General features: G+C 45.9%; 1 protein-coding gene across 1 annotated transcript; it reads right to left on the reverse strand.

The window, feature by feature from the left end:
* Positions 1 to 76,295: 76,295 nt before the first annotated feature.
* Positions 76,296 to 227,765, reverse strand: LOC119381697 (Down syndrome cell adhesion molecule homolog). The gene is made up of 29 exons (XM_049412870.1): positions 227,735 to 227,765; positions 217,509 to 217,919; positions 143,550 to 143,711; positions 131,153 to 131,299; positions 125,566 to 125,683; positions 123,647 to 123,822; positions 120,911 to 121,207; positions 115,509 to 115,940; positions 112,158 to 112,319; positions 108,695 to 108,994; positions 107,672 to 107,791; positions 106,690 to 106,869; positions 106,108 to 106,255; positions 104,603 to 104,751; positions 101,610 to 101,741; positions 96,695 to 96,853; positions 94,166 to 94,236; positions 92,821 to 93,142; positions 89,473 to 89,571; positions 87,436 to 87,624; positions 85,872 to 86,189; positions 84,616 to 84,786; positions 83,694 to 83,932; positions 82,560 to 82,623; positions 81,998 to 82,082; positions 80,072 to 80,211; positions 78,333 to 78,468; positions 77,175 to 77,409; positions 76,296 to 76,612 (listed from the first exon to the last, which is right to left on the reverse strand). The coding sequence occupies exons 1-27, from the start codon at positions 227,763 to 227,765 to the stop codon at positions 78,434 to 78,436; spliced, it is 4,857 nt and encodes a 1,618-aa protein (XP_049268827.1). The 3' UTR covers positions 76,296 to 76,612; positions 77,175 to 77,409; positions 78,333 to 78,433.
* Between the last annotated feature and the right edge of the window lie 39,735 nt (positions 227,766 to 267,500).

Raw genomic sequence — 267,500 nt, forward strand, 5'->3', positions numbered from 1 at the left:
CAATGGCGGCTATGGGGAATGAGAGACGAAGAATTCGGCTTTTAGTTAACGCGCACGCTGCGAATTCTTTATGTTCAACAACGCACAGGAAAAATCTCCCACCGGCACCACCTTGGAGGTCAAGATCTGGTACTAGCGTTACGACTGGTTACGCACTACGACTACGACAACTACGAGGGACGAACGGGCGCCGCTTTAAGGAGCTTCGCCCCTAAAACACACACACTGTTTTTTGTAGCGTTAGCTACACTTGCCTAGCCAGAGCAGGTTTCGCGGGGGTCATCATGAGCCGTGCTGCGATGCGCGCGCGACTCGCCGCTGCTGCTCTGCGCATTCGAGAGGGGTGACGTCGTAGCCATGGCGGCGCGCAGCTATTGATGCGAAGCATCTTAAGGCGGAGCTCAATCCGGTGGTGGTGTGGGCATCACCCTTACTGCGCATGCGCATACCCTCTCCACACACCTCCTCTCCACTCCCCTCACCATTTCCCCTGTCATCTACCTTCTCCCATTTCCCCACTCCACTCACCCTCTCCCCTTCCCCTCTCCACTTTCCCTCTCCCCTCCACCTTGCCACTCTTCCTGTGAAACGCGGGCTATACATGCCGAAATTCTCTCCTGCGCAACGCCGCGATGAGCTCGAGCGCATGCGCATGCCCTCCCCTTCTATCTCCTCTCTACGCTGCCCCCTCTCGTCCGCCTGTCGACCGCGTTCCCCGCTCGCCCTGCAAGAATTAACGGCGAGGCTAGATGGAAGATACGACGCGCGTAGCGTCGCTCTTCGCGTTCTACGACGCGAGCTCGGTAGCATGCCCAACGAACGCCAACGGAACGCGATCGTGCAAGTGCTCCGGCTTCGCATCTACTCATGGTCCCCTTTAGCGGGAGATGGTGTATTCGCCTTCGCTGTGCAGTCGCCATCTGACAGTGCGCTGGTGCCGCTTGTTAGCGCCTCTGACTGGCGTTTGCAGGTGGGTAACGCCATGGAGAAGGAGAGCGCAAATGCTGCTCAACGACGCAGAAGAGCCGAGAAGCTTATGTCATCGGATCCCGAAGTAGTTGCCTGGCAATTAGCCCTTCAGCGTAAGAAGAACAGAGGAACGCTAAACGTGCTGCGGAAAGCTGAACGTGCTGCGGAAATCTGGAAAGCTCAGAATAATCAGCTGAACCTTTGCTAACGCTACGTATATCCTGGCATAGCCGAGCTAAGCCACTGCAATTTTTTTATGTAGCGGCCGTGTAACTACAATCAGTGCGTGCTCCTAATTTGAAACCAACTAGAAGTCCTTCGCTATGATTATTTTGAGGATCTCCTCTTTAGATATTCATTTGTTTTTTTAATTTTTGCCAACGCCATCGATTAAATAGTTCCTTGCACATTGACAGATTATGTTGAAAGTATGCCAGAAATCTATTCACTGAATGAGCACTGATTTAATAGCGTTCTTGAAAAAGCAATGAGACCTTTATTGCATGCGGGCAAACAAACGCAGGTCAAGAACGCAATGCGGAGGCTCCAAAAAGGGGTGCCGTCCTTGGCCAACATGGCTTCCTCCAGTGTAGTAGCGTGTAATTCATGCCGTTCTTCGAAAGTTCAATTTTATTGCGATAGCAATTATATGAACAGTCTCGGCTGGTTTTTGCCGTCCCCGTCGCTGCCGTCTTGTACCGTATATGTATAAGTATATATATATAAAGAAGTACCAAGAAATAATTCAGATAAATGCTTCCGAGGCGCGGAATCGAACCCCTCCGCTCCGCAACGCGTGTCTAGTCATTACGCCACAAAGAGCAGATCTTCCAGCTAGCTAACAGCGAGCGTTATATACACACCTTTACCGCTGGCAGGACTCGGAGACGGCAGGCGTTTATAAGCGTTTTTTTAGTGCCAACGAGATGGCGCGAGGAGCACAACGGCCGTAGGGAGCCTTCATGTGCGCGCCTCCGTGCCTCCGACGGAGGCACGGAGGCGCGCCATGAAGGCTCCCTAAACGGGCGCAATTAAAAGTCGTCAGCCAGCTCTCTCGTTTCTTCTAATATTTGCGCAGGGAGAACCTTGCCCTTCCGCTGTCTGCTCGCGCGGTGTACTCGCGGACAACTTTTCTGGGCAATGAAGGGAAAGCTACAGGACGGAGCGTCTGCACATGTGCTGCTACGCGAAGTAGTTCGGTTTGGCGCGCGTCTCGAAACGCCGTAGAAAGTGACGGCTAGCGTTGCATTTCGACGCAAACGCTGCTTAGCGTCTAAGGTACGGGTAAAAGGCGCGACTTTTTTCATTCACGCAAAAACGCAAGGTGACAACACTGACCTCCATTAAAAAGGCTGGACGGCGCATCCTCGCTCTGCGAGGCGGGCGCTTGTGAAGCCACCGGAAGGTGCCCTGTTTGTCCCGGAAGCCGGCGTCTCTGTGCTTCCCAGTCACGCAATTCAAATATTCTCGGGTAGCAGCTGTTGTTATGATCGTTTTTATTTTTTATTTTTTCAAACTCTGTGATTACGCCTCACTTTAGACGCCGACGAACGCTACACGAAAGATGACAGACGCCGTGCCGACACCGTCCGAATACGGGGGAGTGCTGCAACGTATAAAATGCGTAAAAAGTAATGCAACTTTGAGGTACTTACGCGTGAAATGTCTTCCCTGACGACTTTTCCGGTCGATTCGTACAGTTTACTGCGCTACAGGCAGGTATTTTTTTTTTAAGAAGAGAAAAGCTCTCTTCCGGGACAAAAACGGCGGCTTCCGGTGGCTTCACGCCCGCGTGCTCGATGCGCCATCCAGCTCCTCCTAGTGGAGATCAGTGGGTGACAACGTATGAAGTAAAAGAAATACATATATCTCGCTTGTGAGTGCTGCGTTCCGTCTCAAAAAGCTACATGCAGAAAATGGAGTATTTTATATATATCACACAGAAAATACGGACGCAATTGTGGGACTACATTCATTAGCGGCAGGATACGTGCATTGTGGCTCTGTAGCCTTCGTTTCATTGCCAAGAATAGTTGTGCGCGAGTATTCGCCTTTTCGGTCGGTTTCAAGATTGCGGTAGCAGCAGCACGTGTTGCACCCCGAGAAACTTCCAGTCACTCCAATTATCACTCTCTAACTCCGAAGCAGAAAGCTTGTTTTTAGATGCGAAGTATCTCAAGGCGGAGCTCAATCCGGTGGTGGTGGTGGTAGTGTGCGGCGTGACCACCCTTACTGCGCATGCGCATACCCTCTCCACACACCTCCTCTCCACTCACCCCTCCTTTCCCCTCTCCACTATCCCTCTCCCCCCCTTTCCACTCTTCCTCTGAAACGCCGGCTAGACATGCCGAAATTCTCTCCTGCGCAACGCCGCGATGAGCTCGAGCGCATGCGCGTTCCCTCCCCTTCTATCTCCTCTCCTACGCTGCCCCTCTCTCGCACGCCTGTCGACCGCGTTCCCCGCTCACCCTGTGAGAATTAACGGCCAGGCTAGATGGAAGATGCGACGCGCGTAGCGTCCCTCTTCGCGTTCCACGACGCGAGGTCGGTAGCATGCCCAACGAACGCCAACGGAACGCGATCGTGCAAGTGCTCCGGCTTCGCATCGTCTCATGGTCCCCTTTAGCGGGAGATGGTGTAATTTTTAAGTTGTACCAGAATAAGGAAACAATCTTTTTCCGTTTTCAGGTAGAAGGAAGGCGCTTAGCGTAGCGGCGCGTCCATCACGGGCCGCTTTTCTTGCTATCGCATTCATTGCTTCGCCCTTGCGGCGAAACTGTGATTTTTTATCCGAAAGTGGCGAAGACGCTAGCGTTAAACGTCCTAGAAACGCTTCGGAATGAGTGCGGAGAAGGAGCCAGCATGAATTTTCTCGTTAAGAGGACTGCACAACTAACAAAGGTGAGCGAGCGGACGCTGTACGAGTGGGTGTTTGAGAAAGAAAAGGCGGGCAGATCGAGTGTTGGCACCGAAGAAGCGTTGTGGTAAGAAAGGACGCCAGCGCAAAAAGAAGCTGGACAACCTTGACCTGGTAGTGCTGCAAAGGACTGTGCACAGTTTCTTTCACAGAAACGAGATCCCCAGTGTCACCAAGCTTACGCGCCACTTCGAAGAGGACAGCGAGCTGCCATCCGTGTCGACGGCAACTATGCACAGGATGTTAAAGAAGCTTGGCTTCCGATATAAGAAGCGGTCTCGGAATACACTCCACATAGAAGCGACACACATTGTGCAGTCTCGCCGCCGCTACTTGCGCCAGATTGCGGAGTTGAGGCGCCAAGGTAGGCCGATCTTTTACACCGACGAAACATGGTTCAACGCTGGCCACACGAGTAGACAAGTGCGAGCTGATGAAACCATAGATACCGTCCATAAAGCGCGTCGATCCGGGCTGTCTACAGGCCTTCACACCCTAGTGGAAAAGGCGGCCGGCTTATTGTGACTCATTGCGGGAACAAAAATGGCTTTGTGGAAGGCGCAGGTGAAGTGTTTCGCGCAAAGAAAAGTTCAGGCGGTCATCACAGTGAGATGAATGGTGACCGCTACGAAAAATGGTTTACTAAGAAATTGCTGCCACTTCTGCCACCTCGAAGTGTCATAGTCATGGATAATGCACCTTATCACTCCGTGAAGCAGGATAAGGTGCCGCGAAAGAGCAGTCTCAAAATTGAAATGCAGGACTGGTTTTCCTCAAAGGGAGTGCCATATGGTCAGGACATGGTAAAGGCTGAACTTATGAAGCTTATTGACAACACTAAAACTGGTGGAGACCGATACCGAGTGGATTTTATTGCTTCAGCATCAGGCCACTGCGTTGTGTGCTTGCTTCCCTACCATTGCTAACTGAATCCTGTAGAGCTTGCATGGAATGATGTGAAGGGTTTTCTCGCAAGGGAAAACAAGACATTCAGCATGCAAGATTTAGAGCCGTTGTTATGGAAGGGGATCGAGTACGGTCAGCGCTGAGAAATGGAAGAACTACGTTCAGCACGTTCTCGACGAAGAAAATTCCACGAAGAAACTCGATAACCTCATTGATGACGTTGTTGACGGTCTACAGCCAGTGGTGGTGAACCTCGGAGAGGACACAAACCAGTAGTGATTGCACAATGTCCGCTGACGAAGACGACCTTGAGTGCGACCTGTGATAAGACCTCAGTGGCGCATTTTGCGCGTGTGGTTCTCAGGCGGGCATAACGTTTATAAAAGCGGTGGAAACTTCTTCTAAGGATTCTGTGACACGTATGTGTCCTCTTTCAGATGCGCACAAATGCAACGTTTGCTATGAAATGTGCCATGTTTGTGCGAATGTTAGGCAACTGTCGTATTCTCTTGTGTGTCTTTCTGTTGGTTGTGTAGCCACATGACGATGCGGGAAAAACAAACCTGCTGGTACAATAAAGACGCATGCCGACAATTTGGCTCTGTCCATTCATGCCGACCTTGTGTATATCGTGGGAAAAAATCAGTGGGGCATCACGTTATTTGTATAAACTGTAAATGATAATTATTCACAATAACGTCTGCGATAAACATCCCCACAGTGGTTTGGGTGTCTGAGCAGGTCGAGCGTCACATAATTTGGGTAAGGTCAAAGTTTTAGACCTCTGCTTCAAGGGTGCTGGTAGGTACAGACATTCAGAAATTGTCACCACGCGCGCTTTTTTGGATTGCGCATTCTCGCACACGTCATCATGAAGAAATCCCGAGGTGTTAACCAGAAACAGCATTGCTTTAAAACGACAAAATACTCCGTAGAAACAGGCGACCTTCAGATGTTTTTATCGAATTCCGCGAGGAGCAATCGCAGTAGCGGACACCTTCTAATACACAAACGAACAAACCCACTTTTTGAACACTGCGGTGTGGTGCATTTTGCATGATGCGTTTAAAAAAGAAAAGCTTAAACAATTTTCTCTTCACCCGACCGGATTCGAACTTCGGTCCGCTGAGATGTGAACGATCTCGCGGTGCGGGCACTCAACTGATTAGGCCACAGCTACAAATGTGAGCAGATTAATACAACGCGGAGCAAACTCGCCTTCGTGATTGGTGGAAATCGACCTAGCCTTCGTAGTGCTGCAACTAGCTTGTGAAATGGAGTATAGGTGCCATGGAGAGAAAAAACCATACAAAAACTAGGAGGAGCGTCGCGTCGAAGTTTGAAGCCCAGCCATGAAAAACGAAGCGGGAGCATGCTGGAAATTGTGACCAGCGTATGGAGAACGAGGGGGGAGGCGTCCGAGGAGGTTGGCTTGTGGACGCTAGGCGCGCGCGCACTCGTCCATTTTGGTTTTCTTACGGTGCAACATATATACTCTTATATATCTCACACCATGGTTTTTGTTCATGAGGCCACCAAAAAAATGGCTGATCCCTCTGTAAAAGGAATCGGTATAACACGAAAATGAAATGTGTCGTCATAGGAGTAGTTGATTGCTTATAGTGCATTGGTACACGAGAGCTATGTCTACTGTTGTTGCAAGATATAGCACCGCTTGATGTGGAGGCACTGACGTTGACGCCTAGTGGCACATCTCCGCACCGACGAGTAACTCCCATGACCATGATTTAACCTTTGCGGTAGCTGAAGTTCTTAACATATACGTGGACACCGCATATGGGTGAATCTCGTGCAAACATGGCATCAACAACCACGTAATAAACACTGATACTCTATATGCACTCCTTCAAAGCGTCGTGAAACACGAGGAGAAAAGCTACGCGCGTCGTGTCTTCCCTCTAGCCTGGCCGTTAATTCTCACAGGGCGAGCGAGGAACGCGATGCGACAGACAGGCGAGAGTCGGAGAGCTTTCTTTCTATATGGATGGATGCTATGAGCGAGGCTTGATCTAAAGCCACCACCTCGCGGTATGTTAAAGCGATGACAAATTACCCTTTTATTGGAAACGCGCCGAATGGGACGGTCGTAGCAAAGGCGCGTTTTAAAGACGATAGTCTTTCTTGGGGAACTTAAACGCAGAAATTTTGGTCTGTCTCTGTCTATCTGTTTGTAACACGATTCAGCCACCCGGCCAAAGTTTAAGCACTCGCTGAACGCCCAGCCATCTTGAACTGGTAGCTGCGTTCATACTTGTGGACATTGTGGATCAAAAAGCAAATATTACGCGTATCTGAGGTGCAACATCAATACGTAAATATTAGGTGGTGTGTTCCTTTACTAAAAAATACAGATATGTAATTCTAAAAACCATGGTGTTTCTTATGCTGTGCTGAAAATGCTAGTGTTTCTTAGGCTGTGCTGAAAAGGAGCGAGAATGGCCGGCAGAAAAAAATTACACCATCTCCCACTAAAGGGAACCATGTGGGGATGCGAAGCAGCGCTGGGTGTTCACTTGTGTTTCTATTATTGTTCGATTTGTATCCTTCCGTGTATGTTTCATTTCTGTGTGGAGTTGTGTATATGTTGTGTACCGCTTATGTTACCCCCCAGCTCGCGTCCGTTGCGCTTCGGCTTCGCGTTGCCTCGCAGCCTCGAGATTCGCTTGCTGGCGTTACCCTTTACGGTCAACTTCGCGAGCGTCCGTAGCTCCGTTCCGAAGGAGAGTGCAACGCTTGCCGGCGTTGCCGTTTACGCTCAGCTTCGCGAGTGTCCATAGCGCCGTTGCGAAGGAGAGTGCAACGGGAGCGAGCGCGCGCCGCATTATATTGGCCTCGAGGAGTTACGGAGTCGCCCTCTATCGGACGCGCCTCGATTGCGTGCTAGGCAGGATACCGCCGGCGCGCTCCCCATAGGTTTTGCTGTCGGCGCTCTACAAGAACACCTCGCGGAAGCCTTCCAGGGCATTTCTGTAAGTACTTTCGAAATTAACTGTCTTCTTTAATGTCCAAATAATCATTTTCGACGAACTGAAAGCACAAGATAGTCTACAGTCGCTGTCTCTTTGCAGAAAACCGAGCACCCGCTTCACGCTGTCACCGCGTTGGAGACTCCTGAACCGACTTCTTGCGTGAAAGGTAGTCACTCGCTGAGTGCAAACTACGTGAAATATCTCGTTAGAGTAGACTGTCTGTATAACCAAACGGAGCATAACAGAAAGAAGCCTCAAGCCAGCGATCGCACGGGTTCGCGACGACTGACGGTGCCTCTGCATGTATGAGCGTCTGCATGTATGTTCGTACTGATGGTTTCGCTTTTGCTACGAGCGCGTTTCGGCACCGCGCTGTGAACTTTAGGCCGCAAAATATGAGAATTTGTGAGTAAACAAACAACTACTGTTGCGCGGACGCTATCAGAGCAGTTCAAAAACAATTTCCTTACAACTGCGGCTTCGGTGAGCATGGCAACTTTGTGATCTGCCGTCCCGACGATTTAGTGTTTTTTTTTTCTTTTTCGGTCTAAATTCGGGTACGTTTCAATGTCATTTGACAAGCTGTCTCGCACTGCGTATTGATCGGTCTTCTCAGCGGGCAAATGCCGCTGCTTCTATTTCTTCATTCAGCGCATTCGTTTCGTTTGGTGCTCACACAAAACGTGAGCAAATGCGACGCCCTTTTTTAATGCTCCTTAATTATCGTTCCGTTTGCATTCCAGTGAACTTGCCGCTCTCTGTCATCAACAAATTCATGGACCAAGCTTCACCACTTCGAGATTGCTGGGTGGAAGAAGAACCAGTCTACGAGACCGAGCATGTAGTAGCATGCGACGCCTAGGAAAAGAAAGAAAATACAGTAACGTTTGTCGGACTTGTTCTGCAAACGTCGGCTGTGAACTAGGACCCACATGAGCTTGAAATAGCGGTGAATAAAATAGAAGTTATTGCAGCAACCAGCAGCCGCAAAACAGGACAGTAATTATTTGGCGAGTACCCCAGCAATTTTGGCAGCAGTGTCGTGTCTAACGCGAACAGGGTGGCATCTTTCCCACGTAAATAAATGAGGCTCCAAGAAAATACATGGGGTTGGCCGGTGGGCCGATCACGGAGGCAATGCAAAATTTCTGTAGCTTATTAAGCAATGCATGCCTCATCAAATGGGAAGGTTGCCCGTCGGCGTCCCGCGTCGGCGGCGTCAACACGAGTGATGCAAAAAATAATCGTCACGTGATGGTGTCACCATATGACGTCATCATGACGTCACAGATCGTCAAAATATGTAGCGTCATTATGACGTCACATAATGTGACGTCAAATTATGACGTATTCACACGTCATGGTCGCTTTGCATTGCCTCCGTGATCGGTCACGGAGGCCGTGCAAAACCGCGTTAGGCGCAGAACGCTTTTGGAGGGGGCGCGGGAGAATCAGTACATCGACTGACAAGAAGAAGATGGCTTTCGCCTTCTAGTCATCTTTAACGAATGCATAAGGGACCCTGTGCGCTTTTTAATTTAACGTATCTAAACAATGACTTGCGCATCTGCAGCCGATTTTGTGGACGCTGAGCACGGGGCCGACGATAAAGAGGTCGCATTGGATGGTTCTGAGATGGCATCGCACGTGGTAAAAGGTAGCGCTTTTACCATCCTGTGGCAGATAAGCATCATTTGCCGGCGGGAAACGCGCGCGAGCCATCGTCTCAGTGCGCGCTGTCTCCTACTCACCGAACATCGCAGGCCCGACGCAGTAACAAGTCTTCGTCGCGGAAGTGCTTGTTGCACACCAGCCTCGTAGCGGATGGCTACTTGCCGGTTCTTAGCTTTACAACCCATGCTTCACGCTGTTTCTTGTCCCGCGGTTACCGGTGCAGGCCGACACTGGGCTCCTTTGCGTAAGCGCGGCACTGCGGCACCGAGCGGTAGAGCCCCATGTTCGTCGCCTTCGGAGGCAGCCACTCTATTACAATGGTTTCAATTGAGTAGAAAATGAGAGAAAACTTCCGAATTTGAACAGACCGCAGCGCATGTGGGACTTGAAACTCGTTTTCAAAGCACGCGGCAGTGCGCCACAAGCAGCCGACGCGGCCGCTGAGACCACGTGATCCTGCCAAGCACGTCACGCCGACGGTGGCGCCGGCGCTTCCAGTGGTGGGCCTCGAGGCCAATACGAGCGCATAGCTGTGGTGGAGAGAGAGAAACGGGAGGGAAGAAACGGAGTGGAGGCAGCGCTCACGCCACCTTGACCACCCCACCTCCTCGCGTTCACGGGAGGAAAGGGGGGAGAGTTGGCGCATGCGTGTGGGGGAGCGGACGCGTGAGGGACGGACGGACACAGCCCCGAGCAAAAGCTGCTTTGCATCTAAAAAACCGCAGGCAGAACACTATCGTCTTTCGACGAAATTGCAGCACAGCACGCAGATACGCGGCCAATTTTTAGATGCGAAGCATCTTCAGGTGGGGGCTTTGTCCATCCCGGGGCGTCCACACCCCCACTGCGCATGCGCGTCTTCCCCTCTCTATCCTTTCCTACGCTCCCCTCGTCTCACGCGTCTCATTCTCTTCTGCGACGAGTTGGCAGCAGCCAGGGTTGCCACTGACTTTCGAGGAAATGTCGCCAAACGACGAGCAAAAAGTCGCCAAAAGTCGCCATTTTTTTACAAATTTCGCCAAAAAAGTCGCCATTCTAGATAAGTGCGGCATACCTAGTAATAACAATTTCCGCTCACGTATAGCCCCGTTGAATACAGTAACCATCAAAAACCATTAAATTATACTGACGTTTCTCAATGACAGTCGTATCGCCCGCTTCATCATGGGAGTGCATGATGCTGCTGCTCCGACTAGCCGCAAGATGTACGTGGTGGCGCAAGGATGAATGAATGAAGCGCTCATGATATCCTTCCATCCCTGTCCGTTCGTTTCAAAGGTAAAAGTGTGGTAAACCTTGGGCGGAAACCGTTGTTTGTAGACAGCTTTACGTATGCCCTTATATGAATTAAAAGGATTAAAGGTTTATTGAAGGTAACACGACAGACTTCTTACAGGAACCGATCATTAGTTAGTCTTGCACCTTTTCAGTGGGAACTAATATGATACCGGACGCCAGTGACCCTTTCTTATAGTCACTTATATCTACACGCGTCAATTCGATGCGTTATTAATGAACAATTAGACAATGTAAAATGTTATATAGCAATTGTTTTCATTGCACACGCTCACCGAGAACAGTGCAAAATGCCTCAATAAGTATTTTTTTATTGCACAAATAGCCGCGTATCCGCCTCTCTTCGCTATTCCAAAACTGTCTTTACGAGCTGAATTGGGGGTACTGCAACAGTGAATAAGTCGCCAAGCTATTCAGAGCAGTTGGAGCTTTGGCGGAACAAATGGTCGGAACACGCGACAAACCCGTCGTCTAGCCCCTTCAGAAGCGAAACTTCAGAGAAGCTTGAAGCACCTAAAGCCATAAACTTATAGTCAAACACTGCCCCCTCGCAGTTTGCAATGCAGTCCTCTGACTTACATTTTGCTAGAATGTCGCTGGGGGATGTTCCAATACCTCCTGCATCTAGATGGGATCCTGGACTAAGGATTCCACTCACCGATCTTCTCACAGAACATCAAATAAACGTTTTATTTTCTCTGTAGGTGAATTGAGAAGATACGAGTTACAGGACGGAGATACCGAATGACGCGTAATGTGCACATTCTACTCGTGGGTCAAAAACTAAGAAAATACAGAGAATGTTGCCGCTCATTCGTTGGGAAGACACTGAGCTTGGGATGCATAACTCAGTGGAGACATAAGCCGAAAATCGCCAGAAATTCGCCATGTCGCCATTGATAATTTTAGGTCGCCGCGGGCCTCTCAAATTCGCCAATTTGGCGAAAAGTAGCCACCACTGGCAACCCTGGCAGCAGCGACGCCTCCGGTGTCTTGACTTGGCACGAGCGGCCGATGGCTGCCTCTGCTTCAGTGGCTCTAGCCGCGGGGCGCTCGTGCTGTCCTTCCCTCGCTGAAGAATCCCACGACGACACCACGACGACACCAGACGCACATGATATTGCGACTTTGCGGGAGTCGAATACCTCGGGCGCCGGCAGTTCCACGCAGCGGGAGCTGGATGGAGACGGGAAGACAGTGCTGATTCTACACCAGAGGAAGGCACAGGCTCGAGAACGCAAGAAAATATTACACCATCTCCCGCTAAAGGGGACCATGAGGCGATGCGAGGCAGCGTTTCGGCATCTCGAGCCCGCGTTTCATCCGTAGCAGCTTCCCTCCGACGTTGCCGTTTGCACTGGCTTCCCTAGCACAGAGCTCAGGGTCCGCTTGCCGACGTTTACGTTGCGCTTACGTTGCGACGTTTACCCGCTGCTCCGCGATCTCGGCAGACGTTAAGGTATTACTGCAACTGGCGCCGACGTGGACGTTGGAACTCATGACACCGGCGCAGCCGGCGCAGTGACTGAGCGTGTGTACGACCAAACGCGAGCCTTTTATCTAAACGAGGAGAGGTGGAGTGGAGAGGGGGAGTCGAGAGGAGATGTGTGGAGAGGGTTTGTGCATGCGCAGTAAGGGTGGTCACGCCGCGCACCACCACCGGATTGAACTCTGCCATAAGATGCTTCGCATCTAAAAAAATTACACCATCTCCCGCTCAAGCAAACCATCTGCCCGCTGCTTCGCATCCACACATGGTTCCCTTTAAGGGATATGGTGTAATTTTTTTTTCGAGCCTGGTGGCACACATTTCACCAGCCCGTTATAAAGGGGACGCTCATAGCATCCATCCATCCATCCATCCATCCATCCATCCATCCATACATCCTTCTAGGCAAGAGCACTGTGAGAGGAAAGTGTGACAGATAAAAGGCGCATTCATGTAGCCTCCATTAAGGCGCGTTTACACTAGAGCGACACGACACCGACACAGACACGAGGCAGACGCAGACGGTCGGCCGGACGAGTCACCCGCCGACGATGTCGCCGGACCGTTTGGTCACACTAGGCCGACGACGACGCCGACGCCTTCAAAACAGCATGTCGTAGTAGTGTAACATGATGGCAGACCAAAAACAAAACGCATCGGCAGAACTGTCGTCGGCAGGTCGTCGGAGATCTGTGGCCGAGCGAAAATTTGCTCATGTCGTTGCTTCGAACGTCGAAGGGGGAGATCTTGGGGGAGATAACGGAGGCCTCCCTCAAGATTCTCAGGGATTTGACAATGGCCATCTTGCGCACCCCTTCGATGTATTTTCTTTGCTTCCCTTTGCCTGTCCGCACCCCCGTCCCCCCGACGCCGGAAGGGTGGCGGGGCGGCGTCGCTACCCCGAAAGGGACAATGGATAGAGAAGGGAGGACGGCTTAAATGAAGAGCAGGTGGTCCCCTGTTTTGAATTTTTGCGCGCAAGTTTAGTTGGTGTCGCTGCGCGCGCCTTCTGTGTGACAAGAGAATCGGCCGACGAGAGGCTGGGAGCACGACAAGACGCAGACGGCGTCTTTTACAGACGATCGGCTGACTTTTGGCGTCGTTCCAGTGTATATAGGACGACGACACGCTAAAAGACGCTCCCGGCGACAGTCGGCAGACCGAAATCGGTGTCGTGTTGCTCTAGACGTATTTCATGACGTATTTCCGTGACGGAAATACGTCATGAAAGTCTTGGTGGACCCCAGCATAAAAACACTTCCGTGTTAAAAAGAAAATGAAACAGGAGCAGCATGGGAAATGTGACACGAACGAGAGGAGCAAGCGGCTTCAAATGAGGTTGGCTTGTGGAAGCTAGGCGTGCTCCTTCCAATATATTTGTTTCCTCCATGGTGGACGCGCATGGTAGGAGATCCACAGACATCATATCAACAGCCGCACAGTTTAACCAGTCACTAACGTCGACAGCAAGAGTCATCAAGACGCAGGCGTGTGCTTATGCGTTCTACATAACACATTGCGCTCCTTCCTCGCCCTGTGATAGGACGCCTCGCCTCCATTGTGGGAGCCTTCCACTGGGGAGGGAAACCAGTCAAGGTTCAAAGAAAATTTTTACAGCTTCCTGCAATCCATAGAGGCCTTGGTCTCCCAGATTAGATTACTCCATTATTATTAGGAGCCTATAAGGATATGCGACGAGATTTGTTAACATTATTTTATTAGCTGATAACTGGTTATAATGGTCTGAGTACACGGAAATGGGCGTCACTAGTTCATCCTCGTTTTCTCCTAGATGCTCCATTATTGATGTGCGCTTACGGTATACACATGCCTGAAGTTAAGATTATCTACAGATGAGTAGGTGCGATTGATGTGATATATATGCATTTGGGCTTAACGTCGCATTAATATGCGCTTTAAGAAGTACGAAGATGTACTGTATCGTTAATACTTGAAGCGGGTATGGTAAAAGCAATTACGATTACATTCGTTCTTAAATATTACCTCTTTGTATTGAATCATTTCTAATGGCATAATCGTTACGACACTACCCCAGTACGCACCCCCCCCCTCCGTTCTCTCCTTTCTCTGCCCTTTGCGATTTGCTGTAGAAAAAGAACTATTTCTGTGAAAATGCGATATAAGCGTTCAGCTACTCTTTTTTTCTCTTTCTCGCTAATACAAAGAGAGCGTTGTGAGCGTCGTTGTCATAACAGCGGGACGAAAATACTGCAACGTTTCTCGCGGCAGCATTTCCTGAAACGACGCTATTTCGTTCTTCCCAGTCTCAACACCTCGCGTCTTCGATAGAAATTGAACTACCTCGTTTCCTAAACTCGCCGGACGTCGGCAACACAGTGCAACCGGCGATAGAAATGATGCTCTGTGTTTGTTTTGTTGTTTCAGCGATAACTGATTTTCGTTGTTCGAGGAGATCGGATAATAGAATTCATGGCGAAACACTTAAACAATAACAAACGGAAGAAACTTTGGGAATTGGTTTTCGTTCGAGTGTGATCGCCCGGAGGCTCAAAAAAAAAATTAAAAACTGAAAGCACTGTGGTGCTTTCCTCCTGAGGGCGTATTTCCCGCTTAGTCTGCAAGAAAACTGTGGGCCCCTGGTATTGCCGATGACCGCTGCTCTCATGGTCCCATTCTGCTCGGTGCTACGCCATCGTGCTCCTTCCTCGGTTTGTTCCTCTGACTGTCTTTGTTGACATAAGGCATATATCTTGATCAGTGAGAAGTGACAATGGTGGTCTCTCTTGTACGCGGGAACATAAACGTGAAATACAGAGCAGGATTCAATGTGATAGAAAGATGGCGCTTGAGAAGAGGAAAAGTGTTCCTTCTATTTGGACTGAAGGACGTCTAAGAACCTATTTCGGACAAAAGCGAACGTTCGGTTTAGAGCATTTCCGCGTGCTGTTCATTTTGCCTGACAAGATTCTGTATCCTGCCTGATATTGTCCGGATCATCCACTGTAAAGGCATACTATTCTGTTCCCGATGTGACCCGCATTTCAATTTTCAAGTAGCAGGACAAATAATGCTATACAAGTTTCTCAACGTTTGCATACACCAAACTAATCAACGTTATTTTGGAGCTGTGACCTAGTAATTCAAGCCTCGAGGTTTGTATTATCAGGCTGTTGCAGTGGTACAGTTGTTACGATGCTCGGCTGCTGACCCCAAAGTCGTGGGTTTGATCCCGGCCGTGGCAGTCGCATTTCGATGGAGGCGAAACGCTAGAAGTCCGTGTACTTAGATTCAGGTGCACGTTAAAGAACCCTAGGCGATCAACGTTTCCGGAGCCTTTTTATACGACGTGACTCACAATCATATCGGGCTTTTGGGACGAAAAAAATCACAGCATATACACGGAGTGAATGATGATGAGTGGGCGAAGCTGCGGAGGTTCATCGGTAAACCGTGAATCTTCCGTGAATTCTGCCCAGTACATCATCACCGACGTGAGATGGGGCGCGTTTATACTAAAGGTTCGATGAGTTATGACGACTTGCAGCTCACTTTAATTTTACATGTACGCTGTGAATTTTCATTGTTTAGAAAACCATTCCTTTAGAAAATATCTGGCGTTTTTCGTTAAGCCGCTGGCGTCTTTTCGTTTTGCTACATCTGGAGTTCTTTCGTTTTGCTTTTAGAAAACATCTGGCGTCTTTCGTTGGTTTATTTCATCAATCAACGGCGTTTTGAACAAATTTTTTATTGTTTAATCACGCACAGGAGAAATCTCACCAGGCACTACCTTGAAGGTAAACAGTGGCTGCTAATGGGAATGAGAGACAGAAGAAGTCGGCTTTTAGCTAACACTTACACTTCTACTTCTACTAACGTTTCCTACTGGAACATGCCAATGGCTGCTAATGGGGAATGAGAGACAGAAGAGTTCGGCTTTTAGTTAACGCGCACGCAGCGAATTTTTTATTCTTCAACAACGCACAGGAAAAATCTCCCACCGGCACCACCTTGGAGGTCAAGATCTGGTACTAGCGTTACGACTGGTTACGCACTACTACGACTACGAGGGACGAACGGGTGCTGCCTTAAGGAGCTTCGCCCCTAAAACCCCAGAAATTATTTGGCTTGTACTAGCAGGTTTCAACTCTGAAACAACGTCGATTAGTTCGGAGTGTACAAACACTTAAACACCAATATATACTATTTATCTAACTACTTCGAAATGGAAATTCGGGCCACATTTTCGAGACGAACTATGCGCTACGCTACCAATAAACCAGGAAATTAGATTGTGACGCACCATACCAGAATAATCTTATAGCGCACAATATACACTGCGAATAAAGACCGGTAACATTGTTTAATTTTGTTTAATGTATAATTATACGTCACGGGCTCACGATCACACATGGGCTTGTTCTAGCACATCTCTTAGACTGTTCGTTTTATTGGGAGATTCGTCGCTCAATCAATTCATGTACTAGCGTTCTGGTTGACTGAGCTCTGGAGCGTCTCAATATGACCAACTCGAAAGAACTACAGGCCGCAATTTTCAGCGCTCGTAGGTGACAGGCATCTTTGGCTGTGGAATGCGGGAACAGGTGCAATGACAGTCACGATAGCCTTGGGCTAGTCTTCATCATAGGTCGGCGAAAAATGTGAAGCTCACTCAGACTCACTCATCAAATATATTTGCCCTTCGGTCTCACTCGCACTCATACTCACCGAAGTTTTCCTCAACCGGACACGCTCGGACTCATACTCACTAAATGTGTTCTCGACCGGACTCACTCGGACTCAAACTCGCCAATATATTACTCACTCCGACTGACTCAGACTCACGGCTCGATATGAGTCTGAGTGAATCTGAGTGAGTCGACTCATGAGTCCGTAATCGTGTGATTACCGTATTTACTCGCATCTAAGCCGATGTTTTTTTTTTTTTTTTGAAAAAACGACGTGCGACAGTATGTGTGTGTGTGGGGGGGGGGGGGGTATGTCGGCTTAGATTCGAGTACAATGATTAAGTTTTTTTTTCTGGCCTTGCGCATTTCAAGGCTCGGCCTCAATCGAGGGCGGCCTAGATTCGAGTAAATACGATAGCTTTTTTTTTTACCATGGTGCCACTGCTCTTTAACGCCAATATCTCGCATATTCGCTGCTCTACTTGGCATCTTTTCATATCGTACTGTCAAATGCGATTTATTAGTGGTTGCTATCCACTAAGGACTTTTTATTGTAAGAGATGAGTCACACGATATATTTTTATCAAGTACTTCCCTTAGTTTTTGGCGTCCTTAACTCACGCCTTTGATCAATAAATAGTTAGCTCGTATATGAACGCTAGTGTCTTGAATTATGTGTGATTAGGCGTGAGTATAAACGTGAGTCGAGGTTAAGCTGATATTAATGCCGAAGTTAAGTAGGTAGGAGTTCCATAGGTCGGAAAAAAAATGCGGCGCTCAATAAGACTCACTCACGAAATATATTTTGCCCTTAGGCCTCACGCGGACTCACACTCACCAAACTTTTCCTTAACCAGACTCATTTGGACTCAGTCACTAAAATTTTTCACAACAGGACTCACTCGGACTCAGACTCACCAAAATATTACTCACCCGGACTCACTCAGACTCAGACTCGCGGCTTGATCTGAGTTTGAGAGAGTCTGAGTTAGTCGACACATGAGTGAGTTTGCCGACCTATGGTCTTCATAGCATGATAGCCGCCAGTACTGCCGCCGTCATCTGTGACGTAACAAAACCTGCAATCTCTGCGCTTGTCGTGGCAAGTGGAGGGCCCTTAGTCAGTAAGAGGTAATCGGCCTTCAGTCTTTTCGAACTAGGCAGTCTATGACCGAATAAACTTAATTCAATTCAATTTTATTCAGCTGGCGTCCACATTATACGTATATCTCGTCTAGATATGCCTATTGTAATTTTTTTCACCCATTGTAGCACCCGTTTGTATGGTGTCAGTGGACAGTTCTAGATGTGTGGACAAATCAGTTGGGTTCCAGGTGGGTCTGCAGACGCCCAACTAAGATTGTCTAATAACTTCAGATTTTTAATGAAATTATTTTTTTCCTGTTTACAACGCATCCGTTCCCTAACGAATTTGGCGCGTAATATAATTTCCTACAATATAGTTGCTTAGTTTGCGTATTATCCACAGCTTCGAACGTGGGGGTATCATTTTCCAATTTTTTTTTTCTGTCGTTCGTCGTGCTGACTTTAGCCGTCTTCCGCCGTTTCATGTGTTGCGGTATAGTAAGGTGGCTAGCAAGCGATAATTACGTGCTTGCTAGGCTAGCTGCTCTGCATAATCTTTCTTTCAGGGTGTCCATGCATGAAATGCTTGAAGGTGCAGAAAGGTAACGTTCTCTCGTATGAACAAAATATTTGGACGTATATCGATGAGCGTAACAATGCGGTAAGAAAACCGTCGACCGCCAACTTGCCTTCTTTGTTTCTTCCTTTACCTGACGTCGTGCATTATCAGGGGCCTAGTGGTTTCGAGATAGCCAAGAGAAATACAAAATTTAATGCCTTGAGCCATCACGCAAGCGCCGGTTAATCGATGTTCTTAATTAGCCGCTTTCCTCGTCGAGTCTATAGTAGTATTACAAATCAGGAAAGAAATAACGCCCCAATGGTAGCTGGTCGCTTAGGTTAAGCATTGTTCAATGAAGTAAATGAAGGTCATCTAAGTTTTACTGCTTTGTTTTAAGGAATACAGAAAGTGAACCATTAGCGATCGCGTCTCTTATGACGGCATGTTCGCATAAGTGGTTTATATGAATGAGAAAAAAAAATCATTTTGCGAGTCTTCTTCGCCGCTATCTGCGGGAGGTTAAGAAAGGATCTCGCTGCATGATTTTTGAGAAGGTATTTAGAAAGTGTGTACCAATCTTTGCACCCTCTTGAAGCGTCATAAATAGCGTCAGCCTGTCAAATTTAATCCAGCACTCTCCGCTGTGGCGTTTTTTGTAGGCGTTGTGTTGCCGCGCACTTTAAAGACTGCCTGTCGACAGGAACACAATTACTACTCAGGTTTCAATTAGTATACGTATACTGTGACGTGTGGGCTGTATCGCCACCATTTATATTTCTATTACAATGCTCATGGTTTCAGCGCATCTCGAGGCACCTTTTATTGTAGCTAGTATTTCAATAGACTTCTGGCACTTGAAGTAGATTTATTTATAAATATGCGTACTCAAGCTAACATAGAACTCCAGTTTTTTAAGGGTAACCTTACACATGCGAGATGTGTGGAGCTTGAGCTGAGAGAGGTCGCGTTACAGGAGCGGCGAAGAATGTGAAGGTTTGCTCCGTTTCGTGTGTTTCTCTTACAGCTCTGATTTCAATAAGTTATTCTGAAACTGTAGCCTGTGTGGTTTAAAAAAATGTAAAAATAAGCATGAGGCCTACGTGCAAGTAAAGTGAAGCTTTTTAACGCGATAGCGTTAAAGAGCGCGTTTCGCAGAAATTATGGTATCCGCGTCGGTGTCTGCGTCAGTGTCTGTGTCAGTCTCTGCGTCGATGTCGGCGTCGGTGTCGGTGTCGGCGTGGGTGTCGGCGTCGGTGTCTGTCAGCGTCGGTGGGGGTGTTGGCGTCGGTGTAGATGTCGGTGTGGTTGGTTGTGTGCGAAAAATCAGCGTTGTCCATGACCAAAAAATCGAGAAAGATGCAAATAAAATAAAAAAAAATCTTGGGTTAGACTGTGAGCGGGTGTCCATATCAGATGGACACTTTTTTCTTCAATATTACCGAGATTTGGAATTCGCAATGCCTCTGGGGAGATTCGGCCGTTTGCGAAGTTTGAGATCGTCGTCTACGAATCACTGATGATCACGTCCGCTTGTGTTTGTGCTATGGCTACTGTGATGGCTATTTCCTCTGCGGTTTCTACGTGTGGCGTACTGACGATAATACTATCAGACGGTAGCAATGAGGCGGCGCACCGCATGGCTCGAGGGCTTACAGACCGAGCATCGATTAGTGCCGCCTCAGGGAATACCGACGAGTGGGAGTGGGAAGATAGAATGACCACATTTCACGAAGCTACAGCACACCGTAGATTGCAGAGGCGTACATTCCCACCCCCTCACCCGAAATTAAGCAAGAAACAGTCTGTAGAATGGCGGCAGTTACGATCCCGATCCTACCCGAGTCCAGGGGGGGGGATCGGAGATCTCTGTTCGTTCCGCGTTCGTTCTGGCGGTGTTACGTCACAAAAGTGGGCGGTCCACAGCTCTCTTCCGCCGAGAGGAAGAGGACAGCCAATCGTCAAGCGGTGAACGGCGAGCTTTCCGGAAGTAGACGCGCATTGTTTGTCCTCGGCAAAGGGACCGAATATTTCAAAACGAGGTGTTTCTCGCCTTCTAATAAATACAGTTGTTATACGAAAAGATATTATTTTTCTTTTCAAGCTCAAGCAGTTTCTCAAACAGCAATAGCTTTGAGTGCTGGTATTTATTGGTGTTAGTTTTTCTAACGTGCTTGCTATGTTAAGTCGCGCACGCGAAAAAAAAATTACACCATCTCCCGCTAAAGGGGACCATGAGGCGATGCGAAGCCGGAGCACTTGCACGATCGCGCTCCGTTGGCGTTTGTTGGCCATGCTACCGACCTCGCTTCGTGGAACGCGAAGAGGGACGCTACGCGCGTCGTATCTTCCATCTAGCCTGGCCGTAATTCTCACAGGGCGAGCGGGGAACGCGGTCGACAGGCGGGCGAGAGGGGGGCAGCGTAGGAAAGGAGAGAGAAGGGGAGGGGACGCGCATGCGCTCGAGCTCATCGCGGCGTTGCGCAGGAGAGAATTTCGGCATGTCTAGCCCGCGTTTCAGAGGAAGAGTGGAAAGGGGGAGGGGAGAGCGGTATGGGAGAGGGGAAGGAGAGAGGGAAGGTGGAGAGGGGAAGGAGAGAGGGATGGTGGAGAGGGGGGAGAGGGTGAGTGGAGAGAAAATGTGTGGGGAGGGTATGCGCATGCGCAGTAAGGGTGGTCACGCCGCACACCACCACCACCACGACCACCGGATTGTACTCCGCCTTAAGATACTTCGCATCTAAAAAAGAAATGTAGCAGTTGGCGCAGTTTTTCAAAATGTCCTCTCACCGGAATGTCTGGCTTGGCTCCCGGGTGTCGGATCGTCAAAGGGAGATTCTGCTGGCTTTTATAAAAGAGCACCCACAGATAGTTACGCCGTCGCGCCCGCTGGGGCCGTCGTTCACGAGTTAGGACCGGGGCGACACGTGGCAAGAGCTGGTAGCGCTTTTGAACCAAGAAGTCCCCGCGCGTAAGACCACAGCCCAGTGGCAGGCCCGTTCATTTCGTTCGCACTGTTCGTTTCGAGAACTGAAAGTGACGCCGCACTCGCTCATGGCTACAAACGCATCTCGCACCTCCAACCACAAGAGAAGCACACGTCGCAAGCGCCATTTTCTGAAAATCAGCTGTTGCGGCAGCCGCAACCGCCGCATCATGCCGTGCGAAGCCGTTTCTTCGCTCGAGAGAACGTGTGTGAACGGCCTCGCGATCCGTTCGTTTGTAGCAGACGACATGCTCGTTATGACGCGGTCTGACGTCACAAAAAAATAAAAGATCAAGCAAAAAGAAATATGGTTACGCCTCTCAGAGACGTGGTTTTTTCCGGCTTCGGCTAATCGCGTGCGCCGCCAGAATGGGTGCAGAACGAACGGCGAAGAACAGAAATCTCCGATCACCCTACTTGTTATGACGCGATATGCCGTCACCAAAAAAGAAAAGATCAAGCAAAAAAAAAAGAAATGGCGACACCCCCCGGCCTTGAGTGGCATCTCCCGCTTCAGCCAATCAGCGCGCTTGTTCTTCCCCAGAAGAACGAACAAGCGGAACGAACAGATCTCCGATCGCCCCCAGCTATCATGCATATAATACACCCAGATTTATACACGACACACAAGTGCAGACATTGCGACTCTAGAGCCGCTATAGAGCGTATACTATGGGGATGTTCAGATATAGTAAACAATAGCCGTGATGCAGCCTTAAACAGCGACAGCCTCCGCGCGCGCTGGGAGTCTGCGCAGGGAGTCGGATCAGGAGCACCAACTCTGGGCCGTCCAGCGAGCCGAGCAAGCCGCCAAGGGACAGCAACCCTTGACCGAAGCCTAGGCGGGATCCATGCCCATGCCACCAATTCGCAGGGCAATCAATAAAGTTAATTGATCCGGTCTGGGTTCCAGTGAGATACGAACCCTGGCCTTCTGCGTGGCAAGCAGGTGTTCTACCTCAGAGCGACGCCACTTCTTGAAACTGCTTCGGAAAAAAAAGCACTATACGAATGTCATGTAGTGGGAGGAGTCCTTAACGCAAGTAACAATGCGTGGGAGAAGCTTAGAATCGCGCCAGTCGTCAAAACATGAGAATTGCGCAGCGATCGGGTGAAAGGGCCACCCATTGCAAAGCGCTCAGACATGTTTAACGATCATCATCAGCAAAAGCATCAACAAAGTGAGCAGCTGCGTAGGTTTGCGTATTGTCTTACTGACGCATAGGGGGCCCTTAGCTGATTCGCAAGAGGAAGAATTATGGCGTAGTGGGGACTGCGCAACAGCACTTGTAGGGCGCATTCTAGAATAGTTTGAAACAGCCAATGTTATGCGCAGAGTCATTCATTTCCTTACGGCACGGTTGAGGCATGCACCGAGAACCGATGCTGGGGTTAGCAATTGGGAACGCGATGCGCACGGGACCCGATAACGCTATCGCGTTCCACTCTTGAAGGCGAAGCTCAAGCGTCTTACAAGTATTTTACGTCATCCTAGGACGAGAAGCGAATGCATGGCGAAACAACGAAGAAATATAGCTTGATATTTACGTCAGAAAATATGATACGAATACCACCAGAAAATATTATTCAAGCAATGAGAGGTCGGTTCGCCTTTAGAATATAGGAGATTATGCAACACAGGGAGACAATATCACCGTGTTGTTCACATCTGCATTAGGACTATAAACCTTACACGAAAAAACAACATAGAGACAGGCTAAGCAGTGTTGAGGAATGATGGACAGCTCTAATTCCGAACCCCGATTGAACGAAGCTGCCTTCTAGCGATGGCCACTACAATGCGCAAACTAAAACATATATGATCACTTTGACGTGAATGCAAAGTAACCTCTCATGCTTGTTCTTTACAAATTTGGTCATAACTGCAAAAAATTGGGGGACCCTTAAGCTTCGCCTTCAATAGTTGAAGGTGATAGCGAAATCCGGCCCCTAGTGCGCACTTCAACCACTAAGTGCATACTTATTAATGTGTATTGTTACACACACACACACACGCACAGACACACACACGCGCGCGCGCGAATGGTACAGGTTTTTGATCTAAAGCACTTCCCTGTGCAAGAGTCGCATGGCCTCCGAGATGCACGCCACGCGCCCGCCATCTCGAAGGCCATAAAGAGTCGAGACATATTTCTCACAATGCCTCACAGATGGCAGCACATTATCTAGCGTTTGCTGTTTGCTTGATCAACGCCTCCTCTAGAAAGCCGGCGTTGGCTTGATATGTTTTCCGCTAGATGGACATAGTTGTCCATTTTTAGAGCTGTTTGAAAGTTCGTGTGTGTTTTTAGCGGCGATAGCTGCATTATCCCGGCCTTTTTCGACGTAGTGTGATGGCCTCGCCAATGCGCCTACAAGTCGCCGAGTGGGCTCGTTTTCGTCTTGACACCAGCCGAACAAAATGTGCTAAGAAGACTCCTTCCACACATGGCATTTATGTAGTGTTTTTCTCCGAAGCAGCTGCAAGTAACATCGTGTCTTTGTGGTAGGACATCTGCTTGCCATGCGAGCGGCTCGGGTTCGATCCTCAATGGGACCGAAGTATTTTTTTATTGTTTACTGTATTAACGCGATAGCGTTAGAGAGCTCGTGTCGCAGAAATTCCGCCGCCGGTGTCGGGACCGTTGGTTGTGAGCGAAAAATCATCCGCGAGCGAAAAATCGAGAAGGGAAATGGACAACTATGTCCATCTAGCGGACAACATATCAAGCCAATGCCGCCTTTCCAAAGAAGGCGTTGATCAAGCAAACAGCAAACGCTAGATAATGTGCTGCCATCTGTGAGGCATTGTGAGACTCTTCATCGCCTCTGAGATGGCAAGCGCGCGGCGTGTATCTTGGAGGTCATGCGACTCTTGCTTTAGATCAAAAACCTGTATGTACCATTCTCGCGCGCGCGCATGTGTGTGTCTGTGTGCGTGTGTGTGTGTGTGTGTAACAATACACATTAATAAGTATGCACTTAGTGGTTGAAGTGCGCACCAGGGGCCGGATTTCGCTATTGCGTTCAACTCTTAAAGGCGAAGCTTAAGGGTCCCCCAATTTTTTGCTTCTTTCTCGATTTTTCGGTCACGGACGATTTTTCGCTCACAACCAACGACGCCGTCACCGTCGCCCGTCGCCGACGTCGACGCCAACACAGGAATTTCTGCGACACGAGCCTCTCTAATGCTATCGCGTTAAAACTACACGTAGCCCAAGTTTCACCGCTTCCTATCTATAGTGCTCGTACCGACAACATTAAGTGTCTTCATAAGTGCAAGACAAGCTTATTTCGCATGAAATATTCGTAGAAGCAGTATTCGTACTTTATTTTGGTTTCTCTAAAACACAAATGTTCATATATTACAGTTAAGATATATTTCGGTAGACTACATCTTTGTTAAACTAGTAAAGTTTGTTATAAGAAGATGCTAGCGTTGGCGGTGGGCCTGTCATGTTGGCTCGCGGTGAGCGACCAGACAACGTCGCAGTTTTGATATGTCATTCAAGAACTTGTCGTTTCTTTCATTTGTTACTGAGACATCCGTGACATTCTCCGTCGAAAAATGCACTCAATACGCACCTTTGGAAACTTCGAAGTTCGAAGGAATTCCACCTAATTTCGAAAAGGCATGATGCAAAAAAGAAGACGTAGACTATAGGCTTAAGATCCTTAGCGAGAATAAAAAACTACATATTTTTAGTTCTCCATCAGCGTTCTTTTTTATTTATCTCGCGCTCTTTCTAAACACAAACTACCAGAGACGCCACTCGTTTATCCGCAATAACTCTATTGTAGTATCCTTTGTGCAGCCCTTTGACGGTATCCCCTGCCGTTGCTATTCTTTCCCGTAATTTTGGGGTAAGCGAGAGCCTTGAGAGAAAACTTTTTTCAGGAGGTTGAAACTTCCCCTTTCCACAATGTGCTTCACTTGTTCAGCTACATCGATGTGATTGCCATTACACGTTCGTTCGAGTCCGCACAGCGGAAGCGGGCGTCGGATATCAAAGGATCAGCGAGTTATCCGTCTTTCCTGGCTGCCGGAACGCAGAAGGTTGCCGGACGTGACAAGCCTACCAGACTGCGCGTCTATTGTGCGGCGGGTCGATCCAAGTAACAGCTACAAAAATGGGTGTCTGGAATGCCTGCGGCTGTTTCGTTTTCGCGACCAGTTACGCCACCAGGTCCTCGTTACGCGTACTAGATTTTCTGGGCTAGGCGCTCGCCTTCAGTATGCTAGAAAGCAGCGCTCCCTTATGGAGCTCCCCTTTTGTTTCCGGAAGAACACACTAAGTTGTCGGTCGGGAGAGAACCAGTGATGAACGTCTGCTTTTGGAAAACAGAGCAGCGTTATCGTTGGCAAACATATTGACGTGGGAGGAATATTTTACGCAAATAAAAGACAATGTCGCGGGGGCGCTGCATCAACACACGGCTCAACAGCGACAGTATTATATCAGCCCAAGAAATGCAGCTAAACTCAACGACACCTGGCGCGACACAGCCACAGGGAGTTGTATTCGAGACCCAAATATCGTTATTCCTATAGGTATACTTGCATTACCCACATTAGATAGCCATAGCATAAATAATCATCTGTTTCTAATCTCTGGAGTATCTACCTATACTTGGCGTTTGTAACTACAAATCAGCAAGAACATTACGTTTACTTTCTATTAAGCAATTTAGTTAGCTTTAAACGGATGTTCGATATCAAAGGACTACTGCACCTTTTCCTTATTTAGCGCCTTCCTTATGTTCTGAACATTTCGCGTAAATACTATATGAAACGACTAAACCATAATGTAATAGATATTCACCGCATTGCAAGTGCTTGCAAAACACGCACAGAAGTAGAACAATTACACCAAGAACTCCTAAGATGGCTCAAAGGCTAAAGCCATCTTCGTCATTATCTTCTCGGTCGATGTACTGATCCTCCCCCGCCTCTCACCGAAAGCTTTCTGCGCCTAAAGTGGTTTTGCACTGCCTCCGTCATCAAAGGTGGACCACCTTTGATCCAGTGACGGTGTCATGTGATGATGTCATCATGTGACGTCACGTTACGTGACGTCACAGTAGCGTAATGATGATGAAACAAATTCTGGCGATATGTCGCTTCATGGTGACGTCATTACGTGATGGTGATATTTGGCATCACTCGTGTTGACGCTGACGCCGCCGATGGTCAATTTTCGCGTTTGATGAGGCATCTAAGGCTTTCGCCTTAAAACGCACCTATGTTGATTTTGCGTTACTCTGCGGGTATATAAACGCACCATTCCTTAGCAAGGGACGTCTACGTTTTGTGGCCGCCATTCGCATACCTGCCTGCGTAATCCCCGAGAAACTCTGGACCTGCACTTGCACAAAAAGGTTGCACGCCCTTGTTTTGGTCAAACAAAATGTATTTCATGGCACACATTCGACGACAGAGTGCGCCTCTTTTAATGACAAAATGTATGGGTTTGTTGTATACATTGCTACAGGACACGTCTCGAATTTTCAGTAGACTGTTTCACATCACAGCGGGCACACGCTATATAGTATAGGTCTTGCTTGCATTGTTCGATATAACGGAGAGAAGTTACCAGGTTTCAGCACTCTGTTTTCAGTGGTCTGTTGTAAGTTGTCAAATACAAAACCTAAGCTTGGAGCAAGCACTGGACCTGTAATACGCTTTGTAGGTCCACTCCAGAATGACGGGCGTTTGCTAGAATATATTTAATAATCCGCTGACCTGGTTCAACGTCTCTGAAGACTTTTGAACTCAAACTCGCGCATCAAAAAAAAAAAAAACAGCAGAAATAGAAGGGTGTAACCGAAGAAAAAAATATGCTCCCGCAACGAAATGCTGCGGCATCTTTGCATTTCAAAATAAGCCGTCATATAGAAGCTTACCGTCAGTGCCCATGCTGAAGCAGCATTTTGCCTTGTGCCACTATGTCCTCCGCGCTTGACGTATGCAGTGCGACAATATTGCTTTTTCTTCGGCTTTGAGGTACGGAATACAAAAGCGAGTTACTCCTTGCGTGATCTTCTAAGAATACGCAATAATGAAGCAAACTGACCGCTTTCACGCGAACGTATTGTTAGAAAAATACATGGAAGGAGCAGGACGACTAAAACAGTTTGTGACCGCATAAGACAAGCACTCCTTCTGTGTTCTTCGGCCTTCGTTGCCCTTTCGTAATTTAGAAAATGTAACATTACAAAATGGGGCTAGGCTTACGTCAGCGACCATTCTGTTGTGCTTTACGAAGTCGAGTTTGCTTTCGTTGCTTCTTAACAGTCCAGTATTGCCAGTTCTTGTTTGTTTGTTTGTTTTTTGTTTACAGTTGCGCCTTGTTATATTTCGTGGTTTTCACTGTTTATTAAGATTCACACATAGTTATAACTCTCGCTTACTGTAATAACTATACTATTATAAATTACCGATACTGAAGCATACTATACTATATATAAATTACCGATACTGAAGCCGTCTGTAATGCATGCATGGTTGCCTGTTTAAAAATGACGCTTGGTCCACTACATTGCGGCTGTTCCCAAGCATTGTGGGAATCGACGTAATGCGAATCAGTCACCGAGCAGCTGCCTACGCAGTATTTTCTACCAAAGTTCTTTGGTACGCAAAAAAACGTTTCGCACTTAAAAACACTCTTCAGCTGTAAGAAAGCGCTTTGTTGAATTATTTGTGGCCCGTTTTGTGTGGCGCTTAATAAGTATTGAAGACGAAGACGAAACAAATATCCTTAATTTTTATATAAGTTATCATTCATACAAGATTCAAAGAGATCTGACTGCAGTAAAATCGGGAGATGTGATCACGCAATAAGTTTCATCATATATTGCCGAAGGCAGCGTCATTCCCCACACTACGTAGAAGAAGGGTCTTCGAAGTTTCAGTTACAAAACATCACAGATTTGTACAACCTATCAAATTAGAACTTAAGGTACCGTATAAGCGCAGCAACATACCTTCTAATGACGCTGAACGTCCTTCGTTTAAGCAATGACAAAAAAGTGTCCATCAGCACGGGAAGTCAGCCGCGTCAAATTTGTCGGTGTACCGTGATCGGGCAAGCGCTGTTCCTCTGAGCTCTCGGCTGCCGAACGTTTCTACATTCAGGAGCCCGTTCACCTGAGAGGTCGATGTGTACGAACGTGAACGCTTACCCAGGCTGCATGACATTTTGTGATTTTTATTTTTTCGTGACGCTGCGGCTAATTTTCGATCGCCGCGCGCGACTGCCAGTAGTCTGTTGCGACCGACGAACCGCGTTTAATTAAAGACAGGCTTTCCAACCTTGCCCAGGTTTACCTCCACCCATCCGTATTGACGTGACAGCAAATATTCGCGTCACTGCTGTAACCCTCATCAAAGTGTTCTGTTTACGTTGTTTTATGTCTTCAGCAAGTGCCGCTTTTTGTTTTCTTTATGTCAGGCACAATGACCTTTTTCAGGGTGAGTTGGTACGAGGTGAATGACACTATTCGTAGCGCAAAACTCGAAACGAGAGACTAGGAGGCAGACAGGACTAGACTGAAATACGGCGCCACACTCACAGCTGTTTTATGCGACACGAAGCTTATTGCATATATATCCCGCGCAAACACTCGCTACACCAGGAGACAGCCCAGAGCAGAACACAAGTCACCGCAGGCATAACCGAAGCATATGCTATGCTGTCGCTGGACACGTTCGCTTTGCTTCTTCATAATACACGACCCTCGTTATTGCACAAGCTTATCGTATTGGCCACGTTTTGACGACATCTTGTTGTACTAGCCATACAAGGGCGCTCTTACGCACAGCATTTATGAGAATATTTACTGCATCGAATTTGCTGTTCGTGTCTTCAGATCGGGGCGGAGCTTCTCGGCATAGACAGGTGCGAAGCCATGTGTGCGTAAACGAAGGGGCTCTAATCGCTTATATTGCGCAAAGCACGAACAAGTTGTGCCTCGTTCTAGGAAGACCAGGTAGCTACACATGTGCACAAACCAACTAAAGTTTTATTTTATTTCGCCATGCTATTCCTAGACATACTCTTGGGCTGTCCTGAGCTTCTCCTTTAACATTTGATTTTTATTTATTGCCGACACACCGCGTTAATGTGGTTCAGGTACTGCAAGCATAGGTGTGTATCTCAGGTTAATAGAGAAAAAAAAATACACCCTTAATCTCCTTTGAGATTCGTCTAGCGTAGAGCAGGGTTGCCAGATCGCAAACGTGAAGAGTCGCCAAAAGCTTTGAAAGGGTAACCGTAAAAAAATCGCCGCGTTACGGCGAAGCGTTGATATGCTTTGTTGTGTTCCTGTGAAAACATTATCACAGCCAAAGCTACTTTCAGTGAAATAAAATCACTTCTTTTCTATGTTACTGTACTACAAACTTTTCTCTTCGTCTTTCGCAAGTGTGCCGCTTACAGCCATTTCTCTAATCTCTTGCGAGGAAATTTCTATAGACTTCATTGGGTTCTTGCTTCCACTGGTCGAGTCAGGCCATTTGCTGCTCTGTAAAACATTAGGGGTGTGTTCACCTGAAGTTCGTCACACACACTCACGTGATTGATAGGACAGTCAATACCGCCCTCTGGTCCCAGGTGCTGAGACGCTGTGAAAGTTCCTTTCGGGGCGGTGCCCCAGTGCATCAACAGCCCTTTAGCGAGGGTGTTTAGAAAAAAAAAAAAGATTGACGAACAAGAGTACTGCGTACTATTCCATGCAAGAGCTATAAGAGAGAGATAGAGATAATTTAATTAGAAGGCAGAGAGGTCGGCCTGAGCTGGTGCGCTCTAGCCTCCTACTCTACACAGGGGAGAAGGGAAAGGGGAAAAAGGGAGTGATGAGGAGTGGTGATGGGCAGACGAAAAAGTTACGCGTATATACGATAAGCACGTAACGTATTGGTTTCGCCAGAGCCTGGTGTCCAGTCCTGTACTTTTAACAAAACCCCCAAGTAACCATAAGCGATATTATTACCCTCAAGAACATGTAGATGCAATAAAGCGTTTGATTTTCGTTACGTAAAACAATCAAGCATGCTAAGAAGGTTTACTCTAACTTGCAAATAAACACTTGTGTCAATGATTTAAAGTGGAAACGTTTAACGTCTCGACAAGCATATGACGTCAGTACTCAGGAGGAGGAGGAAATAACTTTATTACGAGTCCTGCGAGTTGGTGGGGCGGGCCGATGGCCCCGCCTAGGAGACGGCCAGGAGTCCTTGAACCCTGGCGGCTTCCTCGGCCCGCTGGACGGCCCAGAGCTGATCCTCGAGGGCGGAGCTGAGCAGCGCGGCTTCCCAGCGTGCGCGAAGGCTGTCACTAGAGGCCGCTTTCTCGGTATTGTGACTAATCCCTCGGCATTCCCATAACATATGCTCCAGAGTGGCTCTGGATTCACATTGTTTACATTGGTCCGTTTCGTATATATCTGGATATATGATGTGCGAGAGCGCGGGATTCGGATACGTCCTAGTTTGTAACCGCCGCCATTCGACAGACTGCTTTTTTGTTAATTTTGGGTGAGGTGGCGGAAATATGCCCCTCTGTAACCTATAATGTTTTGTGATGTCGTTGTATCTGGTCATTCGGTCTTCCCACTTCCATTCGTCTACCGCGCCGTCACGTCCGGAGGGTGCTGCGGCGGCACTTGAGATCGCAGCTCGGTCCGTAAGCCCTCGAGCCGCGTCGTGTACCGCGCCGTTGTTGCTGTCCTCCGCGAGAGCGTGAGCGGGTGTCCATGTAATGAATATATCTCTTTTGCGCGCTTGACCTCCTACAAGCAGAATGCGTAGTGCCTCCGGGGAGATGCGGCCGTCAGCTAAAAATATTTTTCTGAGAAGCAACAAACTTTTATTTTATAGTAAGCCCAGTATTCACATGAGCAAATATAATGTGCCTACGCTTCGAAAAAAAAACAAAAAGAAAACAAGCTCAGTTCCCTTGCACAGGAGAATGACAAGCGCAGCACGCTTATGTGAATGAAGGTTATTTTCTGATGTAACCAAGGAGGTTTAACAAATAAAACTGCTCGAGTCGAAATGAAATGTAGAAACTGAACGTAGACGTCCGCCCTCTTACTCCTGGCACGCTAAAACGCCAGCATACAACGAACAGAATGCAGTGGGCGCCTCACACGCCGTACGAATTCCCTATGGGTAGTTTTGCTGGAGAGATAATGGTCAGAGCGTGTCTTGGTGTTACTGGTTCCCTTAAGAAGCCTTAAAGTCATGGCGAATTTTAGGAAAGATCAAATTACCGATACTCATCCAGATATATTACTTCTTTAGGGAAAAGGCGATCTCTTACAGTTAGTTAGGCTAGCGCTTACGTTAGCGGAACAAAATATTCACCGACGAATATGATACTGCCTAATGCGAATTCTGAACGCAGCTGTTTAGGAGTTTTAATTTGCGATAAGGTGAGACAAGCAATTTTAGAAAGACACTCTTTAATCGCATTCAGCATGTATGTATCAATGTATCGATGTATCAATGAAAGCTTCCGTGAGCATGCCAGCAATGTCACGAAAGAACACGGAGGCCTTCTCGCTCTGCACTGTAATGACTGCACGTGCAAACCAGTCTTTTGGGAGGCTGACGTGGTTGTAAACATAGAAATAAATATGTCCGAGAAATAATTGAAGCAGAGATGATTCAAAGGTTGGGTAACAAATGTGTTAGTTCGGCGTCGATATTTTTATTTTTGTCAGATAAAGAATTGCAATTTCTCTGTTCGGCTTTTCCAAGTTGATTAGAAAGTTATCTGCTATGACATGCGCAGTGGTTGGCTGATCCCCTGTATATATGTGAAGTGTTGCTTCAATAAATTTTGTTGTAAGTCAGCGCTGTGTGTGTTCCCTTCCTGTGTCCCCGTTGTCTACTCGCGCTGTGTGGTTCATCAGCATTCAGCATCTTCACACTCAGATGTCTCAGTGCCTGCGTGTAATCCATGTCGCCCTTCAGTTTGACAATTTCTTGCACTGCACAATTCAGATTGGACACACCTCGGTTGACCTTATATACATATTCCACCACGTAAGCGGCCCATTCGTACGTGTCAAACACTATCTGAAGATCCATGTTTGAATCTAAGATGGGCGCCATTCATATGTTAAAGTCATTCACCCACCTTTGCTGCACGGTGCGGGGTAGCATGAAAGTGGGACGAGGAGTGTTCGTTCGCGGAGAACCGAAATGTACTCTACCTTGTCCATGACGCCGTGACGTTCCCAGAACTCCGCCATTGAATCATAGTTGATCGTTTCTAGGGCCTGGTGCAAGGCTCGGTACTGGTTTCGGAGGCTCTCGACGTGTTTCTTCTACATGGCGACGGCGTCGGCGACGCTGCTCAACGCAGGAACGAGCGTATAAGAGCGTCTTCGACCAACGCACGTCTTCTTCGTTGCTTGCCCAGTTCCTGTGCCACATACTTCGTTTTCGTTGAACACGGTAGTGGGACTTTCCCAATTCCTGTGGCACGTACTCGTTCTCGCGCTCACACCACCGACGGCGACGCCGCTCAACGCAGGAACGGGCACCCTAGATCTGCGCTCTAAAACGATTTATCTCTGATCGGGTATCACACGAGAAGCCCATGTTTTTTTGTTTTTTTTTTAAGTGAACTCTGGGAAAATGATGGCTTCACATCTGCTGCTATAACCTTGTGAAAGCTTTCACCCCAGATTTTTTTTTAAAACCTCCTTGGTTCTAGAAGAGAGAGAGAGATAATAAAACAAGAGAAAGGCAGGGAGGTCAGCCAGAATTGTAGCATCCGGTTTGCTACCCTACACATGTCGTCTGGCGGCGGGATAGCCTAATCTTCACGGTGGTTGCTCTTGCAGGAAATATCACTGACCCTGCAGACACACACACAGTGGTTGTAGCCGACTATCAACATCTACCTCCCAAAATGACAGAGCTGACCAGCGAAGCTGCTTGACCCACTACACAGAAGTGATACAGAATTTCGAACCTTAGCCGATCCCACACCTTCCAACTAAATCCGAAATCTCCGTTCAGAAGACTGTCGTCTTGTCCAGCTTGCCGCATGCGCTTGGCGTTTCGTGCACGATCTTAATTGGGGTTTGCCGCCCATGTGCCCCCTCCTTCATGTTTTGTGGACCACAGTGCTGTAGCCAAGAGGGGGGGGGGGGAGGCACACCGTGTCCGTGCCCCCCCCCCCCCCGAAATTTCTTTGCCATGGCTTATAGAGCACAAAATGACTCTCGTCCCCATCTGCCTGCCCGGCCCCCATTTCACATCAAGGAGGAGCCGCCCCCCTCGGCCCGAAAAAAATGTCTGCCTACGCCCCTGGTAGACCAGTAGGGAGAAGTGGGGTTTGCCCTATTTGTGTGGTGATTACGGCCCGTGTTCTCCCTGCTTTGTTTTAACGCACCAGCACCTATAGTGACATTATTTTCAAAGGAGCACACCGCAATTCGCCCCCAGCCAATTGAAAGTTGAGCGCCGACTATATTGTTATGAAACCCGAAGAAAAAATAAAAACGCATGTGAAAATGAGGTAATCGTTCAAGGTAAAAGTGTGATGAAATACATATGGTATCGGAGCGTAAGTTTAGTTAGGATACGGGCCAATTACCAGTCGGGATAGTTAATGAAAATAATTGAATTAGCTCATTGAAAGAGAACGCTGTTTTCATGTAAACAGTTGGGATCATTGCGGTACCTGGAGGACGAGATCTCAACCACGCGCTTATTTCAACGTGGCCTGTGCGGTCCGCTTCGGCAGTGCGACGCCGGCCTGCCTGTGTTGCTTGAGGAGGCCACGCAGGGGGAAGCGCAGCTCAACTCGTCCAGTGCGCTAAATTAGTTGGATGAGTTCAGCGAAATACCAGACTGCTTTTTTGTGGCTGTGTGTCACCAAGATGACACATACCCAAAGTCAGAGGACAGACGCATAGAGTTCGCACATGATATGTCTTATCTTTTCTGGCGTCATTAAACTTGAAGAGAAACATCAATTCATTATTGTCTGAGGTTTTCCCCAGACAAAAACAGGGGCAGTGGATTTATCTAGTTTACGTTATGAAAAAAAGAAATAAACTGGGCCGGTCACGTAATGCGTTGGACAGACAACTGGCGCTCAGTTAGGGTAACAAATTGGTCACCAAGTAATGAAAAGCGCAGCGCAATATAGGGTAAATTAAGATCTCTGGTAGTGGTATTTGTCCTGCAGTGGACAAAAAACATAAAACAGGCTGGTGATAATAGTTTCCGTAGAAACTACATTTAGCAGGAAGGCTAGCATACTCTCTTCAAGGAAGCATTATTGACAAATCCTTTTGGAAAATCTCGAAAGCTTTCCTGCGTTAGAAAAAGGTTAGTTTATTTTACCACGCAGCCTCCTCGTGTTAACCTCTTGTGCCTGTATTTCAGGGCGCAGTTCTGCTTAAGTCATCACTATGGCATCTTAACCAGCTTTATTTCGAAGGGAAAACGTAAGCATATGTTTAGACAGTAATTATAGCTGAGAAGGTCAGGCGTTGCGAAGTAGTGGTTTCACTTTATCAATGTACGCCGAAAGACTGAGCCCTATATCATCTTCGTCTTCTCTACTGTTTGTTCCGTAGCCTACCCCCAAAACAGGGAGCGACATTATTCTATATAAACACTCCTATATAAGCTTCAGCCACATTTCCTGTCAGCGGCACCATTCAATTCAATCCCGGCTACTTCATCATATTCTGCCAAATCGCACCACTGCCGACTCTATTCAGTACGCGCTGCCGCCGTTGGCGAATGCCGTCAACGTAAACCACCATTAAGCGGACCCACAAAGCAGGCCCCACGGCTCTGCCCACGCAGACTCACCGTAGGATATTGAACGGCCGCTCGCGCACTCCGTCTCTGTCCGCCGATTCATATCTGTCTATATACGTCTTCTGCGATAGGCATCCTTGTCATATGGCAGTGCCGGGAGTTCATATGCTCATCCTTCGCTGTCGTGCTTTGTCATCTTCCTTTATATTATTGTCGACGCTTCGCCTCTGCGTTCCACTCCACCACTATCTGGGCATCACCACATTTTATGGCCTGAACTAAAGCTTCTTCAAGACAGCCCATTCTCTTATCTATTCGATCAAGTCATTGCCTTTGACGTTTGAGCTTTCCTTAAGAGTTGCTAATGTCTAAATTCCTGCAATACATAGCTTCGTAGCGTCTTGTAAGGCCGTAGAAAGAGCATACGATGAAGCATTGCAATTTAATTGGCCTTTGGACGGAGCGCGACTCAATGCGAAACTTGTGTCGTCCCGGCGTGCTTCTATGTTTGTGTTGGTACAAAGAAATTTAGCGGGAAAAATTAACACACCCACAGGAAGAAAACACGTATTGCTCGTCCTCGTCTGACGTGTTTTCCTGTGTGTGTTAATGTCTCTTGCTAAATTTATTTGTAAAAATAGCCCACTAACTTACTTAACAGTCTGTCCTCATGATGTGTACGTTGGTGCTCTCTTTTCTGCTTCTATGTGTGGCATACCACAAGATATAAAAGCTTCACAATGATATTAAAGCAAGACTTACACGCCGCGGTAGCTTTATCAGGTGGGGTGTAGCGCTGAAAAGCTCGAGGGCGCGGGTTCGCATCCAGGCCACGGTGGCCGCAATTATTTTAGGACGAAATGCAGGAATAGTTGCATTTAGGTGCACGTTAAGGTATCTCAGGTGGTCAAAATTAATCATTGATGACCTACTACAGCAATCGTTGTAGTCATATCGTGCTTCTGGCGTGTGAAACCTGACAAGTTATTTAAATTAAGATAATACTGCTAGGACAAATGCTGGAACTTAGGTTTCCCTAGGAGTTTGTATAATGAATTCAAATGAGCGATACGTTCGCCGTGGTTAAAATGAACCTGAGACAAAAATCATGTATTGGTGCAGCCGGAAAACAATGCTAGATTTTAATTTCAACCCCTTACGAGAAAGCGAACTGTTTAATAAATATAATAAATATTCTTTGCCCCATATTTTAGCTATATATTTTCACAAAAAAAAAAAATGTAAAGCCATTTTCCTAAACAAGGCATTCCACCGTAGCCTCATAAGGATATGCCAGATCCTATTAATTAATTTATTTATTTGAAAATATTGCCGACCAACTTGTTCCAAGCAGGAGGGGCAATCCGCATAAAGACAAGGATAGCTTGGTACATGCAATGGTGCAATCAAGAACTATTCCATACGAATACGTTATTGTACGGTACAGCAAGGATTGAACAAAAAAGAAATCACTGTGTAATAACTAATAACACACTCTTACATACAAAATCAAACATAACATCCGCAGAACAGAAACCTCAAAGCTAACAGACAATATGCTCTTCCAGAAGCTGAACTGATAGTTGTTTTAACTGATGTGTAACTCTTACTCTGAACAGATTATTTTTTACTCCTACCTTATTCATGAATCGTTGACATAATCATCAATTTATAACATGTGAATCGTGATTTTATATTATGTGGTTCATGTTAACTTTAGCAGTACTAAGACGCGAAGTGCACATAATTAAAGTGTCTGTATCACTTCATCGTTACAACGTGGAAATATGGGTGCTTTATATTCTTGAGATTCTCCAATTCATCAATCTTTTCCTGTATGGCTTAGAGTGCAATTCCAAACGCAGCAAAGTTTCTTGAAAACACGAGAGGAAGAGTGACTAATATCACTTCCACTGCTGCCAAATAATACTTTCTTGCCCAGATTCTATCAGAACGGGTCGGAGAAAGAGGTTCTTCAGTAAATTTGTTTCTTCTTTTCTGGTGCCCGGATGTTGTATTACTTAAAAAGTATCATAACGTAACATTCGGGCGAAGTCTTCCGTCAGAAACTCACAGAAGCGTTCACATTGTAATCTGGCTGCTGCGACAAGGGGCGCCCTTGCTTTAGACCCTATGTGTGCACAGTACTACTAGAATAAATCGGAGTTCGGTAAAATTTATTAGCCTCCGTTCCTGTCATAACGCTTAGTCTGAGAGAGCGCGACGTGAAGCATGAAATTTTAAATCTGGCTGAAGAGTTCATCGGAGCGCACGGGGGTCTTATATCGATTGGCATAAAAAATGAAATATGCCATAAGCCCACATGTAAAGCATTGTCTATAAAACGTGCGTACGTGCGCACCAGAGTGCACACGTCGAGCGTTTCTTCTCGTGTATCGAAAAGCCGGCAAATCTAATTTAGCATGCAACCGTCATACGAAAGAATACTGACAGCGACCACAATATCGGCGGCTGCCTTTCACATTCCCCACATGCGCCGCTGGTTTCCGAAACGGGAAAGGGTACGGTTCTATTGAATTACAGGGCGCCTATGCTTGAGCGACTGCGCGCAGCGAATCCCGAAAACTGCATTGCCAGATTGCGTAACTACGTACGACCAGGTCGACTGTAATGCAACTCACATCATGCACGTATATAGGTATGACAGGCGACAATAATGACAATGGTGGCGAGTATTCTGTTATTGGATATTCGGAATGCTTCTGAACGAACGTCGCACAAAGCATCGGTGCTTTCTTGGCCTGTTTCAAGCGCTTTGTTACTGGTGCGAAATTCACAGTACATTTTTATGAATGATAGGCGTTTTCTGCAGGGACTTCAAGTCGAGCTCTGTTGTACATGTAGAGAAAATAGCTTGGATTGCTGGAAGTGACGTTGGCAGAACGCTGGTACAGAAGTGCATAAACATTTGTGATTTTTCTAGAACTATTAGCTTTCTTTATATATATAGCTCAAGCATTTCTTGTTCGTTGCGTATGTCAGCTTCATCTGCACCATGGATACATTTTCTTGCAAACATGTACTTCCTATGTTACTTGAGTATCGCACGCGCCCTAGCGGCAATTACATAGGCGAGAAAGGAATTAAGGCACATAGTTTGATAATACCGCAGTTGAAAAGATATAGTGCACAGTATCGTTAAACGTCAAAGCACTTGAGAGTCCATTAAAACTTCGGCTGGGTAATTCATTCTGGTTAGCGCTGAAGTCTTCACCTTTACGCATATTACACATTTAAGTGTTGCATAAACGTAGGCTGTTTACAAGATAAGGGCATTGTTGGTACCATTATGCCGCGTCTAGAATGGCATTTCCTTTTATTGCGATAGCAATTATGTGGACAGTCTCGGCTGGTTTTTGCCGTCGCCGTCACCGCCGTCATGCAACTTATATATATATATATATATATATATATATATATATATATATATATATATATATATATATATATATATAAGCTAAGAAAAGTATTTCAGAAATACTTTCGGACGCGCGGATTCGAACAGCCGCCCTCTCCCTCCGCAGCGCGCGGCATATTAGATGGCTAAGCCTGGAAGAGTACCGTCTTTCAGCATGCTAACGGCATAGTCCCTCAATACTTTTTACTGGTCACGAAACTTCTCCGTCACTCTATGGGAGAGCTTTGTGTGCCGCCAACTTTGACCGCGGGGCGGCGCCACCAGTGTTAGGGGGGCACCCGCGGCACTCGTCGAAGCAGTCGGCGAGGCGACGGTGTGATGTGTTTGCTTTTGTGTGTCCTGCTGTATCGCGCGTGTGCGGTGCTTTCTGTGCGTCTTATGGCGTTCAAACGTGACGAATACTTAGCGGCAACGTGACAAACGATGCAGAAGACGTCCTGCGTGCCGCACGGTCGCTCCGGCGAACAAGGCGCTCGTCAAGGCCAGCGCGGCGACGCGCGCTGTGTTCCCTTTGTTTGCGTCGTTTTATCGCGTGTGTGCGGTGCTGTGTTTGCCTGTGACCATTTTCGTATGCGTCAAATAGTTAGTGGCAGCTTCACGAACGATGACGAAGACATGCTGTGTGCCACACTGTCGCTCCGGCTATAGGAACCGCTGAAAAAGTATCGTTTGTGTTCCCCAGCGACGCCGAAAGCCCCGAGCAGTGGACGCGGGCGATACCACGTAAAGAAACGGGCGCATTCTCGTTCAGTTCACCAAACGTTCGAGCATGCGAAAAACATTTCTATAACGAGGATATTATTCGCGAAGACGAATGCGTTATAGAAGAGGTTGCCGCGCGAAAGAGTGAAGCTGAGGGCCGGCGCTTTACCTCGATTATTTGAATGTCTCCCGGCTTACTTGACCAAAAACAAGCCGGCACCTCGGCAGTTGCCTCACAGGCGGCCGGTCAAGCGTCGTTGGGAGTCTTCGGAGGATTCCAGTGGGGAAAATGCTGTGCAGAGGATCCGCGTGGAAGTCTCCGACGAATTGGATGCAGTAAATCATGGTAAATATCGCAGTTTTACGCGGCTTGCTCTTCTGTGCTCTTCGGCACGCTGATTATAACGCAAGTTGAGCAAACGTGATGGATTTCGTAAACCTCTGTCTTTTTCCCCTTGTTCTGCAGAAAGTATGCCGACGGTAAACAAAGCTGAGGACAAAGCTTGCAAAACAGAGGAGGCTGTGTGCAGCTCTTCGGAACAGTTGTTTGTGCTGCTAAGTTCTTCACTGTTTGCCTTCAGTTTCTGCTTTCAAAATAAAATGATTATAGCCAGCAATGTACTGTTTGTTATGAATATATAGAATAGATGAAGCCCACTGGCTTTCACCTTTTAATAAGGTGCTAAAAGGATTGAATATTTCCTCTAGATCCAACAGCTGCACAAGACCCTTGTTCAACTTTCGTCCAAGTGAAAGAAGCTGCTGTAGAGCATGGCTGGGAAAATACATTATACAATCGCTTGGCACTTCGCAGAGTGCGAGGGTCCTTAGCCACTTTGCAAGAAAGAAAAAAAAACTACGCCATGTGGCTCTGCAATGTGCCTGTAAATCTAAGTACACATGTTTTTGCGCCTCATCTCCCTGGAATGCGAGCGCTTCAACAAGCATGTTTAGCAGCACACCTTAGCTGCTTAGCCACCGAGGTTGGTAAAAGAGCGTTATCAGAGTTTTAGCTCGTATTATTACAATATTGTTGTGATATTCACTTCAGAGTTTCGTACGTGCAGTCTGCCCGAGAGAGAACTTAGCGACGCATGGGCCGTCTACAATTTTTTTCTCTAACGTGGTATTTCCTACGCCGAGCGTCGGTGGCGCACGGAAATGTACCAGTAACGTTTAACTCGGTCATGTATATTCAGAGGAATTTAAGCTAGGTATTTTTTCAAAGCACGGATAAATCGCCGGGACAAAGTATCATCGCGTAAGTTGCGCGCGTCAGTACGTTTTTTGGTGAAAAGACGGGATTCACGCCCGTCGTACGTACGGCTGTGTTGGTCGCGGTTCTTCCGCTGACGTCGGCTACAGCCTCGTGGAAAATAAAAAGAGTCAAAAAGGCGTGACCGAGCAGTCTTTGCTAAATCAGCGTGCAAGGCGTGGCTGCACGCCGATTTCGCCGCGATCGAAAGGAATAGAACACTGCCGCCACCGAACAGACATTTATGGCCGCTACGCGCAGATACGAGCACGCTGCCTATACGCGATGGGTGATCAGTATATAAAAAAGCCACGCAAATATCTCCGTGAAGCCACCAGAGCGAGTCGCCGCCACGGAAACCTCTTGACGCACCAAAAAGCCGTTTAAGCGGCCGCGATGAAAGCCCCCTTGTCTGCACTAACGCCCCTGGCGGGAGACTATGTCCCTATACCAAACTTGGCCCGAAGTTTCGTGACCATAAAAAAGTATTGAGGGACTATGCTAACGGCGAGCTATTTATATACACCATTTACTGCGGCGTGATTTCTTCCTCACCAGCGAGATGACGCGCTTTAAAGGTCGTCGTCCCGCACGTAGCGTTGCGCGCGAGCGCCTCGGTGCACTTCGGCCTACGGGGTGTGGTCGCCTGCGTGCGCCTCGTGGAGGGAGCAGGGGAGTTGTATGTCTTATGCTTTCCCCGCTATGTCCGCGCTGAAGTTACGGAGCATACAAAGGTCACTGCGCTCGCTGCAGCGGCCGCTTTTGCGAAACGAGCACGCTGTTCAAATAGAAATAAGTAACAACTGTGACACTTGATAGTTCGCGCTCGCCCTGTGTGTGTTCTTTTCGTGCGTCCTTTGGGCTCGAGCGACGCGCTGGCAATTTCGAGCTTCTATCCGTTCTTCGCGTTACATTCCAATTTGTTGCTATCGCATTCATTGCTTCGCCGTTGAGGCGTAACTGTAACTTTTTTAATTCTTGTTTTGATTTTGAAGACCAACTTGACTTTTTTAATTCTGCTGCCAGCTTATTACAAATATATTACGTTAATTATCTTTCTTCTCAGTAAAAATGTCACATCTTACTTAAATTGCATGAAAGCAGGCTTGTGTACTTTTCTACTAAACGCAAACATTTCTTCTTGAACTGTTGTGTCGCACTTGTGTTGCATAATGCTTCAGTTTCAGAGTGCGCCTTCATTTTTAAAGTAGTTTGTCATTGTGACTAAAACCATTTTATATTTGTATGTCATTCCGGCCTTCTTTTTTGAGTACTTGCATGCAACTGTCAACTGTAAAAGTGAAGACTTAAGCGCAAACCAGGACGGTCACTAGACCCAGCCGAAGTTTTATTGAACTCTCAACTGCTTTGGTTTTTAACAACTGTGCAATATATATTTTCTGCTGATCTATTATCCTACTGTGTCCCTTCATTTCTTTCTCGCCTATGTAATGACCGCTAGGGCGCGTAGGATACTCAAGTAAATACATGATTCAATAAAGCAAGCAGCTCAATAAAGCGAGCATCCACTCTGCACTTAAAGCGGGTTCTTATATAGCCACTGGGTTCGATCGTCTTTGAAATCTTTAAGTGACAGCAACGGCGTACCAATTCCGAGTTCTGAGTGTTGTTCTGTGCTCAATCATGTATTTTCTAAATCCTTTTTATCATCAGCTGTGTCTTTTCCCTGTATTACTGAACATAACTTCCCCGTTATGGATCCTGCTGTTATTGATTTTGATGGTGTACAGAAGCTAATTCGTGGCCTGAACCTGTCTTCGTCTTGCGGAGTGGACGGCATCACTCCAAAGGTTTTGAAAAGTACGGATGTTTATTCTTCAATGTTTTTGTCAAAACTGTTTTCCCAGTCCTTAGAATCCTGTTCTTTACCACGTGACTGGAAGGTGGGCAAGGTCGTACCATTATTTAAATCTGGTGATGCACAGTCCACTTTGAATTACCGACCAATATCCCTCACCAGTGTACCTTGTAAGCTTTTAGAACACATAATTTATTCTCATCTCGTAACCTTTCTAGATACAAATTCATTCTTCTCTCCCATTCAACATGGCTTCCGTAAACATTTTTCATGTGAAGCACAACTGGTTTCGTTTACACATGACCTTTTTGCGGCATTAGACAGCGGACTAATCATTGATTGTATATTCTTGGACTTCTCTAAAGCTTTTGATCTTGTTTCTCACCAGTTACTCTGTTTTAAGCTAAGTAAATTAAACATTGACCGCAATATATTAAGATGGATCGAATACTTTCTCGCTAACCGAACTCAGTTTGTCACCACCAACAATAACAATTCACAAGAGTCTCCTGTCACTTCTGGTGTGCCACAGGGGTCAGTTTTGGGCCCTCTTCTCTTTCTTGTTTACATCAATGACCTGCCTAACAATATTCTATCATCAATTAAATTATTTACTGATGACTGTGTTATTTATAGAAATGCTTGCACTAATACTGACGCTAATTTCCTGCAACAAGATCTTAATGAAGTTTCTTCCTGGTGCACTAGATGGGGGAACATGCGACTTAACGCTAATCAATGCAAGGTAATGCGAGTTTCTCGCACCTCTAGTTCTATTGATGTTCCCGAATACCTAATTAACGATAGTGTTTTAGAAAGTGTTTCATGCTACAAGTATCTTGGAGTAAAATTTACCTCTAATCTCTCATGGCACACTCATGTCACCCACGTAACTAACAATGCCAATCGCACTCTTGGCTACCTACGAAGACACTTTTCAAGGGTACCTTCAGCCCTTAAACTCATACTATATAAAACCCTTGTTCGTCCTAAGCTCGAGTATGCAAGCGCTGTATGGGATCCCGGCACTAACACACTAGTTGAAACCTTAGAATCCGTCCAAAATCGGAGTGCACGTTTCATCCTTTCAGACTATGCACGCACATCCAGTGTATCATCTATGAAAACAGTTTTGGGCCTTCCACTTCTTTGTTCACGCAGGAAAGTGTCTCGTCTTGTTCTTTTTTATAAAATTTACCACTATCCACAACTAAAACAAGACCTTCTTTCCAAACCACACTACATGTCATATAGATGTGACCATCCCCACAAAGTACACATTCCTTTTTCACATACCAAATTCTTTCACGATTCCTTTATTCCCACTACCTCGAACGAATGGAACCACCTACCCTCCTCTGTTGCCCAATTGACCGATGTCACTGCTTTAAAGGCTGCTGTTGAATGCGATGTTTACTCTTAGCAGCATTTTTCTTTGTTCACTCCTATTTTTGTTATTACTATGTATACTTTTACCCACTCCCTTCTGTAACGCCTTCGGGCCCTGAAGGTACTGAAATAAATAAATAAAAAAAATAAAAATCTGTCTTTTTATATTACGCCCAATAGTGAACGACGCTTCTTTGCTACCAGTGAGAGACTAGCGTCTCAGTGATCGCCATTGCATGCAACAATATGTTAGTAGCATTTTGCCCTCATTTAGCACGGTTCCATTCAGTACTTGCTGCGTAGTAGAGCCATGTGTCTGAAAGTGATGGATCAGCGGGCAATCCGTCTTTCGTTGCTTTCGACAAACGTGAGCCTGTCGGCCGTGACCTGCCTTCTTTAGTACGTTTCGAATCCACGTCCTTTCACGCCCAGTGTTATCGAGAACGCCACTGGTCAAGACTTCTCTGACCGTTCTTCTTTGTCGACCATTCTAGCCTGGAACTCCGTAAGCCTTTATACGCTCTAGTGCCTCAGGCTGTCCTCTGATACAATGGCAGGAGAAAATATGGCATTGTCCTTTTTTTATATAATCGATAGTGTGCTAGAATCAGTAAACTGTACAGAAAGAGGGAGTAAAATTAAGGAAAGGCAGGAAGGTCAACCATAACTGAAACATACTTTTTGCTACCCTACACTGGGAGGGAAAAGGGAAAGAAATATGGAAAAGGAGCGGATCGAGAGCAGGTGCGCAAGAACAAAGAAAAAACATGAAAAGCTAAGGAGCGGTAGTACCATAGCCTGTCGAGTAGGCCGCTGCCACCCACAAAGTTCGATAAGGTAGAGCATCGGACGCGTTATCCGAAGGTTCCAGGTTCGGTCCCTACCAGCGGCAACTTGTCTTTTCGTCCACTTTTATATATTTACATATATATCAGAATTAACACATTATATTTAAAGACTACAAATAACACCCCTGTATTTTCTTCGGCTGTATTTTTCATTGTCTGTTGGTTCCATTAGGTTGTACGTAACAAAATAAGACGAGCCCTTGATCAATTCCCTTTTCTTCGCTCGTGAGGGCTTAACCGATTTCTGATGCAACGGGAGTTCTGGTCGACATTCTAATGCTGTCTCGTATAAGTCAATAACTCAATAATAATGCTGTATAACAAAGTACAGTGCTGCACTGATCTTGTACTAAGTCTCTTTGTTGCATGTTGACATACTTCATCATTGCATACATCATGGCCACCTATACCATCCATGAATTATGTCTCTTCTTATTAGTTTCGGCATTTTCCCTTCGCAAAGCAAGGCTATAGTCTTCACCACGTGGAGCTCATTAAAACTACTGCCTGACGGTGCAAGCGCAACAAAGACAGAACAGCCTCTTATGCAAACTTTTGGTCGTGCAAGTTCACAGAAACAAAATAAGTTAGAAGCGTTGCACAACCTAAACTCAGTTTCTTTAAACGTTCATATGCTTAGAAGAATTCCAAAAGAGGGTTATCTCAGTATGTTTGGTATATCTTGCTGCTGCTGATCAAAACACAAGTGTTTCGAAACGAAAAAAGAAACAAGGTTCCGTAGATGTTGCAAGGGTAGTCAAAATTTAAACCGTAAAAGCGAGACTATGTTCTTCTTAGCTGTCGTTTTCTAGGGCAGTAATCTGGGCTGCTGGTTGTTCATGATCGTGAAAACAGTGCAGGAACAACGGACGGAGAAGCGCTGGTTTGTCATATTGTTTTCGTTCTTTATTTATGCGTGTTTTTTACAATCGTTTGCCAATGCTTGACGGCAATTTTATATTGCTCCAAAAGTAGCTAGGACTCAAAAGCTGTACACTTCAGTTACTTTGTACAGTTCAGTTACTACCATTTCGATCACACAATACGCTACTTGCTGTATCGCTAGAAACGTTCTATAGCCTTCAATTGCCGCCTTAAGGTCCATAATAAGATTGAATGATCAGCAGTAAAAGAACATGCAGGACGAAAATATGATCTTTATAAATAATATTTCGGTGTTTTTCCATGCGCCACAGGATTATTCCTGTTGCTTTGCGTACGAATATCTTGGTATGTGTTTGCACTAGCTAAATGGCGCGTGACCCGCCGTGGTATGGTAGCTTAACACGTAACGTGTCGCGTTGCTATGGTCGAGGGCGCAGGTTCGATTCCAAGACATGGTGGCTGCATTTTTATGGGGTGAAATGGAAAGAGCTTAGATTGCAGCACTGTAAAAAAAAGCAGGTAGTCAAAATTAATCTGGACTCCCCAATTCTGACGTGCTTCATACTCATATCGTGGTTTTGGTACGTAAAACCGCGGGTCTTATCATTAAAAATGTTTCGTTGAATCTTTCAATTGGTAAAACGCGTTTGGCTATGCGAAAACACAACTCTCGGTCACGCGCCTGGATGCATCTGCACACACCACGCGGATACCGAAACAAACTATCGTCCTAGCAATGTTCTGTGTGTTCTTAGTTCTCGTGGCCATAAAACACAGGGAGCGCGTACATCGGTAATCCGAAACTAATTCTTTTCATTATTTAGAAGAGTTGAAGCCTTATAGTTCTCTCCCCGTAGATATATTGGGTTTTCACTAAATGGCTCAGCGTAGGAAACAGATGTTAATGCCCACACACTGACAGAGATACTAAGACTGAGTTTGAATCTGTTCAGTTCATTACTACTTCTTGGTATCGGTGTCAGGCAATCTTCCAGCTGTTTAAGAATGCATTTACAAGGTAGGATAGTTTGAAAAGAAGTAGAAAATAAAGGCGAACAGCACACCAAACGTTGTAGTACTGCTCTATGCGCTATTCGCCGCGAGATCGATCTACAGGTGGCAGCACCGTCGCCGCGCCAGTGAGGATAGGCGGTCGTCGGCGCGTACGCAAACGCACACAACAGCGCTTCGTTGTGAGCGATTTGACCCGATTTCCGGCAAACAAGATGCGTTGACTGCAGCTTTCTAAATATGTGCGCTCTTCATTCCCATATTAAAGCACGAAGCGCGCCGAACGTTACTATTACTTGTGAGAGAAGCGCATTCTGCCAACGAACGGCGTCTCTCTCCTTCGACAACAGTCAGCGTTTTCGCAATGGATGACGTTTTCTTGTTTTATTTGTACATGTTCAGCTTGTGTTCCACCTACTACGCACTGCTGTAGCGCGGCTGAATTAAGTATTTACTTGTTCATCTGGATACCCCCAACAAAAAGAAAGCCCTTATTCCTGCACGATGAGTTCAAATAGCACTTTGTGCACTGCGTGCTCAAATATTCATCCGCATTTCTTATTCAGTTCTCCAATGTAGAACATTTGATAGGTTTACTACGGAAAGTTACGTGATAGGTTTACTAAGGAAAGCTAGCTGACAGCGCTTTAGCGCTACAGAAGCGTTTAACACGCACACGCTTGTTTTTATTCTAGTGACAGTACACAAAGGTAACTGTACAGCACGGAACTTTCGTCGATTAATTACTTGCACGACAGTAATGGAACAGAGGCCCGGTTATTTCACGGGACCAAAGTACGTTTTCTCACGCGAATAACGTCCACTGCCTTCCGTCAATCTATTACAACGCAACACAAACGTTCAAGATAATGTAAAGCAAAAAAGATGTATCTTCGCGTGAAATTACTACGGCAGAAATGTAAAGTACGCCGTTTGGATTAATTTTGACAATCGGGGCTCTTTAACGCGCACCTTAATCTAAGTACGCGGGTGTTCTTGTATAAATTTCGCCACATGTTAAAATTGCGCGAGGCAACTCAGTTTTGCGATTTCCGTACATTCCATTTTTCTCTTCTTTTGAGCGGACAATTTAAGTACCGAAGTGTCAGACGTGACTTGACAGAAATATTTCTGTGTATTGGGACCAGGACCATAGACAACTAAAGCTCGTCGCGTAACCTATAAACGACAGTCCCGAAGTTATGCACCTAACCACAAACCGCAAGTGCATGAGGGCCCTTTTTTTTACCACTGGGCCGATAAAAGGCTATAATCACATGAGATTCAATACTTCTCATCTTTAGGGCAACGCCAAGTGCACTTTGCAATGCGCTTGAACCACAGAGCGGCACCTACACTGATATAACTCTCGTGAACGGAGGGTACAACGACCACACACAGCACTCTTGTCAAGTGCACTCATTGATCTTATTGCAGTACATATACAGCCGATCAAGGCCAAATGCTTCTTTACGTCGTGTTAGGCATACGTACGAGCGGTTAATGTTGCACTAACGCAACGGAACAAACCGCCTTTTGAGGACCTGCATGACGTACGCGCACATGCAAACACAACGTGGCTAGCAGACGACGCATGGAGCAATCCACACTAGGCGCGGTTCAGTCAGAAGCCGCCAGGCGGCGACTCCGCTCGATCTCGCGGCCAATAGGTGCATCGGTTTGAGTCCACATGCATACAACGTGTCGTAGACGGGAAGTACAGGTAAATTCAATCTCTTTAGGAACCAAGCATAAATATCATACATATTGCTGGGAGTCATCTTTTCTCTGTATACACTGCATCGTTTCATCCGTTTTCTGAACAAGTTGGCAATTCTCTTAAGGAAGGTGTTATCTTAGGCTCGGGGTTTGCGATGTTTCTTTATACAGGTCAATGTATAACCCGATTCCAATGGCACGTAAACCAAACTCTTTCGCAATTGGAGAGTTGAGTGTTATACCTATTGTACTGCTTTTAATTACCGTTGTTTCTTTCGCTCTCTCTCTCACTCTTTCTTCGTTATTTTAGGCCTTCACTAAAAGTGCGTGTTTTATCTTTTTAATGAGATTCTTCCAGTGGTCACACAACGCCTTCACCTTGAATTCCTTCGCGCGTTAGCACAAATATTACTGCGGCTATTTCGTTAGTACTTTAAAAGGAGGACCAAACGAACTCGCAGAAGTCTAGAACACACTACGGCTGTGCCATGAGCTTGTGTATGACGCGTAAATATTTATCTTTGATATATTGGTCTTTGTCCACGGTTTTTGCATAGCTCGCTGCCCAACAGTCATATTCGCATCTTATCAAAATGATCAAGACGCCGGAATCAAACTTGCACTGAAGAGCGCCTCATAACAATTAAATTCATTCTTAAGTTCGTTTGCTAAGGTGGAGAAATATTGTTACAGTAACTTCCGTAACGTGTTAACGCCCGCCAGTCTCCTGCATGTGAATACCTCGTATCACTTTTGTTGCGTCAGCTTTATGCGGACTACACGAAAAATTGGGCTTCTTCAAAACAAAATATTGAGCAGAAACTATCGACCGACACTTTACTTTTGCTTCGAGAAGGTTGCAAAATGCACCTTGACAAACTGGTGAAGGGGAAACATGGCAAAAAAGAGAAGCGAGACTTAAGTTATGGTAGATGGCTTCTGTTTTTGTGTTTCGCGTTAAAAAAAAATGTGATTGGTCTTTTTGTATGGCGCCAAACTCTCGGCTGCGTAATTAAATTTTGATTTACGTCAAGAAACACGCTTCGTATACATATACCTCGTGTTTACGTTGCCCTCGTGCGATGACTGTTTACTTAGGGCAGCTAGAAAGCCTTTCACGAGACAACTGTTTGCTGTTGTGGTTGTTTTCTGTCCCTTAATATATGACCTCTGTCACGGGAGCCCCGTCCTCATTATACACGTTCAAAAGGTGTTGAATGCATCTCGGCGTTCTTAATCTAAGCGAGGCTTTTTCCAGCATGCGCCATATTTCTCATAAGACGACAGCGTGACAAGAAAAGGCATTGTGTACCTGTTTCTGTGTTTTTACCACATTGCCTATGTATTTGTCAAGGCGCGTCATAACATCCAGTTGCTTGTATGCAAATTACCAAACACTGAGTGACATTGCACACGTTCGCGAACGAGCAGAGGAAAAGATATTGACCGGAGTTTACTACCATGATTTTCTTGGCACCAGCACCGCTTATGATGGAAGAGACAAGTCCTATCCCACAATGTCTAATAAGGGGGCGTCTTGAAATCGTCTCGGTTGTCTTTTAAACTAAAAGCGCAGCAGCCGTCTCCAACCTAATGAAAGGTAGCTATGACTTTCAAATGGTGTGAAACTCTATTGGACTCTTCATGATATAGCTCAAGGCCGGGATGGAAAACATCTTTGTTTTTTTTTAAAGCTTGTCACCATCCACATTTGCAATTCTTCTAGAGTGCAGTAAGAAAAAGAATAGGCGTGCGTAATTTCGTTCGCGAACAGATAAGCAAGGCCACTTTAAATACTCTACCGGAACAATACAGCTGCTGAAGAATCCCACGCCTTAACATAAAGTACGAAATGCTAACATCAATCTGCATGTTTACGACAGGTTTTAAACAGCAGACATCATTCCTTAAACAATGATCCTGTCTAATGCCACCTGGGGCGTACGTGGCTTCAGCACACCAGGCCGCCTGACTTGCAGCGATGGATATGCGGTCCGTATCACAGGACCTTCCTAGATTTCACGGAGAAATCACAGTTGCACAACTTTGTGTAATGTGTATTGATGCCGTATATAGGGCAAACTAACGCAATGAAAAAAAATCGCGACTCGGACGTCACATTCCCGGAGCATTAGTTAGCATTTACTATCGAATAAAATAGAAATCTTCAATGTTCTCTACGAGCGCGCTCAATTCATTGAACAGATCGAACCGCCATCTGCGACCAAACTTAAGCCACGAGCAGCTGTGAAGGTTCTGTCGTGAAGCCCCCGGTTTTTTTCTTTCTTGTGGTATACACTTATTCCTTTAGGACCTCGTTCTCCTTCAAAATAACCGAGGAACGCCTCTAACGCGCCTTTTTCCTACGACGTTCTTAAGGAGCCTCTTTTTATTTATGTTCACTTTTAACGTGCCGATCGTTACGGCTCCGAACTGCACTATTTCGGCGCTCACTTGGGGCGGCCCGTGGCCTTAAGTGAAGAACGCGATCAGACGCCAAGGAGTCTCGCTGGTGCGAATCTTGACACTTGAAAAAAATTCAAAAAGACAAAAAAAGAGTGACATCTTGTAGCGCCGCTGCAGAAGCCACAAAAATCCGCTTCTCGGGGAAGACACGGTCGTTTATACGCTCCTCCTGGCTCCTGCTTCTCCAGCTACGCCCGACGCCATTTGTAAAAGTCACTAAGCTTTGATTCTTTCTTGCTTTACTTCTTTCTATCTATCCCTGACTCGTTCGCCATAACCTCTTTCTGTCGATGTCGGTAGCCTTTACAACGCGCACGTCTTAAACTTCGATTCGGCACCCACTCCAACTCTCCGATGGTTTGTTCATTTATATCCATTGCTGGGAGTGGTTGTGCTTGAGGAAAAAAAAAGTAATAATGATACAGAACACCTGCTGGCTTGAGAAGACGTTCGTGTTCGCGGCGTTGCTCTAGGTGTCGTCCCAGATGTTTTACAAGTTCGAGGCCTTTAAAATGCACTTCCATCTATCGTCCCCACAGCTGCGGCAGCGGGGGAATTCGTCTTTATACTGAGCGCCCGATGCTGCTTTCTGCAGTTTTTTTAGGGCCCGTCTCTATTTTCCTTTTCAACTTCCCGAGTTGGATGGGTTGCCTGTAACACGGCGCAGTATATCGATGGGCTTCAGATCTGTCTCTAGAAAGGCCGAAGGTTGTTAAGATTCTGAACGACGCATGGCCCAGTACCATATATTCGGTGGTCCTCAGAAACACGTTCCCTTTCGATTATGTGTCCTACATAGTAAAACTCAATACCAAGTCCCTAATGCAGAGCTTAAGTGCCTCTTACGGTCGTTAAAGAATGTCTTCATGTAAATGGCGCACTAAGCGCCCAGCTGGAACGGCACGTCTTTATCGGAAAATGGGTCAAGGAGAAGTATAGGGAAAGCAGGAGGGGCTGCTTAAGCCTATAATCACGAAGCCAAAAAGAAAAAAGGAAAAGTATTAGAAAACGATAGCAAATCGCGCTAATAGTTGGTAATAGCTTATGAGCGTCATCCAAGGGCAAATTTTATTCCACTTGCCGCTTAGCACTAATGTAGAGTGCACTATAGCGTAAACTTTCTCCAATGCGATATGTTTGCGCTTACGCGTCCTAAGTAGATACTCAAAAGCAACTATGATGTTAGGCTCTACAGTATTTCGTGAGAAGGCAGTGATGCCTACTGTTGGATGTAAAGAAAACTGTGCCTGCAGTAGCGCATAGATAAATTGAAAGATCGACCTATATAAATTTGATTTTTCCGCTTCTTTTTTTCATTGCGGTGGCAATTATGTGGACACTCTCTGTGGGTTTTTGCCGTTGCTGTCATGTTTCGTATAAAGCTCAAAACAGTAACATCGCTACGTGCATGGCACGTTCACGCGCGAGTAAAAGCGCACGAGCGCTGGAGACGAACGTGGCTGAAGCAGAGATGCAACGAGCCGGCCATCTTCGTCACACGAAGGTCGCATGCCATGGCATCGTCCCGCGTCGCGAGGCCTGTGTGCTGCTTGAAGAGCCGCGTGAGAGGCTCTTAAAGCAGAAAGGAAACACCCTGCCCTTCTTTCGTCGGGCGAAGGAGCATGAAGGGATGCCGGTGGGAGGGGCGGGACGAGGGTTGCGACGCTCAAACAGCAAGTGCGAACTTTGATCAAAAGGGCGCAGTCGCAAGCGCTATCTCGACAGACATCAGCAGATGGCTCGTATATCCTTGTACGTTCTGTGTCTTCCCCGATTATATCGCGTTGAGACCACGGACAGCACGAAAACCGCTTCGCTCCCTTGAGCAGCCTTGCGCCCTTGCGGCAAAACTGTGATTTTATTTAGTGTGCTTGCTGCTCGGGCTGGATGTTGGATAGAAAACTCTTAAATGTGACATGTCGCTGTTCCTGACATATAATGTTATGTTTAGCATTCGGACGACGAAAAAAACTCACAAAAATGTTAATAGAGGTATAAACAAGCATTCAGAAATCCTTCGTCGTTTCTGCCTTATTGCGCCTCAGTTTACGCGACGCTTCATATAACGTGATACAAAGAAGCTCTGTCACGTTGCCTCTTCGAAGCAAAACTCGTCAATAATTTTATAAGACACTTATACTTCAACTACTTGTTACAATGTATCACTTGATTGAGGCAACGGAATATTTGGTTGAAAGCAGAGATTTGCGCGAAATTGGTCAGTGGCATGGAAGTGATAGACGAAAGCTTACCTTGATTCGGTGCACACTTCGTTGAATGCCAACTACGAGCAATGTGTCATCGTCTGAACAGTCTAGAAATAGAAATAGTTGGTACAGAAACAGAAATAAATAACCGGAGCACACAACGTCTTCTCTGCAGAAGTGAAGAAACAGCTGAAGTGCCCCACTAACTCTATGTATGGGCTTGGCGACGCCGTGACAACAAAAAATAATCACGCTCTGCAGCAGTAGTTTCGCACTGTTATGGCGTACACGGAATCATTTCATTTAGTTCTCTTTTTTTCTCTGCTCAGAGTTTCCTAAACTAAACTTAAGTTACCTTTCGCTAGAAAAATAAAAAACGTTTTGCGCCTGAAGAATGCTTAAAAAAAGACGACTATCGTGAAGCGACAGGTATTTTGGAGCAGTCTGATCGCCTTCAACATAATTTTTAAACGAAAGTGTTTCATGCCGGGGTCCACCAAGACTTCAGTGAAGTATTTCCATCACGGAAATGACGTCGCAAAAATTTACGCGATCAGATGGCAAAGATAAAAAGTTCCGTCAACGGACATCGAACCCACGACCACTCGGTCCGCAAGAACAGATGCCGGGCACGCTATCCACTGCGCCACGGTCACAGACTCCGGAGGCTTTACAAACGCGCCTTTCATATCTACCACTCTCCCGGTCGGCGGGGTGGTGTTGCCCTCTGGGAGCGTAAAGTAATTCTTCATTACTGTGGCCTCCACGATTAGCACCTGCAACGCGTTACACGTCCGTCCCATTGGGCGCGTTTTCAATAGAAGTTCAATTTTGTCAGGTGCCGACCAAGGAGGTTTTAAAAAAATTCTGGAGTGGAAGCTCTCGAAACGCCTTGCCAGCGAAAGTGAAGCCAGCTTTTGCCCACCAAAGAGCTCGGAAACATGCTCTTTTCTGGTGGTGCCTACTTAGAGATCAAATGGCTTTGATCTATTAACGTAAATGCTACATTAATTATAAAATAAAAGATCGTTGTTACCGACAAAAGTAACCCGTCGAGAGGAGTATTGACGAATGATGTCTAATAAAATTTGCAATGACTTTGAGGCTTACTTACGGAAACTAGTAACACAAAGACACACTTGCAGCAGTATCTGACCCGTAAAAGTTGCCATATTAAACTTCTCTGGCGTGCGTGGACAACGCTCGCTTTTCTTCGCCAAACGCCGATGGTTTCTCGTGCCCCTAGTAAGATGGCGGGCGCAGCCGCCATCTTTTGGTGGGCACGGCGTCACTATTGCGCAATAATCGCCACTCCAGCAATTTTTTTAACCTCCTTGGTGCCGACCTCAACCTGAGCGTTGTAAAAGCGTCTGCCTCGCTCATAGCATCAAGCCAAGCTAATCCAAACCAAAAATAGCTCAGCGACGCGCGCCTGCCTCACGTGGCTGTAACACCACGTTCCCCGCTCACGCGCTCGCCCAGAGAAAAATCGCAGCCGGGCTACTGGGGCGGCACGACGCGCTTTGCGTTTCCCTCTAGTCCGTCCGAGGTGTTCAATCACATTCTAACATACCGCGGGATGGTGACCAAGTTCTGCGTCCAATATGCGACGCTCTTCTGGCTATCACACCTCGTTCTCTGATTACGTTTTCACCGTTAACTACTACAGCTACCACAAGGGTTTGTTTAACCATTTAACATGAACGTTGGTCTTCGAGATGGAGATGTACCACCAATCATCAAAGTGGGTGCATACACGTCAAACGGTGCCATTAGCTGCCAGACGTCAATATACATTGTGCAAACTCTCTTATATCAATGTACAGTAAACATTCAGTTACTTCTGTAAGGGCACGCTTTACTTTCGTGTTATTCCGATTCCTATGACAGAGGGATCGACCAACTTTTTCTACGTATTCCTAGTGTAATTTCGGGGAGACTCGCTGAGAAAATTACCCTTAAATTATGTTACTTATGCAATAATCGTGTTACGAGTACCGTCAATAATCTGTTCATTGCACCAAGACGCTACTCAGGTCATGCAATATTTGAGATTAAGTGCTGGACATACGAGTGGAAGGAACATATGTACTGTCGGCCGCATAAGTTTGCGGGATGTGCAGCTCGTGGCGGAGCGGCGGAAAACTTCATTGCTGCGTCACCTACCGAGATGCGGCGGGTGTTGAGGCTATCGGCCTTGGTGATTAGCGACGGCGCGTTTCGACAACGTGCCGTTGCCGGATCTAATCGCGGAAGCTGCGACCGATAGCCTCAATACCCGCCGCATCACGGTAGGTGACGCAGCAATGCAGTTTTCCGTCGCTCGGCCACGCGCTGCACATCCCGCAAACTTCTGCGGCCGACAGTACTTCATTCGACATAGGTGCTAGGTTTGGCGTTAAACTTTCAAAGGACTTCACTCAGTGTGCGGACCACTATATAAAGGATGGAGTCTGGTCGGGTAAAGAAGTTGTTCTCTGAATCCAAGGGCACTCATAACAGAGCTGTCATTTAGGAAAGAAATAAAAAAAAAGAGTAAAAGCTCGTAAACTTGCTTTCCCAACTTCAGGTTTTCTTTCTTCACGCCTCTCAAAGAGTGTTGTAGTCAGAAATGATGTTTCTTTCTTTTCACATTTCGTTGTCTTTTTGTCTGACTCGTACCATAAGCACTCGTACTCGTACCATAAGCACTCACTGCCGCGGTTGCCGGGTCCCACCACTTAACGGCATATACACGAATGGAAAGAACTGGATGAAATTGTAGCTAAAGAATGCCCGAATAGGCGCGGTCCCAGCACCCTCCATGGCTGTCCTTACCGCTACGCGCCCTTTTCCCAGCCGTCAAATAGCCGACGTACCCGCAGCAAATGGCGCCCTCCCTATTCATTTGTCAGCGAAGTTCACATATTCTCCCAGACAGGCGGCCCTCTAAAAAGGTCCTGACGAGTGGCATGTTCGCCACTTTGTCGAGTCATTCCGAACAATGCAAGCCCGCTGCTTCGTTGCGTGCATTATGTGATTTGAAGCGGCGTATTCTTCTGTGCCTCGCAGATTGTGCTGTGTCATTCCGCAGCACTTTTTATTCTTTGCTCTTTTTTTTGGCTCCCTTGGCGTTTTGGAGATGTTGAGAAGTCACGCTTGCGGGGCATTTATGCAAATATAGCAAATTAGGTCTCTTTTCACGGGAATTTTGCCACGACCTCTTTGTACGAAGATGGAAATGGCCTCTTACAACGTGGTGCCATAGATCGCGCGCTCACACGGAGCACTTTCGAGAGAACCTCGTTAAAGCAGACCTTCCGCAAAAACTCGGGAGAACCGTACGATTAAAGTATACATTTACAAAGCAAGACCTGGTTGCCCGCCTACTTTTTAATTGACTTTCCCTGCCGCTGCATAGACTAAAGTAATAAATTTGTAAAATACAAAACGCTAAACGACATTCTCGAGACGTTCTGACGTATGTTGGGAAAGGAGCACTTGCTCCATTTCTTTTGTGGCAGAACTTTTGACAACTATATGTACAACTTGGAGCACACTACTGGCGGGTTTCTCAGAGAAGTTTCTCCCGTTGTTAATACTTTTTTTCTCTTTTTGAAAAATTGCTTTCCTAATATTTGCCTGCAAAAGAGCGTTTCACAGCTCTGCCGATACTGCTCTGCAAGACGCACTGCGTCTTGCAGAGCAGTCCCGGCAAGAAGGCAAGCACTTCTACGTCAGTGTTCCAGGCAGCCTAACTTTTAAGGCGAAAGCTTTAGATGGCTCATCAAACGCGAAGATTTACTGTCAGCATCCCGCGGCGTCTGTGTCCACACGAGAGATGCAAAAAATTATCACGTTAGAACGTCGCCGTATATGACGTCATCATTACATCACACAGCGCCAAAATTTGTGACGTCATCATGACTTCTCATGTTGGCGTAATCACATGACATTGTCGCTTTGTCAAAGGTGGGCTGGTCATGGAAGCAGTACAAAACAACGTCAGGGGCAGAAAGCTTTCGAAGGGGGGCGGGGGAGGAACAATACATCGACTGAGAAAAAATAGAAGATGGCTTTCGCCTTCGATTCGTCTTAGGCGAATACATAAGAGACCATGTAACTGTTTATGTACAAGTTTATAAACATATTCTCTGCCAAATATCCTCATTTCACTTTCATGAGGCTTGTCGTTGATTCAAACAGAATTCATGCCCATCCTCGCTGCTCATGGTGCTCAGCTAAAGCTACCCTATACCGCATCACGTAGGCATGTCAGGCCATTACAACCTTACCCCCAATACAAAATCCTATAGCGGTGCGATGAGAAGAGCTGCTGTCCAGCGAGAACCTAGAAGATCTGCTGAGTCTAATTGAGCGAGGCCGCACAGCGGCTGCTGTAAGCGGAGCCCTGAACTGAGCCCCCCCCCCCCCCCCCCACACCTCCCCACCGCAAGCCAAGAACCTCCGACTACTCGGCGCTTCTCCGCTGAAATTGTACTGCAACGAAATAAGTTTTCACCACCCACTAAGCGCGCATTCAAGCGAAAACAGCTCACAAACAGACAATGCTCAGGTGCTGGCAAAAATACTATCGTGAAACCACGCCTCACTTCGGCATCGCGCTCGGGGTCTGACCCATATAATGGTAATAATTCTAACTGCAGACTAATCAAGGTAACTGCGCCGTCCGCAAATCATTAGCAAGTTTCTTCTTCCTGACTGCTGGCGAAGTTTTGCAGAAAGGCTAATAAAGAGCATGTATTAGAGTGGAAGAAAAAAAAACAACATTAAGCTATCCAAAGGCATGAGTTGCAAGCAAAACAAATCCCTTGAAGAGGAGGATGTTAGGCTTTGGGAAACACAATGCAGCTACGCAAGGAAGCGAGCTTCCGGGTCACTGGAGTTTCCGCCAGAGCAGGAAGCGCCTTGTTTTTCTTCCGCAGCTATGCACCGGGCAACTCGCAAGAACAGGGCTATATAAGAGCGATAGTTTTGTGAACTTCTGTGGAACCATTTTTTAATTTGTTGCTATACATCTGCTTTTTTATTACAAAAGCAACGTTTCTTTCATTTATCACTTGCGTTACTTCTCGGCCAAAGGCTTTGTTTTCTGGGCGCAAGTAACGCAGCACTTTTCCGACAGATGACAAATTATAGGAAAGTGCTACTTTTCTACGCGCCACGTGTTGTAATTTGAAGGCTTAATTGCACGAAAAAAAGCGTGAGTATATTGCCGCTGCTAATCATGATTCTATTCTGCGATATTCAAAAACATAGTCTTCGCGAACTTCATCAATATAAACCGGTTCTTGTACAAATTAAATGGGTGAGTGCGTCTATCTAGTAATGTGAAGTGTTTTGAGGAATCCTATCCCATAAATGCACAGTGACGCATGGAGTGGTTTTTTTATGCGAGGCATCTTATGGCGGAGTTCAATCCGGTGGTGGTGTGCGGCGTGACCACCCGTACTGCGCATGCGCAAACCCTCTCCGCACATCTCCTCTCAACACACCTCCTCTCCCCCCTCTCACGCGCCCCATTCTCTCCTGCGCAACGCCGCGATGAGCGCCAGCGCATGCGCGTCCCTTCCCCCCCTCTCTCTCCTCCCCTACGCTCCCCCCTTCTCGCGCGCCTGTCGACCGCGTTCCCCGCTCGCCCTGTGAGAATAAACGGCAAGGCTAGAGGGAAGACACGACGCACGTAGAGTTCCTCTTCGCGTTCCACGACGCGAAGTCGGTAGCATGGTCAACGGAACGCGATCGTGCAAGTGCTCTGGCTTCGCATCGCCTCATGGTCCCCTTTAGCGGGAGATGAGGTTCTTTTTTTATGCTTGTCTACTAGAAGCCATAGAATTATCTTGAACTGAGCCGACTATTTCAATGCGCAATCCTTGTTTAGACATTATGAGTTCTGGATTGAACGACAAAATGCTTGAATGTGTAGGCTACAGTTCAATTTTGAACTCGTTGTCATTACAACTTTATCTTTATCAACATTATTCTTGTGATCAATTCACTGGATACGAAAGCTGAATGACTTTGTGAAAGCCACTCTGAGCCATAAACGGCAAAGCACAGTGGCATCATTTAGGCGTAGTCCCGTAGGTGTCTGAAGACTCAAATTGGTCGGGCAGTGGCGGTGGTGGTTGTGCAGTCTGCTTGCTGTATTACAAGTGGAGGAAGTCATTTCTTGTGCAGCCACTCGAAGTTGGCTAGCAGCATCGGTCCTTGATAGGGGTATTGTCTCGAGCCGGTCACCTTGAAGAGATCATCGAGCAGCATTGTCGGCGTGTTCATTGCCTATCAGGGTTGACAACCCGTTTTGTGACAACTGTGGCAGCGAGGAGACACTACAGCACATCTTCTGCGACTGTCCTCGCTACAATGTGCAGAGAAAATCCCTCGCAGTCGCTCTTGCTCGCATTGATCCCAGACCGATGGTGGAAGAAACCGTTCTGGAATGTCGGCCTGAGAGGTCATCGCGGGTGAAGGCGACGAAGGCAGTGCTCAACTTCTTGAAGGCATCAAACTTGCACCGGTGGCTATAGACTAACGACGTTAGCATGACTGTGAGATGTGTGTGACCTTTTGTGCGTGCGTGCTCTCTCTCTCTATCTTTATATCTCCCCCATCCCTTCCCCCAGTGTAGGATAGCATACCGGTCCTTCTAGACTGGTTAACATCCCTGCCTTTCCTTTCTCTCCTTCTCCTTCCTTCCTTCCTTATAGAAGGATAAAATCAACGAAGCACTGGAGTGCTTAATCTCCAAATACAGGCTCAGGCAGTACAGAAATGCTCGAACCGCGGTCACCTTATAAAGGAGGTGATGCTTTAGTCTTCGCCCCGCCAAGCTCTAATATATCATCTGGCCGCTCAAGCTATGCATTTACTGCCGAAGCCACGCAGCGCCCCTGCACCCCCCCCCCTTCCCACCTCCCGTCCGGTACTCGGGAGACGGCGGCCGCATTTCCTGTCCTCTTGAGCCGCGATCGTCGGCTGCCATCGCACGCCTTCACTCGCACATACAACATTCGACGCGCGGGGAAATGCTGTCAACCTTCGGCTTTGTACGGAACCTCACGACGACGGCGACGACAAAAATGCGCCTGAGGTACCTATATATTTTCTGTTGCAATAAAATTGCGGCCATAATTACAAAGGTGTTAGCGGTAATAAAACGCGGTCGGAGGCATGCAGAAACACTCCCAAAAATTACACACATATAAAGTTTGGCCTCTTAATAAATTCAGGCTTTTTTATATGCTGTGTTGGTTAAGCAGGATTCGATAACCCTAATGTCGGCCTCACACGAATTGAAATTGCGATGTCAGCAGGATTCTGATATGATGTGAGAGAGAGAGAGAGAGAGAAATGTAATGCGGAAAGGCAGGGAGGTTAACCAGAAAACATATCTGGTTTGCTACCCTGCACTGGGGAAGCGGTAAGGGGAGACAGAAAAGTAAGAAAGAGAGGGATGGGATAGGGAGGGAGGGAAGCGCAAACACACACACGCAGGAGTGTCACAATCGTTCAACGAGGCGGGTCGCTCGCAGAAACTTCATCAGCGCCTTCGTTGCTTTCTGGCGTAGAGCTCGATCTTTCCGACATTCCAAGATTGACTGCTCAGAAAGCGGCTGGTCGTCGAGGCGAGCAAACACTGCTGAGAGGGACTGTCTCTCAGAGCTGTACCGAGGGCACTGACATAAAATGTGTTCAATGGTTTCGTCATTGCCGCAATGGTCACATGCAGCGCTATCTGTCATTCCGATGCGGCACGCAAAGGCATTCGTAAAAGACACCCTAAGCCACATGCGGCAGAGAAGGGTCGTCTCGGATCGGGGCAGGCCAGATGGAATACTGAGTCGTAGGCATGGATCCAGGCGGTGAAGACGAGTGTGGTGAAAACCGGGCGTGTTCCACATAGACCTTGCGACATCATGAGCAAGCGTATTAATCTTTGCTGCTGCGTCGCTTCTTGATAGTGGGATAGGTTCCATCACGCCATTTTCGTGAGCATTCTTAGCTGCATCGTCGGCATGCTCGTTACCGATGATGCCGCAGTGGCCTGGCGACCACTGAAAAGTTATAGCATGTCCTTCGTCTATTAGTTGATGGTACAGTTGTCTTATTTTCAGCGCCAATTGGTCTTGAGCCCCACGACGTAGAGCAGTTCGAAGACATTGCAGAGCTGGTTTAGAATCAGTAAAAATGCCCCATTTTTGTGGTGCAAGATGTCTAAAAGAAACAGGCTGAACTTTTTTACCTCGCCGCAACTACCGCCAGGACAATTTTTTTTTGAAAGCCAACGAGGCAAAAAACAAAAAGAACATATCTCGATATGAATTTATGGTTTTCCGGGTTTTCTTGCTCTATCGCTCAATAAGGCTTCAAATATTTGTTACATTGTAGCGTGGTGTCTCGGGCAAAATTTTTATGAAGTTTTCAAAGCTTTTATTTTCTAATGATACCTCAACGACCGCAGCGTTTGAATATTACTGATGAGATTTCATGAGTGCGCATGATATTAAAGTAAGATGTTGAGCATCGCGTAAAATGGAAGGGCGGAAAAAGTGGGGCTTAAAAGGTAAATTAACATGCAGACTACAAACAGCTACGCAAATCGTCGGGCGACAAATGGCGGAAGTAAAATAAACAGCTAGATGAGGACTGTGACAGACAGCTGGCCTAACAGAACAAACAGAAAAAAAGCAGAACGAAAGAATTCAGGTCGATTAGAAAGCTGACAGCCTCCAATATAGAACCTTCAACAAGACACAATATTAGAAATAGAAATTTCGGGGTGCACGCCATCTGGAACATCGCTGTGTCAAAGTTACCTCGAAGCCGTCACCTTACGCATTCTTAAAGATCGTCACTGCTCGCCTGAGACGTCACGCCACGTCACCACGAATTGACAAATTGGGTGATTCAGACGAACTGCTGCAGCAGCGCAATACATGCGCTCTCAAATTGGAATTCAATATACAAAAAAAAGTTACAGAAGGCAAAAATGTGTACTACATGGCGCCACGTACAACTGTTACATTAAGCGTACAGTATAGTGCAGAACAACATGAAATAGAAAGCAGAAAAAAGGTTGAAGCCGTGCAACTAACTGATAGATGAGGACGCATTTCGATTTCATTTGTGAAATATTTGTAGTCTTGTTCATGGCAAATTTGGTAATATTATGTGGGATTTTATGTGCCAAAACCATGATATTACTATGAGGCCCGCCGTAGTGGAGAGCTCTTGAAATTTCGACCATCTGTTGTTCTTTAACGTGCGCTAACGTCGCACACTACACGGGCCTCTAGAATTTCGTCTGCATCGAAATGCTAGTGGTCCATTTCGTCTCCATCGAAATGCAATGTTTAGTAATGTGGAAAACTATAGGCGTTTCGAAACGGTAACCGAGTTCTCCTACACATGCGCTCATTAGTTCGAACGAAAAACCCTGTGAAATCGTCCCTGGCAAAGGACAACACCCGCTGTCCCCTCCCCCAGTCCTAAGCGCGTTTTGCAGCTTCTATGGCGTCATAATTAACTAGCGACCATTGTTTGTATTTCATGACTGGTAGCTAATATACACCACGTACATGCCGATTAAAGGTACCTTAATGCGTTGTCAATGTTTTAACACCATTGAGGGAATGATACATGTAACTGATTGGGAAAAGTCGCTACATGTTCGTGAATATTACGAAATTGGGGCGTTCCGTTTTGAATTCCTAGGTGAAGAACTATGATACCGGTGTGTGCAGGCACAGGCGAAGTTTCGTGAGTTAGGGCCCGCTCACGCTAGCGGCACGGCAGCTTGCCGTTTGCCGTTTGACGTTCTCAGGCTGCCGTGCGCAAGCGATTTTGTTCGCGCACGTCAGCCGTTCTTTGCCGTTGGAAGAATAGGTCCGAGACCCATTTTCGTGCCGTTCTCCGTCTGCCGCAGAGCGACGTGGCCAATCAGCGACGGAGGAGCGGTTGCCATGACTACGGCGCGCCGCGTCGTCTGCTTTCGGCTTTCCGCGTCGTGTGCGTCTGTCGCGGGAGGCTTCGAGCTGCTTGCTTTTTTTTCCGCGCTTTTCACGCTAAAAGTGCGGATGTCGTCCGTGTCGTTGCCAGGCATGGTTCCAGCAGTCAATAAAGCGTTTTAGTCTGTCCGGCATTAAAGAAAGCGTCGCGTAAAACCAAATAAAGTGTCCCCAAGCTGGCGCCAGGTCAAGTAGCGTCAGCTATGGAGGATTAGAAGCAACTAACAAACGCGTAATCTATGTCCTCCGAGCATTCGGAAGCGCCCTTCTCGACTCGCTAAGCCTACAGCATCGATTATTTGAGTATGGCTCTCCAAAACCGGGCCGAGTCGGCACGAATACATTACTGTCGAAGCTTAAGGACATGAATCTAAAGCAAATGGAAGCACGAGTTCGGAGCTTACACGCTATAGAGCGCACGGCGGCCACTTGATAGATTCGAAGTGGACGACAACCGCTTTTGGCAGTGCGGCCATGTTTTTCGGAGGCTTGCCGGCGAAGCTTGCCGTGCAAGTAGGACAGCTCTCGCACGTGCGGCGACGGCGGACGTTCTGCGGCACCACACCGTTGCGGCAGGCTTGCCGCTAGCGTGAGCGGGCCCTTAGAGCTACAGTGGCGGCCGTGAAATGGCATATTCACACATGTGCTAAACTGGGGCCACAGCTGGAACCCTGGGGCGCTATCAAGCGTGTCCTTATCACTCACCGCTCATGGCCGGCTGATCGCGTCAATAAGGCTCAAAGAAATCATTGCTCTGACCAATGACGAAGCACGAAAACTGCGCCACTGCTCTTCGGCGGCCGCAGCTAACGCGCAGACGCGCGTTTAGTTCTCATCCGGTTGTTGGCCTGGTCCCCTGCTTTCCGCTTTCTTGCAAATGCTACGACAATATTGTTAATCGTACTTAAGATGCGCACGATAGTAAATCATTAATTCGCCTATGTAGTCCCATTGTATAATTGCGGTACGTAGTCGCTGTGCTGCTGTATGGTGCCACAGGAGCTCCAATACCGGTGAAGGCATCGGTTTCTGCAGGTTCCTCAGCGTTGACAGGTAGATTCGTTTTTCTTATGACTGCATATTTGCTATTTTTGGTCGGCGATTGTATTCCGACGCTTTCTTACCACTGTGAGTGTTTTGCGTTTATACGTATATTTACGTTGTTCCCAAGACGTGTTCGGATGCTTACGCTTTCTACCGCTCTGTCGACATCCGCAGCAATAGAATTTGTTTCTGTGAACATTCACCTGTTCGGTGTCCTCAGGTGGACCTTAGAAAGTTGTAATGAATAAAAATAAACCTATGGCTGTTTAGGCGTGCTGGCCAAAAGCAACTGCTGACATTCAAGATTGTCCGTGTCACTGTAGAGGGAAATGCCTACGTGTTACGGCTGTTTTATAACACAAGTTGGTTATTTCAAACGCTAACTGACGGTGCAAGCGGGCAAGAGATGCCGTCTAGCTCGTTTTGTCTCTTAAAAGTATCACGACGAAGGCGAGCGGTTTACGAGCTCATGATAAAGATGTCAACGCGCTACCTTTATTTTTTTTTTTTGCATTCAAAGAGCATTGCTTTTTCGCTGTCGATAAAGAATGACGTTCTCTTTCGTCACTGCTGTATTGCTTGTACTGGTGCTACTTCATAGCCTTACATTTCGTGTAAACATAGCACACACCAGTACAGCGTTCCAAAGGGCGCTGAGGCATGCTGCTGGGCTCATAAACGGGCTTAAAACAAGCGGGCGAAAGTGTAAGAGTATCAATGCAATTGACAGAGGAAAAAAAAGTAGAATATGGCTTTCGCCTTCGAGTCGTCTTAGGAAAATTCATAACGGACCGCGTGAATTCTGAAATGGCTTTCTTTATTGGTATCAGTCTGCTGAAACACACCTAGCAAAATTAAAGTGCAACACATTTGTGCCGTTGTCGGCCTTATGACATCTTCTGGCTTATCCATGCTGTCGTTCGTTATTGACGAATGGTGTTTGCATGTTAATAATTCTTTTTCTGCAACAAAACTGAAAACACATTTTTCTCAATAGAGTTACGCACAAATAAGTCACTGAACCTGTTGTCGACAAAATGTAATTGGAAAAGGAGGTGAAAAGATGCAAAAATAAATTCTACTAGCGTCAACAGTGAGATCTATTTGCACCAAGCAAACAGGGCACGCGGTGTTTGTAATTTTATATTTGTCGTGCACCCTTACTCCGCTTTCTTTATGTCATCCACAATTCCACCATTTGTCTCGGATCTCGAGGCAGCGTTTTGCTGATCGGCTCAAGACGCCGTCCAACGCATGCGACGCGAAGAAAAAGAGACGCTGCCTTTGGCGGTCATCAACTGCGTTAATCGGGAGAGACGTTTTAATTTTCGCCTCGGGTGCTGACTTAATTTTCAATTTGGATGCAGCCGCTCTTTATACTGACCTGCCCCGACTAGGTACCTCGGCGCACATACCGCACTGATTGCCTTAGCGAGGCGAAAGCTAAAGCCTTAGGCAATAACGGGATCGCGTGAACGCACATGGTGCAGCTCGGCTATACGATTGCCTTCGTGGTCCTTTGCGGTCTCCGCTGCTTCGTTTCTTTCTCTTTCTTTTTTTTTTCTTTTCTGAGAGAACAACTGTGATGGTAGAGCTTGTGGTCCCGCTCCACAAACTTTGAATGGGAATTGATATAGAACATGGATGTGAAGAAGGACGACTATACTTAGGTAATTATCGTAATTCTAAACTGTAGGTCCAGCACACGGGAATACGAAGAACACAAGACATACAATAGTCATCGGGTCACCGCTCTTTTTTCAAGTCTTGCGTTTTATGAACGTAATTATGCTGCATGAGGAACACCGCACTGAAAGAAAATATACCATGGCATGCCGCTTTCCTAAGGGGTGGCCTCAGCCCCCCGCCCAACTCCTCTCCCCCCCCCCCCCCCTCCAAAAAAAAAGTTAGACAGACAGAGAGAGAGAGAGAGAGATGAAAACGAAAGCCAGGAAGAGCGTTCCAATCAGAGTCGTTCACATAGGCCGGTGGAATACAGAAAACGCAGCAGGGCTTTTATTTTGTAATGATATCTCAACGACCGTAGCATTTGAATATTACTGATGAGATTTAATGAGTGCGCATAATAATAAAGTAAGATGTTGAGCATCGTGTAAAACGAAAAGGTGCGACGTGAAGTTCTTTGGATGACAAAAGATTCTTTCCACCGACCAACGACGGTCGTCCAACTCGCTGAGCGCGTTACAAAGGGATCATCACTTTGTACTGTAGTGCGGGCAGTCACACGGAATATGTCGAATTCTCTCTTCATCGCCGCAGTGTACACAGGCTTCGATGTCGGCCGTCCCTATGCGGAACGCATAGACACTGGTGATTGCGACGCCCAGCCGTAATCTGCATAGACGAGACAAAACGCTCATAATGGTAGTGTAGGCACAATTGTCAATGCTGTTATGAATCGACGTGTGAAGCTTTAAATGGTTCACGTAACTCTGGAAACATTCTGCGACGACCAGCTGCGGGAGTTTAAATACCTCATCATAAACGTATAAAGAAATCTACCACGTTGATCGGAAGCGCGGTAGTTGCTAGAATAGAAAGCTACTCCCAAATGTGTTCTAGATAAAAAAATAACCCTATTCATTCGAGAATTGTATTGAACGTTGTAGGACAGTTTACTTTTTCAACATGAGAGTACTGCAGTTATTTTTCTGTATTAGGCCAGTATAGATACACGCAGTATAGATAAGCTTCGTTGTATCCTGGGGACTCATATCAACTATGAATATATGATCTGACATTTCATTCTATTTATGTGATTTATTTCGTGTCTGTAGTCAGGCATTATCATGAGCTCAATTTGTGTTCTATTTTTCTATATATTATCTCGTTAACAGGCTGTTATTACTTTTTTTGTTATCTGGCTCGCATATCTGACGTTTATTTGTTCCTATTGCCTTCCGCTAGTGCACTAACGACTGCTTTAATTTGAGTTCATATTCATTATGTTTGAAGAGTGTAACGGGCCCTGCTTACATTCCCAGCATCAACATATTCCTGTGGATCTCCTAAATAAAATAAACTTGTTTCTGGTGGTTCTTGGATGCGCCGCAACAAAAAACGCCAGGCCTGCGCTAAAACCGCAGCACAGTCACAGCGAAAGCTGGAAGAGCGGCTTATCTAGAGCCCGTTGTAAGCTCTCTTGGTGCTACAATACAAGTACACTAGAAAGGTACCACTACGCCATAAATCACAATTTTTGTGAAGTTGGGAAGCACCTACTAAGCCATTATTCGTCATTCTGCGGGGAAGCGACGCACCAGCTACACGTCTGTAAGGCATTATGTGCACTTTGTTGACGCGACGACTGATGACGATGAAGAATTATGACTCAGCCCTTTGTAATGGGTTGGAAGCTTTAAACGGCCCACCAGTTATGTAATTTGCATTGGGTGACGCCCGGTCGCTATTTCCATCTCCCGTCATGCTGTATAACATACGTTGACGTGGAAGAGAGACGGGGGGGGGGGGGGGAGTAGGGCGAAGAACTTTACTGAGACCCCGAGGAAATGGATCATGCGCTTATGGGCTTCCTTGGCAACCAATACAAGTGCACTTGCGAGGAACCCACTACGCTATAAATCATTGTAATTTTACTGAGACCCCGAGGAGAGAGAGAGAGAGAGGTAAGAAGAGGAAAGGCAGGGAGGTTAACCAAGCTTTGGCTCGGTTGGCTACCCTGCACTTGGGGTGGGGGAAGGGGAAATAATAGAAAAGAAAGGGTAAAGAAGAAAGAAGAAGAGTAAGAAAGGGATGAATGAACTACACAACACGAACTCGCACTGTTAGTTCACAGGCGCTCGTGAAGTCCGGTGGTCCTCAAGAAGCACAAGAGGGCTTTCGTGGCCTTGCGCATATGCGAGACCGTAGGCCAAGGTCCCAAGATCTTCTTTTCTGTCAGCGGTCTTGAGTCCAGGTGACGGAGCTTGACTTCCATACTACGTCGTTGAGCTTGGTATGATGGGCAGTGGCATAGAATGTGTTCAAGCGTCTCCTCGCAGGCGCAAATGTTGCATGCCGCACTGCTGGCCATTCCAATGAGGCACGAATATGCATTCGTAAATGCCACGCCCAACCACATGCGGCACAGTAAAGTTGCATCGCGTCTTGAGAGCCCTGATGGCAAACGAAGTTGCAAATTTGGGTCAATCGAATACAGGCGCGCGTTGGAAAAGCCCGGCGTATTCCATTGCAGAAGAGTGATACGGCGTGCAAGTGATTGTAGTCGCCACGCGGCGTCTGTTCTCAAGAGTGGTATGGGTGTCCGCAGATCTTGGTCATGAGCCGATCGTGCAGCTTCATCCGCGCGATCATTGCCGACAATTCCGCAATGACTCGGCAACCATTGAAATATAATATCATGTTCTTCCTCGAGTGCTTGGTGGTGGTCGTGCCTTATCTTGTACACGGATTGTTCGTGTAATCCGTGCCGTAAAGCAAACCGTAGTGTTTGTAAGGCTGACCTGGAGTCGCAAAAGATGGCCCATCGATTAGGTGGCTGCTGCAGGATGACCCCGAGGAAATGGATCATGCGCTTATGGGCTTCGTTGGCAACCAATACAAGTGCACTTGCGAGGATCCCACTACGCTATAAATCATTGTAATTTTTTAGAAGTAGGGCAGCAGGCACTGTGCCATTTTTCGTCATTCTACGGAGAGCATTGGTACCTGCTAAACGCATGTAAGGCATTATGCGCACTTTGTTGATGCTGTGCCTGATGACGATGAAGAATTATGGCAGTGTCCTTTGTAATGGGTTGGAAGCATTCAACAACCTACTCGTTGCGCAATTCCCATTGTGTGACGCCTGGTTACAGAATTCGCGTTGTGCGACGCTTGGTGCTTTTTCGTCAATCTACGGAGAGCATTGGTACCTGCTAAACGCATGTAAGGCATTATGCGCACTTTGTTGATGCTGTGCCTGATGACGATGAAGAATTATGGCAGAGTCCTTTGTAATGGGTTGGAAGCATTCAACAACCTACTCGTTGCGCAATTCCCATTGTGTGACGCCTGGTTACAGAATTCGCGTTGTGCGACGCTTGGTGCTTATTTTACTCTTCTACCACGCTATATTTCATATGCTAATGTGGTTCCTTCCCGACATGAAGCCTGTATAGGACCTTTTTGCAAAGCAGTTTCAAGCACCGGCATGGCTCAGAGGTTGAATACTGGGCTCCCACGCAGAGAGCCCAGGTTAGAACCTCGTTCCATCCTGGAATATTTTACCTCCAAGGTAGTGTCTGGTGAGATTTCTCCTGTGCGTGATTAAACAATAAAAATTTTGTTCAAAACGCCGTTGATTGATGAAATAAACCAACGAAAGACGCCAGATGTTTTGTAAAAGCAGAACGAAAGAACGCCAGATGTTCTTCTTAAAGTGTAGTAGTAGTAGTTGTATTTAGCCACCTCGCCCGATCGTCAACGGGCGAGGTGGACCGGCAACGGCGCGAGGACCCTGCCGTACGAGAGTTAAATCACACTAAAAGACATACTTTGCGGGCGATACACTCTAGTGAGCTTTCAACTTTTCGTCTTAATGTACATGATAAAGAAATTATTTCTACGAAAAACGCAAGGCACACCTTGAGCAATATGTTTGGTTTTGGGACGCTAAATGGAACCATGAGGCGATGCGAAGCCGGAGCACTTGCACGATCGCGTTCCGTTGGCTTTCGTTGGGCATGCTACCGACCTCGCGTCGTGGAACGCGCGTCCTGTCTTCCCTCTAGCCTTGCCTTTAATTCGCACAGGGCGAGCGGGGAATGCGGTCGCTCTTGGCGCTCTTTCGCTCGGGAGCGGACTTCTTCCTTGCATTTCACCGATCCCAAGTGATAATGAAGGGACCACGTAAACCAACAGTACAATAAAAGTTTGATGTTTAATATGCACACGATGTTTCACACTCTTTATATTATGTACTGGGCGCATTTCACGGAAGAGTTTCACGGTTTACAGATGATTCCCTCCGTAGCTTCGCCCCACTCATCATCATTCACCCCGTGGATATGCTGTGATTTTTTTTCTTATTTCGAGCGATACTGGTTACGGACACCGGCGGCGGCGGCGGCGGCGGCGGACAACTACGGCACCAAAAACGGCCGGTGAAATGATCTCATAACAGCTTTCGCTGTAAAAGTGTACGGAATGCATATCTGAAAAAACCTTCATAACGATACTTATGTTGAGTTCAACACGAGGTATTCTTGGAAAACGGAAAATAAATTTCTCACAAAAAAAAAAAAATTTTCAAGCCGGCTTGCTCTAAAGAACTCGCGATATGCAGAAGCTATATTAAGAAGAAAAGTCTCTACGAGATCTTGAATACCTCTGGTTTGGAATTTTTTAATTCATTGCACAGCTCATACGACTCATTGCAAAACTCATACAACTCAGTATTTTCCACGATGACATTTAGAATTTAGCTTGCTGCTACCTAAGGAAACGTTTCGTGGAAAAACTGCGACGCGTATTGCGCGAATGAGATTTTCTCGGGGCTTATGCATCAGGGTAGAATAGAGCGAGCTCGCAAACTGCGTGGGCCCGCGTTCATTACGCCATACTCTTCGTTGCGCAAAGCAGCGTGCGTCGTTTTGGTAGGCTGTGCTATTCCTAACGCTGTTGGCAAGATATTGCATGTCATCTACAAATGTTAAAGTACAAGAAAAAAACTATTGCTTCTGTTTGTCACAGGAGAAACAGTGTAATAAAAAGTATGCTCAATGATCACAAAGTAAAACAAATTAGCCTATATAGCTTGTGTGGGAGCAGCTGTTGCGAGCGTGAGAAAAGCGTGCAGTATACGCGACAAACGAACCGGGCAAATTGTGCCGACACTGTTCGCACCCTTTGTCCATTGTTTTCTTACAGCTGCGACATCTGTCGACCAGGGCACACCCGAGCCGCTATGCTGCGAGTGCAGACGCAGAGTCCAAAGCGAAAGAGTAGGCATGGGAAAGAAACGCAAACACTAGCTGCTCAATTCAGGGTGCTCACAGTGTTTCGCAGGATTCCACTTGCACAATATGGGCACACGGCGGCACTGTAGACGCTGTCGGTGAAAGTTTGTGAACAAGCAAACCTTTTCGTGAATTGTGCGCGCCTCAATCACAATACAGCGCAGCTGTGCCCTTACGCGTGTTGCAAGAATTGTAAGGAGCAGTCGAGTTCGGCAGCGGTGTTAATTACACTCTGTGCGTCGTGTTTCTCGTTTCTGTGCGTCGTTTGGAAGAACAAAGGTGGGTGTCTTTATTTTGTGACACTGCATTTCTTCAGACCACGTTTCTCCTTGTCTAGTACAAGGTGGCCAGCTGGAGATCTCCTCGGGTTAACATCCCTGTCTCTCCTTTATCTCAGTAAAACTCGGTGCTTGGCTAGTAGGTACGAGCTTACTGATATACAAGAAAAGACCCCTTCGTCTTTCACACTCAAAAAGTGTCCTTTATCTTTCGCGCTCTTTCTCTCTCTCTCTCCCTTTCTCTCTTTGTGGCACTCACAAGACGCTGACATTGATACGACCTTGAGAGATAACTGCAGTAAACTTAAGGTCCACCCGCAAAGGGCGGCTTACAACCACCGCGGAATATTTCACGTACATGATGATGCCCACACAGAAACAAGCGCATTACAATGCATTGACGGGGAACCGTCTGCCGTTTACGAAAACCAAGCACGTATGACGAGAGAGGGAAAGAGAATGAGAGAGGGAAAGAGGAGCGGGTTGAAAGATAGAGAATACAGGCTGTTTTTACTAACAGTGGACACGTTAATTCGTAATGTTGTCAAAGGCATTGGTGCTACAAGAACGCGCGCTTTTCTGAAACCTGAAGCGTTACGTCACGGAAGTACATACACCGCTTCCTTAGTCCTGTGTCCCGTTCTGATTGGCGTAGCATCCGTGTAGACTTGGTGAGGCAGATCCATGGGTCGGAAATCGATGGATCATCGTGTTAGCCGTCTTCCGTCGCTGTCAGCAGACGGGAGGCCTCCGGGCGTGACCCGCCTTCCTGAGTGAGTATTGATTGCAGCGCGCATGACCAAGTAACATCCTATAAGACGCTGCTCGGAATCGGCCAGGGCCTTTCTTTTGCTGCTCCACGAGCTTCGCTAGGATTTTCGTTAAGCATGTGGGCTTTTTCTCGGCCGAGTGACTCGCATCAACTTCTAGGATGGTGAGCGAGATAGCTCCTCTGTTATGACGTTTATGTCCACGAAAGTGCAAGTGTCAGAACACCCTGGTTGAGGAGGCAAGAAACATTACGTGAGATAGGCACACCAAGAGGGGCTAGAACACCTTACAAAAAAAAACGCAAAACGTAGCGTGAAAGCTGTATGGATACAAAGTACTCATTACACCAAGTGAGGTACCACATGTAACGTTTAAAGGCCCCCTGACTAGGTTTCATTACAATGTTTCAGTTATAAATTACAAGTTGTAAGGTGCCGTCCAAGGATCGTGCCACAAAAAAAAATGTTTTGCATCGGTTTGTTGCGCGCGCACTTCGAAGAAATAGCCCTTTCTTGTTGTCCTGCATGAAGAAGGAGAGCGTCTTCTCGAAACAAAATGCTTATTAAAATAAATAATTTCTTCTTTAGCGATATTTAGCAACATACTGCACAAAACATCATTTGGCAAAATTATCAATGTCTCATTCATGCTATCTTCTTAGAAATGTAGCGAGATGACATTTATTTCGATGCGCGGAAGATATCTGTTTTGGCGACTTATACGTTATAATTTTTGCTGCAGACATTCATGAAAATCGTTCTTGCTATCTTGTAGGCAAATCCATTTTAGTGAAACCATACTTTTGTTATTCTTTGCCTTACATCTTTGTCCTAACGCTAAAAGTTGGTTTCGGAACCTGACGGCTGCGTACATTGCAGGCACCAAGGTAAAATTTTAGTAGAGGCATGCTAACAGTAAGTTTTATGGAAAGCTAGGGGTTTTCCAGGCATTGGGCAAGCGCACTACAAGACGAGCAGTATATGTGTCAGCATGGCAACAACCATATTCGTAAATATTCATCTACATAATCAACTTAGAGTCGCAATTAATGATAAATGGAAGAAGCTCACGTCAAGCGAGTGACGCAGCTCTCAGAGACGGAGGTAGACAGACCCATGGCCAATATCCCAAACGAAATTACTGCAGAAAGTAGCTCCCTAGGCTGTGATGAGTCCGTGTCGAAACTTACTGCCGAGAGAAGTCTGTTTAGGCTATGAATTATGGGTTCGAGGAACTCGCAGAGCTACCGTTTTGTCGAAAAAACTCCGTTGCAAAATTGTCGCACTCTTGCGAAAGCAAGCGCCGAGGTACGGGACCCGATAAATCAAGCCCTGGTCGTTACCTCCGCATACGACAGGGCGACGGCGTTTTACGCAATACTCGCGTCGCTATCAGTTGGTATTTATCTCCGTCACGCTATGAAAGTTAGTAGACGTGAACGCAGTATAAAACAAAACAAATGAGCAGTGTGACGAAAGCAAATTCGTGACAGTTACTATGTACGCACAGATTTTCTTTTTTTTCATTGAAGGGTCCCAATTAGGAGAGAAACCCTGTAGATTCAACGTATTCAAACACAGAGTTCGGAACTTTGCAATGCGTTGATGGGCGAGGTCAGAAACCCAGCATCTGCGAGAAAGTCACGGGTCACTAAGTGACCTTTTCTTTTAAGGTGTCTTTACGAAGCTCCTTTAATCGCCTGCTGTCCTTCATGCCTTCTTTTTCATACCTTCCATTGTGGAGTGATTCGTTGCGGATAAATTAGCGCAAATAAAACAAAGAACACAAGAATGGAGAAGAGGACAATCACTTTTCCTAAAATTTTTTCGTGTTCCTTGTTTAATTTCCTCTAATTATATCGCTTAGTCATACAAGAACTAGTCCAACAATCAATATTGTTGTGCAGGGATTTAACCAGTTACCTAGTTTATGGCATGTAGTCATTGCTTCTTATTATCGTTTATCTCACTCTCTACGCAGTCTTCCTTAATATGCATCAGCTAAACGTTTTATGTGCAAGTTGCTGTTGTCATCTCTTTTTAACGCTTCGGCAAAGTATCGCAAAGCAGGAGCAAAAGATGAAGAGTACTTGAGAAAATAGCACGACTGCTGCTTCAACTAAACTTCTCTTAACATTCGAATGTGCCGATAAAAAGAAAACTTTTAAAAATCCTCCTGTACACATACATTGATCAAAAGTATTCTCAAAGAATATTCTCAAGCATATTCTCATAGAATAGAAAAAGAAGGAGACGTTGGTTTTACTTTACCTTCGTGTAGTATATGAAAGGATAATAGTTGAACCGCACTCAGTATGGTGTAGCACTTCTGGGTTGTTTGTCCCGGTCCCCTTCGTGCGCTGTATGTAATCGCTACAACAAAATCTGAATGCGCACGAACACTTCGCTTATTATTTTTCCAGATTTAACACTTGCATCATAACGCAATTTTTCTTTCGTGATCATGCGTCGGCATTATTTCTCTTTGTTAGGCTGCTCTTTTTCGTCCGTCGTCTGATACTCAGTGTACGCAGCAGACTGCGGTTTACTGAGCTCTCGGTACAAGCTAATTAGCCATACATTGTCTCGCTTCACGCAAACCGCTCATTGCCGGAGATAATCTGAGATCGCCTGCTTAAAAAAATACTGGCAACAAGTTTTTGGCAGCAACGAATGTTATTTGCCGTCTTCGCTTGTTTCCTGAAGGCGTGTTTAAGGGTATATTTTGCGTAACAAGGATATTAATTTAAGGACAAGTAAATAAAATTGCTTGGCTCTCAATTTCATGTTCATGTAACTCAAAATGGTGTTTTGATATTTCTTCAACCGCGATGTCAGGCGAGCGCACAGGCATCATTGCTAGCGCGCTGTGTGCACAGGAATATCGTCTTGCTTCCTTAAGACCCTACTTAACAGGACACACACACCAAATTACGAGAACACGTAGCCTTGATCAGATGTCTCTGACAATTCCTTCGTGTCGTAGCTCTGCTTTGCTCTGGAACAATATTAGTCAATATCAAGTATACTATTAAAGTACAATATGTTACTCGCTCCTAAAGACTAGCAGGCATGTATATTTCTTCAGTGAGAGGAAAAATGGAGAACGCCTAGCAGATATTGTTTGCAAAAGAATGAACTAAACAAGTTCAATTATCAGGGCCAGCTAGCATGAGTATCTGCGTTCGCCGTTCGAGCTCTCAATGGCAAATGTCGGCAAGCACTCAGAAGTAAATATAGAGGCATGTTTATAGCGCAATACGTGGCCTAGCTTTGATGACATGGACACAGTGATGTTCCGCAGGCGCCCCCGGGGATAGTATTGGAAAATCCCGCTCTCGCACTGGCGGATCGAAAGGAAAAATTGTAATTCAAGTTACGGATGACGTGTTCTTACAGGTTCATCGCATTTCAATATCGTCTCTCCGCAAAGCACACGGTCGCTTGCTGTCGAAAAAAGTACAGATGACGAGCCATATACTCTTTCTCTATTATTTTCCATACGCGGGGCCGAAAATATCATTTTTACAACATTTTGTCGAATCAAATGAGAAAGCGAACGGAGAGTTGAAAGAGCATGCATTCTGATATGAAAACGTGCAACGTTAAAATTATGCGATGCTTCACGAATTAAATATCTGCATTGGTGAAATAGAGGCCCCCATTTTTGCCTTTGTTTCACACTAAGACAATTTTCAGCTAATATAAGTCGTCTAACGTACTGCACTGCTGTGTCAACGGAGATTTCTGCATATTTGGCCTAACTACCAGAAGGCCAGCCCCCGTAATACTTTTAATTTCGGAAACTGGTTCTTGAGCACAGTGGAACCGGGTGTTACCGAAAGCCTAGGGAACTTTATTTGTAGTTTAAATCAAAATATATTAACAGATAAATAAGAATGAAAGTGATATGAAAGTGCTTAAAGAATGCTGTTCTACTTCCATCTCCTGTGAATCGCGTGAGGAGTTCTAACTATTTTCTTCCATGATTGAAATATACGCTGCTTAAAGCATCGTCGGCACATCTGCTCGCTTCACTAAGAAATGGGCTGCGAACTTGCGTGACGAGAAGCATTCAGGTTTCGATTAGAGTAAGCCCCTCGCGAATGCACAGATGACGCGCACACTTTAAACAGTCGCCATATTTTATTGTTACATGTACGAAAATAATCTTCTTGGCCGCACCGACTGCTGGCACACAACATGCTTACACAACGAGTTCGCCTTGGAAAGTCTCACGAACGCTGGCACAGCTTGAAGCACATCACTGCAGTTATTTATTTCACTCTGGGCCGTATACGCCGCTGTTTCTCGCAGAAAGTACACTGCCTGTCTCTTGGGCGGCAAAGGACCAACGTTTTCGCATGGTTTTTTTTTTTCGTTCACGTGCGGGCTCTTAGTAGTTCTCTCACGGCAGTAACATTACTTGGTGCACTCGGACCACGAAGAGTCTCGCCTGAAAAATAAACATGTCAAGGTGGCTTTAGTTAAGATCATTTGAAATGGCTCGCTGGATTTTCATGAGATTTCTGCCTTTCAGAAAACAAAAGAATGAAAGTCATGAGCGAAGAAGCCACACCGAGTGGATTGTATCACATTACTTGATTTAGTAGTTTACCGTACAACGCAAGGATAGCTTTCTTGTTTAATTCAACACTACCCAAGGAGCAAGTGAACTTTTATCAGTAGTTTATTCAGGATGTTAGAAGTCTATTGGCCAAACCGCTTCCATAAAATAGGAGGCACACTTCAAAATAAAAACCAACAAAGATAGCCTCACTGCCCATTGTGTCTACTGAAGCTTGGAATGTACTCTGGATGCACACCGGCAGCGTTACTGTTCCAACTATTTGTATAGCCTGCTCTGTGCTTAAGGCTTGCATCACCGCGCTTTCTTCAGCTCCCTTTTGCCATAGTTCTTTTCTTTTTGCACTTATTCACAACGTGCAGATAGTACAGCAAGTTCTTTAAACATCTAATGGTTCCATGTGAGGGCAACAATTTTACAGTTGACTCACCTTACATTTTGTGACGTCATAGTCCTCGCAGAGTGTCAGCGAATACCTTCAAGCGCGAGGACGGCCTTTCCACGTTTCCCTCCGTAAACTTTCTCTTTCGGTAGTTGTAGATTCCAGAGCAAAGTTTTGCCCATGTCCAGATTCCAAGAGGTACATTTGGGCCTCCGCATGGTGGTACGTTGACGCATTAACATTTTCTCCTTCGAGAACACAGATTCCATATCTGGCCGCCAGGCTGCGTTAGTGAAACACTGGTGTTGATGTGTTCAACGTTACATCCTTGCGGCACCGTGTTGTAAGGTTCCAGTTACACTTATTTAATTCACTTTTATATTATTCGTGCTTGAAAACTAGCACCCATGAAACAAACCTCAAGTGAAACTAATCTCAAAGTACTGCAGTATAAAGTCATAGTTCATAGTCATTCATAGTCACATGCTCCGCTTAATTAATGCACAATGCACACCGTATGTGCACACAGGATTTCCCAAAACATTTTCCTACAGATTTAAGTATACTTTTCTAAGCAACATGTTGACCATGTTTTGAGTGCGACTGTCCGTACGTAGACATGCATAGCAGGAAAGCGTATGGTTTCCAGTCTAATTCCTAAAATTCCCTGGTTCACATATCGCCACTGTAGAGGTTGAGAGAGGCAGTCCGTAGAGGTGCGCGTCGGCTAATAACGAATTTTTATGTTAGCACAGATTGTTAGATATTGTTCTGCAAAATTTGAGAGAAATGCAGCTCTCTTGACCTATTATTCTTGGCCATAGTCAGGTGACAGGCTTTGCAAAGAAATGATACACTGCAGAACTGATTTTCAAAATGGTACCAAAAAAACATGAATTGGTCAAGTACAACATTTGAAGGTATTATTTTTAATATGGCTGTAAAAGTTCTACCATTTGCTTGTTCTCAAGATTTTGTTTCGGAGTTTCTACGTGTTTCTTATGTTGACGATTGTAAATGTTGCGTATGAAATGTCAGTTCTTGAATAGTTTTCTCGTAGTCAAAGCGCGCTCACTGAAACTAAGATAGCCAAATAACGTTTCAATGAAAAAATATAGCTTTTTTCTATTTCAGCATATATATTGTAGTTTACGTTGCGTGTATAGAAGGCGAATAAAGTTGCATTAAACCGGGCAGTCTACTCACATCTTCTGCAGCACATTCAGCGCCTTGTTCGTTTTGTTACTTCCTGGATCAATCCCGTTTTCTTGTCTCTGGCATCTTCCGGCCGTCCACAGGCTCCAAGGTCACGTTGGTACTTTCCCCATGAAATTTCTGCGAACTATGATCCAGAACTATGAAGCGGCGGTAGCATCGAGGCACCCTACTGGTACCTATGAATTCTAAACAACGAACACGCAGCTCTTTCAAGTTCTCCGATACATCCACCGTAGCCATATCCTCTGCTCTGATGAACACAATATGTAACTATTCTAATAAGGCGTTACATATTCTGGTGTGATCGAACAACGCGCTGAGATAAGTGTTAGAACAGTAGATCATTTCACTCCGGGAGGTGACATCACCTTGGAAGCTGGAAGATAAATTGTCCTCCCATCTGAACTTCACCATTGCAAATAAAAAACGCTATTCGACCCGAAGGTCTCGCGATCGCATACCGGTCGCGGTGGCCGCATTTCGATGTCGTTGTATGCCAGACGCCCGTGGTACACCTTAAACGATTTAGGTACACATTAAACAACCTCAGGTGGTTGAAATTTCTTGAGCCCTCCAGTACGTCGTCCTTCATAATCATGTCGTAGTTTCTGGGACCTAGAGCCCCAACAATTAGTATATCGAAAACGCTATTCGCTTAAAAAACATAGTTGATCCCTCCGTCGTAGGAAGCGGTATAACACGAAAGTAAAATGTGTCTTTACAGAAACAGTTGAATGCTTACTGTACATTGACATAAGAGAGCTTGCACTAATGCCACAATGTGACAGCAATGCCTATTGGTGTTTGACAGCTATAGCACCGTTTAACGTGGATGTACCCACATTGATGCTTGGTGGTACACCTTCATCACGATGACTAACGTCCATCATCAATGATTAAGCCTTTGTGCTAGCTGTAGTAGTTAATGGTGAGAGCGGAATCAGAGAAAGTAGTGAGATTACCAGGAGAGCGTCGCTGATTAGGCGCATAAGTTGGGCCATGGTCGCCATCCCGTGGCATGTTAAAGAATTTACAAAAGAAATCGTACCGCGGCAGGGCTAGAGGGAAACACAACAGGTGTCATGTCCCCCCCACTAGCCCGGCCACGATTTCTCTCGGGGCCAGCGTAAGCGGGCAACGCGGCGTTACAGCCAGGCGGGGCAGGTGAGCTTCGCAGAGCTATTTTTAACATTATGCATGCTATGATTGAGACCAAGACTTGCACTAAGGTCGCCACCTCACGGTGTGTTAAGGCGTTGACAAAATTGGACTTCTTGTATTGAAAACACGCCGAATGGAATGGACGCGTAGCAACGTCGCGTTGCAGGAGCTAATGGCGAAGGCCACGGTCATTATGCGTTACTTCACTTTAGCGTTCTCAGACGGCGACACCACCTCGCTTACCAAGAGCACTGTGAGAGGAAAGTAGGAGATATAAAAGGCGCATGTGTAGAATCTCCTCACCGTGTGACTGGAAAAAAAAAGAGGGTGGCGCAGTGAATAGCGTGCCCGGTATCTGTTGTCGTGGGTTCGACTCCCGTTGATGAAACTTTGTTCGAGTTTTGCTCTGCCACCGCATCGCGTGCATTTTTTCGACATCATTTCCGTGACGGCAATACGTCACTGAAGTCTGGGTAGACACCGGCATAAAACACTTTCGCGTTAAAAATAAAAATGACGAGTCATCATTGGCCCGGCTCTCTCGAAACGCCGCATAATAAACTTACAAGAAGTGGTCGTGTCCTTCATGCAAAGGCGGTTGTCTCGACACGGCACCTTTTCCGAAGGCCCGATAAGTGCCTCGGGAAAGGCACCGTTGCAGGCTTCTCCCTGCAAGTCCTCGACGTCGGCGTCACTCCCAGAGCTCCTGCGTAGGCAGGCGATCATGACCACTCACTTATAAAATAAAGCTCAACAACAAACAGCCACTTTCTCGCGCGCCTTACAGTGCGTGAACTGCACGCAACAGTGCCGGGCTCTTAAGGCAAATCAACCTGTAATAAAGTTTAATAGAGTAACATCGATCGAGCTGACACCACCAGCAATCCAACAGACGAATCTTTTTGCTGGAAACTTAACAGCCCTAGGGAAAGCGAAGTAAGATTTGCCAACTGAAAACGATCAAAAGTCTATTTGCGGCTATTTTTTGCGGCCGCTGATATCTTCAACTAATATCTTTCATTCATTCACTGATTGCTCAAGGGATGCCAACATTGAGCAGCGATGCATCGATCTGTGAGAGTCGCCCGCCTAAAGTGTTGACAAGCTTTGCTTACTTCACCTAGGTTTTCGGTTTTCTTGAATCTGCGACATAAAAAAAAAATTTGCAGTGGCTTAGCTCGGCTATGCCAGGATATACGTGGCGTTAGCAAAGGTTCAGCAGATTATTCTTAGCTTTCCAGGTTGTCTAAGATTATTAGCCTTCTTCTGTTCATTCTTCGTACACTGAACCGCTAATTGCCAGGCAACTACTTCGGGATCCGATGAGATAAGCTTCTCGGCTCTTCTGCGCCATTGAGCAGCATTTGTGCTCTCCTTCTCCATGGCGTTACCCACCTGGAAACGCCAGTCAGAGGCGCTATCAATCGTCTCCAGTGCAGTGTCAGACGGCGACTGCACAGCGAAGGCGAATAGCTGCGCGCGCGCTGACGCCAGTTTGTCCACCATGGCTACGACGTCACTACTCTCGAATGCGCAGACCAGCAGCGGCGAGTGGTGGCGGAGAGCATGTGAGATCGCCGTGGCGGAGAGAGTGCGGTGGTGGAGAGCGCGGAGAGTGGTGAGCCAGCTGTGTGACATCACTGATCCTCGCGCATGCGCAGCACGGCTCATGAGGTACCACGCGAAATCGGCTCCGGCTAGGCAAGTGTAGCTAACGCTACAAAACCGGGTTTTTCAAATCCGTAGGAAATTTCCAGCGAGAGAAATCTTGGTTCTCACTCGACGTGTAACCATTTACAAAAAGACACGGTGAGGTACCAACAGGCATTCTCCGGAAACTCTGTGTATGAAAAAAAAAGATTTAACGATCCTTAACATTCCGACAAACTCGGTTGGCTGTGAGAGTTCAGGGGAGCAAACTGAAGTAGTCTCTGTCGAAATAAAGGCTATTTTGCAGACTCCCATTAAATTTGAGACCCCTGCGCACAAAGTTCGTGTGTGAAGGTGTGGCATTCGTAAACTCTTCAGAAGTAAAAAAATAACGTGTTCTTTTGCGCCAGACCACTGCTATAGTTTTTCATAAAGGTCCCACGCATCAAACCTCCGGGTTAAAAATGATATTTACTGCATTATAAATGCTCTGATATATTTTAAAGTACGTGTATGTGGAATTCAACTGCTTTATTGGGGCGATAATTTCTGGTTAGAAGGGGTTACATTAAATGAAATTATAATTGTCCCAATGCTTCATAGTGCGTGCACACCGGAAACCTAGCTGCCGTCACCAAGGAAGTAAAATCGCCAAAGCCATATAGAAGAGCGAAAACTTAGTCATTCAAGAATCGCAGTAGTTAGATAAAAATTAAACGGAAAGACAAGCGGGAACTATATAATTAACCTCCAAATATATCACCAAGCCAAATCAGCATCACAAAGCGCAAGCGCCTCATCTCAACTCTATCGTTTCAACTTTCACTGTATAGTGCACGTACCTGTCACCATCGTCCCTCCACAGCTTCTTTTGGGCTTTCGTCTTTGATATGTGAAACGGCGAGCTTGTGTAGATCGCTTCTCGGCCTGCGAACATTCGAGTGAAATGCTCACTTTGAACAATTGCTTTCGAGTATTTCAGTTGACCAACAGGTCCCGTTTGGAAGCAGGTGTAATTATGTTATGTTCGAGGCCTTTAGAACATTTTTGCTACTTACAACCACGGTCTGTAACTGCGTCCGTACATTAAGAAAATATTCTTATTATGACAAGGACTTCAATCGCAGATTCCATCTAAGTCAATGAACTGAACAATGCTTGCATAAGTGTGACATGTTGACGAGATTTTGTTATATGACACATTTTAAAGCATAAAACGTAACGTTTACGCTCGCATTTAAAGCACCAAATTGTGGTCTGTAATGAAAGTAATAAAAACCTATAAAATAACAGAACACAGCATAGACGAAGGGGCTTATGTTTTTATTTTTTGGTAATGCAACGCCTAAAAAACAGCCATGAAATGAATAAAGTTAAACAATACAAATTGTTTTGTACGCGTACCTGCTTTTTCGTAGACTTCCATTTCCGCCACCAACGTCTCGGTCCTTGGTTCCCACATTTCTAGCTGCAATAGAAAAAATGTTTCGCCGAATTCTCATTCTGTGGCACACCGTTAAGACCAATCACTTATCGTGTGTTCGTAAAAGTTTGAACGAACATAGCACATCTTTATGCGAGAAAATCATCCCCATGCTTTTGATTCGCGTCTTCGTATTTAACCGTCTAGCTACGGCGAATCATCTTTGAATTGTTTCGAGAACGTTAGGAGTGCCGGATTTGTCTGAACGCCCCTTGCCCTTTTTTTGGACAAAAAGCAGTTATAAGTGAATTTAAACGCAATTATCGGGAGGGCGGCGCTTTTCACACTAATAGTGAGCGCCGTGTAATCCCCAGGCCCGTAGCCATGCGGGGGGGGGGGGGGGGGGGGGCAAGCACCCCCCTCGATATATTATTGAAAGGGGGGGTTAACGGAAAATAACTAATGAAAATGGGCATTTTTCTAAAATAGGCAAGGCCTTCAGCAAGCGTCCCGCCCCTCCCCGCCCGGAAAAAACTCCTGGTTACGGGCCTAGTAGTCACCCATGCGGCGTCAAATGCTGTCTCAGTGCGCCATAAATACTCAAATCCTTGTAACATACCAAACACCATGAGCTCGGTAAATTCATTGACCGCTGCAGCGATAAAAACCACTAGATTACATACGGCAATATAACTATCATTATTGTAGTATTGCTAACGAGAGCTTCGATTGCCTCACGACGCGAGCTACCGCCATTTCGGACGAGGGAAATATGCTGACAGTTGTTTCTACACTCCATGTCGGCTTTTTGAACAGTGTTATAAAATCAGCTGGATGACTATGTTTAAAAACCTAACCGTGTAAAACACAGAAAAACTGCTCCTTTCTTAGTGAGCTTTCGCTTATCCCGAAGCGCACAAGGGCGTTCACATTGTATAGAAGGTGTTTTCGGTTTTATCGCCACATCAGAAATCTTAACTGCAAGTGGTACCTTTCTGCGGCAAAAATAAGCTAAAGGGCGCTTTCTCACGCGAGTATTAAATCTATAGCATTCCTAGACGGTACACTGCCAAGTTCGTGCAAAAATGTAAGTGAGGCTTCGTATATTGACCTACTCTCTTGACGGGATAAGGCACGTCGTACGTCCGGTTCATGGGATCGTCGGCCCCGCCTCCTTCCCTGGCACCAGTCACGTGGTTGAAGTGGCCAGAAGCAGCGTTCGCAGCCGCACCGCCCCTGTGGTTCGTCGCGTACGGCGCTGGGTAGTAGACGGGCTGCCTCGCCTGGGATTCTCGGGACACGGCCAGCATCACGTCGCCCTTGACGCCATCGCAGCACTCAGCGACCACCATGCCTGCATCAAGATGTTGCAGGAATGTTCCACCCTGGAAGCACCTTCCTCCCACTTAGTTCCTTTTCATTCCCTAATCCCTTTCCCAGAGTGTAGTGAACCGGACGCGCGTCTGGTTGACATCCCTGCCTTTCCTTCCATTCCTCCTCCTCTTCTTCTTCATCATCATCATCATCACCTTTGCTGGAAGGCTTCAATAATCACTTTGCGAAGCTCTTTGAGTGTAATATAGATAACAAACATTGGTGTATGCAACTATTCCTGTGTCGACTCTTCCTGTGTTACCTCAGGAACTACTCAACTAAGATAGGATTGAATAATTATACAATATACACTAATCAGAAGCCTTAAGCTAAACTCTTGGATTCCAAGTGCCTAAGTTGTGATAGCATTAAGGCACGCCTCAGCGGAGGACTCTGGAATAACTTTGACCACGTGAGGGTCTTTACCTGGCACATGCATCTAAGCACATGGGTGGTCTTCCATGTCACCCTCATTTAAATGTGACCTCCGTGGCTGGGAATGGAACCCACGCAGATCGCGCTTAGCAACATAAAACCTTAGCCGCTAAGCTTCTTTAGTGGGTGTGCATGCCTTCAGTTCAATTGCGAGTTTACTTTCCTGGGATATATTAGCTCATATTGGTAAGAACGCTATTCATAGGGACAAAGAACGTCGAGAAGTACCGTCGTTGAAGCGCTGTCTCGGGTCGTAGTTTCGTTTTCTCAGCATGAACAAGACGATGCCGATGACGATCACCAGTACTACGATGGCGCTCACGATGGGCACAGTCACGGTCAGATGCCTGTAGAAGGCAACCTGGGGGTCCACGAGCTCGTACCTTCGGGAAGGAACGTCTGCACGGCCGACCAAAGAAATAAAATCACACGCTGACGGCCTTTGCTTCAAGCAGGCATTTAAACAGATAAACGCTGTAGTAAAAACAAGTACAACTAGTTCAACTTGAACAGCATTTGTTCTGTTTGCCGGAGTTGTAACTAGAGACAAGTCAGCGCTTTTGTACACTAAGATCTGTGGAACTATATAGGGGCACAGCTTTAGAAGGCAATGGCATTTCTCCTCAAACACGGATGAATACGATCCTATACTAATGGGCGCGCACTGCTGAATGACACCATGAGCCGGATGACCATTGACTCCGCTTTTGGAGAAAATTAGCGGAACTACGTATTTAGTCGCGGAGGCAATCAGCTGCCGATCTTCAGTCATCTGGGCGAGGCTTCTTCAGCGTTTTATTCGACTACAGTTTCAGTTTCGCCGTGTTGTTAACGACCGCTTGGTCTAAGCTATGCCATTTTCCCATTTTGAGAGTCGTTGAAATGGTATTTAAATAAATACAACGGGAGAGTTTTTGTAAGAAGGTTTTTTCAGATATCTGACGTTTCAAAGGACACATGTAAAATTACAAAGTAGCATCCTTATCTTGAAAACTTACGCATTGCTGAAACAAAGAGCGTCAGTAATAATGCCACCGACCAGCCTGTTGACACCTTAAATACGAGTCTAGGCAGAGGACCACAAGCAAGGTGTGGGAGTGTGCTCTTTGGTATTCCGCATTTCAAAAGATTTTGTGCCAGAACGTGCACAGCAGACAAGAAAGCGACAAAAGCCTGTGTTCACAAAAAATATCTTACGGTACCATTTTCCTGTCGGAGAAAACTTGAGCCTATCCTAGCTCTTGGACACATTTTTAGCGTAGCCGACCGGCCAGTGAGAAAGATAACTTATAAGAAAATGCTTTGTGAATTCGGTCACACCTTTTTGGTTTTGTCAAACAAGGCATGTTCAAAGAAGCACACCTGCAGGTTCGGAATAGCGTGTCCTCTTACTGACATGCTATTCGCGTCAAGCGTAAAGCTAAGCGGTAAGCGCTGTACTCTGTACCTCAGCGATCTGCAGCATCTCTAATAAGTTAGCTTACCTCCTGCGAGCGTCAGCGTGGCGAAGCTCAGCTCCACTTCGGTCGAGCCAGCATCGTTGTGGGCCGACATCAGTAACGTGTACCACGTGCCTGGTGCCAAGTCCGCAAGCTGAACGAGTTGCTGCTGCGGCACTACGTTGTTCGAGTGCAGAGTCCAGTCGGACGACGAAGGAGGCGGAGAAGGCGCGCGCGTGTCTGGCCTGTACTGGACCACGAAGTAGGAAACTGGGCAGCCACCGCTCTCCCATGCGTCGAGGTGCAGCACCACGAACGTCGTGTTGACTTCGAACAGACGGTTTGCGTCAGGTTCCACCGGACCTACGGCGAATAGAGTTTTTTTTTTATATTTGAAAGATTCGAAATGGAAGGGTAAAACGCATCGGTAAAATGAAAGCGAAACGAGAGCTTGGCAGGAGGATCTGTGGCAAAAAAAAGTAGGCATGTTGATAACAAAAATGTTTTGTGATGTCCCCTCATGTCCCCTCATGAAACCTGTCCTTTATTATGCAAGTGAAAGAATTATATTTCTGTCACAGCTAACTTCCGCTCGTTGTTTCTGTACAATAAATTTTTGATCATGGGCCCTCTTTCTAAACTAAGCAGATGTAAAGACACTGTATATCCTCAAATGCGCAAAAAAACAAATTCTGCTGGAATATCTTTCCTAACTACTGATTTACCGAACAAACACTCTGCTCTTTAGCGTGTATTGGCAACTAACGACAAGATCAACTCGTCACAATGATAAAGGTATTTCAACTCCCATTGTGCCCACAATATCGGTACCGTTTCCGATATTATGATAATGACTGCCTATAGGTCTATCTGACTGCTTAGATTAATGTTAGGGACAACTGTAATTGTGCTTTTCATTCTTTTGAATTCAAATCTATTATACATTGTTCGCTACTTCTTCCATGTACAGTTCTCGGCGATTGAAGAACGATATGCGGAGCGCGTGGCTGCTGGCAGTGACGCTTACGGTTAGGGCGAGAGCGTTCGCGACGCACGGCCACTGCATCGGGTAAACAGTGGTTCAGTCTTTGGCTATTGGTGGATCCGGTGGAGCGCTGAAATCCTTCGTAACGCACGCCCGCCAGCTACAGTCGTTTCGCGCGGCGCGGTACGTGAGCACAGGTGCTGAAACCATAGCAACCAGCGCTCCTCCGGCGCCACCAAGAACCGCAGGCTGAACGGCTGTCTAACGGATGCAGTCGCCATGCGTCACGAGCGCTCTCGCCCTCATCCATATCACCAACAGCCACGCGCTCCGGTTATCGCGTTTCAATCGCCGATACCGTGAAGGTTTGAAAGCAAATTGATCGCCGCTATGTAAAACATTCACGCATCCGGACAACTTCGTTCTATTACGACCAGATTATGCGATTATTAAATTGTCGATATCAGCAAAACAAGTGTGTTTCATTTCTGACTACTTAAAAAACGAGGTTATCGTTATCACAAAACCATATTCTCATCGCTTTGTAATTTCCAATCGTCCCCCTCCTAGTCCTTACGCCGTAAAAGAGCTGAGTACATCACACGTATCATAAAATGAACTCACGTCCTCCGTTGGTCCGCACGCTGAGCGTCTCTCCCTGGGGTCCCTTTCCGGCGCGGTTAGCGGCTCTGATGTAGACCAGGTACTCCGTGCCGCAACGCAGGTCTGACAACGTGAAGGCCCTTCGGTCAGGCGGCACCGACACCTCGTGCCATTCACCCCCCGATTCTGATTTATAGTAGAGCGAGTAGCCTGCGCAACGTGGAAAGCAACGAGTCATTCGAGTGTACTCTAGTCCTTGTCCCTCATAATGCTAATAAGATATGTTTTGAAATGAGAATGTCCAGCAGAATGAACTAAAACTCGACCAATACTAAACATCTCCTTTGGAGGTGTCAGATGACCGACTGTTCAGTAGTAAGCGCTGGCGCTCAAATCTATGATCAACAACGCTTGTGCTTGCTTTTGCAGATGAAACGGATACCGTTGTGTCCATGCATAAAAGTACATCTATGTAGTGTATCTGCCTCCCGCTGACTAAACATCTTCTTGTTAAGTGGCATTATTGTTTCTGTTTTCGATACTTTCTTCTACACTATGGTGGCGTTATTCAAATACAGTGTTGTGTACTGCGCATTTTTTTAGTTGTCGTGTTACTGTGATAACGTTGTTAATTTCGAGTCTTCTACGTTGTACGTTCGACACACTGAATAGCTAAGGAGTAGCCGGTACTTTATTTGTGCGCAAAGATATCGTTATATGATAAAAGAAAACATAAGTTGCGAACGTGATTCACTAGTTAAACATAGGCCTACTACTGATATAGCATACTATAAAGCGCTCGTTTGTACCTTCTTTCTGTGTTTTCGTCTTTTGTGCGCGCTAAAAATTTCAAACATGAATTCATACCAACTCGCTCAGCTATCAGTTTTACTACTATAAAGCCTAACCAAGTTAACAGCTGCGACAGTCTATGGTGACAGTAATGGAGCTTTTAATACAATAACGATGCAAGACGGTTCTTTCTTTTATTTAGAAAGCCTGCCCAAGCGAGGAATAGTGACAAAACTGTCACAGGAACTGTCACAGGGCAAGGCAAAATTTGTCACAGGAATTAAACGCAGGAACTATTGCGGGATAAGAAAACAGATGCCACAGGCAAGGAATAGACGAGGTAGCGATGGGCTTGTGTCTTCTTTTAGGGGCGAAGCTCCTAAAGCCGCGGGTCTGTCCCTCCTAGCTCATGCGTGAACCCCTATGCCGCGCGTATGTGCCAGTGGTGATGGCAACGAAGCAGCGCGAGTGTTCTTGGCCCAGCGCAGGGACGAAGAAGACGTTGCAGTTCTTTCTCTGATCGATAAAGCGTGTTTGTTTGTCGTGCTCCGTGTCATCGTCGATCCCACGTCGTTACACTGGTGGAGGTGTCGGGTAAGCTTCATGCTTGGCACTCCATCACGGAGCCGACAATCGAGCCCGGAATCGCCACCACGCGTCGAAACACCGGTCCACCGATTCAGTCGCCGTCTGCTAGTCGCCGCCATGACCGTGTACCTCGCACCCAACCTGTCTATCGGGGACGTCAAGTCGTTTATAGACGCTGCGTTACGTCACTACGACAACAAGTACAAGAACCACCCGTTTGTGCTGGTTGGGGACTTCAACGTGGACCTCATTGCCAATGACTGGATCGTGCAGCACATGCTTTCCAAATACGCACTCAGATGTATCCATATACAACCTACCACGATCCGAGGGACGTGCATAGACTTAGTGTTTGCAAACTTCCCACTGCAGCCAGTACAAGAACCTCTCTCGCTTCATTTCACGGACCATAAAGCCTTCATAATCAAGGGACCCCGCACTCCAGCCGCCATGACAACGACGAAATGAAAAGAACAAACGAAGAAACGAAACAACAAACGAACAAGAACAAAATAAATGTTGATTTTGTATAATATACGCACAGTCTTACGTCTTTCTATGATGTAATGGGCTAACTTTCACGGGAGAGTTACGGTTTACCGATGATCTCCCCCTCTCGAGCTTCGCCCACTTATCATCATTCATTCCGTGGATATGGCGTGATTTTTTTCTTTTTACCTGTGATGGGGATCTCTTGATGATGCTCGTTCTCCCAGTTCACGGATACAGACCGTGACGTTGTGCCGCCTACTCGTAAATGAGGAGCACTCGGGGGGTCTGCAACGAAATAAATAGAAGAGGAAGATGGAGGATGTAGACAACATAAAATCAGGACAGAGTGGGTATGACGTGAAAGTTTGCAATCGTTTGCATGCCATACGTCTAAGTTGTGGTAGTGCAAGCACAGCGCAACGAACAAGATACGTGATGTAATAGTTGTCGCCACCCTGAATAATTTCATATTCAAAAATTTTTGCTCTGAAGACTTCATACTCGAGTGCAAGTTGCGGCCCCCGTTGGTACAATCCCTGCACTGCGCGTATGAAACATACTGTATATAGAGGCGAAGCTTTAGATGGCACGGCGAGTAGTCAGAAAGCGATTCAAGGATCTCCGCGTAAAATAATCATTTAGGAGATATAATGTTGCGAATATGTATTCCATGCACGCAAATGTGTTTTCGAAGTACCTGGTGAAAGCGAACGCGTGCGCAAACTATTACTACAATGTCAGTACTACAAGATTTATTTAGTGTCAAGTTTTTCTCATGTGATACTTCATATTATGGTTTACTGTTTGCTTTTATTTGCCTGTTCTTTTTTCGCTGCATTAAATCCTCAACCCAGCAGCGTCAACGTCTTTATAAAGCCTTCACCATTTTTTGCTCTTGAAATTAAGGCCCAGCTGTAACGTACAGAAGCTTTTTATAGAGCCAGCAAGCAGCTCGCATTAGATTTTTTTTTTTTACAACGACCGCCAAGGAAGAGAACATGGTAATTAAAGCAGACCCTGTGCCCCTGCACGCCTTGTTAGTGACACGTACACCAGGCTAAAAGTAAGTAATTTCTCAATGTTGAACGCTTCCTTAACACTCCTGTTTTTGGCAGGCAAGTGACAAAGCATACTTGGCAGTCCGCCGCAAACCATTTTGCCTCGCTTAAGCATTCAAAAATTAGGCAGATGAAGCTCTCTCCTGTCAGCTTTCAGTAAAAAGAAACTGATTACGCAAATTAGGCTATATTTCTCGCGAGCTGAACAGTGCAATTCAATCGAGTGTATTTATTATTGACAGTCATTTTTAAACTGCATAGGCACCAAAGCGACACTGACCAACAATAATATATATTACATAATTACACATATTGGTAAGTTCTCTTGCACAATGGAAGAAAACTCCACAAGCAACAAAAGACAAGCGGTGACGTTATACCTCCGTCTCGCGGTGATGTCATAAATTGTCACATTTTTCGGGCCTAGCTGCCTTTTAACATTATATATTAACTGGACTTTTCTGAAACATTCATAAGCGTTGTATTTCAGTTGTTATTTAAAAATTTTCATAGCACCACTATGACCCAAACATGAAAACACAAATTACGGACATCAAGGACGCGAGCAAATTTAAATATGGGTTTAATGCGTGCTTTTAGTAATCTAATTGTTATGTCAAAGCTTGTTAAAATCGATTTCTTTGAAATATACGTAATTAGCTTAAAGAGATTTACTGCTTTGATTACGTACAATCGAATACAAACATGTTTACCAGATTTAATAAGCAGAGGTTTCATTCAGCGAGGGCCCATTCTGCCTTCTGAGCGACCATCTGACTTCTGGTTCGCCCAATGGTCATTGCGGTCCGTTCAAGGCGGAAAAATAAAGGCTTCTAATGTTTTCCTTTTCATGGTTGTGCGACACAGTTTTTTTTCTTTCTCCTTCTTTTTATCTCCGAATGGTGCTTCTCATATATCGACCCACACTATCCTTTTAAGGCACAATATATAGCGACGCATTAAAGGTGCACTTTCTGTCTTTGACAAGGCGGTATAAAGACCAGTGCCTGGGCCAATGACTGAGAATGACCGATCGTATGGCATCGATGACGTAATGGCGTTCTCAGAAGCGCCAGCGTCGCAACAATACGGCCGCTGCCCGAGGAGTCAGAAGTCGCACTCCCATTACATAATCGTTTATGGCAGCTTGGCGGAGCGCATTTGGACAATCGTAGCAACAAAGAAAAAAATTATATATATCGCGAACGCCCACGTTACCCTCCAAGTTCGTAGACGCTGCGGGGTGTGGTCCGCGAGATAGCGCCAGTTGTTTTCTTTTTTTTTTTTTCATCCGTTGGAGAAGAGTTGCCCCATAAACTGATAAAAGATGATCCCCTATCTTCTTTCCGTTGCTGGAATTGACAGCTCTGCGGGCATGAGCGTCCCAAACAACGCCCTTGCTTTCAGAAAGCCGGCACTGGGCGCTCAAAGGCTATAGCTGGAAGCAATACCATACGGCTGATTAAGTGTCATTGCGGAAGCACTACAGGGTCATTACTCGCAGTTCACTTCTCGTCAATGGCAGATGGCAGTTCATTTAGCGGCATTTCGTTTTTTTTTTTTCATTTCTCACCCCGACAACGCAAAGTATCCACATTTCTAGGGACTTAATGCAATGCAGCTAGGTGTGAACGGGAGTTTATACCGCGGTTAGTGACTTAACAATCTTAGCGTGGTATTGCATTTTCCGACGTTAATCGGAATCGTTCAATGTACTACACGAAATGAGTTGCTGTTCTTCTTATGTCGCATTTTGTATAATGGCGAAGGATGTTCTGTGATTTTAAGGACTGGAATGGTGGGAGCATTGTGAAAACGACGGAGTGCATGCATCTCTGGAATCAATTAACTAAGACATTTCACTACTAAAACATTTCACAATGCCATTCCGGTGTACCTCGACGTACGAGTAAACGAAAACCATAGAAGAAAAACACTTCATGTACGGTTAATTGGGGATAGTTTTATGTTTTGTCGCGATTGCCGAAGAAAGTCACTGCTTGCACTTTAGCGTCCTATAAGACAGTAGATACCATTATATGTTAGATTTCATAAAGGGTACCATGCCAGAACACCGTAATTACAGTACCACAAATAACGAAAAAGTAATTAACCAAATAGACTGATCTATACGTTTCTCGAACTGTTCAAACGTAGCGTGCATCTTGCTACTTGCATTTTTTTTTTCGCGACAATCGACTACTTTTTACTAGGAAAACACAGCTATTAGCATGCACATATGTCAGTATGCATTTTCCAAAGCGCGCCTTGATAACGAGTAAACTGAATCAAAAAGCCAGAAATTCGTAAATTTGGGAAAGTTTACGGAATGTGCGAATACGATGAGCCTCTCGAATGTTTAGCGGAGGAAATACTATTGTTAGTAGTCAGCGAGGCTGTTAGGAGGAAGTACTAAAACCGAACAATAAATGAGCGAAAATAGCATTGGCATGTCCGCTCCGCAGTGCTCACTCACCGAAGTCCAGTGTTCGCACCCTGACAACTTCCGACTGGGGTCCGGCACCTTTGGTGTTGAATGCCTGAGCGGTGACCACGTACTCCGTGGAGCGGCGCAGGCCGGCGAGTTCATAGCTTAACCTATGCGGTATAGGCTCCGCAGGCCCCGCGGTATCACCCACGTTCGCGTGTATACTGCTGGCGTCGTGGCTCACAGGAGCTGACAGCAGCGCGGGTGATGCCTCGAATGTCTTGAACGTGAACGCGTCCGAGCTGGAGAGCTCGCGGTATCCCACGTAGAATCCCTCGATCTCGTCGCCCACGCTCGAACGGTGGGGATTCTGTGCCAACGGCGAGGTGAGAAACAGAGTGAACGAGAGGGTTAGAGCTACCTGTAGAAGTGAATGGCAGATGGAGACGTAGCATTTTTGTGCTAGTACCTATACTCAAAATGCATGCACGTTAGTTATCATCAGCATCATCATCAGCCTGTCTACGCCCACTGCAGGGCAAAGGCCTCTCCCATGTTCCGCCAATCAACCCGGTCCTGTGCTTTCTGCTGCCACGTTATACCTACAAACTTCTTAATTTCGTCTACCCACCTAATTTTCTGTCTCCCCCTCACGCGTTTGCCATCTCTTGGAATCCAGTCAGTTACCCTTAATGACCACTGGTTATCCTGCCGACGTGCTACGTGCACGGCCCATAAGCTATCCATTTCTTCTTCTTGATTTCAACTATGATATCCTTAACCCCCGTTTGTTCCCTGACCCACTCTGCTCTCTTCCTGTCTCTTAAGGTTACACCTATCATTTTCCTTTCCATCGCTCGCTGCGTCGTCCTCAATTTAAGTTGAACCCTCCTTCTAAGTCTCCAGGTTTCTGCTACCCACGCACAAAAAAAAAAAAAAAACTTGCAGGGTGTGTTCAAGGATTGTAGAAACACGGTCAATAGTGTCATGAGGTAGCATAATTTTTGTCGCATCTCTCACAAGGCACTGTTGCATAGGTGGAACATTCTGCGCGAAAAGTTCCAACAAATGAGAATTGTGCATCTCGGCGCCGCGAAGTTAGCAACACAGAAAAACAGGACGAAGCTCGATGCTACTCTTGCAGCCAAGATACGTCAGGCTAACGCTTTGTAGTGTCAATCCGGTTAGTGTGGGCTGCACACAATTTCTTAGCCTGTGTAGATGCTTCGCAAAAAGAAATAAACGAATATTAAAAAGCGCATCCGCAATACACGTGTGGTGTTTTTTTTTCTCGTTTCAGCGCACAACTAATGCAAATTTTCCACGTAGCAGTGAAGTTTTTGATATGTGGCAGTTCATGTTTAGAGAAGTTCATGTTTAGAGGGATACTTACGTCAAAGGACACTGATATCGTTCTCGTGTTTGTCGCCATGGCTTGTACATTCTTCGGAGGGAACCGTGGAGCTGCAATGGTGTTATGAACAAACTGAGCTTTGGGAACGTTTATATATATATATATATATATATATATATATATATACATATATATATATATATATATATATATATATATATATATATATATATCGGTCCGTGCACATAACAAATGTGTGTAGCAGAACTGACTGGCAGTGCTTGCCTATTCCGTTTAATTAAATGTTCCTACGGCTGCTTTATATTTGCTGTTCCCATGCCTTAGTCTCAGACACGGCCTCGAGGGTCTCGCAATTAACCCTGTTTGCTGTATTCAGTACACTCTCTGCTGTCGTGCAAGTTAAGCAGCGATAAAGATAAAAAAAACACACGCTAGAGAGACTGACCCGTCTAAAAAATTACGCTTCTTTGCAGGAGTCCCTGTGATGAGTTCCCGGCTGTTTGAAGAGCTTCCCAGGATCCTCACTCAGCAATCTTACAGCTGAGCCAGGACAATCAAGAATCAAAGCTTTGTTGCCTCCATTACTTCTGTGCAGTAAGTGGCAACCCTCGAATGTTATCTATGTTACTTCCATTCTCGCAGGATGAGTGAATGCGTGAATTGTTTAAAATATGTTCGCGCTCTAATGCAGTGAATGACTGTCTTATGTCAGCATCATCAATGAATCAAGGAAATCTAATTATATAATTACGTTCATATGGAAATATTTGAATCAATGGCCTACAGAGGCTCGCGAACGGTCCAACACAGGCCTTGAATAATACTGCACATAATGTTATTCTAACCAGCACAAAAATTATATAGATCAGATAAACTTAATTTTCTTTTTCAAGATGCATCTCACCCAAGAAATACTGCGTGCATATGGGGAATCAATATCCACTTTCACAGTGGACTGCTTTTGATTTGGCTAAGCGAGGAGGCGGTCTGAATACCGCTGACGATCTGTTTTTCAGTGGACGTTGCTAGAAAGCATTGCACGTACAGTCACAGCTCCAGAGCGCAAGAGCGCGGTGTTTTCCTAAGCTATACCACCCTGGTATCTTTCAAGCTTTCAACTTCAGACAGTGTGACGGCACTGCAGGCAACTGCCAAGACCATCTTCTCGGTGTCTTCCGGTTCCTGCTTCCCCAGCAAAGCTCAACGAAACGTGTAGGCACACGATGCAAGTTCAGGCGCAGCTATCTCTAGCTCTGTTGTCTTTGTCATGATGACGCAGCATTTGGTGAAGACCGCTCTTTAATTAAACTGCGGCGTTTACAGTGACATGTTGCGTTGCTTATCGGTGAATTTAGTCATTTCGTTGCATCACTGACCATTATTCACATCTAATACGAAGTCATTTATAGAGACATATTAAGTTTTACTTAAGTTTGAAAGAGCTAGTAAGCAACTCAAATGTGCGATAACGTTAAAAACGTCAGCCATTCATAATGAAACAGGCAGTGTACTTTTTTTTTCGTCGTGCGCCCTCACATATGCATACAAAGGAAGTTCAGTTGCATTTCGGTATCTCTCGGAGTGCAGAAAGGATTTTTTTCTCGTCTTCCGCACCTTTGGTGTTTCAGCAGAGTGCCGCCGTTCTCCGATGAGCCACGTGCACATATTTCGGTCATCCGTTATGAATGTGATATGACATTACGTTCATCCCAATGTTTCTAGATCATTGAAGTAAATCGAATAGGAACTGAGAGCTCTACCCGCAGGGCCATCTCACGATACCTTCAGATCAATTTCTCGATCTCTCAACAATGCAAATCAAACATGACCATTTTTGTCGTGTAAACGGAACAGTAAATTCAAATTTTTTAGCATACCTCTTTTTTTTTTCGTGGAAAAATGCCGAGTGAGTGCGAGGCACGGATTCTTTTGCTTATTAAATATTGCTGTTCTGACTGCTAGTCCGAATATATTTTATACTATTTGGATCCTTTTTTGTTTACTCACTTAGTCGAAGTATGATAATGCAACGTATGTTTTTTGCTGACGGTGCGACTTTTACACTCTGCTGATGTGTTACTAATCAAAGCATGTTCGGCGCATATACGATGCTTAGCTTTCTCATCGAAGCTAATACAAACATTCATGATGTTCTAATTCCCTCTGGGGGCAAAATAAGATACATCTTACAAAGAACCTTCATCGTCACTGGATAGCGCGCACTTACAACGGGGACAAAGGGAGAAGAACACGATGTGTTGTCGTGTTCTTCTCCCTTTGTCCCCGCTGTAAGTGCGCGCTATCCTGTGACGATGAATAAATACCAACTCGCCCAGTTTTCTGCTTTTTTAAGAACCTTCAAATTCATTACTTCAAAATCGAACTCCTATTTATCACTACGCTGTGTCTTATTCCGTCTGTTATCTTGAGGTAACAGTGGGCCAGACGCTGTAATTTGTCATAGAAAGTTCGACAAAAGCATATAACAGCATGCCCTCTTCACAAGCGGACCAAGTAGGCAAAAGCTAGCATTAAGCCAGCACTCACGCTCTTTCGAGGTGGTGAACTCGACGGGTGCACTGTACTCGCCGATACCGAGTGCGTTGTGAGCCCGTACTCGCAGCTGGTAGGTCGTGGTTGGCAGCAAACCTCGCACTGTGGCCTTCGTCTCGAGTCCGGACACGGACAATGTGTCTTGCCAGAGGCCTGAAAAGACCGTTGGCACAAGATACGTCACCAGAAAAGAAGTAAACAAAAATAGGGTGGATAGGGGTGTGAGTACTCTTGTTAGTGAGATATAGAGAGAGGCGCTGGCATGTTCAAAACATGCCAACGTTTCCCTGCTGAGCAATGCCACGACATGGCAACTAAAGAACCAGACGCTACAACGCGGTGCGCTGTGCTTTCGAAGAGCCCAGCCGTTCTGTCTGTACTAATGGCGTACAGCAATCCTACACCTGAATTCTTCATGGTATCTGCGGAGCGTGAGATAACCACAAAGCACTTGTAATTCCAAGTTGAATCTAATGCGAACATTTTAGAAACGATGCTCTCAAATACTGCATAAAATACAGAAGATTTCATTTTTAAACAAAGTGAAATACGTACAGAGGTAGCGTAGTTATTCCTTCGAGAAAAAAAAACAGCTTCCTTCCGTTATTTCATACGTGATAATTCGTTTAGAATTGGACGCCTGGCAAACTGAAAGGGCTTATAAGAAATAACTGAAACTCGTCTGCTTTGTGTGCCGCATGAAAATGGCATGAAGTGATTAAACAAAGGAGTGGCATGGGACGAGATATTCATATACAGGTTGGTGCAAAGTTTAATGCAAAGTTTAGAGCAAAGCTTAAAGGGGTCATGATCCACTTTTCCAAGTAATGATCTAATGACCTCAGTATCGGAGTGTACTGCCTCCCGAATCGATTGCCGCAAAAATTTCTCGAATCCATCAAGAATCAGCGGAGTTACGGGGGTTTGGCGCACGCCCCAAGCGCTTTCTCTCTTTTCTCGTGCCGACGAGCGCACTGGAAGCTAGACAGGGAGGGATGGCATGGGGGAAAGAAGCTACGTCAGCGCGCGTCATGAAACGCGATCGCTCTCCCGCTGTGATTCGCTTGCGCGAGTGCGGCTATCGTGTACTGAGAAGTGCGGCGCCGGCAAGTGGCGGCACCCCGCGGCAAGAAGCGCATCTGATCCGAACGCCGCTCTCGATTTACGTCGGCTATCGCCCAATAAGCATGCTATGTCTCTTGCGACGTAAACTGACAGATCCGCGACGTAAACGGACAGACGCCCCGCCCACCGACGAGAGTGTGAACCGGCCTCTGTTTGAAAAGAGGGTGCCTGGGGAAACGGCAACTTCGCGCTCCGCTTGTGGCCATTACGCGGCGCGCACGACTCTAATATTTGGCAGAGCAGTTCATAGCCGTGTCAGCTTTCCGCAGGATGTGTTTTTTCAACAAGCCCAAGGGGTGCTTCATGACCCCTTTAATGCTACAGCGCCGCACGTGGCCTAGCTGGAAGTAAACGGAGTCATACTGAGTACAAACAAAGTTTTAGAAAGGAAACTGATACAAGAAGAGTGCGAGGCAACCGCATTTAGAGTGAGCTGTTCTTTAGTAAAAGCTAGCCACTCCGCTGGATCCTTTATGACCTGTTGGCTCTAAATAACAATGACGCACATGCAGCAGTATTGTTCGAGAAATTAACCACTTGTATATATCGTGCTACCCCTGAACTACAAGTGTTATTGTCCCTTATATTTCGAATAGAAAAACAAATGTCTGTTGTGAACACGAAAATTATTGAGTTGATTCCAGATGAAAGAGCAGATAATAACCACTTCGTATTCAAATTTTGAAGAGTCACAGGCGCACATACCATTTGAAGGCAGACGCAGGCACATTGACGTGACGCGTCTGCGGCACCAATGGTGATTTGATCTTTATTCGTGAGGCTGTTACTGGAGAGTTTTAGTTCGCATAGTTTTCGGCATCGCCCGAAAACTTTTCGCTAATCCGTAAACAAAAAGTGGTTGTCTATTAAATCTTCATTTTCGCCGAAGTTTAGCTTTCGAGTGAAGACGCCGTCGTCACTTTTATTTTCCAGCTTCCCGTTTCGTCATTTCCAGAGCGCAGATTCGAAATTTTTTTTTCAGCAAACTCACACAACATCACCAATAGCAACAACAAAACGTAACAAGACACGTACTAAGGCTGCTGATTAAAGTAAATATAACATTTTGCGATAAGCTATACCGGTCGTGTGGTGCAAGAAGCAAAGACACAGTGATACGCTCAACCACAGCCCTCGTTTTCTCGCAGACAGGACAGTGTCGCGTAACCATCGCGCCGTCGCAACGGCCGGCCTCGGGATTTCGTTTCGCTCGAGAAGACGCGTTTTCAATGAGGCGGGCTCTTAGCGGACCTGACCACCGCGCTGAGAAGCAGATGCGACATCGATGACGACAACGACTTGGCAGGGGGAAACGATGATGGGGATGCCGCCGACGGATCGCCGCAACGGAATGCGACCTCTCTTCTTGTTCGCTCGTCAAGAAACGCTTTTGGAGAAGACGGCCCCCCGTCTGAGTGCTTTCGAAACCCGACCCCCATCCTCCTTTGGGAACATCGTTCTGTGGGAACCACTGCGTAGTCTCCAGGGGCAAAGCAGAAAAAGATAACAGGCGTGTAACGAGAACACGCTGCCATCGTGTCCGTCCTCTGGCGGTCAGACACGGCGCCGCAGAGACAAGTTTTCGAAACGGCGACGCAGATGCCTGGCACAACTGGAAGCAATAACCATTTTGCTGGATGTAGAAGTTCGGTGCACGATACGTAGTAACATTTCCTTTTTTTTTTCTGCTCTTGCTGGACGAGACTTAAAATTCGCTCGGCAGGCCGGACGACCAGAACTTAATGGCGCTGAACGAAGCCGCAGTTGTTATCGAGTTCGACTGATCGAGTGTGCTGCTTTACACCTGATTTTAATGTTTCGAGAAAGAGTGACTCTATAAAAACGATTGCGATAGATGAACGCCACCTTTCTTCCCGAGAATGCTTGGCACTGAAGAGTGTCTTGCTGTCGGTACGGACTCATGTTTCTGCAGATATTTGCCGAAAATTTAATATAAAGTAAATATTAAAACGCCGCAAGTAAGCGTCCCTATTACAGTTTAGTTTCGGTAGGCTCTAGTTTACCTTTATTCGCTATTACATCTGTACTAAACAAGTATAAGCCGTTCTCTATGATAACAACCAATATACCATGTAAGCCAAGAGCTAGTTTTAAATACAAGGCTAGCACAACATAAGATTTATATCCCTTTCCTGGAGGTAAGAAGAAAATACTTTCCTGTAGTGAAAAAAAAACTAAATCTGTCTTCGTAATTCACACACAGGCACATGAGGCCGCGAGGCAATGTCGCATGAGTGGGTTCAAAAATGATGAAAATACATTCGAGGCGTAATTTGTGCACACAGGCGCAGTGAGCAGAGGCGAACCACGTTAACGAGAACTGTTACCACTGTTTGAAGCTTCGATACCAAGAAATATGTGGACCAGGCGAAATGTTGGTATGCGAGAAGTTTGCGTTCACCCATAATTCGTATATAAGGCGGCAGTCATGTAGACTTGTGGCCGCTCTCGACATTGAAAAGTCGTTAAATGTACTGACCCGTGAAACAAAAAAAAAATAAACCATCCGCTACTTCTAGTGCCAGCGCACGCAGCTCGACCGAGAACTTTTTTTTAATACCAGAGACAGACACACATGCTATTTCCAAATTTGACTCCAGGGCTTTCGTTATTTGAGGATGCGGCTCCATCGTCGCTAGGTTATCTACTCTGCTGCCAGGCTCTTTTGGCAGATTATTCTGTATTTCTTCGATTACTGTACTTTAGGTGTTCAGGAACGCCTCGCTCATCTTCTAAGATCTATTCTGTCTTGTGCAACGTTATATACCGCTGATTCGACATCTGACCATCCACGTCACGCATCCATGGAGCATTTCCATCACGCAGCTATGGCTTCAGGGCTATTACCTACACAGAAAAGAAAAGCTGAACAAGCGAAAAAATAAAAAAGAAATAGGTTTAGAAGCAACCTCGTAGACTTTCACGGTTGATGGCACCGTTGTTGATTGATTTCTTAGAGGCGGTTCTCTCCTACTTGGCGTAAGACGTCGCAGCAGACGTCTAGTTCATATGTCGCGTTTTCAATTTCACATCGTGGCATCACTTTTTCATTGCGACCCTTCCATTGCGACCGGTCAAAGGAGAAACCCCATACACCGCACGCTGAAGAAAGTTCATCGGAACTGACAGTAGCAAAGATGGTACGAAACTGCAGAGAGAATAGCACAGTCACAGAGAAATAGCACAGAGAAATAGCGCGCAACACGGACGACCCGCGCATTTTGATCGGTGAATATATCTCGCTGTTAGATATTGTCCCAACACACTACAGTGTATTTCGTACGTGATGAAGTAAGTTTTAATGTACCCTTTTTTGGTTTATTGATGGGCTGCGAGATTTCTCGCGCGCGTGTTTATGTTCAACTGTTAATATCACAATATTAAGCGCGAAAAAAAAAGCGACTTCAGTTTTTAAGTTTTATGATTATTTGGCGACCTAAAACGAATGCTTGAGTATCTGGAGCTTTGGTGGAACAAGTAATCTTGCATATCAAAACGCTTTACTGAGCCTTCAGTGTACTCTGTCCTTATAAATTACACACATGCCACACATTCTCAGTCTTTCTATAAACTACAACTACAAGAACTCCATTATACGAACGTACACATTTAGTGAAAAGCCAATATTTCTCGTTCAAGTAAGAATACTGTCACGTAATAGTAAGAAATTTAGGGCTGGACATAGAAAAGTGTTGCATTGATACGGTCATATACTCTCTAAATAAAGCCCCACGCAGTGCACGGGACACAGTGCTGGGCTCACCATCGATCGTGTTCCAGTGGAGTACGTATTGCGTTACGGCCGAGTTTCCCGTGAATGGAGCAGACCACGTGATCCGAGCTGTGCGGCTGCCCACCTCTCTGGCGTCGACATCCACTGGAGGATCCGGCACGTCTGCGCAATAGAGAGACAATAGGGAGATAAAGACAAATTTGTCACGTACGAAAAGAGAAAGGGAAACGAAGGGTAAAGGCCAAGGGGTTAACCAAGCTTTGACTCGGTTGGCTACCCTACACGTAGGGTTGGGCAAAGGGATAAGACAGAGGAGAAAGGACAAGAGCTAGAAAAAGAAGAAATGAAGAGTTAGTGTGAACGTACACAACATAATCTCGCGCTGGTAGTGCACAAGCTATACAGATTCCATCGTCCTGCGCCCAAAGTCCTGCGTGCAGCAACCGCCGAGCGAATGAGTAACGACAAATGTTAGACATTCACAAAAATGTCACCCCGCCCCTTATGATAGGCAGTTATGCATGGTTGGCATTTAACGCACTCATCCAGCGCAGTTTTCGGTAATATTAATATCTGGGGTTTCACGTGCCAAAACCAGTGTATGATTATGAGGCACGCCGAAGTGGAGGGCGTGGAAAATTTTGGCCATCTGTTGTTCTTTAACGTGTATTGACGTCGCGCAGCACACGGGCCTCTAGCATTTCGCCCCCTCCGAAGGGCAACCACCGCGGAGAGCTGTTATCAGAGAAATCGCTATTATCCCCACATTCGTCCGCGGATATAAGCACAGTGACTCGGTTGCTTCCTATCTTTGCACTCCCCTTTCCTCATGTGTAGGGTAGCCATGGTTACCCTTACTACACCACCTATATATAGCGTGAAAAAACATATCAAATCTGGCTTAATTAAATGAGGGCAACGCATTAGGCGTACGTACGAAAGAAGCGGATTAAAGTCATATTTCAGCCATATTTCCAAGACGATGCCTTTTTATCTCTGTACGAGTTAAGACTCTTCTACTTTAACTTCTCCTTGATTGCCTTGTAAACGAAGCCTGTCCAGCTATTGACAATATCTCGAAATCGCTTTCATGACTAGTCAAAAATTTCAGCGAGGGTTGAGCTGAATTCCCCTCTACAGCTTGACCAGATGCTACAGACGCGTTTTAAATTAAGGAAGCATGCATATAAATTTGTATTTAAAAAAAATACGTGGTGGTACACCTACGGATACTTGATGCCTAAAGCTTGCTGGCATGTTTTAGATATAACAAACTGTTTTTTTTTTCAAAAGCAGATTATAACTTTCCTTCTCAAGTTCTGCAAATTCACGAGGTATCTCCGCAGATGCAGTAGCAATAGAGATCTAGTTTGTGGGAGAAATCGAATGCTAGTGCTACAGCGCCAGGGTTGCTAATGATTGAGCCGAAATAATTGCGCTCTCTGTTCCCCTAATTAGCTGCGACGAGAAAGCGCAGCGCTATTTGGCTCGGCTTTCCTTTTCGGAAACTAAAAAAATATAGAACCAGTAATGACAGAAATTAAACCCGGATTGCGAGGAAGGCGAATATTAGGCTTGCGGATTTATCGGTATTACGGAAACTTCTGATTGGAGTTCAGCCGGGGCCGAAGTGAAATCTTCGATTCGGAAATACTGCGCGCAAGCTCTAAATCAGGGCGCAAGCAAATACATACATCCGAACAGAAAAAAAACATCTACAAATGGTGGGAACGAGTACAGACCCGTTCCGCTGCCTAGAGATAAATGTGCGAAATTAAAACGAAGTTAACTATCGAAAGCTAAATGGGCATATGCATAGTTGAGAAATTTTTTTTATATTAAAGACGGCCACAGAGCGAACTCGGTCGTTCTCTACATTTAATTATCAGACATTAGCGTTAACAGATTAAACGATAAAAGGCGAAGTAGCTCTCTTAATCAATGAAGCTGTACTAATGCAGAGAGCTCTCAGTGGAATCAAACTAAAAACAAAGACGTTAATTTTTTACATCAGTCGTAACTAAACAATCGTTCTGCTAAATTTAACTAAGAGACTTTCTGAGCTCGAAAATAAATACGTCTGCTCAGGTGGCCTGTGGCTAGGGCGTTGGGTTGCCTATTTTGAGGCCATGGGTTCAATCTCTACCACTGTGGCCGCATCTCTATGGCCATGATATAAAAAGGCACTAATCTGCTAATACTTATGTGCGTATTTATGAACCCTCGGTCGATATGATTTTGAATTTCCCATTACAATAACATTTAGCTGGTGCCTTATTTGTGCGCCAACATCTCCTTACATCATGTCAATAAAAAAAAGACATTTAGCATCTACTTAGCCTAACTGCTAGAAAAATGCGTGAGCTCCAAGTCGAGGGCACTTCTTTCGCTTCGTATCCGTTCTAGTTTCTAGGCTTCCGCTACGTCACGTGGTACTTCTGTCTCCTCTTTAACGACACGTCTCTTTTCTGTCACGTGATGTCTGGGTACCCAATCACGGTCTTGGTTTTACTTCCGATTCCCTTTTCCAGTCCCTTTTCCACCTTAACCAGCTATGGTCGACCACTAAGTTTCGTAGTTGAGCCGTTTCCGGTCTAGGCTCAGCCTACTTCCGGTCTGTACATATATCGCCGCCATATGTCTACATCTAAGGGGCTTTAGCGCGATCGCACACTTTCACGTTAAGCTTGTCTCATTTGGAGCTTATCTTGTCTCCAAATATTAATCCTAATCTGTCTCGCGCGTCTTTTCTATCCTTGATGCTGTGTCCGGTACTTGCAGGTGATAAACGGCACACGCGTTCTCAGCGTGGCGTAGCATTCCAGATAGGAAAGTAGCGAAGTCAGTGATTCCTGGAGAGGAAACACAAGCAAGAGCAATGATGATCCCTATTTCGTGACAAGATACGCCCATAGGAGTGACCTTTACTTTTCAATTGTACAGCGTTTTCACACTTCGACACTCCTAATGCCAATTCATTAAAAAGGCGTATCATGAGCAGCTGGTGCTGCATTAGTCCTGACCTTGGACGGTAAGTTGAATATTGGCCGAATCCTCGCCGAACTCGTTGGCAGCCTGGCAGGTAAAAACGGCGTTGTCTGACCTCTCCACCTGATGGATGCTAATCCTCGAGACCGTGGTGTCACCATTTCTATCTTCCACCCTAGAGTACCTGAAATAGACGCAGCATAATATAAATTATAATCCGGCACTTTGTTCCTCTATATTGCGAATCGTTTCCTTGCAAAATTATGCAGCTTAGTAATAGAAAGTAATAACTTGCTATAGAGCGCGTTTTGTATTTTTACCGCAGAATCAATTCTATCTAAATTTTTCAGTAATTTACATTGCACGCATGTAAAACAACTTGTTAAATCATCTTACATGGTGAGCATTCAAATACACGCGTCACGCCGTACTCGTGGCCAGTTCTAATACATTTCGTGCTTTCACGACAACGCAATGCTTCTGCAGAATTTCTACACGCTTTAGCTCACCATGGTTGCCAACTTATGGCGACGTTTTGGTGGCCTTTCGGAGTTTGATGTTATCGATATCGAACTGGAGGCTTAGCCTATAGTCTCACACGAGGAGGTTTTGATGCCACTGCAATGGAAGGGTATACTGATACTACAAAACAGGGTGAAAAACGCACCGCACCTGTAGATGGAAATGACGCCACTGTTTAACTGCAGGTGAGGGAGGAATATACATTTATTGTGCGAAACAGCGAGAAAGTATTCTTTCTCCGCCAGTAGTGGGCGGCGCTCCTTGGCTAACGCTGCAGCCCGTGCCTGGTCCACCAGACCTCGCCGATCCTCCATGCTCTGTGGCTTTAACATTGCACGTTAACTCCCAAGGAAGGAAGGAAGGAATACGAAAAGGAGAAGGCAGGGAGGTTAACCAGACAGCAGTCCGGTTGGCTACCCTACGCCGGGGGAAAGGGAAGGGGAGTAGAAAGATGGGAGAGAGAGAGAGAGGGGGGAGCGAAAAAAAAGGAAATGATCAATAAATGCACTGACGCGTATGTGGCGGTGGCACTGTAAAAATAGTGTCTTAGCTACAGAGGAATCGATACTTATTTTCTTTAGCACTGCATATGACAGGCATTTCCCATTGTCTTATATTTGCGTTGCTTCAAGCAGCACGCATCAGCGTTAGCCTTCCCTCGCTTCCAATTGATTTTAACGCGGAGCCTATTCTTCTCGGTGCGTCCGGTCAATAAGACAGACCTGAGGGATGTCTATCGCACGCTGAGGCTGTATCAGCGAGCTTTCTGTCTTGTTTTTTTTATTTTTAGCGTCACATTACGCCTCTTACTTATAGTCACATTTAACTTAGCTTCGTATTCATAAATCAATGCAGGAAATTGAGATAATGGGTTGAGGTTCACTTTTGAAGGAAAAACAGCACGAAACCAACAAATGGCATGCTTTCTGGCCCCCTATTCGTCGAGTGTTGATGTTGCGCTGTTTATCGCTTGTAGACTGTAGTTTGCTAACTCTATAACTTGAAACAATTACATCACCTCCTCTCTTTTAGCACGTTGAGTGGTAGGTTATTCTTGAGCCAGTGGAAGCGTATGGGGGAATCTCCCTGGGCTGGGCAGTTCAGTTCGGTGCCTTCTCCCCGACGTACCGACACAGTAGTGAACTTGCTTGCAAAGCGTGGCGCGCCTGTGTAATGAATGTTCAGAGCAGTGGGTCAAACATCCGGAGTGGTGGTCGTAACAACGACCAAGTGCACGAAACACTCGCAAAAAACTACACTTCGAGAAGAAAAAAATACTGCTAACATTTATTGTTTCATGCCACAAACCGTCCCATTATTCACTATAAAGATAATTTTGTTCGAATGCAAATATTTTATGTCAATAAAACACTGATAGCTGCTTACGCTTGTGACCAATCTTTGTTATAGAACAGCTACGTTATGAAAGTTGTTTTTCTTCACTGTGATTCATAACGGCTACTGTACTAAGAAAGCTAATGAGATGCGAATGTAGTGAAACGAAAACTTGAGTGAACCATATTTGTCACAGGAATGTTTACCTTAAAAGGCAAATAAATAAATGCTAGACACGGTTGTAAGCTCGCAGTCGGTAACTCACTTCGCACAGTAAGATGCAGCACGCGGCTTATTCCGGATCCTACGCCATTCGAGGCCTCGCACAGATACAGTCCGGCGTCCCCAGGCTCCACGCTGCGGATGCTTAGTGTTCCGTTGACTAGGATATGGATGCGGGAGTTGCTGATGATGGTGCGGAACTGCGACGCCGGACTGACCGGCTCTGCAAAAGAAGGTATTTCGTTGAGTTACACTGAAGGCATTGGCTGTGCAAGTAAGCAAGTATACAACTGGTTAAAAAGAAATGGAGGCGTCCGTAATGCCTGACTTATGAGTCTGGTAGTAACACCTGCACCTCGGTGTTCGTGTGCCCGGGTTGACTTTGTTGAATTCTTGGGTTAACTATCTTGGTGAGCCACAGCAAAACTACCGAGACGAGGTCGATAAGAAAAAGGACGAACAAGGCGCCTTGCTCATCCTTCTACTTACCGGCCTCGTCTCGGTAGTTGAGCTGTGGTTCCTCGTGCGTCGCCAACTCGCCCAAGTTTTCACGTTACATGTTCACTTATGTTTCGTCGCACAGCCGACGCGGATCTCCGAGGCCACATAAAAAGAAGCGCGGGGTTGAGATCTGCTCCGCCAGGTGGCGCAACGATCCAAGCTGCTCACAAGAAAGCCGTTTGCTCTTTCAATCAACTCATTAAATTAATTTTCATTAATAAACAGACAATTAGGTAGGCAGCTACACAAAGAGAAATGCTTCAGAATTCTAATACTTCGTTTAGTCAAAGCGTTCTGTCTGCGGCTTCGTTAGCTAGCAGCAACTATCTTTCTTGGCGTCCTACAAAGCTAGTAAAGGTCAGCTGCTATAGCGGTAGATGTCCACTGGTTCACCGCTAGCGACAGCTTCGCTAACTGTCTGGTTGTGTTTGACGGTGGCCGCAACTCTAGCGATGGGTAGACGTTGTGAACATTCCGTGAAACGTATTCAGAGCAGGCTTCATGCTACGGAGTAAAGCCTTCACCTGAAGAACTCTTCCATCGAATGTGGGGCTGGGGAACTCCACTAGCCTGGCAGTCGACGTAAACTGAGCGCCCCGTCACGGCAGTCGTGTCATTGGGCTCCATAGTCCAGGCAGGAGGCACTGCGAGTTCAAGGTGCATTAACGTACGTGATATAACTGCTTCCTTTGTGTTGCAAGCGTGATAGTGACATGGACATTTCTGGCTAAAACATACATCCTTGATCGGGTTGAATATCATGGATTTGATAGTTTCATCTCGACGACCGAGTGACCGAATGAATGAATGGAAAAGAGTGAGACGACGATGCCCTTTGAACAAGATAATTTTTTTTTCAAAATAAGATTGATAAATGTCTTGGCATCTGGATTGTTCATGAACGATATGCCCCGCGTGCACTTATTAAAAAGAATTACTTAACAAAATTTTTACGTGGAATGTCGCTGTTGCCATCGTTTCGACAAGTGGACTTGTCTTCGTCAAAGCAGCGACTTAGATGAAGGCAGCACTGAAGGCGGCAAACGTAATTTTGTTTTTTACTATCGCATTGACGATTACCGCATTATCATACTGGCGGCAACCTTTCTGACGTATTATCATAACGCTGACGATTATCGCAAATTTTCTGTTGGACAGAGGTGTAGGCACTGCCAGAGAGTGCACTCACTATATAGCATCGTGTGGCGTCGTTTAGGTCCCGCTACACACCGCTGTGAAGCGAACTCTCGCTTCCCTAACTGGCAAATATTGAATAGAAAAGAGAATATGTAACAATGCACATAACCGCATTGTACCAGTGTTATTGTGCCTCTTCTGGTCTTCGTTTTGTTCAAACGCCTTCAATGGTAAGAGATATAATTCGCCAGCCTGTTCGACATGATTTATTATGAGACTTGACCAGTAATAGAATACAGAAATCTGGGCGCACTTATTCCGCATAATCGAAGAACGAATACACAAGATGAGGCTGGTTGCGAGCATTGTCAGGACATATTCATTCTAAAGCATTTTGTTTGAGAACGCACCTTTAACGAGTAGCTCTGCGGAGTGCTCGGCTGACGCGTACTCGTTCGCGGCTCGGCACGTGTAGTTTCCGTTGAGGCGGGACGAGAGGCGTGGTAGCGTCAGTGTGGACACGAAGCCACCTTCGGGAGAGAGCACGGCTACGTCGGGGAGTGGGTAGGCACCCGGCACCAGCGGCTTCCCGTCGCGTAGCCACTCGATGCGGATAGGTGGGTCTCCGGCGTGCACGAGACAAGTGAGGCCCGCACGCATCCCTTCGTGCAGGTTGGCCTGGAAGCCGAACGGCGTTATCTGCGGTCCGGCTGCGAATTGTCGAGGAACGACAGAGGATAAGGGGAGAGAGGTAGGGAAGGAGGGATCACATATCCATGTAAAAGAGAGCTCTTGCGGGAGGTTTGCGAAAGTCGTAAGTCAAGGCCGTAGAAATTTAACGACGCTACGAACAAGTTCGGACTTTCCTGGAAAAGATTTGCAAGGAAAATCGACAGCGATACTTACATGCCATCTTTTTCGTCTCAGTAGATTGTATGACTCCCCCCCCCCCCCCCTCCGAAACCTGTCTGCACCAAACGTGGTTTTGCATTGCCTCCGGGATCGGAGACACTGAAAGCGGTCTGCACCTCAGGGGGTTTTGTGGTGCCTCCGGGATCGATCCATCTTTGACCAAGCAACGAATTCATGTGGTGATGTCATCATGTGACGTTATAGTGAAATCATAATGACACCACACATTTTCGCTTCCTGTGTCGTCATGATGACGTCATAGCGCGACGTCATCACACGAGGATGATATTTTGCCTCACTCCTGCCGACGCCAGCGCCACCGACGGTGAAATTTCGCCTTTGATGAGGCATTTAAGGCTTTGAACTTAATATACTAAGATATATAGAAACGAAGAATGTAAAAAAGCCCACCCGGTTATCGCGTTGTAAAGCGCTTGCAGAGACTGGTATGTGTATCTATATGTAAGTGAATGTGTGCGCTGAAAATCAGCGCTCGTTCTGTTTCAAATTGCATTTGGCATGTATCTCTGCAGCGCGGCCACAGCACCGTGAAGAAAAATAAGTTAGAATAGTTTTCGTGGTCTCGTCAGACCTCACCATTGCGGCGACTCTCGGAACTGCCCCATAGTGGTTCTAAAATTTCAGCGCCAGCGATCACGATGGGCAAGGCTTAATTTGCCGCGGATCCCAACTTCCCGAGCGCCTTTGAAAGCTGCAAACAAACTGTGGCGTACAGCAGGCGTAAACTTTCCACTTTCTCGTAAACAGCGCTTCATGACTTCTCCTGAAACTTTGTAATACTTCGTCATGCATCGTTCTATTAAATTTCAACGAGTGTGAACCAACGCCTCAGCAACCAACGTCGACCCGAAACAAGGTAGCGGAATACCGGCGGGAACCCCAGAATACGCTTCATCTTTATTTTTATTTTCACCGCGATAATTAAGTGCAGTGCCACGTGGTGAGTTCCCAGCAGCCAACTTTGCGGCATACGCGCTAACAAGAACGTGTTTACTGTGTAAACTCGTGTCAAAATCGCGTGCACTTTATTCCATCCTCATTGCTGAGCTGGCGCTTATCGAGCTCGCTCCAGGCTTGGATCATTCTTTCTCGCTTTTTTTTTTACATTCGCCCTTCAGTATAGACTACGAGCCGCACGTGAGCCGGAGGCGCGCGGAGCAATCCATTACGTGGTCGTTCATTGACAGGGCGTGTTTTTAACAAAGCTGCGTCATTATGGAAGCACTTAGGATGATTGAGCCCCGCCTCCTTCGTGTTATATTTGTGTCTGTTTAGCTAACCTCGGCGCACACGTATTTTAATTATAGGCACGCCGTCGCGGCGACGTGTTGGGGCCTCACCGGTTTCTTCGCGAAAGTGGTGTTCAATCTTCCAAGCGTAACTAAGCAATAAGCAAAAATCTGAGCACTGTGGAAAAGAAAGTAGACAGCTTTTTCATGATGTTTGGAGGTACAAGCTGTGTGAAGTTTTCCAGTACTCTGTCGACTTATCACGAAGCAATTTGCTTATTGCGTAGGGGGTATAGGTGAAATCGAGCACGTTCATGTAGCATTTTAATTCGGACAATAGGCTTAGCTATCGCTGACAGACCGAAGCACTGGGAATAGCCGAAATATTAGTTTGCGACAGTCGGGAAGTAAAGGAAGTTCAGCGATCGCTAAACATAAATGACATGGTTTTGCTATAATAAAAATCAATTAAAACATTCTCAAAGGTCTTCAAAGCTAGACTTACCCCCTGCGCGTATGGTTTCTTAAATCAATTTATTTTAGACCTCTTTCCTTTCGCATGTATATTCATTTTTCCATTTTATGAGAACCAGAAACTTCTCAGGCTTAACAGCTAACCTCCTGTGCAACCGATAGTGAGACACTTAAAGCAGTGCGTTTGGCAAAAGAAACAATAATCATAATAATTAGTAACCCTTTTGTCTCGAAGTTGAACGTCACCGGTCGGATGCTGACGTCCTCACGCTTACGTCACATACATTTGTTTTTCGTTTTAATTCATGTAGATCTTTATCTCCGCTTTACCAGTATTAGCAGTATTCCCGCATTTGTTGTATGCAGTGATGTTTTCCTTCTTTCCCAATGTCTAGTACTCCTTTAGGCAGTTTCCGTTAGCTCGATGTGTTCATTATTCTTGTTCTCATATCGAGGAAATAGGAAGGAAGCAAGATGAGAACGGCCAGCTAGAGAGGCACAACGCCTGCCTACTCCTTCAGGAAGGGGCAATATAGAGAAAATGAACAAAAGATAATATCTGGGGTTTAACGCCCCAAAACCACGATATGATTACGAGCGACGCCATGGAGGAGGGCTACGGAAATTTCGACCACCTGGGGTTCTTTAAGGTGCACCTAAATATAAGTACACGGGCCGCAAACATTTCCGCCTTCATCGAAAATGCAGCGGCTGCGGCCGGGATTCGATCCAGAGACCCTCGGGTCAGCCGTCGAGCGTCATAACCACAAGACCACCGTGGCGAGGTGGAACAAAGGAGGAAACAAAGAGGAAAGAAAAGAGTAAAGTAATGAAATAACACAAACGGAGACAAAACTAGGTAGTAATGCCGGAAAAAATATCTATAAATGCAAGGAGAAATAGGTTTTTTTTCATGATATTTAGAAGGGCTTGATGGGCCTGGTTACGCCGAGCAGCACATCTTCTCGGAAAGAGGCAATCATGAAGGGTCGCACACTTACACCCAATCAGTCTATATTCCTTGATGAGTGGAGCCCGCTGCATATCTAATGCAGGGACACTCTAAAATAAGGTGTTCAAGCGTCTCACAGGAGCCGCAAGACGTAGAGGATGGACTGTGCACACTCCCTTGACGATATAAACGTTCTCTCACGAACACAGAGTCAACCCTTAGCTTATACAAGAGTGCTGAAGCAGGAATACATACTACAAAGTGAACGAATAATGTTTAACTTACTGCGCACGAACAGCGATGTTGTCCGATGGAGTGCCTGGGAGTCTGGTCCATGCACAGTGCACGTGTATTGGCCTTGGTCGTGCTCGCGGTCCATATTATGGATCTCTAATGTCCCGTTGGGATACACCATCTGGCGTTGATTCAGCGGCAGCCGCCGACCATCTGCGTCATTTATGACCGTAAGACTGAAAGCAGGCACAATTTCTTGTATACGTTAAAGCGTTTTTCGATGTAGATTAAGCAGGACACTTAACACCTCGGTTAGGACACCTATGTTACCACGAGACATACATGTGTGTAGAGTAAACGATAACACTAGAAACAATATTAATTCTGGGTTTTCCATGCCAGAACCACCGTTCGGTTATGAGGACGCCGTACGGGGCAACTCCGAATCAATGCTGGCCATCTGGGGTTTTATACGGGGTAATAATTAAGAAAGGGTGATGGGGGGGGGGGGGGGGGCTGCTGCTCCATTTCCATTGCATCTAAATGCGGTCTCCAGGGCAGGGTTTGAATCCGTGCCTTCTGTCTCAGCAACGCTGATAACGTTAACGTTGTAGCAAACAAGTAATTGTAAACAATAGGCAATGTTACTGGATCCCTTAGTCACGATTTAAAGCTCCAGTTTTGAACTCCACGAAACATTTGCCTGCCTTCTTTGTTCTCAGCTCCCCACGGCTGTGAACGAACACGGGTGAAGAGTGCCCCATCGTGGCATACAAAACTCCGTAAGCTCAATCCTTCTTCATTGGCTGCAGGTAAGTTTACCCAAAACAAATAAATGAACCTTAATTCCAAGAATATAAAAAAGCCGCAAACTTCTCGAATCGATAGACGAGAAGCATACCGCAAGCTTTAAATAAACCGAATATGCAAGTTTCAATAACCGGAAAATATACCAAGCCTTACTAATTTATTGATATTCATGGAGAAATAAATATACGCTTATGGCTTGGGCACACACTGAAATGGAAGAAAACAGCGAATGACCTCTCGCGCTCAACTCGTCCAACACTATAGCAGAAGTCCCTCATTAAGACGGAAACGGCGCAGCCAGTTAACGGGCTGCTTGACCTCCAAGACGCGGAACCCACTCGATCCCCAAAGGCAATGCGGGCGCTTGAAATTTGTCTTATGCGGCGTTGCCACACTCACGTTGAAATAAACCTTGCCTAATCTTACTGGATTGGCGGTTCAGACAGCTGCGATGGGTCGCGCTCGGCGCCGGAGTTAAGCCTGTTAAGCATCTTAAGCAGCTGACGCTAATCTCTAATCGGTGATAAAGCGTTATCTTTTTAACCCCTTCCTCATCCTCTCCCTCCTCCACTGCCGACCCTCTATCAAAGAACAGAGCGTCTGTCTTCTCACACTTCGTGGTGTCACCCAGCCTAGTTGTTCCTTTATGCATTGAGGTCAGGGTATCAGCTATTGGTGGTAAGGCGATATCATTTAATAATAATTTCTGGGGTTTAACGTCCCAAAACCGCGATATGATTATGAGAGACGCCGTTGTGGAGGGCTTCGGAAAATTCGACCACCTGGGTTTCTTTAACGTGCTCCTAAATCTAAGTGCATGGGCCTCAAACATTTTCGCGTATCTCTTCCGTTCTGCTCTAACTGGCTTGCTCTGTGTGTGTGTGTGTGTGGGGGGGGGGGGGGGGGGGAGGTATGTTTATATTTTCTCTTCTACTCCATTTCTACAGGCTATGTAGTGCACAAGAAAGGTTACTCATAAACAAAAATGAACAAGTAAAGAAAAAAAAACATATAGCACATTGCAACAAACGAAGAAAATAACGTGACAATGGGCAGTTAACTTGCAGGAGTTCACTTTGCAATAGAACGTTCACACGCACACACTTCTGTCCTAGCTCTACCCACGGTATACGGACTAACACATCAGTTCGTACAAAGCTACACATATCTGCTCATCAATAACGCTTATCTAGTGCAGTATCCACTAAGGAGGCGATATCCTCGAAGGAAACAATGCAAGACACTTAATTAAAACGGCAAGCTGAGTGAGTCGGTAATTAACACATCTTGCAAAGTGGGCAGCGCGACCCGGGCTTAGGACAAAGAATGTACACGACACAATATTTTGTGTCGCGTACCTTTTTTTCTTGTCTTTCGTTCGGGTTACACTGCCTACTTTGCAAAATTCAAGGCAGTTGAGAGGGGAGGGAAAGAAGCATACAAGGTTAGAAAAAGCAGTATTTCTAAATTTATTTATTATTGCATGACATATTGCGGATTCACATTGTTACATAGGAGCTTGTGTCCTCTATAATATGTACAAGGGCGAAAACAACAGGTATACGATAGAAAGAGCAAGAACTTTTAATTAAAGTTTCTATTCAAGGGACGGTGATAAAGCAAGGACAAAAGTACCACCTAGTACATAAGCTAGCAAAGGCCAAAAGGAACACATAATGTCTTGCCTTTCCGAAGCTGTTGGTTTCTTTTTCAATCCTCTTAGATTATTGACCCTATATAAGTGACGCGTTTTGAAGCAGTCTCAAGCGGTATGCTCATGCCATGCAGTGCGCACTATTGGAATGCAATACATAGCAACACTGATTTGTCTGTTCTCTTGAACTAGTATTAATTTTAGATATCAAAGAAGGTGCGTGTCAGATCGTGATTCACTTCGGACCCACTATGTGTGGCTCCGTCTTTCACGCTGTTTGCTTGAGTGATGTTAACCTTTATCGTCAATAACCTGCATGGCCCTGGACTAATAACCCTGGAGCCTGGAATGTAACCAATGACGTCACAGGTCCGATTAAGTAAAAGTATGGCGGAGACTTCGCGCCAAGCTTATAAGTTCAGAGTTTTCAGAAGTTCAGATTTTTTTTTATTTTCAGAAGTTCTTCAGAAGTTCTTTTCAGAAGTTTCAGAAATTTTCGGAACTTCTTTATCTACAGGCGTGCGAACAGGTCGCCGAGGGGGGGAGCAGGAGGGGCGACCTCCCTCCTATTGATTGAAGGGGGGCTCAAGGTCTCAGTCGGACCTGTGGATCTGTGCCGTCATTGTTTATATTCCAGGGTCCAGGGTTATTAGTCCAGGGCCATGCAGGTTATTGGCGATAATGGCAGTTGTGAGTCCCTGATTTGCATTCCAAGAACTATTCACTTCCCATCTTTAATCCCAGAAGGCCGGGGATCAAAGGCCGGGCGTTCTTGGAAGGACGTCATCACGTAATTTTCATTTTTGCCCCCATCGCCATCCTTGCTTTCTTTTGCACTCGACCATTATGAGAGGGAGGGGGGTGGGCGCTGTGGTGCAACTTGCCCTCCTTAACGGAGAATGCTGCACATGCCTATGTCTGCATCGAATCGCACTCACCTTTGTCCCAGTCTATGTTCCCGTAAGGATATCCACCAAATGGGCACTGCACCGAAAACGTGCCACCTGCCAGCGCTGAGAGGTTTCCCAGTGCACGAACGAAGATCGGCCCGTAGACGTTGATTCGAGCCGTGTGCGACGCCGTACCCGCGTAGTTCGACGCTTCGCACACGTACGAGCCGCTGTCTTGGACTTCGGCCGACGAGATGGACAGCGTGCTGGACACCTCGGCCCCGTTTGCGCCCGAACTAGAGTCCGGACCTGTAGTACGAACGCGTACGCGGCCGTGGCGATTGTCGATGGGCCATACCCCGTCCAGTGACCAGGAGACGCGCGGAGGCGGGTCACCCATTGCCACGCATCGCAGCGACACGGGCTTGCCCGGCCGCACGGTGACCTCGTCGAAGGTTGACTTGAACCTTGGAGCTTGATCTAAAGATGACGGTGCAGAAAAGAGAAAGGAAACGATAGCCGTTCTACAAGTTACGACTCTCTTACATCCCTTTGCGACATGCCTTGTCATCGACTGTCTATAAATCAGTGAAACTTACATAATCTGGTGCCAAGGATCTCGAGACCAAATTTAATGCAAGTGGAAGTGTTAGAACAAATTATGGTATATTCTGAAAGAACTTTAGGCAACAAGAATACTTTTTTTACCAACAGCTGAGTGTTTGTGGTCTCTTCCTTGAAAATAGTCTTTTAGCAAGTTACAAAAATACGGTACGCAAACGCGGTAATCCAGTAGGGTAACGCTCCTGCTGTCCCGCTCGTTGTGCTTAACCCGCTCCCAGTTCCAGTGACAGTGCACCCCCCGAACGACTGGCTCCGCGTTAAAAATGCGTCGGCTGACAGGCAACAATGAGGCGTGACAACCGCACAGTAATTTTTGAAAAAGCTCTTGTGGTGCTGGGGTGCATTCACCGGCAAAAGCACAACGAGCGGGAAAGGAGGAACGCTACCATAGGCCTTACCATATTTGCGTACCGTATTTGCGTAGCTTGCTAAAAGACTCTGACAGTGCACAGAAATGGCAAAAGTAAGTCGCGTCACCAAATGAGGACGCCATGTTGCAAAGGGACATTATATCTTCAATCAACCAGTTCGGCTATTTGCGATGTATTAACTGTTTTTTCGCTTGCGCGCACCCACGCGAGATCCGTATCGACTCGAGAAGCAGCTTAGCACATTTCGTTCCGCACTGCGGAGCAAAATAATGTACACAAAAAAGTTAAAATGATTTCAGACGTTTCTGCTACACATTAACTGCCGCAAGACTCTATTTTCGCTAATCTCCTCATAAATGGCGCGAGACGAGGGATGGAAAGGTGAATTGCAAAAACATTCTGCCAAACTTCAAGGTTCTCTTCTCTTTTTTTCCCAGGAGTATAGTAGCAATATAGGCATGTTTTTTGTTGACCTCCCTGCCCCTCTCCCTTCAATTTTAATTTTCTCTCACTCTCTTTCTATATGTAGACACAAATGTCTGTCAACAAGATTCCTCGAAACTAAGTAAACATGCGAGCCAAAAACACACTTAACTGAAATATATATATTTCATCTTTCCTCTACTTAATCAACAGCGTCTATTGAAAAAGAAATGTCATGCATCTATCTGAAAGCGTAGGTTTCTCGAAAAGAGAGCTTTTTTTTTTCTGAATTCGTCCGTGTCTAGAAAGCAAAAGCATGACCAGCTTCTATCTCATGACTGACTAACTCTAACTCATGACTGACTGCGTCTGCGTGTTCGTTTGTTTGTACACGCAGAATATAAAGTGTGTTAATTTTTTACACGCATTGCATCTGCGCTGACAAATGAGGTATGTCGTAATCTATACATATAATCATTGGGCGGGTTCGCTAAAAGGAGCGTATGGCTGTCACTGAAACACGTGTTTTAAATGCGAAGCATTTCTTAGCGAACTTCTGCGACTTTCAGCGTATCTATCTATCTATCTAGCCGCCTACGACTTTGTGCTCTCCTGGCCGTTTCGTTAATCGGATGTATACCAAAATTGGTGTGTCATAACATGGCCTTATTACGAACATAAATGGCAGGTCATATCATGAAAATCATGACACGCATGTCATGAACAGCATGATTTACATTCCACCACCTTAGGCTCTTGCGGCCGTTCCGTTAATTTCATATACACCAAAATTGGTACGGCGTGACAAGAATTCATGACGAACATAATGACAGGTCCTAACATGCAAATCATGACGCGCATGTCATGTGCAGCATAATTTACATGACATGGTCTCTGGGCGCTCGCGGCCGTTTAAATGAAGGGACATATACGAAAACTGGTATGACGAGACATTTCTGTATGACGAACATAACTGACACGTGGTAACATGAAAATCATGACATGCGTGTCATGTATGACATGATTTACATGCCACGCTCATGGCGCACTCGCGGTGGTTTCGCTAGTTTGCTTTACACCAAAATTTGTATTGTGCTATGTGACTGTATGAAGAACATGAATAACAGGTGGTAGCATGAAAACCATGACATGCATGTCATGTATGTCATGACTTACATACCACACTCATGATGCATTCGCGGCCGCTTCGCTAGCTTGATGGACACCAAAATTGGTATTGCGCGACACGACGGTATGACGAACGTAAGTGAGAGGTGGTAACATGAAAATCATGACATGCATGACATGTACGACATGACTTACATGTCATGTTCATGGCGGACTCGTGGACGTTTCGCTTGCTTGATATCCACCAAAACTGGTATTGTGCTATGTGACTGTATGAAGAACATAACAGGTGGTAGCATGAAAACCATGACATGTATGTTATGATTTACATGCCACGCTCATGGTGCAATTGCGGCCATTTTCCTAGCTTGATATATACCAAAATTGGTATTGCGTGACGCGACTGTATGACGAACATGAATAACAGGTGGTAACATGAAAACCGTGACATGATGCCATGTATGTCATGATTTACATGCCACGCTCATGGTGCATTCGCGGCCATTTCGCTAGATTGATATACACCCAAATTGGTATTGCGCGAAGCGACTGTATGACGAACGTAAATGAAAGGTGTTAACATGAAAATCATAACATGCATGTCATGTATGGCATGATTTACATGCTATACTCGTAGCGCACTCGCATCCATTTCGCTCGTTTGATATACACCAAAATTGGTATTGCGCGATGTGACTGTGTGACGAACATAAATGAGAGGTCTTAACATGCGAATCATGTTATGCATGTCATGTACGATATGATACACATGCCGCTGTCATGGTGTGCTTCCGGCCGTTTTGTTAACTGGATATTTACCAATATTGGTATGGCACGACACGAGTGCGTGATGAACATAAACAACAGGTATTGCATTGTATACACCAGAATATGCGCTTCATTGGCATGGTGTATACTAGATTGTGCATGCATGCGTGCATGGCAAACATGCGATATATGGTGGACTAGATGCCATGGCATGAATGATTTCATTTGGCTCAAAGACAAACAAGGCGATGTATGCAGCTCTTTGCTGGCTGCTTCGCATTACATCGATTCCCACAGTGCGTGGGATCTGCCGAATTTTTTTTTTCTTTCTTCAGATATGTGGAATGCTGATATTATTTCCCTTCAGGCGCCTTTTTATCCGATTTCAAATTCGTTTCTCTTCAAAAGCAGTGCAGATTTTGGCGGGTCTTCGAAAGTTTTCGTGCAAGCTCTCGATTTTGTTCGTAGTTGGAGTAACTGGTCCCTTCTAGCGGTGTAGACAGTCAGAATTACCTGTGTTTAGCTTGCCTGTCTACGTATCTTTATCTTTTCACTCTCGTACGAATGATACTAAGTTAATAAACAAAGCTGGGATTGCAGACAGAGCCATTATTAAGCCTCGCCGCTAATCCTTCGTGTTCAAAAATAATTATAATGCACGTTAAACAGGGAAACTACTGTACCAGTCTGAACGAATTTTACCGTAACGCAAAATAAAAGTTTACGCTAGTGATCTTCGAACAGATTAAATAGGACACGGACTCAAACTTCTTTCTTATAGGGCACCAGCTTATTCGCTATCTCTGCGATGCTTTCATATGTCTGCATGCTTTTAAAGCAAAAACCGATAACAATGTTGCTGCATTTTCGCTTTAGTGCCAGCTTTTCTTCTTCGTTGTTGCGCGCTCATGGACGTGCACCCTATGAAGAGCATAGCAAAGGCCAGACGCTGCGCGTTTTTCGCTGACGCAACAGTGCCGGTGCCGGTCTAGCCAGATAATTGGCGTCCTGTATTTACAGCCTGGCATATTTTGTCTCCGTGAGCACCGGTGGCTAATGCAATATTTGTACAATGAGCAGAGCAAACTAGAGCCCCTGACGGTCGGTAATTAGATCCGTTGCGCCACAATTATGTCGCGGGTTTTCTACGCTCTTCGCTCGGACCGAACTTCTATGTACAAGCTTCCAAGTTGCGTACAAAGCCCTTCCATTAGCGTTTCGCGTTTGTTCTTCGAAATCAGAACAATCCACTTGGCGGTATGTGGAGTATGCACCGCGGCTCGATCAATACATTACGGACCACGAGTTTCGCCACAGGGACGGCTATCCCGACCTTCTTCGTACGCACGCTGTTATTAACGTATTTACATTCTTTGCCTCACAGCGTCAACCGCTGCTCTGAATATGCGGCTATATCATTCTGGTGCTGAGCCGCCGGTTCGATCACTTGAAACGTGATAGCAGCCAGGCGTAATAAAAGTGAGCTCGTTCCTTCAGATTTGAATGCACGTTAAAGAGTTCAACCTGGTCTTCATTTACTGAGTTCGAAAAGTTGCATTTGCGTGGAAAAGTTTTAAGTCGATATTTCGATTTTTACACCGCTTGTCTCTATCGCTTGTCCACGTTTTAAATTCGGCTTTGCGGAGGCGATTGAGCATATTCTGTGCCACTGCCCACCCTACCAGGCTCAGCGGCGTGTTCTAGAAGCCAAACTCCGTCGTCTTGATGTAATAAGACCTCTATCAGAAAACAAAATACTAGGACATTGGCCCACGGTTTCATGCATGCATAAGGCCACGAAAGCCCTATTGTGCTACTTGAAGACGACCGTATCACGAGCGTCTGTCAACTACCAGCGCGAGTTCATATTGTGTGTGTTAAGTCTAACTGCCCATTCCTTTTCTCTTTTTTTTAAATTCTTGTTCGTTCTTCCCTATATCATCTATTATTCCCCCTTTCGCCCACCACACGTGTAGGGTAGAGAACCGAACCCGTGCCTGGTTAACCTCCTTGCCTTTCCTCTTCGTTTCTCTCTCTCTCTCTGTAACACTAAGCGATCTGCCAAGAGTATCGGCACACAAAAGTGCCGTGCCATTGTAGTACAACGATGAATTTAGAATAAAAGCATGCGCTTACCGCCAACAATGAGCTCGGCTGCCGCCTGTATGGTGCTCTTGGGCGACAAGCGCACAAAGCACTGGTACATTCCTTGGTCCTGGCGTCGGATCGAAGGCAGGTGCAGCACACGCGAACGGCCCATCCCCACCAGCGACTGCTGCGCTGTGGGCATCACGCGGCGTCCGTTGTGTCTCCATTCGAGACTCGTCTCGTCCAGCACGCCCCAGTCCAATCCGGAGGCGTTGCAGCGAAACGCGGCGGCGTGACCCACCTCGGCTCGCACGTTCGCCGGAGTCACCGTTGCCCACGGCTTCGCTGCGCAACGGAGGGCAACAAAATATTAGGGGAGACCCTAATCCTTGATATAGGCGTCTTGTTGTGGCACTCGCACCTCGGCCTTCGTGTGCCGTGGTGTGTTCCTTGCGTTAACGTTGTTTCATCGCGCTGCCGAAGCGGATCTCGGAGGCCACGTAGAAAAAAGCGCCAGGTGCCGCAACGATCCCAGCTGCTCTAAGATGCTCACAAGTAGACCGCCTGCTCTTTAAGTTTACTCACTCAATTATTTTCATTAGTTGTCCTGTTAGTTAATTGGCCGGCCCTTATTTTAACTAAACTTATATGATCCGACATCATACGTATATAACTTTTACCTTGACCCAGAACCATTAATCTCGTGCCAGTTTTATTTTTCAAAACGCATTTTCTGAATACCCGGAAAACCGGAAGTAAGCGCTCGACCGGAAGTACTTGGAAGAGAAACTAGAATGTCATTCGTGGCTCGGGTCACTAATAAGGCGTCATACCTTTGTCGACACGCTATCATCGTCAGTGATGTCGCTGCATTGCCGCTGTCGTGACATGCGCCTACTGTCATCAAAAACAAAATTACACCATCTGCCACTCAAGGGAACCATGAGGTGATGCGAAGCAACATTCGGGGCGCGCACCAAGTTTCCTTTACGTTCACTCGGCGTTTCCGTTAGTGTGTGAGGTTTGTATATAGTGTTTGTGTTATCAATACGTTGTGTTTGTGCGTTGCTTTCCGTTAGCGCCGAGTGAACGACTGGTGCAGACTTTGACGTTACAACTCATCTGAACGGGAGCGAAGCGAGAATGACGGAAGCCGACCGAGCGCACGCGCTTATATGAAATGGGGGAGGGAGAGGAGAGCGTGGGTTACAGGCAGTATTTGGCTGCGGCGCCGCTGCCTCCCATGGGAGGAGAGGCTGCGCCACGGCTGCAGCGCGGGGGAGTAGAGGAGAGAAGGCGACCGAACACCTGCATAAAGGAGGAGAGTGGGAGAGAGAGTAGGCGCATGCGCAGTGGAGCGCGGACGCTACCATCGCCGCCGGACACAGCCCCGAGAAAATACTGCTTCGCATCTAAAATTGCTGGCCTTCACAAGCACTTCCACGCTTACCTGGCCACGCTTTGCGAAAGCCCCGACCTTGCCTTATAAAGAGCTACCATAAACATGCTTCGCAAAACATCCACAGTTGAAGGGAGAGATTCGAAGCTTTCTAACTCTTTCTCATTCTCTATAACTGTACATGTTGTGTATGTCAAGCACACGTAATATATTTTACGTGTATGTGAACTACACGTTTAAAAAGCTAGACGTACCAGCTATGCCTTTAACACTGCTGACATTTTCCACAATGAATGTTTCCTATTGTGCGGAAAGCTTTCTTTCCCAATGCATGTGCAACATATTGTTCCTATTCAGGATGTACGATATCGACCGTACGTTCGCGTGCACTTGGCACAAATGCACGCTTTCTGTTGAAGCGCTGTGAATAGCAGCTGTTACTTTCCCCAGCTATCAGCCCATTTTCGTTTCTCGCTTTGCATCGATGAAGCCCATGGCAACACCCGCTTGAAGGAACTCCATGGTGCTCAAGCAAGAGATGGCACCCGGTATTGATCAGCAATTTTTCTTCCTTTCTGTATATTATAATTTTTTCTATGCGTCTTTAGAAACCTTCATGAATGCGAAACGCGTTCAAGCTGTCTTTCCGGAGCTGTTATATTAACGTATTCTAGTTCAACTGCGTGTGACTTGCAGCTTCAGCCGCAAAGTTTCTTCGTGCGACTTTGATTCAATACAATGGTTTATATTAAAGTGAGACGTGTGCGGGCTGTTTGGAGGCCTTGAGCGGATAAATGTTTTTTTTTTGTAAAAGTGTTCCACTAAAGCATTGGCCAGTTACTGAAAGCGGCATTAAAAAGATCATGAGTTAGTTAAACTATATTCTCCGTGCTTACTCAGAAATAGTATGACTACTATAACAAGATTGCTAATAAAAATTTATTTATTTATTTATTTATTTATTTATTTATTTACATTTCTGCCTTGAAGCACCAGTTTCAGCAGTTTCAGCTTACTATATAGTGCGGAATACTTAGGTATCTATCGCCACCTACGTTTTATTTTTGCATTTTCTGTTACTTTAAGGCTCTTGTCACCGTATGTGTCTAATTCTTGGCATCACAAAAATAGTGATTTTAAATGCACTCCAACTTCTCTTTTGCCTTAATATTGCTTTAAGAAAGTGTCGTTTTGTTAATGTTGCTCGTGGAAACAGAACTCGCTCTTCACTAATATAAGAAGTATTATTGGTGCGAGCCGTTTAACGTGCTGGAAGCAGAGCCGCCCACACAGTTCGCAGCATTAATGGCAATCTCGGGCATTGCTGTATTAGCTCACATTGAAACCATGAATTCAACTGAGAGGAGCATGCAGTGTATACTCACGAGTGACCACGAGCTCGAGGTCGACCTGCGCGTCGCCGACGCTGTTGGACACGACGCAAACGTAGGCGCCTCCGTCAGCGGATTCCACTTCGCGAAACTGCAGAACGCCGGCTACCTGGCGGACGCGGGACCCGGACTCCACGGGCAGCATCCGTTGACCGTCGCGCTTGTACCAGCTGTTTTAAGGGAAGCAGGTGACATGTATGCAGTAACCAAAAGGTGTAGTACACAATCACGATTATATGTTTTCAGTGTTAACAATCACTATAGTCGGTTACAACCTAAAAATAAATGTAAGCACCGCCCACAGCCGTCGCTGCCCCAAGCAGAGAGAATTCGCATATATGCCCTATCAAATTATATTTGCTTATTTCCATGACGTCAAGCACTTCCCGCGTACTTGGTGACGGTGACTTTGCCATACAGGCGCATGTTCGTGTCGTTAGTTTTCGGTCGAGAACAAAAACTTCATGGCAAATTTAATGCGAAGATTCTAACTTCACTACTGAGCCGGACGGACCATTTTAACGAGGAACGACGGACGTTTAGTTTATAATTTGCGTGGTATTAACATTAGCAGCGAAAAGTACTTATGTTTAGAACAGAAACCACCCAGCACGGCTCTCTTGCACAAGTGAATGAAGGCGCGCCGCAGTTCGGGGGGCGTAGCTCGTATTTGCTCTTAGGTTGCGACCGACTATGTTTCCAAGGTCGATTCAACCTTGATGTTTTTGTGGTTGCTGTCGTCTGGTAACTGACGCAGAAATTACAAAGAGAAGTTCGGCCCTCATGTCAACAGTGTTGTGACTCCTTGCTAGAGGAGACCTATCTCATGCACGTTAAATGTCATTCTATGACGTAATAGTAATCTTTTTGACGTAATCGTAATCTTCCTTCAGTGGAGTGAATTATTACATTCTGTATATTCGCTTTCAAATAATTATTAAATAGCACTGTTGGGAGAAGTTCCATGTAGCCTCACTAGATGTCTTAGTGTTAAAAGTTATTTGATAACCTGACAAATTAGTGAGGAAATTAAAGGGCATACTTAGTCTACAGTTATTTTGTATGCGAAATCAAGAACTATCACTTTATTCCGCAATATATTTTATAGTATCACCACCGTGCGAAAATATCCTACATATATCAACGCACTCTGCGCTCTTGCGAACGTCTGAAGCTTTTTTTTAACCCTTGCACAAAGTTCCCGCACATTGGAGCTCTGACGAGATTGATTCATTCCATCGTCTGAGCCTTTTGTATTCCACCGCAAGCAATATCTATTGCACAATTCATCTTGCGCGTGCAGCCAGTCTCGTTCACCTAATCCGCATTAAATTTGAAAGTTTCCTAAACCAAAGAACGACATTTTGAAAGCCCTAGCAGAACCTATCTTTTAAATTCAGAGCCGATCTTCTGTCTGAGGGTTGAGCAATCTATGTTAGGAAACCGCAAACCGACAGTCTGCCCAGAGAAACGTTGTGACATGTAATGTTCTGTAAAAGGAATGCATTTCGTTTTGCTGCATGCACCAACATATTTTCAGGACTATTTGCTTGACTAACAAAAAAGCACAAAATGACGCGTGCACAGTAATAAGAAAATCGGAATGAAAGAATCCGGTTAGATCAGGTACTTACAGCACACACACAATACACAACTAAACACAAAGCATTATGCCTTCAGGGCAAGTGTGCATCACAGTAAAAATTAAATTTACGTAGAAAAACTCGTCTGTTGAAAAGCCTCATTGGGCGAGCGTCTTCGCTGCACTCGAGCGCTTGGCTTGGAAGTTGAGACTCGGCCAAATGCGGTATTTCTCGGAGTGATTTCGTTGTCTTTGATCCGCTTTCGTGTGTGGCAATAGAAGTCTGGCAAATAGATATGAAGTGAAGGTAACGTTGCACACATGAGCTAACCTATAAGATGGCACTGGGAATCCCTCGGCAGCGCACAGTAACTCGGCTGTCTTGCCCGGATCGCTGAGCACACGGCTACTGCGGTGGACGATTGATGGCATCTGCATCGCCACAGGCTCTGCAGGGAGCAAAAAAAGTGCAGGCAAGAATCAATGGCTCTGGGTAGTTTCTGCAATGAACATACACTTCTTGTTATTCAGCACGAAGCACACAAACACGTTCGTTTTGCGAAACTGCACTACTGCCGCGCCAACGCATTATTCCAGCTTATTCTTCCGAGAGAAAGGTATCCACAGACAGTCCTTTATTGTGATTGCCTTGGCGAAGAAATCGCAATCTTTTTTTCTTCTAAATCTTGTTTGCATTTGACACGTTCATCTTTTCTACTGCCCTTAACCACTCGACTTTCTTGCAGTCTTCAGTAACTTTTCTGTATTATCTAAATGCCCGTCTCTCAGTGAATAAATCACGGATGCTGCTTCTATATATAAAACGTGCCCGTTGTTGTTTCTTCAGAATGATTCCATGCTTCTTTTATTTCATCCTAAGGCCACATATGTTACTCAACAGCCTCTAAAACTTTTGCTGATTTTTAAACGATGAATGATGTCTGGTGCTTACGAAAACGTCTCAAAGAGAGAAAAAAAAGAAAAGGCACGGCTATTTGGCAATGCATACATACGATTGTGTTTCTTCAACCGCAGAAGCAGCTTTGTCGGGGCTCCAAAGGCATGTTTTACGCTTCGAAGCACGCAAACACACACTTTGCCGACATGATTGCCGCCAGAGTATTACATCAAGTGATGTTACACTTGGAAACAGTCTGTTGACTGCTCAACGAGCGTTTAAAGCTCATGTAAGCCGGTGTTTTTGTTTTGTTTGATCGCGCAGCGCACCTGCGCTACGGAGCATATTGGTATATATATATATATATATATATATATATATATATATATATATATATATATATATATATATATATATATATATATATATATATATATATATATATGCGATAGTAGGTTCGCATACAAATGTATTTTGAGGATAACAATTCGATTGGAAGGCCGGACTGTCTGCGAACTCGGCTGGTTTACGCAAGAGCTGGCAGATCAAAGATGGCTCTGAGCAGACACCCCGCATGGAGTGAGTCTAAGACGAAGAATCACTGCCAGCAAAACATGTCGCTTCTGTATATCCTTAAGAAATATGTACGGACGTTTCCAAATACATTGAGTTTGTGCAATATACGCACTCACCGATTTCCGAATCACTGGCAATGCGCGAGCAAAAAGAACGCGAACAAAATTCTCGGTGACTTTCCGACGTCGAGTTTTATTATTTTTTCTTTTGGTCATAACGTATCTCCTGTTTCCCTACGAGGCATTTTACACAGCATCTCCATAGCTTCAGAGAAAGAAGCCGACATCTATCTTTGTTGCCATTTCGCTCTGTAAGAAGCCGGACGCCTTACGCTCTCCTATTTGTTTCTTTTATTTATTTAGTTTTTCTAACGGCCCGAGCGTTGCTTATACGGCCGTCCGAAAAATGCGCTCCCCTTTCGTGATTCAACGTCCTCGGAGTACGTACGCCCACGAAAGAATGAGCATGCGCGTCACGTTCACTTTGTGGCGTGGTTCGTATTCCACGACCTGCAATACGTCACTGCCGAGGCTCGGTGTTTGGGCCAGGGTTTCAAGCGCCGCTGCCGCTACTTGTCGCCGGTGAACTGAAACAGGCTTCAACTGTATTGTGCGAGCATTGTGTCCGCCGAAAACATAAGCTGAGGAAATAGCTCCATTTATCGACTGCCGTTCTTTCCTCTTTTTATTTCTGCGTGCTGGCTATTCATATGCGTGGCATTTCCAATATAATTCTGTAAAGTTAAAATTGGCTTGTTTGATACTTTTTTAACTAAAGAAGGGAAATCTTAAGGGCTCGTTTTTTTTTTTGTTTTGTTGTAAGACACAGCATTAACTAGAAGTAACAGACAAGAAAGCCATGGGAAGTATAGGGGATGCTGTTTTGTAGTAATTATGGTGTAAATGCGAAGGAAGTAAAGTGGACGAAAAGATACCTTGCCGCCGACAGGGACCGAACCTGCAACTTTTGAATAACTCGTCCGATGCTCTTCCACTGAGCTACGGCGGCGGTCATCATCCCGTCCACTTTATGGCGTATATATGTGCATTTAAAGATAAAAGTGTTCGCGCTCCTACGTTTGTAACTACTATTATGTAATTTTTTTATCCTATGGGTTTGTTACATGCGCTTATTTTGCTCTACATGCGTTCATTATCCTCTAATAAGTTGTTCTGCTGTGACCTTAATTATAAAACATGCGAAGCAACCCGAGGATGTATAAAATTGGACCTCGGACGCAAGCGCTTCGTTTTTCTCTTTCATTCTGATAAAATAATCTAACAGTATCATCTAACAGGCGTTCTTGCTTGTTTTGTATTAGTGTTAAAGGTGCAGTACTAAGCACTCAACATTGGCCTCAGGAAAGTCGGAACGCCAATATATTTTAAATTGTTTTTCTTTGCTTCTGTTCACTGAAACTTCGCTCATACAGGCACACAGTCAAATGTTCTTTCAGTAAAAACCTATTTGTGCGGCAAGTATTTCAATGTTATGCTGTTTCACGAGCTACATGCTACTAAACATTTGATCCCTTACATCAAAATATGTTGCTAAGCGTTCCGCGTTAACTTTATCGCGCTTAACTCAGTGCTTTAGGGCTACAGATTTCAAAAGCCCATCGAACTACGTTGGGCTGGCTGGGTTTCATTACATATGTTAGTTGGGAATATAATATCCGGATATACTGCTAATATCTACAAAGCAGTGCAAAAATTTTGCTTGAAACAGCAAAAGGTCCGCAATAGGCCTACATGTTACGTTAGGCATAAACAAGCCCCAACTTTTTTGTGAATTCCTAATTTATCGTTTGTTCATTTCATAGCTATACAAATTAACCAGCGCTTGCATAAAAAATAATAAATTGTAAATTTCAAATTCAGGATAAACAAACAGCATCATATTCATGACACTAAAATCCTCATCTGCGTGCAATGCGGCATTTTGTAATCAGCTGGAAGCTAAGCGACCTTTCATATCATAATTTCTATGTTTGTCGTGCGACCGCTGAGTAATCTTCGCTTAAACGAGATTATTCAGGGCAAATGTTTGCTTCCTGAACATTTTCTTTCCCGTCTCATTATAAAACTAGTTATCTCCATCCTTTTCTAAAATTTCAGCGGGTTTTTTCTAATGCAGCTTATCTCCGCTCAGTCTTACAAGCCTCGAAATTACCTTTCAACGAAAGCGCGCGCATTTTTCTCTTTAATGCATGTGTCTCCGTCTGTGCTTCACGGAAAAGCGCAGACTGCAGGCGTTCCAGATTACGGCTTGTGTAGATAGGAGATTTACGGCGGAGCTAAAGAAAAAAGGCTTATACAATCGCCAATCTTCACTCGCCGAGACTTTCAAAGGCGCCCAGAATTAAGGAAAAACTTCCCCTTCCGTCTGTCGACATTCTCTTTTCTTCGACGACTTTCTTTGTACTTTTTGTCTCGACTTGCGGTTCTTTCTTTTGCAGGAACTCCCAAGACCCTGACGCACGCCCTTGCAAAGCAGCCGGGTTCGAGTATCGCAGTCTCACTTCCGCATGTTTCGTCGCCCGCGTACACCTTAAGCCGCTGTACTTCTTTTGCGCACTCCCCACCACCCGCCGGTAATTTACAAAGCGGCAGCGAGATTTGCTCCCGGCGGGATTAACCGAATGCAGCAGGTTTTCGTAATTAGCTCGGAACAAACTGCACTTCGTGCTCAACCGAAGCTTTCTCTTGGTTGTCGGTTTTCTTTTTAACTTTTTTTCTTCTTTCATTCCTCTCTACCGGGCATGTACACGAGCGAAGTGCTCAGCGTGTGCGCAGGAGAGTAAAGTCGGCGCCACTCGGATGAATTGCGCAAGCCCCGAGGACTGCGCGAAGCAATATTTTGCGAGGAATGCTTTCCACGAGAGAACGCGGAATCGGACTTTACTTACCGCGATACAGCTGCGAAGCAGCTGTGTTTGACTGCTGAAGGAACATGTTATTCAGTAGAGACTTGTCAAGTTTGTTTAAGTGTTCTGTGGTTGTGCATTTCTTCCACTTTCCTCCTTCTAACGCTGGCAGAGTGCTTTGCGGGTTCGGTGCGTCGACGTGGTCAGGAGAGCGATGACCTCAAAGCTAGGCGCTTTCTCGAGTCACTGAATGCGCTCCGCCGTAATGGACATGTCAACTATAGATAGACAGTTTGAGAATAGCTCCCCTGGGTGAATAAAAAAAACGATGATATTGAGCAAACTACCACTTTATTCGCACCAATAGTACCTGTCGTGGTAGCTTTGTTGGTTGCAGGTTTGAAGAGCACGCGAGTTTGACTCATACACTCTAAGAAAAAAAAGCATGTGTGACTCCTCTCTGTGAGTCCTCACGTGCTACGTATATGACTGCCTCTAAAAAGACGCGTCAACTCTCTTTTGGACCCCACGACGCTCCGACACGAGTATAATAATCTTGAAAGAGAGCTCGTGGGTCTCTTTATTGACAGTCATATACGTGGCAAGTCAGGCCTGAGATAATGAATAATGGCACTCTTTGTTGTTGTTGTTGTTGTTGTTGTTGTTGTTGTTGGAGTGTACCCATAGCGACCGTATTTCAGTGGTACGTGAAGTACGAAACCACCCGTGCACTTGAATACAGTGGACGTTAAAAAACCACAGGTGTTTAAAATTATTCCAGCGCACGTGTACGTACTCGTCCTTAAAATCGTGATAAATATGAGCTGGAACGCCGGAACGGGTGTCATATAGCCTCGAACCCAGTTAGGGTGATGCAAGGCAGCTGTCGTTGGAAACAAAGTGGAAAGGGGGACGCTGTTCTAATAGCTGTTGGCACTCCCACTATGCGTTTGGTTGTTCGTACGAGAGACAGTTTAACCGTTTGGCTTTCTGTTTTTTTATCTATCTGTCGTAATTGGTTCGAGCGCCCTTGTTCAAGGTGGCACTGACGACACGTCGTGTCGACTGAGATGAAATTAGCGGTTTAAAATTCGAGCCAACAAGCCAGCAGTGGGCGTGGAGAAGTCCACATGTCCAAACATTGGCTACAGCGATGTTCCCTGGTCAACGATTTATCATCACTTCAAGCCAACGTTTAATAGTTACATCAAACAATTGCGCGAAGAGCAAGAAAAAAAAAACGAATGAAAGAAGAGAGAATGAACCGCTGGAAGTCACTGCGACAGTTAACCGTCTTATCGGCTATTGGCGGCCAGTGAAGTGCCGTAAGCTGTAGTTTTCGAGAAACGCAGGCGTCATGGGTGTGACAACAGTACGCGAAAAGCGTCACCCTTTCCATTTTATTTTCAACAGCGTCATCCGAGTATCGGTCCAATTGGGGTTTGAGGCTATTTGCCACACTTTCGCGTGTTCCCGCTTATACTGCTCACGACAGTACTACATGCTGCGTTGCCAAAAATACACTTCGGACGGCTGACTCTCACTGCTCGTGTTGCTACTATTAACGGGCACACTCACCTCTAAGCAACAGTCGAACGAAGTTGATGCTGGTCTTCTTCCTGCGGGTGAGTGTGTTCTCTGTGTGACAGCGGTATCGCAGTAGCTCCTCCGAGTCCCGGGCCTCCCGGATGTACAGCTGCCCGTCACTCGTCACTAAGTATTCGTCTGCACGCAAAAGCAAAAAAAGGAAAGAAAGGGTTAGTAACGGAATGTCTAATGCGGTGCGACATTTTCTATTCAACAATTCTTCATCACGATGGTATGGTCACAACCTCTAAGCATAAGTGTAACCTCAGCCCACAGCCGTCACTCTCCCACGCAAACATAATTTGCATAATGCCCCCTCCAATAGCCTTTGCTCATTTCCGTGACGTCGAGCACCCTTAACGCATTTAGGGTAGGCAATTTATCCATACAGACACATGTTTGTGTCGCTGGCTTTCGGTTGAAAACTTGGAGTTCTCGCTAAATTTCAGCACGCGTTGCGGCATCCATCCTCGTCCAAACGTATATTGAGAGGGGACCTCGAACTTTTATTACATAATACGCGTTGTATTCACATTAGCAGCGAAAAAGTACTTACTGTTAGAACGAAAACCACCTAGCATGAGTTTGCACAGAGAAATAGCAGGCGGGCCGTATTTCTGGAAGTGGAGCTGGTATTTATTGTTAGGTTGCAGCCGACTATAGTAGCGTTGTAGCCACTTATGTTGCCAGTAATACCACTTTGCGAATCCTACTATACTAAAGAAGAATAGAGTCGGCAGATGGTTCACCGGCACGTTAACTACTTTTTCGCGTATGTAGCCTAAATTTCACTGCACAAGAGCAGTACTCTATGTTAACCGCTCGCGTACGGCAATCTTCCAGCTGCAAACAACGAGCCGTAACGTTCTTCATCGCAGGGCTTCTCGAAAACTACAGGATGTTTTCTGCTACAACACCGCCATAACGAAAATGACTGTACATCGCATAGCCGTTTTATCAAACGCGAAAAGCTTGGCAAGAAACATAAATGCCAGAGACCACGCTGCCTGATAGGTCTCAGAACACCCCACATATACCGTCCGTATATTCACATACGCGCATAACCGCTTTCGCTCGCACTCGTGCACCGCGCGCTATCCACGCACCGGGGATATCTGCTTTGCTGAGCAAAACCGTAAACATGAAGTAACGGCGAACGTCAGCTCAAAGCCCACCCGCCCAACAACGTCGCCATTCCGGATGACTCATCTCCCGACGACGCCAGCGTGAAAACCAGTCGCTGGTGAGCATGGCGACGCCTGGGCACCGGGAAGATTTGTTGGCACTCACGTGCACGTTACTCCCAGAGAAGAGGCCATCCCATTCGAGTCTCATATACTTCCCCTGCTTTTTCTCTCGACACCGGTGTTATCCACGAAGGCCGTTACGGCATAGATTCTTGCGCGCGAGCGCTGCATCTTCGCTCTATCCAAGAATGCCACGTTGGTTATATGGCTGCGGCCGTACGTGATGTTTTTCCTTGCCGCGAAAAAAAAAAAAAAACACGTTCGTACGGTCCTTCCCTTTCGTGTCTTTGCTCAATATTTAACTGTTCCTCCTTCCTCACCAGCGCTAGCTTCTGGCCGCCAACCTTTTCCTCCCTAGGGCATGCACGTATTTCGTGACTTTCGCTCGGACCCCCTCGCGAGCGAATAAATATGCGAAGATATGAGGGTGGGTAGAAAGGGAAAAGCCGTTTGGCCTTAACTTTATGACGCTTCAGCCGGGAGAGCCACCGCGACACGAGAGAACGCTTTTTTTATGGAACATATATATGCTCCTCGATCTCGCGCGTAGGATCTCCTCTTTTTTCCCTCTCTTTTTCACCTTTAAGGATCAAGCACTTACTTCCTGTAATTTTTCCTTCTCCTCCTCCTCCTCCCTCTCTCCTCTAATATTCCCTTCACCCAAGCTTGTAATGTGGAATAACGATCTACAAGCAACCACGTTGAACGTCCGTGCGTCTCTTTATTGCTTCGCTTCAACTTTTTTTTTTCTATCTCATAAACGAGCGGCGTAGGACATAAACTCCGTAATTGTGTAAAGATGGCCATGCTAATTTTTTAGTCAGAATTCTTAACAATTTCGAGGCATTTATGGCCAAGTGATAGCATAAATCTTTTTTGTTACCCTGTACCGTGTGGTACGTAAAAATAGATAGAATACTTGAAAGGGACGCGTGCCGAAGGGAGGAAGCCTATATGCTATGTGTACGCCTTCTACGTTCTTCGAGCATTCCTGCGTTCGCAAACACTCTTAGATATTCACTTTATTGGCACGCAAAGGAAGGAGCAGAAGAAAGAGTGTGCAACTCTAAACGATACCACTTTAGAGAAATGAATACCTGGTGCTTCTAATATAATCAAGGGGTAATTCATTTTCGTTACAGCAGATGACACTTGATAAAGAGACGAGCGAATCGCGACAAATGGCAGAGTGTCACGCGTCAACACCGCTAGAATGAAAGTCCCGAGACAGAACACAATGGCAGATTTCGAGAGGAGAAGGTTAGCGCACTTGCAAAGATTTATCGGTCGTCGCAGAAACCACAGCTTCTCCGACGAACTTTCATTTCCCGTTATGAAGAAATAACCAGCGACCCACAAGGAAGCAGACTCGGCCGCGGTGACAGCGGATACCGCAGAGCGCACGCCTATGCATTCTTAAAAGCGCCGCGCTGCTACTAAGACCAGAAAAAAAAAAGATAACAAGAGCGTAGAATGAATGAACCTAAACCGGAACACCTAGCAGGCGAGTCGCTCGAACGAGCAGCTTTGCGCCACGAATGTTGCTTTGGAAATGAATATTTGAAGAAGCCACGGCTTCCTGCTCCGAGTTTAGCAGCGCCCGAGCGAGCGGCGACAGGCCCGGCCCGCTCTAGCTGGTTGAATCCCGAAGGCGGGCAGGGACATTGAAGCGTTGAAATTTTCATAATTTCCAGCGGTTCACCCTCCAGCCCACCTCCCTACCCCTTCTCACGCAACGAATGATGAGTACGTGTGGCAGCCGACTTTCTATCGCTGCCGAAGCCGCGAGCCCACGCAGCCAAACTCCTAAAGTTTTTATCCCCACTTTTCTCGTCTCTTTCGCTTGCGTAGACAACATTCTTTCAATTATTTATAGCTCGCCTTTTGCTGTCAAACGGTGCTGCTCAAGGAAACAACGAAGAGCTGAATTTTTAAAAACTTTTCGCGGCCGACGAGTAGTGCAATCGCATCTGTGCTTTCTCTCTTCTATCTAACCCGAGAAAATATTCTGGACAATGGCGAACATGATAACCACGCCAGTAGACGCGTATATATATATATATATATATATATATATATATATATATATATATATATATATATATATATATATATATATATATATATATATATATATATTTGTCGTAGCTGTAAGCTGCAACTGAGGAAAAAGTTTTGAACTTTGTTGGCAATACAGGCAGCGTGGATGATATATCAATGTTGCGGTTGTGTTTCTTGTAGATGCATCGAATTCTGCGCTCAAAGTATATCTCAAAATAGGAAATCTATTGTGTGGCTTATTTCGAAAATGCACGTCCTCAGGTCGATCTGTCCATATGGGGAAGCTTTTTGGTTTCTACCGCGATCAGAAGCGTCTGCCCATTCAATAATCAAGGGCTCCATATAATCAATAAATATACCATTTGTGGTCAACTACCCCGACATTCTAATTAGTAGGATCCATGTCGAATGTGACAGGAATTAACTAACTTCTGGCCACTTCACAGCAAGGTCGCAGGATCAAATGAACCAGCAATTCCTAATCACAAGGAATACTACGCACCACGAATTACTTAAGTAGGCGGTTTGAAAATGAAAGTGATGTTACATCGATAACATCTACTGAGCCAAACGTGCGGTTATCACGTTACGTTATGCAGGTAGTTCTTGGCCACTTCGATAAAGAGGTCGGAAGAATTAAATACTTCAAGAAGATCACAGCGATTGTGTCCAACAGTCTATTGATTTGAAATATAAGCTACGATCTTTATCGTAGCTTATATTGCAAATCAATAGATTATATTATCGGACGCAAATCAATAGATTATATTATCGGAGGACGAAGAGCTGTGCTCTTCATCGTCCGCATGCACGAAGTATATCTGATGTAAGAGCCGTCCACGGTCACCCATCGTTGAGGCCGTCATCCGGCCCCGTATCATGCTGAACTCTATATTAGCCTCGTATGCCTTAATGTTGGGAAATAAGAAAATTCTCTTACGTAAGAGAAGTTTATTATCGCAAACGTTGCTTTATGATTCACGATAAGCGTCTGAGTTACGTAATGCGAAGGCACGGGTCTCCTTACCATATTTTTCTTTTTATTGCAATAGCAATTATATGGACAGTCTCGGCTGAATTTTGCCGTCGCCGTCGCCGCCGTCATGCACCGTATATGTATAAGTATGTATATATACATAAAAGCCCCAAAGAAAAATAACTCATGATAAATGTTTCCGAAGCGCGGAATCGAACCAGGGACCTCTTACTCCGCAGCGAGTGGCGCTAACCACTACGCTACGGAACGCAGATCCTCCACGTAGCTAACGGCGAGCGTTATATACACACCCTTTACCGGTGGACGGACTCAGAGACGGCAGACGCTTATAAGCGTTTCTTCATTACCAGCGAGATGGCGCTAGGAGCGCTACGGGCGCATTTAGAAGTCGTCGGCGAGCTCGCTCGCTTCTTCTTATATTTTTTTTTCTTTTGAAGAAATGCAAGACGGTTCGAGAATTCTACAAGTGACCCGGAAAAAGCAACTCGTATGACCACAAAATGCGACGCACACCGACAGCGTTCTAAGCTTAAGCGTGACGCAATCGACAGAAGTTATTTGCGTCGTTGCATAATCACTGCGTCATTCTTCATTATTGCTCGGTAATTTTAGTTCTCTCTCTTCTGTGTATTCGCACTGGGGCCCTCATTTGCGGTTGCTAGTTTGCCGCGCGTACAACGGAGGTTCACATTGAGGGTTATTGAACTAACCGAGTTTTTGAGGAACGAAAGAGAGCTGCGCTGTTAATTGTTGACTGGCGATGTGAGGAAGAACGCACAGTTCTTTTCTACCGTGAATCGCGGGAAACACTGCCTACACACAACAAGAACATATGCATTGAAGTTCCCACGGACCACCGCACCGCTAAAATAGTCACTAAGGAGATGTGGGCGAAACGCCCCCCCCCCCCCAAAAAAAAAAAAAAAAAAAAACGCCAGGCCTGCGCTGAAACCGCAGCACAGTCACAGCGAAAGCTGGAAGAGCGGCGTTTCTAGAGCCCTTTAAGCTCTCTTGGGGCTACAATACAAGTACACTAGAAAGGTACCCACTACGCCATAAATCACAATTATTAAGAAGTTCGGAAGCACCTACTAAGCCATTATTCGTCATTCTGCGGAGAGCGAGGCACCAGCTACACGTCTGTGAGGCATTATGTGCACTTTGTTGACGCGACGACTGATGACGATGAAGAAATATGGCTCAGCCCTTTGTAATGGGTTGGAATCTTTAAACGGCCCACCAGTTATGTAATTTGCATTGGGTGACGCCCGGTCGCTATTTCCCTCTCCCGTCATGCTGTATAACATACGTTGACGTGGAAGAGAGACAGAGGGGGAGGGGGGGGCGAAGAACATTACTGAGACCCCGAGGAAATGGATCATGCGCTTATGGGCTTCCTTGGCAACGAATACAAGTGCACTTGCGAGGAACCCACTACGCTATAAATCATTGTAATTTTTGAGAAGTAGGGCAGCAGGCACTGTGCCATTTTTCGTCATTCTGCGGAGAGCGTTGGTACCTGCTAAACGCATGTAAGGCATTATGCGCACTTTGTTGATGCTGTGCCTGATGAAGATGAAGAATTATGGCAGAGCCCTTTCTAATGGGTTCGAAGCATTGAACAACCTACTCATTGCGCAATTCGCATTGTGTGACGCCTCGTTACAGAATTCGCGTTGTGCGACGCTTGGTGCTTATTTTACTCTTCTACCACGCTATATTGCATATGCTAATGTGGTTCCTTCCCGACATGAAGCCTGTATAGGACCTTTTTGCAAAGCAGTTTCAAGCACCGGCATGGCTCAGAGGTTGAATACTGGGCTCCCACGCAAAGGGCCCAGGTTCGAACCTCGTTCCATCCTGGATTTTTTTTTTATTTCGTTTTTTTTTCTTATTTCGAGCGATACTGGTTACGGACACCGGCGGCGGCGGCGGCGGCGGACAACTACGGCGCCAAAAACGGCCGGTGAAATGATCTCACAGCTTTCGCTGTAAAAAAAAAAAGAAGAAGAAACAACAAAAAATTGGCCGCGTATCTGCGTGCTTCGCTGCAAATATCGTGTAAAGACGATAGAAGAGGCGCTCTGTGAGATATGGACGCCATCTGGCAATACGTCGGGAAACATGAGTGCTGTGTTGCGTGCTGGTAGTCCCGGCACAGCAGCAGGCGAAGACCGGCGGTGACCAACGCGACCGGCGGGGACGCCAGCCAGCCCGAAAACGCGGTTTGGCGCGAAGCGCTGAAGCAGAGAAACGTCCGCACTCAACGAGTACTCTCCACACACTCTTTTATTTACACGTCGCCTGGGTAAAACAGGAACGCCAGAGCGGCGCCCACAACCGGCAGCCTGAAGGCCGCCCACAACGCTGCTTTTTCATTTTTTAAATTTTTTTTCACCTTCTTGGCCTTTTCAAAACTAAAATTTTTCAACACCAACCCATGGCATTCGTACAGTGCAATACAGAACCGAAACCGAAACACAACAATGAGCTCGTGCGAAGGGCACGGAGGAAGGAAAATTTCAGCGCAGTCGCATTTTCAGCTTTGTTGAAACAGCGCTCACTAGACGACGACGAAGTAAAAGAAGGCACAGGACAGGCAGCGCCTGTCCTGTGCCTTCTTTTACTTCGTCGTCGTCTAGTGAGCGCTGTTTCAACAAAGATGAACGCATACCAACTCGCTCAAGCTTCCATTCTTATGCATTTTCAGCGCAGCTTAAGAAACTGGGGTCCTTAAAATTACGTATGTATGCACTTTCTATTAAAGGAACACGCCACCTAATACTTACCTAGTGATGTTGCACCTCAGATATGCATGATATTTACTTTTTGATCGACAACGTTCACCAGTTCAAGACGGCTGTACCAGTTCAAGACGGCTGGCCCTTGGGCAAATGGTTCAACTTTGGCCGAGTGGCTGAATCGAGGGACGCGCCGACAAACAGAAAGACAGACAGACAGAAAGACAGACCAAAATGTCTGCGTTTAAGTTCCCCAAGAAAGACTATCGTCTTTAAAAGGCGGCCATCCTGCCCTGCGATCGTGAATGTACAGCGAAGCTATACAAACACCCCATATGCTGATGCGGGAAGGAGGCAGGGGGGGTGAATATGTTTTATGATGACATTAGAGTGATGGTAGTGATAATCGCTTTGTGGTCGCTGTAGCAGACCGTGATTGGTTCCGCGACCATTTTCAGCAAGACGAATTTGTTCCTTTGGTCGAGTATTGTATACACGCTGTTCTTCTGGTGTTTTTACTTTCCCTGGTCTACCCATGGCAGTCTTATAATGAACTGAATGAGTTGTTAGACGGGTCTCCCTTTTATATATAAAAGCGAGAAACACACGCGAGAAGAAGGAAGGGTCGTTTGATGTCATTCTAAGCCCTCGTGTGAAGTGTAAAGCAGCTGCAACCTGATCTTTACCGGGAACGTGTGGACGGGTGTTCCCTCTGTTCAGAGGCGCCTTATCATCCATCACGCTGTTTTGGTGCCTATTTTGTGGGTTTCTTTATTGAAACAAATACTGAGCTCTATTCTGTATGCCTGATTGCAAAGAAAGATATGCCATTTGCGTTCAACTGTTAAAGGGCCCCTACACCACCCAGAGGTCGAAATTTAGTTGTGGCGTTGTAATTGTGCACTAGTCTACAGCGAACGCTTGCATAGTTACACGTGTTTGCTCGTTTCGTTCTTTCCTTTGCTACGCTGCGTTCGGCAGCTCGTCTGTCCACCTCTCCGAATGCCTTTGCTCAGCGGCCGAGGTGAAAACGCAGGGAGCGCGCGCATGTGCTAGCAGACGAGCACACCAGCGTCTGCGGTGAGTAGTGGGATTTGACTAATAGAGGAGCATGGGAACGCCTGTGCTGAGTAGTGGGATTTTTCCAATTTCTGTGGTACATACACGCTATGGGAAACGTGCAGCACCTACAGGGGGCGCAGCAGTCCACTGCACCAATGCGCCGCCAGCGCCACGAGTGGACACTTGCGGCCACTTCAGTTTCCACTGGCGTGCTACGCATCGTCGTCTCTCCGTCTGCTACGACCGCGTTGTATGCGAGTGCGTGTACGCTAAGGCGACATATTTCGTAAAACGGATAGGCCTTCGGAAAGTTAGCAATGCAGGATTCTGTTAGGGCCTCAAACGAAGAGAAATGACATTATTTATACGCAAACAATCATGTTTTCGATGTTACAAAAAGCACGGACGTGCGACAGAGTGTTTTGAAAGAGCAATTCTTGTGGCCGGCCCGCGTAAACCTCGAAGCATAGGCCGTCAGCATCGATGTTTTTATGCATTCTTTCTTGCCATTTTGCCTGCTTATTGGTGTTCGATGGAGGCGAAAATGTTTGAGGCCCGTGTACTTAGATTTAGGTGCACGTTAAAGAACCCTAGGTGGTCGAAATTTTCGGAGCCCTCCACTGCGGCGTCTCTCATAATCATATGGCGGTTTTGGGACGTTGAACCCCACATATTATTATTATTATTATTATTATTATTATTATATTATTATTATTATTATTATTATTATTATTATTATTATTATTATTATTGGTGAGTAAATGATGGCACTTGTGTCTGACATGTGTTAGACAACCCCTGCGATAAGCGCTAGTAAAACGTACGATGGCTGAACTGCACGTGTTGCATTTAGTAATGCATTGCAGTTCCGCGAATTTTTCTGTACTGTAGTTCAGCTCCGTTCTCGCGGTCCGCGATGCATTTTACCAGGCATGCGGGGCTTCTTCCTTACTGTGCCTGTTTACGAACTGGGCAGTCTGCGAACTGAGCCGCTAGATGAAGTGCGGTAGGGCGGAAAAACAGCAGCAGCTTACGAGGGAATATTGCTGGATCTGTCGATGACCTTCCACCAACGAAATGTAGACTGCAGACTCAAGATCACTTTGCCGGCTGCCACTCTGTTCCGTCAGCACTCTAAAAATATTAATTACCTTGCGTGGAGCGTAAATCTACAGCAAACTATGCCGTAAAATCCCGAGCAAGCGCCCCTACTCAGACAAGCGCCCCCATTCTCTTTTCGGCAGATTTGAAATATGCGCCAATGACCGAGCAAGCGCCTCCTCCCCTCCTGCCATTTTTTTAACCTGCTCTCCGCTACAGAATCCTGCAGCAGTAGTTCCTAGGAACCCAAGTTCCGAAAGCCTTTAGATATATGCACGGTTTCTTAGTACTTTTGCAGTATGGTGCCTCGGGGTTGCATTCTGAGTCGTCACAAATTGTCGGAAGATTTGGAGAAGGTCTTTCCCCCTTGTCATAACACATGAAATTTCACACGAGGATTCCCTCCGGTTAAGTAAAAATAGTAAATGCATGCATATTCAGTAAAACATTTCCTTAGAAGCGCAGGTGTGCATTCTTCATTGAGGCTCTTTCACCACCATGTTGAATTTCGGTCCGCCACCTGGCAAGCCCCCCCCCCCCCTTCAAATGTTGTCCGATTACCTTTCACCGTTTGGGCGGGGGGTGGGGGGGTCTTGCTCGGGATTTGATGGTAGCTAGAGCATGTACAGGGTCGTCCACTCTTGGTACGAACACGGCGCCGCGTGGCTGCGCTCCGCGGGGCGCCGGCGCCAGCGGTGCGGCCACGCATCGAAGCTGATCGGCGCAGGCGCACAATAGCTTGGAGGCGGGGCTTCGTTTCGATTGAAAAGCGCGGGTGCACGCAGTGCATGTTTTGCCGTGAAGCAAACTTAAAGCGCCAGAGAAACCACGAAGCGTTGCAGGAAAGCGCGCTTCGCTCAGCGCAACGTGTTGTGTAGTTACGGTATTTGAGAGTTGAGCGGTCCCTCTTTTTTTCAATACCATAGTACCATTTTAATGTATACATCGACGCACGGATGGACAGATGGACATATTGACGAACGGACGGACAGATGCGCGGACAGTCGGACGGACAGATGGACGGACATAGTACGGTTTCTTTTTAAGCCATATTCACGCTATGAATGCTGTATCTACGGTATATGTAACACCCAGGCCCGTATCCAGGAATTTTTTTCTGGGGGGGGGGGGGGGGGGGCACTTGCTTAAAACGTTGACTGTTTCAGAAAAACACATATTCTCATTATTTATTTACGGTAAAAACACCTACTTCACCAAAATTGCGGGGGGGGGGGGTTGCCCGGGCCCCTAGCCCCCCCCCCCTGTCTTCGGGCCTGGTAATACCTGTGTTTCGGTCCGACGGGGACGTACGACGGCGACAACGGACATCGTGAGAATAAGGAGCTTCCCTCCTAAAAAGAGGGGCCGCTCAATTCTCAAATACCGTGACTACATAACACGTTGCTCTGAGCGAAGTGCGCTTTCCTGCAACGCGTCGTGGTTCCTCATGTGCCTTAAGTTTGCTTCACGACAAAACACGCACGTCGCGCTTCCGCGCTTTTCAACCGAAACGAAACCCCGCCTAGAAGCTCTTGTGCGCCTGTGCCGATCAGCTTCGATGCGCGGCCGCACCGTTAGCGCTGGCGCCCCGCGGAGCCCAGCCACGCGGCGCCGTGTTCTTACCAAGAGTGGACGACCCTGTACTTCATAAACGTGCCCGCGGGATCACTTACCTTAGGCGGCGTAACCTAATCCAGCCTTCCCGCCGCGTTATTTAGCATGGTCAAGGCGGATTGGATTGGATTGGAGTAACTTTATTAACAAAGTCCGGAGGCGTGTGCCTTAGCACGCGGCGGGCCGCTCCCACGACGGGACAATTGAAAAAAAATATTCCAGGTGCGTAGTTCTTATAATTATTGGCACAATTTACGACGCAGAAATTCATACGCAACATTGTAAAGCACAGCGAACAACCTGACACGGCTCCATTCATAGATGGGCTGCTGCACGGAGCACGCCAGTCGCTTTCGTTCACTCCCGCACCGCGGCGCCACCGGCTCAGTGCACGTTTCCTATAGGAGTTTTGTGCTGACGCCACAATATTTTGAGACCAACGAGAGGTGCACATATTCGCTGTAAAACTGGCTACTAATAATGAGGTGCGGCTGCTCTCGAAGTTAAAGCGTAAATATCAACACCAGTTCATAGTTCTTAAAGACAAACCTGCATGAACATGTGGATATGTAGAGATGCCGGCACTTGTGGTTTAGATAATGCTGCCGAAAATTAAGAAGCGTCAATAAAAATGAACAGGACCTCCTGCCTGACTCTAGCATTTGCTCGGGGTGCAACAAACAGCGAAAAAGATACCTGTCATGCAACTATCTTCAAGTATTGTAAACGGCAGGATTACGATGACGTAACGTCCAAACACTGTCACTAAGCGAAGGCGTCGTACATCTGTCTGAAAGAAATCATCAAGGAAAGTTAGATTCCCCATTAATGCCACTCAATTTATCCGGCGTTGCTGATACTGCCATCGATAGTCTAACTGGTGGAGTACGGCTACTTTCTGCATCGATCGTACTTCCTATTTGTTGAGTATTCGAATGTTCAGGACGTGTCTAAGGCAAAAGCCAACATTTAAGACGAATGAACTATTCTATAGTACGCACAATGAGACCGTGATGGGGTGGCAGCACTTGGACTTTTTTTTTATTCTACTCTGTGTGAAGCATCTGTTTGTTCTGTGACTACTACTGACAGGCTGATCATAATAATTACCTTATTTATGCTTAATGCAAAGGCATAGTGACCTTCCGTTATGTGTGTCTTGAGACGGCTCATATCTTTTTATAGCAACAAAGGGGAGTTGCAACTAATACCTCCTTTATTGTAGTAGATAAAAATTAGCGTCAATGCAAGGTACCCAGGAAGAAATTTCAAATACGAGTGCTGTCTCACAACATAAGTTCTATTGGCATCTACCCGCAATACGTACAGGTACAAAAGAAGAATCATAGACAAAACTAACGAAAACAACCACACGGGGAAAACGAAACATCACACGTCCGACACTCTGTCTTCTGTGCTGCGTAGTTGTTTATTCACTACAATGAACCATATATCCAACAATCCCATTTGCAGTGCTTATTAATTTTCCACTTCCGTTGTGAGGAAGTACACCTTCAAACTAACGATAGCGACCCGCTTCTCATATGCCACAAAATGTTCCTTACCTCCGTGAGTGTTCTTAGTGATGACGTACCCGTCGACCCTCTGCCAAGACGTCACGAACACGTGGTCTGTCAGATGACTGGGAATGGGACACTGCAGGAGCACCGAGTTGCCGGTGAGTACGTGCCTGTCCGAGAAGCGTATCTCGTAGTTGGTGTCCAGCACTGCGGCGAGAAGAAGGATTTCACATTTTAATTGAAGTATGTCCAGGTAGACTCCAGTGAGGCAAAACAACATGGCCTATATAATAAAAAATTTACAGTTGGTGAGTTTGTTGTCATCATTATCATCGGCATTGTAACAACTACCGCAGTAACTGCCCTTGTTAGACAAAAACAATCTACGTTGCGTCAGCGAAACCGTTTACTTGCAAATAGAGCACGAATCGCGTCATACCGCCTAAACCGCGGCCGTCTTCCTCTGCGCTTACCTTCTCTTGACAGCCATTTTTTTTTCTGTAATAAGCAAGTGACTATCTGTCCATCAGATTACGTGTCCTGTGCAATTCTGCTTCCTAATCTTCAATACAGTATCAACTACACTCGTTTATTCTCCACTTAATGCAGCCAATTTAATCTCCCTTACCATTTTCTACTAATTCTTATTACACCTTTCATTTCGCTGTCCCTGGCTGATTTACTTGTTCCCTTCTACTACGCTGTTGACAAAGTGACGTACACAGCAACACACACAATGACGCAACAACAGCAGCAGCAAAAGAACAATTACCACTAAGCAGAGCTGCTCCTGCGCGTCGCTACGTGTTTGTCTTCTAAGCGCACCCCAGTTCAGAATGTAGTAAAGTACTAATAAAACGAAAAGTAGCGCTAATAAAATGCAAGTTTAGCATAAACATGCTGCAAGTGTTGCCCTACGCAATGCAGCTGTGCCAGCGGCGAGCTTATGAGCTCGCTTTCACCGCGGGACAGCGAGATCTGGGTGCGAGCAAGCGCTACACTATAGCTCGGGTGGCCTCTTTAGCGATGAATTTGTTTTTTTGCGTTCCCGCTATCAGCGATTCTGCACTAATCTTGGCAAGTTAGTGCCAAACTGACAAAAATACAAAAAAAAGATGGCTCATCCCTTCGTCGTATGAATCGGTATAACTCGAAAGGGAAACGTGTCGTCACAGAAGTAGTTGATTGTTTATAGTGCATTGGTATATGAGAGCTTGTAGTGGCACATCTCCGTACCGAGGACTAACGCCCATGATCAAGATTTAACCCTTGCGGTAGCTAAAGTCCTTAACATATAGGTGGACACCGCATATGAGGAATCCCGCGCAAAGATAGCATCAACAAGCACATAGTAAACACTGATACTCGATATGCACTCCTTCAAAGCGTCGTGAAACGCGCAGAGAAACGCGACGAGCGTCCTGTCTTCCCTCTAGCCATGCCGTTATTTCTCTCAGGGCGAGTGGGGAACGCAGTGTGACAGCGAGGCGAGCGTCGGAGAGCTATTTTTCGATATGGAGGGATGCTATGAGCGAGGCTTTAGGGTGCCTTGATGCGCGTTTTGTTGCACGAGACTTGGGCTAAAGCCACCACCTCGCGGTGTGTTAAAGCATTGATGAAACTACACTTCTATTGGAAACGCACCGAATGAGACTGCCGTATCAATGGCGCGTTGCCGGAGATAATTGCAGCAGCAACGAAGTTTTTTTTTTCGATCCTGGTGGCACACAAGTCACCACCCCGTTACAAAGTGGACGCTCATAGCATCCATCTATTAATCCATCCATCCAAGAGCATCGTGAGAGGAAAGTGTGAAAGATAAAAAGCGCGTTCATGTAGCCTCCGTGACGTGTTTGGCGGTAGCTCAGATCGGCATTGTGAAAGGCCGTTCGGGTTTGCCATATACTATGCAGGCCCAGGAGCATAATACGGTCATAAGGTTCGCCATCTTCATTTTCAACGGAGAGAAACCGGATTCCACGTGGATTTAACAGTAATAGACCTGTTCGCGATTACTTTTGCGAAGGTGTGTCTCGTCTTGTCGAAATGCAGAAAGTGCAGATGGATGTACTGGGGTGGGTTCCCAGAGTGGAGTCGCCGTTACACATGTCAAAGTTTTAACATGCAGTCAGCTAACAGTTGATGGTGTATCATTGTACTGTTCCCTGGTTTACGATTATTGTGTGAGAATACTTATTGGACGCAATAAAGAAAAAAAAGATTGCGGTAGCTCAGTGGGCTAAACACCAGCCAGCCATCGTCGCGGCCCATGAGGTCATGTGTTCGACTACTCTCAACGGAATTTTTCTTAGTTTCTTTTTTTGCCATTTGATGGCGTTCATTTTGCTGACGTATTTCCGTGACGGAAATATGTCATGAAAGTCTTGGTGGACCCGGCATAAAACACTTTCGTGCTAAAAAAAAAAGTGCGCTCTCAATCGACACGTGTGGCCTCCCGACAACAGCGACAACCTTGCTACCCATACACCGTAAAAACAATAACAAAGAAATAAAGAAACACCAGTAGTACTGGCATTTCTGGAAACCCTAAAGACAGCCCTGTAATGAAAAGCAAAGTGTTGAGGCACAGGAGCGGAGCCTTTTGCAAATGAATGAACGAAGGTGCTGCAGAGTGTGCCACTCTCCTACCGCTTAGATACCGAGAAAAACCTCTCTAGTAACTAAGCTTTGCGAAAGAAGACGACATGCTCACCTTTAGAATGCGTCAAATATACTTCAAGGCAAGTCACGAAGTCTGGGGAAAGTTAAGCAAGCCTCTGAAATTGGTTTTGAGCGTGCTGAAAGTAAAGTGCTGTGAAATTTGGCCACATTAATCAATACCATACGTGTCATCGCTTTCTGTAGGCAGTGTACCGTGGGATGTTTTCCATTGAAACGTGCTTTTACTAAAATGCTTGCCTGAGAGGTTCGTCAGAAGGGTCACGTCTGTAGGTAGAGCGTTGGCTAATCATACAATTCACGGAAGTCTAGGCGATGACAGAATAAGGAGGTTGTGCCAGAATAATGTTGTGCGTCTAAACATACGCTATATTCAAGCCTTGCCAGAAAAAGAAAAATAATTATTAAATAACGGCTAGAAATGACATTGAACTACTGCCAAAACGTCAAAAAATTGGCAATGCGCTAGTTTATAATGCAAGCAATGAAGTGATTTTTTATTAGTAAAATGCAGCACGCTCTTTTGATGTGCCCTGAAATCTAAGTACGCCAAATTGCAATCAAGGAGTTTGACATAAGCTTGGCGGTATATATAATGCCGGGACGTTTTTTTTGTGTGTGTGAGTAAAAAAAAAACAATTTCTACTCGCGAAAACTGGGACAGTGCTTATCAACAGAGAAATCATAACGTGGCCGCCGGAAGGACTAGATTAGCTCTCTTGCAATTAGCCAAATTATTGCCTAACACACCCGAACCAGCTATAAAGTCTGAGCGTTGGAGCAGGAGTGCTGTAACATTGAGTATCTTTGAGTATGTTGTGCTCCGATAAGTGCTGAACCTTTTTGTGATGGCGCAAGTAACAAACTACGAAGAAATTGCGAAACCGAAGATAAATCAAATGAAAGCACAGTGGAGAGGACATCAAACATGAGGCTTCTGGACATACGAAATGCATAAAAAAAAGACGTGAGAAAAGAGGTCCCAACGCCGGACATCACTGATACTAATACTATTAAGAAGAAGAATTGAGCGTCTTATGGAGACGACGTTATCGCACAAATGAGGTGCTCGATACATCTAAATTTATTCGTGCCTAACTTCGCTAATCTGCTCAGTCAGAGTTACACTTCACTTCATCGCAGAGAAGCAAAACATAACGAGGATCACTTTGACTGGCATCAGCTTTGCCTGAAAAGACGGACCGAAAAAGAGAAAGGGGGAGAGGAAAAGAGAGAAAGGGGAGGGAGAAAGAACAACAGGGGTGAAGGGCTTGTCCTTTGCGCGTGGCAGGGCGATAATCGAGTTAGCTTGACTAATGGATGGTCATTGTGACCGGGCACAGGGAGCGTGCTTCAACACCGCATCCGCCGACCCGGCGGCGTTGCTTTGGCTAGCGGCTTTGCCTAATTGCCTCGTCAGCTCGGCAGATGCAACAGCCGGCAGCGTATGCGAGACCGTTGAGCTATGCATACGAGACAAGCTAGACGCGGGCGCGCTGGCCGGCAAGTGGACAACACGGAATGGAAATGTTCGCCTGCTCCTGTACAAGCGGGAGGTCGATGGCAACGCAGGCTTCAAAAACAGTCGTTGTGTGTGAAAAAGCTGCTGCTAACAATTGCGCAGGAGTGTGCGGACATCGGGTACAGACATCTGTAAAGCATGTTGGCCTTCGGTGCTCACACGTGTGCTCAATAAAAATTTTAACGTGGTTCACACTTCAGTTTTTTTTCTAACAGTTTGAAGCTGTATTCAAAATGCCTTTAGTGTTTATACAGTAAGACATTGTGGATTTGGTGTTAATTTATACTGTGTAGAGGCATTTACTGGTGGGTAATCAGAAGTACACTGAAAGGATGCGTTTCTTCTGTTCGTCATTTGTACCCACTTCGCACATTTGATCAATACGGGCTTCAAGGGTCCTTGATACTCTCGAAGAAAGCCAGTAAAACGTGGAAATAGAGCAGGCTGAGAGGCAGAAAGGAGACACAGGGACACAGATGTAGCTTTTAGGGGCGAAGCTCCTTAAGGCGGGACCCGTTCGTCCCTCGTAGTCGTAGTGCGTAACCAGTCTTACGCTTTCACCTCCAAGGTGGTGCCGGTGGGAGATTTTTCCTGTGCGTTGTTGAACAATAAAAAATTCGCAGCGGTAGCTAAAAGCCGACTTCTTCTGTCTCTCATTCCCATTAGCAGCCATTCTTTACCTCCAAGGTAGTGCCTGGTGAGATTTCTCCTGTGCGTGATTAAACAATAAAAATTTTGTTCAAAACGCCGTTGATTGATGAAATAAACCAACGAAAGACGCCAGATGTTTTGTAAAAGCAAAACAGAAGAACACCAGATGTTTCTAAAGCAAAACGAAAAGACGCCAGCTGCTTAACGAAAGACACCAGATGTTTTCTAAAGCAATGGTTTTCTAAACAATGAAAATTCACAGCGTACATGTAAAATTAAACTGAGCTGCAAGTCGTCATAACTCATCGAACCTTTAGTATAAACGCGCCTGTCCGCCGCGGTGGTATAGCGGTTACGGTGCTCGGCTGCTGACCCGAAGGTCGCGGGTTCGATCCCGGCCGCGGCGGTCGCATTTCGATGGAGGCGAAATGGTAGAGACCCGTGTACTTAGATTTAGGTGCACGTTAAAGAACACCAGATGGTCGAAATTTCCGGAGCCCTCCACTACGGCGTCTCTCATAATCATATCGTGGTTTTGGGACGTTAAACCCCAGATATTATTATAGTATAAACGCGCCCGATCTCACGTCGGTGATGATGTACTGGGCAGAATTCACGGAAGATTCACGGTTTACCGATGAACCTCCGCAGCTTCGCCCACTCATCATCATTCACTCCGTGGATATGCTGTGATTTTTTTTCGGACACATATGCATTTTTCGAATCGAATATGCTTCGAATAAGGAAATTACTCGATTTTTATTCGAAATTTCCAATATTCGCCCATTCCTTAATATATGTTTATGTTACGTAATACGGAAGCGATGACAGGAGAAGGCTAGAACGAGATTCTTTTGGAATAAAAGTATGGCGAACGAGCCACGGCAGGTCTTCCATTTAGCGTCAGATTTACGTCATATTGTATTGCAGTGATAGATGATATCGGTCTCAGCAAAATATCTCTTACCTTTAGGTACCGCTAACAACCGCCGGTTGCTACGGCAACTGTTTCCTTCGATGGACTATTAATATTGCCGGTAAGCCGAACGCTATCCAATATACAAATGGTCGTAATCACGAAAAATTTTGCGGATGCGTGCCCTTTTGTTCGGAAATGTATTCAAGGGGAGAGGGGGGAGACGGCTCTGTGTAGCTTCGTATGGCCTGTGCATATAAGCTTCCCACGCGTTTGTGCCTTCTCCTATGAAAGGTTTCATGTTTTTTCGATTCATTTGCATATATTTCTCGTAATTGGACCTTTCCCTGTTTGTGTTGTTGTCCCCGCTACAATAGACACAGAATATCCCATGGCTTTATGCGTGGCGCAGACGCTATTTCGCTATTTCTTGGTTTGTTGTGTTGCTCACATTTTGATGCTTTCGTTCACCGTGCGTGAGGCATATTCGCTACTGTTTCTATATACCACTACTTCATAAAACGGCAACGAAAGCTTTCTCTTCCTTCTCTCTTCACATTTGCTGGCTTTTGTTGTTGTTGTAGTTGTAGTAGTTGTTGTTTTTGTTGTTTGCCCGTCTCCTGGCGTTTTTTTTGGACGACACAATTCGGACAAGTTCCTCAGGAGGGAGAAATATCGTTCGCCAGTGGCGCTTTCCTATGCGGCCTTTTGTGCGTAAGAGCGCGCGGAACAATGCGTAAGGGAAGGAAGCCAGTATCGTTCTACGGCCGGCATACGGCTGGGGAGTGACAGATACGCAAACATATGCAGCGAGTTCTCGTTCAATACCATCGGGTCTCGGGCTCAGTGCCGAGACGGCGGGCTTCAGTGACGCACCGCCTGTCTTAAGGTGTTGTTTGTTATCATGCGGATTATATTGCTACGGGGGCTCAAGTTGCGCCGCGGAAAGACGAATGGGATGTGGGTCGCTACGAATGCAAACACAGAATGACACGTTCTGGTTATAAGGAAGAGAATAATAATAATAAAAAAAAGAAAGGCTGGAGATAGAAGGTTCGGCGAATGTGTTGGAGGGGACTGTATACCCCTACGACGGGGCGCGCAAATTCTGACAAGTATTGATTGGAAAGGAAACACGGCAGCCAGAAATTCAAGACGACTGTGCAAATGGTGAACCGAGTGGGAAAACAAATACCGGGTCTGTGTTCTAAGATCGCCCTCCTTTGTCTTCGGATAGCTTTTTCAGACGTTCGGAATGGCGCTCCTACCTTCTTGAGTTTTTTTTATTTCGGTTATCGTGTTTTCGTTTTTGGTTGTTGTTTTTTTAGCCTCAAGTTTCGAAACAGAATGCTTGGCTTAGAAGACAAACTCCGCGGGGGCATTTATTTGCTTCGAACACAAGTGGGAGCCGTTAAACCGGTAAGCAACATACATCTTTCGCATCCCGACAAACGTTTTAAATTTTGTGTTGTGAGCTGGAACTACCATCTGGTCTGCCTCGTTGCGACGCAGTTTTACTTTGTTGCGCATGCTTGGGCGTCACCTTTAAATACGTCCGCTGCTTCCGTATAGGCAGTATGGACAGTGCTTCGCGCAGTGTTTGTTACTGTGACGAGTATCATAGAACACAGTCGGATATACCGCGCTTATTTTAACAACACAACACAGGCATCGCGTGCATCTTTAAGCAAACTTGACGGCAGAGCAGTGACTGTCGAAAAAGTTCCGTCAGATCCCACACACTGAGACAATAGGTGTTATGTAAAGCGGGTAGTAGGGAGCCGGTTATGCCGCATTGTTTGACGCTCAGCCAAGCGTGACGATGCGGACCGACGTATTCGTGTAAGTCGAGTAGTTGTGTGCATGATGTTGACGTAGAGACACGGCGATTGCACAGCAGTTTCGCGCTGCCTTCGAACGCTCCGTCACGTCGCAGTGACGACACCAGTGTCCATCATGATACGGCGTTTTCTAGCTTCTTTCGTCTATATAATGGCGTGCCAATGGCGTTAGAGGATGCTCGTACTGCTATCTACGTCTCATTTTTGCAGAAAAAAAAACCTGCGATAAAACGAAATATCGTGACGCATGCCTGTGCCGTGACGGTGACGTTAGCGGAGCGCTTGGCACCATTGTGATTCCAACCTTAGCCAACACCACACCCTTAGAAAAAATCGAATATTTGGGGAGTATTTCTGGAACACAACAATAATCATCATCTGGCTTGCTCACGTTTTTTTTTCTTGAAAACCCAGCTCTCGTCACTTTCCTCTCAAGAATGCGATCTCACGCTGTCACGCGGAAGTGCCGCGACAGCGGTCATAATGCGTGCAAGTACGCGAGGTGGATGACGATTATTGTTGTCTGGCAGAAATACTCCCCAAATACTCGATTTCTTTTTTTCTCAGAGTGCATCCGACAGTAGGTAAACAATTGTTGGTACTATGCCAGTAATGCGGTACATATCCTGACGAGTATATCGTGTTATGGTACTTCATGTTGTACATATAGAACTGATATCAGGAGTTAAAGGAACGACTGCAATGACGTGTCCGTGTCATGGCGTACATGATATACAGGTCATGCTGTTCATCTAATGTGCTGTCAATATCTTATTATTCATGCGAATTATGGTTTATATTAAGCTAAAGTAATGACCACGAGAGCACCAAGGCATATATAGATAGATAGATAGATAGATAGATAGATAGATAGATAGATAGATAGATAGATAGATAGATAGATAGATAGATAGATAGATAGATAGATAGATAGATAGATAGATAGATAGATAGATAGATAGATAGATAGATAGATAGATAGATAGATAGATAGATAGATAGATAGATAGATAGATAGATAGATAGATAGATATCCGTAAGCGTGAAGCCGCGTCGTCTTCCACTGGACGAAAAGAAGAGGAAAAACCTGTCGAATGCGCCCGATTTCCCACACACATCGTTATTGGAGCAAACTCTCAATACGTTGCACAGAAAAATATGCTAACGAACCCAAGAGGCGCTTGCTTCGTGTGTATACTGCTTGCAAGGCAGCCGAATACTGATCACGCACTCATAGAAGCTCCAGCATGGGTTTGTGCCCGTGTACTGTTCGCGCGTTATAACCATTCGGGAGGGTCATCTAAATTCACCGAGTTGGCGGCTTTCCGTCGCCTCGGCGGTGGAACACCACCGGCTGTCGCATTAAATCGTTCCCCTTGGCCGACGATCGATCCAATTCCTTCCGGTCCCCAGTGGACTAACTCGCGCGTGTTCCTCCCTGGAAGGGGCTAGAGGGCGGAGGGGGGGGGGGGGCTGTTACGCCTTTTGCAACCTGACGCCTGTACCAGGCTCAGAATCGCGCGACAAGGCCTTGCGCGCTCTCTGCTTCTTCACGCTGGTCGCTCTCGGAAAGAAAAAAAAAAATCGGCTCAGCTGCCACAGGAGTGGTCTTTATACGGGAGCAAGGCGGAATACTTGCCCAGACAAGACTGCTGTTCTTGGTTTTGCAGTTACCAATCCTCGAGTGCGTCGTCTTCGTGTGCGTGAGACCATTTGAAGAGTTGAAAATAGAAAAATAAATCAAGAACGATACCGTTTTCTTTTTTTCTTGCGAAGGTGGGCGACTGAAACGAGGTTCTTCAGTGCGCCGGCCGGCATCCAACCACGACAGTCGTTAAGCGGAAACAACATCTTGAGCGAGACCGGCCGTGCAGGAATCGACGAAGGCTCTCTGCGGCTTTAATCATTTTAGCGGCAGAAAGTCCGAAGCAGTCTCCCGCTGTCGCTAGCAGATGCCATTGAAAAGGCGTACTCGGCAGCTTAATTGCTGCCCTAATTACGTACTTTGTAAAGGCATGTTAGAATGCGCGCTGGAAACAAATCGCGTCTCGTGTTACGCCGAGTTGATGCGAAAAGGCTCACTTAAATTGCGCGGCCGTAATCGACATCGAATGCAATCTAGAAGTAGCAACTTCTGTGTGCCTATATGGCCACTGAAGTTCCATTTAGGTATGGTCCCACGGTGTAAAATATTCTGCGTCAGTCACTATTTGCGGAGTCAAATTTTGCGGACAGAGCAGCTTTGTTATTGATGTTATTATTTTCATGCTATCTGTGTTGCTATGAATATCTTCGACACACCGGCAAATACTGAGAAGCGTCGTGGTTTATCATCACCCGCACCGCCGCCGCTTCCGTCAAAGCACCATTATCATTATCATCATCGAGTACGCTGCTTACTATCACCCTTTCAAAGATAGTCATCAAAAACTTCGTTAGCGTCAGCTCCATCTCGTTTTCGTAATTGTTCTGCTTGCATTTGGTATTGGGCTCTCGTTACCTAAAAGCTGCGTTTATTATGCTCAATTAGCAACGCTAGCACGCAGACGTTGCCTTAAGGCTGCACTAAGCTCTTCGTACTGTTCCATAGAGTGTGAGTTCGTTTCAATCCTTTGTTACGGGCTCTTACAGTAATGCGAGATTCGAGCAATCTCACAAAAAGCATCCACAATCTGGAGATAAAAAAACGTGTATACAGAACTGGCTCCCTGAGTCATAAAGCTGTAAGAACTGAGATATCAAGAATTGACAGTTATATATTATGTAACCCTGTCTACTTCTTTTTTTATGTTTATCACGCTCATTTACCGCAATTTTCAGCACGCGATCATTATGTAGCATTCCTCCAAAGCTAAGAAACGCCAAGAACATGTGCTCGAGCACGCGCCGTCACGTACCTCGAGAATATTTCGAACCACGCCTTGTCGTTCTCGGATGGGGAAGGTGTGTTGCGATACTTGCGCGACTGCATGCTTCCAACTGGCGTCGTTGCTTCTAAATTCAGCCCTCAAGCACAGTGTGCCGCTTACAAATGAAATCAGGGTGTCATTATTCTGAATTTAGCTTCACAAAACCGCCGTCCAGTGCTAATTAGTGGAAGAGCGCGCAGAAATGACTGGAACTACTAACGAGCTCGCTGCTAACTTTCCGGGCCACGCGCCTCTCAAGCACGAATTTCGTTGTCGACGACACCTTCGTTATCCGCTCTTCGAAGTACAAGAAAACGCCTGTCCCCTTGTGCGCGTATGCGGTGTGAAAATATTGATCGTCTCTTTACGAATTCCAAATTTCTTTTTCTTAAACAGACCTGTTCTAAGTATAAGCACCAGTGCATGGCAAATACGAAATAAATAACTGCAGTGTCACTGAGGTTGAGCTTTGGGCTAGTTCTATGTTTCACAGCGCAAGGAACGAGGACGCCATTGAAAGACACACATAGCACTGAACTTACAACTGTCTTACTTTCCTGCTATGATCCCCCTTTTTCTTCTTTTTTCCTGGTGAAAAACGTATATATATATATATATATATATATATATATATATATATATATATATTGTGATGCCGAGAAACAAGACACATAGACACAACGCCTGTTCAATAGGCCGGCTGTTCTATCTAAACTTCATCTTTCTCTCCTTCGCCGTAGCCGCCCGCGCGCCAGCCTCGGTGCCGCTTTTCGTCATCACACTCGGCCATGACTGCGACTCGCGGACCATCCGACAATGTCTCCGGTGGGCGGTGTTGGCTACATCGCGGTGGTCGGGTTCGACCGCGCTGCAACTTGTTTGGGAGACCTGCCCGAAGTGCCTCTGGTGGGCGACACTGGTCGAATCGCTGTAGCCGGTCTCGACCACGCTGGGGCTTAGCCTGAAACTTTGGCGATGCTAACTTTGAATGTTGGTCTCGGCCATACTGCGACATTGCACGGGAAGATGGCTCGTTTGTCTCTTGTTGACGAAATTGGCTCTTTCGTGGTAGTCGAAGTTGCCTGCAACGACGCGGCTTGGCTCGTCGATCTGCCGTAAGTGGGTCTGGTGGGCGACCCTGGCCGTGATGCAGCGGTCGTCGCACGCCAAGCAGACAATCGTTGCGCCGCCTCAGCTTGACGCTCTGGTCTTTATCTGCGTTTGCGTGCAGAGCCGGCGAAGACTTGCGCAACGCAGAACGCGTGCGAACTCGGACAGGCAGCGGGACGGGATCGTCGTTATTTGACAGAGCAGCATCTCCCTCGCGGTCATCGTACTCTTTTGCTCTGCGGTGACTGTCCGAAGGATCAGTGGTGAGTCCTGTAGCGACGAGAACAGCTTCGTCTTGATCTGCGCGGCGTTCAGGCGGTACGCCCGTAGTCAGAACGAAGTGCGTCGCGTCATCAGCAGGCTCGCACGCCATGTAGCCCGAATTGTCGATGCCGACACCGTCTGCATCGATAGGCCCGGCCATGTTGTCGTCAGGAGACCTTGACGAAACGGCCAGATGTTCGGCGATTGTGAATTCGGTTGCGTTGGCTTCTGCAAGTGAAACGCTCGCACACTCGGCCAATGACTGCCGCGATTTCCGGGGCTGTGACTTCCAAGTGAGGGTCGAATATGGAGTGGCGGTTCGTCCATTGTTTCCAACTTGTTGCGAGGAAACTGACGTCAGACAGCAGGCCGACGGCTCCGTGCGCTCTAGTGCTGACCAGCGTAGAGGCCGCGTCGGGGCCCGCTGTGAATGGGATGTGGTCTCGGCGTCTATCACCGAGGTTTTACTGTATATATATATATATATATATATATATATATATATATATATATATATACATATATATATATATATGTATATATATATATAGCTATATATATATATATATATTGTGATGACGAAAAGCGGCACCGAGGCTGGCGCGCGGGCGGCTACGGCGAAGGAGAGAAAGATGAAGTTTAGATAGACACAACGCCTGTTCAATAGGCCGGCTGTTCTATCTAAACTTCATCTTTCTCTCCTTCGCCGTAGCCGCCCGCGCGCCAGCCTCGGTGCCGCTTTTCGTCATCACAATATATATATATATATATATATATATATATATATATATATACAGTAAAACCTCGGTGATACGATCACAGCTCATACGAATTTCTGGGTGATACGAATTTTTCGTTGGTCCCGGCCAAGGGCCATTGGCCTGCAATGTAATGGAGTACGGTTGGTGCGAACCGATTTTCACCCAGCGACGTTTGATACGAACGTACGCTACCGCCCAGGTACGAAGAGGTGCTGTCCCCGCAGTCGCGGAAGACGCGCCGAGCACGCGCGAGCGCGCGAACGCAAGCGCGCGCGTCGGCATGCGCGCCGCACCGCCAAATCGTCAGAATCACGGTGTAAGAAAAAAACTTTTCTTACGGTCAAAATAAACCTTCTTTCAGAGACGCGTCACGGCCTCCGAGATTGTGTGCGCGAATCTTTGAGGCTCTTATGTGCCTCCGTGTGCCTTCGCTTTGGATTACAGGGGACATTAGCGTCATGCTTTTTTTTTCTAACGCGTCGACGCGGGCTGCTGTCGTTCTACTGTGTTTCCACGTGCCTGCCCCGTGCATCAGACATCCTACGAAAGGTGGACGAGGACCGAAAGAAGGCGAGGACGGTCTTGGCGAAGGAGTCAGGCCTCACAACGTCAACATGCGCGGCCGTTGAGGTGGCACTTGTGCGGGCACGGCAGTAAATCTCCCAAAAAACATACCCCAAACCTCCGCGATAATAATAACATAACACAAAACCGTGATTCTGTTTTTTGTGGCCTTGATCCATCGCGTCAAAGCGCTTCTTCTGTTACTTTCGCTATAGTACTCCGGTGTCATGCAAAAAAGCATACTAAAATTTTGAAGGGGCTACTGCTGTCCCGGGTCACAACGCACCTGGTTCATTAATTAAATAAGCGCGTGCGGGCCGTATATTTACGAGTGCTGGCATGATTGCCGACATCTAAAAACTTCACTGACGATCATTCAGGGTTCTTCCTGACGTTGCTGCGGTCCTGAAAAACAATAAATGAAAATGTACGCCAGCTTTCTTTTGTCGCATGCTAATTTTCCATGCTTTCTGGTGATACGAATTTCGGATGATACGAATATTTTTGGTGGTCCCGTGAGATTCGTATCACCGAGGTTTCACTGCATATATATGTATATGTATATATATATATATATATATATATATATATATATATATATATATATATATATATATATATATATATATATATATATATATTGCTGTAAGCAGGAAAATAAAGCCAGTTGCAAGTTCAGCGCTGTGTGTGTCTTTGATTGTCATCCTTCTTCCCTGCGCTGTGAAACATATAATTATGCAGCGCCATGTGTTGTGTTGAACAGTTGCATTGAATATTCATAATAACTTATTTTAGCATTTTGTTTTACCGCGACAGTATCATAAGGGCAGAATGTAACAAAACAATATATTCCCCAAGACGTCTAAGTTTACCGTTGAAATACCGGGTGCGTTGTTGCCGTGTTCCAAGCTGGTGAAAAGCTACATTAACTATTTTGTGTAATTACGTTATTAGGTTGTTGACTGAGCATGTTGCACATTTATAGTAGGCAACGAAGATCAAGCTACTGAGTCATGTGTGTGGGATCCTGGAATTTCTCCTACGCATGGTGGCAAGCATTACTATACCGGGACCACCACGGATGATTAGCAGTTATAGATTTCTGCTCTGATCATAACATGGTGAACTAAGTTCCCATTCGAGGTAATCGCAAACTCACGATCTTTCGCTGGAAAGCTCAACGCTCTACTAGCCGAGCAACTACGTTGTCGTACACCATTCGAAGCAGCATAAGCTTGTGGTTCGTGTGCTTATCTGAAAGGATATTGTTACGTACCAGCGTGCGTTGTACGGGCGTAAACTTCACGTACCACTTGAGTGAAAACAGAGTGCAAGGAAGGACATATGCGAGGCACAACGGCGCTGTACGCTCCCTATGTGCGTTGTACGCAGCAACTGACACAGCAGCTCTGTTGTACGTCCCTTACGTCCTGTCCTTGCGCGCCGATCCTTACGTCCGGTCAGTGCGCGATGTTTCCACTCGAGTCGTGAAACAGCCAGTCCAAACCTGTACGCTTCTGTTAGCTCATCGTTCTACTTACAGAAAGAAAGCGTTATTTCTTTTCGGTACCAATAAGACAGCTAAGAGGTCTCAGACATATAGTTCGAGCTTACGACGCCCCGTCCTCGAAAGCCCGCAGAGGCGACATCATTTGCCCTAATGAACGAGCTCTCGATCCAGATTAGAGACGCCGGGCCGCCTTCCCACGTGACACGGCGGCGTCGCGCTGCAGCGAGTGTTCCTCACCAGTGATCACTGACCAGCGAGCGCTCGTTAGCCGAAAGTGTCGCCTTTATGTCTGCATTAATCCAATTCTTGTCGCGTTGGCCGTTGTCATTAGCGTTACGAGTCGAACGAAGAAATAATAAAAAAATAGATTGAACGTGCTCATCGAGCGTGACCGTTGAGCGAAGGACTAGCCCGCTACATTGCGCAGCGGCGCTTATTAGGAGGCAGTTATAACATCACTGGCGTCATTCTTTCTTACTTAAGCGTAGATGTTGAACTAAATGTAGAGGAAAACCAGTGATCAAGGTGCCACTAGCGCAGCCCAGAGTTTAATTATTTGCTTGTGTAAATTTGTGCAAGTTCGGTTACAAAAGTACGGGTACGGCAATGGAGCCCTAAATCGCGTATAGTTTTTGTACCGTCGTAGCTGAAATCTCGACCAATAACGGTAGAGGAACAAGGTCACTCTTTCTTGCAGAGATCAAGCCAGTCCAGGGCTGGGCAAAGATGCTTTGATATTTTATTGTGATACGATACAAGATACGCGGCAAGAAGTATTTTAGATACAGATAGAAAGTGCATCAGGAATTATTGTATCTGATACGATACATTTCCATTGTATCTTGAGATACTTCGATACATTTGGAAATTTGCTATTAGATCATAATAATGAAGCAGCAAACACCTATTTACCAAAATTTGGCTTGAAAATGCCTTAACTGTGACCAGTTTGGTTTATTTTTAATGACATATTTGTTTTCATCCCAAAAGTTCGGCCTTTCTTGCTAAAATCATATTAGTTTCATTCTGAAACGGCTTATTGGTATCTGTTTGACTGGTCAACAAGACAGCTCTTTATGGGCTGCGCTATCAGCGGTTTTTGCGGACACTTTTGTAAATGATGGGAGCGGCTGCTTTACTTGCGTACCTGCTAGCGGGTTGCAGTCTAATTACGAGAACATCAAAAAGAAGTTTCCGCATGATGGCAGAAATAACGCTATGTAATTTTATCTTTTCCGTAAGCGTATTACTATTCTCGCATTACCGGATCACCTGACAGGTGTGGAGCAGCAGCAACCTTGGTAGCGATTTTTTTTTTGTGACGCATGGGCAGTCCAATGGCCCGCGACGCAGCAGAGAGACATTGTCTTTCTGCTCCGACGTGGGCAGGGGCGTAAGAAGAAACGTGCAAGGGGTGGGGCGGAGGGCACCTCCTTGATATGATGTGGGGGCCAAGCAGACACGTGTGGTCGAGCTTCGTTTTATACTGTGTATCCCATGGCAGAAAAAAATTTCGGGGGGAGGGGGAGGGCACGGGCCCGGTCTGACCCCCCCTGGCTACGCCACAGGACGTGGGGGCGGCCCGCAGGCCGCTGCGTAAGCTACAGGCATCCCGAACTAGGAATCCCTCCTAGTGCATGTGAGGTGTCAGGGCCTTCCGACTCACCCCATCCACATCCCTCAGTGTAAATAAGATGTTTGCCACCCCCACCACAGACGCTCCTTCCCTCAAGTCATGGTACAGTAGACACGCTTCAGAAAGAATCAATGCCGTCTACCACTGCCCGGTGAATCACACAGTCTTCCTCACTGACCAGTCGAGGATGCCTTTAAGAGTAGAAAGCAATGGTAGCATGGTTGAGGCTTCCACCGTGAAGCGAAGCTTGGCAAGCGAATGAGAAGGCAAATGAACGGGGCCCGATAACGCTATCGCGTTCCAGTCATAAAGGCGTATCATAGCTGCCCTCCAAGTCTTTTTGATGCGAAGCAGCTTTTGCGCTGAGCTTTGTCCGTAGTTCCATTGGCGGACCATCCGCTTTCTAAAACCCACCATAACCATCTGTAACATATCGAGAGCGCGCTCGCGCCAAGGAGAAGATTTCTCCGTCTTGTTCTTCGACCGCCTTGATGATGACACGTGCAGAGCGCGCGCTCGCGCAAAGGAGAAGTCGTCTTCGTCTTGTTCTTCGACAGCCTTGATGATGATACGTGCAGAGAACTTTAGGGGCCCGGGCTGCCGTATGCTGTCCTATAGCTCGGCGTAACGCAGACAAAACCACGTGTTCTGGCACGCGCTAGCGCGTTCGGGCTTTTTATAGACCCTTTCGCTGTTTACAAACAGAGCTGCTGGACGCCTTCCGGTTTTGAGCGCCGGCGTAGCCTAGTAGCAGCGGCGGGGAACGAAAGCCTTAGCGAGTAGCCCGCACATTTTCAACACATTTCTCCCTGTATCGGCCAAATATTTTTAAATAAATATTCTTCCAAGCTGCACACACAACACTATAAGAGTTAGTCCTTCACTTTAGGCGCCTTCCTTTTATTTGAAAGCGGAAAAAGAGCCTTTCTTTACTCTGGCACCACTTAAAAAACACGCTTTCTGCTTCTGCGTTAGAGAGCAGTAATTGAAGTGACCGGAAGTTTCTTGGGTGCAACACGTGCTGCTGCTATCGCAGTCTTGAAACCGACCGAAAAGGCGAATAAGGGGCTGGGTAAGACGCTGTGGTCTCTCCCCCTTACACTCTCTCAGCAATCATGTGATGGCGTCGGGGAACGAGATTCTGCAGACGCGCGATAAACCAACGCGTTGTATCCTAGTCAGAACACGCTGGCACGCGATAGCGCGTTCGGGCCTGTGTAAGGGGCTGGGTAAGACGCTGTTGCCTCTCCCCCTTACACTCTCTCAGCAATCACGTGATGGCGTCGGGGACCGAGATTCTGCAGACGCGCGATGAACCCGCGTGGCGTGCTCCAAAAGAGTTCGGGACGAGTAACGGCAACGGCAACTACAGTGAATTCATGGTGTGCTCGCTCCACATGCAAGGACGCGTTAATATCGGGCAAGGTGCCCGTGCTGAACGGAACTTTAAGTGGACCCATGCGCTCCTTCGCATTCCCACATGGTTTCTTTTAGTGGGAGATGGAGAAATTTTTTCTTGTGCTACGATTTCATGCACACAATACAGCATAAAATTGTGAAATGTTAAATTGTGTGTGAAATTGTCGCTCATGAACAGTTCAAAAGCGAGCGAGCGCCCCTTCCGCCTGACGACGAGTGAAAATATATCATCAGACTGGTTCATTGAAGATACGAGTGACTGTTTACAGTAGCCACCATGATGTAATTTTTTATGTTGTAATAAAAGACGTACGTTGAAAATAAAATTTCATCTCATGTTCCACGCGCTGTATTTTTGTGGGACGTATCAAACTTGAATTCCTTGAAATAAAATGCTCAGTGGCCGTAACCGCCAACAAGGTTTTGGCCAATACCAAGTCAGGACTTTGCTGTGCAGGTTCGCAATCGGCTCTATTGGCAGTTATTAGCGAGTTTTAGTATAGCGGGAAACGCTTACGTTAGCGTTAGCGTGCGTCTCAACGCTAACGCTAAACCGGAACGCGCTGCGTGTCAACTGGTGGTCTTTTAGTACAGCGGAAGGCATTCCCGCTAACGCTAACGCAAGCACATACAGTGCCATCTAGACATAAAACCCCTAAATGCACTGTAGAATCCACAAAAGCGCCACCACGTCGAGCTGATCCAGTCACCACTGTTGCGTGTCCATGTCGCGTTTGCAGAAGTGTTGAGTTCTGACACATTGGTTTCTGTCGATATGCCGCGTTCGAGAATTCTTCAAGACCCCTACTACCTGGCCTTTTTAAGCTGGGACGCATCACGCGTCACATTCATGCACTGCCGCGAAAGGCATGAAGGGAAACGACGCCTGACATGTATCTGCTTGACTTGTGGCCGTATCTTGGAAAGAGGCGACTAAAGACAGCGTCGCCATCTCTGCGCTGCTACAGAAAACATGAGCGAACCTTGCAAACAAATCTTGCTAAGCCTTCTGCAGCGCAAATCCACTTTGTGTCTCAAAAACGGAGCTATTTTATCGGCGGTACACGGTTGGCGAAGCCTCATTACTCAAATCTAAATCAAATACGAACATTATTAGGGAATGCGTAACTTTAATAATGCAGGACGACGGCTCCAAAGATTCGAAGTGGACGGCTCTCGCTTCAACAGGCACCGCCATCTTGTCCTACGTACGGGATCTCTTGCGTGCGTTAGCGTTGAACGCTATATTCCAGAAATAGCGTCCGTACGGAAGAGCTCGGGCTACGTTTACGTTCTGCTCATGCGCAGTTAGGAGCGCGCAACGCTAACGCTAACGCAAAATCCTTGCGTTTGCTGTTATCCGCTATACTAAAACTCGCTATTACACGTTTGCGTGCTCGCTTGGTACACAGGCACGCCGACATCGTCGGCATTAGTATGCGTACGCCTCTCATATACTAGTGTTACAGCGATCGCTGTGTCTTCGAAGTGACTGCTTATGACTCTCTCATAGTCGAATGCATGTAGTATTCAAAAGCGTTCACAATTTATAATAAACAGATCAGTAACATGCAATGAATATCCGGGCACTTTAATAAAGCTTTTTTCATCCATCCATCGTGCACACATTAAGGACATAAAACTGCAGTTATTTTTCATATTCTTCTTATCTGCCAGCGTAAAGCGTTAGTTACTAACGTATGCACTCACGTGCACTCTTTTAACATTTCTTCTCCGAAAGAACTTGTGCCGCCCAGAGACGTCTCAGACGTATTCTATGGACGGAAGAAAAGCGGTTTACCTTCAGGTAGTATGCCAGTAATTATTGGCCTGCTGCCAGCTCGTAACAAGATCGCGTGCTACGAGACGCCGCAGGCAAACGAAGGGTGTTCCACACTTGCCGTCCTTGCTACGAACGGCGCTGACTAACACTCCCAACCAAGCCACGGTGGCCTAGTGTTTGTGGCGCTCGGCTGCTGACCCGAAGGTCGTGCTGACCCGAAGACCGCGGCGGCTGCATTTTCGATGGAGGCGAAAATGTTTGAAGCCCGTGTACTTAGATTTAGGTGCACAAGAATCCCATGTGGTCGAAATTTGCAGAGCCCTCCACTACGGAGTCTCTCATATACCATATCGTAGTTTTGGGTTGTTAAACCCCAGATATTATTACTAACACCCCCAGGTTTATGTGCACAGATATACCCGATAGAGTGTACAGGAGGATGACCGCTGCCGTGGCTCAATTGGCAGAGCATCGGACGTGTTATTGGAAGCTCGCAGGTTCGGTCCCTGCCGGCGGCGAGTGGTCTTTTCGTCCACTTTAATTTATTCACATTTATATCATAATTACGGCAAATAACGTCCCCTATACTTTCCTTGGCTTGATGGGCTGTTGGTTGTAATTAATGTTGTGTCAGACGTATTGTAGTGGCACAAAGCGTCGCAGGATAGCAATGCTATTTATAATGACATTTTAGCTCCGACTACCGGATGATTTGTAATAGTTAAAAAAAAAAGAAAAAGAAAGCTTTAAAGTGATTTAAAAAAAGGAAAACGAATATATATCAGTCAAAGAGCAACGTGGTTTGGTATCAATCACTGGGAATAAGTATACAGGGTGTTTCACGTAACGAGACCCAACATTTTTTTTTTTAATTTGTTAACCGCGACGGAATGATACCAACGGCATATACGGTTTACCCTCATGTGGCGCTGGTTATGGTATTTTTATACTGCACCTAATTCATTAAACTACAAGGGTCAGTTATGCAACATTTTTATTATTCACTTTAGGGCCAGGTGCGTTTCGTCACGTCGTAGGGGCATTCAAAAACGGCCTATCCAACTTTTTGCTGCGACGTACGTGCCACATCGTGTATTGTTTCCAATGGTGGTGTTTCTATAGCAGTATCTCGTATCTTAAGATGCACGATAAATTATTGAATGTATCGGAAATACAAATACAGATACTCCTTTTGCTGGACGTATCGCGATACAGATACAATATACCCAAAGAGTATCTAAGATAGTGTCTAAGATACACGTATCTTCGATACTGCCCAGCACTGAGCTGCCAGTCCATGAATGGATCGGCTGCGTCCTACGACTTTCTTTAAAAAGAAATAAAGAATGTTCTCAGAATGAATAGACGTGCAGTACCTGTTTATTTCAGACTACGGACGACTTTCGCAAAGCTGTACGGGAACATGAAAGCCTTGAATAAGCTCCATAATAACATATGATTGTGTGTAAGCCTTGTAGCATACTTTACGATGAGATGTAGCATGTAAAAGGAAAAAAAAAATGTACACACAACCATGGCCAAACCAGACGACGTGACGAGGTAAAAAAGCGGGTAGTGCCGCTTTTTGAGGACACCCAAGGGGCAGCCGAGGAATCAAAGATATAGAGAAAGCGTGTTTCGGGAGCAGAGACCGCCGAGGCCATGATGTGCCGGGGGATGTTATCCCATACAAGTGCATTTCACCGCCAGCAAGGTTATACAGCCATGGTACGCGGGGGCGTCTACTGGCCCCCATACTGATCGGATTCTTACGAAGCGGTGCCCGAGCATACTAAATAACGACATGTTATTTAGGCATACTAGTTACACAAAATTCTCAGTTGTCTTCGCCGCTATGCAAGAATGTTTCCCCTCTGTACATTAATGCCGGTAGTAAAGCCTTTTCAGAAAGTCTATCGAAGGTTTAGCTTTAGTACTTGTTATTAGTAACTCTTTCGCGTTCATAACTGACAAGTAGGATATGACACGGAATCTATATAAACGGCATGGAAAACCTAGCGTACATTTTTAAACGTGAAATGTTTCTTTTAAAGTCTCTTAAATTTAGCATTCCACTTCGATCATCATATATGGCACTTTTTTGTTTTGTTTTTTGAAGAGCCAAATTTAGAAACCGAAGAGGGCTGAATTTCATGGGAGCGTAAAGCGCGCCTAAGTATATTTCACTTTTAAAAGAATCGTAATCAAAATGGGGAAATTCCTCACTCTAAACCGCACTCAAACAGGCAGTTTCGAATAAAAAATGAACCAAGTTCTGCATTTGTTTGAATCAAACTGAGCCAGATCCATTGAACTAGCGCTGAGTCAACAACCGTGACCAAAAGGACAAACGTGGCCGCATCCAATCTGTTTCATTTGTGTCCTAGTTGCTTTCCTATCGTGCTTTCTTTCAACAATTAGTTTTTCTGGGGGGAGTTGGTACATACTGAAGGACATGATGTTGTAGGGCAAGACTCGGATATGAAAAGTAAGAGGTCGACTGTCCTATTTCTTTCTTCCTCTTAGCGTTCTTTTCAAGTTTTGTGCTACACTGTCATGTCCTTCCTTCGCACCATGAATGGTATATTTGATATATAAAACAACTGAAATGAAGATACTGGGCACCGATCTTTTTTTAAATGCGAAGCATTTCTTAGCGAACTTCTGCGACTTTGAGCGTATCTATCTATCTATCTATCTATCTATCTATCTATCTATCTATCTATCTATCTATCTATCTATCTATCTATCTATCTATCTATCTATATCTATCTATCTATCTATCTATCTATCTATCTATCTATCTATCTATCTATCTATCTATCTATCTATCTATCTATCTATCTATCTATCTATCTATCTATCTATCTATCTATCTATCTATCTATCTATCTATCTATCTATCTATCTATCTATCTATCTATCTAGCTAGCTAGCTAGCTAGCCGCCTACGACTTTGTGCTCTCCTGGCCGTTTCGTTAATGGGATGTATACCAAAATTGGTGTGTCATAACATGGCCTTATTACGAACATAAATGACAGGTCATATCATGAAAATCATGACACGCATGTCATGAACAGCATGAGTTACATTCCACGGCCTTTGGGCTCTTGCTGCCGTTCCGTTACTTTCGTATATACTAAAATTGGCACGGCGTGACAAGAGTTCATGACGAACATAATGACAGGTCCTAACATGCAAATCATGACGCGGATGTCATGCGCAGCATGATTTCCATGACATGGTCTCGGGGCGCTCGCGGCCGTTTAAATGAAGGGATATATACGAAAACTGGTATGACGAGACATTTCCGTATGAGGAACATAACTGACACGTCGTAACATGAAAATCATGATATGCATGTCATGTACGACATGCTTTACATGCCACGCTCATGGCACACTCGTGGTCGTTTCGCTAGATTGATATACACCAAAATTGGTATTGCGCGATGTGACTGTATGAAGAACATGAATAACAGTTGGTAAGATGAAAACCATGACATGCATGTCATCTATGTCATGATTTACATGCCACGCTCATGATGCATTCGCGGCGGCTTCGCTAGCTTGATGTACACCAAAATTGGTATTGCGTGAAGCGACTGTATGACGAACGTAAATGAGACGTGGTAACATGAAAATCATGACATGCATGACATGCACGATATGATTTACATGCCTTGCTCATGACGCACTCCTGGCCGTTTCGCTTGCTTGATATACACCAAAATTGGTATTGCGCGACGCGACTGCATGGGGAACGTAAATGAGAGGTGGTAACATGGAAATCATAACATGCAGGTCATGTACGACATGATTTACAAGCCACACTCATGATACATTCACGGCCGTTTTCCTAGCTTGATATATACCGAAATTGGTACTGCGCGACGCGACTGTATGACGAACATGAATAACAGGTGGTAACATGAAAACCGTGACATGATGTCATGTATGTCATGATTTATATGCCGCGCTCATGGTGCATTCGCGGCCGTTTCGCTAGCTTGATATAAACCAAAATTGGTATTGCGCGACGCGACTGTATGACGAACGTATATGAAAGGTGGTAACATGAAAATCATGACATGCATGACATGTACGACATGAATTACATGCCATGCTCATGGCGCACTTGTGGGCGTTTCGCTAGATTGATATGCACCAAAATTGGTATTGCGCGATGTGACTGTATGATGAACATTAGTGACAGGTGATAACATGAACAACGATGCATGTCATGTATGGCATGATTTACATGCTATGCTCATGGTGCACGCGCGGTCATTTCGCTCGTTTGATATACACCAAAATATACACACGAATATAAATGAGAGGTCTTAACATGCGAATCATGTTATGCATGTGATGTACGGTATGCTTTACATGCCACTGTCATGGTGCGCTTCCGGCCGTTTTGTTAAGTGGATTTATACCAATACAGGTATGGCATGACACGAGTGATGAACATAAACGACAGGTCATGGTCATGGTCATAAACGACAGGTCATTGTATATACCAGAATATGCGTTTCATTGGCGTGGTGTATACTAGATTGTGCATGTATGCGTGCATGGCAAACATGCGATATATGGTGGACTAGATGCCATGGCACGAATGGTTTCATTTGGCTCAAAGACAAACAAGGCGATGTATGCAGCTCTTTGCTGGCTGCTTCGCATTACGTCGATTCCCACGGTGCGTGGGATCTGCCGGATTTTTGTTTTTTGAGGAAGTGATCCGAAACGTTGCGGCATGAGCTAAGAAGAAGAGCTCAAGAATTTTTTGAAAGCCTTCAATAGATACCAAGAACGAGAAAATGCTGCCAAGTGTCCAGGATGGTGCGCCTTTTGACTGGAAGTACAACTCGCTCTACAAGTCTAAGAACCGCCATTACGCCCATGCAACAAAGGACGGTACCGACGGAAGCAGGAGGATGGTGTTAAATCTGTCGCAGAATATCTCTATATCGTTTACGCTAATTCAAGCCCAAATGAAGTGTTCTAATCTATAAGAGCGAAATCCAAATTTTGCTCTTATAGCGGGCTACATCGATTTTAGTCGCAATGTAGATTCAAGGTATTTTGGTAACGTGAGTACACTGGCAAAGTACTTTTGCAGCAGGCCCGACGATATTGTCAGTAGCAATAAACTGAGTTTTGCTCACTTTCATTTCAAGTGGACTTGGCTTTATAGAAGAAAAAAAAGAACGCCACATATATCTTCAGTGCACGCGGATTTTGTGCGTTCATTAGTTTATACAAGTGGTATTCAGTAGATGTACTGCTGCGGTTCTGCCAAAGACGGCCATTGTCTACGATTATAAATTTGAGAGGAATGGTATGGGGACAGAGAACAGGACAAGGGTGGACAGTGCGGAATACGGTAAACAATGAGAAGGGCGTGATGAGACACCCTCCTTAGCGTGCCATATAAGTGGCGACGCGACGTATTGTGTGGTGATTGGAGTGATAACAATGCTGACACTATTACAACAATGCACTGCCCGCCGCCATTCAGACGTCGCCATTCAGACGTAGAGACCAATGGACGCGTGTCTTGAACGAGCTGTCTTTTAATGCTTACGTCCTTGAATACGAAGCTGCATTGTGCTCTCCCTAACTTCGATGACCTACATAAGTCGTGTTGACGCAAATCGTTGGTCTGACCAGGCGTTTTTAATATAGGCAGTGCACACCGTGCAGGCAGGCAAACGCAGATATCTGATAACGTTAATATAAGTTACTGTTAATAACGCTGCGTTAATGATCAGGTCTGTATCGACTACGAAAAATGCGGGAAATATCAAAGGGTGAGGATGAGTGCGTTTCGAGTGTGTTAGCGGTGAACAAGAAATAATGTCACAAATATATTTTTAATCTATGTGTGTACATTACAAAAGTCTTTGTAATGTAGACATATACTTGCCAGTAGCTTGTTTCGTGCTTCTATACTCTAACTTTCAATCTTCCCCATCCACCTTCCGTGGGTAGGGGAGCCTATCGGTTACTCTGAACTGGTAAAGACCCCTGCCTTTCATTTCGCTCTTGTTTTTCTTCATCTCAGTAACAGTCATATTTTATGAGTTTTCCTCAGGGAAAATCAAAAGGATCCTTTCCAGCTGCGTGCGCTTCAACCAAACGCGGGTCGTACGTGCGCGCGTTCCAATTTTCACGCTGAACACCAGAAAAAAAAGAAACAGCAAAAACTCGAGGTCTCGTTCAAACACACCCCGCGGGGCTCGTGACAGGCTCCTTACCACATGCGCCAACCAAACATGTGACGTTGTGTCGCAAAAGAAACGTACTATAAAGCTCAGAGGGACTCGTTATAAATTCGACAACTCTCGGGTAGCGACGGTGACAGTTTTGCTTCGTTCGCTCTTGCCAAACAGACAACGATACATAAAAAAATGCGTAGATGGATTAGTTCACAACACGCAGCACACTATAACTCGGCGCTATTCGAGTGGGGGACAAAAGAGGCGTCAGCGTCGCGAGTGGGGCGCGTGGCTTCCGGCAACACGTCACGCCAACGTTTAGATGACGCAGGTGCATTGCCGAGAAAGACGGGCCACAGGAAATTGGCAACGATGCAGGGGGGCACGTAGCGGGAAAGATGAGGCTCTCTGTGCGAACCAAAAGAAACACGGGACCGTAAAGAAAAAGAAGGTGGCATAGAAAGGGTACGGCGCATTTCGGCTGCCAACTCGGAGTTACCCCTCACAGTCAGGCGACTTCGACATGAAGCACTCAAAACTTCAACGCGCACCAAGCTCAGAGGAGCTCCACCTTTGTCCGGGTGACGCGAGCGCATACAGAAAAGTGACGCTCGCGAGCAAGGTTTAATTAAGTGCGAAGGCCTAGCAGCACCGTTTCTGGCGCGGTTTTTTTTTTGTGCCATGCACCGAAGGCAAGGCTTGAATATAGTAGCAGGTCACCTAAGTTCGGGGTAGGCCGGTTGTTTTTGCTAGCGGATGCAGAGTAAACGAGGCAGCTGAGCAGAGAGTGCAGAAGCAAACTACAGACTTGCTACGAGAGGCGAAAAGCGCTCGCTACGTAGTCGAGACACTCTGCCAACACACGTCGTCTCCCGGGACATGGAGCGCGCACCTGAGCAAGGTAGGCTCAAGCCAAACTGCCGCGTTGACGAGTAAATTGCCGGTTCTCAGCCGTAGCTAAGCCCCACAAAGCGGCGTCCCCGAAGGGACGCCGCCCCTCCTGGCACCCTCATTACCGATCTGTTTACGCCGGCGTGAAGAAAGGAGCCGTTTCGGCGTTGCCGAAACACACACACACCCTCCGCTACCCGAGTGTCGCCAGCCATCTATCGAAAGTAGTTGATGAAGATAGAGACGATACAGAGCGTGACATGGAGACCTTGTTATCCGCTGCGGATTCCGGACAGGCTAATGTTAGGTTGGAATAGTTACCGAATCACAATACTTATAGCAGTTCACAACTGCCGAGATAAGATCGATGGGCTACCTTATAATGTACGAATCGACAAATTTGGAAAAAAATAATCGACGCTTTAAATGATCAATGGAGAACACATATACCTGCAAGAATATATGAATATATTTTAAGCAATCATAACGCTGTTGACCGTACTCCTTTACTTCCGCGTCAAAGGGCCATCTACTTACCTTTTGTGCATACCACAATGAGATTGCTGCCAGAGAATATTTTTATTAAAGAATATACGGTTGCTGTTGTAGCTTTTCTACTATACTAGAACCTAGTGAATCAGTTATTAGCTAACTAATACTACCTTTGAGTATTTGAGCTTCAAAGTCGCCGCAAATGATGAAATAATTTTACGCTTTAGACACAGTTCAATATTGATTATTGCTAAAGAAAATGAAAAGGTAAAGCTCACACAGCCACATTTCCTTACTAACTACAACGTGGCCAATTCCAGTTGTGGCTATGCGCCAGTTATTGAGGCAATGACAACATCATCGCTTTGGCCAAATGAGAGACCCAAAAGAAGCCAGATCGATTAAACAGGCGCACACATCTGGTTTGCTACCCTGAACTTCAGGAACACCATGTAACGCGAAAAGAAACAAAGTTGACTCTACTCGTGCGCATCTGAAAATGCACAGCTTTAGACTAAGTGCACCAAGGGGCGCTATATGGTGCACTATATCACTAATAACTAATCATATGTGCACTATATCGTGCACCAGGCCCCGCCACGGTGTTCTAGTGGTTATGGCGCCCGACTGCTGACCCGCAGGTCGCGGGATCGAATCCCGGCCGCGGCGGCTGCATTTTCGATGGAGGCGAAAATGTTTGAGGCCCGTGTACTTAGATTTTGGTGCACGTTAAAGATCCCCAGGTGGTCGAAATTTCTGGAGCCCTCCACTACGGCGTCTCTCATAATCATATCGTGGTTTTGGGACGTTCAGCCCCAGATAATAATTTATGATCGTACAATATATCGCTAAGTCACTAATCATTAGTCGTATCACTACACCACTAATGGCGCGCCATATCAGTCAACTTCAGGTACTGCACCATCGCTTTTATTGCTTTCTTAGCCGTCGAAGCACGTCTACACATTTCGAGATTGTTTCCAGTTTACAAAGGGTGTTCATTTTAACCAGTTTGTAGCCTGGAGAGGCTGACGCTGGGCATCGTAACGAGAACAAAAGCACAATTGTTGAACACTATCCGTACAAACTTTGTTAAGCAAACGCGACTGGCTGAAGCATTCAAATTAATGTCCCAAAGAATAATTTCCTATTAAGCTTGGTGCTGTGTGCCCATCAGTTTCCTGTCTTTTTTTTTTGTGACTATACCTTCGTTTCAATACCAAATGAATCTTCTCGTGAGAAAAGGGAGGCGAAGGAAACCGAGCGGCGATCACCTTTGTAACGCGCTCAAATAGTCTGCTAAGTTCCTATTTAAATTGATGCCATTTTCCTTTCTAGTATCGCTGTAAGAGCTCGAGAGGTATGCAGTAAGAGAGAGACATAATAAATTGAGGGAATGTTCTTGCCCGCTGCTTCGGAAACCGGGCTCCTCATTGCGCTTTTCTTCTCTTCCGGGAAACTTCGTACGCGTAGCAATAGTTCACGAAAACCCGATTTCGTGATGAATTTGGGCATGATATGCTCAAAGCTCGTTCTATGTATGTACATGCGAGGGGGCGATAATTTTGCATGAAAAACTCACAACACCATCTCCGCATGCACTTATTACCCATGCAAAAGCTTTGTTGTCCTTTACCTCGTGCTTGTAAATGCGTTCGAGTTTCTAAAACAAACGAACAGAAAGTAGCATATAATAAAACACTTTTATATGTTTGATCAACACATCAGACAGCTTAGTTTGGTATGCGAGTTGAACGGGCTCTAGATGCTACCAGCTTTCACATTAAAAAAAGAACAAATAAAAGCAGCTAAGCAAGCGCGCTTAGAAGCGTTTGAACTGAGTAGCATGAATAATGCATAGAGAGTTCTGAGAATGCTCGCTTGGGCATATACTCTGGCATTATTAAATTATCGCGCTGTTAAACTGAGCGCTTTACTTTGGTTAGTAGTCGGCATTTCTTTAACCGAACGTTCTCACATCCCTGAACTAGAAGAAGTATTTATTTTTCATTGTGTTTTGCTGTACCGCGCATTCCTTCAAAAAAAAAATGTTTGTGTTGCGCAGAAGTTTTGCCCTGCGAGCCGTGCTTTGTGTAGTTTACAGGTTTAGTACTGGAAAGAGAAAAGCACAGATGAAGTAAGTGCCCACTATTCCTTTAGTGTCAGCGCACTTTCTCTTCATTGGGCAGTTTATCGTTGCTAGAACTTATTAAGCGTACCGAGGCCGCGTTGGAACGCCGACGCTGCGGTGGCTGCGAATTCGTTCTTTCACATGCAGACTGAATAACAATTTTGTTTGTTTGGTCTTTCAATATTTCCAAATATATGTGGGCCTCAGGCTTGACAGTTAAGTTTAACGGCGGAGTTCATATACGCTATAGTTTCCAGCGCATCGCTGCGTGCGTAACTTAGCCACGGAACCTAGGGCGTAGTCCAAAAAACCACACCATCTCCCGCTAAAGGGGACCATGAGGCGATGCGAAGCAGCGTTTCGGCATGTAGAGCCAGCACTCTCTGTTGGTCGAGCCCGCGTTTCAGAGGGGGAGTGGAGAAGGGGAAGTGGAGAGGAGGTGTGTGGAGAGGGTTCGCGCATGCGCAGTAAGGGTGGTCACGCCGCACACCACCTCCGTCGAATTGAACTCCGCCATAAGATGCTTCGCATCTAAAACAACAGCGGTTGCCGTCTTGCCATAGCCGATGCGGCAGCGCACCTCTAGCGGCTGCTGCCCATTCTTATGCGAAGGTGTACTGGTAGTGGAATAAAAGCCCTTTTCACGCCAACATCCGAAGCAGCCACGGAGAATTGCACACCTCAGTGAAATTCTAGCTTCGTGAAAATTTAGTGCGAAGCATGCGTTTCGCAGTGCACTCTTGAGGGCCCGCTCAAGATGTTGACGAACGCTAGGATGAAGACGCAATGTCGATGCCACCCGAAAACAGAGTTCTAGGGAAGGTTGCAGTTTACAATAAAATCCCACGCTTACACATCGTTTAGACACTCAAAAAAGAGATTTTGCGTCCGTCAGCTTTGCTGGTTAGGCACTTTCATCGAGTGGAATGGCTTCGGGTTCATTTAGATGCGAAGCAAAATATGGCGGAGTTCAAAGCGGTGGTGGTGGTGGTGTGCGGCGTGACCACCCTTACTGCGCATGCGCGAACCCTCTCCACACACCTTCTCTCCCACTTCCCCCTCCCATCCCATCTCCCCTTCCACCTCTCCCCTCCCCCTCTCCACTTCCCCTCTGAAATGCGGGCTCGACATGCCGAAACGCTGCTTCGCATCGCCTCATGGTCCCCTTTAGCGGAGAATGGTGTGATTTTTTTTATAATTTCGCATTTGTTGTTCTTAAACTGAGCAAATATTTTTGAATCAAAATGTGCGCATTTTCTAGGAGCTCGTCACAGAACAACTTGATACTTTTTCTCGGTTTAATTTAGGAGTTAGTGCTCTCCATCCTGTATTATCTGAAAGAGGGTCAAATTTTCTGAAGAAAAGATTCTGTCTTTTTCTCATATAATTTTGACTGATGCATGTATACCTATTCTGTGAATGCATAAAACGCCGGTTTAATTCAAGTGAACATTAATAGTACAGTCAGCTTAACATGTGGTAGTTGTTACTTTGTATCCTTGTGTTTATCATACAGCAGGTAGCGCTATTTCATGCTGAATTCTAAGCTAAGCTTTAGTTCGGTCCTGTACCTCTCTGCTTTTCTGCGCATAAACCTTTCTCTCTCTCTCTCTTTTGCTACGTGAAGGATGTTACCAGCTCTACCGTTGCCAATTGTGTAGAAATTAACTGGGTAGTAACTACAACGACCATTTTCATAATAGTTTGGTTGAGGCTCAACTAAGATGCAGATGCGGAGCAAGACCAAATGACATCCAAGAAAGCACTGTTCATCCTGAAGCAGTGTCTGATAGCGAATGGAGTGACCGTCATCTTTCATTAGTGCACCCATGTGTATCGTTTTTCTTTTTCGCGCACAAAGCGTAGCAGCCTAACAGCACTAAGGTGAACTTCCCAGTAGCGGTAAACAGGCAGGAAGTGCCGGGCCCACACAAGTCCGAACGAAATAAAAGCCAGGCACGTCTTCTGTAGCTGCCTCTGAGTAAATGGCAGCGAATGAAACGTTGCGAGTGCCATGTCTGTACGTGCAATTGCGTATGAGATGGCCCTAGTAGCAATGACTCTTCCAGCCAGACGTGCGTGTCCAGGATCCGTGTATACGTTTCTTTACGAGCCTCGCCGATGCCGTCTGACGTCGATTGCCAAAGCAAATGACCCGTGATAGCCCTGGAGGCGAATGCCGTATGCCCGGGGCGAGTTGCCCGCTTTCGTCCTCTCCTTCCCTCACCGGCACCTTTTCCCAATGCCCCTATCTAAGACGAATGTTACGTTCGTAGCCTCTGCATCCGGCGAATGACTGCCCCGTGGCCGCCTGCTGCCGGCATTCTTCAGATGAGGTGCAGCATAACGGCGAGTCATATTATACTCCGCGGACATCACGGGCTCCCTGTTTCCTCCTTCAGGTCGGCGTATAGAATGCTTCAACCGTACTTGTATCCTTTTTTTCTTCTTCGGGGGCAGTCGTGTGCGGGATATTGCGCGCTGGTTCACTCGCTTGGGCCGCCTTCTTGCCCAGACCCAAGACCTCCCTCGGTAGGCTTCGTCTTAAGGCATCAAGCGTGGATTGCTTAACCAAAGCCTCTCTCGTGTATGTACTCTGCAATACGATGGTCATGACCTATTCGAAACACAAATGACTCGATGCAGTAGTCCAGTGGTTTGTCTGGCCTCTACTCGTCCATTAGGGGCGTCCCTATTTATACGGCCGCTCATTTTCCCTATTCGTGGGCAATACGAGTTGTTTATTTGCCGTGCAGTACTCGTGTAAATGGTTGTCGTTTCTTCTTTCTGTTTCTACATGCGCTTGTGTTTATCGTTCGACGAAGTCCTGAAAAGAAATTTAACGACCGTATCAGGCAAGCCGGACAGTTATCATCCCGGTGGTGCTATAGTTGCCAATATAGACAACAGTGTACCGAGAAGTAGCTCGCAAATGTTATGACGCTGCTGGAAATGGACTAAATCCTGACCTACAGTAATGTGCACCTATGCGAACTACGAATAACAATGTTGAGCATTCTCATTGATGACTTCCCCTTTTTTGTGGCACCTCAAGCTTCCTTTCAGGTGGTTTCCTCTACGTGACTTGGCAAAAAAACTTTCAGCGCTGCACTAATAATAAGGGTACAGTCTGAAATCATGCGACGTTACATTTTGCCAGTATCTCGATACTGCTTCGTTGAAATCTTCAACTCTCTCTCGCCCTACTAATTCCCTATTCCTTTTTTCCCTCCCTTGACTAATCAGTAAAGTTTTACCATCCATCCATCCGCTGCATTTTGTCAAGTACTTTGTTATTATCTTTCGCCCTTTCGTCGTTTAGTGGTTGGAGGCTGGACTTACAATGCCACTACAAAGGCGTCAAGAATAACAGAGAGCTGAGATAGTTGGTAAGTATTCATTCTAAATAGACAGGGCGTGCAAACACGGACACAAGGCGTCAAATCAAGCTTCAAATCAAGGCGTCAAATCAAGGCGTCAATTAAGCTGACAAAGGCGTCAAATCAAGCTCGTGCCGTCAAGTTGAGAGTGTTAGAGCTCTATAGAGTTAAGCGCTAGCGTTGAGCGTTAGAGTAAAGGTTGTTAGAGTAAAGGCGTTAGAGTAGACGTTGAATGCAAAATTTTATAGCTGCTTGATATATTAAGGACGCACGTGCAGTCCCCTTGCGACATCGCAATAAACCTGCTGGATAACGGATGTGCTCGCAACAAATTAAGGGAATAATACAAGAAATACGGCTTATCTATTCCAATTGCAATAAACATACGCTTTTGAGCACCTCATTTATTATATTATTCGAATGTACACGTGCATACCTCTTGAGTTCTCTCGCATTGGTGACATCGTCTAGGGCTGATGCGCAGGCGCACCGAAATTTGATTTCTTTGATAAATGCGTTTTCGAAGCATTAATAGTGTCACGGACGTTAAGACTATTCCATTCTTTGTTAGCATGCGCAGTTCCGCACCCAGACCTAGCTTTTCGTTCTAATTTCTACGCTAAAAAGCACGTCGCTCTTCGTGATTATGAAGTCGGTATCGCCATTCATAAAGATTTATGCCAAGTAGTTGTTACAGAAATAGTTATAGCTCATTTGCGTAAAGCGCCTTGCATAGTAACGGCGCCCTTTAAATTAGCGTTCAACTCCACCGGGCGACTGCCGGGAAACAAAACGCTTTCGGGCCAAGCGCGCTAGTGGAAGGAGCACTGTCGGGGAAGCGCACTTGTTATGCCGAAAATATTTTCGCATTATCCCGCGGCAGTATTAAATCCTGCTGATTCTCCCATCCGAGTTTCAGAAAACGTACGCATATGCGAATCAAAACTTCTGCGTCGGCGCATACCAATGAGACTACGGGATCGTAAGGGACATTAAATTTATTCAGGTTCGAGCAGCGCGCGTAGCTCTGGCTCGGCTAAAGGATCCCGGACACGCATTGAGCAGGGTAGATTATACTCAACGCTGCCGGAGCGGCTCGTCGAGTGATTGTTATTCAAAGCAAAGCGGAATAAATTACAAGGTCCGTGACTTCGGCTTAAAGCCATTTTGTTGTGTTATTGCGCCCACTTCACACTCCGTGGAGAACTATTCACGGAGCCTTTGGCTTTCTTTCTTTCGCTGCGCACTGAGCCTATTGCTTCAATCTTTCCATGTGTACTTGTATGTGAACAGGACAAGAAGTAAAGGCAGCTTTAACACCATCGCAGCAATATTATATTGAAATAAAAATATTTAGATATCAAATAAAGAATTTTACTCTGGTATAATAGAACGTACATATTCTTGGTACTGTATATACTGCATAACGCTCAAGGTGGCGTTATCGGTTGATAGAGTGATTGATTAATTGCTTATCTTGTATATAGTCACAAATGAAGGCAACAATTTGTTTTCTCTTTTCAGCCAACAATACGTGCTTTAATGCATTCTTAGTAGCAATGTACGCGTGGTGACTTCATCAATAGAATCTTTGTAGTAATAATGCAGTTATCGAAAAGCTGCTTGGGTTCAAGTTAAATAAATATATATATTAAGATATTACTACACGCCATTTCCTCGCAGTTTCACGCTGTTCTGTCAAATTATGAGCAATTCATTCATAGTGTTAGGGGCGAAGCACCTTAGGGTCTCGGCGTGCATCGTGCATCGTCGTCGGCTGTCGGGATGTCCATTTGCTTCAGCGCAAGACAGGGCGCCATCAACTCAGCGCTCGCCGTGTGGCGAGAGAGAGCGAACGGCGCGCGTTGAATATGGAAATGCTCTTTCTGCGATGAAAGCTCAACTACCAGCTCGCAAGGAACGAGAACGCGCCCTCGCCCGCGAGAGACAACGCCGACGCAGGCAGCGTCTGTTAGCGAGTTTCTTGATTGAAAAAATCACGCATTTTCCACGAAGTGAATTATCATTGAGGAGCTGGCTCGGAGATAATTGGGTAAACCGTGAATGCTCCCTACAATTCCTCTACTGTCATATAAAAACGTCACACGTTGTTTTATTAGCGATTGTGGTCAGGTTGTTGTCGAACCACAAGCGGTCGCAGACCTTGCAGCTGTGGTCGAACGTGTGGTCGAGGAAATCGTGCTTGAAGCGCGCGTCGGCGCCACCAACTTCAGGTAGTGACCGCTTTCGGCGCTTGGCCGCTGCATACCGCGCCCCTACCTCTTCGAGGTTCTCTTGTCGCCGCTTCCGCGCGGCTTTGGCTTCGCGGGCTTGTATTTTGGGGTCCGCACGACGCTGACGTCTCTCTGCGGTCTCGCGAGCTCTCACCGCAGGGTCTTGGTGGGGAGCCCGCGCAGCTGCTGCCTAGCGAGCTTTCTGCTCCGCCGCCTTGTCTTTTAGATGTGAAGCATCTTATAGCGGTGTTCAATCCGGTGGTGGTGTGCGGCGTGACCACCCTTACTGCGCATGCGCAAGCCCTCTCCACACACCTTCTCTCCCTATCCACTCCTCCTCTCCTTCCCCCTCTCCCATCTCCCTCTCCTCTTCCTCTTTCCCCCTCTCCACCTCCCCTCTCCTATCCCTCTCTCCCTGCCTCCTCTCCCTTCTCCACTTCCCCTCTCTCTCTTGCCTCTCTCCCCTCCCCTCTCCGCTCCCCCTCTGAAAGATCTGCTTTTTTTTCTTTTTAATTTTGTTTTGGAATCTTAGGCCACGATTATGAGACTGGATTATTTCATAGAAGAAAACCGTATATGATAAAGTGCAGACAAACCACGACTAAGCAGTAAGCGTCCCACTCTAATATGGTTTTCCTATCGCATTTTATAAGAGCCATAATTACTCCGCTAAAGAATGTTAAGCCAAGTTATACTACATTTATGGCTGCTAGACATTATAAATGATCACCATCCGTAGTGTTTGCTTAGCTGCATTTAATTTAACACGACGTGACCAGCTTGGGTAAGGACTTTCAAGTTAGGCAAGCAAACCTCGGCCCGACGCGTTTTCATGAACTCAATTTTTCAAGAGCCCCGCGCGAATGAAACAGGGCAAGAAGGAACACACAACCTAACCAGAAGCGCTGACTAACAACTGTTATTTTTTTAACGAAAGGAAAAAACAGCGCTTAAAAGACCGTGACAAGTAAAGAACGGCACACGATTCGCTACTAACAGCGAATTTTATTGCGGCAACGCAGTATATAGAAAAGCAAGCCTCCTAGCACATGCGCAGATCCCGCGGTCATGAAAAAAAAAACGTAAACGAGAAGTCTGCAATACGAACAGGCCCAGCGTCGTTCACTAGCGGTTTTATTCGCACCAAGACCTGACTGTCTATGCGCATATGCTTGCCGTATCACGACCTCTGCATAAACAGGCAAGTCTTGGCCAAATACCTCGTAGTCAGCACCTGTGATGTCGTTGTGTGTTTCTTCTTCTCCTGCACTACTCTCTCTGCGCTCTAAGAGCTATGAACCAACTCGCCCAGATCGAAGTCTTATTGCGACTTGCTTTTGGCAGGCTGAGATCACGGCAGCAGCCAGCTTTGAGGTGATACAGCTGACAAGGAGCCTGATGCTTCCGTATAAAGGGCTCCTGCGCACGCGTGTTTTTGTACCCTAAACGTATGATGTTTTACGACCCGCAAAAATTGAATGAAAAGGAATGGCTCTGCCTGGACTTGATTAAGTATCGCTATTTTTTCAGTGCCAATGTTGGAGCGTGTAACTGGGGGTCCAGTAACCTTCGCCATGCCGGTCCACGTTTCTCACTATTTCGCCAACGTCAGTGCTGTCGGAACCACAGTCGACAGTGAGGTGCTGCTCTAGCACTGACGTCATACGAGACGTTTCTATTCAGATCACGTGACTCTCCTGCATGTGACCGCGACCGGAAGTTCCGCTGCTGCGCTCTTCAGGATACCGAAGAGCGTATTGATAGACGTTATTCTACGTGGTCGCGTGCAAGCACTTGGAGGGCGCTTAAGCCTCGCCTTTAAGAGTGGAACGCGATAGCGTACTAGTCACTTGTCATTGCTTGTTCTTAAACGTGACCTTCACATTGTACACTACCGCACTGCTATGTGGTAACTACTATGCACCACTTGACATTGATGCCCCATCAGCACTCGCCGATAAGGAAGATTCCGAAGCGCGCCCGGCACTGGTAGACGGCACCGAATCCATCACAAGCGTGTCAAGAGCACCGTGGCGTGAAAGAAGAAACGTCTGTGCGCCTGAACATTTTGCGAAGTAGCAAAGTACCGACTACATGTCTGTAAGGCAGTATGTACACCTGCGTAGCAGCATACTCTTTAGCACGAGTGTGTTTTATGCACGAAAGTGTTTTATGAGGTACAAGATGAAGGTGGTACAGGCCTACGCGCCTACATCCAGCCATGATGATTAACGGGTTGAACGCTTCTACGAAGGCGTAGAATCAGCAATGAGTAACGTAAAGACACAGTATACTATATTGATGGGCGACTTTAATGCAAAGGTAGGCAAGAAGCAGGATGGAGAACATGCAGTTGGGGAATGTGGCATCGGCTCTAGAAACGCCAGAGGGGAGTTACTAGTAGAGTTCGCAGAACGCAATAATTTACGGATCTTGAATGCCTTCTACAGAAAACATGCTACTCGTAAGTGGACGTGGAGGAGTCCTAATAGCGAAACTAAACATGAGATAGACTTCATAATGTGCGTCCACCCTGGCATTGTACAGCATGTGGATGTAGTTAACAAGATCCGATGCAGTGACCATAGAATGGTAAGATCTAAAATTCAACTAGACTTGAGGAAGGAACGGCAGAAACTGATACGTAAGAAGCCAATTAATGAACTAGCTCTGAGAAGGAAAGTACAGGAATTCAGAGTTTCACTTCAGAATAGGTAGGCGGCTTTAACCGAAGAAACCGACCTTAGCGTTGACGCAATGAATGATAATCTGACTAGTATCATTAAGGAGTATGCAGTGGAAGTCGGGGGTACATTCGTTAGACAGGACACTGGCAAGCTATCCCAAGAGACGAAAAACCTCATTAAGAAACATCAAGCCATGAAAGCCTCAAATGCAACAGACAAAATAGAGCTGGCGGAGTTTCAAAGTTAATCAATAGGCGTAAAGTAGCCGATATAAGAAAGTATAATATGGAGAGAATTGAGCATGCTCTAAAGAACGGAAGAAGCTTCAAAACTATGAAGACAAAACTGTGCATAGGCAAAAATCAGATGTATGCATTAAGGAACAAGGAAGGCAAGGTCACAACCAGTATGGATAGAATAGTTGAGGTAGCGGAAGAGTTCTACAGAGATCTGTACAGCAGCCGAGACAGTCAGGATGATAAAGTAAGAAGCAGTAATAGCCCAAAGGAATCTGACATCCCACCAGTATTGGCAGGAGAAGTAAAGAAAGCCCTAAAGGGAATGCAAAGAGGCAAAGCCGCTGGTGAGGATCAGGTAACATCAGACCTGTTGAAAGACGGTGGAGAGATTATGTTAGAAAAACTGGCCACCCTGTATACGAAGTGTCTCTCGACGGGGAGGATACCAGAATCTTGGAAGAATGCCAACATCATCTTGATCCATAAGAAAGGGGACGTCAAGGACCTGACAAATTACAGGCCCATAAGCTAACTGTCCGTTGTCTACAAGCTATTTACAAAAGTAATTGCTAACAGAATTAATGCGACATTAGAGTTCAATCAACCAAAGGACCACGCAGGATTTCGTACAGGCTTCTCAAGAATAGACCACATTCCTACTATAAATCAGGTGATAGAGAAATGCGCGGAATACAACCAAACCCTATACATAGCCTTCATAGATTACGAGAAGGCATTTGATTCGGTGGAGACATCAGCAGTCATGCAGGCATTGCGGAATCAGGGCGTCGACGAATCCTATATAAACATATTGGAAGAAATCTACAGCGGATTCACAGCCACTATAGTCCTCTATAAAGAACGCGACAGAATCCCAATAAAGAAGGGCGTACGGCAGGGAGACACGATCTCTCCAATGCTATTCACCGCGTATTTACAGGAGGTTTCCAGGGCCCTAGTTTGCGAAGAATTAGGGATAAGAGTTAATGGAGAGTATCTCAGTAACCTGCGATTCGCTGATGACATTGCGTTGATGAGTAACGCGGGAGACGAAATACAGCTCATGATTACTGAACTGGATACGGAAAGTAGAAGAGTAGGTCTAAAAATTAATATGCATAAAACTAAAGCAATGTGGAACAATCTTGGCAGAGAACAGCGCTTTGCGATAGGTGGCGGGACACTGGAAGTTGTAAAGGAGTACGTCTGCTTAAGACAGGTAGTAACCGCGGAGCCGAACCATGACAGTGAAATAACTAGAAGAATAAGGATGGGATGGGGCTCATTCGGCAAACATTATCAAATCATGAATGGTAGTCTACCACTATCGCTCAAGAGGAATGTATATAACAGCTGCATCTTACCGGTACTTACCTACGGAGCTGAAACCTGGAGACTTACAAAGAGGGTTCAACTTAAATTGAGGACGACGTAGCGAGTGATGGAAAGGAAAATGATAGGTGTAACCTTAAGAGACAGGAAGAGAGCAGAATGGGTCAGGGAACAAACGAGGGTTAAGGATATCATAGTTGAAATCAAGGAGAAATGGATATGGGCCGGGCACGTCGCACGTCGGCAGGATAACCGGTGGCCTTTAAGGGTAACTGACTGGATTCCAAGAGATGGCAAACGCGTGAGAGGGAGAGAGAAAATTAGGTGGGTAGATGAGATTAAGAAGTTTGTAGGTATAACGTGGCAGCAGAAAGCACAGGACCGGGTTGATTGGCGGAACACGGGAGAGGCCTTTGCCCTGCAGTGGGCGTAGACAGGCTGCTGCTGCTGATGATGATGATGTTTTATGCCGGGGTCCACGAAGACTTCACTGACATCATTTCCGTCACGGATGTGATGTCGGTTAAATGCTAACAGATGACAGAGAAAAACCAGACGAAAACGTTTCGCTGACTTGAATGACCTGCGAGTCAAACCCATGCCTTGTCGACCAGGGTACGAGCCGGACGCTTTAACCACTGCGCTATCGAGGCACATGCATGAGCTTTTACAAACGCGCCTTATATCTTTCACATCTCCCTTTCACAGTGAACTTGGTTCGCTTGAGATGGTTTCGCCGTCTTGGAGAGATGAAGTGAAGTACTGCATCATCACACTAACGAGCGCCGACAGGACATGCTTCGGTAGTCCCTCCGCAACAGAGGCTGGCTACCCGATTTCCACTCCATTTCGTTTCTATACAGTTTGAGTGAGTGCTTTCTTGCAGTGAGAGACACGCCAGCAGTTTGCGGGACGCCTTCGCACGTTGACGTCTCCACCTACAAGCTCTGCATCTCGCGTTCCTGAAGCGTTGTGTGGTAGTGTATGCATGAGCAGAAGTGTAGGTTACCCAACCGCTGGAGAGCGCACTCCTTGCCGTTTCTCTCCTCAAATGACGACGTTTTCCATTGTTGATACCATCTTTGCGCGGGATTCACCATATGCTGTGTCCGGGTGCATATATGTTAATGTTAACCACTAGCTACCACAATGGTTTAATAGTGACCATTGATGTTATCCGGTGGGATGGAGATGTACCACTAAGATCTACGTAGGTGCGTCCACATCAAACGGTGGTATAGCCGCCAAACACCACATTGTGGAAGCTCCCATTTATCAATGAACAATGACTATTGAATGTTTCACGTTCGTGTTATACCGGTTCCATGTTTTTTTTTATGCTGGGTCTGCTGTTGATGATGATGGTGGTGATGATGATGATAGTGAATTAAGCATACGCTCAGTATACTGGGTGGACAGCTTTAAGGCATCGACCCTTCAAGCAATTCATATGGTGTGACCGTCTGCTCCGATCCTACGCCTCTGCGACGCAATATTGTATCTATTGATGTGGCTCCTCGACCGACATGACGCCCGTATTGCCAAAACCTGAAATTGCATCGGTCTTTTTCCGAAACAGTTTCGGGCTTTCAAGCACTCGCATGACTATGTGTTAAAATACTTGACTGCCACGCGGAATGCCTGGGTTCGATTCGGGTAGAGCCTTGATTTTCAATTCCTCGCCTCCATCGGCAGTCACGGTTAACGCCGCTGACGCCGACGTCAACACCGCATTTTCTGCGGCACACGCTCATTTTCACTTTCACGCTGAAACTTTTCCATCTCGACATAGTTGCTATCTCAACGTTATACTTTCATGCCGTATAGCACGCCAAGTCTTTCGCTTTGCCTACCTCTTCAATTCTCTTTGCGTCTTTTCCTTCCTGTCACTCACCACAGGGGTCTAGTCGTTATGAGCTCAACTGCTGACCCGAAGGTCGCGGGATAGAATCCCGGCCGCAGTGGCCGCATTTTTAGTGGAGGTCAAAATGCTTGAGGCCCGTGTACTTAGATTTAGGTGCACTTTAAAGAACCCCAGGTGGTCGAAATTTCCGGAGCCCTCCACTACGGCGTTCCTCATAATCAGAGTCGTTGTTTTGGGACGTAAACCCCCAACAGCTAGCTAATTTTCTTTCCTGTTCTGGCATTTATTTAGGCGCTGCATACGCGGCGCTTCTTACTGTGCGGCAAATTATAATAAATTTAAGAACGTTAAAAGCTATACTTGGACAGTATTTACTGTGATGTTCTGAGGCTGCTTGGAAATGACTGGAATCATGACTACTTTGTCACGTTATATTAAACCGAAACGGCCGCTCATATTACTGCAAGATTATTCTTAACCTTTCTTCAAGTAAGGTTTGTTCCGGTCAATGAAATCTAAGCGCTTTCTTATGTAATCAAAGTCTGCTGAACCAAGCTTTTGAATGTAATGAACCACTACTGCGGTCATTCTTCAAGCGAAATTTGTCATGAATCTTAATGGTCTATGTAGGGAAACGAGGAAATAAGGATAACTGGATGACAGACATTGTCATTATACTATCGAGTCAAGAAAAAAAAAAAACTTTGCCGGGACGCTTTCCTAGCACATGAGCTATAATGGTGCGAATGATCCAGCTGGGCCATTTCACCCTATTGGTTCGAGCTGTTTCTATGAGGCGAGTGGCGAGAAAGCGCAAGCACGCATATTGGAAATACTCAGCGCTCGGGACACGCACATGACCACTTCCGTTCAGTGCTAAGCATAAATCATGGATAGAAAGCGCATTTGAATTACCAGCTAGAGCGTATTAATCACGGCCTTCTGGAGATAGAACCAAAGCAAGCAGACTCGCCTGAGCTCGGCCGCAGATCATTAAACATCGCAATCTTCTTTGCTTTGTGTGCCGAACTTGATTCAGAGCGAGATAAAAAACCTGGCCGTCATTTATCTTGGCTTGCGCGAAAAGGATATAAATACGGAAAAGAAAAGTGATGTCGCTAAATGCGAAGAGGATAAAAGGAAACTCATTAAGATTCATGAGTTCCTCACAGCCGCCCGCAGTCTTCGTCTGATTAAGCTCCTTCGATGCTGCTTCAGCAAAACGAAATCGCTTAATCATGCCTGCTCGGATATTTTGCTCCCGTTTCAAAAAGAAAGAAGAATAGAAGAAAGCTTGAAACGAATAGACTTACTTTCGGGTGGAAATCGCGCAATGTTTGTCGTCTCGTCGCCTTTATTCATTTGCAAATAAACTTAAGCTCAGCGATAGGAGTTGGACGGATATTCAAAGTAGGATTTGGGAAGAGACGTACCAGGATTAGGCGGGGAAAGGCAGACGAAAAAATAAGAATGAGCGCGCATTTGGCATATGCGTGCGAAAAAAAAAAACAGTGGGGTTAAAAAAAATCGAGAGCGTGTTATAGAATTTGTTACATTACGCTATTCGCTAATAGAAATGACGCGTTCGATTCTGTTACTGTTCTTTTGCTTAATATCCAATAAGTGATTCCATAAGCTGGCATTTACGACCAGCAGTTGCGACCACAAGAAGGCCTTGTGCAACACATGGTTCATTGTCCAAGCCAAGCCTTGTTGAACTTAAAAGGAGAGCCTCTAACAATTCTCATTATCAACACAGTTGCATGGATGAGAATCATCGAACCAATTTTACATCCCTGCACACAGATCAAGCGAATTTCGCATGTTTCACGCTTTTTAATTACTATCGCGTTTTGTGGGGCATTTAGAGCTTTCGCTCTAAATTCATGCATTCATGATGAACCTTTCAAAACATAAGTCGTAGTAACCTTTGTTTGCAAGGCGTAGCTAGGAAGTTCGCTTGTTTATCGGAATTCGGCATTCCAAACAGCGACAGCGGAAAACGGACAGACTCTGTACCACCCTTTGCGCGGTATAATCAAAGAGTCGTCTACTCGTGTTTTGTTTTCGAATTTGCATGCCCCGCTTTCTAGTTATTCTTTTCTCTTTGCACACGGGCGAGGCCATTCAAAGACTTCACTTGAATGGGTTCATTAGTGGCAACGTCTCCTGCAGGTGCGGGATGTGCCGCTAGTTAACAGCCTTTTTCCCTGATTGCGGGGATGCTCATCGATAAATCGAGCCTCGTTGGCGAGTCTGGCTTCATTCGCGTCCTTTCAAATGCGCCGAATGGTAATGTTTTTGCCAGATGTCCGCCGTATACAAAAAGGCAGAAAATGTCAATATTATTCTAGCATTCTCGTTATAAGCGGTTTTTTCATATAAGTACGAATCGGAATCCTAATCTCGTATGTAGTGGTATGAAAAGATATATCATCACGCTAGCTTAGGTAATATGGCATGGCGAAATGCAACAATGATTCATACTATTCCGCACAAAGGTATTAATATGGGGTTTTTCGCGCAAGCTTTCTTTACGACGTATTTTCGGCATGCTGTAGTGCACAGTTGGTCTCGTATCGTGTTTCGTTTTAATTATTTCGTTTCGTGGTTTGAAGTGGGCACTGTTAAAGTATAACGGGCTGTTACGTATAGACGATTTCAAGACTTCGATAGTAGCAGCACGTGTTCTACCCCAACAAACTTCCGGTTCTTCATTTATCACTCTCTAACACCGAAGCGGAAAGCGTGGTTTTAAGTTATGTCAGAGTAAGGAAAGACCCCTTTTTCGCCTTCAGATAAAAGGAAGGCGCATCAGTTAAGAACTAACTCTTATAATGTTGGGTATAGATTAGAAGCATCTTTATTTGAAATATTTGGCTAGGCGCAGGGTGAGAAGTGTTGAAAACCTGCGGGCTACCCGCCAAGGCTTTTGTTTCCCGCCGTGCTACGTCAGTGTACGTAACCGGAAGCCGTCCAGGGTCTGTGTTTGTTAACAGAGAAACATCAACTGTGTAGGAAAAAAGAGAGATTTTGATTAAATAACGTAAGCAGATAATAGGCAACCAATCCACCACCAGTTATCTCCAACAAAGTATACGATACGGTATTGGCCCCAACTGCCGAAAAACAATATAATAAACTGTTTGAAAACACATTAGTATTTCTCCTACCACAAAATCGCCCCGTAAAGTGCGAAACAGGAATAGAACAAGCACTAGCTTCATTTATAAATCGAACCAGTAACGAAAAATAGTGTACCTGTACCTTCAGAAATTCTACCCACATCCAGATAAAAAAAAAATCACAGGGTCCCTTGCGCATTACCATAAGATGAGTCGAAGGTGAAAGCCATCTTCTTTTTCTTCTCAGTCAATCTATTAGGGAGCCTACAGGAACGGCCGGTCAGGTGAGCTCCCTAGATGCATTTATCCTGCCCCGCCACCCTCCGAAAGCTTTGTGCACCTAGCGTGGTTTCGCACTGCCTCCAGGATCGGAGGCACCTCACCTAGTTTTGGACTTCCTCCGTGATCAGCCCACCTTTGACCAACCTACGATGTCAATTGAAGACGGCGTCGGCTCATGCCACAGGAACGAAGGAACGAGACGGCTGAACCAGAATCGACGCCAGCAGGGAACGCGAGCCGTGGCTTCACGTGTCACTGCGAAGCGCCGTCCTTACTTTCTTCTCTTGAGGTGGCGCGCTCTCCGGTTTTGTTCGCCGCCCAAAGGAGGGCGCTACAACTTCATTATGTGGCGTTAAGTCACATGACGTCATGCCAGAATTTGAGACGTCGTAATAATCTGACAAATTTCTGTGATGTGTGACGTCATCAAGGAGGTGATTTTTTTGCACCACACGTCGCCGAGGCCACAGGACGCGAGACGTCGCCGACGACGCGGGACGCTGACGTCGACGGCCAAATTTCGTGTTCAGTGAGGCATATAAGGCCTTCGCCTTTAAAAAAAAACAAGAGAAAGAAAGGCCAAGTTAATTTATTTATTGTCATTTATCCTGAACAATCATAAGCAAAACTGGCGCGTCTCCTTTAAAAGATAAAAATTTTGAAGCCAAATAAATGCAAGAGATTGAAAGCACTGACGAGTGTACATGAATTAAAAGGGAAAGTATCTGACCTTTCTGTGGACTTCTGACACGCGCTCAGAGGTTGAGTCTGCGACCTATTTGTACTGTAATGGTTGCAAGGAATTATGGTCACGGATATTATATATGCACATTCTCCCATAACTCATCCGCCTAGCTTGCGTTTTGCAAGCCCGTTCTATACGCGCTGCGTGCACATCAGATACATAAATGCATATATGCATAGCTTGCTGTAACATCGCTTCGCAGTAAAACTTTCTGCGATGAAATAAAAAGATCAGAATGTTGCAGTAGATCAGGCTTGCGAACGCGCCGAAGAGGAACACGAAAAGTTTTGGAGCTCGCCCATCTCGAGTCATTTTTCATCCACGGCCATTTGTTTTTCCCACTCCGACATTCTTATTTTAGGTCAAAGTAATCTCCTGCGCGAGTTTTATGGGTTTCTTATCTATAACATTGGCGGATAGCTTTACGGGAGTAGAAATTGCTCGCCGAATGCGTGACTTTGCCTCAAATGACTTCTTACCAGCGTCGGTGGAGCAGTTGTTGCCGCTTCTGCACCGCGCATGCACATCCCGTATATAAAATGACAAATATAACATTCTATGAGGTGAGGCATATCCTCACAAAACCACTTGAAACTATCTATAAACACATTTACGCACACATAATAAATATGCGTACATGTACGCATATCCAAAGATGCACCGACTTCCCCGAACCTATATAGTGCGTTTATTTCCAGGCGAGGGCATTATTGTGATAAATGTCGAGTACTTCTAGTAACTCATTCAGTCGCACATATTAGTCTATTTAATGTTAGTTTATTTCACAATATCCCTTTCTGTGCGTGGCTAGCTAAAAGGTTATAAGGCAAGTGTGCTAATTTAGTTGGGCAAGAGTACAAACAACAATACAAAATTCAAAATGCAGCTGATGCAATCAGGCATTACGTGCCATTTATTCACGCATTAACAGTATGCATTTATTCACGCATGATGGATGGATGAACTACACAACACGAACTCGCACTGTTAGTTCACAGGCGCTCTTCTTCTTTCTTCTTTACCCTTTCTTTTCTATTATTTCCCCTTCCCCCACCCCAAGTGCAGGGTAGCCAACCGAGCCAAAGCTTGGCTAACCTCCCTGCCTTTCCTCTTCGTATCTCTCTCTCTCTCACGCATGAACGATGATTTACCCGCAACGGTGGTCTAGTGGTTAAGGTGCTCGACTGCTGACCCGCAGTTCGCGGGATCGAATCCCGACCGAGGAGGTCGCATTTTCGATGGAGGCGAAAATGCTCGAGGCCCGTGTACTTCGATTTAGGTGCACGTTAAAGAACCACAGGTGGTCAAATTTCCGGAGCCCTCCACTACGGCGTCCCTCATAATCATATCGTGGTTTTGGGACGTTAAACCCAACCAATTATTATTATTAATTATTTAACGATGATTTCCGGAAGTGTCTGTCTGTATGCGCAGTGCTTTTGCCTCGTGTTCATTATCATGCAGTGTTTCTTAAGCCAACATAGTTAACTTCAGTAGCTCTGGCAAGTTATCTTGATACCCGTTACGCAGGCCCGCGTAATGAATTCGAAGATATGAGTGAGTCTGTGTTAACTTTACGCACATATTCAAGCAGTTAAACTTTGGACTTTGATAACATTACACGAAGTACCATTTGTATAATGCGCTTGATGCTACGTCTTCTGCATTTCATTAGTAACTAGAAAATGAAAGATGAACCAATATTAACTAAACAAACGTCAAAAAAAAAAATAAAACTCTCGCAAGCTACTCGCTTCGAAAGAGCTCGGCAACCGTGCGCATAGAAAATGCACGACCGGGGACCAGCCGGAGAGCTGAAGAGGCAAGCTTGCTCGATTTGAAATGCTGGTAGTGTTATTTTTAAACACAGATCCTCAACTAAAGCCATTGCGCGTTTTAATTTCAGAGTGGTAATCGAAGAGCTGGAGCATACTGAGGGCAGAGTAGGAATAAATGAACTAAGAGATGCCATAAAATAATTTCTTAGTCTTCTAACTTGCATGCTTGAACAACTTCCCATGCACGCGCGTAGTGCGCTATCTTTATTTACGATTGTGTGCATAGTTAAGAGTCTAAAGATACTACGTGAGAATGTATGAGTTGGGAGGAAGTTATTTTATCGGATATTGTTTCACAAATCTCCGCGCAGTGGTTTGTGACCTCGAAATTCAAGTTACGTTGAAACGGTTACGATCCTGCGTGCGGGTGGGTTAATGGGATGATGGTGTGGCAGTGTGTGTGTGGTGTGCATATTTGGCGTAGGGCTTGTGCTGTGTATAAGGGGAGAGAGGGGATTCGTGGACCTTCCTGAGCTTCGGCTACTCGATCTTTTCTGCTTCTTGTTACATGACTTCAGCTCAATGTCATATTCGTACGTTCAAGTATTGTCTCGGAGAGAAACTTGTTGCTGGGCTAGTTGGTACATGCTTAATGAAATACAAAAACGCGTACCATCAAGGGGTGTTAGATCAAGGATTCAAGACGGAAGAGAAAAGGACGCGCTATTCTGTTCTGTCTTGAATGCTTCTTTGATGGTACGCGTCTTTTTTTTTTTTGTATTTCAATCAAGTATCGTCGCCGCGAATGGCCTTCTGTACGAATTCATTGCGGTCGTCTGATTTTTCCAATGAATGCGATATGCTTTTCATTGCAGATAGCTAGGCTGTGTCGCTTTGATCCTAGTGAAAACCCTAAAATGCGAGAGCAGTATTGTTTTCTTCCACTTGGGGGGGCACCCACTTTATTCTGGCTGGCTAGTCTCGGTAAGATGACTCGGTTACTTTGAGCAAACAAGGACCTGACTGCTCTAAACAAAACAAGAAAAGAACAACAAGATGAGTGTTATTACATTAAACATACTTAAGAAAAAAAAAAGACAAATTTCGAAGATTCGTTAAGTGTGAGAGTTCGAACCCGGGCACTCGCCTGGCATTGCTCGATCTGTAACCACCCTATAAAGAAATGAGAGCTTTGAAGCCATGGGTTGGGCGTGTGGCGTCATTGTAACGCCTCTTGTGAACGAAACAAAGTAAACGCAATGGGCGTTTTTTGTCATGGTCGTGTCAGAAGTTCCTTCATCCTGACTTGACCAGATCAATTCGTGGTTCGCAGCTAAAGCACTTGGGTAATGTCACAAGTATGTTTGCACGCTTCCGTGCATGTCGTCAATCACGTATCGCGTGCTGTGGGAGCCACAGGTAGTAAACGCTCGTCTGCGAGTAACATTCATCCTCATGGGGAAATAAATAACAAAGAAACCACGCGTCAGAGACTGTCTAAATGCGTCACAGGACGAAGGGCACTGTCCACAGAGACGGTCGAAAAGAAGACGAAGCGACGGCATGCCGCGCAGAACACTGTAGCAATGGTGACTAAACAGACGTAGTCGGAGAATATGGGCTTTCGCAATACCTCGGACTGTAATTTTGATCATCCAATTGAGAGTCCACAAATTGACTGCTTTCTCAAATCGAGGTCCTCCGATATGATTCTAACCGTCATTCGGCGATCACAAGAGAGGACGCACGATCTATCTTTTCATCTTTCCAGGATATGGTGGGACGCCCTTATTTGGCCTTGCCCTAAGGATACTCACGGCACTCCCCAAATGGAGCACTGTTCTTCCTTTTGTTTAGGGCATCCTTTACATAAATAAACATTATTACATTTCATAAAACGCTGAATCACTCGCGCCCTATTTCACAACGAATTTAATATCGAGTGTTTGTTCTGTCTCGTCAACGATGACCATTTCGACGTACACTAAAAATGCGAGCATAAAATTCTGTCTCGTCCGGGAGCAATCTGGCTCGGCCTAGAAGTCAAGCGTCTTCTTTTGAGTGCTCAGAGTGCGAATGTGCGGCCGCTACGCCTATTAGAACTTCTTCTACAAAGTTTTAATCTAGCACTAGCCGCCCTCATTTCGAACACCAGCTCTGCGCTGGACTGTCTGTTTGACCTCCTAAATATCCTTCCCCTCCTACTCCTCCGCCTTTAGCTACTCTTCCAATCCATTCTTTCTTTCCTAACGAGTAAGCATTTGTTGCGTGTGTCGCCTTCAGTAGATGTTTGTAAGCTGTTCCCTCCCTATCTTATTTTTTGTCAATTGCATATTATCTACAAACTGAAAGATTGATTTCGTTATTCAGCGCTTGTGCTTTGCTCATTTACCTGTTATTTGCCCGTCAGCGCTGGTCAGGATTCGAGAGTTTGCCTTTCTTCTAATATTGTCACCCGTTTCGACAGATAATTACTGAATGTGATTTGAATAAAAAAAAATGATTCATGTAAAAAGCAGCTAAACCTTTACAACGACGACCCACTACAAATTCGAGACCGCCTGAGCAAACGCTAGTCTTTTTGAAGCAATGCGTGCTGGGTTTTGTCTGTCTTTTTTTTTCCTTGGTATGATCTATCTTCTTCAATTTCCTTTATGCCAATGTGTGTTCACAGTATTTAAACAAAATACAACTTGTTGGTTCCTATCTTTTATGCCCATGTTCCGCCCACAGAAAAATCTCATAAAACGCCTGGAAGAGGTGTTGCAGAAAAGAAGAGAAATGCTTGTTTGCTTAAGGTACGTGCGTGCGTGTTGTCGGTGAAAACCTGATTACCGAGCAGGGCTTGCTTCTTTTGTTGTGTACCTATACACTCTTATTTCGGAATATCTGAGGCGAATGAACACGTCAAAAATAAATTCTCCTCGAATAAGTTAACGTTTCCGTAGAAGACATCATTTACTTGCTATTTATGAATATGTCAGATTTTTTGTAAGCGTGGCTAAACGCGAAAAACAAGCAAACTTTTCGGTATATCTTTTTAAGCTATAATACTGTGCTCAAATAGTACGAGTCTATTTTGTCTCATAATGCTCTAGTTCTCAGCGTTCCAGTCAGCATTATACAAATACGGCATTTTCTACCGAATTTTATGTTACTCCAGCGAACCCGTATACTCGTACACGAGTTGTATACTCGTATACCCGTATACTCAATAAGGGTCGCAGGCGACTCGCTGCGCATGTCAGCCTTTCTAAACTTTAGTTCAAAGACAAGGAGCCCAGGCATCGAAGGACCCATTAGTTATATAACTTTCGTCATGTTACAGTGCACCATAATCTCATCTTACACGGCATACCTTGAAGTGTACGGGCCTTTAACAGAAGCTACCTTTTGCTACGTGGTCCCGTTCCTCGTAGTAGCATAGAAAGCTAACTTCAAACTTTCAATAAAAACGAAACTGGTTGTTCGTGTTAGAGCACACCGCAACGTCAAGAATTTTATGTGTTTGCCACAAGTTTAGCAGTGGCCGCTGGTAACGTGAACAAGAATTAAGAAAACTACTTCTCTGTTTTACGTTAAGCTTAAATGGATTTCTTGCAGCCTAGAATACTCATATAATCTGCAGTGATATTGCATAAAAACACAGTTGATTCCTCCGTCATAAGAATCGGTATAGTACGAAGTGAACTGTATCTTCACAGCAGTATCGCGATTGTTTATTGTACATTGATGTATGAGAGCTTGTACAATGTCTATTGGTGTTTAGCAGCTGTAACACCGTTTGGCGTGGATTCACTCATGTTGACGCTAGTGGCACATCTCCATCCCGATGACTAACGCCAAAGATCATGATTTATCCCTTGTGGTAGCGCTGAAGCAGCTAACATACCCCTGGAGACAGCATATGCCGAATCCCGCGCAAAGATGGCATCAACAAGATCATAACACTGGTACTCGATATGCATTCATTCAAAGCGTCGTTATTTGAGGAGAACTACGCAAAAGTGTCCCCCCCCCCCCATAATAGGGTAACCTATGCCTGTGCTCATGCATATACCACACAGCGATTCAGGAACGCGAGAGGCAGAATTCGTATAGCTTGAGCCGTGAACGCGGGAAGGCGCTCCGCTTCCCGCTGGCGTGTCTCTCTGAACCGAAAGGTTAAACTACGGAAGTGCGCGTTATCGCCGCTCGTTAGTCTTATGATGGAGTACTTCACCGATCCTAGAGGGCGACACCGACCCCCATTAAGCGAGCTCACTGTGAAAGGGAGAAGGTGTGAGAGATATAAGGCACATTTGTGAATCCTCATGCGTAAGCGTCGGTGGCGCAGTAAGTAGAGCGCCCGGCACCTGTCGTCGCGAACCGAGAGGTCGTGGGTGTGACTCCCTGGTCCTCCAAATCAAACTTTCCTTGATGGGTTTTATTTGTCATCTGTATATCACTGACCTATGTCCGTGGCAGAAATACGTCGGTGAAGAATTGGTGTACTTCGGCATACAATACTTTCGTGTTATTATAAAAACATAACCTATAAAAGCATACCTTCAGACGCTAATAAAAGAGCGTGTAATTGTAGATAGCACAGCTTCGATTCTGTTGCCTACGTCCGTGCGTCTTTTAGAGTGCATATAGACCGCTGTTTGGCAATATGCGTCGTTTAATGCTTCTCGTAACCATGAACATTGGAACTGTAGAAGTTGGCATTTACGTTTGTTTATTTCTCTTTTCCTATTACAGCTTAGCCCTTACACAATGTCTTTGGAGAGTGGTAAAAACGGCTAGACGGGTTCGCATCTTCAATCACAACAAACGCATTCGACGGGGCGCGTCGTAACAACAGCCAGTTTGTTTAAATAGGAACCTCGTCCCCGTCTTCCATTAAAAGAAAGAGCTCTCTAAACGGTTTCTTCGCTGCCCACTTCTCATTTCTTTGTATGTATCCTCACTGTCGCGGTCAGCCTCAAGCTCTCTAAATAAATAGAACTGTGTAACGAGAACAAAAGTATAACACAGACAGCTCCAAGAAAACAGAAAGCAATTTTTTTTTCGGGGAGATGATTCGCGGTTTTTCAAGCCACAGAAGCGTGCACCAGAGCACTGCGCCAGAAGACTGCTCACACGTCGTCCATTTTCCTTAAGTAAGAAACATATATACACATAAATGAAGCAAGACGAGAACGCTAAAAATAAAAAAAAAACAAAATACGCGTGCAGTCAACCTCTAGCGCTTCATTTTTGTGCGCATTCCATTATCAGCGAAGTTTTACTGCTCTAGGCCCTTTATGGGCTATTTGTTCATGCCGCTATTTTCCACGCGACCCTTCCATCGAAGAGCTACGCTTTTATTATTTTTTCAAGCGTTTTTTCTTTCCTCTAGAGTCTTCTTTCTCTCTTTCGCAGACGCTGTGGTTGGCGCCATCAATCATTCCTCCGAGAAGAAATAAGAGGCTGCAGCAACGTCGACGTTTTACTCCATCGCGGATCTCTATTTTTGCCGGCGCGTTTTCATTCTGGGCGGAGCACGAGCCGCCACAAGTCTATCATCCGAGCTATCTGCGAGCGCTTCCCATAGTCACGAGCCGTTAGTGGCAACAATGTGGCTTTGCTCTTGCCGAGTTCTGAACTTTGGCCGTGGCCTAAAGCGTAGCTTTAAAAAAAGCACGTGCCCTTCTGGTGGCGTGCCTTCGGAAGTGCAGCGTAGGTAACAATATCTTCACGGTTATGTTCTTGTTGCTCAGACAGGTGACTATGTGACACGCTGCTCAGCCATATGCAGGTCGGATTTTGACACGTCAATTTCTTGCACTTGTAAGTAAACTAGTTTAATTCGAATACTATTGATTTTTAAGGATTCCCGCAGGACAATAGCTGTATTACATAGATTGTGATGACTTCATCTTGCACTTTGATTCCTTTCATTTTTTCATCATTCTGGCTTAACAATTTTCGCTTCTGAAACGTCACACGTTGCTACATGAACATTGGGTTTTCTTTCATTCATGAAAATGCAGCTAACCACCGACTAGAAATCAAACACACACAATGTCGCCTTGAGCAAACGACTTTCAGGGCCACTGGGCCGTTACGGATCGTTGTTGGTTAAGAACATACGCTAAGAAGAAGAAGAAAAACAAGAAGTAGTCGTCGCAGAAGAAGAAGAAGAAGAAGATGCGTTACAGCCCATGTTATGCCGACGGGGCAGCATCACGTGAGTTGCAGAAAGCTTCAGTAGAAAGAGTGCGAACACTAAATTCTGGTGAGGGCGTCAAGCTAATTGAATGTGTGTATCTCACACTGCGCCTGACTATGCCTCACGTGAAATATGGTCCGTGATAGTGTAATCTAATAAACTACTATGCTAGAGGGCCGCGTACTTGGTCGAAATTTCCGGAGCCCTCCACTACGGCATGCCTCATAATCATATCGTGGTTTTCGGTACGTAAAACTCCAGATGATATTATTATTATTATTATTATTATTATTATTATTATTATTATTATTATTATTATTATTATTATTATTATTATTAACGCATTACCAAGTATGCTGCAGGCTTTTGCCTTCAAATTTTAACAGAGTGTAACGTGCTCACTATTTTTTGTGCAGTTCTTACCAGCAGCTCTCAGTTAAGGGAAGTAAACAGGGAGTTTGTTCTGGTTAACCTGCTCACCTTTCCTTTCTTTCATTTCTCTTCTCTCTCTCTATCTACAAATTCTAACGTTGACTCCTATTCGTGCAGAATATGAGTCAACGTAAGACCTGTTCGGTGGGCAAAAAAATGACCTATTTTTAGACAACAACAAGACAAGAGAAAGAAAACGTCGCTCTAGCCTAGTTTGTCTGAAGTCAACGACAGCGAGTCGAGCCAGAAATTGCGGTAACTAAGCCTCACCCGACCGAACTTGCGTGAATCATGTCAAATAAATCGGCTAACCCAATTCGACCTATGCACTTGCGCTAACCCAAACTTAACTCCGCCCTGTCTTCTAGCGTGTGCGTGAAAACCAACGACCAGTTTTAGGACCGACGAGACAAGTCGATACGAGTTTATTGGATTCACGCAATTGTAACTTGTTCGCGTCGCCCACACCTCGTCTCGCAAAACGAAACTTAGGCATCCCTTTGAACACACAGATACAACTTGCAGTCGCACTGCGTGGGCAAGCGCGAGCTGCTGCCTCTGGAACACTAACTATTAGGCAGTGAATTCATCCGCGGAATATAAACATAAGAAACAAAATGAAGAAACAAACCGCGAACAAGCGTGTATTTGAGGAGCAAGTCCACGCAATGCCTTGACAGCACCCGACGAGCGGAAATGAAATCCTCGGGTGTCTCGCGCGAAATCCGATTTTCCATACCGTCAGGGACGCAATTTAGCCGCAGACGGCTTCCATTCATTTGCTGGCAGCCGCGCTAAGGCCCTCCTTTTGTTCTAACGGGAATCCTGGACCCCAGAGTTCGTTTTCTGAGCCACCCGTCAAGGCGGTATAGGGGCAGAGATGTGGCGCTAATCAGACCGAGGTCCCAGTTTCGCAGAAAACTAGGCAAACACAGTAAAACTCACTGAAATTTGTTGCTTGGTGAGTTGGTTCACCTCTAAGGAATACAATGTCAGCGCGAATAGGAAAAATAAGGAGGCGTGCGATAGGAAGAGCCAAATGCGAAATGTCGAGCGCTTCTTTCACACGTCCTTTTTTTCCGTTTTGTGCAAATATGTGTTCCTTAATTCGAGAACGGTCGTAGCGATTGCATTTTGGTGCAAAACCGATGGGGTACTTAGACTTGCGTTTATGTTTAAGAACCAGAGGTGGCCATAATTATACTGTGGCCGAATTCACAAAGTTCTGCAGTGAAGCTGTGTATGCCTAGAGCAAACCACCTGTGTGTGAGCAAAAACGCATGTGCCACATAAATTGGGCAAACTCCACTACACACCAGTGGTTCACTAAAGATGTCTAAAAGACGGATGCTGGTTAAATGGCTCCTCAAGATCATGCACGAAAGGCCGAGCGCATGCGGCAAGCCAGACGAGGCGGTGCATGTCGCAGCAAAACGACGCCTGCTTCTCAAATTGAAAACTTTAAAGGAGCCTACGCTAAACTTAAAAGCTGTTTCTTGGACATACATTTCGGATTTCGTTGCAGAGCGTGTGATTGGCTACGGTTCAATTTCTGCGCCACCTCTGTGTCATTGTCCTAAACAAGTTTACAGAGCTTTACAGATCTTTACAGAGTGAGATGGCTCCTCAAATTTTTATTTGGCAAGGGCTAGTTGCCATTGGTAATGATATCGTAGCCTTTGGCTATACGACCATGATATACCTGGCATCACGATTGGCTGAAACTTTCTCTTCCGAACGATTCCAGCGCAAGACGCCATTTGCGAATATAGGTACCGGAGTCCGCCTCCAAATAGCATGTGAACCGCTGTTTGAGCCCCTGTGATAGCTGAAAAGTTACTTAGCCTATTATTTATTCTCACGGCTCAGCTAAATAGCGTTTCTTTCTTCATTCTAAACAAGTAAGCAGACGAATAACTGCGTCATGTTTGGGACAAAGTATGCGCGGCTTCCTACTCATATGGCGTGAAAGCGGACAAAGGCAGACGGCCTACCAAACGGTCTGTTTGCACGTAGCTCCCACTCCATAAGGTACATACACGCCGACTGCTGTCTTCGTTGACGTCACGACCACGTGACATCTGGTGGAGGTGCTGCTTCTTCCATGATCCGGACGCCCCCGCGAAGCGCTGACCCAGCCCAAGCCGCGACGAGGACGACGGCAAGGAGAACCCGGATCGTCGAACAAGCCGCAGGCAGAAGGACTGCCGCCAGAGCACGGGCTCCTTCCCGAAAAAGACAGACAGTCGCAGATGCCAAGATCGACCGCAGCAACGATGACCGACCCCGTGCAGCCTGCGCCGATCCTTCTTCGGCATCCCAAGGAGCCGCCAACCTTCCGCGGGTCGTCGTTTGAAGACCCGGAGACCTGGCTTGAAACATACGACCGTGTCGCCGCCTTTAACAACTGGACCAATGAAGACAAGCTGCGTCACGTGTACTTTTACCTCGAAGACGCGGCCAGAACCTGGTTTGAGAATCGGGAGTCCTCAATGCAGACCTGGGATCTTTTCCGCAGCACATTCCTGCACACGTTCACAAGCGTCGTCCGCAGGGAAAGAGCCGCTTCTTTGCTGGAGACCCGGGTGCAGCTGCCAAACGAAACGTCGCCATCTTCACGGAAGAGATGACTCGACTTTTCCGTCAGGCCGACGCTGCGATGGCGGAAGACAAAAAGTTCGCCTGCTCATGCGGGGTGTCAAACAAGAACTTTTCGCGGACTTGTCCGCAACCCGCCCACGACGGTCGCCGAATTCCTCACCGAGGCTACGACTATTGAGAAGACACTGGACATGCGGACGAAACAATACAACCGCTCGACGCTGTCTGCAACCAATTCCGAAGTGCATCACTAGCCACCGACGACTTGCGCGAAACCATCCGAGCGATCGTGCGGGAGGAGTTGCGCAAGCTGTTACCTTCGCCGCAGCCTCAAGTGGATTCGATCGCAGACATTGTCCGCGAGGAAATCAAAGAGTCACTGGGTGTTCCTCAGCCGGCACCGCCGCAGCTTCAAGCAATGAGCTATGCTGCTGCAGCCCGACGCAACGTCCCCCCTCCTCGCCCACGTCAAGACGTCGCGCCGCCCCAGCAGTTCCGCCGCCAGGCACCACCGCCGCCACCACCGACGTCATACCGCCCGCCAGCCGGTCAGCGATACACACCGAGGAAGACCGACGTTTGGCGCGCCCCCGACCATGGGTGTGTCTGGACGCCGATACGCCGACGTGGGCTCAGTGAAAAACTTCTTCGGCGATACTTCGGGCCATACAAGGTGCTTCGACGTCACGGCGCTCTTGACTACGAGGTCGTCCCGGACGGAATTACGAACTCCCAGCGACGCCGCGCACGACCTGAAGTCGTCCATGTCGTGCGCCTTAAGCCGTTTTTTGCGCGTTAGCGAACCTGGGGACTCTACTTTTTCCTTTGTTATTGTAATTTATTGGTGTATGCACTTGTTTTTTTCCTTTTCATGTTGCAAGCATCGGGACGATGCTTTTTCAGAGGGGGGCAATGCCACGCCCGCTTCTTCTTTTATTTTGATGTGTTCGAGTTTGACCAGCAAGGACGGTTATCAACGCTCGACACTGGCCCCGAAGCAGTGTTCGAGAAGCTTCACGATTTTGCTAGATCGTTTTGTTAAGATTGCGCGCCGCACGCGAATGTTCCAGCTTTCTCGAGAGATAACGCCGCCATCAGCGATATTGCTGGAAAGTTCCATAGCGCCTGTATAAAAGCCGACGCGCTTGACCGCTTGTCAGTTGATCGACGGACGACGCCCTGTTCGCCGCTATCATTGTACAGCGTGTATTGCTGTAGTTCTAGTTCTCATTTTCCGGCCACAAGTTCGGCCAAATAAACAGTTTCATCCTGCAAACGCCGACTGCTGTCTTCGTTGACGTCACGACCACGTGACAATACTAACCGCAGTCTGTGCCCGAACTTTGTGCGGCTTCGTTTAGGAACCCAGAGTTTTGGGGCTCTGGTACGTTTATAAGGTGCACCCGCATTGTATTCTCAAATAATAAACGTCCCGAAGTTTTTAAGTTTACCCGTTCCATTTTCATTAGCGTGACGCTTCGCGATTCCTGCGTGTCTCGAATGAAAACGCAACTCGGCGCCGCCGCCTGTCCACACATATGGGTGATATTTCTTCCTTTAGGTCTAGGTACAAAAATATCGAACGAGAACAGGAAGGAAAGACACACGCACATATTGGTGTGTTCTTCAACATCTAAAACATCACTACAACAGCAAAGCATTATAGTAGACGAATACAGGCCACAGAAGCTTGGCAAATGAATAAAATGTCAAGTAGACTGCGGGGTTCGGCTCGTCACATTGAGGCCTGTGACACTGCAGTGGTTGAGCCTTTTGCGAGCCAGCCACCTTGCGGCGCGAGCGTTTTGTATATTGTCGTGGTGAAATAGAATAAGTTGTCCTTCTAGGTTACACTGGCTATTCCTGGTGACTCCAGTGTGACTCACCCTCCGATTTTAGAAGGATGGGCCTAGGTGAGGTTTCGAATGAAACGCAACAAACAGATTCTGTTCCCGAATGGAAGAGGAGGCAAAGGCGGTCCATAGCTAATGGTTCCAACAAGGTCTCGTGGCATGGCAGAGGCTAAGAGAGGCGCCATCATGACCTCGATTAGGCTAGGGCTAACACACTCTAACCTAGAAGAGTCTAGGGATAAATATAAGCCACAAGTATGCATCAGTTCGTCTCTAAATGGGACTGCGTAATATCCACTACGTTTCTCTACTGGTCGTACTCCTCGCTTGCTCACCGACACAACCGCGTCGCAGTATGGTTCTACATTACCTCTAAAAACTACATGGCTATACTATATGGAGGGGTTAGTGACATTTGTTTTTCTTGCCCTAACGCTAACACCTAAGCTCAGTTGACGACACATATTATCAAAGTTACCTATAAAACGAAACAGTGGTTACCACGAAGAATACCCACGACGGCGCTAATATAGAATTCAAAGTTCAAGGAGACTCGCACGTTTCACCTTAAGTGGGAGCTCCTTCGCGTCCGTTCGATTTGCTGAAGTATCTCCGTCCCCGTTTCCGAGGACGTGCTCCGAACTCGTAATTATGGTTCTTTCGTTTCGTTTCGCATCCATAATTATTTACGAAGAATCCAAATGTAATCATGCGTGACCCCTCGAACGAAGCGAACTCGAGCTGTACGATAATTATCGAGGCGTGCGAGCGCCTGCAGATGACGTTTGCTCAGAGTTTCTTGCTTCACGTCGTGCACCCTTTCATGTCTTTGATTTATTCGAGGTCCTCCTCTTGTGCCTCATCCAAGACAGCTCTTGCTGCGAAATTTCCAAGTTTGTTTACAATGAAGATGGGGCTGGATCCTTGCGTGCACTACCACTACGTGTTTATTGCGTTCGTTTGTCTTTTGCGGAACATAGGGCACACCGAATTCTCCAGCAGAAGCGTTCGTGTGCGCGATGCATACAGCCGACTGTGCTCGGGAAACTTTAAATGTTTAATCGCTTCCCTCCGCTGATTAATGCAACAAGCCGCTTTGTTAACAATTCATACCAGTGCGAAGATAAACCTGCTCGTGCATGGCGATCCTCGGGTTCCAAACGAGTTGTTTATGTAGCGCATAACTCATATTAAAACGAATGTGGAGCCGGAATTAATTACGACGCAAAAAATTGCGGCGTATGTCTCGAGGTTACCCTCCGCTTGCTTAATTACGTTAGCGAGCGTGCGGTCTTCCATTCTACGAGCGAATGCTGGAGTTTAAAAAAAAAAATACGGTTCCACGCGTGTGTTACAGACAAAGGACAGCGCAAATATACTGTTGAAGATGAGCGGGAAATACGCTTACGGGAGATCGCTAATCGCTGGCATCGATGCCTTAGTGTTCCTTTTAATTATGGGCGATAATGAGCTGCAGCTTTGACAATGCGTGCTCACGACCAATGATTGTGTTGCCGTACGATAGCTTTGTAAGCGTCCTTTTGTTTGATTATTTCTCGTTCTTCTTCGACTGTTCGCGCGGTTCAAGTTGAATTGTAATTTTCCTGAAACGCACGAGAAAATGCCATTGAAAAAAAAAAAAAACACGTTGCCAGGTGGAGTTTGAGAAGGCATTCGTTTAGCACGTTTCGAAATGCGTGTTTCGTGTTATTTATTTCTTTTTTATTACTTGGCTCGTTCGCTGCGGATATTCTGGCAGGTTTTCATAGGCCGTCTATATTTAGCCGTTTATTCACTGTAACAACCAGGGGTTTAAATTACTGCGGAGTCTCCATTACGGTGTCGATTAGATCCTGCCTTTTGGATCTTTGGAACGTTCGATTCTGTCTTTTATCAAGATGGGTTTGGCCCATCTGCGGTGACAGATGCGTGCTTCGGATCGAAAACAAAATAACAACACGAAGTACAGCGAAGAACGCTGCAAACAGTTGACTACTATAGAAACGTACTCAAGTTTTGCATTTTATAAATGACATCCGAGTTCCTGCACATATTCTGAATATCGGAGGCAGAGGCTGTTGAACGAAGAAGCAGTCATCCCGAAGTGGTGGTTTATGTTAAGAATCCAATGGGCATATGCCCCATTGCTTCTCAACATGGCAGAGTTTCTTTTATATTAACGTGATAGCGTTGAAGAGCTCGTTTCGCAGAAATTCTGGTGTCGGCGTTGTCGTCGGCGTCGTTGGTTCTTAGCGAAAAAGCATCATCCTGTCCGTGACCGAAAGATCGAGAAAGATGCAAATAAAATAAATAATAAAAATATTCTGTGAGAGTGAGAATCGAACTCAGGCCTTCTTCGTGGCATTCAGATGCTTTACCACAGAACCACGCCATTGCTTGCGACCGCATCGGGAAAAAAAAAACGCTATATGAGAGTCATGTAGTGGGAAGAGTCTCCTTAACGCATGTAATATGGTGGGGCAGAAGTGTAGAGTCAAAACATGTGAATTGCGCAACGAGTAGATGTTTTAAAGGCCTACCAATTACAAAGCGCTACGATATATTTAATCCCATCATCAGCAAAAACATCAACAAAGTGAGCAGCGGCGTAGATTTTGCGTGTTACTTACGGACGCGTACTGGGCCCTTCGCTGATTCGCAAAAGGAATAATATGGCGTAGTGGGCACTTAACAATTGTACTTGCAGTAGTTGAATAAACTTTAATTGCCTAACGGTTGTTATTGTGTCCGGAGCTAGGCTGCCAGGGATTCACCGTTCGAGGAACATCTTCCGAGGCATTGTAGGATAGTTTGAAAGGGCCAATGTTACGGGCACAGTCGCTCGTTTCCTTACGGCACGGTTGAGACATGCGCCGACAAACGAAGCGAGGCTAGCAATTGAAAAGGCGATGCGCACGGGGCCCGATTACGCTATCGCATTCTACTCCTTAAGGCGAAGCTCAAGCGTCCTCCTAGTTTTTAATGATACTCAGGTTTCACAAACGCTTTATAGTTGAAGATTACAGTGTACGTGTTACTTTTTTTTAGTTTTCTTTAAACATTATAACCAGTTCGTTGGCCCCATATTATCAGCAGTCTTTAGACGTATGCAACGAAAGGTTGGGGTGTTTTGAAGAGATGGTTCTTGAAGCCCATAGCAGCATATGTAGCGTCCCTGACATTCGTGGTCCGGTGAACTATCACTACTATCAGCCGTGGTTGCTAAGCAGGCAGGGTGTCGAGTTGCTAAGATCGAGGGCGGGGATTCGGTTCCCGGCCACGGCGGTCGCATTTCTATGGGACCGATGTGCAAAGGACATACTTGTGCTTATATTTAGGCGCACGTCACTGAAGCCCAAGTGGTCGAACCTAATCCCGAACTTCTACTACAGCATGTCTCATAACCATATCTTGAATTTGGCACCTAACACCCTAATAATCATTATTATATTATTCTGTGATCTCATTTAATCTTGTGCTTTTTTTGTAGTGCAATGGAAATTCAGACGAGTTGGTGAAGTGGCATAACGGGCAGCCCTTGCCCAGTCTCCTGTATTGCTCCTTCTGTGTCCTCATTTTGCGCTGTTCTATATTTCTAGCACCTGCCTTCCACTGCAGGATTCCAGGAGTCTGCTCATATAATCAATTATCGTTTAATTCGTACCTGTTCCCTGTTCAATGGAATATCGTGCAGTAGAATTTTTTCCAAGGTAAACCCTCCGCCAGTCCAGATTTTGGACCTATCATGAGAAAGTACAAGCGGTAAATGCCGACGAATACTTATGGACCCAAAACAAAACATTGTGAATTCGGCCCCCGATTTGGGGAGACCGCACTAAAAATATCAAGTGCTCGTTTGGACAACTGACAGTGCTATCAGCATTCATTACCCTGGACTGCTTGGTAAGTTCTGGCAGTACCAAGTTAACACGAGAACCACATTATCGTGCACGCAATAAAGGTGCATATGCATCAGATGTAGCGCCGAAGTACTTGTAACAAGCCTTCAATAACGGCATAGGTGATAGAAGAACTAGTGAACACCAGAAATGCGCGCAATTGCCCGCGCGTTTTTTACCTTGCCTGTCAGCAAGAGGTGGAACAAGCTCCCGAACTGAGAGAGAGAGAGAGAAAAGTAGAGGGAGGACAGGGAGGTTAACCAGACAAAATCTCCGGTTGTAAGTGTAAAGAACATCGCACATGCTTTCGCCCATCTCATTAGTTGTCATTGCTCGGAAGCGTTCGGCTTATGTAGGTACTACTCGCTACCTACGTATGCATGCTTCGTCATCTTGGTTATGAAATACGCACAGCAATTTTCACGGAAATGTCATTTTAGTCAACTTCAATCACATTTGCTTGAAATAAGCTTTTAATCGGAACCAAGCCATTGACGGGCTCCGTTCTAAACTCCCGAACGAGACTGTTCGTGCGTGAGAAAACAAACACTGAACGCCGCACGTTTACATTCCGTTTAGTCTGCTGCTGTAAAAAAACAACAACAAGGAAGTTGGGATTGTTTTTACTTTGTTTTTCTTCTAACTGCGTGCCTCGCCTTAAGGGGGAAGAGCCCAGGCTTCGGTATCACAAAAGGTCATATACGCTAATGCAAAAGAATCATCGAAAATATCGATCAATATATCAGTGCGCGTCTGCTCTGAACTTTCTCTTATCTCTCGGACCCAACGCCAACGCAGCACCCGCCTTACGGCCACCCCGTGGGCCGCCTTCGCCCCCTTTCAGCCTCTTCTTTGTCATACAATGCGTTTTGTGTTTTCTCTCGAGCTCCGCAGAAGAGGGAGACTGTGCCATCTCGGCGCGGCGAAGAACGCGGAAGCATATCGCGCTATCGAGCGCGCCCTGATTCGCTTTGTTTAATGCTCTTTCCGTAATCATAAATGAATTAGAATTCTTCTTTCACCGCGCCCTTCTTTTCTCCTCCCGAATCGCACGCCGACGCTGTTCTCCGTTGTCGACTCGGCTCAGTGCGCCTTTCGGCGCCGCATTCCTTCGCATCCATTCACCGTTTTCATTTTTCCTCTTATTTTCTTTCTCGTTCCATTTCGAATGCGTCCGCCTTCGCAGTCATCCTATTAAATTTACACCCTCTCTCTCACCCCATCTTTCATTTCCAATTTCCTTCGTGACGCATTCCATATCAAAGAAATCCGGCGCTCGCGCGCGCGTCTTGGTGCACTTGCGCGAATGAGCAAGGCACCCGCGGAGTTTTCTGGCCCTTCTTGTCTTTTTACTGTTTGTTTACTACGTAGCCTCAGGGTACGCAGTTCTCTGTGTAACACGAGATAGGCCGGCGCTAAGCCTTGTTCCACTAAAACTGTGCAGCATAGTGCTTCCTATAAATACACTAGAGGGAACGCTGGCGCTAGTGTCTACGGGGGTTGCAACGCATGGCGCTTCAGCCAGCATGGGAATGATGAGTAGTACACGGATTTGTCTAAACTTTGTTCTTTTGTCTCCGTTTGGCTCCGCGTCGCCTGCATCCGCTTTGTCAAAAATTGAAGTTCAGCAAAAGTCAGCAGTTCCACTTCACCACTTTAACTTTCTTTAGGCTCACCACTTCAAATCTGGTCACAAAGTTCACAACGATCTATTCTTGAATCCGAAAGAAAACCAAAACACAGCAATTAACAAAGCCACAAGTGCGTTCGAAGCCCGCAAGTACGAAGACTAGGCAAATCCGTGAACTACCCATCATTCCCATGGTGGCTGAACGATCGCAGCGCCAGAGTTCCCTATAGTTAATTTCAGGAAACTCTATGCTGTGCAGAGCTGTGATGGGCCTACAGTAAATGCTCTCACTCGATCAAACTACGCACTTCTTAGAGCCTGCCTGGTACGCGTTAACGAGTCGTTCGGATTGGTGTTCATCTCCGCCGTGCAGTCGACGTTGAAAAAAGCGTTGATCAGGTCCTAGGTGTCAACCAGTGCGACAGCCTTTAGTCTGGTCAGTCATGACAATCCTCGGTAGCAATGATGTCGAGCGTGTGGTTTAATATGTATTCCCCGTTATGGGAAAATGCGACAGCAATGGCGCAAAAGCAGCGCGTTCTTACAACATATGTTCCGATAAGGAAATAGTGTAGAATTTATACGTATAAAACTACATATAGGCACACTTGGAGAGGGGATTAAAAGGGGCGGGGCTGTTCTGTAATGCGGTGTAGTGGTTCTTAAAAAAAAGGGGGGGTGGTATAGATGGCGTTGTCCTCCTGCTGTGGACGCCGTCCCTTCTTCACTCCCTCAAAGCGGTCAAGTCTACTTTACTACGCGCCAGAAGCATAGTCCGCAGCGCTGTCTTAGTAGCCAGCTGTGAAACAAGTGCAATTTACGGCACGAACTATGTTACATATCGCGACGGAGGAATGCGCTTCCTGCCTAATTGCAATACCAAACGAAAGGACACGCGCATTGACGACCTGCCCGAAACCCATTCTCATGCCCCTGTCGCCGTTCCAGTTCCTTATAGGCCGATGTACAAGGCTGCAACGTTCGTAGCAGTGCACGGCATTAGTGGATCAGAGAGTTGCACATCATTGCTTGCCTATTCCTTCCATTTTCTTTTCGTGGCGTTCCTCCGAGCGATGGAGCGGCACGAGTTCTACGGCTTTCTCGGCGGCTTTGTCCCTCAATGCGAGCGTGGAACAAAACGCGCAAGCATGCGGAGAGTCCACGAATGAAGAAAAGAAATAAAAAGCGCCTATATGTTCGCGGATCAGAGCGTGAGAATTTAGTATATTCGGTCCGGATTCGGCCACTGTCGCTACAAGATTTGCCTGTTTTACGAACTTGCGTGTCCCTTGGTTGGTGCTCCTTTCGTTGCTCTGTTTTCTGTCTTTAAGAAGCTGTGGAGATCGGAATTTCCTCTACAGGCTGCCTCAGAGACATCGCTACAATTTCTTTCTTTTTCTGTATGCTGTTTTGGCATCCGCTGTGCTTCGCATATCTTTATGAAGCTACCTTTGCTTATTCGGAAGTTCTGCGTATTTCGTTTATTTGCACTTCATTTGCACCTTATCGTTTGCTTTTATTATTTATTTATTATTTATTATTTAAACATACTGCGGACCAACATTCTGGTCCAAGTAGGAGTGGCAAAAGAAAACATCAAGTGAAATATTACAGCAATAACAAGAATACATGACTTTGTTGCAAACAAAAGAACACTATCATTCTTACGATAAAAGAGGCATCACGTCTGTGAAACAACAAGATTACAACATATGGGAACGCTAGACACCAACAAAACCATTTTCCAGTGACGTAGCAAAGAAAAAAAAAGACAAACATGAGAACGCTAAAAGAGGCATCACGTCTGTGACACAAGAACATTATGACATTTTGGGACGCTAGACAGCCAAAAAGATAATTTTCCAGTGACGTAACAAAATTTTCAGATGGTAAAAATCTCCTGAGGCAGTGAATTCCAATCTGTGACTGTTCTAGGAAAGTAACTTGCTTTTATCTTTTAACTGTTCTAGGAAAGTAACTTGCTTTTATTGCTTTCCTGCTTCCCCTTTCCTCTTATTTTTCTGCACAACGCCTTCAAACATGATATTTCAGTGCCACCTGGCACTTTGTATCGTGGTAATTTTTTAACAGAGAAGCTGTTTAAGGCAGCCGTACTTTGTCCGGCCTATCCTGTGTGGCCTGCCCTGTGTGGCCTATCGGGTATGTGCCACAGAAATTGGGTATATCCCACTGCTCATCACTGGTCCACTAAAGAAAAAGGCAACAGTTAGCCCAACACTGTGGAACGGGAAAGGCCACGGCGGCTGCGAGAAGACCCCGAAGCGATGGAAGGCCCGTAGATCGATGACAGGTGCGAACGCTTGATGTCAGCGCTAGTTTGTCTCTGGATGGACGTCCATGCCCTGTCTGTGACTGTATGAGAGGTGCGAACAATTGCTGGTTGGAGCGCCAGTTTCTGTCTCTAGAGTTTGGACATCCGGCTCGTGTCTGTCACTGTGTCTGGTTTAACTCGAACATCTCTGCGCTGAGAATCAACGTAGAAATAACCTAGCATCACCTAGCTGAAGCCTAGCAACAGCCTAGAAGAAACCTAGAAACAACCACCATCCCCTAGCTAAGACCTAGAAACAACTTAGAAGCAACCAGATTAGTCTTCAGAATCGTCCAGTTTCTCTATTTCAAGGCTTGCGCGGCTTAGTGCTTAGTGCAAGCTTCGCAAAAATTTTTTTATCAAGTGTTCTCAAAATTCGGATACATCCGAACGTCATTGCTCTGGGTGCTATATTCACGATAGTAAAGAAGGGAACTGAATTTTAACGCTACATTGGAGATTTTGAAAATGCAACAAATCAGGGATATACAGTACGCATGAATGTAATCCGACCGATGTGAAATGCCAACGGTTATCTCATAGATAACCTTTTCCTAAGTATTATTCTATGATTACGTGAGTCTCATCGCGAACGTCTGAAAACACTTCATCATCAAGGTTTTTGAGTTTCCCTGCAATCCCGCAAGAAGCGGTGAGTGAAAATGTGCTTCCTGAAAATCAGCTGCCACCGCTGCGTCTTCTCTCTTCCCAGCGACTGCTTATGCAGCTAATCGAGCCCGGGTCTCGCCGTCCTTAGTCACCATCGGTGGTATACCAAGTCGCGAGCTGTCTGGACCCTAAGTGCTCTTAGACGTCTTGTTTCAAGTTTTCCAACGACTCGAACAACCTTGGTCATAGAGAATCTGAACAGCCAGTTGAAAATGGTGGCGCACAGCCAGCCTTCTATGCCTTTTTCCGCCATGACGCACACGCTTTTTTTATCACCTACTGGCGCTGCACTTTTAAAAGTTGCTGATGTTTTCTTCCATATCTGAAAGGACGGAACCCGACGGGGCAATTACCTGCATATCTTGCATGTCTACATCGGCCTGCAACTTTTTGTCGGCAAAATCCACTTGCAAAACTTTAACATTCACACTCGTTGTTACGGAATAGAAGAGAAAAATGTACTGTAGTTTTGTAAATTTTTTTTAGAACCTGAAAAAAAAAACTTATGAGGGTCTTCAATTGAAGTCATGCTGAATCGTAGCGGGAGCAGCTGCCAGTACACTTTTAGCGTCTTGTATCGATTGTTTCGAGGCCGTTTGAGCTGCTTGGAAAACACAGCGCCAGTACACCAGGAAGAAGAGGGCACACGCGGGGAATATTTTCAGATCACTCAGTGACTCTGGAGCCGAAACAAAGTTCGTGAATAGAAACTAGCATCTGCCACTGCTCTGCTCAAAACAGGTGCCGCAATCAGTAAAACCGCCCAAGCGTCAGTATGGAAATATACGAGGAAATGGAGCTCTCAGAAGCATCTGCGAACGGTGCTGAAAGCTTGCTTTGTGTTTTTGACATCTTTGTCTGTTTTTATTGTATGTGAATGAAAATTGTTACCACTTGAATGTTTTCAATGTTTCAGCTTTGAGGTTCCTGGAAATACCTTGGTTACTCTGTGGCAACGAATACTTGCACACAATTTGTGTAAGTATTCGCTATTCTGCGGATGACAGCTGCTGCAGCTATCATGCGAGTGCTTCGCTTTACATTCTTTTTTCGCTCATAAACTATTTGATGGGAGTTGTGCAGAGGATCCTAGAGTGCAACTGCGAAACTGCGCAATGCAGATAGCTTATGTGCTCCAATGAAAAAGCAATATGCCTTGTGTCCTTTCCTATTCCCTTACCAGCTGTGCAAGTTCCATGTTCAGCGACCGGCAAGCCAGAATATTTGCACTAAAGGGTGCGCGCAAAGTAACTCCGCATCAAGAATTGTTTATAACTTTTGTGATGACTTAACCAATTTTATTACAAATAAAAAAGCAGTTTGTTCCTTATAACCGTGGAGAAGTTATTACGTATCTCATTTATGTCATTGCAAGCATCACAGAGATGACCTCAACAAAAGTTGTGGGTCAATACATTATCCGGAACACAATTTCCAGGAGGCTGGTTGGGGGCGACGTGCCCCCCTGAAATGGCCTGCAATGAGTCCAGACGCCCAGCGACTTGTTCCACTTGGGGTCGTCTAGAGAGGAAGTTTATCGCACAATCCAAAAAGTGTATTGATGAATTCGAGAAATTAATTTAGCAAGTTTTTGCAAACCCACCACATGAATATCTATCTGCGCAAGTGTGTCGAAAACACCTCCAACCGTTAAAAAAAAATTAGTGACTAACGGTGGTGCTTACACAGCATTTTAGCCGCGCGTAACAATTCTGCGACTGTAAAAAAGCAAAATGGTTTTTTGTTTCATTAAAGTTGGTTTTGTATTACAGAATTTATAAAAAATTCTCAATAAAAAGGTATTCGCCACCCAACCTGCATGGACACTACAGTTTACGTCGGTAAATTAGTTGTACGAACATTTCATAACGAAAACCTCAGTCGGTATCGGCAAACAAAGATGCTGACGCTACTTAAGTATAGGACACGCAAAGCGACCAGATTACGCTTTTATGGTCCTAGAATACTTGCATGGGTTCATGGCACGTAAATTTTGCAATGTGCTTAAGAGCTGCTAGGCAGTGATAATAATGACAGCTAAGTGCAAGAACTCCTCACTATTTTTTATTTTATTTGCGCTCTCTTGGTCTAGTGCAAGTGAGCGCAAACTGCAACACCAGCAAAACTAAACGTAAGCCTTCCACTAATTTCCCGGACCTGTACGTCTGTATTAATCCCCTAAGCAGCGTCCTTCCGGATAATCCGAATGGCCTCCATTTAGATCACCATGTTGGCTGCAGTCACGTAGGCGGCTGCACTCTTTTTATGAACCTGTAGCGTGGTTAGGATATCATCAGAACTGAGCTAGTTAATAAGGGTAGATTTCTGCGACTTGTAATAACATACAACAAGCCGGATTCGGAAAGTATTTCTCGCCGTTTTTATTCACACGTGAAATTAAAAAAAAAAGGGCAAATAACGACAAGTAGGTTGTCTCTGACAAAGCGCGAAGCTCACAGGGGTGACAATACTGAGCGTACAAACGAGGCCACAAACAAGAGGTGAAAGTAAAACATCTGTTTGCCGAAAGCAACGGTAAGCCGAGGAGAGTGACAGGAAACGACGTCGCTCCTGCGACGGATGAATAGGACATGCGCAGCCGCTGGCAAGGTTGTGCCCAAGAACAGAACAAAAAAAGAAAGAAAATGTCTGAGGAAACCTAATTTGGCTCACGTCACAGATGATCAGAGTGGCGAGTCGTGTAGACGATGCTGCAAACAGGAGCGAAAAGGAGATCCAGGGAGGACGAAGAAGAAGGAAACATGGCGATAAGCCGCTTTCCTCGCTGGTTCCTAAGAGCTGCGGGCGCGGAAGAGTGGGCGCCGGTGGGAGGCAGCTAACTCCGCGCGGGTCGCGCGTGCACGTAGCATTCGGCCATTATGTTCGCCAGTGCCGAATAGCAAGCCAGATGCCCCCGGCTCGTTCCGCTACCCGCCCTTCCTCCCACACACTGCGCGCGTTCTCTCCGGTGCGTGACTAGCAGAAAGGCGAATTACGGGAGGAGAACCGCGTTTCGGGCCTGGATGCGCAAGACGAGTTGAGCGAGTGGATGAGGGACACGGGCGCGCCTGGTCGTCTATCGTGTTTCCACCCGGCTGTCTCGTACTCGTTGCTCTCAGCAGCGGGAAATCAGTACTGACGCAGTTAAGCCCTTCGGAAACGACGGCACGTCGAACTCGGTGGATTAGTGGCGCAAGAGATGCATTTCCGTCAGTACAGTTTCACGACTGTCAGGGATACCTACGTGCATCACTATATGTCTTCGCGTTGCGCTCGTCGGCCCGAAAACGATTGCGTAATATGGGCGACAGTGTATTAAAGACGCGTGGCGCTCAGGCGTGTGATCTGATAAATAAGGAAGTAGCAAGCGATTGTACATCTGCTGTACTATTTACGGCTCTACACCGTGTCGAAATTTCCCCTTTACAGCCATATTACATCATATCATTGTAACCCATTGGTCACCGTTATCGCCACATTATAAGTCATGACGCTTTTTGGCCGCACCTGGCCCTTGAGCCATTAAACTCTATTATTAGTCGTGTGTTGAAATTTCAGAGCAATAAGCGAGGACCTGGCCAAACTGATGTGAAGACCAGCGCCACCCCTCGAAGATTTTTCAACGCATTCGTTATTTGTTTGCTACGTTTTCTTAATTACCCTATTTACAGTTTTCGATCATAAGTTATTAAAGCCAATTGCTTGGTACATGTAAGAAATTAATATCGTCAAATAGAGAGACGTCGGGGAAATCAGGAGGTTAACCAGAGGAGATTGCCCGGTCTGCTATACACTGCAAATATCGCCAACGAAAAAGAGAAGTCCCATGACAAAGCCGAGAGATTCACGAATATATCACAACAAAATGTTTGGATCGTACGAAGAATTCGAGTTTCAAGCGAATAGCAAATGGTTAATACAATATACAATTGCAATTGAGATAAGCGGCATGCATGATTGTGTTGTGTTGTTGGAGTGTATTGCTATGTGGATGTCTTTATGGAACGAATGTCCTGCTTTCCAGGCTATTTTATACACTCAAAATTTTTTACAGAACTCCAGTGCGGAACATAGGGAATCTTCTTGATACGTACCTGCCTCTTGTGCTGCTAAATTAATGTCATTTTCGCGCGCTTTTATTTATTTTTTGGCAGTGTGTAATGAAGCCGATGCTAGTAAGGCTACCGGCCTATTCTGCAAACGATGTTAAAGTAGACACAAGAATTGTTGTATGGAAAACTCACTGCAACAAAAAAGCATCCTTCGTTTACATTTTACCGGCGGTAATTCAAGCAACCATTTTTTTTTCTTCATGGTTGTCACTCTAGCTTTCAAGCGCCTGCGAGTATTTTTAACGGCTGATCCAGCTGGGCAAAAGCATTAGTGAAAAACACGTGGGTGCTCCCGAGAAACTTCACATTGTACGCTCGGCATAAAACCGCTGGGCGGACGAGCCACTTTTCGAGTTTATCGTATCGGATTTCCTGTCAGAGTAGGAGCCATGTATGGCAGCGACTAACAAAAATCGGTCCCCTCAGTTTCACTTCTCCTCCTTCACTGTGAAAGAAAGAGCCACTCATGCCTTACACTTTAGGCATCTTGTCCGCGCACACTTTCAACCATTATTCCCGAGTGCTCCGTTTCGCAAAGGAGAACTCCATTATAAAGAATGGGAGCTCAAATTACGTTGGCGAAGTGGCTCTGAGAACGAGATATAGCAGAAAAACGTCGATGCTTTCATAGTCCTACGAAGCCGGAACTTCCTTCAGAGCTCATTATGGAAACCTTATCTGAGGATTCCATTTATTACTTAGACGGCCGCCGTAAGGCATGACATTCTAAAGAGAAATATTTTATTTGTAAATCTAACCCTGCATCTTGCGGGAAGTATAGCAAGATGCCGTAACGACAGTCATCTCGATTTGGTGACGTCGGCATGCCGGTCGAGATGGTAGTCTGCTAGACCAGTTGGTGCAACATGAGCCTCTGTACTGTTAGAAACTAAAAAGGAATGAGACGTGGACAGAGAATAGGCTTGAGACACGCCAGTGCTCAAGACTCTTGGCAGCCTTCATATTACGCAATTTTAGATTCTATGAAATCTTACAAACATGCCCAGACAGTCACTTCAGTGTCTATCCTGTCGATTCCTTTCGGTTTCTGCTGTTTTTCCGCTCATACTTTTATATAGAAGCATGCGCGTCGTTGGCGGCAGGTAGGCCGTCCGAGCAAGGACTCCAGAAGTCGCTGTGGCCGTCGGCAGGTTCGCAACGCGTGGTGCACATCCGCGTTGTTGTGCTAGACTCGTACAGTTCAGACACGTGGCGTCGGCGCGTATCCGCCGACATCTCTTTTGACATACTCACTTACTGTATTTTTATCCCTACAAAGTAACGGAGATGCTCTACAACACTCTATGCACGCTTGTACGTACAGCGGTGTACCAACAGCCATCGCTGCGCCTCCTACGCAGGCATCTTTGTGCCGGCGGCAAATTAACATACTTCCTTCTTACACCATGCAGTTGGTCGTTTAGTTTATGGGATTTAAGGTCCCAAATTAACATTTGCTAAGAGAGACGTCGCAGTGGAGGGCTCCGCATAACTTCGACCATCTGGGGTTCTTCAACTTGTGCAGGCATCGCACAGTACATTGGCCTCTAGAGCGTTTCGCCTCCATCGAAATGCGACCGCTGCGGCTGGGTTCGAACCCGAGCCTTTCGGATCAGCAGACGAGCACTGTAGCCACTTTGCCACCGCGACGGCTTGCTGTGCACTTAGCAACAAAGGGACAACGACAACAACATATGGTTCAACAGCTTACAACACGCTTAGCTGTATGCCATGGTCTGTTACGTAAACGTGTGGATCAGATAGGAAAATAGAGTGAATGTGCACGAATAAATGAATGACAAAAAGAAACAGGTAAAAAAATTACAGTATATCCACGGGTAAATGATGAAGAGCTTGGGCGAAGATTCTGAAGCAATCATGGTTACACCCTGAAATGTTCAGTGGTTTCGTACAGCAGTAATCAATGCGATACGCCGCTATGATTACTGCACGCCATCTAGCGTGCAGGGTGCCGCTGCTTTTCTTCTTTCTTCTCGTCTTTTTTTTTTTCTTTTTTTTCTTCTTTTGCACCCATATTGCACACATCTCTATGGGACAGCGCCATTTAGTATACCGTCACCCAACTGCAGTTTGCATGCATCTCTATGGGACAGCGCCATCTATTGAATGATACGGGAGACGCGACGGCGGGGACACGCCGCATGAAGCGACGACCGACCAGGTGATGCTATAAGGAGCTTCGCCCCTAAAAAATTATGACAGCTTCGAACTAGCGGTGCCAAGCCTGTTTCTATTTTTTTGTTTCTTTGTTTTTCCTTTGTTTCTATATATTTTCCTCTTTCTTTCTTCTCTTTCTTTCTCTTTCTCGCTCTTTCTATAATTCCTTCTCTTTCTTCCCTCTCTGTCTCCCTCTTTAACGCTTCCTCTTTCTCCCTATCAATTTCTCTCTTTCTCTTTTTCTTTCTCTCTATGTTGTTCTCTCTTTTTATTTTTCCATGGCTTTATTCCCTTTATTTCTCTCTTCCTCTTTGTTTGTATCGCTTTGTTTCTCTCTATTTTCCATCTTTCTTTCTATATATTTCTTTCTCTGTCTCACTTTTTCACGTGTTCTTTTTTCTTTGACACTCGCACCATCTGTACACGGTAGTGGGGCTTGCCCAATTCCTGTGGTGCATACCCACCTGACAAGTTTTGCACGACGGAGCACAGGTTACCGATAGCTTAAACACCTTCGCTAATAAAACTCATAATTGCTTATGCCATGCCAGTTACACGCCACACAGATTTGTGCGAAGCGTCGTACAGGAAGGCAATTTCTGCATGAAGAGGATGAGAAGAGGAAGAAACAGACGGAAAGACGGGGAAGTTAGGTAGTTCTTAGACCGGCTGAGTACCCTGTGCTGGGGAGAGGGGAATAAACGGGATAAAAATTAGACGCTACAGAAAAAGAAAAAAAAAACAGAGGAAAGGAAAATACGACAACCCTTATTGTATGCCTCTTAGCCCAGCTGTCCTTAAAAATTACACTTACATCGTCCTCTGTGCTGACGCAGGCTTCGCCAGTGTTCCAGAACCCTTTGTTCCAACAAAGGGCGATTATCAAGTCTATCCAACGCATTTGAAGGCGCTAGCCTGGGCGCACCGACACGAAAGCTGCATTAGGCTGGTCATTTGTCGTATCCCGTAAAAAATGGAAGATGCTCCTGTGATTTCTATGACATCCTTGTCGCCAGCGTACTTAAGGAACTGGGTGCCACGGAAGATTAACTTAAATGCAATACGCGGCCAGGTGGCCTCTCATTCACTCTTTCATGCTAATCAAACGAGCCATTAGGAAGTGTTTCACTTACCGGCTGTGACGTGAACCTGTGGGCTGACCACCGTACCGATGGCGTTACTTGCCGAGCAGCGGTAACGAGCCTCGTGCACGTCTCGGCGGAACTGGTCGGCGCGGAAAGGCAGGAACACCAGGGATCCGTCTCCTTGGCGCACGTGTCTGAGGCGGGGAACGTCGACCGCCTCTTCTCCGTCCTCGGTGAGCCAGCGGACCGTCGGTGCTGGCTGACCCGTCGCGGAGCAAGGCAAGCTGCCGCCGGACGAGTTGGAGAAGAGCAACCGCGACGGTAGCTCACTCGTAAGCTGCGGGCCCTGCACGTTGCCGCCAGCTCCGTTAATGCTGATGCTGCTGCTGAAACTAGCGCCGTACGTTGACGTGGCTTCGACCAAGTCGGCTTCCTGACGTGGAAACACGTGTAGCAGGGCTGCGTGTGAAAGGAGAATGAAAGAAAGGACATAATTGAGAACTCTTGAAAATTTATCAACTCACCTGTGCATTTTGCGAAAGTCGAAACTTAATTATGGTAATTAGGGTATTCTGCTGACCTTTTCTTTTTCTGCAAAAGAATTCCGGTGAACCTATGTCCAAGCTTGAGAGACATGCCTCACCGCACGCAAACATGTAGGAGTTTTTTGTCTCACATGCATGACAAGTAACGAGTTTTTGTTCACTGCAAAGTATTTCTCAATCGTCAAGCAGACGTGAACAGTAAAAATAAACTAAGTAATATCCACGCATTTTCTCAACTGGAAGCAGGCCCGTAGCAAGGGGCAGTTTGGGGGGGGGGGGATTCTAGGGGCCTGTCTTTCCCCTCTCCTCCGAAATTTTGGTAGAGGGGTTGTTCTACTGAAAATAAATAATGAAAATAGGTGTTTTTCTCGAACATCAGTGCCTTCTGCAAGTGGGCTCCCCCGAAAAGAATTCCTGGCTACGGGCCTGACTGCAAGAGTATTTCAGAGGAATATGAGTACAGGCAATTTTATCAGCATTTATAAATTCTACCACATCCCTTAGTTTATTTTCGTCAAGTTCGATGCAGCACTATAGCTATTCGAATATCCTATGGCTTGTTATTTGCATCAAAAAGCTAGATCCCACAAACTCCACTTTCTTATACCGCTTCCATGAAGGGATACCTCGTCACTTCGGCTAAACCTGGCTCAACGAGCTCGTCTTTCGTCATCAAAAGAAGAAAAGTATATCAGACTTTATACTATATTTCTTTCAAAATGGCAAACGTTGCACGAGTAGACGTTAGGACTGCGTGCTAGACTGTCGTACGTACACAAAGTCAAACCACCAAAATTTCGCTGCACACTTTTAGGCGAACTGGCTATGCGTTTGCCTTTATTCTCGCGCATCACTCCTTAACCCTTTTCTTCCTTCTTCCCTTGCTTTTTCTGTCGTTTCTATCTTTCTTCTAATCCGGCTTGCCTGAAAATTTTGGAATTCTGGATTGGTTTACAGTGAGGTTCTATTACAAGCGAATTTACTATATTATTAATTGAGTCACCGTCATGGCTGTATTCCTCGAGGCAGTTTTCGGAAGAGGACCGAAGTCAAGACTAGACTGTCTTTTATTTCTGATTCGTTGCAAGTGAATAAGCAGGAAAATTTGCCGATGATTCTCGGTGGCGTTGTTGAAAGGTCTCAGTCATGTTGAAGGATCCAATTTTCCTGCGAACAGGCACTTCCTGTTTCTAAGGAGCAAAAAGAAGCAAGAAACATGGATCTGCGCCGTCTAATATTATTCTATCTAGTTAAGGTTTGCACTAACCGGTCATAAGAAGCATAACACTTAGTGAAGACAGAACGCTAACCACAGTTCTTACGAAAGGTAAGAAATGTGAGCTTAAAACTGCACTTCCTGAACACTGCATTAGGATTGACATTGTGAAGTTCCTTCGTGCGATGTCAAGAACAGGTGCTCCTTCACTTCCCAACAAGGGTTTCGGTGCGAACTTCCGCACATCCGTTCAAAAGTTGTTCGCGCTTCCTACTGACGACCGCTGTAAAAATAGGAATAAGAAAAGCGAAAAGAACTGGCCTCTGACAGCCACAAGCTCGTACCCTGCAACCTGAACTTTTCACTTTTCCGACCAACCTGAACTCCTGCTTCCGGCGATACTTGATAAATCCGACGTCGAGCTCGAATCGTGGTGCCGCTTAGCCATATAGTTAAGCGGTCAAATGCGCCTACATGCGTCTCTGCAAAACTGCACAAAAGCTGTAGGAGCGACTTACGACAGCGTTTTTATTCTACCTTAAGGAGAACCTGGAGTAGCTGTCGTTTTTTTAGTGGCACGCACAACGAGTGGCACAGTATTTTCACTTCCAAGCACTACCGTTCGAGCACTTATTTCCGGTTTTCCGAATATACAGAAAATTGTCTTAAAAAAGAAAACTGATACAAAATTAATGGTTCTGGTCCGCGTTAAGAGCTATATTGGATACATGTGAAATTGGAGCGTAAGTTGACTGAAGGGCCATTTAACCGTTAACATATTTCATACAAATTAATTGACTGAGTTTTTGAAAGAGCAAACGGTTTTCTTGTGAGCAGTGGGATCATTGCTGCGCCAGGCGGAGAAGATATGAACCACGCGCTTCTTTTTCCGCGGCCACTGAGATCCGTTCTGTCAGTGCGAAAAGCACAACGTTGACCCAAGTAATGCACCAGTGTACACAAACGCCGAGTGACGGGCGCCCCTACCAGACGCCTAAGTCAAGAATTAGGCGCGCCTGCAATTTTTTAGATGCGAAGCATCTCTTGCTTGGGGGTATGTCCTGTGGCATGGGCGTCCGCACTCACACTACACATGCGCAACTCTCCTCCTTCCATCTCTCCAACAGCTGCGCGTTACTCTCTCCACTTCTCCCCAGAACCTTCTTGCGCTTCTCCTGCGTTCTCGCTTCTGCTCTCGCATCGCATGCGCTAGTCTCCTCTCCTTCAAGTGGTAGAGCGCTGCGCGCGTTCAGTCCAGCGCTTGCTTCGGTTGACTCCTCTGAAATGCGGGCTCGACATGCCGAAATTCTCTCCTTCGCGACGCCGCGATGAGCGCCAGTGCATGTGCGTCCCCTCCACCTCTCTCTCCTCTCCTACGCTGCCCCCCTCTCGCGCGCCTGTCGACCGCGTTCCCCGCTCGCCCTGTGAGAATTAACTGCCAGGCTAGAGGGAAGGCACGACGCGCGTAGTGTTCCTCTTCGCGTTCCACGACGCGATGTCGGTAGCATGCCCGAGGTCGGTAGCATGGCCAACGAACGCCAACGGAACGTGCTTGTCCAAGTGCTCCGGCTTCGCATCGCCTCATGGTTAGTGATGCAGAACTATCGGTAAATTGACTATCGATAGTATCGATAGTTCTTTTGAAACTATCGATAGTGTAAACAAACTATCGATAGTGCTGCTATCGACAAACTATCGATAGTGCAATCGGTAGTACCATCGGTAATATTGCAATAACGATATTACTATATTACTGCCACGCGTGTTTATTGCTTTGTTTTGACGTATTCGGGTTTCACCCACAAAGACTGTTAGCAACGTTTGACGCAGACCGCGCCGTAATGTGTGAGAAGCTTCACAATTGTTTGAGATCATTCTGTTAAGATTACGCGCCGGACGCGAATAGTCAAAGTTATTCGAGAGCTTAAGCGAGCACCAGCGATAACGCGGAACGGTTTGATGACTGGTGTATAAAGGACGACGCGCTCCAACGATGATCAAATTACTCAACGGCTGACTGCTCCCGGCGCTATCAGTGCGTAGCATGTATCGCTTGTATTTTGAGTTTTGATTTTCTGGGCACAAGTTCGCCCAAATAAAGAGCTCCGTATTTCCCAGTCTTGCTGCAGCATTCTTCACCGTCACAACCACGTGACAATACTATCGATAGCGGTGTGAACAATGATGCGGTTGCTGGCCGGCCATATTGTCAAAATATCTGCGATAGCCTACTACCAGCTTCGCTTAATTTATGACCAATTTTTGGCCGAGAAATTATCTATTTCCGCAGTGAAAATGGCGGACTATATCCATCAATAAATTCGTATCCAAAAGCAACGATTTACAGCTTACAATTAACTTCTTGATATTTTTTTTTATTTTGAAATCATAAAATGCAATATCAATTTGAAGCCGCGCAGTCCCACCACATGTAAAGGCTTCCATTCCGCTACAGCTGAAAAGTTTCACTTTATGATAATGTGTCAGCAAAGCACTCTGGTGGAACACAATCATGTCAACTTTCTTGCCTTTGAGTCTGCTCCTCCGGCTGCACTATGTACCACGCGCGCGGGGAACCGAGTTTATCCTGCAGTGAGTCGGCGATGTTATTTTTATACTATCGATAGTACCATCGAATTTCTTACTATCGATATCACTATCGATAGTATTTTTGACTATCGATAGCTCGATAGTGACTCAGCTATCGATAGCTCGATAGTGACTCAGCTATCGATAGTATCGATAGTACCATCGATAGTTCTGAATCACTACTCATGGTCCCCTTTAGCGCGAGATGGTGTAATTTTTAAATGCAAAGCATTTCTTAGCGAACTTCTGTGACTTTGAGCGTATCTATCTATCTATCTATCTATCTATCTATCTATCTATCTATCTATCTATCTATCTATCTATCTATCTATCTATCTATCTATCTATCTATCTATCTATCTATCTATCTATCTATCTATCTATCTATCTATCTATCTATCTATCTAGCCGCCTACGACTTTGTGCTCTCCTGGCCGTTTCGTTAATAGGATGTGCACCAAAATTGGCATGGCGTAGCATGACTTCATGACGAGCGTAAATGACAGGTCATGACATGAAAATCATGATATCCATGTCATGAACGACATGATTTACATGCCACTGTCTTGGTGCTCTTGCGGCCGTTTCGTTAATCTGATATATATCAAAATTGGTATAGCATGACAAGAGTGTATGACGAACATAAGTGACCGGTCCTAACGCGCAAATCATGATACGCATGTCATGTACAGCATGACTTACGTGCCACGCTCATGGTGCGCTGGCGTTCGTTTCGCTAGCTTGATATACACCAAAATTGGTATCGCGCGACGTGACTGTGTGACGAACATAAATAACAGGAGTTAATATGAAAATCATGACACACATGTCATGTACAGCATGACTTACGTGCCACACTGATGATGCGCTCGCGGCCGTTTCGCTAGCTTAATATACACCAAAATTGGTATCGCGTGACGTGACTGTGTGACGAACATAAATAACAGGAGTTAATATGAAAACCATGATACACATGTCATGTACAACATGACATACGTGCCACGCTCATGATGCACTCGCGGCCGTTTCGCTAGCTTGATACACACCAAAATTGGTATCGCGTGACGTGACTGTGTGACGAACATAAATAACAGGAGTTAATATGAAAATCATGACACACATGTCATGTACAACATGACATACGTGCCACGCTCATGATGCACTCGCGGCCGTTTCGCTAGCTTGATACACACCAAAATTGGTATCGCGCGACGTGACTGTGTGACGAACATAAATAACAGGATTTAACATGAAAATCATGACACGCATGTCATGTACAGCATGATTTACGTGCCATGCTCATGGTGCGCTCGCGGCCGTTTCGCTAGCTTGATATACACCAAAATTGATATTGCGTGACGTGACCGTCTGACGAACATAAATCACAGGAGTTAACATAAAAATCATGACAAGCATCTCATGTACAGCATGGCGTACATGTCCCGCACATGCTGCGTTGGCGGCCGTTCCGCTAGATTGATCTACACCAAAATTAGTATTGAGTGACATGACTGCGTGACGAACACAAATAACAGGTGTTAACATGAAAATCATGACTCGCATGTCAGGCACAGCAGGACTTACGTGCCACGCTCAAGGTGCGCTGGCGGCCGTTCCGCTAGCTTGATCGACGCCAAAATTAGTTTTGCGCGACTTGACTATGTGACGAACATAAATAACAGGAGTTAACATGAAAATCATGACACGCATGTCAGGTAAAGCATGACTTACTTGCCCCGCTCATGGTGCGCTGGCGGCCGTTTCGCTAGTTTGATATACACCAAAATTGGTATTGCGCGAAGTGACTGTATGGCAAACATAAATGACAGGTGGTAACTTGAATATCATGATATGCGTGTAATTTACGGCATGATTTACATGCCACGCTCATTGTCCAATCGCTTCTGTTTCGCTCACTTGATATACACTAAAACTGGTACCGCGCGACGCGGCTGTATGACGAACGTAAATGAGAGGTGGCAATATGAAAACCATGACATGCATGTCATGTACGACATGATTTACGTGCCACGCTTATAGTGCGCTTCCGGCCGTTTTGTTAACTGGATATATACCAAAATTGGTATGGCATGACACGATTGGGTGATTAACATAAATGACAGGTCATGCCTCGTATATTCCAGAATACACGTTTCCATAGCATCGTATATACCGGATTGGACATGCATGCATGCATGGCAAACATACGCTATATAGTGAACTAGATGCCATGGCATGAATGACTTCATTTGCCTCAAAAACAAACAAGGCCATGTAGCAGCTCTTTGCCGGCTGCTTCGCATTACATAGATTCCCAAAGTGCGTGGAATCCGCCGTATTTTTTTTTTTTTGGTACGAATCCATTTAGCTTGAAGATGGACAACTGCAACACAGCCCAGTCTGATTGACAGGGGGACCTCTAATTCATGGCTTTGTTGTGTCGTATACATCTGAAATCAACACTGCAGTGTGATACATCGTAGTGAACGGAGGGCTCCACACAAACGGTTCCGTTTCATAATGCCATCAGAGAAGCAAAAGAGTGAATTTGAATGTGCCCACTTAGCAAGCTGTTTCATTAAGCTTTGTGTCGATGAAATAGCCCTAAAAACTGCTTCAAAAACAATATTGTGACACGTCGAACCCGCCTTGTGGTCTTCCTCCTGACAGGTGGGAACCAAGTCGTGAAGCAAGGGGTTTTTCAAACTTCAAAGCAACATTGGATCAATTTTAACGAAGACGCAAGTGTACCGTTACCACAGGAAAAGGATTTACAGTGCTTTCCTTTACATCGAGGTGGTACAAAAGATTTTGTGTTCACGCAAGGGCGGAGAATGGTAACATCCATCATGGCACACACGAATGCCTGAAAAGTTTTGCTGAAAACCTACAACTACACCGCACTTATAATCAACGGCATCAGTGCCACATGCGACGAAGCGTGGATCTGTTTTCTGTCGGATTAACTGCACTGTTCTAGATACCACGTTGGTAACACCACGTGTCCGAACAAAGTGCTGGTTCTTTTCAATTTATCACAATTGCATTATATAACTTAAGGCCTTTCATAATGCAATGGGGCTTCTTTTAGGGGCGAAGCTCCTTAGGGTGTGGGTCGTTCTCTCCTCTGTAGTAGTATGTAGCCACCTCGCCCGATCGTAAACCAACAGTACAATAAAAGTTTGATGTTTAATATATACACGGTGGTTCACACACTTTATACGATGTACTGGGCGAATTTCCCGGAAGAGTTTCACGGTTTACCAATGATTCCCTCCGGAGCTTCGCAACACTCATCATCATTCACCCCGTGGATATGCTGTGATTTTTTCACAGCACTGACATTTGTTGCCTTCATTCTGTTACATATCGATGGCCACTTATTAGTTAAGTAAAGTAACCAGTACTACCTCCTTTGGTTACCTACCTGCCCAGCACCTTGGTCGACGCTACCTACATTACAGATTGATAGAAGCGCTTCTAGGATATTAAGAGAATAAAGTTAGGTATATGACCGCTGTTTTTGGTAACATAGCACCGCTTTAATTTGCTATGGTATCTACTGAGTTATATGCGTAAATTAAGTCGTGCCTTTAATGAAATATTTTGAATAGCGAGCACTAAGAAAGATGAATCCTGAATGTTCTGTCGAAGCAAAGGTAATGAAACCTGAAGCTCTTATTTTGGTCATGGCATGCGAGCTACCATCTTGATCGAGACAAGGTTAATGCTAACCAATGAGGGAGTTGACAGAAAACGAGGCAGCTCAGCCACACGACAGGCCGGACGGTATTTTGAAGCCGCATGAAAATGTCTAAATGAGCTTTAAAGAGCGTGTAATAGCAGGTCTCACTGACGGCCATATACTCAGGGTGTTACCTCGACGATACCTAATCAGAATTTAGCTAAAGGGTATACGAGTTATTACGTTCGAACGGCAGCCTGTTGACCGGCTTATGCCCCTTCTACCTGTTTTCTTTTTTCCACTGCCGTTGGAGAATGGCCGTTCGGATAGCAACAGGTTCAACACACCCTAACGCTCTATGCCTGGATCAAGTAACGCCAGTTTTAATTTTCAACACCCTAATCCAACAAACTTGTCCATTACCGTCTGAATAAATAAAGCACTGGTTACATTAGGTTAATACAAGCTTTTGAATCCGTTCAGCTCTCCCGTGAACATTGTATGCATGCTGCCAGCAGTGATGAAAAAAAAAAAACGAAGAGTCAACCGTCTAGACTGGGTGGTGAACACCGGATTGCACTCCACGAGTAGTGCGCACACGTCCACGATAACACTCAAACAAGCGCAGCCATTCCGCATTGATCTCGTTAACTTCGTTCAGCTTTTGCAATTCCCAGGAAAGTATGGCGAGTACTTAGAGCAGACAAGCCAAACGCAAATATAAACGAAAGCCGAGTAAATTATAACTACGGCGCAATTTGTGAGGAAAGTTCGAGTTGATCTGCTACTAGCAGCGACATTATAGAAGTGATCAACTGACAGTTTTTATTCGTAGCGTCTTATACGGCATATAGGAAACGTGATGACGATGACGATGTTAGTAATGCAGTTAGTCTATTGGCGCAAGGCGCTAATACGGGTGTGTGCCCAAGGGTGTCAAAAACGATAGCAAGAAAAAAGGGCATGTACATAGAGTTGTCACGCACAAGTAAATAATATAGTTATAAAAAAGATTAATTTTTAATGATGATTCTACTTTAAAACCTATAAATAAAACTGTCGATGTGGACAGGCTTAGCGCTTAATACCAAGGAGGAGAACTTTAATGACTTAAAATAAGAAAGGTAGAAAACATCGTGTACGCGTCTTAGTCTTAGGTCCTCTGTATCGAACCCAATACGTCGTAGTTTTTTTATTGTTTTGTCATGCAAAGTGAAAGTAAGTTTTGTTTTAAGTCAAATAGAAGGCGCGATGGTTAAGTGACTGCTTCTTTTCGTGATGCACGCCTGCATCGAGGCGTTTGCGAGGCTTCTGCTGCTATATACTCGCGGACAACTTTTCGTTGCAATAGAGTGAAGCCTACAGGGCTATATCGCGTGAATGCTACCGCTAACGAATATAGCCCCGCAATTGCGTGCGTGTTTTCTGCTTGAAAAATAACAAAAAAAGACTTCATTTTCTACAGGCAGGTTATGTGCACAAGCTCCGTCCCCGTAGTGTTCCTTCATCGCCAAGAATAGTTGTGTGCAAGTATAAAAGCGTTGCATTGCGTAACGTTCATGTAGAGTAAGTCCAAATTTCGCTAGGTGAACATGGAAGAAAATTAATGTTTGTGAGCTTCAGTTCTTGTGATCACTCTGTGAACTCTGTGTATCACTCCGCGTACGTGTACTTTATTTTTATTTTTGTATTTACCGTTTCTGCTGACGTGCGTGTGGGGTGGCCTGGACATTTTCAAGCTGTTTGATCAGCTTTTTCTTTCCTTGGTCTACCGCAACATTTTTTGTTGTTGCAAATAAAATGAATGAATGAATGAATGAATGAATGAATGAATGAATGAATGAATGAATGAATGAATGAATGAATGAATGAATGAATGAATGAATGAATGAAGCGTGTCTTGAACGATATGCGATTCTCACATAAGCTCGTGTGCATCCTGTATTTGGCTGCAGCCATTTGAGAAGTAAAAGATATAATAAAACGCCTCCACTGTGACTGTCCTGCATAGGGCCATGACAGGCTTTTCCTTCGGGCTGCATCAGGGCACCTGAGTAACAGGCCTTTAGCAAAGGAAAAGGCCTTGAAAACGTGGACTGCTGCATCAGCGATGCACGAGGCTACCGAAGTGTCGCTGCGCGTCTTGAGGCGCCGCTAACCTACTCGACAGCTTGTGACGAACCGGAAGTGAGCGCATCTCTGTGTGTGCGTGTGTCACGCCCATACTAACTCTCCTTACCTTCCTCCTCACCTTTCAGTGTATTTTCCATTTCCTAGTGCAGGGCAGTCAACCGGGTTGAGCGCGGATAAGATTGCCTTTCATCAATATTGTCTCTTTCTTTCCCCCTCTGACGTGCCGTGCTTGAATAGTGATTTTCACTTTTTTTCTGAGCGTGTGGGCACTCATTACTAAACGAGAGCGGCAAGAACAATATTAACGCGATAGCGTTAAAAAGCTTGTATTTGCAGAACTTCTGGTGACGGTGTCGGCGTCTTTGGTTGTGAGTGAAAAATTAGCGTTGTCCGTGAGCAAAAATTCGAGATAGATACAAATAAAGAAATATTAAAAAAACACCGGTTTCAGTCGGAACTGAACCCAGGCCTTCTACGTAGCAAGCAGGCGTTCTACCACAGAGTCACGCCATTGCTTGAAATTGCTTATTTTTTTCCTATACGAACGCCAAATATTGCGAGGAGTCTCCTAAGTGCATGTAATATTGCATGGCAGAAGCGTAGAGTTGCGTCAGGCGTCAAAGCATGTAAATTGTGCAACGAGCGGGCGTTTTAAAGGCCCACCCATTACAATGCGCTCAGACATATTTAATTATCATCAGCAAAAGCATCAACAAAGTGAACAGCTGCGTAGGTTCGCGTGTTGCCTTACGGACGCGTAGTGAGCATTTAGCTGAATCGCAAAAGGAATAATTATGGCGTAGTGTGCACTTCGCAAATGTGCTTGCAGTAGGTATTGTAGAATAGTTTTAAACAGCCAGTCTTTCTCGCACAGACGTTCTTTTCTTTGCGGCCCGGTTGAGGCATCCACCAAGAAGCGATGCTTGGCTACCGATTGACAATGTGATGCGAACGTTACCCGATTGCGTTATCGCGTTCTACTCTTGCGGCGAAGCTCAAGCCTGCTCCTACTTTTCCTATCAACATTGATCGTTGGGACTTGGTTTTGATTACACCAAAACTCGCATTGACACATGGCTTAGGACAGTCGTATCGAAGAATTATAGTATACCTTTGTGGAAGTTGTGAACTTTAGTCGCGAAGGCTCGTTTAATACGACAGCCTGTTTCTTCTCTTCTGATCCTGACTCAGAGACCGGAAGTGGCAAGTTAATATTACATTTATAGCGAGAAATCACATTTCTTTCTCTAGTATTTAAGCTCTTCAGCGTATACTAATGACACGCCAACGCAATGGCACGTTTCGCGCTGAAGCGCGAGTTTATACAAGTTGTCCACTTTGAAGTGTACGGAGCAAGGAAAACTCGGTGCGATAAAAGAGGAGAAACGTACATGCACGGTTGTAACTCGGTGTGTGTGGTAGAGAATAGTTTTTTTTTAAATCACTAGTACCACTCGTACTACTCTTGCGCATAACGATTTCGTGCCTCCTCATCTGGTGTGCTCCGCTTCTCTTGCGCTACAGCTTAAAATAGAAATTCTTCAGCGGCGCCGAGTAAGTACGTGCTTGTGCTGCTAAACAAAGCAAGAAGTGCCGCAAAAAAAGAGGGTAATCCTTGAACTGCCTCGCCGACGTCTTCTGGTTTATTCTTTATTCTTGTGACGAGCCTCGTGAGTTAGAAAGATTGTGTAACGGCAGCCACTTCCCCGACCTCACGTCCTGCGCATTTCTATCCCAGACTCCGTGGTCTAAAACTCCAGCGAGCACCACTTTCGGCACAAAACGAGGCACACGGCGAAAAAGGAAGGGAGGAAGGCCGTCCGACGCATGCGCCCGCAAATCCGTGTCATTCTCATCGTCTCATCGCTGGCGCGCTGCGGGCAAGGGCTTGCCAGCGCCCGGGACCGAGTCTGCAGCCGGGCCGATTCATTCCCGACGATTTCTGCTTCCTTGGTTCCGCTCGCTGGCCCCCGCCGCGGCTCGTTCGTCCCATCCCCGTCCGATTGCGCGGCCGAGGCAGAAAGGGGAGAGCCGCTCGTCATCGGGATCGCCGGGACCGGGCTATGCGACTCGGCGAAGCGTGATGTGGGCCTGCGGAAACGGCGACGATACCGAAAGCAAACAGTGGACTGCAGCATGGCGCTCACAGCCGGCGTAGAAAGGGGAAGGCAACTGATGCGAAAACGACTGGAAGGAGGAGGAGGGTAAGGAAGCTTCGAAGGGAACACTGATCTGTGGGTAGCGAGCAAGGCTCCTTTCGGCGTATTATACGCCCACTATGACTGTCGTATTTGCTTGCTTCGTTTTTTCGCTATTATTACTATTATTATTAGAGCTTTCTCGTCTGCTGTTGGTGTTATTGCTCGCCGTTTATTTCTCTATCACTGCCTAAAGGGAGCACACTTGCGTTAGTTTCTTTTTATTTTTCTTTGGAAGCAGAGACGCGATGACTTGTCGCCGACCGCGCAATGAAAAAGAGGAAACGGGAAGTAAACTTCGTTCTTTCACCATCGTCGGAAGCGGTAAAACAACGGAAGAGACATTCGCACGTCCACGAAACGCTGCTGAAGCAGCGTACACATCTTATCAACAAATATATACTCCGTTTCAAAAGAAATATATTCGTGTACATGAATGTTTGCGTGCTGGCACGCTGGCCAAAAAAGAAATACACACGAAAAGAAGTATACGCCAAAGATACCACTCCCGAAGGCTGTGCAAATAATGGATCCGTTTTTCACTGAGACGCGCTTTGCGACCGCAGGCCCGTCTGAAAATGTCAAGCTGACATATTTATTTTAGCGGAGTGCATATCGCATCAACTTGCTCACCTTAGATATATTGTTAACTGCAGCTCAGAGAGTTATAACCTTTTTGTATGACTTGGATAAACTTTCCAGTTTTCAGATATCCTTATGGAGCAACAGTGACATCACTTAGATCGAGTTCTGGTAGTCACGCAAATCCAACTTTGCCTTTTAAATACCGAAAATATGATAACAACGTGTATATTATTGCTGATAGAAACCATTTCCCCGTACATGTCCATTAAGATAGAAGCTTCTTAGGAAAAGCATATTTTGCAAATAATTTATTTACACGTCGCTACGGGTGTAAACAAACTCGCCATTGCTGTTTTCACAGCAACACCTGGGAAACTAATGGCGCTGATTACGCTTTTCATAAGCCTTTTTCTTCAGAGTGCTTCGACCAACTCTGCCGCATGAGCCTCACTTTCAGTCTTCCTTCTTGGGTTTGTATGCTTTTCTCTCGTAGAACGCGTCGGTGGCAAACATTCGCCCAAACAAACACGAAACGCGCGTAAAAGGGAGCTGTCTACAGGACACAAAAACAAACGGAAAGCCACTCCGCTTCTTCGCTATCTCATCTTCTTTGCTCGTTTACCTTATCCAAGCGGCAAACACTTCGCTTTCAGCAGCGTACACACTCATACGCTCACGCTCACGGGATCGTCTTGCGGACCAACACTTTCAAAACGTGTTCGTTTTCGCAGAAAGCGTGGGCCCGGCCCTCTTCAATGACGTTGCTTTTTCACCCGTTTTTTTTTCAAAGATTACGTGGCATGATGCCATTGGTATCGCTTCTGAAACCGAAATACTCTTAGAAGAAGGACACGCGGTGCTACAGAGAACGCGTCGTGGATGCAAGCTGTCACAGCCATCGGTTTCTCCCCTGCACGCCATGTTCTCAATGAGCGCCTGCGTGGTTTCAAAAGAACGGAATGGGCGCTGCTCTAGAATGCGTTGAACACTCGCGTGCGGGTGAAAGTGGACGGTGAGTGGTGTGGAACCTGAAGAACGAGCGCAGCTGGCCATGCATTTCGGACTTTCTGGGAAAAGAAAAGAAAGTTCGAGATCCCCGTTGACCAGCTCAAACTAAAGGGATTGGAAATGACATCAAACGCCTTTTATGGTGCATAAACTGGCTAACAGAGAGAGAGTGTGTGTTTGTGATTTCTTCGTTTAGTAGCTTCTCCCCTATGGCTTTTTTTTCTTTTTTTCGCGTATGAATCAACGTATTTCGTTCCGGCGCGTTCTTGATAAAGAGGGAGCAGTAAAAGAATTACGGACCCTGATTCGAAGTTCAGAGAGTTTTTGCCATAAATAGCGAACCTGAGGAGTGGAGAAATTCAGACGACTGGCTATGTGAAGTATACGCTAGCATATTTCTGTCCCAACACCACCTGCTGCGTCTGAAAGATCGTAATCTGCACGTATGCTGATTTTGTACGAAAGGTTGAAATATTTCTTGAGCCATGAGATTTCATACGTTTGCAGCGTCCCTGCAAATTGTCTCGCAGTGTATTTCATGACACGACTAAGATGTGCAAACAGTAATTGTAGCGTCTCGTCGCGCGATCATTTCCATACGGCAGAGAACTTCGTCAAGGTCTCTAGGCACCGTCGATTTTGTGAAACGAATGAATAATTAATCAGCCCCTGCCCCCTGGCTACGCCATTGTCTTTGAGGATTGAAGCTATCGATGTTACTTCGGATTCTTTATAGATAGCTCTTTTCTAGAAATATAATTCACCGTAACCTGCGCTAACACTGTTAAACATAATTCTACGGGTTTTCTTCATACACGACTGAAGGCCAGACAGGAGAGCTTTTACGGGCTCACAATCCCATTATCTCTCGAGACAGTCAGGTGGGGGAGTAGAAATCGCATCCCTCTGCAAAGAGCATTAATATTTCTTTTTGAGACGACAGCCACTGAGGGCGCGAGATATCCATTAGCCTCGAGCCTGTAGAGAATGGCGATACCATCGCTATACTTAGCTTCGATCCTCGCTTCTGCAACCTGCCTTAATGCAGGCTCCATCGCAGTCTCGAATGTTGTCTACAGCTGCACTATTGGGACATGTTTATCCGGCCTGGCCGTCGCTCCTACAAACTTGATTTGCTTTGTACTAGTGGCGACCTCTCTACGACATAGTGCCACAATTTCGTCATCTTCAACAAGGCCCTACAGTTGTCCTTATAGCGTCGACTTGATGACAAGCGACAATGGGCATGTGTGTGTGACTTCCATCCTCCGCGATAAACACTTCATTTAAAGTTCAAAAGTATTTGTACAACGGCTAAGTTTATTAGACAGTGTGCTACCACGGATAACTTTAGTACGAGAAATATAGTATACGAAAAGAAGGTATTATAGAGATGATTGATTCCGTGAACACGGGTGATGCGCGAGCGAATGGGTCCTATCCTCGTGTGCATGTCCGTAGAATGTCCACAGGTTAACCAAAGTATATTCGTCGTCCGCAGTGTTTCGAGGGAGTGCACAGAACATAGTATCACTATTGAGGGGACACGTTCATCCCCGGTCTCCGAATGTCGTTTTGGCCGTTATTGTAGAGAAACCGCAAAATTCGCACCGTTCTCTGGGAGGACATCAGCCGCTCTGCAACCGAGCTGAGCATGGGCAAGTGAGCATGGGAAATTGGGGAATTCGGAAGCTGACCTTTCCAAAGCGAGTCTCGTCACTTCCTCATTACCTGGTCATGCTTCGTTTCTCCGTGGACACCTCTACAGTGATGCGAGGCAAGAATCGCCTGTGCGCATTGTAAGCTCTCCTAGGGCTCCCGCTGCAAGTGCAGCTGCGGAGTATCCACTACGCGATAATTTTACCATTTTGCGGAGTTGCGATCAAGGTGCCCATCACGCGTCTCTAAGGCAATACGCGCACCTATGAAGCTACATATTTTGTTCATGTAGTTGCTGACGATGATAATGAATTAGGACTCAGCGCCCTTTGTAACTGATAGAAAACTTTAAACCGCCCACTCGTTCGGTAACTCCCGCGCTGGGACACCTGGTGCCATTCTGCCACGCAATACTAGATCTATGAATGTGACTCCTCGTCCGACATGGCGCCTCTTTAGGGTTTTTGTTGGAAACAGTTTCAAATAGTGGCATTGCTCTGCAGTAGAAATACTTGATTGCCACGAAGAATTCTTGGGTTCTTCCTGTTGCAAAATATCTGGGCACCCACAAATACTACTACAGTCTTTGCCTCAACTCTGAGGTGTTGTGTAAATTGTTTATCGGCGCAGTAAAGTGTTTTTAAATTATCACAATGAGATCACCTTGACAGTACACTGCTCTTTCAAATTGCGGGGCGCGCGAGCACCAAATTAGTACCTACCTTTCACTGGTAGCACAGCATAAACACACCCTCTCCTGGAGCTAACGCGTATATCCACTGTTAGCACCTTTCGTTCAAAGAAATTTCGCTCCCTAGTCTGTAGCCACGCGGACGAACGACGAGAATTGCATCGTGAAATCGCATTTCAGCTGCCGAAAATTCAGCATGGCCAGAACACTGTAAACTTCTTTGTGTCACATACATTGATACTCGCTTAACGACATTTCAAAACTGTTGTTCAGTTACGAAGAAAGACGCTAACGTACCCACCGGCGTTCCTCGACAGCGTCTCCCACGGGTCACAATAGCTGAAAGGGCAATGCACTTAGTTTACTGAACTTTATCGTCAACGTCCGCGATGTCTTTTATCATCTCCTTCCCTCACACTAGCGAGCGATAAAAGAATGGAGCTGTGCACAGCACACGGCAAAGACAAAAAGTGTGAGCTTGAGTATGAAAAAGAAAGACGCATTGGGCTCTTTATATAGGGTTAGAGCGGAACACTCACAAAAAAAAGAGAGAACGTAGACGCGGGAGCCAACAGGGTGCATGGAAGAAGATGGGAGGCGAGAGATATCAGCGTGGTGCCTGCTGGAACAGTTTCACTGGGGCGGCTTCTCATTTCGTCCGCGTTGAAGTGAAACTAATAAGGCGGCGGTCATCAGTCACGCTTCCTGAACACGGCGACGCATCCGCCTCCTCCATCTTCCTCTTATTCTTCTAAATATGCAGCGCCGACGCTATTTGCGATGTAGATTATCTCCGAGTCGTTAGGAGCTCGACATAAAGGCAGGCGTGGATCAGTGCTCTTTTTGCGAGCAATGTGGCTGGCGACCCCTACTTTCCTCTTTTTCTTTCCCCCTGACTTTCTTTCTGAAACATATACGCACCATTTCTTTTTCTCCTTTATCGGGTTCGCCTGAGCACGAAGGCAAAGAAACGCTGTATAATATTCTCGCGCGGAATTTTCAAATGTATCACTTCCTTTCCCTGCGTTTACAACTGCATTCTTTAAATTTCAGAATGCATCTTTTCGTACACCCCTAAAATGGTTTCTTGCCTACCACTGTCGTGTTAAAAGCGAGAACAAATTTGTATCCCTGCAGCTAGCAGGTAGAAGAGTTGTTGATGACTAACGCAGTTTGTTACCAATGGGATCGAAAGCTGGGCTGGTGGTAAGGTAGCATGCTTATTTAGTGCAGCGCGAAAGGACACGGACGAGCACTGACTCGCAATCAATTTTTTTTTTTTCGAAGAAAGACATGAAGGTAAGAGTAAAGCATAAAAAACACTGAGGAAGTGTTAAAAAGTTAACAAGTATATAACATTGCATATCACGTAACGGCAAACATGCCGAGAAAATAAGCAGACTCCTTGCCCGGGCTGCGGAATCTCGCCCATGATCTTCCATGTCACGTTTGAATGCAGTGCAAACAACTTCGCTCCCTTACCAGTTTTTCCTTTATCATTTACGTAACGAGGAGCTGTGGGGACGATGCTCTTCGCGACAGACCTCCCGAGGTCCTCTGAGCCCGACTCGTCGCTGGAATCATCCTAGGGACCCCGAACTAAGGTTCCTTCCACGCTGTCCTCCATTCAAACATAAAAGAAGAACTTTACTCTCTCTCTCTGCTTGTTTGATAGAGACGGCGGCACTTTACTGGAGCTTGCGTCTTCTATTCTGCTCTTGTGGAAGGCCTCTATCACCTCTCTGGTTGGCTGGCATCTCTGTGTTGACAGTATCATCGTATCGGAAAAAAAAAAACAGAAAAAAAAACGGGTGAGCGAGCACACGTGTGGGACACAAGATATGGTGCCTTATGATTGTTTAGCGAGTGAGTGTGCTCTATTAAGCGCACGTTACCGTATCTGCCGCTTTGTCTCACGTACGATTTCTGTAATGTAAATTGGATCTTAACACCATACCGCGCTTGCAAGGTTCGAAGGATGACACATCCTTAATCTCACAGCGACCGCTTTCATTGTTATTTTGCCCTATTTTACTTCTAACGAGGGGAAAATTTCGGAAAGATCTTCTCGAGCCCAGAACACTGATTTTCTACCATACCTGTTACCAACATTGATCAAGCCGTTCGACGATTAGTTTCATAAAAAAGCTCAAATCCGAAAACTGTATATTGTTTACCCTCTTCGGGTCAAATGTGAACTTCAGACAATGCCCGTATTCTTGAGCAAGTTTCAAGACATGAGTTCCACTTCTGTTATAAGTACTACTTAAACAAATAATATTAATAACACCATATGATCATCAACGGGACGAAAAACAGTCTCAGTCAAAACTTCGAGATGACCTTGGAGTCTTCTATTCACACGGCTTAAGTAAAGGTCACTAAACACAAGAGCTACTCGCGAACCTATACAGGTTCCAGTTTTGTGCACATACAACCAATCCCTCCATTTTACAAGAGCGTTGTTCAAATAGAACGACAATAACTCTAGGAACCACTAGTGATACCACACCTCTCTGTAAAATTTCACTTCCCCCGGGCATAGGCGTGTGCTGCGTACTTCATTAGTCGGTGGAGAAGGGGGGCAGGGGGGGGGGGGGGCTAAGTTTTGCCGGAGCGCACAGCTCCGACCTTCCAGATCCCCTCCTATTGGCGATATTACAACTAGAACACAGAGCAAGAACGTGGTATTAAAGGGGGGGGGGGGGGTCGGCTGCTTCCCCCTCCCCCTCTGTGCGCACTCCCGAGCCCCAGAAGCGTAGCCAGGGGATGGAATTTCTCGTTATGGCACTGCTTGCACCCACGCTCTCCTGCTTATTGGTTAATTATGAAGAAATGGTTCGTGTTGCTTATAAATTAGTAATGACGTAGTAGTAAAAGCAGGGTAGCCAGATGAGTACTTGCTTTTACCATTTTGCACCTCGGTTGACAAAAACGATGCCACTACGGTACATCCAGGCAACATTTAGCACGACAGTAATACGACAACTGTTACGACATCTTCATCACTCTGAAGCTCCGAAAGCGCCGCCTATAGAGAAGCGTTAATGGCAGCCGCCAGGGCGAAGACGACCGAATTGAGAATGTGCCTCAGGGTGGCTCGGCGCTGATTGAATCGGTACCGCTTCGACGAGCTTTCGGCGCGCCCCTAATTGCGAGTTCCGAGCATCGGCGCAATGCGAGAGGAGGAATGATTTAGAGCGAGTCGCAGCGCGACTGTTTCGATATGGATTCGGACGCCGGCGAAGCTTGCGGGGAGAGAAGATATAGCGGCGCTGCCGAATGTTACCACTAACTTTACCGTATTAGCCCGTTCACAACTCAATACTGTTTCAGTAGGGAGGGAAAACTGAACGAGTTGCATAGGAAATACACGGTAGAAAACAGCGGGAGCAATATAATACGTAGTCCGCCACTCTGATACAGGGATTACGGTGCTCGGATGCTCACCCGAAGGTCGCGGGTTCGACACAAGCCGCGGCGGTCGCATTTCTGTGGAGGCGCAATGGTATAGAGGCCCGTGTATTAATGATGTCAGTGCACGTTACAGAGCATCAGACGGTCGAAATTTTCGGAACCTTCGACTACGGTGTGTCTCATAATTATGTCATGGTTTTGGCATGTAAATCCCCACAAATTATAATTTTTGGCGGAAATACGTAAAAGAAGACATAGAACAAGCGTTGACAAAACACTGTTTTTTACACGAACATATGGGTACATTCAATTTTGTGGGCGCACACGCACATCTCAGGAATAGAAGTCTGAATTCTTGCGATACAAACGGCTTGAAAGGAAGACATGTAATCTTGTGCCTCAATATTCACTCTGTAATCAACAACATAGGTGCTTATGTAAAGGTACTTGTGACAAAGTATGGGTCCGTGGTGACTAATGCAGAGAGATCAAAACAGCACACTAAGCGAGTTCGCGGGTAAACGTCTCCAAATTACAGCGTGGGTCAAATAACGGAAAGAAATTTGGGCAACACTCAGCGCACGTGTTGTCCAAATCTGTGTCCTTTGTGTTGCACTGGCTATTTCGCAAACGTAACGCCAATTTCCATCTACTACTTGCGCGAGAGAGACGCATATTTCATGCGTTATCTTCACGAAACGGTAATGTAGGTCGTCAATGTGTTGTAATAAATGCATACATCCATACAGCCGACAGTGTGAATGTGATATAGTTCCTATTTCTGCGGCGTATGCCATTCTCGCCGTTTTGTTTCCTTTTTCTTTTACAGCGAAAGCCGTCACCAGGTCACAACGACAGTGGGGTAGTTGTCGGCCGCCACCGCCGACGCCGGTGTCCGCAACCACTATCGCGAAAAATAGGGAAAAAAATGAAATAAAAAAATTACACCATCTCCCGCTAAAGGGGACCATGAGGCGATGCGAAGCCGGAGCACTTGCACGATCGCGTTCCGTTGGCGTTCGTTGGGCATGCTACCGACCTCGCGTCGTGGAACGCGAAGAGGAACGCTACACGCGTCATGTCTTCCCTCTAGCCTGGCCGTTAATTCTCACAGGGCGAGCGGTGAACGCGGTCGACAGGCTGCCGAGAGGGGACAGCGTAGTAGGGGAGAGAGAGGGGGAGGGGACGCTCATGCGCGGCGTTGCGCAGGAGAGAATTTCGGCATGTCGAGCCAGCATTTCAGAGGAATCAACCGAAGCAAGCGCTGGACTTAACGCGCGCAGCGCTCTACCCGCTTTATATTCACACTTTAAGGAGAGGAGACTAGAGGAGGAGAGTAGCGCATGCGCCGCGAAAGCAGAAGCGAGAACGCAGAAGAAGCGCAAGCAGGTGCTGGGAGAGAAGTGAAGAGAGTACCGCGCAGCTGTTGGAGAGAGGAAAGGAGGAGAGTTGCGCATGCGTAGTGTGTGTGCGGACGCCAAGGCCAACGTCGCGGGACGTACCGAGCAAGAGATGCTTCACATTAAAAAAATATCCATGATCGGTTGGGAGTTGAACCTGCACCCTCTACTTGGCAGTCGAGTATTCTACCACAGATCCACGCTGGTGCTCGAAACTCCTTTGCAAAAAGACCCTTGTCATGTCGGGCAAAGAATCGCGTTAACATGTGTAATATAGTGGCAGAAGAGTTAAATAACAACCAGGCATCGCACAGTGCTAATTGCGCAACGAGTGTGTGGTTTAAAGCTCTCCACCTACTACAAAGTGCTCAACCATAGTTCTCCATCGTCATCAGCCACATGCGGCATCAACAAGTGCACATAATGCCTTACAGGTGCGTAGCGGGTACCTCGTTATCCACCGAAAGAAAAATAATGGCATAATGAATGCTTCCCTACCTCACAAAAATTATGATTTGTGGCGTAGTGGATACCGTGCATGTGTACTTGTAATATTTTCCCCAAGAGCGTTTAGAACGGGCCCTAGAAAGGCCGCTCTTTTAGCTTTCGCGTCGACTGTGCTGCGCGCAGACCTGGCGTTTTTTTTTTTCATATTTCAGTTTTTTTTACAGACGAAAAAAATTGGAAGTATACGGCCTCTTTAGTGTTGTTTAGGTTATGATAAAAAATACTCAGGTCTATGGCACAAAATAAGTCATTGACAAAGGTTGACAGTACAGGGAAAAAAAGGCAATAGTTAACTTTAAATGTTTTTTTCCTTTTGTTTTCTGTTTTCTTGCCAGGTTACTTACATCTGAGTCTGTCTCCCGAATGATCAGAAATATTAGACTTGGGCTTTTTTTCATACTATGCGCACCCAGACGTGGGCAACAGTCAACGTTCCACGCATGCATTGCCTACCACTTATTTTTATCTGCATTGTTCACAATCACAATGAGGCGTTGCAAACAAATATCGAAGTACACCTCCTTAGGCACAATCGGCTTGAATCAAGTGTCTTCCACGTCGAAAGACCAAGCGGGTTAGAAACGCTTCTAGACTTTACCCTTTTCTGAGGCGAATTCCGGCTATGAGTAACTATCTGGTATATAAAAGCTACTATTACAACGTGTTAATTGCGTCATACCAAACACACTTCGAAGCCAATGTTTGGTATTACAATAAATGTTATGTGGTAGTTGCTGTGGCTTCCGTCACTCTGATTTTCGCTGCATTGCATCTCTTGGTTTTCCTCCGTTGTGCCTTCTCGTTTACGCATGGTGTTTCTTGCGTAATGGACCTCTTCAAGCGGCTCAGCGCAGTCGTTGGTTCCTCCAACTAAGGATGCTAGCAGGGCTAATTGGTTTTGCATGTTGGTTAAACTGCGCTACAGTTACTACACTAGGTTAGGAAGAACACGAGGAACGTGGACGACACCACAAGCACAAACTATCAACTATGTGGTGTCCCACTGAAATGGTGTCATTCCTATGTGGTTCAGTGCGTGCTTCCTAACATGGTGTACCTTGTAACTGTAGCACAGTTTAACGAAGGATGCTACTTTGATTCGCGCGCCCTCTAGCATGACTAAAGCTCTCCGGCCTGCTCGTATTCGGCGGTCGAGTAATGCGCGGAGAACTGTGGTACAGTGGCGATCTCGGCCTTCAGCGTGTGGCGGGAGGGAGAAGCGGAACGTGATTCTTCGGCCCTCGTGTATAGGTTGCGCCGCCTCCTAATTGCGTGGTCGCTGCCTTCGGCGGCCCGGGCATTTAATTTGGCAGCAAATGGTGCGCGTGAAAAAAAGTCGTCTCGCGAGTTGATGGTCCAACTTCGACCGTTGCAGGTCTCGTCGACTGAGCCGACTTTGCAGGTTCGTACGAGGCCGTCGCGGAGCCTGGAAAGCTGAAACTCGTTACAGCCGAGCTCGAACGCCAGTAGACTTCATTTTGGCGTCGACATCGTTCGTTCCGCATTAACTACAGCGTATACGCGGGAAGCTAGCGCGTTTTAGGAGACGTTGTATTTCCTTCCCGTGTTTGTCCAGTTTATGCTTCTTATTTTTTAGAAAACATTGTGCCACGAAGCAAATTATTCGGGTGTAAGCGCACGCAGGTGTACACGAAAAGGAGAGCCGCGGCACTTGGTTATTGCAGGCAATGGAAGAGATATTGCGCGCTTGCGAAATTTGTCTTTTAAAGGACAGAGGTCGCGTTTATTGAAGAAACCCTGACGGTGAACCTCAAAGAATACTGCAAGAAACCAGTAGGAATTCAAATAGCGACCATTAGCAAAGAATAAACACCACTTATGAATTGAACATTATGTATGTACTAGAGAAGAAGCGCGGCTAAGGGCACTATATCTGCCTTTGTTTGGTACACGCTGCGTGCGCGCGCGCATTAATATAATACTTCAAAATAAGCTTTAAAATTTGCATCGTTCTCCTCCTCTGCTGTGCTTCGGAATAGCGCCTGCGATTGTTTAGCGTATAGCAATTTCATTCAGTACGTTCGAACTAAGTCCGTGAGAAAACATCTTCTAGTGACAGTGTCCGATAAAAACGCATCCGTTAAAATGTTTCGCTTTAAGCGTATTACCACATATGCTTATCACCACTTATCTTAAATTGAGCGCCACCAATGAAAACCACACAAAATACATAAAATCACAGTGCCGGTTTAGGGAATCAGCATGCTCTCGACGGCGCGTCGTGCACGTAAGTTCAAATCTGTACACATGCAATCACGGGCTCAGAAACAATCTAAGGTACAGACTCTGCTGCCTGTGTCCTCGTTCCCGTATATTCTCTACATACGTGACCCAGATATCGACAACGTATGCCGTGTGGCCTTTTAGTGAGTTCCAGTTCGACATCGTCGCAAATAATCAATACGGTACCGGCTGTGCTGTGCTTCGGAAGCAGCGACGTTGGTCCAAACACCCGGAGAACACCTAAACTCGATTAGCTTCGCCCTGCTCTGCTGACGAAAGCGAACACGTTGGCACGGAGGCACTCCACCTCAAGTCCCCTGTGCTTGAATACTCGCCTGCACATTTCAGTGAATAACGCAGCGCACGATTTCTGTCCACGCTCTGTACGATGCGCTCGTTTCTTTTTTTTGTTTGTTTGTTTTGAATTGCTTTTAGCACTCAGCACTCTCTAAGCGTATGGATCATTCAGCTGACGTCAGTAGTTTTTGGGTACTGAGCCGAGAAAACTATTCAGTTGCCAAGGGGCTGGTTGTGTGAATAAACACCTTTTACAGGCATGTCTAAGTGGTCAGTGAGCTCTTTGGCCATTCATCATAAAAGATCGTAGTCGTGCAAACACGAGCACAGAGAGAAGTCTGGAAAACACAACACAAACCTACGTTGTCCTGACTTCTCTCTTGTGTGCGGGTTGGCACGCGTACCGTGTTTTACCATAAATTCCTACCGACTAGCTTAGCTTTCTGTTGGTCTAATATTTGGTCATCTGTACAAGATTACGTGTTACCTTGTTATCCTTAAAGTAACCACTAACGGATTACCACATGATCTACGACCTCAAGTGCTTATTCATGAAGCCTGTAACATGCAGCACAGCATTGCGCTGTGCTTGCTTTTTTTGTCACTGCGGAGTAGCGGGAAACGTTCAAGGAGGCTGCATTGCTGCTTCTGCAAACTACTCCGCACAGCCGCTTTTGATGCCTTTCCTACGAGCGATAGATCAGCTCTCTTGTTCTGTGATCATGCTATCTAACCTGACTCACAACAAGGGTCCCATAAGCATTAACAATTCTATGCGCGAGTTTCGCATGTCACGTGGCTTCAATGTGTGTGTGTGGGGGGGGGGGGGGGGTTAGTTATGACTACACAGAATTCGAGTAGATGCTGCAGACACTCAGTATACATAGCTTGAAATCGACCGAATAAGGTTGTCACTGTGGTTTGCGTGTATCGTACGGCAACACATAACCCACTTAATCTGTACCTGCAGGTTATTACTTCTAGAAAGAAAACCCTTAATGTATGTTTGAACAGAGGATTTCACGAAAGACAGTCATGTCTTGAACGTCTTTGTTTTAGAGACTAACACTGTGTGCACGTCTCATGCGAGAAAATCGCCCTTACTTTTTTTTTCTTTTTTTTTCAGACACACTCGTCGTCTTAAGCTACTTTCGTTTGTTTAGCCTTGTGGAGCGTAAGCGTTGTGCAAACTGTGTGCCATTGTCTCATTTCACTCTTCGTATCACGTTTATCTTCATCTTTCTATTTCTCTTTCCCATTCCCCCAGTGTAGGGTAGCCACCGGACACAAAGGCCAACTCCGGCGATTTTTCGAGGTCGATGGATCTCAACGAAATTCGCTGGGTACGTTCCTTTGCACGTTTCTGTCATTTATGCTAAATTACAGGCTTGAGACATGCACAGATTGTTTGCAAATGAATTTTAAAGATTGTCTGCAAACGTCCTCCTGGCTTCCCACAATTATTGGCAACATTGCGTCTGTGACGTCAGTGTTGGGGAGGCGGCGGAAGTGACGCAGCTGAGGGCACCGCTAACTTCGGCGCTTCGGCCGCTACAGCGAGCGTCTGCTGTGCACAAGGCGACAGACAGCGTTGGTTTGGCCGGCGCTTCGCTGGTCGTCCCGGCTGTCATAGTTTTCATACTCCGCGCCGGCGTGACCGGCATGCCTTGCCCGACTTCCGGTTCGTTCGTAACAACGTCTACGTCATACGTAGACAGTACACTCGGTTGGGTTTCTGTTTCGGTGCTGCGCTTCTTTACTTATTTAAAATTATTCTCCAGTTTGCCGAGTATTCCTGCTATCGGGCCCGTAACAGGAGCGTCTCAGGAACATAAAAGCACCATTACTTTGACATGGCCAAAATATCGCCGGAGTTGGCCTTTAACGTATTGTAGAACATTCATGTCGATGTCATTATTGAGATGAATAATAAATGAAACGCTACCTATTACCCATTGAATACATTCAGATGTACATCAAGTACGCTTACTATTTAGGTAACTGCAGGAACAGTTGCCCAGCGTATCGCTTCGATGAGATGACATCTTCCGGCATAGAAAAAGGGACCACTTAGCCTGAATTCGCAAAGTTTCAACGCACTTGCGCGTATTTTATTTTGTTTTTTTTTTTGAATTTTATATCACCCTGCAATGGGCAGGTAAATCGACCAAGTTCAGCGTAAGGTAACGTAGACAGAAAAAATAACCAGGAAAATACCTATTTAGTAAGACTCCCGTTTTTTTCCCAGAACAAGAAAGAAAGGCGCTGAAAATATTGTGCTAAAGCTTTCTTTCCGCTCATTACTTAAGAAATAGACGAAATGATGCTGAGTCATAGAAGGGGCGTAGAAATGAAGCCTGCAATACAAATGTGGAAGGCACAGCCAAGGTATGTTAACTGAGAAGAAAAATGTATTTTGTGTTAATGTTGCATTGTCCAGTTACCATCCTAGATTAAAACTGTTCTAGAACACGATATCATAAAAGCACTGCAGCTCTGCGCCCAGCGTATTTCCTTTCCATTTTTATGTGAACTCAAGCATCGTAAGTATTTATTTACGCTTTAAGAGTAAAAAAGCACAGCGTTAGTAATTTGACATCACCAGTGCGAGATTCTGCCGGAGAACAACATCTGAGGAAACAGAACTCATCCTATCGATCATTTTTTGTTCCTCGTGAGGTTCTTGAATTATTGCGCGGCGCAGAGAAAGAGCAGTTCCTTCGAGCTCTTGTCAGCCGTCATGTCGGATTCATCTTACTTTGCTGTGTACACCGCACGTCACCACAGATGCGATATTATTATTAATGAATAATGTTGTTCCTTCGCACCTCATTCTTTTCCATTATTTCAGCGTCCTCTAGAATGGAGCACCGGAAGTCTACCGTTGTTCATGCTCCATTCACCTTCTGTTTGTGTGTAAGTCTTACTTTTGCTCCGTTTCTTACGTCTTTACTGTAGTGTTGTGGCAAGTCTCCTCCGCAGCAGCGAATATATGTTTTAACGCCCCCACATTTCATTACTTTACTCTGAAGCCTCTGAGTTCCCGCCTACGCGAGCTATTGCTCAACCTAAAACCATTCGTAATTTAAGTCCAACCTCCATTCTAATACCGTCAGGCCGTAGCAATCACAAAATGGAACAGAGGTGGCTGAAGCAAGGTTTTGTAATCTATGTCTACGTTGTTTTGCGTTTCATTCTTTTTTACGCCACATGTTGGCTGATTTGCGCAAATTTCCGAAATTTTAACATCTGCGCAAAGAATGCGCACTATTCATATCCAGAAAATTTTCTTAAAAGGTACACCCAACCGTAACAATTTCCGGAACGTTCGCTCTACAACGAATGCGAATTCCGCCTCTATTGGCGCGTAATGCTTCTAATCTAGCCGGTGAGTGTGCAGGTTACAACACGAGCTGCAGGCTGGAACACTTATTTGGTGTTTATGTTCCAAGAGAAAGCGAGAATAAAGTTTCTCTAACATATCGCGTCCCGTGAGCTTTTGCTGTCGGATGTAGAATGCGCAACGTCGAACGTTAGCTTTTTGTAGGAGGAAGAGTGCGATAATATGTGGTTTTCATACTTGCTATATATTACAACTAATTGAAAAATTACTCGCATAATTAGTCAGACGTCCGAAACACTGAAACGAAGTACCCAAGTTACATTAGGGACAAAATCCGTGTTTCTTTCCTCGGCGTAGATCCTGTGACTGTACGTCGCTATTTTGCTCAAACTTAAGCGTATATTGTAACTTCTCCATTTTAAGAGGCCGGCGCTCAGGCAATGAGCAACTTCTCAGATTAATAATTACACAAGGGAAGGGATTGGGTAGGCTCATCCATGACCTTCTGACAGGTAACCACCTGCAGTATCTGTAATAATGCGGCACCTTGATGGTGTTATCACTGTCAGCAGCTGTTCAGATAGTGCGAATAACCAATTTAATTTTGTGAGCACGAGTTGTTACCTGCTAATCGGCACGATACTTCAGTTGTCTGTGTTTCCTCGCGTACCAGAGACGTCGCCAGTTCTACCCTGTGCCCCGCCATGGTGGTCTAGTGGTTATGGCACTCGACTGCTTACCCGAAGGTCGCGGGATCGAATCCCGGCAGCGGCAGCTGCATTTCCGGAGCCCTCCACTACGGCGTCTCTGATAATCATATCGTGGTTTTGGGACGTTAAACATCGGATATTATTATTAGTTCTACCCTGTGAATGGTAACTCTGTCTCTATGACACCTAACCAGTGAGGGAATTATATGCCTTGCTACAGTCTTGTATCTTATCTGCTGCTGACTGAAGAACTAACCGGCGGGGGCATTAAAAAAAACGAAACAGTGATAAACGACTAAACAAACAACTGCAATGCAAGCATAATGACGTTACCTTGCAATGGGGTTGTCTGTTTAGGTCAGACTTTGTAACCAATTATTGCACTTGTGAAATAAAGGAATGACGATAACAGATCGGTAGTTGGAAAATATATCATTAGGTCAATATTTAATATTTGCAGATGGGCCTGCTAGTCAAAGATGAAAGTATGGCAGTGAACATCAAGGTGGTTTGCTAACGTTAATCTGAAATAAAAAGTTCAATCTAAACATTTTTTTGTTCTTTTAACAGCTGAAGCAACCATAGCATCTGCATGTCATTAGCACTAGTTTCTTCAGAAGGAATATCACAATATCGAAGTAGTAGCAACAGAAAATGAAAGCGGGATTGAAGGAAAAGCAGGGATGTTTTATGCTATAGAATTTTTTCAAATAAATACAGAAGAAATGTGGGCGCAAACTAGGGAGAGAAAGAGAGAAGACAGGAGTACAGATGATTCACGAGCATCGTGCATCGTAGTTAGAGTTAGAAACTGGAATCAGCCGCTTTCAAATATTTCAGAAGGGTTCTAATCATTTTGCTGGGCTGATGAGGTCTCAGGTAAGCACTAGAAAATACGCTCATAGTGACAGGCAAGGGCGCTTAAGTGAGAGATCACGTTGAAGCACAATATCTACCTAAGAGTGCTTCATAATGCATAAGCATGCCATCCTTACTCTGTGCTGACCCCACGTTATGATTTTCTGTCTTGAACATTGCCGTAATCAGCGTGGGTTCACGGACGTACTGTCCGATTAACATGACGCACGTGTCTAATATCACGCAATAATTTCGTTCAAAAATATCGACAAAACTCAAGGAATTCTTTCTGGTGTCTTTATATTCGGCAAGCAGTCTCACGTAGCGCAGATTGCGACTTCATCTCCAAAAGTAGAAAAAAAGCAAGAAATGCGGAAGCTACAATGAGCGGCTAGCTTTACGGCCCCCTCGTGAATTCTGGGGAGATCCCAATGTTGGAGCGCCATATCTCGGCAGCCAGAGCAGCAGTCGCCTACCATTTCTGCTGTCCACAGTCGCAGAGCCGCAACTTACAAAGGAACGAAACAATAAAAAAGCGCTAAACCAGCGATGTATTACGTGTATTTTGTTCTTTCTTTTATTTTGTTCTTTCTCTCTGCGCATTCGTCGGAACACAATGGACGACAATAAATGGGCACCGGAGCAAGAAATGGGAAGACTTGCTTTTCAGTTTCTTTTCGCATTGTCACCATGTTCGCTTTAGGTACTTTGCTTGTCTTACTGTTCTATAAGTACATAGGTAGCTACCTCGCAAATACGAAGCAGAAAGTGCCAAACGAGTTGGTGATAGAAACATGGCGCTGAAAGGGTGTCTGAGGTTGCTTGCCGGCGGGACTACCTTTCGGGAAAGTTTTATGACACTTCGCCGGGGGTCTTTATTTAGCTGAGCTCAGCCCGAGCGCTTTTTCTTTTATCTGAGAGTGGGTATCCATTTCTGAGCGCTTCGCTTTACTTAAGAGGCGGTTCCTCTTTGCGCGCATGGGGCAAACAAAGAAGCGATAGGTGGGGGCGAATTGCTGAGAAAATAACACGTGGCGCCGTAAGCTGGTTCATGAATGACCGTTTTCTGGCTGGGACGAGGACATCTACGTTGACACAGGGAGGCGTTACTTAAATAATATTTTTTTTCTTCTAAATTGAACGCAAAGGACCGATTTCAAGGTAGTGCAGCTGCATTAAACGAGAAGCTGTCGCTGCATGCGGGTACCAGGTCATCGTGGGAAGTTATTACTTCTTCACAAATATCGGTTCCAAATGGGCCTCCGCTTTACACAAACTGTCTTTGGAGATCGCCGAAAGGCTGAAAGCTTTTCTGTCCTTCTCTCTCTGAAAGTTCATGAACTGCTTTCGTTATTTTGTCCGCGAAAGTATATTGCCTGGAAGCGATTTGGTCTAAACTTCAGTGTAAACCTTTTGGCAAGCTTATATCGTCCCTACTTCACTGAAACCGTAAAACCAGGTCATTTCTCTCTCTTTTTTTTAATACTTTTGAAGTATTATGCCAATAATGACGCAAAAATATCACCGACTTACGTTACTGACAGTAGAAACATTTTGAAAATTCCGTCCTTACTTCGAGATATTAAAGCAACCTGTACCCCCAAGAATGTTTTAATGTCCTAAAAGTTTTCTTTGCTGCGCAGTCGGTTTTCTGGAAAACATGAAAACACAGAAAAAAAGAATCAGTAGGAACGAAAGCAACATTGTGCCTTAAAATATGATTCTTAATCTGAGCTGTACTATCGACGCTTTTTTATTAGTATAATATAAGGAGATGTTGGCGCATAAATAAGTCGCCGACTATTCCTTAGCTCTTGAAGGGGTCGAGCAGATAACGCATAAAATCACATATCAAGCAACGTTCTCATATTAGCACAAGGACGTTAAAAAATTACGTGTCAATCAATGTGTTTGCGGTAGCAATGTGACAAAAAAGTTAGTCAAGCAACGTTCTCACCATAACATCAGAACATACAAGATAGGTGCTACATACATAATGTCTCGTAACATCTGTCTGCCTCTCTCCGAAGACTGTTGTACTGAATTAATTGCGCACTAATCCTGTCATGTCTTGATTCATTGCTAAGAACTTTTCAGGTGTCCTTCAATGGCTCGCAGCGAACGAATCGGCTGGAAAATCTGACGTCCCGTGTACTCAGTTTCTGCCACTCTACAATCACATTTCAACGACGCCACGTTCATCGACGCAGTATGGCTCCAACAAGCAGCTCGGCAGGATCGGAATTATTGTTTATGTAGAACCTACGCAGGGGCCTCGTGATTTCTGTAATATTACATGCGAAGTACCTTAAGGCGGAGCTCAATCCGATGGTGGTGGTGTGCGGCGTGACCACCCTTACTGCGCATGCGCATACCCTCCCCACACACCTCCTCTCCACTCACCCTCTCCCCTCCCCTCTCCACTTTCCCTCTCCCCTCCCCTCTCCACTTTCCCTCTCCCCTCCCCCTTTCCACTCTTCCTCTGAAAAGCGGGCTAGACATCCCGAAATTCTCTCCTGCGCAACGCCGCGATGAGCTCGAGCGCATGCGCGTCCCCTCCGCTTCTCTCTCCTCTCCCACGCTGCCCCCCTCTCGCCCGCCTGTCGACCGCGTTCCTCGCTCGCCCTGTGAGAATTAACGGCCAGGCTAGATGGAAGATACGACGCGCGTAGCGTCCCTCTTCGCGTTCCACGACGCGAGGTCGGTAGCATGCCCAACGAACGCCAACGGAACGCGATCGTGCAAGTGCTCCGGCTTCGCATCGCCTCATGGTCCCCCTTTAGCGGGAGATGGTGTATTTTTTTGCACTACGCTGATAATGTCGATGGAACGAAAACTTTCCACGACACGTACGAAAAGCATTCAGCAAAAACTCCGATTGCCTTTCGGCCTCCCATTTGCAACCCCAGGCAATCATGACCTTCCTCCCATCATTTCTCCTCCTCCTCGAGATACGGACGAGGTGCACCATTCCCCGCCGTACCCCAGATATGTGAAAAAAAAGAAAGAAGAATTGCCCGAAGCCCTCAAAAAATGGTCAAAAGCTTGAACGTTGCTACACGAAGGATGAGTTGTACGGTGGACGCGAAGAGCCACTTTCTGACGCCTGCTATAGCGTGCCGAAGCTGAGCTTGCCTCGTATGGCTGTAATAATGCTGCGCCGCACCGGCCATCCTATCAGCCATATGCCGGCTATCAGGGCAGCGAATTCCCCGTGCTTCCCTACGTGGCTTGTTCAAGGTGAGTGCTGCACGTTGCGTTGAGTGCAGCTTAGCGGGGTGCGCTTCCCGCCTTTCTCGATACCAGTGCGCCTGTTATCGGCGCCACCTCTTTTTTCCGGCTCAGGTCTCTCCTTTCACTTCCCTCCAGAAGACGCTCTTCTTACTTGAGTGCTTTTGTATTGAAGAACGCTTCTGCAAACGCTGCAACAACGTTCGCCCCTTTTTCCAAACCTCCCCTTTTTTTCAGCTTTCTCACGCGTCGCGTACCATTTATCTCCCTCTCTCCTGCTCTCTCTCTCGCGCGTTCCCTCCAAGCAGCGCGTATTTCTAAGTTTTATCTTCCACGAGTACACGTTTCGCTCGTATCCGACACGCCGACGTTGCGTGAATAATGTACGACAAAAACGAGAGCCGCGTAAGGTGATTGAGGGACGGACGAACGCGAACTACCGAGCTTTCGCCGTGCTCCGCGCTATTGGCACAGGCGCGTCCCCTTCCCCCTCCACCCACCCTCCGTTACCTCAGAGCTTTGCAGCAAAGTGGCTCTTAGAGTGCAGAGCTATGATATGAGCGACACGCATCCCGTGCGTGGGCTTTTACGTGCCCATATCTTTGCCAGCTGCACGTGCCGTATTTTGTTTCGCTGGTGGCATACGTGCATTTTGCTAGGGACCGTTACAGTTTTCTCGTCACGGTCAACAATGAAGAGTATGTTATGCAATGGGGATGGCGTCCATATTCAGCGGCATTCATTTGCGACACTCGAGTCTCGTCGGAACCGAGATATCAGTGTTCGCTCACCCGTGTCCTTCTGTTCTACGATTCCATGCTTCCATCCCGACATTACATTCGGAATTTCTCAGCTGTCCTCAAACAATGGGGTGTTTTCTTTTGTTCGTTTGTTTTTTGCTCCTTTCTTATAGGTATACCGTCATGTCCTGTTCAGGCACCTGTACGGGTGCGTGTGCGCAGTCTTGTGTGCGTTCTTTACTTGTCTTATTTTTGGGCTGTTTGCTTCTTCTTTGCTAGTCGGTGAACATAAATTACTGATATGTTTCCTATAGATGTGTTTCTCTTTTCGCTTGAGAACGCGATTGCGCTGTGTCGAACACCTCGTGTACTGATGAGATGTATTTAGTTATATCTCAATGCGATTCGGTGACAGTACTTTAATGCAATTGGAATCGTAAGTGTTGTTTCAGGTAATAAGGTCTTCAATTCTCAGTCTCCCAAATTACCGTTTTTAGGTTCCTTAGGTCGTGGGCCTTCACGACCTAAGGAAGTGCTCAGCCGACATCACGTCGTTAACCTTGTGAAGCGTGCTCCGCCTCAAAAGCAATGATTATGCGGCAGAGTAAGCACTACGAGCTGCAACGAACACGCGTACGACAGCTAGTATGGTCGAATCTGTTTATCACGTAATGTTCGATGTAAATCAGTGATTAAGTACAATCTTTCATGCGCGCAGATCACTGCTAACGGCATCTCCTAACCGTGCTATAATGTTAGCAACTGCTTCGCAATCGTGAGTATTCTACGGAGCCAAATCATAAAATGCCGTTAGGTTATACAAATTTCGGAGATTTTCTTGTTAAATGTTCTTGTCTTCATTGTACGTTTTCATGTTTCCTTCGTTAACTAAATTTCTTTTTGTTGTTCTCATACGGCAGAGTAACCGCAATTTTTTTCAGTAACTGTTTATCGTGCACCGTTGTTCATCCGACATAATTTTCCCATGCGAAATAATGAAAGACAAGCGAAACTAATGAGAAAAAAAGTTACGTCCGTGCAGTTATCAAAGCTATACTGCAGTTCAAATACTACTGACGAGGCTATGTATCCGCTTTTTAGTTTTTAATAGGCGAAGCTGTTATCATGTATCCCTAGATTGAGCCATGCATGCAGACTTTCTTGTAAAAATAGTGTTTAGTCTACTTAATAGGAGCTTCATTCATCAACTACATCATGCATTGGCGCCATCGAAGCAGGACCTCATGCTGACTCGTCCAAAATAGACAAAATAGACTCGTCCAAACAGAGAAACTCTATATCTCTCATTCTGTCGTCGTTAAAGAGGTTTCAACGCAACGCTAACACCTCCAACACAGTTTCTGAGGAACAAAATAAGTTTAAAAACATCTAATAAGCCGAGCTGCGCATTTACATCAACGTAGTCGGTTTTCACAATTTGTTCTTTATACGGCACTTTTTCTGTTTGTTTCGTTCTCGTTCACAGACTCGCTGCCCCATTTTCTCACCCTTTATGGCAGGGTTCTTTGAGAGTGTTAGTCTTAGGTAAGCTTATCAACCGTATCTAGGAATAGGGCAAATTGAAAGTTTCTAGTCGTAACTACGTGAACAATTTTGTCTACTTAACACATGATGGATCCCTCAACTGCATGATCGGTCACGAAATTCATGATAAAACAGCGGCACGCTGGCAACAAAGAGCGCAGCACACGGACACCCAGGTAGCATGTGCCAAGCAGAAAGTGCCTAAAGGAGTAGGCTTAGTGCTCTATATGCAGCATATCGTACACGTGTGTGCGTATGTACCATATGTTATGATATTGGTTCGGGGAGCAGGTTTACTGCGTGGCGTCAGAGACGCTTGTGAGGGCCGCAAGGAAGAGGACGCCACTGGCACGGCACACAAACATATATTCTGACATCAAAAGAACAAACGACACAAATACAAAGCACAGCAATCAAAAAGAAATGCAAAGCGTCTTTTGGAAAAAGTTCAAGGAAACGACGCGCTCACGCGTTTGGGGCTTGACTCAGCGGTCGAAGCGGCGTTGATGCTCTTGGGAGAGAAGGACCAGGTGAGATGTCGCAGGTTCCTCTGCGTCTGCTGGGCGCCGGGGCAGAAGACGTGTCGCTACGAGGTCCCTCGGGCGTTGACGCTCGACCAGGTCCCTCCTATGGATGTTGGCCTCCCGAACGTTGACGTCCGACCAGGCCAACGCGTCTTCTCTGCACCAGCTTCTGGCTCCGTCTGGTCCGTCGACGTGGCCTGTTCCTTTTCTTCTTTTTTTTTTCCTCGCGCCACGCGGGCACGTGCAGGGAGGCATCTTCATGATGGGTGAATACTCCTAAGTGCGCGTACTTGCACGTTTTCGGCGCCGCTTCGTCGTCTTCTGAGCGGCGTTAGGGCACCTCATCACACCATAGAAAACTGTAGCATATCGCGTGATGATACATTTGTCGATATGCTTAACACGTGATTCTCTCTATATTTGTTTTCTGCGATTACATCAGCCCGGCTTGTCGTTCCCGCTGCTCGCGTGTTCAGCAGATCAGTGTGCGCGTTGTGTTTGTCTACTGTAATTATGCTGTCATAACCCAAGGCTGGTGCTGGCCGTATATGCAGTAAATTTGTGTTTTGGTGGAATTGGTAGAGAATTTAATCTAGTTCTCTCACTTTCATTTTTTGTCAACGCAGAAAAACGTTCTCACGAAAGTGAAACCGTTGCTGCTAGAACGAATTCAAGTTATACAAACTGAGCTTAAGTAGTTTATAAGATACCGACATATCGCAACTTGACGCCAAGATTCAGAAGTCTATATATTGGGAAGAAAATACTGTTCATAATAATTTTACATTCTTAAGTTTCACATTCCTAGAATGAATCTTGCATGACACATAGCTTTTTCGCAAACCGAGCAGTATCGAGCTGTTTCGAATACCACTTCAGAAGTAATACACCGTGAAACGACCGCTCTTGATGCAATTTTGCTTGTTTTAAAGAAGGGTTACGCGTGACGAATTTCACTCCTTTAATGCTAAAGCATAGGCGGAGATTACGACAGAACTTCGAAGAATAATTACCTATCAATGCGGAAAGTGGAGCGCGGCATCTCACTTCTGCAATGTTGGGCTTACCACAAACCTGCACGAAGTGGATTGTAAACGAAGTTGGTTTAAAGTCGCCCGTCTCTCGTTAATTATGCAGCATGGCTGCTCGGCTACAAGAGATTACCAAACCATCCGGCTTCAACGTGACCATCCTTATCGGACAAGGCGTATGCCTAGAGAAGTCATAAATCCATAATTACTTCAATGGAGGATGCGGGCGTCTGTTAAACACCTTTATTCAGAGCGCTCAGCGTACAAGATGGCAGCATTTCGCATACTATACTAAGACGCGTCGAGATACCAGTTAAAGCGAACCGTGAACGCGGCAGAAGCTCGCTCCGTAGCGTTAAATAATGTATCCGCGTATTACAAACTCAATATTGCAGTATCTACAAACGTTGAAAATTTAATTTTAGGTATAACATAATGATATAGAATAATGGTGCCTATCTTAGGAGAAATATTGCAGAAGTTTACGTAGCATTTGGCAATTGTCAAAACGATAAAAAATAAGAAAAAGATACCTGCACAAAATGCAAAGGCTGCTGCGCGTTCCCACTGAAGCAAAATATTCACTACCCTTCTTGCTCATATGCTCACCCTATCACCTTATATCACTCTAATGCTTGCTTGCTTGCCTCACTCACTCACTCACTCACTCACTCACTCACTCACTCACTCACTCACTCACTCACTCACTCACTCACTCACTCACTCACTCACTCACTCAGTGATTCAGTCGAAAAATTTAAGTGATTAGCCTACTACATTTCTTTAAATTTTCGAAATCCTCAAGACCTTACAATATTATTGCTTCAGATGTCGTGTTTTCCACTTTAGATCTATTAGAAACCCGCTAAGAAATGCATGCAGTGTACATCAACAGCAATAACGTTGACACCTCAGTAGGAAAAAAGAAGGGTACTATAATTTTATAAAAGGGTACAGTGGCAATGAACCTACTACGACTCGCAACAGAGATGCCGGTAGCCTTACTGGTGTAGTGGCCCTAATACAGAATACTGAACCACAGAAACGCGTCAAACCTGTCAGCCTTCACTCTTGAGCAGATAAGGCTGTGAAACGCTGCTATAAGAACTGATTGCATGAAGGACCAGGAAGGAAGGAAGGAAAACGGGAGAGAGGAAAGACAGGGATGTTAACCAGTTTGGCATAACCGGTATGCTACCCTGCACAGGGGGAAGGGATGGGGGAGATTGAAAAAAGAGTAAAGAAAGAGAAAGAGAGGGGAACACACACGCACACACGTAACTTCACAGCGCAGAGAGGCAGTCTTGTGCGGTATGCGGCATCATTAAAAAGTCTACAGCCGCTCGTGTAAGTGTGTTGTCCTTAGGAATTTGAGCAATGCCTCGGTTGCTTGAATTCTCGATGACTTATCAGGATGACATTGGAGAATTGTTTCTAGTGCCAACGGTCTGTTGTGAAGACGAGCGAGAGCGAATATGAGGGATCGTCTCTGCGAATCGTAGCGAGGACAGTCGCAGAAGATATGCTGCAAGGTCTCCTCGGTGCCGCAGGCGTTGCAAAGAGCGTTGTCGGCCATCCCTATTCGAAACGAATATGACTTCGTGAAAGCCACTCTTAGCCACAAGTGGCATAGCAGAGTGGCCTCTCTTCGGCGGAATCCAGATGCCAAAACTATCGGCAACACCACCTAAACGAGTTGCGGCGACTTCAAGGACCAGGAATCGTTATTACAAAGGCGATTTGCCTTGGAGACACGGCTCAAAGGCTTACACGATGATTATAACATACGTATGCCTGTTTCTACTGCTGTGACGTCCAAGGAAAATTTAACCTGGCAAGCAAGGTGAATGGCAAAATTTCAACGAAACCATGGCAACCGGCTGTCGTTACCGAGTAACATCCCTGTAGTCAGCGACAATGTTCGCTTTGGTGGCTGGGGGCATGACCACAGCCATATGCATAATGCATGAGCACGGCCGAAATACCTATCGATGGCCGTGGCGACTACGCTCAAGGGTTGCTGCATTCTTTAGGCAGTTTCAAGCGTTTTTTTTTGTATTTATTGATAACCTCGATGCGGTAGCGTTCGTTTTGAAAGTCGATTTTTAGCGGAGGTCAGCGTCCGCAGCGTTGCAATTTGAGGGTTAAATTTTCACCTTGTATCGTACAAGCTCGGCGAAAATTTTATTTCTATCGCCGCATCTCAAAAGGTTGGCATGATACACATAGTCGCCGCCAAACTTAACAGTGTGCTGGTTTCGCAGAAAAAATGTGGAATTTACTAAGAAGCTGTTCCTGAATTCAGTGACTTAAACAACACGACGCTATATCAGTTTCTATTTGTACATGTAGTATGGAAATTAACATGTCACGTACATAGTCGGCGGAATTCTTGGTTTCACGTTAGCTCGTAGCTGGTGGTTCATCCTAAACTTTTGACATAAACGGAACACGTTTCAGCCGTGCTACCACAGACATACGCGCACGTAATTTGCATTTATTAAACAAACTTATTGGCGCTGTGCTCACTTCGTGGCGCTGCACAGCCCTGCAAACCAAACAGTTGGTGACAAGGAAAAAAAAACAGCAGAGCAAAGGCAGGCATGTTAACCAGTTAAGAATAACAGGTATGCTACCCCGCAGAGGAGAAGGAAATCGGGGAGTTTGGAAGTTAAAGGAGTACTGACATGAATTTTAAAATTTTTCGGGTTGTTGCTCTAAATGAAAGCACGGGTGTCGAGAACCCTAAAAAGAGTGTCGCGGTGCCTGGGGATGCATTGCATATATTTTTAATACCGCTTCTTTCAACCAGCAGTTTCGGTTTCGGTTTCGAGAGGGCGGCTTCATAGTGACGTGTCAAGTCTGCCCGTGACGTCACGGGCAGATTGCAACCCACGAAATATGCACCTGCTGTCCTTTGCTGTCAGTCGAACGTGGTTCATGATGAGTGAACTGTCGTCCAGTGCCTCCGACAGCGATTTCTGTGATTTAGGCTGCATGCAGAACCCAGACTTCGCAAACCAGGTGAGCTGATTTGAAACGTCATAGGGCTCTCCATGCGGTGAAGCTGCCTTGCAGATGCTGGGAGATGAAAACTTTAGAATCAAACTTAAATATTTATACGTGTTTCCTGGATGTGGTGTGGCGAGAGCGTTAACACTACATGCCAAGGAAACCAAAAACGTCCGTTTTGCTGCACTTCAAAATCATGTCAGTACTCCTTTAAAAGAGTAAAGAGAGAGAGAAAAAGTGAGAGAGAAAGAGAGGGGAAGCGCGCACACACGCACACACACACACACACACGCACGCACGCACACACACACACACGCACACGCACACAAACACACACACACACACACACACACACACACACACACACACACACACACACACACACACACACACACACACACACACACACACACACACACACACACACACACACACACACACACACACACACACACACACAGTTAGACAGACATGCAGAAGGCCCCACAGTCCGTCAGTCAATGCGGTGTGCGGCATCACTAACGGTCTTCGTCGCCTTAATTGTCAATGATTTTTCAGGATGACATTCGAGGATGGTTGCTAGCGACATCGGTGTGTGACCAATGGGAGCTAGAGTTTTGTATTTTAGCATATATATCCCAGTCTTTCAATAAGAAATCAGAAGCGCTACAAAAGAAAATGCTCGGTATCTTTTTATATAAACCAAACTTAGTGTCACCAAAGCCACGCTGCGGAAGCAGGCTTTAACCCCTTCACGCTATCCGACTAGCGATACGGTTAAATAACCGGATATCGACCTGCCGATAGAGAAGAGGAGCAAAGCAACGAAAAGAAGAGAGGTCAACCAGACGCGCGTCGGATGTGCTATTCTGCACTGAGGGAAGGGTATTGAAAGGAAGCGGGAAGCGGAAAGAAGGCGCTTTCTGGGCGGAACATATGCGCCTGCTCATCGCGCCGCCAGTGATCTCTTAGCCAAGTCGATTTTAAAAACAGTATCAATGTCCGCGTCTCCTTGGTGGGCTGCGACGCGTAGGGCCACTATTCGAAGATCTTCTGAACGCGGTCGCCCGTCTAATTGGTTCAACGCAGTGCGAAAAACGTTGCGTTCTGCCGCATATCGGTCAAAAAAACATTCAATTGCCTTCACTCAATTGCTAACACAATGTTTCAACCTTAGTTGAGCGACTCCGGTGCCTGCAACAGTCACCTACGTAAACTAGACCCATCGATGAAGCTGCGAATTCCGTCGCGCATCTCCCGCCCTGATGGAGCTTTTCTCTGCCGCCTGTGGTTAGGGGTGGCTTTCACAAAAGCATACTCATTTGCCATAGTAATGGCAGACACATCTAGATGTGGCTCGTGCAACAGTGACGAAACGATAGAACCTGCCGATAATGTGTGTTAGTCACGACTAAAAAGAACGGGATGTTTCTGAAGCACACGACTGACTCGTGCCTCACGATCCAAGTGTTTTCAAGCAAGCACACGAAGCAGGCCTGTTTTGTTTTTCTCGGACACACTAAAAAAAATACTTGATGGTATGTAGTCACGACGTCACGTTATTCTCGTTTAAATGCCACAGTATTTTCATTGCGGACTCAAGCATCGCAAGAACTTCAAAGCCAAATTAATAATCACGACACGCTTATTTCACGACACGACACGACACGACACAAATGCTTCGTTTTATGTAGTTTCGCGATCTTTCACAACGCCGGAAGACGGTAAAGGAGCTACAATCGCAATGACGCCACCTTACATGATTCTAAAAGGATATATCAAAAGAGATGGTCTTCTCACACGTTCTGGAGTAGTAATAACATGAATGGAGTCGGCAACCGGTATTCCTCCAAATTTAGTTACGATAAATGACTCCTTAAGGTAGAATAGGACGTATGATTGTAAAATCCATATGCGTACCATGTTTTAGAGAAAGATCGCATTACTCTCAATATCGCCTTGAAAGAAAAAAAGAATAAAGCAGTGCCATTCAGAGATTGGTTTTGACAGGGTCTCCGCAGTACGTAGAAACAACCGGGCCTATTATTAGCATTCGTGCTTTTCTCCTGAGGAATATACGGCTGCTATCGCGAGGAAGAAGTAATATTCATTTGCATATAATTACCCCACGACTCGGGAAGTCTATACCATGGCGCGTGCAGTGAAATTTTGTCTCTTCTCTGAAGAATTTGTGTTTTATGCCTATTCGTCGTCTCTCTTTTCGGTGTCCGCATTCGCCCGACAAGCGAGGAATCGTCGGCAAGCACTCTCACAATGACATCAATTTAGAAAGCCAAGGGCAATGTTTGCTGGCCCAGACCCTTCCGGATCGCTTGCAATGACAATAGAGAAGTCGTTTGTCATAGGGTAAAACTAATTGCGCTCCGCATTGTGCGAGCCACCCCCGCATGAACTGGGAGATGAAAAGTATATATATATATATATATATATATATATATATATATATATATATATATATATATATATATATATATATATATATATATATGTGTGTGTGTGTGTGTGTGTGTGTGTGTGTGTGTGTGTGTGTGTGTGTGTGTGTGTGTGTGTGTGTGTGTGTGTGTGTGTGTGTGTGTGTGCTTGTTTCCATGACAATGCGGGTAGCTAGCTTCATTTATCGCACGCCGTAGTAAAGAGGCGGCGGGAAACGTTGATGACAAATTCTCTTTGCACTTTTGTCTCCAATTGTGCATTTTTTGGAAGCGTTTTCTCTCCGCAGGAAGTGCCGTAACCGCCGCTCTTAATACGCAATGATTTCAGACAAAGCAAGCGTAGCTGCGCACTTTCAGTCGAGCCCGCCGTTTTGCTTAATTTATTATTAAAAAAAGAATGTCAAAGCTCTTTGTTATAGCTTTGGATCTTGTTTTTGTTTCTGTAAAGGCGTTTATTGACGGAGGCTTCTCTACATTTCATTTTGATTATTCCGACTCGAGGTTTGCTTAGGATGACGAATGAAACGAAATATTTGTGTCGTTCGAGACGTCTGAGTGGGTTCACTTATTGGATAAGCGTTGCGTTGCAATAGTAAATTCTTTTTTTTTTCCGGCACTCTTCATTAGCCAGTGTTGATGTGGGCATCTTAGAGCATGTTGCTCTCACGGTGATATTTTAAATGGGGGTCAATTCTCACTTTGCTATTTAAACACCTGTACAAGGCACTTTTTGTATAATAACACAACACAAACGGTCTTAGGTGAGTATGTGTCATTTAACCGAAGCATCGGACGCCGACATAAATGATCGGTAATGACATTAGACCACAGACCAATAAGCTTGATTAAACTTTTGGGCCCGTGGCCAACAAGAGGTTTACAGAAGTGTGCTTTAAAAGCGTTGAAAATTTTTCTTGAAGACAGTGGCATTCTTGGCCATTACTATCGCATTTAAGCTTTGTTTTGTTTTAACGGCAGAGTGTATATTTATGTGCGTGTTGAGTATTTTTGTCTTGGTTATGTTATGCAACGGTTGCTCTTCATTTTTTTAACATCATCGTGTGTGCGCATATATGTGATTGTTGAATGTGTTGTTTTGACTGTTATGTTATGTCTTGACTGTTACGCTAAATTGTATATTGTATGTACTGCGGGTTAATTGTCATTAGAAATTTGGACCCTATGTACTTTGTTTATGGACCCTATGTGTTTTATGTTTATAGACCCTATGCACTCCAAGAGCTAAGGAGTAGCCGGTGCCTTATTTGTGTGCCAACATCTCCTTACATCACGTCAATAAAAAAACCGAAGCATCGAAAATACATGATCTGATTTGCTTGTGTATTTTAAAGCGTTACGAAACACGAGACATTGAGCGCTGGCAAAATATATGCACGACCTCGGCAGCTTATTCACCGGACACCAAAAGTTAACGTTGTTGTGTTGTAAAGCTCAAAGAGACTAACGAACACAAGCGCCACGTGATATTGTATGGTGTCATTGCTCCAACACAGCAGGTGTTACGTGTGAATGTCAACGAAAACACTTCGAAGGTCGATCAACTGGCATGCGTGAAATTTTCATATCTTAACACAGTGCTTGTTACTCACCAAAGTGACTTACAGAAGACGGAGTTTCCGCGAGGCATTCAAGTAAGACGTTTTTGCTGTAGCGGTGATTCAAAAGGTTTTGCAGTTCTGGTGACTGCAAAACTTTGTTCTTCACGATCATCGGCGAGAATGTTTTGTTGTCGAACGTACGGTAGCACTCGAGATAGAGCAATGTTGGGTCCTTTGTATTAATTTTCTGGCTACCGAGTAGATGGTATGAGCAGCACCGTCATTCCTTTGCACCGTCTCTGTCGTCGACGGATTTTTTACAATTTTTTAAAGCCTTAATTTTTAAACTCGCGGTCGTTGAAGAACCGAGGCTTCGTTTCGTCGCAGAAACTGAGATAAATGTGCTCGCTGCAACCCTCCGACGACTTTTTTGACGGTGTAAGACGTTACGCAAGGCGTTCGAGCCTGGAGATCCTTTTTCACGCATCGCGCTGTGACAGGTCACGCTTACTTATTTACTTTTACGTAGCCTCCGATTTGGATGAAGCTATAAATCTTTGTCACGACCGCGACTCCGGCTGTGGTCGCTGGTTACACGTCGCCTGCACGCAGCTTGAAATAATAACCTACGCGACACTCATAATTACCTCTAAACGCTACGTGGCAGCGCTTTGTGCTGCGGTAAAAAATTCACCCGTGCTTAGTGCGTGGCACGGTGTCACGATGGTTGGCGCAGTCTCTCAAGGCGTCGAGGACAAAGTACTTTGTATTACGAAAATGCGTGCTAATTAATGTACCTCCTGGACATGCAGCAGGCAATGACACTGCAAGTACGCGCGTGTCACAAAATTTGCACGCATACTTCGTTCTGTAAACTGCGAATGGTCGTTAAAGGTTAACTTATCGTAAAGCCCAGACTTCTTACGTTATTGAGTAAAACGATTCCGCAATTCTCGAAGCGACTGCACTTATATGACGTCGCTTCTACATACAACGCATATGTCCCTAGCTTTTGAGAATTGGCTTGAAATGTAAAAAAATAAATATTTTGTCTCATACAAAACGCATGATTACATGCAACCAACAGTGAATTGACACTTCTGTTATTGCTCTCACGACACATAATACTTAATTACATCTTATTACGTGCACTGTTGCTCTGTGCATCGATTCAGGTCGACGCCTCAAAGATTGCTGCAGGACTCAGTGGCTCTTTTGTCTTTTTTGCTTGTTTGCACTGCGTTCTCGCAAAAACCTTCTGCAGTACTTGTCAGTGTCTCGTGGGTACGTGACCGATACAATATTAATCATATACACTCAGTCATTAATACCTGATACACGCAGCTCAGAAATGCATATCTAGGCACACATCATACCTGTGTGCATAGTAAGGTGACTTGCAATTATAAACTAGTAACCCTGTCTCATAGCGGACAGAGATTTTTCATTGCGTAGTCTACGCTCAACTCTGCCAATTTGTAAGTCTGTACTTACCAAATACGGTCACCAAAAGCTGCGCTTGGTGGATTCCGCGCTGTATGAGGGACTTCATGGTTTGACCAAGTTTCTCGACTCACAAATCAATCACAACACTGGATCTTCTTGTCTTGGAAAGTTCCGGTGAAAAAGCTGGCACGCCAATAACTGTTGTTTGGAGGCGCGTCGGGAAAGGATAAATGTGGTGTCGACAGTCCGATAGGTTACTGGATCATCAGTGGTCAGGTGCATGAGAGGTAGAGCACCGCCAGAGTTCTTGACCAACGTTGGCTGCCGCGCCAGTTCACCACAAGCAATCACAGCGGCACGAAGGAAGGATACTTTCGTTAAGGATACCCCGTGTGTTTCTTTGAGCAGTCAAAGGTCCTATATTTACCGCGCTTTTCAGTATCTCGCTGTACGCTTGCCAAAGGAGTATACAGTAAACCGCCGTTGATTTTGCGAACTGATCTGTTCCGACGAATTCCAATACTTGAATATTAGTCAATTGGCGAAACCGTGAGTTTACTCAACAATCCCGCACTAAGTTTCTCAAAATTGTTTACTTTGTTTTGTCTTGTTTAATCATATTTTCTACGCGCCAGATGAGAACGCTATAGAAGTCAAAGTGCCTGATCGACTAATAGCGAAACGTTCAATAGACAACCGACGATTAACTTAGGCAGAGAAAACTGTTTTTCTGTAAGTGTGGCTGGTTGCTACCTGACGATATCGCAGCGGGCGCCTCACTTTTTATCTTTATTGTTCAGGGATAAGGGACAAGCAGCGAATGATTAGAAACGTTTATTACCCAATACATCAATGTATCTTCTTTTAATTGTAATTAACTAAGTGAAATGGGGAATTGCTCGTCAGCAACTTGCGAAATCGTCCTCGCAATTTATTTTTATCTCGGTAAATAACGGTTAGATGGGGCACATTCCTAAAAGATGGTCTCAGAACGTAAAAAAAGAAGGAACGTTATTTATGTTGATGACATAGTTAAACGAAGAGGCTGTTAAAAGAACTTGTAAATTCTTGAACATACCGCAGATGGGCAATCGATTTTTCAAGATGCGATCTTGAGCGGTGGCTAAAATTTGTTACTGAACAGAAACGTTCTTTGTCAGCGTCAATTACGCACTAATGCGATGCAAAGCATAACTCTTAACAGAACAGTAGAATGTTTCTAAAAACAACAAGCGAATTGTAGCTTCAGGTTCATTATTAGTCGAGGCTGAGTGCTGTCACTTAGTAGCACTCAAAACGGGAGCGCTCTCTAAAGTGTGTGTGGAGTAGCGAGCTATCGTCGTTTCATCTCGACGCGCTCATAAACTGCAAGCGGCGCTGAAGCCCCACTAAGTGGTATTGTTGCGGTGTACGGGAATGCTTTTTCTTCCCTTGAGGATAATCAAAACGTAGCTGAATTGAGAGTCAAGCCGTTTGCCCTCCTTTTCTTGCTTATAGTTGCTTTATCCGAATAATACAGAATAAATATTTTCCCCTCTGAGTTACCAATTTCTAGTTGTTTCGTTTCTCTTCCTTAGTGCATTCAAAATAAGCTCGTTTTAACGTCGATTTATTACGTACGGAAATCTCTTATCACACTCAGGAAATTCCTTGCACCTTTCTTACTTTACCCAAGGATGATGCGAGACTGAGCGCAGTATACAGTAGTGCGGAATGAGGAAAGACAGCCCCTTTGACCATGTAAAAGTGCTCGACGCCTTCCTAATTGTCCGAGGAACAGAAATTAAAGCTGTTGCTATAACAACACCTCTTCTCCTTCCGAGATGACGTGAGCTACATGTTAGCAAAGCGATCGACAGGGTTTGTATAGAGCATTATTTCTTAAACTCTCTAACTAAGCTAGTTTGCTTCACAGGGAGCACGGAGAAGAAAGCACACCGCGAAGCCGAGCGCAAGACACAAGGTGTACGATAACAGTCGGACGTAAACCACAGCTCAATCACGTGACAGGGCGACGTGGCTACTGTCTCGTCCAATTGCGTTCCGGCAGTCAGCACAAGCACCACTCCATAGCCACTTCATTCGTCATCAAGACAGCGAATATATAATGAAGAAAATCCGCCGCACGCTTGTGTATACGTACAGATTTGAGCACAACACAGGAGACCGACAATGCCAGGTGAACGACGTGCGCGCAGAACGCAGTAGAGCCGATTCGTCGGGCCAGTTCACGAGTTGTCGCACAAGACCACGTGCCCGAGAGCGCGAACTCGTGAGCCCGTGAGAACCGGCGAGCTCGTGAGTAGAAACCACTCTGCGCCTCTCTACCGGACCCGCTGCTCAGCTCCGACTGACTGGTGGGAGCCTCGGGTCGGAACAGCACGACTAGCGCCGCCAGCGTATTGATTTCAACGGGCTCGGCCGTACGTACCGAGGGACGATGCTGGAAGCCTCGAGAGAAGAAACGAGGCTTGGGGAGAAAAAAAAGAAAGAGGAGGCGACAGCATCGCCGCCTCGCGTTAGCTGAACACAGCGTTCCGAGCTCAGCCGCTGCCTCGTCAGACAAGCGTGACACGTGCACTGGGGGAACACGGTCGTCATGTATGCGCGGTGTTGAAGCTGAGCCGCGTGTTTCTCGGTTTACCTGACGTGGGACAGTTCGCATTTTTAATCTATCTATCTATCTATCTATCTATCTATCTATCTATCTATCTATCTATCTATCTATCTATCTATCTATCTATCTATCTATCTATCTATCTATCTATCTATCTATCTATCTATCTATCTATCTATCTATCTATCTATCTATCTATCTATCTATCTATCTATCTATCTATCTTTGTTGATGGCCTTAAGTGCGTGTCTTACAAATGTGAGATCGTGAAATGATGGCACAAATTACATTATCCACACGTTTTGAAGCCGTCATTGTCGCTTGATTACCATCGTATACACCAGAATGTGCATGCATACATGTATGCTTGGTAAACATGATTATTGTCATGTTGTGGTTTGCGTGTCACGATATGTATGGCATAGGCGACAACGTGTGATAGCAGCCGTTCAAACAGCTGGGTTGTCAGAGCAGGCATGACATAGCGTAATTACATGACATACACGCCATAAGTTGCAACGTATTTGCTTGCGTTATACCGACTATGCTAGTCTCGGCTAATGGTACCTATTATGATAGAAATAAAACAAAGGAACGCCGACTAAAATGGAGGTTCTCGAAAAATATAGTAACATTTCGCCTTCCACACGGAAGCCGTCTTCAGTCGGTCTAGTGGTGCCTAGTGTTGCTAACTAGCTAAATGACATCACTGATCCCGTGACTAACGCTCCTGACTATGAGTATGCAATTTATATTCGAGTTCTGCTGAAGGCGTCAGCGAACGGTACTCATGACGTGCGCCTCAGCGCGCCACAGCGTTCGATTTAACTGACGTATTCGCTCCAACGCGAATGTCGACGTTACAATGTAGTTAAGACGTCACAGTACAGTCGATGAGTGTGGTGAGCCCACATCACGCACGCGACTACACGATTTACTCACAAAGACGTCAATTCGACTCCTAACGCTAGTCTCGGAGTTGAAACAATGCAGCATATCTAGCACCCTGGCGACTGATTAGCATAACATCGATTCATACAGTAGTTGGGATTCACCGGGTGGTTTTTCTCTCTTATATTTTTTAAGCGACCATCGCACGAGCGAGTACCTTGTGGGAGCTATGTTTTTCAGTCATTGCATACCTTTCTGAGAAGCCTTCCTGCTTACTACGCAGAAGCATATATCTCCCTCACAGGTCTCCGAAAGTTTCGAAAGGCACAATCATATTTTTTAATGAAATATTCAGCTAGCAGGAACGAAACTTGCCATATGAATGAATCAGTAAACTTATAGAACCACTTAAACTACCTATGCCTCCAAATATAAATAGTAAGGGGGATATCGCTTTATAAGTCGCTCAAGTTGATTATAATCTAGATAAGTCAAAAATATTCATTGCGCTTCTGAAGAGGTTGTCTAGGTTTGCCTCCTGTCTACCAGTTTCATTTCAACTTCCATAGTAACGTTGAGTTGTTATATTACGAAAATGGCGTCACAAAGCACGGAAGGCCTTTTTTTATAGCGATGAAGGAAGGGCGAAGTTAAGAAAGCCGTGCAATATATCTTGGCTACGTCTTTCCGTATGTTAGTGAGGTACTGTAATGTTACGAAGGTCCCCCACACACAGTTCATAATATCTGCACGCCATGCAAGCAGTTTTCTGTTCTTTTTTTTTCAGCATCCTGCGATTGCGCTCGCACCAACAGGAACTGAGCAGCACGTCGGCGCTCGCATTGCTTTTCTTTTGTCCATTTCCAAGCTTCCACCTCATAGCACTCCGTTATTATTGTTACTGTAGCGCGAATGAGGCAGCAGCGCCTGTTGCCACCAGTTCGTTGGAAGATATTTCCGGAAGCGTTAATATAGACCTGCAACCGGTCATTCCGGCACCTCCTAATATTGTCTTCCTCGCACACGATGTCTCGTCAGCAATATCCTGGAGCGCGCCGGCCGCATTCCAATATTAACGAAATATGCCCGCGGCTTCCTTTATTCTATGTAAGACCTCGCGCAACGCAAGGAACCAGCTTTCAGCATTAACGATAACAAATGCAGATTTTTTTGTTTTGCTCCTTAGCCCGCAGGGGCGACGAGAAAGCGCGAACTTAAACACAGCGGTACCCTTTCGAGATAGCTACTACTAGTTCTACTCGTGTGTATATATATATATATATATATATATATATATATATATATATATATATATATATATATATATATTTGGAGTAATGTAGCAGCGCACTTGTCACTGCTCGTGACCCAGTAATCATCATCATAATCCTGACTACTCCCGCTGCAGGACACAGACCACTCCCACATTTCGCCAACTGACTCGGTCCTGTGCTTGCGGCGGCCACGTCATCCCCTCAAACTTCTTAATCTCATATGCCCGCCTCACTTTCTGCCTCTTCCTCGATCTCTTGCCTTCTCTTGGAATCCAGACTGTTACTCTTAATGACCATCAGTTATTTAGCCTTCGCAGGCGTCCCATATGGCCGAGTTGTATGAGACGTTCAATCTGTCGGGGATGTAGTTAGCGCGTACGGAAATTGTTAGTTGGGCACGTAATGTGTGCAGAATGAGCTTGTATAGAAGAAACGAAAAGAAGGATAATTGATTTAAGAGCTTTTGTATTTAAAAGCTCACCCTCACATCTTTCTTTACGAGGAGGGATGTGAGGGTGAGGACGAAGGGAGAACGAGAAGAGAGAGAGAGAGAGAGAATAGATAGAAAGAAAGAGAAAGAGAGAAAGAGATAGAAAAAAAGGAAGAAAAAGAGAAAAAAGGCAAAAAGACAA

The sequence above is a fragment of the Rhipicephalus sanguineus genome, chromosome 2, assembly GCF_013339695.2.
Source record: "Rhipicephalus sanguineus isolate Rsan-2018 chromosome 2, BIME_Rsan_1.4, whole genome shotgun sequence".
Taxonomy (NCBI): domain Eukaryota; kingdom Metazoa; phylum Arthropoda; class Arachnida; order Ixodida; family Ixodidae; genus Rhipicephalus; species Rhipicephalus sanguineus.

Bases quoted from the DNA above. Each gene is read 5' to 3' on its own strand.
- LOC119381697 (XM_049412870.1), bottom strand. From the start codon at position 227,765: ATGGAAAATACACTGAAAGGTGAGGAGGAAG. The intron at 107,792-108,694 runs GTGCGTTCTCAA...TTGAACTCGCAG, and splicing joins CGCAGAGCTACTCGTTAAAG to TGCCTCCTGCCTGGACTATG. The intron at 89,572-92,820 runs GTGAGTGAGCAC...ATTTCGTTGCAG, and splicing joins GGTGCGAACACTGGACTTCG to ACCCCCCGAGTGCTCCTCAT.